Source organism: Pleurodeles waltl, chromosome 4_1 (assembly GCF_031143425.1).
Source record: "Pleurodeles waltl isolate 20211129_DDA chromosome 4_1, aPleWal1.hap1.20221129, whole genome shotgun sequence".
NCBI lineage: Eukaryota > Metazoa > Chordata > Amphibia > Caudata > Salamandridae > Pleurodeles > Pleurodeles waltl.
This window is the reverse complement of record NC_090442.1, coordinates 484,944,671-485,233,028: the sequence shown is the minus strand read 5'-3', so window position 1 is coordinate 485,233,028 and position 288,358 is coordinate 484,944,671. Positions and strand designations below refer to the sequence as shown.

Below are 288,358 nucleotides of genomic sequence, written 5' to 3'. Positions count from 1 at the left end.
GGCTATCCACTCACCATTTACATTTAGGAGGGAACGAAAAATTCCAGCCCAGATATGTAGGACCCTTTTAAATAAAGAAAATTGTAAATCCAGTAACAGTCAAACTCACCTTGCCCCTTAAGGTTAAGGTTCATCTAGTATTCCATGTCTCACCATTTAAAAGAAGCCCTCCTAATCCTAGGACAACCACCCCTCCAGATCCTATCCAAGTAGATTCACAGTTAGAATACGAAGTGAATATAATTTTAGACTCAAAGTTTAAAAAGGAACATTATATTACCTCATTGATTGGAAAGGTTTTGGCCCAGAAGAAAGGTCCTGGGAAGCCTTCCAAAATGTGCATGCTCCAAGGTTGATAAAGCAATTTCATGACACTTCCCCAACGAACCTTCTGAGGAATGTAGTACTTTGAATGGGGGTACTATCAGGAAAACTATTGCCAGCATTGTTAAGTTCTTCCCTCAACAAAAACGATTCCCCTTTTCTTGTACCCACGTTGGTTGCTGCCACGTCCTCACTCCTGGTGGCTCTTGCTGAGGCTGTTCTTAGAACCAGCTTCTTCAGGTTTAACTGCCACTCAAGATGGCAATTCCTTGTGAGGTCAGCGCTCTAGTGTTTCTACCTTAGTCTTGTGCTGAAGCTTCCCTCCAGCTGTTTCTCTCTGGGAGCCCTGCACTTCAACTTTCACCCTGGGGAGAATGAGCAGTGTTCCTGAGGTGCTTCGTTTCATAGAGAATTCTTTGAGTTTTGAGTAATTAATTAATTTTCTTGTTAAAGTGTGCACACCAGCTATGTTTTCCCTTTTGAAGAAGCTGATTTTTTTCCTTCTTCCAACAACTGGCTAAGGCTGAGGAGAATTCGTTTTGGCTTAACACAACTTCAAGCAACTGCAGTAAGGAATCCTTTTGTATGATTTCCAGCCTTGCCATTATATATATGTACATATATATTCAAGAACTCTTTGCTTTGCAGATTTGTCAGTCTTAGAGACAAACCTCAGTGCTCAGGCTAATTCCTAGAGACTGTGATTGAGAAAACTGAACCTTGAGAAGAAGTTTTCGTTTCGGTAAAAGAAATTAGTAGTTTGTATATTTGTGAACTTTTGAACTGTTCTCCAGAGAACCTTGGAAACCTCTGACTCCTGCAGAAAAGAAGATATTAAGTTAACATTGTTCTCTTAGAGAGAGGCTAGTCTCTCAAAAGATCCAGGTTAGGAGAACAATAGAATTGGGTGAACATGAATGTCTGAACAGTTGAATGTGCTGTAGGAATGTACTCATCTATGCCCTTATCACCCGACTGCAGGTCCTTCCTTTAAAGAAATCCCAATAAGAAGAAAGGTGCAACTTTTCAGAGACACACACTGAATATCCTATCTTCAAGTGGGAAACACAGGCTGGAACTGGATCTCGAGGCGGTCTCTCTTTTTCTATTCCCATTCTCCTTTCCCCCTAGCGGATGCAGGGTTCAGATAATCAGTTAAAGTCTGAGCACGCATCTGTTGGAGGGAGTTGGGTAAAAGGCATCTGATCCTGTGGAAGGTTGATTTAATGGGTAATCTTCTGTCAACTGGTTACCTCTTCCCAATTGGAAATAACACTTATCAAATGTAATAAGTTGACACCAACATTATCCTATGGGAGAGATATGCTTTGCAGTACTGAAAAACAAATTGAAGAGTTTTTCACTAGCTGGACATGGAAAACTTAAAAGTACATGTACTACTTTTTAAATATATTGCTCCCTGCATCCTAGGCTATCCAAGGCCTACCCTAGGGGGGACATATATATTAAAAAGGAAGGTTTGGACCTGGCAAAAGGTTTATTTTGCCAGCTCAAAATGGCAGTTTAAAATTGCGCACACTTGCTCTGCAATGGCAGGCCTGAGACATGTTTAAAGGGTTACTTAAGTGGGTGGCACAAACAGTGTTGCAGACCCACTAGTAGCATTTAATTTACAGGCCCTGGGTACATGTAGTACCACTTTACTAGGGATCTACAAATAAATGAAACATCCCAGTTGGGGATAAGCCAATATTACCATGTTTAGAGGAGAGAGCACAAGAATGTTAGCACTGGTTAGCAGTGGCAATGTGCCCAAAGCAGTAAGGACAGCAAAAACAAGATCATCTAAAAAATTAGAGGAGGAAGGCAAAATGCTGGGGGAGGGGGAGACCACCCTAAGGCTCACAGGTCTAACAGTACAGTATATGAAGGATGTTTGCTATGTAGTGCGTGCATGGTGAGTGCATGCCCTGACTGTATGTGTACTTATGTCGTGGACATTACATGAAGGGTGTGGTGTTGCGCATCATGGGTATGGTGAATGTGTGCGCTGGCTACATGTGTGTCTGCAAGTGACAACACATAAAGTCTACAGAACTGAGCGGTGCGTACAGAGTGAATGTGTGGGCTGAGTGTATGTGTGCACGTGGAGGCACAAAAATTGAAGGTAACAGTGCTAGACAGAGTGTATGTCATATACATACACTGACTGCAAGTGTGCCTGTAATGGCACATTGCATAGTGGACCCTGGGTTTCATTTTGGGAGTTCCAGGCCTGCATGGTGAAGACATGAGGAGGTGGGGGAATCCCTCAGACAGATTTGTGTATCCATGTGAGCTGGGTGGGACACACTGGAGATGGAGAGCAAGGCTTCCCATGTAGACTTTAAAGATTGCTCTTTGATTCAGTGAAAGAACACTAAGAAAGGGCCTGGACACATCTCAGGATGGGGCTGATAAGGAAATCATAAACAGTCCCAGGCTGGGACCCTGAGATTAACATTTTGCTGAAAATATCACTATGGCTGGCATCCAGGCATGGACTCTAGTCGCTTTGGACATGGCTTGTACTGTGGGACTATCAGCTTTGGAGTTTCTCCTGCTGTAACAGATGGCTTTTCAAGAGGAAGAGAAATGTGTACTCCAAAAGCAGAACCCAAACATAAACTTCAAAGACCCATGCCTTAAATCAATTTTGGTGTCTGGAAATGGACTATAAGAAAGGGAGGGGAGGTTGATACCCCAAAACCTGTCATCAGACAAGAAGCCAGATGGACTCTGTGAGGAGGGGAAGCTCTGCAAGCCTTCTACCTGTGACCATGACTAGGAGCCAAAGCCTGCTGGTGTCCCTGCTGGGTGAGGGGACATCACCCAAGGAAATCAAGATCACCTGCTTTGGAGCCTGGTCCACCAGCCCCTTTCTGTTTGCCAAGACCAATGTGCCCTGTGAGGAGAGCATTGGAGGGAGCGAGGTCTAGTGGGGAGCCCTGTCAAGTGAATTCCTGTTGTGAGGTGTAGGAGGACGGTTGCTGCACCAATTGGGTTGTTGCCCGTGTGCAGACTTGAGTCAGTGGCCCCATATGCCAGGAGAGGGCTGTTATGAAAATAGCCATGTAAAGATTGCTGTGCAGTAAGGGCAGAAGGCACTGTTGCAGCAACCCACTGTGCCAGGAGGGGCCACTCTGGAAAAGACTGCCTGGTAGAGAAGGGTGGAAACCTGTGTGACACTGTAGCAGTGACGCCATATACCGGGAGGAGCTGCCATGGTAAGGACGGCCTTGCAGTAAATGCTGAACCCTTGTGTGGCATTGGCCTGGCATGGCAACCCAATAGGCCAGGAAGGGTTGTGAGGAATAATTGTGTCATGTGGTTTGGGAAGGAGCCCATGAAGTCTGAGTAGCAGTAACCCATTGGTCACCAGGAGCAAAGAGGACTGCATCTGACCTGACCCCACAGCTCGAGTTAGGACGTCATGGAAGCATCACTGCCTCAATGAGATTGAGATCATGAATATCAGAATCATCCTCTTCCCCCATTTGGGAGCACAAACACTTACTCTGCAGGAAGAGTGTGGAAACACCTCTGATATCTGCTGGAGCATGATCGCATAGGGCTCTGAGAAGAACCTGCCAAGTGCTGCTGTGACAATCATGTGCAGGCGACTCACCTGAGCAAGGCCAGTGCTGTTGAGAGTGCCCACGGAGGAGTCACCCTTTAAGACGCTTCAGGAAATCGGTTAAAACCTGGCTCTTCCCATGCTACTCACTGGCATCTGTTCTTTGTTACTCCTTTCCCTTCCTCAGCTTTGCACCACTCACCTACTGTTAGCGATTCAATGCTCTTTTGAGCCGGAATGCGCTTTATAAATACCACTACATACATAGATACATACACTTCATCTCTGCCTGAGCAGGTAAGATTTGTTGCTGAATCCACATATCAGTGGAGCTGACAGATTGTCCAACAATGCGTCGGTTCTTTCGCTCTCAAGGGCTGGAAGAATTTTCTGGGTAGGAGGGGAGGAATCCCTAACCCCCAGAAGGTGCATAGGGGACACAAACTCCCAAATACCTAAACTATCCCTCCACAAGTATTGCTTCACCTCAGTACTGGTCACAATACTGACCACTTTTCAGGATCAGCCACAGTAATTCCTTTAACACAAGAAAATACTTTTTTCTTGTTTAATGACCCCTAACAACTCTAATAGCAGCATGCTTCATCATCGGGAAAACCTTGATTCTTAAAGGTCAGGGTGGGCCCAACCGACTTGCGGGAGCACTTATGAGGATCCTACTGGGGGTCTAAAGTTAAAAATACCTTACTGTTCACCAAGGTATCCCTTTATTTAGGGTGACAGTGGGTATGGTTAAAAATAGAAACACTAGGGAATATTCTCGGTTTTTATGGTCCTATGAACCTATTTTGTATGTGTCTACATGTTTCAGCCCTTTCAAAGGACTTAAAGGTCCTGGGCTTACATCAGGACATCCAGTATTCTAACAGCCTCGGTTGATAGTCAAAACACTGAAATAGTGACACTAATGTCGGTACATTACATTGAAAGACTGCATGCAAAAACAGTACACCTACATTCACCTCCCAGGGAGAATGAATCGCTCATGTGGTCCTGGAAAGAGAAAGACTTACAGAGAAACCTACAACTGTTCATAAAGATTGTCATAATTTTGGCTAACCATAGTGACTTACACCACCCTCTGTATAGTTAAAAAGATATAAAAATATTTTCATACATAAGACAAAACACAAACAGCAGAGCGACAACAACCCTGCTGCCCAGGGTGGTTTGCATGCTGTACAAATCACACATGTGTATGGAGTGTTATCCCCTTATTTTTGTGTGTCACACGATTGTCTCATGCTCCACATCAATATTCATCTGGACGTTAAATACCCACATGCTTCACCAGAGTGACAAGCCAGCATATCTATGCACCAAGCTCACCCGTTTTAGGTTCTCATCTCACTTCTCTGATGGGTAAAGGAAGCGCCCCTGTAGTCACACACTATGGATCAATGTACATATAAATGCATCATTAGTACAGGACCGCAGCGTTACCTCAAAGTCTAGTAAGGGTAGGAGGGCAACTGCTGCCTCCATTTTCTATACTACAAAGTCAGCATCACTTACTTCTTCAAGGGGACTTCGTAGCGGTTATTACCTATGTCTCCTTATCCCCTCAGGCTCTTGCCGCCATTAGCGGTAATTAACATCAGCCTCAGGTGGGCATTTCTAGTATTCCCCGGGTAGCGTGCGTTGGAGTCACACCACGCTCACTACTCGTGGTCATGTTAGACATTGTTAAAAGGAACCAATAGCATCCTTAGTTTTTGTACTCCCAATATGTCTGCCTCATGGAGGCTAGACTGCAGGCACACTAATTAAGGCTGCGTCAATGGAAAACATTTTTTTACCTGCCCTATGAGCTGCCATCTCACCAGACCCCAAAAGAAAATTATTGGTCTGGTTATGCAGCAGTGCTTGCGTCAATAAATTCAGGCGCATGCCTAGTACCGCCTCTCCCTGGATGTGACAGCATATTATAGTCATGTCACATAGCCAATGAAATGCCTCATTCCTTCACTCCCAACATGGAGATCAGGTTAAAACCTTATTGCATGGGGCTACTATGATTGAATATTTACATGCTAATGTAGCACCACCAGGCCCCTTAGTAAACAATGAACCAAGAATCTCCCTAGAGGAAGGCCAGTTCAAGAAAGAATCGTCTTTGATAGCATCATGCTGTTCCTGTGATTCGCTGATTTTGATCATTAATACGGCCAAGCGTTTACTCGATGCCATGCTAGACCAAATTAAAGCCAGGAAGGACCTCTTAAGTACACAAGTCAAAATTAGGATTTTAAAAAAGAAGCTGGAGGAGGTGAATAAAGAATTTACAGAACATAAGGACTATCTGATGCAGAATAACATCTCCAGGCTTCAGAAAGATATAAAAGAATTCTCACATGAACAAGTCTACCCATATGTTAAAGAGGACTGGAAGAAACAAGAGAACGTGACCACAGAGAGTAGGAGGGGACAGTCCTGGACATCAGGCAATGTGTCAGATAAATAGTCCAGTAGTATTTCTGATTCCAGCTCAAGAGGGAGCTACAGACAAAGAAAAGGGAGAGGCAGACTTGTTCCATTCCCGCAACAGATGCATAGTCATCCTGTGCACTTTTGGCAGAATCCATATTGTCCTCATCCCTTTGGAACTCTAATGACCCCTTATTTTCCAGCCAGGCCCCCATTTTTTAGGTAGAGGATAAGGGAGGGGGAGAAACAGATGAAGTACACAAGGAGAAAAACAGGTCACTGGGATTCCTCAGGGGGAGATGGGATATAGACAAGAAGCAAAACCAAGGACCCTTAACCGGGCCCCAGCAGCCTGTAGATGGTGTGATAAACCTAAGTAATCAGGTACTATCAGTAGACAAATTGACTGTCCTTAATAAGGGACTGGGGACAGGGGTTTGTTCCATCAACTACTCTAGATAAGTATAAACTACAATGTGAACTTGCAGAGTTGTTTCGCAAACTTAGAATGAAGATTTACTTTCAAGACATAGATCAGTTAAGAACAAATGGACATACTGACCTAAATCGAAAATCATCTTTCGGCCCTCCCTCACACCATTCCTCCAGAAGTAGGAGTGTTTGAGGAAGCAGTCATCAAGGAAATTGAACTCCTAGACACCAGGAGAGGCCATCAGAATTTGTCACACAGGGAATGGGACGCCCTTGAAAGCCTCAAAAAGAAGACCCATCTAGTCATTAAACCATCGGATAAAGGAAGGGCCATTGTTATCCAACATCAAGATGATTACAGAGTTGCATGTAAGGCGCTGCTCACAAATGAGAGAAACTACCAGATTATCAAGGAGGACCACACACAGAGACTACAAAGGAAAATTCATCTGTTGGTTGAACAGGCAAAAGAAAATGACAGGATTAATGGGAAGGAGGCAGAATCGTTTATCGTAAGAAGTCCTACAACTCCTTATTTTTATACTCTGCCTAATATGCATAAAGAGAGACATCCACTGCATGGATGACCTATTGTCTGAGGAATTGGCTCAGTATGTGAACCTTTATCCCAGTTCATGGACTGGTTTCTATGACCGTTAGTCGAAAAGGCACGTTCCTATATTAACCCCTCGGGTGCCCAGGATGTAATGGTTACGTCCTCAATTGCACCGCTCGGGTGCCCAGGACGTAACCGTTATGTCCTGCTATGGGCCCTCACGGGGAGGGCCAAGCACCCCCCTCCATTGGGCAGGAAGGGAAGGGGAATCGCTTCCCCTTACACCCCTGCCCCCTCAAACCCCCTATGGCATCAGCGCGCAATTGGGCGACGACCTCATCAGAGGCTTCCCCCTCCGCGCTAAAAGCTGACCGGAGGAGAAATGCAAAAAGCATTTCTCCTCTGATCACGTGGAGGGAATGAGAGAGGCATCAAAGGAAAGGAAAGGCCTTTCCTTTCCTTTGATGTCTCTCTCAGCATTTCTGCTGCCTAGTCACATTGCAATCGGGCAACAAAAATGCCCACTAGACACACAGGATTTTTTATTTTTTTTTGTATTTGTGAATACCGAGAATGGCCCCTTGGGCAAGGGCCGCTCCCCAGGGCGGCAAAGTATTTTGCGGCCAGTTCTGCCCCCCACCCACCCCAGGGGTAGATCGGCCTATTTAAATTAGGTCGATCTGCCTCTGGGGGGCATAAACCTCCAGACACCAAGGATCATTTTTATTTTTTTATTTTATGTTTTACATGTGGTGAGCGGCCCCTTAGACAACGATCGCTCCCCTGAGGGGGGAAATTGTTTTTAGGCCATGTCTGCCCCCCTTGGAGGCAGATCGGCCTATTTTTATTGGGGGGCAAAAACCACTAGACACCAGGGATTTTTTTTATGTCAATTACAAGCAAGGGGAGCGACCCCTTAGGCATGAGTCGCTCCCCTGGGGGGCAAATTTATTTTAGGCCATTTCTCCCTCCCTTGGGGGCAGATCGGCCTATTCTAACTAGGCTGATCTGCCCCCAAGGGGGCAGAAACCACTAAACACCAGGGATATTTTTTATTTTGTATTTTTTAAAGATGGAGCGACCCCTTAGGCAAGGGTCTCTCCCCTGGGGGGCAATTTTATTTTAGGATATTTCTGCCCCTTTTGGGGGCAGATCAGCCTATTTCGATGTGGGCCATCTGCCACCACTTAGGCACCAGGGTTTGGTGTGTGTGGTTTGTTTGGGGGGGCTGCCCCTTGGGCAAGGGTCTCTCCCCATGGGGCCACATTACTGTTGGCCATTTGTGCCCCCCCTTGGGGGAAGATCAGCCTATTCTTCTTAGGCCAATCTGCCCCCAAGGGGGGCAAAAACCACCAAACACGAGGATTTTTTTTTTGCACCAATTTCATGCAAGGGGACGATCCCTAAGGCAAGGGCCGCTCCACTGGGGGGCACATTGATTGGGGGCTGCCCCTTTTGGGGGCAGATCGGCCTATTTTTATTAGGCCAATCTGCCTCTAAGGGGGGGCAGAAACCACTAGGCACCAGGTATTTTTTTTTTTTTATTTTTTTTTAACCTCTTCGTTGCGGGCGTCGGCCACTGGCCGACGCCCACACACCCTCCCTGGTGCGGGTCACGACCAGTGGCCGACACCAGGAAGGGTATCAATAAATCCTCGGGTGCGTCGCACCCGAGGATTTATTATTTTTTTTAAACCCCCCCCGGGAGACACAGAAGCTTCCGTGTCTCCCCCCGCCCCCCCACCCGCCCCTTTGTGACGTCAGCGCGCCTCGCGGCGCGCTGAGGTTGCAAAGGTGTTTTCCCCATCAAAGCAGGAAGCAGCCTTGCGGCCGCTTCCTGCTTTGATGGGGAAAACGGCCTTTCCCACGTTCGGGAAGGCCTCGTAAGAAAGGGGAGTGTCTCCCCTTTCTTACGAGGCCTTCCTGAAAGTGTTTCCTGGCCCCCGATCGCAGCACAGCTGCGATCGGGGGCCAGGAAACACCACTAGACGCCAGGGATTTCACTTTGGGGGGGCGGCCCCCTCGGAAAACGGGCCGCCCCCCCGGGGGCATAATTAATTTTTAAAAAAAAGGTAAGTGCCCCCTGGGGGGGGGGGTGCGATCGCACCCCCCGCCCAGGGGATTGTTTTTTTTTCATAAAAATAAAAAATAAATAAAATGACAGGGGGTCGCCCGTGGGCAGGGTGACCCCCTGTGGGGGCAATTTTTTTTTTAGATGTTGTAGGGTTTCCCTGGGGGCCATTTTGGCCCCCAAGGAAACCATACAACAACTAAAAAAAATAGATCTATATATAGATCTATATTTATATATCTATGTAGATAGATATATCTATGTACATAAATATATCTATAGATATATCTATGTACATAGATATATATATATATAGAGAGGTAGATCTATATATACCAAAGAGATTTATAAAGTGTGCTACTCACCTGTGAGGGTCTCTAGGCGCTTGGGGGGGGGCGGGGGGAGGGAAAGGGGCTGGGAGGTTCACTGTTCGAAAAGCCAGGTTTGGAGGCCCTTCCTGAAAAGAAGTAGGTTTTGGGTCTTGCGAAGGTGGGTTGTGAGGGCGTTCCAGGTTTTGGGTGCAAGGTAGGAGAAGGATCTGCCCCCGGTGGTGGTGTGTTTGATGCGGGGGACAGAGGCGAGAGAGAGGTCAGCTGAGCGGACGTTTCGTGTGGGGGTGTGGAAGGTGACTCTCGTTGAGGTAGGCAGGGCCTGTGTTGTGGAGTGATTTGTGTGCGAGGATGAGGATCTTGAAGGTGATCCTTTTGTCAATGGGGAGCCAGTGGAGGGATTTGAGGTGTGGAGAGATGTGTTCGTGTCGGCGGAGGTCGAGGATGAGTCGTGCTGCTGAGTTCTAGATGCGTGTAGTTTGCGCTTGAGTTTTAGAGTGGTGCCGGCGTAGAGGGCGTTTCCGTAATCAAGCCTGCTGCTGATGTGTGCGTGAGTGACAGTTTTTCTGGTCTCTGTGGGGATCCATTTGAATGTTTTTCAGTTTCTAGTGGCAGTTTTAGTGCCATAAAGAAGCGCAGAAGGTTTATATGCCTACTGCAAAGAGCAAATCTGTATTTTATGTAAATAGCTGAGTACATTAGCAAAGTCTATGGAGAGATGAAGGGCACTTTTGCTGGGTGGTAATGAGGGAATCCGAGGAGGAGGGAGTGGGAGCACCAATAATGATTGTTGGACTGGGCGCAGGAGGTGCTAAAGACTGTGACGAATGGTATGTGGCGAATGGTATGTGACAAGGTGTTTTTTGAGTGTCTTGAAAGTACGTGCTGATTGAGGGAAGAAGCGCAGGTAAGGTGGCCTCTACTGTTGCACGTATCTCACACACCATCGATTTTGTGACTGTCTACGTAGGCTAGTGTTTTAGAGCAACAGTTTAGCCAATAGCAGAGATGGCATCTTGATGGATGACTGCTGCCTGCACTCGGGTTATAGAGGACCGCTCTGACATAGGATCAGAGACTGAGACATCAGATACTGAGACAGCATCTGAGGGATAGGACAATGGCGCAGACTCTGGGAGTGATTTTTCAGTCAGAGGAGTCCCATTCGATAACTCCTCTTCCAGTACATTATGAGGGAGGTGATGAGGACAGTCCTGCTGTCCCTTCGCAAGCTGTTTGTGCAACTGGGTAATAGTGGGTTAGGCCAACCCAGAGAGCAGGTGAATGCGGCGGCAAGCAGAGAGAGAGTGCTCTCTTGGGAGCTCCCCAATTTAGTTCAGCCCCAAATTCCACCACCCAAATCATATTGTGGAGACATCAAAATTATCCATGGCAAAACAAACTGGTTTTGTAAGGCAGGCACCTGTGTTTTTGGTCCTGGATTCGGCGGCCATATAGAGAAACACACTAAACCCAAACATTTCTGGAAACTAGACATTCGGGGGAGTCCACAGAGGTGTGACTTGTGTGGCTTCCCCAAAGTTTTCTTACCCAGAATACCCTGCAAAGCTGAAATGTTGAAAAAAAAACTCAATTTTTCTCGCATTTCTGTCACACAAACTACAGGAATATGCTGGGATCCACAATATTCCTACCACCCAGTGACTCCTCACCTGTCCTGATAAAAACACTACCCCACTTGAGTGCCTACACCTAGTGTCTGTGTCAGGAATGGATCACCCCAGGGTCAACAGCTGCCTCACGTAAGGACCAACATTGACCGTTGTGTGATCTATTCCTGTCGCAGGCACCAGGCCTAACCACACAAGTGAGGTATCATTTTTATCGGGAGGCTTGGGGGAACGCTGGGTGGAAGGAAATTTGTGGCTCCTCTCAGATTCCAGAACTTTCTGTCACCGAAATGTGAGGAAAACTTGTTTTTTTAGCCACTTTTTGAGGTTTGCAAAGGATTCTGGGTAACAGAACCTGGTCCGAGCCCCGCAAGTCACCCCTCCTTGGATTCCCCTAGGTCTCTAGTTTTCAAAAATGTACAGGTTTGGTAGGTTTCCCTAGGTGCCGGCTGAGCTAGAGGCCAAAATCTACAGGTAGGCACTTTGCAAAAAACAGCTCTGTTTTCTGTGATGTGTCCACGTTGTGTTTTGGGGCATTTCCTGTCGCGGGCGCTAGGCCTACCCACACAAGTGAGGTATCATTTTTATCGGGAGACTTGGGGGGACGCTGGGTGAAAGGAAATTTGAGGCTCCTCTCAGATTCCAGAACTTTCTGTCACCGAAATGTGAGGAAAACTTGTTTTTTTAGCCACTTTTTGAGGTTTGCAAAGGATTCTGGGTAACAGAACCTGGTCAGAGCCCCGCGAGTCACCCCATCTTGGATTCCCCTAGGTCTCTAGTTTTCAAAAATGTACAGGTTTGGTAGGTTTCCCTAGGTGCCGGCTGAGCTAGAGGCCAAAATCTACAGGTAGGCACTTTGCAAAAAACAGCTCTGTTTTCTGTGATGTGTCCACGTTGTGTTTTGGGGCATTTCCTGTCGCGGCCGCTAGGCCTACCCACACAAGTGAGGTATCATTTTTATCGGGAGACTTGGGGGGACGCTGGGTGGAAGGAAATTTGAGGCTCCTCTCAGATTCCAGAACTTTCTGTCACCGAAATGTGAGGAAAACTTGTTTTTTTAGCCACTTTTTGAGGTTTGCAAAGGATTCTGGGTAACAGAACCTGGTCAGAGCCCCGCGAGTCACCCCATCTTGGATTCCCCTAGGTCTCTAGTTTTCAAAAATGTACAGGTTTGGTAGGTTTCCCTAGGTGCCGGCTGAGCTAGAGGCCAAAATCTACAGGTAGGCACTTTGCAAAAAACACCTCTGTTTTCTGTGATGTGTCCACGTTGTGTTTTGGGGCATTTCCTGTCGCGGGCGCTAGGCCTACCCACACAAGTGAGGTATCATTTTTATCGGGAGACTTGGGGGGACGCTGGGTGGAAGGAAATTTGAGGCTCCTCTCCGATTCCAGAACTTTCTGTCACCGAAATGTGAGGAAAACTTGTTTTTTTAGCCACTTTTTGAGGTTTGCAAAGGATTCTGGGTAACAGAACCTGGTCAGAGCCCCGCGAGTCACCCCATCTTGGATTCCCCTAGGTCTCTAGTTTTCAAAAATGTACAGGTTTGGTAGGTTTCCCTATGTGCCGGCTGAGCTAGAGGCCATAATCTACAGGTAGGCACTTTGCAAAAAAACAGCTCTGTATTTTGTGAAAAAATGGGATGTGTCCACGTTGTGTTTTGGGGAATTTCCTGTCGCGGGCGCTAGGCCTACCCACACAAGTGAGGTATCATTTTTATCGGGAGACTTGGGGGAACATAGAATAGCAAAACAAGTGTTATTGCCCCTTATCTTTCTCTACATTTTTTCCTTCCAAATATAAGAGAGTGTGTAAAAAAGACGTCTATTTGAGAAATGCCCTGCAATTCACATGCTAGTATGGGCACCTCGGAATTCAAAGATGTGCAAATAACCACTGCTCCTCAAAACCTTATCTTGATCCCATTTTGGAAATGCAAAGGTTTTCTTGATACCTCTTTTTCACTCCTCATATTTCAGCAAATGAATTGCTGTATACCCAGTATAGAATGAAAACCAACTGCAGGGTGCACCTCATTTATTGGCTCTGGGTACCTAGGGTTCTTGATGAACCTATAAGCCCTTTATATCCCCGCAACCAGAAGAGTCCAGCAGACAAAACGGTATATTGCTTTCAGAAATCTGACATCGCAGGAAAAAGTTACAGAGTAAAACATAAAGAAAAATGGCTGTTGTTTTCAGCTCAATTTCAATATTTTTTTATTTCAGCTGTTATTTTCTGTAGGAAAACCTTGTAGGATCTACACAAATGACCCCTTGCTGAATTCAGAATTTTGTCTAGTTTTCAGAAATGTTTAGCTTTCCGGGATCCAGCATTGGTTTCACACCCATTCCTGTCACTAACTGGAAGGAGGTTGAAAGCACCAAAAATAGTAAAAATGGGGTATGTCCCAGTAAAATGCCAAATTTATGTTGGAAAATGTGGTTTTCTGATTCAAGTCTGCCCGTTCCTGAAAGGTGGGAAGATAGTGATTTCAGCACCAGAAACCCTTTGTTGATGGCATTTTCAGGGAAAAAACCACAAGCCTTCTTCGGCGGACCTTTTTTCCCATTTTTTTGGAAAAAACTAAATTTTCACTGTATTTTGGCTATTTTCTTGGTCTCCTCCAGGGTAAACCACAAACTCTGGGTACCATTAGAATCCCTAGGATGTTGGAAAAAAAGGACGCAAATTTGGCGTGGTTAGCTTATGTGGACAAAAAGTTATGAAGCCCTAAGCGCGAACTACCCCAAATAGCCAAAAAAGGGCTCAGCACTGGGGGGGAAAAGGCCCAGCAGCTAAGGGGTTAAAGATGGGGAGCGACCCCTTAGGCAACGGTCGCTCCCAGGGGTGGCAAGTTTAATTTAGCCATTTCTGACCCCCTTGGGAGCAGATCAGCCTATTTCTATTAGGCCCATCTGTCCCCGGGGGGGGCAGAAACCACTTAGGCACCAGGGATTGGTGTGTGTGTGTGTTTTGTTTGGGGGGGGCAGCCCCTTGGGCAAGGGTCGCTCCCCATGGGGGCACATTACTGTTGGCCATTTGTGCCCCCCTTAGGGGCAGATCGGCCTATTTTTGTAAGGCCCAAGGGGGACAGAAAGCCCACCAGAGACCAGGGAAGATTTTTTTTCAACAAAAGAGGTTGATGGTATGGCCCAAATAGATGGGGACAAAGTTGTTCTGCCCACCGGTGGGCAGATGGGACAATTACCCTTGATCCACTCTCGGGGGGGCAGAAAGCCTACTAGATGCCAGGGAATTTTAAAAAAAGAAAGAAATAGTGGGGTGGTGGCTGCCAACCAGTATGGGAATGGTTATACCCCCACCCCAAATGAAGGGGGTACCAGTCTTTCAGCTCTCCCTGCACACTAAATCATCTTATCCCACGGCAAGCAAGAGGATATTTGATTATTTTGGGTTTTGGTTTTACATTTGGGCCATGAGAGTTTGTCTAACTCTCAAAATCATCCCACTTGGAATGATGAGGACTGCACTTTTTGGACTTTGGGACACTGCCATGTAGAAAAATCCACAAGACCTAGACACATCTGAAAACAAAACATCTGGGTGAGTCCAGGGTTGTGTGATTCACATGCACCTGCACCATTTTCTAACCCACAATGCCCTGCAAACCTCCAGCTTTGCTGGAAATCACACATTTTCCCACATTTTTGTGATGGAACCTTCTGGAATCTGTAGGAATCCACAAAATTCCTACCACCCAGCATTGTCACATCTATACCGATAAAAAATGTGCCCCACTTGTCGTTTTTTTTTTCAAACTGTCCTTTTGGACCCGCTATGTTTCCCCTAATTTTTTACATGTTTTTGACTCTTCCCTGTCACAGGCACTTGGCCCACCTACACAAGTGAGGTATAATTTTTACCGGAAGACTGAGGGGAATGTTGGGTGGTGCTGGTGCGGTGAACCCACAGAGAAATGTTGGAAGCCTTTGATTTTTTTGCTAAATTTGAGGTTTGCTGAGGATTCTGTGTAAGAAAACACTGAGGGATCCACGCAAGTCACATCTCCCTGGACTCCCTCTGGTGTCTAGTTTTCAGAAATGTTTGGGTTTGGTAGGTTTCCCTAGATGACTGATGAGCCCAGACCCAAAAACGCTGGTTCCCCCCCCCAAAAAAAGGTAGTTTTGTATTTGATCATTTTGATGTGTCCACATAGTGTTTTGGGTCATTTCCTGTCATGGGCACTAGGCCTACCCACACAAGTAAGGTACCATTTTTATCAGGAGACGTGGGGGAACGCTGGGTAGAAGGAAGTTTGTGGCTCCCCTCAGATTTCAGAACTTTGCAACACCGAAACCCCATTCTGATTTCCCCTAGGTGTCTAGTTTTAAAAAATGTATAGGTTTGCAGGTTTTCCTAGGTGCCGGATCAGCTGTAGGCCAAAATCCACAGCTAGGCACTTTGCAAAAAACAGGTCAGCTTTCTTTAGGAAAACGTGATGTGTCCACGTTGTGTTTTGGGGCACTTCCTGTTGCGGACACTAGGCCTACCCACTCAAGTGAGGTACCATTTTTATCGGGAGACTTGGAGGAATGCTGGGTGGAAGGAAATTTGTGGCTCCTCCTAGATTCCAGAACTTTCTATCACAGTAATGTGAGGAAAAGGTGTTTTTTTGCCAAATTTTGAGGTTGAGGAATCTGGGTAACAGAACCTGGTGAGAGCCCCACAAGTCACCCCATCCTGGATTTTCCTAGGTCTCTAGTTTTTAAAAATGCATGGCTTTGGTAAGTTTCCCTAGGTGAGCTAGAGGCCAAAATCCACAGCTAGGCACTTTCCAAAAAACACATCAGATTTTAATGTAAAAATGTGATGTGTCCATGTTGCGTTTCCTGTTGCGGGCATTAGGCCTACCCACGCAAGTGAGGTACCATTTTTATCGGTAGACTTGGGAGAATACAGAATAGAAGAACAAGTGTTAGTGCTCCTTGTCTTTCTCTACATTTTTTCCTTCCAAATGTAAGACGGTGTAAATAAGAAGTCTATTTGAGAAATGCCCTGTAATTCACATGCTAGTATGGGGACCTCAGAATTCAGAGATGTGCAAATAACCACTGCTTCTCAACACCTTATCTTGTGCTCATTTTGGAAATACAAAGGTTTCCTTGATACCTATTTTTCACTCTTTATATTTCACCAAATGAATTGATGTATACTTGGTATACAATGAAAACCCATTGCAAGGCTCCTTCATTGACTCTGGGTACCAAGGGGTCTTGATGAACCTACAAGCCCTATATATTTCCGCAACCGGAAGAGTCCAGCAGACATAACAGTATATTACTTTTGAAAATCTGACATGGCAGGAAAAAGTTACGTGGAGAGAAATGGCTGTTTGTTTCAGCTCAATTTCAATATTGTTTTATTTTAGCTGTTATTTTCTGTAGGAAAAACTTGTATGATCTACACAAATGACCCCTTACTGAATTCAGATTTTTGTCTACTTCCCAGAAATGTTTAGCTTTCCGGGATCCAGCATTGATTTTGCACCCATTTCTGTCACTAACTGGAAGGATGCGAAAAGCACAAAAAATAGTAAAAAGGGGGAATGTCCCAGTAAAATGCCAAATTTTGCTGCAAAATGTGGTTTTCTGATTCAAGTCTGCCTGTTCCTGAAAGCTGGGAAGATGTTGATTTTAGCACCACGAACCCTTTGTTGATGCCATTTTCAGGGAATAACCCACAAGCCTTCTTCTGCAGCCCTTTTTTCCTATTTAGTCTTTAAAAACTAAATTTTTGCTGTCTTTTGGCTAATTTCTTGGTCTCTTACAGGGGGACCCACAAACTCTGTGTACCTCTAGAATCCCCAGGAGTTTAGAAAAAAAGGACGCATATTTGGTGTGGGTAGCTTATGTGGACAAAACGTTATGAGGGCCTAAGCGCAAACTGCCCCAAATAGCCAAAAAACAGGCCTGGCACCTGAGGGGGAAAAGGCCTGGCAGCGAAGGGGTTAAGGATACCAAGCACTTTTACAACCCTGTGGCAGACATATCATTTGACCCAGAGACAAAGATAATGGCATGCTTTGACGTGAAAGCTCTGTACATGAGCATTCCCCAGGTAATAAATTTGAGGGCTATTGACGCTTTTAAGATCCAGTGAATCGAACTGGAAAGCCCCCATAGTGATGGAGTTAGCACATTTGGCACTTACCAAAACCTTTTTTGCTTTGGGGGATGTTTTGTACCTTCAATGCCGTGGTATTTCCATGGGAAGCACCTCTGCCCCAAGTATAGAATGTTTGTACATGCATGGATTCGAGGAGAATGACATCTGGTCTGGTAATCCATACAAACTCTAATATAGAGGCATGGCATTGTTACATAGATGATGTATTTATGGTGTGGTGTGGAAATTAACATGAAATAAATTTGTTTGGACAATGGTTGAATGGAAGGAACCCATATCTGTCCTTCACGATGACATAAGATCGCAGTGAGGTATCCTTTTTAGATGTCAGAGTTAGAGCACAAGATCGGCGATTGTCCACCATCCTGTATTTGGAAGTGCACTTCCACATGCCCTTAGGGAGAATCTCCCCGTAGGGCAATTTCTACACATCCGATGGAATTGTTCGGCACTGGAAGACCCCCAACAGGAAGCCAAATTCTTGACACAGAGATTACAAGAGTTAGGATATACAAAGTGCATCATTAGGAGAGCAAACAAATGGTCATGTAATACACCAAGAGAGTCTCTGTTAGAGCCAAATATAACTAAGAGTAATGATGCAGTTTTCTGTTTTACCACTTATAATGGCCAGTCCAATATGATAAAGAAAATCATCAATAAGCATTGAGAATATTGAATTCAAACAAATTGGGGCTATTGAACCCTATGTTCTCCTTTAGAAGGAATAAGAATATAAAGGACCGCCCGGTGCACACTAGGCTCATTTCCCAGCAGAATAATCTGTGGGGTCTTCCTCTTGTTCTGAGCACCACCCATGTGGACATTGGATGGTGTGTCCTTTTACAAAACCCTTCACATTCATTGAGTGGGGCTTGGGAACCAATGGGTACAAACTACACACATGAATTGTAATTCAGAGAATGTAGTTAATCTCGTTATAAGACCCTGTGACCTTAAATGTATCAATATGACCTCCAGGAAGATCAAACTGTGGATTGGGGAACATAGAAGCACTATACAATGCTTAAAGGCATCCACAAAGATGACAGCCCACTTTTTAGAGACGGGACACAGTCATCAGGACATAAGGTAGATTATCCTTGAAAAAGTAGCCTACAGTCCTTTATTGTCCAAATTACTATTGAAGAAGGAACAATGAAGGCTTTACAAATTGAAAACATTTACATGTGGTTTGAATGATGATGTGGCTTGGCACAGTCTACATCAACAGTACTGAAGTGCCTTTTTTCAGATATTGGAGAATGTGCCCCATTTCATGCTGAGCACAGTATCTAGTACTGTAGGGAAGAGCCCAAACCTCAAGCAAGGTTGAATAAGCATTTTTTTCAAGGTATGTTATCCTTATGTATGGGTAGAGCAATCAGCATTTTTATTTATGTATCTGATTTCTCGCAAGTAGACAGCTACAAAGTGGGAAGAGTGATACCGTATATTGCCACAGTTTTACTGCAGTCCAGTTTTTGCTGAGCAGACATGTTGGGAGTGAAGGAACAGGGCATTCCATTGGCTATGTGACGTGACTATAATATGTCATCACATCCAGGGGGAGGCGGTACTAGGAGTGCACTTGCCGTCATTGATACAAGCACTGCTGCACAACCAGAGTGGTGGAACTTTGAGGTTGATGGGGAGTAAGCTCTTGCTCCTCCAAACTCTAAATGAGGCTGTTAGTTTCACCTTTGTCTTTGCTCCTAGTGCCCTTAAACTGCAAGTGTATGGTATATAGTGTACCATAAATGATCTGACAAATGGCAAAAGAAGATATTTTAAAGAATAGGACAGGTGGGAGGTAGTTTAGGCATATCCAGGAAGAGAAACAGGGCTACAACCCCTCGACCTTTGAATGTAAAATACAATTTTGCATTAAGCAAACCACAAACTTATATGTACACACACACATACACACACACATCAGACTTTAAAAGTAGCACATCAATGTCAGTAAGTTAGGAATTACGTATTGTCTCTTACTGCTACTAACATTTCTTTTATTTTAAATTGAATTATCAAGGGCTCTATTCCAGGCAGTATTTAATCTCACCATTATACACTATCTCAAAATGATCATTCCCCCTCCCAACCTGTTTGTACCAACTTGCCTCTTTTTTGATGAGATAATCAAGGCCTTTTTATCACTCTCACAGCAGTGACAAAGATTAGTGAAGAGGAGGAGGTTACCTCTTTTCTTACCTCCCTAAGCTGGTCTCCCAAGATGATGTATGTCCACTCTAAAACCTTTATTTACCTTCATTACATGTGTTTACCTTCACCCGTTTTCATCCTTCATTGTTCCTAGTGAATGGAAGAAAAGAGTTGTCAAACCCTTTTTAAAGAAGTCAAACTGGGATCCCAGGGCAGAAGATAATTATAGGCTGAACTTTCTATTAGCAACATTCACTAAAGGTGGTGAGACGTTCTGGTCCATTGGCTTTCTAAACATGATGAAAAACACTAGTTACTAGATGCTAGAGGGATTAGCATAAGGCCTTTTTTAGGCACTGAGGCTGCCACAGTAGCTTAACAGAATGGCACCAGACAAGATTACAATAATAGCATATGGACCTACATTATGCTGCTGTTGTAGTCGAATTGCCCTGTTACCTCCAAATGAGGATCTTGAAGAAATCCCTTCTTTTTATTCTGTGCTGCTTGAAGGCATGTTTTGTTAAAGCTACCATTATTTCTAGATTGGACTATGTAAATGCTTGTTACATAGCCTTACCTGAGTCACTTCTATTTATCAGCTTCAAGGCATTTAAAATATGGCAATGTGACTTGCCAGGAAATTTGATAGGTTCGCTAAGGCTTGCTTTCAGTTGCTCTGGTTCCCAGTTTCTAGAAGGATCCATTATACTGCTGTCGTAGGACTCCCATTATTGGAATGAGACTGCTGGAATTGGGGTGGCAGCATCACTAATTGAGGGGGACTGAGTCAATCCCACACTGTCTTGGCAGCTGTTGGCTCAACCCTTTTGGCTAACTAGCAGCTCCTCACCCAAACCTGAAAGAAAAGGTGATTTGTGGCAGCCTGACACATGACACTCTGTGGCTTCTCTAGGAAAGTCGTAGTCGACAAATCTAACCCCTTTCTCTTGTTAGCAAAAGGTTTCATACACACACACAGGCCAAAGAAAAAGGTGTAGGATGATTTTCACTACATTTCTTGAGAAGACTGCAGTCTACGATTAAATGTATAAGTTGCAAGTATTAGGGCAATGAGACATAACAGGATTAGAATGGTGGTGACCAGCGAGAAGAAAATTACAGTCCCAACATATTGGAATAACATACATGGATGAATTCTACCTAACCCCTAACTCCTAAGCAAGAGCATAGCAGTGAGAGCCAAATCAGTCGATACCTAGTCCATTAGAGGAGCACCCACCCCCATTACCTGGAAGATAGGGGTCTGCCTGCCGTCTCCTGGGCTGGTTATAGAGACAGGGCTGAGGTCAACAATGAAATGGCATGCAGTGTGGCTGGATATCCTGGCCGGAATCACCTCCTTGTTGTCTCTTGGCCTATACAATGTTTTATAAGAAACATATTTCTGTTCCATGAAAAGGCCTGACGTGCGCACGTGCCTAAGTGTCGGACTGTTTACATACTCTTGTGGTGACAACTGCTAGCTGGATTATCAGGTACTGTTCTTATCAGCCTTGGACAGAGGTACATGGTGAAATGTTGTGCACACAATAATAACATCAATGCTTTCTGAGAATCACAGAGTTACAACTGATTAGAAAATAAAAACATCCCACTGCAAAGCAGGCTAACTAAAAATGGATACAAGTGAATAAATGAAATCAGAACGCATATGTAGGTGAAAGGGCACAAGCCACAGGCCTAAGATAAGCTAAAATATGTGTGACCAAGCATAGTGTAAAATTAACCCACAGCACCCTCCCCATTGTCGGGGCAAGAGTGCAATTCTAAACTAAAATTTTCCTAAAACTTAAAACACTAAAACCATGGTAAAATATACATAAAAGAGATAAAATATGTCTAAGATGACAAGCAAGGCAGACCAATTTTTTTAAAGGGCAATTTAGTAATTAGAACGAAAATGCCAATCAACGAATTCAACCATAATTATGGTTCTGCAGGAAATCTCTGATGTCTTCAATGGTGATGGAAGCCAAGAAAGATTCCACCTTGGCAGGTGACTTGTTGACCAACATGTTAACTGAAGGATCCACAGAGTATACGTGTGCAGAAGCCTCAATCATAGGACCGGCTGAGAGGGCCACATTCCTTGCAGTGGCAGATGTAGAAGGAGCCAGGAAATCCACAAGTGGTGGCTCATAGGATGCCTTGTTTATATAATGCAGTCTCAATGTACATGTCTGTGAATGAGCCCTCAATGAGAACATTAACTGCTCCGTGTCCACAGAAGGCACAGGCTGCACAGTAAGACACACCTTTGGCGCACACTCAAAGAAGCACCACAAGCAGTACAATATCGGCTGCACACAGGTCAGTATTGGCCAGAATGTCAATGACCAATTCAGCTCAGGCTCCTTCAACAGTGAAGCTCTGAAGTACTGCATCTTGCAGTCATGACACAGGTGGGCTGGCGGGAGAGCCATTACTTTGCTTTATTGAGATGGGACAGCCATTGCCCCTCAAAAATAGCAACACTGCTGCCAATCAATGCCAAAGTTATTGGGAATCCACCAAAGACCTCGAAAAGAGTGAATGGATGGCTGATGGTATCACTTCAAATGCAGTATGAAAGGTGCTAACAAATCCAGATCCGACAGCCTTAAAAAAGTGCACAGTTCCCACATTATTGGATGCATTGAAAGTTCTGCTCACCAACTCTCCAAAATGACTGGGGAAATTGTTTTTTCAAAAGGTTTGTATCTCTGCTGATGACCTTGCTAGTTTGAGGTCATAGATCTCTCTGACTGATGTCAGAGCCACACGTCTTCGAAACAACAGCGCCTTTAGTATCCTCAGCTTGTCAAAAATTACATTTGAAGTAGCAATATACGGTTTCATTCTGCAACAGCCTTCACTATTCCGCATCACATAACTTACATTTGAAAGCATCTGAAATACTGGGTGAATCAAAAAGATGGGAGCACCCTTCAGATAGTATGCCAAAATTTGCTATGGCTGCATAACAAGTGCAGTGCAAGGACACCTCCTTGCATATCATAGAAGGACTAATGGCAGTCTCACATTCACTTCCGCTAAGAAAGACCTCTGTTTCGCCCTTTAGACATCTGCATGCGAAGGTCAATTCACTCATCTCAAACGTAACTGTCCCCTAATTGCTCAAATCTGTCAACTGCAAAATATTTGAAACACTTGCTAAACTGAAATGTGGAAATGGGCAGATCATTCACCCCGTGTATTAGCAATTCTGTTACCAAAGTTTGGTAACTTTTAAAATCTTTCAGTGTTAAGCATGATGTAACTTGCTTATTTTTTAGCCATTATCTGTTGTTTTCTGGTCAAATTGAAGTCGGCAAATAACTCAGTAGAGTTAACATGCTGCCAGGGCACACAGCTACTTCTAAGAACCTACAGTGTCCAAGCCAGCTGCATTATGGAACTACGTTGACTCTGTCTATGATGTAAAAATGACGTATCATTCTGAATGTCCATAGCAGATGACATGATGTTATTTAGCATGTAAATGCATCTGGACAATGTGTTCATACTATTATCGACAATGACTAAAGTCTTTTCTATGTTTTCTTTATCAATCCGCCTTAAACGTGCAGCAGCTTCTATTTGCGAAAGCTTCCAAATATCATAATATAAGGCATATAAGAAACGTTTTGAGCATGGCTTTCTAGTACCCAACAAGAAATAATAAAAGTCGACGTCTTCTGAAAGGAGACTAAGGTGTTCTTTGACAGATGCCAAAGTGGAAGGATGTACCCACTTTTGGCAAAGTCTACCCAAACTATATATTGTAATGATACCCGAGTGTTGAGCTGTAGCAAGTGTCCAGTCAGCTTGCTCTGAAACCCTGTGAGGAATTTACAAAACATGCCTGACAACCATGTGTGTCCACTGGCCATCATAACCACCCACCAGGATATGAAAGTGAGGGATTAAAAGTAGCATTCTGAATCCAATAAGTGAGCTGTTTTCCCGTGACATTCAAAAGTGTCTGCCAATTGTAACATTTAGCTGCTGTCCGGATACTGGGCGCATGCAGCTCTTTTATTTTTGCTAACCCCAGGCAAGTTGTTTGCTGAATTGTGTCATTCAGAAATATTATTTGTAAAGGAATAATGCATGCTCTAAATAAAGCTTTCCTACTCTGTATTTGCCAATCACTTATTCCCTGTACACTCATCAAATCAACTGAGTTTTTCCAAAATTCATAGCCCTAAATAGCCAGCCAGGAAACAAAGGAATCCAAGTAGATTAATTTTGTGTCAGTTAGCAATATTTTTCTTACTTTAGAAGGAGGTAATTTATAGAAGTACAGCTCTGCATTTTTAGCATCATGCCTGGAAATATATACTAAGTTTTATACATATGTTTTGAAACTCCCCACGAGAGGTGTCAGACAATGCTCCCCTTGTGTGCAATTAAAAACTGATCTTGGGGAACCAGCTTGGTGCAGAAAGTGATGCCCATAATGGTCGTAACAGAAAATGTCCACATAATTCACTGTATTCATGTACATCTCTTCACTTTCAAATACAGTATAATATCCAAGTTCAGGAAGCATGAAATCAACTGTTTTAACATCCAAATCATCAGAAACAACCCCAGATGTAATAATATAATTCATAGAAACTTGGAAAATATATGGAATTTGAATTAACTCGGTAGGACCAAATATATCATATGGTGTTTTATCCCACACAATCCCATCAGGAATTGGAACAGCTGAAATGTTCACAAGGGACAAGTCTCTTTGGGCCTTATGGGAAGAAAGGTAAGGTGTCAAAATCTCATCCACCAGTTCAAGTGCAGAGCGTTCAGGAAGCTAGTGACCATTTATCAATCAAAAGAAAACAATTGCCAACCCAATCCAAAGCAGGAAGGCAAGCACTGTCAGTATTATCCATAGATAGTTCCATGGATGAACCAAATAATTATTTTTAAGCCAGTTACAAAAGCTTATGTGCTGCTGAAAAAGGTGCAGTCACAGATGCAAAGGAATTTAAAGAAAAGTTGTCAATGTTGACAAAATAACCTGAAGCTGTTTGTGCAAAGACAGGAGCCAGGGCAGAACTGGTAGATGGACCCAATGGTGGTAGTTCATGATAAACAATGTAATCCGTCTGTGTTGAATTGGAATTGTAGAGATCCATAGTTTGGATGTTTCTTGTCAGTGAAGTGATGACAGGAAGAAGCAGAAGTTCATTCTCTGCCCTCCCGAAGCTCGGGGAGACGACAGTAGCATTTGTACTTGCAGAAGCATTGTTGAGTGCTTGAAGAGGTATATCCCATTGGGTAGCGCAGGAGGCTATGGAACTACCCAGGAATCCTTGTGGTCTACTGTGCAGGATTGGCCACATGGTGCAATCTGACATTGTCAATTGAAACAAAACAGTTTTCGTTAGAACCAGACAGCGTTGGTTCTAGTACTGTGTATTGCCAGGACTGGAACCAGTGCTCTATAGGATGGGCCAAACTTCTTTATTACAGCAGTCTTTTTTTGTACTAGCTCCCCAACTTTAGGAATCCAGCCAGTAGATGTTATTGGCCAATCCTCCATTTCCAAGATGGCAGCATAGGCACATGAATTTTCATCACAGAATCGTTATGTTTCCTGTAAAAGAGTGACACATTAATTTATGTCAAAAGGTGTTTTGTGTTGCCACCGTGCCAGGGACATCAATATCTGGGACACACATGTGTATCCTAAACAGGACCTGGTAAAGGGTGCATCCTCCCAAGGACCTTCTGGGCTGATAATTTAGTGTTCTCTGGACCCCATATAGGTGATGAAGCCAACTACAAACAGAACCTAATACCCCTAATGTTGAGAAGGATTGATTTAAGTATTGGTTCTTACGTTCCACAACATAATTTCCCTCGGGATGATATGGAGACAAGAAATTGAGTTGATGATCCACCGTTGCCATGGTGTCCCTGAATGCTGCAACCGCATATGTCCTGATGAAGACTTGCAAATTATAATAACAGTTTGGGCGTAAGTCAATCATTGTGGCCATATCCACAGGAATCTAGAGTGATTAAGGGGTATTTTTATGCACCATCAGGTTGTAAGGGACCACAATGGTCCAGGTAAACACATTATAGTGGTTTGTTGGAAACTAGGAGGGGTATATGCAGTTAGCGTTTGATGGTGGACCCTTTAATTTGTTGACAGATGTCACAGCAAAGGGCATAGGCGGTCATGACAACATTGGCGGTATTCCGCCACAGCTATCATGACCCACATCTCGAAATCCGCCAAAATTCAGACACCCACACAAGTCTGCCACACCAAAGGTCAGTGATAAAGTGGCGATAACAAAACCGACACCGTCACGCCAACAGAAATACGCCCACACTATCACGACACACGAATCCACGCAGCGGTCTTTCAACCGTGGTATTCCATTGGCGGTACACACCACCGCGCTCAAAATACACACACTCTTACAAAACACAGCCACATTGGACAATTCGAAATACACACACCTGATACACATACACACACCACTCCCACATACCCATTACAATATAAAACACACACCCACATCACCCACAAACCCCTACGACAAATTTACCGAGAGAAGGCCAGAGAGAAACACCACCAGCAAGAACAACAGCATCCACAGGCACACAACACCATCACCCACACAACTTCCACGCACCTCACACAACACACCACTACATATCACCAAACTTATCACCACACACTCCACCCCACACATCACCCACACTACCCCATGGCATGGCAAAGACACCCCAGGATCTCGGAGAAGGAGCTCAGGGTCATGGTGGAGGAAATCGTACGGGTAGAGCCACAGCTATTCGGATCACAGGTGCAGCACACCTCCATTGCAAGGAAGATGGAGCTATGGCGAACAATAGTGGACAGGGTTAACGCAGTGGGACAGCACCCAAGAAATCGGGAGGACATCAGGAAGAGGTGGAACGACCTACGGGGGAAGGTGCGTTCCGTGGTCTCAAGACACCACCAGGCAGTTAAGCGGACTGGTGGCGGACCCCCAACTCCTCACCCACAACTAACAACATAGGAGGAGCAGGTCTTGGCGATTCTGCATCCTGAGGGCCTCGCAGGAGTAGGTGGAGGAATGGACTCTGGTAAGTCAAAGCTTTACTATTACATCCCCCACCCTACCTGCATGCTATCACATACCCCCACCCTCACCCTCACCCCCATCACCCCTACTCCTCACAAATGTCCCAACATCACAAACCACCCATCCCAACACCAAGCCCTGCATGCAACAACAAAGCATGGACACAGATCAACAAAGCATGCCCACTGCACATACACATACACCCCCCTAAACCATCATCACACAAGCTCCCACACAGGAATGCTAGCACTGGGGTACACGGTCACCCACCCATTGCGCACCATTACACACACAGATTTGATAAACATCCTTTTATACCCCTGCAGGACCCCTACCCAACGTCACCGGACAGGAGGGTCCACACATGTCCACACCACCAACAGAAGAGGCCCACAGTGATGACAGCACCTCTGTCCACCTGGATCTAGATGACCAGCCCGGACCATCGGGGACCTCTGGACAGTCGGTTCCCCGCACACAGGCACAGGCCACCACAGACCTTCCCCCCTCTGGAAACACCAGCACAGCACCCACCCAGCGGGCCCATACCTCCGTCCCCAGGACACGTAAATCAGCTGTGTGTCCACCACTACAGGGAACCCAGGATAACCCACCACCCCAACAACCTGGGGGCAGTGGTAGTTGGCACACGGTCCAGGGGACAGAGGCACTGGAACACAGGGGAACTGGGAGGGCTGCCGTGCGACAGGCCAAGGGAACCCACTCTCCACGAGGCCCTCTCCTCCATCATGGGAGCCTACCACCACTCCCAGGAGACGATGGCAACTGTACTGGCCAAGTTTCAGGAGACCCAGCACATGCAGGAGGAACAGTATATGGGCTTCAGGGAGGACCTCAGAACCATCAGCTCCACCCTGGGCACCATCGTAGGGGTGCTGAAGGAAGTACTCAACACCAGGAGGGACACTGTGGCACTACAAGGGGCCCCTGACACTAGCATGGACGATGAACTGCCACCACCTCCGCCGGCGCTAGTGGACAGGATGCCCCGCCACAGGACCACCACACCAGCACCCCAACCCCTGCAGAGGGAGAACCACCCCGCAAACAGTCCCTGAGATCCAGGAACAAGACAGAGCATGATGTCAAGACCACCGCCAAGAAATGAGACCACCCTGATTGTCATCCTACTGTCCCACTTTGTCACCCTGTCCATAATTAAACTCTCCCAGCTCCACTTCCTATGCCTATAAAGGGCAATGCACCTGTGAGACTAATAGACTGGACTCTGCCATGGACACTCCTCCGCCATTTCACTACCCCCTCCAATTTTGAGCATTTAAATAAACACACCTAAAGCACAAAATGATCTGGAGTCTGTCTGTGATTTCGAAATAGTGTATTAGCAAATACAGTGACAAAATGTTTTTTAAAATAGTAATGTCAACATATTTATGTCACACAGCGCTAGTCCATGAGGAGTCTCAGCAGATGTCACATAGTGGGACCCAAATCTGTGAAACCGTAAGGGAAAGTGACTACTCAGTGACCATACACTGGGTGAAAATGACAGACAGTAGAGAGGTAGTAGTGTCAAAGTACATGTAGTAGGCAGGTTTGTATTCTTACCTGTGTCTCAGTGGAAATATTGCAGGATCACTGAGTCCCTGTTGTGCATGTCTTCTTCCTCTGCTTCCTCCTCATCACTGTCCACAGGCTCCACAGCTGCAATAACACCTCCATCTGGACCATCCTCCTGCAGAAAAGGCACCTGGCGTCGCAAAGCCAAGTTGTGAAGCATACAGCAGGCCACGATGATCTGGCACACCTTCTTTGGTGAGTAGAATAGGGATCCATCTGTCATATGGAGGCACCTGAACCTGGCTTCAGGAGGCTGAAGGTCCGCTCGATCACCCTCCTACTTCGCCCATGGGCTTCATTGTACCGTGCCCTGGTCCTGGGATTCCTCACTGGGGTCAGTAGCCATGACAGGTTGGGATAACCAGAGTCACCTGCAAATGGTGAGGGGCAACTGTTAGACACACACTAACCTGGAGGGATAACCCCAGACCCAGACAACCATTCCCACTGACTTGCTTCCAGGTGCTCACATAATAACCACACACGGTGCCTCTGGAGTTGACCCATCACATAAGGGATGCTGCTATTCCGCAGGATGTAGGCGTCATGCACTGAGCCAGGGAACATGGCATTCACATGGGAGATGTACTTGTCTGCCAAACATACCATCTGTACATTCATAGAATGATAACTCTTCCGGTTTCTGTACACCTGTTCACTCCTGTGGGGGGGGACCAAAGCCACATGTGTCCCATCAATGGCACCTATGATGTTGGGGATATGTCCCTGGGCATAGAAATCACCTTTCACTGTAGGCAAATCCTCCACCTGAGGGAAAACGATGTAGCTCCGCATGTGTTTCAGAAGGGCAGACAACACTCTGGACAATATGTTGGAAAACATAGGCTGGGACATCCTTGATGCCATGGCCACAGTTGTTTGGAAAGAGCCACTTGCAAGGAAATGGAGCACTGACAGCACCTGCACTTGAGGGGGGATTCCTGTGGAATGGCGGATTGCTGACATCAGGTCTGGCTCCAACTGGGTACACAGTTCCTGGATTGTGGCACGGTCAAGCCTGTAGGTGATTATCAAATGTCGCTCCTCCATTGTCGACAGGTCCATCAACGGTCGGTACACCGGAGGATGCCGCCATCTCCTCACATGTCCCAGCGGACGGTGCCTATGAAGGACAACAGCAAGCACAGAGTCAAACAACTCAGAGGGACGTACCCACAGTTTACCCAGAACACCAATCATACACAAAAGGTGGCCTGTATATGTGTTGGGTCTAGGCCTAGGTATGTGTGACGCAGTTGAAAATGAAGCCATGTGAGCCCCTGAATTGGCGGCTGCCTGACCTCTGAAGTGGGACAATGGGATGTGAGGTAACTGCGCTGGCGTTGTATACTGTCGCGGTAGGCGGTCGAAGACCGCAGCGCAATGCTGCATTGGTTAACATTGGAACCTATGGGTCCCAGGAGCCAATGACGATGTACGCCGGCAGTGACGGTATGCACCGCTGCGGACGTGACCGCCATTTTCTATCTGTTCAATCACTCGATACCTGATCTTCGACAGGAGAGGACCTACATTGCAAGTGCTGCTGTGACCTCGGTCTGGAAGAGACAATGGCTCGTGCGTCTGGGGAAAGGGCCCCTGCCTTAACATCGGAGGAGTTGGAGAAGCTCGTTGATGGGGTCCTCCCCCAGTACACGCTACTCTACGGTCCTCCAGACAAACAGGTAAGTACACAGGGAGCATGTTGTATGGGCTATGCCTCTGTGTAGAGGGCTGGATGTAAGAAGGAAGGGGGCAGAGTGCTGAGTGCATGAAAGGCGGTGAATGCATGTGCCACATGGCAAGGGTAGGAATGGGGGCCACTCACTTTGACGGTGCAGTTGGTAATGACTTCTCTTCTTCCCCTGTATATTTCATGTAGGTCAGCGCCCACCAGAATAAAGATATTTGGCGTGCCATAGCCAAGGACGTCCGGACCCTGGGGGTCTACCACAGACGGAGCACCCACTGCTGTAAAAGATGGGAGGATATTCGCCGCTGGAGCAAGAAGACGGCAGAGGCTTAACTGGGGATGGCCTCCCAACGTGGGAGGGGTGCCCGTCGCACCATGACCCCCCTGATGTACAGGATCCTGGCGGTGGCCTACCTGGAGTTGGATGGGCGCTTGAGGGCATCACAGCAGACACAAGGGGGTGAGTACACTCTCATTCTGCTGAGTTTGCACGCAGTGGAGTTGTCTGGGTGGGGGAGGAGGGCTGTGGGTTTCCCTAGGCCAGGGCGAGTTCCGTAGGCTAGGTCCCTCCGTAAGGCAGGCCCTGTGGCACCCCACCCCACCTCTGTAGAGTGCCAAGTGCAGCTATTCATGCCCCTGTGTCATCTATGTGTGCAGATGTCGTCCATAGCCTTGTAGGCCATTTCCCAGGAATTTAACTGTGGAGCCAAGAAGCGCGGCGTAGTGCAGGGGGCTTCTGTGTCTGTCTTGTCCACCAACGGTAGCGGTAATGCATGCACTCAACATGTCTTTCTTCTGTCTCCCCACCCTTTTCGTGGTCTTCGATTCTTGTGTGCATTAGCATCATCAGGCGGAGGAGCAGTGGCACCGGAGCACGAGGGAGCTGCATCCCACATGGCCCCGGAGGGCGAGACTACGGACTCGGAATTCACCAGTGGGACGGAGGGCGAGGGGAGCTCCACAGCAGGGACAGGAGCTGAGACCAGCAACACGGAGCTCCCTTGTGGTGGTGGCAACATCTGTGCCCCCCGCATCTACAGGTACAGCCACCACCCCCCCTACCAGCACTGCCCTCCCAGCAGCCCCTCAGCCTTCGCCCTGTGCCCGCTCACCCAGGAGGGTGGGCATCACCTTCACCCCAGGCACCTCAGGCCCTGCCCCAGTCACCCCTGCTGCCCTCAGTGAGGAGGCCATTGACCTCCTCAGGTCACTCACTGTTGGGCAGTCTACCATTTTGAATGTCATCCAGGGTGTAGAAAGGCAGTTGCAACAAACTAATGCATTCCCCAGGATTGAACAGTGGGCAACCCACCCACTTTAGAGACTTGAGAGACTGTGGCTTTGCACTCCCCAGGATTGAACAGTGGGCAAACCACCCACTGTATAGACTTGAGAGACTGTGGCTTTGCACTCCCCAGGAATGAACAGTGGGCAAACCACCCACTGTAGAGACTTGAGAGACTGTGGCTTTGCACTCCCCAGGATTGAACAGTGGGCAACCCACCCACTGTAGAGACTTGAGAGATTGTGGCTTTGCACTCCCCAGGATTGAACAGTGGGCAAAGCACCCACTGTATAGACTTGAGAGACTGTGGCTTTGCACTCCCCAGGATGGAACAGTGGGCATGTGGCCCTCTCGTGGATTTGTCGTCGTGCACTCAAGCGGCTGAGGTGCCACCCCTTTCCCTCCCCCTGAGGTGCCTGTTTTCATGCTCTCTGATGCCCCTGCAGTGTTCTCTCCGTCATGGTTGGGGATCTTGTGTGGGCCTCGCCCATACCGTGTGGTCTCAGTGTTCCACGGACTTTCTTTGTGCAGTACCTGGACTTCTATGCCTGGTATATATTTCGTACATGGTGTATATATATATATATTCCTGCCTACTTGTTTGTAATATATTCCAATGGTTACACTCATTTTCTTTGGTCTTTGTATTCTTCCGGGAGGGTTTGGGGGGTGTAACTGTGATGTATTGATATGCATTAGCGTGTGTGTTGTAGTGGGTGAGGGTGGGGGTGTTGGATGTGTGTGTCCCTGTTTTTTGCCTCCCCCCTCCTATGTGTCGTAGGTGCAGTACTCACCGTAGTCTTCGCTGCCGGCATTCGTGCTCCTGGTAGAGGAGCAGGAAGACTATCGCAGGTAGGATTTGGAGTTCCGGTTCCATGGTGTCCTTGTTCCTTGTGGAGTGTGTAGAGGTGAGCGTTTTCCCTTCAAAATTCCTGTTTCCGCCGTGTTTTTATCCGCGGTGTATCCGTCCCGGAAAAGGTGGCGGATTGGCCTGTCATAATCGTGTGGGCGGTACATTGTCTCCCGCCTGTCTGTTGGCGGTGACCGCTGCGCTGTTTGTTTGTACCGCCATGGCAGTCGGAGTGTTAAAGTGGCTGTCTTTGTTGGCGGTTTCCGCCACGGTCGTAATTGCAATTTTTTTACCGCCTGCCTGTTGGCGGTCTTACCGCCGCTTTAACACCGTCTGCCAGGGTTGTAATGACCACCATAGTATTTGGTTTGTTTGCATAGGCCTGGCCATCAAATATGTTTTTGTAGCAGGGAAATAGTAGCTGCCACACTAGCATAGGCAGAAGCAAAACCCTCATGCCCTGCTTTAATGAGATCTGATCTTGGTTGGGGATCATACGATCACCCACCCCTAAAATTGTTGCAAGTGCAATATTTTGGGCACTGATGTGCTTGGTATATTTAGCAGGGTATGCTTTTGGTAAAGGCTTACCGTTAGCCACAGCTTTCACAGCAGCCCATGTCTCGCTATCCAGACTTGTTTGAGAAGCTTCATCAGCCAAAGTGTTTCCTACAAGGTGTACTCCTACACATTGGTGGACCAATGTATGAAAAACATGAGCTCTTGTCAATCTGTCTTTTACATCTGCTACCCTCTCCCACAAGTTTTTGTGTCAGATGGTGTTCCCTTTTGATTCTCTAAACCCGTTCAGGGGCCAATGATGTACGTAATCATTGTAGGACTAGACACAGTAGTACAAATCACATACAATCAATGTGGACTGCTCAGGATCTGTATGTTCCAGTGCCAAAATCAGAGCCTTAAGCTATGCAAGTTGTGCAGTGTAATCCCCTAGGTTCTGCATGGAGGTATGTTGAGGGTGGAATGTACCATCCCTCATTACTCCGATAACAGCTGTGCAAGCAGCGGAGTACTGCTGTTCTTTACCTACAGCTGGTTGTGCTGAACCATCAGTGTAAATGATTGCTCTGTATTGATCAAAAGGCACGACGTTAGAGGGCACAGAATATTCAAGTTCATATTGTAGAAATTCTTGGGTCTGTAGTTTGGGATTGAAAACATAATCAACATCAGTGGAGGTCAGGAAGACTGCCCATTGTATCCAACGTGGATGTAAGCTTTCAAGTTTGGGGCGCTAGCTTTGGTTACCGACTCAAGGGCTGGTACCGGGGTAACGATAATAATGCATAATAGTTGTAGTGTAGACATGTAGTCACACCCAACACTGATATTTTTCCCTGAATGTATGATGGAACATTGAATGCTGGATCCACGCATGCCTGAACAACGAGGTCGTAACAATGACCGGGTTGTGACCACAAATGCCTTTACCACACATGCCTTTACAATGATTTTTCATTCTAAAAGCATGCCTAGTAAAAGCATGTGTGGGAACTGCATGCATGGTTCTAGCATGCCACCCCCCACCTGCCCTAAGGCCCAGAAGTACCCCACCCCTAATACTACAACTACCCCAACCTCCTGCTCTCCTGGACATACGTCAACGACGAGGACACCATCAAAATCATGAACACCATCTACTCCGGCTCACCATCCGTCCCATGCCCTCACCACATCTTCAATAAAGCGAGCTCCGTCATTGCACCCCAACTCCGGAAGATTATCAACAGCTCCTTTGAGACCGCCACCTTCCCAGAGAGCTGGAAACACGCTGAGATCAACGCCCTCTTCAAGAAACCCAAGGAGAACCCAAAGGACCTCAAGAACTTCCAGCCCATCTCCCTGCTGCCCTTCCTGGCAAAAGTAATTAAGAAGATTGTCAACAAACAACTGACCCGCTTCCTCGAGGAGAACAACACTCTGGACTCGTCCCATTCCGGATTCTGCAGCAACCACAGCACCGAAACTGCCCTCATCGCTGCCACTGACGACATCTACTTGACAACGGCGAAACCGAGTCCCTCATACTCCTGGACCTCTCTGCCGCCTTCGACACCATCTGCCACCACACCCTACGCACACACCTCAATGACACAGGGATCCACAACAGAGCCCTTGACTGGATCACCTTCTTTCTCACTGGCAGAACCCAGAGAGACCGCCTCCCTCCATTCCGCTCTTAAGCCACAAAGATCATCTGCGGCATACCCCAGGGGTCGTCCCTCAGCCCGACCCTCTTTACCGTTTACATGCCTCTGCTCGCAAACATCATCCGATCACACGACCTCAACATTGTCTCATATGCCGTTGACACTCAGCTGAGCCTCTCTCTCACCAAGGACCCAGCCACCGCCAAAACCAACTTCCACAAAGGAATGAAGGCCATCCCTGAATGGATAAAGAACAGCTCCCTGAAACTGAACTCTGACAAGACTGAGGTCCTCATCCTCGGCTCCACCCTCTCCGCCTGGGACGACTCCTGGTGGCCTGCCACACTGGGAACCGCACCGACACCCACCGACCATGCATGCAACCTGGAGTTCATCCTGGACTCATCACTATCAATGACACAGCAAGTCAACGTTGTCTGTTCCTCCTGCTTAAACACTCTCTGCATGCTTTGGAAGATCTACAAATGGATCCCCACCAGAACCAGAAGGATGGTCACCCAAGCCCTGGTAAGCAGCAGACTGGACTACGGCAACGCCCCCTATGCAGGAACCACGGCCAAGCTCCAGAAAAGACTGCAATGCATACAGAATGGCTCTGCACACCTCATCCTGGACATCTCCTGCCACAGACACATCACAGCCCACGTGAGAGACCTGCAATGGCTCCCCATCAGTAAGAGAATCACGTTCAAGCTCCTCACCCATGCTCACAAAGCTCTGCACAACACCGGACCAGAATACCTCAACAGATGACTCTCCTTCTACACACTGACCCGCCAGCTTCGCTCCGCTGACCTTGCCCTCGCCACCTTTCCACAGAACGACTGCCGGTGGCGAATCGTTCTCCCACCTCGCCGCCAAGACATGGAACACTCTTCCGATCCACCTGCAACAGACACAGGACCTGCTAACCTTCAGGAGACACCTCAAGAACTGGCTATTCGAGCAGTAGCAGCACCACCCCCCTCATTGCCTTGAGAGCCTCACGGGTGAGTTGTGCGCTTTACAAATGCTATTATTGATTGATTGACCCCCCCACCCCTAAAACAAAACTACCCCAGATACCTCCTACCCACCATGAGCCCTAAACCCTTCCCTGACCTCCCCCACCCGCCCATAAAACAACCAACCCCCCACCCCACCCCTAAAAACAAAACTACCCTGATCCCCCATCCCAAAAAACCAAACTACCCCAATCACCCACCCTCAAAAGCCAAACTACCCGGTTCCCCCCACCCCGCCCCTAAAAACAAAACTACCCTGATCCCCCCACCCCTAAAAACCTAACTACCCTGATCACCCCACCCCTAAAAACAAAAGTACCCCGACCCTCCACCCCTGCCCCTAAAAAACAAACTACCCCGATCCCACCACCCCATAAAACAAACTACCCGGACCCCCAGCCCCAAAAACCTAACTACCCCGATCCCCCACCCCCGAAAACAAAACTACCCCAACCCTCACTCCCAAAAACAAAACTAACCCAACCCCTCACCCCCAAAAATAAATGTACCCAGACCCCCACCACCCCACCCCTAAAAACGGAACTACCCCAATGCCCATCACTAAAAACCAGAACCACCCCTAAAAAAAAAAACTACCCGACTCCCCCAAACCCTTAATCCACCTCACCCCTAAAAACTACCCCCCAACCCTGCGCAGTCCCATTTACGTGACTGCATCCTCTCCCGATCCACTCTGCCTTTTCCTCTGCCCTAACCACGCATATGCGTTGTTCAGCACATGCGTGGTTAAGGCAGTCGTTCCGGCAAGCGTGATTATGCTTGCGTTGCTTACGTAATCGTAGTTCGCAAGTCTTTGTTCCAGACGTTTCCCTTTTTCCCTCCATCTTTGTATGGAAAGGAGTTTATACTTTTGTACTGGTGAGGAATTAGGCCATCACACCTGATATGCCCTCTCCCCCCAATTGTTTTCAATCTTGACAAAGGTGCCTACTGACACAACAATTAAAAATTCTCTCTGTAGTCATTTTTTATTTCACACCACCCAGCCTTCTTCTTTCTTACTGGCAATAACAATCAGAAGATCTCTGGCAAACAGCCCCATTCTGAGGCCCGTCAGGCAATGCAGTGCCGGCCTGACGAGGAGCAATGCTCAGTGATGGAACATGTCACCCAAGGGTGATTGAGGGCAGTTGTTCTAAATAAACTGATATGTGTTAACCTGTGTCTCCACACCTATTTGGCTGAGTGGAGTCAATATTATTGGAACAGTGTAACTCATCCACCTCATATAAGAACTACTCAGAGTGGGTGCTAACAGCAACTAATGTATTATTATTTACAAGAGGGAAGATGCCTGGCACAGTGATTAACAGGCAGTATTATTCCCAGCTGATTGGCACTCGTCTGTATAATCTTAGGCATAATGGAAGATACATTAGGAGTAAAATTGAAGACTTGACAGTTACACATCACAAAATTAGGAGTGTTAATCCGATAGGCTCAATATTTTTTAGACCTGTACGAGTGTGGCCTCAAACAAGCATATATTGAAATGCCCCAATAAGCAAACTGAAAATTTACCTTTGGTCAACAGTCAGACAGGGGCATCTTTTTGAAGCTGGAATTAAAAGATTTCAGGAGCTTATTGTGATCCCAGAGAAGGAATGTTCAGAGAATTGACAAAAGGTTCATTGCCTTGAAATAACTTTGCAAAAATTGGTTCTAAAGAGCTGTTGTAGTGGTTACCGCATGATGGATACACTGGAGCCAGAAGTGAGTAAATATCTTCTTTATTGAGAACGGAGTACGGGGAACAGGTCCGTCCAAGAACACACCGAGGCTCAACTGACACAAGTAGATTCCTCACGTCACAGACATAATGGAACCCAGTCATGTCACCAGCCTCCACATTCCACTCAAGCATAAGCACACACAACACATTTTCCCCCTTTATCCGAACTAAAAACAAACACACATAGGGGGTCATTCTAACATTGGCGGGCGGCGGAGGCCGCCCGCCAATGTTCCCCCGTCAAAATACCGCTCCGCGGTCACAAGACCGCTGAGGGTATTTTGAGATTTGCCCTGGGCTGGCGGGCGGCCGCCAAAAGGCCGCCCGCCAGCCCAGGGCAAATCTACCTTCCCACGAGGACGCCGGCTCCGAATGGAGCCGGCGTAGTGGGAAGGTGCGACGGGTGCAGTTGCACCCGTCGCGTATTTCAGTGTCTGCTTTGCAGACACTGAAATACACAGTGGGGCCCTCTTACGGGGGCCCCTGCTGTCGGGAAAAATATATATTCACATGTATGTACCTATAGATATGATACTTTAGTTCCACTTCTCTCCTCCATTATCTGAATCCCAGTAAGACTTCCCTACTGACCTCTCTGACACCTATGCCAGTTGTACAAACAAACCTCTCCAAGCCACGTTGTTAAGTTTAGCTCGGTCTCGCACTTTTAGTTCAGCCAGTCAGCAACCCTGCCCCCTTTTCCTTTAGGGACCACCTGTTGTCTGTTCACGTGTTCATGCTCACACTGCATTATGTATATTTTACACTATGGACCTTAAGTTGTGTGTATGCAGCATTTCTTTTGTGCCCATGTTTGGACTGTGTCCCCTTTTGGGGTTGTGCTGTGACAGCACTTATTAACATATATAAGTGCCTGACTTATATGCTTCAGGGCAGAAGATGCCAGCTTGTAAGATGTAACACTGGGATGTGCATCTGCCTTCTGCCTTGGCATGCCAATAAACCTTGGTACCTCATGAAAGCATTTCATCTGTTCCGGAGCCTTTCCTGGTGTTTGTGTTTTCTTTGCGCCACTCTGGGGAGGGTTGAAAATAGTTTCCTAACAAATGGTGTCAGAAGTGGGATGCATGAAATGCCACCACCGGTAAGTTAATTAAATGCCTGTTGTTGTGGCTTTTCAACGCTTAGCTAAGAGTTAAACTGGGGATTGATGTAAATAAAAATATAGCTGGCTATTTAATAGGTGACTGAGGAGTAACTAAGTTACCCGTATCATTACGTTAAATGATAGTGGCAAATTCGTGCGGCGAATTGTAATTCCACGCAGGAGAACCTGGCCAGACTGAAGATAATTTTTTTCTTAAATAGGTGACTGAGGAGTAACAAAGTTATCCGTATCATTGCGTTAAATGATAGTGGCAAATTCGTACGGCGAATTGTAATTCCACGCAGGAGATCCTGAACAGAAAGAAGAGAATTTTGTTTTTGTTTTACGGGAATCCCAGAGAGAAAATAAATAAATCAATTAATTAATTAAAACCCTCCTGGAGTGTAGCTTGGGAAGCATTTGATCAGTTGGCACCGGAACACAGGAAATGATTTTGAAATGTGCACAAACAAATAGTCTGTCTTTGATCAATGGCTGTATTTGAATTATGTGTTGTTTAAGTGTAAATGTGCCACTATGTTTCATTGCAATGTTTTTGAATTCCATGTAAAGTAGTGCAGCACTGCATTAGACAATAAAAATGTTTTATGTTGTGCCTCTAAATTGTCAACAGCTCCTGTTTTCTCTATCTCTCTGTCTATCCACCACTGCATAACAATTTTTTTCCCTGTTTAACAATTTTTTTGCAGGATACAACCATTGTGTTTATTTTTTCCAGATTGTAAAATTGCGAGGGAAGGGCACAATGGGCAGCGGCAAGTCTAAAGGAAACGTAATGGTGGTAAGCCCTAGAATGCTGAAAAAGACTAAAGCGTTGTTTAAAAAGATAACAGGAGAGAAATGTTTTGACCAGATAGCCCCATAGAGCAAGGTAAGAAGGACACAGACTGTCTAACAAATGTAAAGTAGTTTGCGTGCTAATGTGGACAGAGAGAGGGAAAGCAGAGTGTAGCTGTAACAAAGCCTGGGTATTAAACACAGGCTGCATGCACACAAAACTGTAACAGCAGACAAATATCTACATTTTAGGAGTGACATTTATAACATAGTGATGATAAAAGTAACTTTAATAGTAAAAGAGCACTCAATTTAAGAGGAGTAAACCTCACAGTAGTGAAAGAAAGAAAAAAAAAAAAAAAAAACGAATTTGTGCGTGACACCACCAGGACATATAAACTTAAAAGTACATGCCCCACCAACCTAGCGCCTACCTTAGGGGAGACTTATATGTAGCAAAAAGGGATTTTTACGGATTGGCAAAAAGTTTTAAATGCTAGGCCAAAGTAGCAGTAAACTGCGCCTACAGGCTGCAGTGGCAGGCCTGAGACAGGTTTTGAAAGGCTACATCTGTGGGTGGCACAACCAGTACTACCGCCCACTAGTAGCATTTAATTTACTGGCCTTGGGCACTTGGTAAACTTTAAAAAAAAAAAAAAAAAAAAAAAAAAAGACCTTTCAAATATATTTGTGGTTGGATGGGAAATAATTACTTATTTCTAAAGGATAAAATAAACATTTCTAGGATTCAGTAAGGGATCATGTTCGCAGCAATAAAGAGATCAACCTAAAATGTAAATTCTGAATAAACACTTATTACAGTGTGAAGCTACAGCTTGAAGATCTTAAAACATTATTCAGTAATGACCAAGGCTGAATATGGCCAACTACCACAATGTTTGCTCAACATACACACGTGTAAATTATTCTTAAAATTAATTTTACTAAAATCGTTTTTGCATTTTCAGGATGTTTATTATGTCTAATATCACTACAGTAAATATGAGCTATGTAACTAATTCCCATAAATGTTTGCACCCCTTTCTTCTCATGGTGTACTACAATGTAAGGCAACAGAAAGGCTAAGGCACATCATTAGAATTGCATTATTCTGTCCACATAATGATTTTAAATAGTCTTTTTCATAAGTATTCTATTATACCATCTTATTAAGAAGCAGTTAATGTTTTGCATTTCAAGCACACTTTTAAGGTGCTGCTACTTTTCTGTGTCATTTTTCTCACATTATACACTCATATTTCTGGGTCTAAATAGGTAAATATCTTGAGTACAAAATAGGATAATTGTGAGCTCTAACAATGCCAATATTTCTGTATCTTAGAGACAAAATTAAAATGTGAGCTTTAGTTTCAATGTGGCCTCATGGCTGCACTGTTTTTCAAGTACCCCAGCTCCTGGACTGCTTTTTGCACAGGATTTCTATGTGCATACTGGCATTCTAAATTTTCTTGAGCCATTTATTTGGAAGGTTACCTTTCCCTACTAATGTTAATTGGTGGTAGAGAGTGCATGGCACAGAAATACAAAAACAGCATAGTTTAAATGTTACCTTTCCAAAGACTGAAAATGTAGATGTTAAGCAGTCATGCTTCTGGCCGTGCAGAGCTCTGATGGGACTCTCACATAGGACAAACACTAAAACACTAAACAGCAGTTGTTCACTCTGCTAGCACAGGGGGTGTGAATTTACGACAGCAGGTTTAAGTGTCAGATGCTAAGCTTCTGTAATTAGCCCTGACTTGCACTGCTGTTACCAACAAAACAAAACAAAAAAACTCAAGGGTAGCTTTATTTCCTCAAAGTTATGCAAATAAGTAATGGCAACTGTGGCAGTCCTATTTTACACCAGATTTTTAGCAGTACACTGATTAAACTGGTTTTATCTAAATGATTTAAAAGGGACAAATGCACACATGTAGCTTGGCAAACTGCTGAAGGGTCTACATTAGACTGTGAAAGCATGACTGCATGCCATCACCATATTTTTAAATATGAGATAGATATATATGTATATATACATGTACATTTTTAATTGTACTAATGCAATTTGTACATTTAGTATATACCACTTGTAATAATATTAAAGAAAATGAAACGGGTGAGCTAGTTTGGAGGACTGGCTACTTATTTTCAGCAGTTTTGCTTCTATTTCTTATGGTTTGCAACAGATGCTTTGTGTAGGGAGGCTTGCAGCTTTGTCCTCATTTGAGACAGCTCTCTTCCACACACGTACAAACAGTGCAGTGTCATGTTAGCCCTCAACACACTGAATGAGCACAATTTCCTAAAAGTAAAAAAAAAAAAAAAAAAAAAAGCCACACTGGAGTGCAACTTGTTCTAAATAGGTACTACAGACCAAAGAAAAAGTATATAATGTATGCTTGTAATTTTGAAGAGTAGGTTAAGAATAACTTAATATCCTACATTTTCTAACTATTCCATGGTAGGAGAACCCACTTTGAGTAATATACAAACCAGAACATACTAGGAAAAAAGAGCTAATATATGAAAGAAAGTCCTTCTGCTTAGTAAAAAGAGGGTCAAATTGATGCTGAATACATGTAAACTGTTTTAGAATATCATCATTAGTAATTTAAATACATTTAATAAATGGAAGAATTTGCAGAGTGGTAGCAATAAATTTCTGGCTTTGATTCAGCCCTCTTGAAACTAAATTAAACACCAAAGGTCCATTCTAGGTCCAAGAATGAAACCGATTGACCCCCTTATGATGCATTTTTCAGTGTCAATAAAACATAACTAAAAGAAGGAGCCGGTGTCTCACTGGATTGTAACTTCCTTGAGGGACCATCACTATGCAACTAACAAGACTGGATAAAGGAAGAATTGCAGATTCTATTAAGGACAGGGCAGAGTTGTTGCTGTTTTCTTGAGGAATAGTACCTTTGCAGGAGATATGCAAGGTAGGACTTACATAATTGAATAACATTATCAAGGGACAAAGTATAGATAAGATGGAGGGCAAGGATACCAGCAAGGAGACTAGAGTAGGGATCAGTGTTATTCTTTCCCATGCCAAGAGGCTTACAGAAGAAACAGCACTGCATGAGGAACGCTTTCCAGAGAAAACAAGTAGGAACATAGGATGGCGCAGAGAGAGACATGACCCATTCAGTGGAAAACCGATGAGCCCGGTGCTTTATGATGGAGGTATCTGACACATCTGAAGAGAATACAATGTTTCCAACTAAGGTAGGAGATAAAATGGTTGATTTCTTAATTTCAATATAGATGTGCCCCACCAATTAGCTGGGGGTATAACTCATCTGCCACAATTTCTGCAACACTATATACTTTCAAGAAATGGGATTTACTTACAAGCACCTAGCGCAGGTTAGAATTGATTAACAGAGCGCAAACTGCAGCAGTGAGCATTGACCTAGGGCCACAGGAAGAGAAATTCCTATAGGGCCAGCTTCAGAACAACACGTCTATAGCTGTAGCACCAGGATTCTACCCTACAAATTTGGGCCCCATGGTAACTAAGAATTTTACATTTCCTTTGGGAGTTGTGACTGTGTTGGGAGATGGAGAAGGATGGTGTTGAATGTTACGTAAGCTCAGAAATGACAGGGCTTTAGTTTTTGACAAGCTTGAAAGGATTATGACTTTACAGCTCACAGAAAACAAGGTCCTAGAACAACTGAACTCAGAGGTTTGGGCAAACACCAAAATGAGGCAGGATAATTAAAAACACACCCTCCCCACAAAGTAACGCTTAAGGAAAATGCAGAACTACCTTATGTGCGTAGCCCCTGTAATAGTCCAATAATTCCATTGCCCAAGGGCAACACTGGGCAATATAGATTCATACAAGATTTATGTCAGATAAACTACATCGTGGTTCCCTTAGCACCTGTTGTGCCTGACACCAATACTTTATTATCTTCTATACTTGCAGAAGCAGAGTACGTTTCAGTTAAGTCTTGCAAGTCTGTTTTTCAGTATTACGGTCAATCCAGAGAGTGAGTACCTCTTTGCCTTCACAGTAAACAATACCCAGTGCACTTTCACAAGACTGGCCTAAGGCTTCACAGAGAGTCTATGCACAGGCAGTAAAGAGAGACCTGAACAGCCTACACCCTGAGGGCAGCAGAGTAATCTTGCAGTACCCTGGTGATCTCCTTGTAGCATCTCCATCACTTGAGGCTTGTGAAAGAGACACTAGCTCTGCTGAACCACCTCCAGTAGAGAGGACACAAAGCCTCATTGTCAAAATTTCAGTGCTGCCAAAAAGAAGTGACTTACCTTGGTTATGTGGTATCCAAAGGTACACGCTGCATATCACCTGACAGGATAAAAATGATTCAAAGCATGAATGGCAGAATGATGTCCTTCCTGGGGATGATGAACTACTGCGCCAGCGGATCCCTGAGTACAGATCATATGATGCATTCTTGAGGAAATGCACACTACAGGATACACCCAACAACGTTGTATGGACTAATGAACTTGCAGAATGTTTCAAGAAACTGAAAGGGACATTGTGTACTGCACCAGCATTGGGGCTCCCTGATTACAAACTACCCTTCCATCGCTATGTGTCAGAGCAAAATGGCAGTGCAAATGGTGTACTGACACAGCAGCATGGCTCTGGAAAAAGACGTTTGGTGTATTACTCTGTGACTTTGCCTTCTGCAGTGACTGAGCATCCAGCCTATTTGAGAGAAGTGGTGGCGGCCGCTGTGATGGTAAAGAGGGCGGCTCCCATTGTGATGGACTACCCTTATTTTGTTTATGTGCCACATTTGGTACAGTTGTTGTTGTCATCAGCAGCAACACAGCATTTTTGGGAAGCCAGGCACACAGGTTATGAGGTCACGTTGTTGTCTAACACTAATATTACCATTAAAAAAATGCCCCCTGTTAATTTGGCAACATTATTACCTGCCATAGGTGATTGTGATGAGACCCCTGACCGTGATTGTGTTGAGGTTGTAGGAACATGCACCACACCCAGACCAGATTTACAACAGACACCTTTAGAAAAGGCAGACTATGAGTGGTACACTGATGGTTCCTCCAGTAGACTAACAGACACCGATTACAGAGCAGGGTATGCGATAACAACAGTAGACACCATAATTGAAAGTGCAACTCTGCCCCCTGGCACATCTGCCCAGCAAGCTGAGCTGTATGCTGTAACAAGAGCATGCATCCTAGCCGATGGGAAAAGTGTTAACATTTATACTGACTCACGTTATGCCTTTGGAGTCGTATACGATTTTGGCCAGCTGTGGCAGTATCGTGGTTTCATAACAGCAGCAGGGCGCCCCATCCAAAATGGCCTTTTAGTAAAGAATTTGTTAAAAGCAATACTACTACCCAACAGCATAGCAGTCATAAAATGAGAGGCACATACAGGGGCGAACACCAAGATAGCCAGAGGAAACACCAAGGCTGACACAGCAGCAAGAGAAAGCATGTTACAGCCAATACAAATGGTGCCCCTAATGGCAAAAAGCATTCCTAAAATTCAGCTTATTCAGAGACAGTTGTTACTAGCTGATGTAAATGAAGCACAATTGTCTGCAGCACTAGCTGAGGAAAGAGTGTGGACTGATGCTGGGTGTTTGCAAAATGATGAGGGATTGTGGGTCCACCAGGATGGAAGACCTGTGGCTCCACGTAGTATGTTCCTTCCCCTTGCAAGGCTTGCTCATGGAGCCACTCACATGGCACAAGGGGGGATGAATGAGCTAATTAGACAGGAATGGTTTGCACCAGGGATTACAGCCTTCACTGCACAATTCTGCTCCCAATGTCTTGTCTGTGCCCAGCATACTAAAGGCCTGTCCCCTGCTACACATGATCACTTACCAGTACCACAGGGGCCGTTTACCAATGTCCAAATAGACTTTGCCTATATGCCCCCAGTGAATGGATTCAAATATTTGCTGGTGTGTGTGGATCAATTTTCAAAATGGGTGGAGGCGTTTCCCACAAGGAAGAATGATGCGGCAACTGTGGTGCGATGCTTGATGAAAGATATCATACCCCGATTTGGGGTCCCCCAAGGCATTAATAGCGACAGAGGGGGTGAATTTGTGGCTGCAGTGGTGCAAAAGATGTGTGAATGTTTGGGAATAGAGTGGAAACTGCATGCCCCTTACCACCCCCAAAGTTCAGGACAGGTGGAGAGGATGAACTCCACTATAAAAAATAGATTAGCAAAAACAACTGATGCAACAGGCCTGAAATTGCCTGATGCTCTACCGTTAGTGCTGCATGCCATAAGGGCAACTCCATCTAAGACAACCCTTTTGTACCCCCATGAGGTACTGATGGGGCGGCCTATGTCTGTGGGGTTGAGGTTGCCTCTTCCAGCATCTCAAGCGGCACTGCTGTGGACAGATGAAAACATTTCTGACTATGCTATAAAATTGTCATCAGTATTGAGGCATCACCATCTCCAGGTGAAGGAAGCCTTGCCCCATCCGTCCTCAGAGCCCACACATCCTTTTAAAGCTGGAGACATAGTCATGGTGAGAAAAATAAAAGATGTTTCTCTTAGTTCTAGGTGGACTGGACCACACCTTGTGCTCCCAGTGACGCGGACGGCGGTGAAGGTACAGGGACGTCCTGAGTGGATTCACGGAACGAGGTGCAGATCCGCACCATCAACAACAAAGACTGACGTGCCTGCAACGGATGAGCACATGCAACCCGTGGAGCAGCGCAGCATACCAGAAAAAGGGGAGACAGACCAGACCATTCCTTAGAACCACACTGAGAGCTCCTCATCAAGTGTCAGGTGACACCAACTGATGCAGTTGAATGAAGCACACAACATAATCTCGAAGAAGGGTGATGGTAACACCTGCAGGAAAAAGGACTCAAGAGGACACCGCAGGGCAGGTCCATGAAGCGCCCCTGAACAAAACGACTGCAGAGCAGTAGCAGAAGCAGAGGACAGCACACTGTGTGCCATTGCTTCACTGACAATTAGAGAAAGTAGCTTAGAACTGAGTAACAGAAAGACTTCATATCTATATCTAGAACTTTTGCCATGCTCCAGCAATTCTGTAGTAAAAGCAGCTATTCGATTTCTGCAGTTAAAGTTCTTACTCTTACAGAGCAGGAGCTAGCCCACAGATATCTTAGAATACAACAAGATGTAGAGGAAGAACATAAAGAAATGTTTGATTTAATGGCTATAGACCCATAACACATGAATGCATTGGATACTAGCATATCATTTTGTCTATGTTTAAATAATGAATACCTCATAGGTGTATACCTAAATGACAATATATGTGTTTCATCTAAACAAAATGTGTAATTCCATCCGAAGATATGTATTTTATTGATACGTTATTACTATGCTTCTGCAATGTATATATATATTTTTTCAATCAAGTATGATATTACTATCAAAAAGGAGAGATTGTCGGGAAAAATATATATTCACATGTATGTACCTATAGATATGATACTTTAGTTCCACTTCTCTCCTCCATTATCTGAATCCCAGTAAGACTTCCCTACTGACCTCTCTGACACCTATGCCAGTTGTACAAACAAACCTCTCCAAGCCACGTTGTTAAGTTTAGCTCGGTCTCGCACTTTTAGTTCAGCCAGTCAGCAACCCTGCCCCCTTTTCCTTTAGGGACCACCTGTTGTCCGTTCACGTGTTCATGCTCACACTGCATTATGTATATTTTACACTATGGACCTTAAGTTGTGTGTATGCAGCATTTCTTTTGTGCCCATGTTTGGACTGTGTCCCCTTTTGGGGTTGTGCTGTGACAGCACTTATTAACATATATAAGTGCCTGACTTATATGCTTCAGGGCAGAAGATGCCAGCTTGTAAGATGTAACACTGGGATGTGCATCTGCCTTCTGCCTTGGCATGCCAATAAACCTTGGTACCTCATGAAAGCATTTCATCTGTTCCGGAGCCTTTCCTGGTGTTTGTGTTTTCTTTGCGCCACTCTGGGGAGGGTTGAAAATAGTTTCCTAACACCTGCAGTGCCCAGGGAGACCCGCCAGGAACAGGATGGCAGTAGGGGGTGTCAGAATCCCCATGGCTGCGGAGCACGCTCCGCAGCCATGGAGGATTCACCCGAGCAGGGGAAAGTCGGCGGGAGACCGCCGACTTTCCGTTTCTGACCGCGGCTGAACCGCCGCGGTCAGAATGCTCGAGGGAGCACCGCCAGCCTGTTGGCGGTGCTCCCGTGGTCGGTGACCCTGGCGGTCACCGGCCGCCAGGGTCAGAATGACCCCCAAAGTCCTAATTGTCAGGGAGACCAGATCCTCGGGGTCTGCGCACGTTGTCAACATGTCCACCACTAGACAGCTCCAAGACTCTGATAGATTAATCACTGAGACTGAGAGAGTCCGAACCGGGGAAAAGGGGATTAGGATGTGAACAGCTGAGAAGGAGACACACAATAACAAGATTATATCACATTAATCTTTACTAGACTATGATTCTAAGCATTGTCATACTGTAACCATAGATAACTTAAGCAAGGACTAAAATAACAAGGCCTCAAGATGTCTGGTTTCCTGGGAAGGAATCAAGAATGATTAATACAATCTCTCAATTAACCTATTAATGAAATGTTACACATTGACTAGGAATATAAGAACCCTCTAGAATTATGTTTTCAAAATCAAACATGGCCTATTTGCATGAAGACAATAAAATAATCTTAACGTTTTCTGGAACACAATAGGAGTTGTATTAAAGGGCTTATTATGCACAACATCTAGAATTTTAACACTTAGCCAGCTGCCCGCCACGAAGTGACCGCCGGGCGGCCTCCAATGCAGCCGCACTCCAGCCGCTGTCATCATGAGATCCCCGCTGGGCCGGTGGGCGGAAACCTGGTTTCCCCCCGCCGGCCCAGCGGGGATCTCGGCCGCAACACAGGAGCTGACTCCAAATGGAGCTGGCGGTGTTGCAGCCGTGCGACGGGTGCAGTTGCACCCGTCGCGCTTTTCACTGTCTGCTATGCAGACAGTGAAAAGCTGCGTGGGGCCCTGTCAGGGGGCCCCTGCACTGCCCATGCCAGTGGCATGGGCTGTGCAGCTGCCACCAGGGACCCCGCGACTCCCCGTACCACCAGCGTTTTCCTGGCGGTTCAAACCACCAGGAAAAGGCTGGCGGTCAGGGACTCGTAATCCCCTGGGCTGCGCTGCAGATTATCACCGCCAGGGCAAATGTGGCGGAAAACCGCCAGCCCCTGTGGTGCAAACCGCGGTCAAAATACCCTGGATTGCACCGCCAGCCTGTTGGCGGTGCAATCGCCACAACAGCCCTGGCGGTCTTTGACCGCCAGGGTTGTAATGACCCCCTTAGTTTTTAAATGCAGAAACATGAATCACGCACATTGCTGAATTCAACAAGAATATGCTAATGCCATGAAATGATTGTGCACTCTGCAAGCGATCTGAAGCATCAAGTTTTAATTGCAGGAATGAATTGCGCGTCTTGCCAATTCGAATGCCACCTTGTAAATGCCAAGAAATTGTTGCGCACAATCAGTATCAAGAGTTAAACACAAGGAATGAATCGCACGTCTTGACGATTCAAATGTCACCATGTAAATGCCAAGAAATGCTTGCACACAATGCGTATCAAGAGTTAAATGAAAGGAAATGAATCGCGCGTCTTGCCGATTTGAATGTCACTATGTAAATGCCAAGAAATGGTTGCGCACAATGAGTATCAAGTGTTAAACACAAGGAATGAATCGCGCGTCTCGCCGATTCGAACGCCACCAAGTAACTACCAAGAAATGGTTGCGCACAATGAGTAACAAGGGTTAAACACAAGGAATGAATCGCACGTCATGCGGATTCGAATGCCACCATGTAACTGCCAAGAAATGGTAGCGCACAATGAATATCAAGAGTTAAACATGAGGAATGAATGGCGCGCGTTGCCGATTCAAATGCCACCACGTAACTGCCAAGAAATGGTAGTGCACAATGAATATCAAGAGTTACACATGAGGAATGAATTGTGTGTCTTGCCGATTCGAATGCCACCATGTAACTGCCAAGAAATGGTAGCGCACAATGAATATCAAGAGTTAAACACGAGGAATGAATCACGCGTCTTGCCAATTCGAATGTCACCATGTAAATGCCAGAAAAACCAAGAGCACATTCACACACACAAGATAAAGGGGGTCATTCTTACTTTGGCGGGCGGCGGAGGCCGCCCGCCAAAGTAACCCCGTCAGAACACCGCATCGCGGTCGAAAGACCGCTGCAGTGATTCTGAGATTTGCCCTGGGCTGGCGGGCGGCCGCCAAAAGGCCGCCCGCCAGCCCAGGGCAAATCAACCTTCACACAAGGACGCCGGCTCAGAATTGAGCCGGCGTAGTGGGAAGGTGCGACGGGTGCAGTGGCACCCGTCGCGTATTTCAGTGTCTGCATAGCAGACACTGAAATACTTTGTGGGGCCCTCTTACGGGGGCCCCTGCAGTGCCCATGCCATTGCATGGGCCCCGCGGCACCCCCTACCGCGGGTTTCCCGCCATGAACAGGATGGCGGTAGGGGGTGTCTGAATCCCCATGGCGGCGGAGCGCGCTCCGCCGCCATGGAGGATTCAGAAGGGCAGCGGTAAACCGGCGGGTGCCCTTCGGAGCACCGCCGGTCTGTCGGCGGTGCTCCCGTGGCCGGTGACCCTGGCGGTCACCGGCCGCCAGGGTCAGAATCAGGCCCAAAATCTCTCAACATGAAAATTAGGCCCAAGAACTCGAAAGCCTTCGACAACGGGATTGAGGGCACAGCCTGACCTCCGTCTTACCACCCTGATCAAGGATCACCAATACAAATGAAGGGCAAGGCCTGGAAGATCAAAGTAGGACTCCGGAACAGGAGCTCAGGAAGTTGATGATGCTCTGCACTGGGACCTCTGAATAATGAGCACTCTTATATAGAGTCTGGCCCACGCCACAAACCACACCCAGTCATGCTACAGAGAAATCTTCTAGAAGGCCATGGAAAGGGACCACACCCTGACACACTCTGAAAGCCTGCAGCAATACATTGCAAATGAACAGTATTTATAAGCACCTTGAATATAAGTCTTCAGGATTAAACTCTGCAATGCAAAAGGTTAAACAACGGCATATCGGCATAATGCATGAATTACGTTATCTCATAAGTGCTGGGTTTTTGGATTCCAGTCAGCCGTAGAGTACGCACTGCCCTGATGTTGACAGTACTCCCCTCTCCCAGACGCGCTGTAGGACCTGGCTTGTCGGGATTGAGACGATGAAAACGCCTCACAAGTAGTAGAGCATGAATATCAGATGCGGAAACCCATGAGTTACTTTCAGGGCCATAACCTTTCCACAAGATTAAGTACCATAGGTTACGCCCTCTCAGTTTGGAATCCAACACCTTCTTGACTTCGTATTCCACTTCCCCCTGTACTAGAACTGGAGCTGGATGAGGGCGGACCTTCTGGACTGCCTTTTTCAGGAGGGAAGTGTGGAACACTAGATGGATACGTAATGATCTTGGTAATTGCAGTTTATAGGTCACAGGATTGATTTGCTGAAGGACAGTGTAGGGACCTATGAATGTTGGATTAAACATGTGCTTTTTCTTAAAGTCTTTGGCGGTCATTACAACATTGGTGGTAAAAGCCACTTACCGTCGTGCAGAAGACCACCAACACACCGCTGCGGCCGTGGAATTCCGCCACAGTATTATGACCCACATCTCGGAATCCGACAAAATTCAGACACCCACACAAGTCCGCCACACCAAAGGTCAGCGATAAACTGGCGAAAACAAATCCTCCACCGTCACGCCAACAGAAATACGCCACACTATTACGACACATGAATTCACGCGGCGGTCTTTCAACCGCGGTATTCCATTGGCGGTACACACCGCCGCGCTCAAAATACACACACTTCTACAAAACACGGCCACATTGGACAATTCGAAATACACACACCTGATACACATACACACACCACTCCCACACACCCATTACAATATAAAACACACACCCACATCACCCACAAACCCCTACGACCAGTATTACAGAGAGAAGGCCAGAGAGAGACACCACCATCCACAAACTAGCATCCACAGGCACACAACACCATCACCCACACAACTTCCACGCACAAAACACCACACACCACTACATATCAGCACACTTATCACCCCACACACCACCCCACACATCACCTACACCACTCCATGGCACGGCAAAGACACCCCAGGTTCTCGGAGGAGGAGCTCAGGGTCATGGTGGAGGAAATCGTCCGGGTAGAGCCACAGCTATTTGGAGCACAGGTGCAGCACACGTCAATTGCAAGGAAGATGGAGCTATGGCAAAGAATAGTCGACAGGGTCAACGCAGTGGAACAACACCAAAGAAATCGGGAGGACATCAGGAAGAGGTGGAACGACCTACGGGGGAAGGTGCATTCCGTGGTCTCAAGACACCACCAAGCAGTTCAGCGGACTGGCAGCGGACCCCCACCTCCTCACCCACAACTAACAACATGGGAGGAGCGATTCTGCATCCTGAGGGCCTTGCAGGAGTCAGTGGAGGAATGGACTCCGGTAAGTCAAACCTTTAACTACCATATCCCCCACCCTACCTGCATGATATCACATACCCCCACCCTCGCCCCCACCCCTATCACTCCAACTCCTCACAAATAACTCCTCACAAATTTACCAATATCACAAACCACCCAGCCCAACACCAAGCCCTGCATGCAACACCAACTCATGGACACCCATCACTAAAGCATGCCCACTGCACATACCCATACACCCCCCTAAACCATCATCACACAAGCCCCCACATAGGAATGCCAGCACTGGGGTACACGCTCACCCACCCATTGCACACCATGAGACACACAGATGCAATAATCATGCTTTTCCAACCCTGCAGGACCACTACCCAATGTCACCAGACAGGAGCGTCCAGACATCTCCACTCCACCCACAGAAGAGGCCCACAGTGATGACAGCACCTCTGTCCACCCGGATCTAGATGACCAGCCCGGACCATCATGGGCCTCGGGATAGTCGGTTCCCCTCACACAGGCACAGGCCACCACAGACCTTCCCCCCTCTGGTAACACCAGCACAGCACCCACCCAGCAGGCCCATACCTCTGTCCCCAGGACACGTCAATCAGCTGTGTGTCCACCACTACAGGGAACCCAGGATAACCCACCACCCCAACAACAGGGACCTGGGGGCAGTGGCAGTGGGCACACGGTCCAGGGGACGGAGGCCCAGGAACACAGGGGAACTGGGAGGGCTGCTGTGTGACAGGGGGCGGACAGGCCAAGGGAACCCACTCTCCACGAGGCCCTCTCCTCCATCATGGGAGCATACCACCACTCCCAGGAGACGATGGCAATGGTCCTCGCCAAGTTTCAGGAGACCCAGCGCATGCAGGAGGAACAGTTTTTGGGGTTCAGGGAGGAACTCAGAACCATCAGCTCTGCCCTGGGCACCATCGTAGGGGTGCTGAAGGAAATACTCAACACCAGGAGGGACACTGTGGCACTACAAGGGGCCCCTGACACTAGCATGGACGATAAACTGCCCACCACCTCCGCCGGCGCTAGTGGACAGGAGGCACCGCCACAGGACCACCACACCAGCACCCCACCCCCTGCAGACGGAGAACCACCCCGCAAACGGTCCCTGAGATCCAGGAACAAGACAGAGCATGATGCCAAGACCCCCGCCAAGAAATGAGACCACCCTGATTGTCATCCCACTGTCCCACTTTGTCACCCTGTCCATATTGAAAGTGCCCCAGCTCCACTTCCTATGCCCATATGGGCAATGCACCTGTGAGACTAACAGACTGGACTCTGCCATGGACCCTCCTCCGCCATCACCCCTCACCATTTAACTTCCCCCTCCAATATTTTGTATTTAAATAAACACACGTAAAGCACCAAAAGATCTGGAGTCTTTCTGTGATTTCGAAATAGTGTATTTGCAATTACAGTGACAAAATGTTCTTGAAATAGTAATGTCAACATACCTATGTCACACAGCTCTAGTCCATGAGGAATCTAAGCAGATGACACACAGTGGGACCCACACCTGTGAAACCATAAGGGAAAGTGACAACTCAGTGACCATACACTGGGTGAAGTCGACAGACAGGATAGAGGTAGAAGTGTAAAAGTACATGTAGTAGGCAGGAATGTAATCTCACCTGTGTTTCATTGGAAATATTGCTGGATGACTGAGTCCCTGTTGTCCATGTCTTCTTCCTCTGCTTTCTCCTCATCACTGTCCACAGGCTCCACAGCTGCCACAACACCGCCATCTGGACCATCCTCCTGCAGAAAAGGCACCTGTTGTCGCAAAGCCAAGTTGTGAAGCATACAGCAGGCCACGATGATCTGGAAACCTTCTTTTGTGAGTAGAATAGGGATCCACCTGTCATATGGAGGCACTGGAACCTGGCCTTCAGGAGGCCGAAGGTCCGCTCGATCACCCTCCTAGTTCGCCCATGGGCATCATTGTAGCGTTCCTCTGCCCTTGTCCTGGGATTCCTCACTGGGGTCAGTAGCCATGACAGGTTGGGGTAACCAGAGTCACCTAATAGCCACACACGGTGCCTCTGGAGTTGACCCATCACATAAGGGATGCTGCTATTCCGCATGATGTAAGCGTCATGCACTGAGCCAGGGAACATGACATTCACATGGGAGATGTACTGGTCGGCCAAACATACCATCTGTACATTCATGGAATGATAACTCTTCCGGTTCCTGTACACCTGTTCACTCCTGCGGGGGAGTACCAATGCGACATGTGTCCCATCAATGGCACCTATGATGTTGGGGATATGTCCAAGGGCATAGAAGTCACCTTTCACTGTAGGCAAATCCTGCACCTGAGGGAAAACGATGTAGCTCTGCATGTGTTTCAGAAGGGCAGACAATACGTTGGAAAACATAGGCTGGGACATCCCTGATGCCATGGCCACAGTTGTTTGAAATGACCCACTTGCAAGGAAATGGAGCACTGATAGCACCTGCACTTGAGGGGGGATTCCTGTGGGATGGCGGATTGCTGACATCAGGTCTGGCTCCAACTGGGTACACAGTTTCTGGATTGTGGCACGGTCAAACCTGTAGGTGATTATCAAATTTCTTTCCTCCATTGTCGACAGGTCCACCAGCGGTCGGTACACTGGAGGATTCCGCCATCTCCTCACATGTCCCAGCAGACGGTGCCTATGAAGGAAAACAGCGAGCACAGAGTCAAACAACTCAGAGGTATGTACCCACAGCTTACACAGAACACAAATCCTAATCCGAAACTTGCCTTGTATGAGTGTTGAGGCAAGGCCTAGGTATGTGTGACACAGTTAAAAATAGAGCCATGTGGGCCCCTGAAATGGCGGCTGCCTGACCTGTAAAGTGGGACAAAGGGATGTGAGGTAACTGCGCTGGCGTTTTACACCGTCGCGGTAGGCAGTCGAAGACCGCGGCGCAATGCTGCATTGGTTAACATTGGACCCTATGGGTCCCAGGAGCCAATGACAATGTATGCCGCCGGTGAGGGAACGCACCACTGCGGACGTGACCACTGCGGACGTGACCGCCATTTTCTATCTGTTGAATCACTCTATACCTGATCTTCGACAGGAGAGGACCTACACTGCAAGTGCTGCTGTGACCTCGGTCTCGAAGAGACAATGGCTCGTGCGTCTGGGGAAAGGGCCCCTGCCTTCACATCGGAGGAGTTGGAGAAGCTCGTCGATGGGGTCCTCCCCCAGTATACGCTACTCTACGGCCCTCCAGACCAACAGGTAAGTACACAGGGAGCATGCTGTATGGGCTATGCCTGTGTGGAGAGGGCTGGTTGTAAGAAGGAAAGGGGCAGAGTTCTGAGTGCATGAAAGACGGTGGGTGCATGTGCCACATGGCAAGGGTAGGAATGGGGGCCACTCAGTTTGACGGCGCAGTGGGTAATGACTTATCATCTTCCCCTGTACATTTCATGTAGGTCAGCGCCCACCAGAAGAAGGATATATGGTGTGCCATCGCCAAGGACGTCCAGACCCTGGGGGTCCACCACAGACGGAGCACCCACTGCCGGAAAAGATGGGAGGACATTTGCCGCTGGAGCAAGAAGACGGCGGAGGCTCAGCTGGGGATGGCCTCCCAACGTGGGAGGGGTGCCCGTCGAACCATGACCCCCCTGATGTTCCGGATCCTGCCGGTGGCCTACCCGGAGTTGGATGGGCGCTTGAGGGCATCACAGCAGACACAAGGGGGTGAGTACACTCTCATTCAGCTGACTGGGCGCAGTGGAGGAGTCTGGGTGGGGGAGGAGGGCTGTGGGTTTCCCTAGGCCAGGGCGAGTTCCGTAGGCTAGGCCCCTTGGTAAGGCATGGCCCTGTGGCCCCCCTCCCCACCTCTGTAGAGTGCCAAGTACAGCTATTTATGCACCTGTGTCACCTATGTGTGCAGATGTCGTCCATAGCCTTGTAGGCCATTTCCCAGGAATTGCACTGTAGAGCCCAACAGTGCGACGTAGTGCAGGGGGCTGCTGTGTCTGTCTTGTCCGCCAACGGTAGCGGTAAGCCATGCACTCAACATGTCTTTCTTCTGTTCCCCCCCCTTTTTTTGCAGTCTCCCTGTTCTTGTGTGCATTAGCATCATCAGGCGGAGGAGCAGTGGCACTGGAGCACGAGGGAGCTGCATCCCACATGGCCATGGAGGGCCACACTTCTGACTCTGAATACACCAGTGGGACGGAGGGCGAGGGGAGCACCACGGCGGTGACAGGAACTGAAATCAGCGACACGGACTCGTCCTCTGATGGGAGCTCCCTTGTGGTGGCGGCAACATCTGTGCCCCCCACTACTACAGGTACAGCCGCCACCCCTCAACCAGCACCGCCCTCCCAGCAGCCCCTCAGCGTGTGCCCCGTGCCCGCTCACCCAGGAGGGTGGGCATCACCTTCGCCTCAGGCACCTCAGCCCCTACCCCTGTCACCTCTGCTGCCCTCAGTGAGGAGGCCATTGACCTCCTCAGGTCCCTCACTGTTGGGCAGTCTACCATTTTGAATGCCATCCAGGGTGTAGAAAGGGAGTTGCAACAAACAAATGCATTCCTGGAGGGCATTCATTCTGGTCAGGCTGCCCTTCAGCAAGCTTCTCCAACTTCCTCCACCCAGACCCAATCCCCTGTACCTCTGCCTATCCCAAGCACACCATCAGACCAGCCTGCACACACCTCACCACACAAGGGAAGCTCAGGCAAACATAAGCACCACACATCCCACAGGCACTCACGCAAGCATCATACACATACAGACACACCAACATCTACTGCCTCCACTGTGTCCCCCTCCTCCTCGTCTCCCTCCTCCCTCCCAGTCTCGTCTACACTCACACCTGCATGCACTACCACTACAGCCACTACATCCCGCACCAGCACACCCACCACCACACCCCGCTCACGTGCAGTCACCACCCCCACTACCATTCACACGTCCCCTGTGTCCTCTCCCAGTGTGTCTGTGACGCCCCCTCCCAAGATACACAAACGCAGGCACACACCCACCCAACATACATCCACCTCACAACAGCCTCCAGCGCATGCACCTGCACCCAAAGTCACAAAAGTTACACCTCCTACAACTACCACCTCTTCCTCCACTCCCAAACCCCCTCCAGCTACCCGTCCCAGTATCTCCAAACAACTTTTCCTATTTCCCACCACCCCCCGTCCAACTCATAGGTCCCGATCTAGCACCTCAGCCACAAAATCAACTGGACCAGTGGTACCTGTTGTCACAGGTATGTGGAGTGCACCGGCCACCAGGACAGCCAGTGTGGCACGGAGCCAGAGCACAGCCGGTTCCCCCCCTGTGAAGCACCAGAAGTTGTCCAGTGCCCGGCAGGAGAGGGGGAAGACTCCAGCCTCCCAAGCCGCTCACAGGGGTCCCGGAGGGAGTGTGGACTCAGCTGTGACTCCTCCCAAGGTGGGGAAGGGGCAGAAGAAACCCGTAAAGTCTGTGAGGAGCAGCACAGCGGAGAGGACCACCATCATCCCCGCTGGCCAGGAGGCCACCGCCAGCCCCATCGTCGCTGGCCAGGAGGCCACCGCCAGCCCCATCGTCGCTGCCCAGGAGGGCCCCGCCAGCTTCAGCCCAGCTGCCCAGGAGGGCCCCGCCAGCCACAGCCCAGCTGCCTAGGAGGGCCCCGCCAGCCACAGCCCAGCTGCCCAATGAAGGACCGCCAAGCCCCAGCCCAGCTGCCCAATGAAGGACCGCCAAGTCAAGCACCGCTGAACAGGGCAAGCACCGCTGAACAGGGCAAGGACGGCCAAGTCAGGCACCGCTGAGCAGGGCAAGCACCGCTGAACAGGGCAAGGACCGCCAAGCCAGTAACCGCTGAACAGGGCAAGCACCGCTGAACAGGGCAAGCACCGCCAAGTCAAGCACCGCTGAACAGGGCAAGCACTGCTGAACAGGGCAAGCACCGCCAAGTCAAGCACCGCTAGCCCATGAGCGGCAGGGGCACTGACGCAACAGGGACCGTCACGGGGTGAGTGATGCATTCTGGGCACCAGTCCCCCTCCAGAACCAGTGGAGACATGCATCCACTACCTCTGTCCTGCACAGGATGAAGCACTCTGTGCACCAGTTCCCCTCCAGAACCAGTGGAGACATGCATCCACTACCTCTGTCCTGCACAGGATGAAGCACTCTGGGCACCAGTCCCCCTCCAGAACCAGTGGAGACATGCATCCATACCTCTGTCCTGCACAGGATAAAGCACTCTGGGCACCAGTCCCCCTCCAGAACCAGTGGAGAAAGGCATCCACTTGTGACACTGTGGCTTTCCACTCCCCAGGATGTAACAGTGGGCAACCCACCCACTGTAGAGACTTGAGAGGCTGTGGCCTTGCACTCCCCAGGATGTAACAGTGGGCAAACCACCCACTGTAGAGACTTGAGAGACTGTGGCTTTGCACTCCCTAGGATGTAACAGTGGGCAACCCTCCCACTGTAGAGACTTGAGAGACTGTGGCTTTGCACTCCCCAGGATATAACAGTGGGCAAACCACCCACTGTAGAGACTTGAGAGACTGTGGCATTGCACTCCCCAGGATTGATCAGTGGGCAACCCACCCACTGTAGAGACTTGAGAGACTGTGGCTTTGCACTCCCCAGAATTGAACAGTGGGCAAACCACCCACTGTAGAGACTTGAGAGACCGTGGCTTTGCACTCCCCAGGATGTAACAGTGGGCAAACCACCCACTGGAGAGACTTGAGAGACTGTGGCTTTGCACTCCCCAGGATTGATCATTGGGCAAACCACCCACTGTAGAGACTGAAGAGACTGTGGCTTTGCACTCCCCAGGATACATCAATGGGCATGGAGCCCCCTCATGGATCTGGCGTTGTGCACTCATCCGGCTGAGGTGCCCCCCCTTTCCTTCCCCCTGAGGTACCTGTTGTTTTTCAATCTGATACCCCAGCAGTGTTCTCTCTGTTTTGATCTGGTATTGTGTGTGGGCCTCGTCCATGCATTTTGGGCCCAGTGGTCCATGGACTATGAATGGTGCAATACCTGGACTACTAATCGTGGTGTATATTTTGTTAATAGTGTATATATGTATATTTTTGCATTCTTAATTTTGATATATTACAATGGTTACACTCATTTCCTTTTGTCTTTGCATTCTTCCGGGGGGTTGAGGGGTGTAACTGTGATGTATAGATATGCATTGCTGTGTGTGTTGTAGTGGGTGTGGGTGGGGGTGGGGGTGTTGCGTGTGTGTGTCCCTGTTTTTTGCCTCCCCTTTGTCGTAGGTGCAGTACTCACCGTGGTCTTCGCCGCCGGCGTTGGTGCTCCTGGTATAGGAGCAGGAAGACTATCGCAGGAAATATATGGAGTTCCGGCTCCATGGTGTCCTCCTGCCTCGTGGAGTGGGTAGAGGTGAGCATTTTTCATTTGAAATGCCTGTTTCCGCCGTGTTTTTATCCGCGGTGTATCCGCCCCGAAAAAGGTGGCGGATTGGCCTGTCATAATAATGTGGGCGGTACATTGTCCTCCGCCTGTCTGTTGGCGGTGACCGCCGAGCTGTTTGTTTGTACCGCCGTGGCGGTCTGAGTGTTAAAGTGGCTGTCTTTGTTGGCGGTTTCCGCCAGGGTTGTAATTCCAAAATGTTTACCGCTGGCCTGTTGGCGGTCTTACCGCCGCTTTAACACCGTCCGCCAGGGTTGTAATGACTCCCATTATGTCTTGTAGAAAGCCACACTTTATCGCCTGGTTGATATTGAGGTCCCTCACAATGTTTCTTTTCGCAATGCTTTTTGTATTTTTGTTTGGCCTTTTCTAAATGCTGTTAAATCAATTTCTGGGTTTGGTGAAGGTGTTGAATGGTTTCCGACACAGCTGTTGTAAGAGAACTTTCTTGAGGGATCGTGATGGGCAAGGTGTCAGGATGATAGCCAAACAAGCCAAAAAAAGGGTATAACACCAGTGGAGGTGTGAAATGAGTTATTGTAGGCTAACTCAGCTAACCAGAGCATTGATGTCCAAGAATGAAGTGCTTTCTCAACGTAAGCATGCAGGTATTGCTTCAATGTCTGATTTAGTCTCTCAGTTTGACCATCTGTTTGAGGATGATGGCTAGTAGATAGTGTGGACGTGACTTGAAGTGTTCTGCACCATGTTTTCCAGAAATTGGAGGCAAATTGCGACCCTCGATCAGAGAGAATTATTTTCGGCAGCCCGTGATAACGGACCACTCTATTCAGTAAGATGGTTGCCAGTTTGCTGGAGGTGGCCAAATTCTTACAGGTAATGAAATGTCCATATTTCGTGAGACTATCTACTACCACAAGGATTACTGAATGTTGTTGAACCACTGGTGGTCCTGTAATGAAGTCTAAAGAGATGTGTTCCCAAGGTCGACATGGAATTGGGAGTGGATGCAACAACCCTTTCGTTTTTGAATGACTTGTCTTGATGCGAGCACAGACTTCGCAGTCGTTTACCATTGTTTTGACGTCTTTTGTCAGAGTAGGCCACCAAAAGTAGCGTTGGATTAATTCAAGAGTTTTAGGAGTACCTGGATGACCTGCCATAGGTATAACATGCAACCAATAAAACACTAACTTGTGAAGCTCGGTAGTGGGCAGGAGCAAGCGGGCGTCATGGAAAGGTAGTCCTTGCTTGATTGACCTTTTGGGATCTGCTTGAGCCCATGCCTGCCATTTCTCAATGGTGAAGGAATTATGGATGTCTTCAAAGAAATCTTCAGTTTTTATGATGCATAGGACTTTGTCTGGAGCAATGATAGCTCTGAAGGGTTGGACTGCAGGCAACGTGGTAGAGTCTTGGCGGGACAAGGTGTCAGCTTTGCGAGTGTCTTTACCAGGACGGAAAGTTACCACAAAATCAAATTCGGCAAAAAACAATATCCAGCGTAATTGCCGAGGAGTCAAAAGTCTGGCTGAACTCATGAACTGGAGATTGCGATGATCAGTATATACTGTGACAGTGTACTTGGCACCCAACAAATGATGTCTCCATTCTTTAAAGGCGTCACGAATCGCCAGAAGGTCTTTTTCAGCAATGACATAGTTCTGTTTGGCTTTGTTCAGTTTTCGAGACATGTAAGCTACAGGATGAAGTTGGCCAGTGTCTTTGCTTCGTAGTGACAAGACTGCACCAATTGCCACATCTGAGGCATCGGCTTCCACTATGAATAGACGATCCACATCAGGGTTAGTCAAGACTGGAGCAGTGGAAAAGGCTTCTTTCAAAGTTGAAAAGGCTTGGTCAGCTTCTGGGGACCATACAAATTTTTCTTTCTTTCTCAATAACTTAGTGATTGGGGGCCACTGTTTGAGAGAAATGATTTATAAACCTGCGGTTAAAAGTTTGCAAACCCCAGGAAACATTGTACTTCACAACAGTCTTTGGAGTGGGCCAATCAGATACAGCTTGTTCTTTCTTTTCTGCCATGACCATACCTTGAGGGGTAAGGATAACCCCTAAAAACTCAACTATGGTAACATGAAACTCACACTTGGTTAGTTTGCAATATAAATGGTGTTTTCGAAGGGCTGCGAGAATTTTCTTGACATGTTGCACATGCTCGTTTTCATTGTCAGAGTAGATCAAAATGTCATTGATGTAGACTATTGCAAATATGTCGAGATACTCTCTAAGATCGTCATCCAGGAAAAATTGAAATGCTGCTAGAGCATTACACAGACCAAAAGGCATGACGGTGTATTCAAAGATGCCATATCTTGTCTTGAACGCTCTTTTCCATTCATCGCCCTCTCTCATTCTGACTAAATGATAAGCACCTTGTAGATCGAGCTTAGTGTAGATTTTAGCTTTCTTTACTTGTTCCAGCAAGACCGGAATCAGGGGCAAGGGGTATGTATTCTTGATGGTGACCTTGTTAAAATCCCTGTAGTCAATACAGGTTCAAAGATCTCCATTCACCTTAGGGACAAAAAACAAAGGAGAGGCTGCGGGAGACTTAGAAGGGCAGATGAAATCATTCTCCAAGAATTGATCTAGATACTTTTGTAAATGTTGATTTTCATGTTCTGACAGGGCGTATACACAACAGCTGGGGAGTATCGCACCTGGGATTAGATTAATTAGACAGTCATAAGGTCTACGAGGAGGCAAGTTTTATGCTTCTTTTTCATCTAATACGTCTTCATAGGATGAATACTCTTTGGCCAACTTAACTTCTTTTTCCGCTGCCGTGTCTATGTAAGAGTTGCAAACTTTGGTTACTTGAGACTTTTGGAAGCATTTTTCTTTACAAAGAATTTACCTCAGGATTGTGATGAGTTAACCAGGGTAAGCCAAGGATAATTCCATACTGAGGAGCATGGATCACGTCAAGGATGAGTTTCTCTTTATGTTTGTTTCTTTGGTTCTTCCCCTCACAGATCACCGACAAGGGAGCAGTCTGAAGAGTTACTGGGCCTCCAGTCAAGAGTTTTCTATCTACTGCTTGTATTATTTCTAGAGTCTTCTTCTTGATACATGGGATCCCCCATGCGCAGACCAATTGGCCGTCAACAAAGTTCCCGGTAGCCCCAGAATCTACGAGGGCCTTCTTGAAATAGTTATTTTTCTTTACTTTAACTTTTATGCCCAGCTTGAGATGTCTGGATTATGAAGGGTCCACGGTGACACCCAAAAGCAACCCTTTTTCACATCCTGGGTGATTTAGTTTTCCGGCTCGACTTGTGCATTGGCTGCAATTTTCTGGACAGGACCTCGTTTGCTCTTTGGTTTGACTGGACATTCTTTGGCGAAATGACCCTTGTGCCCGCAAAAAAGACATTGTCCATTCTTTCTACGTAGGTCCTTTTCGTCTTTGGTCAAAGGCCTCCTGATTGTTCCAATTTCCATAGGTTCTGTCGTTCTTTCTTTCTGAGTTCTTGATTCTCTATTATCGTCAACACGACAGGAATATTTCTCAGTCTTTTTGCGTGTTCCCCTTCGTTCTGCTAAACGATGATCCAGTCTCAAAACTAGGTTTATCTGATCTTGACAGTCTATAGGCTGCGGGTCTATCTGAGCTAGAATGTCTTTTAACTCCTCCTTGAGTCCCTTGTAGAACAAGGCTGCTTGTTTTTCTTCAGGCCAGGATGTCTCAGATACCAGCTGATTAAAGTTAGCTAAATATGACAATAGATCCTGGTTACCTTGTCGCAAGTCTAATAATTCACGATCTGCCGACAATGTCACAGTTCTACGATCAAATACTCGTTCAAACTCACATTTCTCCAATTGTAAAGCAGGGGACTGTCTTTATGCACAAGAGGAATTGCCCAGGTAGCTGCGTCCCCGGTCAGGTATGATAACAAAAAAGCCACTCTGCATTAGGCATCAGGGAAAGTGTGTGGTCGGCAGGTAAAATGTAATCCCACTTGAACCAGGAAAGATTGCGCTTTCAAGGGATCACCTGAGAAACGTTCTGGAGGAGCTAGGGGAATGGCCGAAGGAACGTTGAGGGAAATGTTCGTAGGAGGATTACCTCCAGAAGCCTGAGAAGAAGGACCAGGCCAAGACACACCTACAGGAGTTTGTTCCTTCTTCTCTACCTTTTCCTGTAACTGACTCACTCTCTCAGCTAGGCTAGCTGCTATATCTTTTGATGACACCACCTCCGCTTGGAGCTGCGTGATAGCCTTGACTAGCTCGTCCAATGTGGCCATGCTGAGAACACACGCAAACCAGGAGGATAATTAATTCATGGGCTCACTATTCTGTCAGGGAGACCAGATCCTCTGGGTCTGCGCACGTTCCCAACATGTCCACCACTAGACAGCTCCAAGACTGATAGATGAATCACAGAGACTGAGAGAGTCCAAGCGGGGGAAAAGGGGATTAGGATGGGAACAGCTGGGAAAGAGACCTGCAGGAAACAAAAGGGTAAAACACACAATAACAAGATTATATCACATTAATCTTTACTAGACTATGATTCTAAGCATTGTCATACTGCAACCATGGATAACTTAAGCATGGACTAAAAGAACTAGGCCTCAAGATGTCTGGTTTCCTGGGAAGGAATCAAGAATGATTAATACAATCTCTCAATGAACCTATTAATGAAATGTTACACATTGACTAGGAATATAAGAACCCTCTAGAATTATGTTTTCAAAATCAAACATGGCCTATTTGCATGAGGACAATAAAATAATCTTAACGTTTTCTGGAACACAATAGGAATTGTATTAAAGGACTTATTATGCACATATAATGTAACATCTAGAATTTTAACACTTAGGCCCTCATTATGACGTTGGCGAGCGGTCATCATGAGATCCACACTGGGCCGGCGGGCGGAAACCTGGTTTCCGCCCGCCGGCCCAGCAGGGATCTCGGCCGCAACACAGGAGCTGGCTCCAAATGGAGCCGGCGGTGTTGCGGCCGTGCGACGGGTGAAGTTGCACCCGTCGCGCTTTTCATTGTCTGCTATGCAGACAGTGAAAAGCTGCATGGGGCCCCCAGGGGGATTATCACCGCCGGGGCAAATGTGGCGGAAAACCGCCGGCCCTGACGGTGTGACCGCGGCGCTTCCGCCGCAGTTGAAATACCCTGGATTGCACCGCCAGCCTGTTGGCGGTGCAATCGCCACAACAGCCCTGGCGGTCTTTGACCGCCAGGGTTGTAATGACCCCCTTAGTTTTTAAATGCAGAAACATGAATCATGCACATTGCTGAATTCAACAAGAATATGCAAATGCCTTGAAATGATCGCGCACACTGCAAGCGATCTGAAACATCAAGTTTTAATTGCAGGAATGAATTGCGTGTCTTGCCGATTCGAATGCCACCTTGTAAATGCCAAGAAATGGTTGCGCACAATGAGTATCAAGACTTAAACACAAGGAATGAATTGCACGTCTTGCCGATTCAAATGTCACCATGTAAATGCCAAGAAATGCTTGTGCACAATGCGTATCAAGAGTTAAATGCAGGGAAATGAATTGCGCGTCTTGCTGATTCGAATGTCACTATGTAAATGCCAAGAAATGCTTGCGCATAATGTGTATCAAGAGTTAAATAGAAGGAAATGAATTGCGCGTCTTGCCGATTCGAATGCCACCATGTAACTACCAAGAAATGGTTGCGCACAATGAGTAACAAGGGTTGAACACAAGAAATTAATTGCGCGTCTTGACGATTCGAATGCCACCATGTAACTGCCAAGAAATGGTAGCGCACAATGAATATCAAGAGTTAAACATGAGGAATGAATTACGCGTCTTGCCGATTCGAATGTCACCATGTAAATGCCGGAAAAACCAAGAGCACATTCACACGCACAAGATAAAATCTCTCAACATGAAAATTAGGCCCAAGAACTTGAAAGCCTTCGACAACGGGATCGGGGGCCCAGCCCGACCTCCGACTTACCGCCCTTATCAAGGATCACCAATACAAATGAAGGGCAAGGCCTGGAAGATCAAAGTAGACCTCCGGAACAGGAGCTCAGGAAGTTGCTGCTGCTCTGCACCGGGACCTCTGAATAATGAGCACGTGGAGCTGGGCTGGCTTCCTTACATAGAGTCTGGTCCAGCCTACAAACCACACCCAGTCATGCTACAGAGAAAGCTTCTAGAAGGCCATGGAAAGGGACCACGCCCTGACACACTCTGAAAGCCTGCAGCAATACATTGCAAATGAACAGTATTTATAAGCACCTTGAATATAAGTCTTCAGGATTAAACTCTGCAATACAAAAGTTTAAACAACAGCATATCAGCATAATGCATGTATTAAGTTATCTCATAAGTGCTGGGTTTTTGTATTCCAGTCGCCTGTAGAGCGCGCATTGCCCTGATGTTGACATTAATGCAATATAAGTACAAACTAAATAAATACAATCCAACCACCCTCTAGATATCCTGAATATTTGCTATGTATCCCAACACAAAATCTTTCAACCAACATGGTGGTATCATCTTCCTTCTTCCTTCACTCAACACACCACCTGAAAGCTCCATTACAGGATCTGATACTTGCCTCCCATCTCCTGTATGGCCTTCACACTCATTCAGACCAACCTCACGATCACCAACAACATCCATCCGGTCAAGATTATGAGAAACATGAGAACCATCCTCAACAGACACACAATGTCTCACCTCATCCTCTAACCAATCAGAAGCTCCTCTCACATTCACAGTTCCATCCATATCCATGTCACTACCAGTAAGGTTCTGCCCACTGTTAAGTAGAGCAACACGTTTGAGATTCCAAACCCTACCATCACTCAATTTACCAGCATTATGCAGCACTTCGGTCACCTGCTCTGGTTCAAAATACTGACTTTCACCGTTTCTAACCTTATAAGACTTCTTAACACAGACCCAATCGCCCACCTTAACCTTGACAGGCTCCACACTATGAAGCTTATCATAACAGGACTTCATTTTTGCTTGTGATTTGTCCAAACAATCCCTTACCAACTCCGTGGACCATTGTTTAATTCCAGTATTCACCAACCAAGCAGGGTTATGTTTACTCCTAGGACTCCTTCCTCTCATAATAACAAAAGGACTTAATCCCGTTGCACCATTCTCTGTGATTCTATATGCCCACACAGCCTTGAAAACAGCAGTATGCCAGTCCTCACACTTTCCCAAAGCTCCTTGAATAACACCCTTGGTGACTCTATTAAACCTTTCTACTGTGCCATTTCCACTGGGATTATATAGAGATGTAGTTCTATGCTTAATCCCCACTCTCTCAAAATACTTATTTGCAGCACCCGAAACAAATTGCACACCATTGTCACTCAACAAGTTTGCTGGAATGCCTTCAGACAGAAACGATTTGTCCAGGAATTCCAAAACTGTAGTAGTTTCAGCCCTTCCTACTATTCCCACTTCCGGCCATTTGGAATACAAGTCAATTAGTACAATTACATACTCCTGTGCATCTCCTACCAGACCAAACAAATCCACAGCAACACATTCCCATGGTTGCTTGGGTAACAGCATTTGCTCCATAGGTGGACTCAGGGTACACAAGCTCTTATCAGCCGTAGAACACACCCTACAGTATCTAACAAACCTTTCCACAGCTTTGTCCACGTCCGGCCACCAAAATAAGTCCTTAACTACAGACTTGGTCCTGACCATGCCAAAATGGCCTTAGTGACATAGTTCCAAAATCGCCTCCCTCACACCACATGGAGGAACAATTTTATCTCCCCTCAAAATAACATCCTTAACCACTGAAAGTTCAGATCTAACTTCCCAAAAGTACTTACAAGATTCAATCAGCTGGTCTTTCCTAGGCCACCCTTCCAAAACATACTTTAAAACAGATTGTAAAACAACATCATCTTCCATCTCCTTTCCCCAAAAATCTTTATTCAGAGCAGGTTTACCAGAATCATGTACAAGAGCAAAAATGAATTCATTCCACGGATCATCCACGCACTTTTCTAATGGACTTGGCAATATGGACAAGCAATCAGCCATCAAATTGTTCTTGCCAAGTACATACATCATGCGGTATGTAAAATCCTTGATGCACATAGATAACCTCAGCATCCTTGCTGATGCCAATACACTACCTTCGCAGGTTAGTAGCTTGATCAAAGGTTTATGATCACATTGAGTTGTTATGTTTTTAACCCCATACAAATGCACAGAAATACTCCAATGCCCAAGCACAAGCTAAGGCCTCTTTTTCAATCACAGAATACTTTTCCTCAGATGGCGATAAAGATCTAGAAGCAAACAAAATTATCCTGTCCCTTCCACTTTTGTCTCTTTGAGATAAAACTGCACCCAGTCCTTTGTTGCTAGCATTAGTAGTTACAAAGGTGTCTAATTCTGGGTCAAAGCTTCCTAAATTAGGTACTTTCCTTAACTCCTTATACATTTTTACAAACTCTCGTTCACATACATCCTTCTACACAAACCGTGTATTCCTTCTGAGTAAAGTCTCAAGTTATAAAAGTTCTCAGTGAAATTCGAGATAAATTTTGCACAAAATTCCACCATTCCTACGAATGATCTTACATCATCCTTGGTTATAGGAGTAGGTGCATTAACAATAGCATCAACCAACAACGCTTTAGGTTTTACTCCCTCTCCACTGATCTCATGTCCCAAATACTTCACACTTCTCTCAGCAAATCTGCACTTGCTCAATTCCACAGCTAAGCCCTTATCTTCCAACACTTCCAACACATGTCGCAACCTTCCATCATGTACATTCCTATCTTCCCCAAACACTAAAATGTCATCCTGAAAACACATCACCCCCTTGGTTTTCCCAAATAACTTATACATCAAATGTTGAAAAACAGCAGCATCTGACGCTAGTCAAAATGGCATTCTCTTATACTGGAAACAACCAAAAGGTGTCATGAAGGCTGTAAGTTTCTTTGATTCTGCAGACAGTGGAATCTGATGATAAGCTGCAGATAAGTCAATCGTGGAAAACCAACAAGTGCCTTGAAGACTGGAAACCATTTCAGTGATCTTCGGTAATGGGAAACGATTGATAACAATGTTATTGTTCAAATACCGTAGGTCGATGCACAAGCGAATCGTTCCATTGCTGCGCCGTGCTATTACCACAGGTGAAATCCATTCTGAACTTTCTATGGGTTCAATAAACTCCATTAACATAAATTTCTCCAACTCCTTTGATACATCATCTCGTATCATTATTGTCACAGATCTCACCTTGTGGATTTTTGGTACAGCATTTTTTTTTAATACAATCTCATGTTCAAAACCTATTAGTCTTGTTTCCCGAAAACTTTAGGGAAATTCTTTTCCATTTCTGCAGCTAAGGAGTGCCCCTCATCCACCACCAACACTTTCTCCTTGCCGTTCGGGTCCAAAACCATTTGTAATTGTCCTTGATCCTTCCATCCAAGCACAGATGGTCCTCTTTTTGACACATACAGCTTCCCTCTGGCACACCTGTTTTTGAATGAGAATAAAAACGCCATCTGAAGCCCAATAAATCAATGTTTTCCCCTGTATAACTTTCAGGTTGAATATCTGGCTGCAACAAATGTGTGCCAATTTTGTCCACAAAAGTTTTGTTCCACACCTCTTCGTTAATTATGGAGAAGGGTGAGCCAGTGTCTGCGTACATCGTAATAGGAACACCGCCATTTCCATTTCACACATTGGCTTCCCTTTAGCATTCTCCTCAGTAATTTTCAAAACAAAATTCCCCTCATCTACAGCTCCTCTGGACTCAACATTTTTCTCTTCAATATCAACGTCTGTCTGGTCACTGCCTTCATGTATGCATTTGACTATCTTCCTTTTATTTTTTGCACACTCTTGCAAAGTGACCCACAATACCACACTTGCTACACTTGTGTTTTAAGGCTGGGCATGTTTTAGCATATGCCAAATGTTCCTTGCTATCACACCTGTAACACCTTCATTCACCATCTCCACTTTGCAGGGTTTTCTGTTCCTTCACAGGTTTACTATTCATCACTTTATAAACACAATCAGTGCCTTTCTCCGTTGACTTCAACTCCAGGGCACACCTTCCAGAAATGTCTGCCTTCCATACAATAGCCAAGATATACTCAAGTGAAGAATCACCATTTATCCACAATCTTTCTTGAATGGATTGGTTGTTGCAGTGCATGACTAATTGATCCCTTATTAGGTCATCATGGATTGCACCAAATTTGCAATCAAGTGCTAACTTCTTTAAGTCTGCAACATAGTCATCCACAGACTCCCCTTTTTTTTGTTTCCTTCGAAAAAATGTATACCGAACAATTCTGATGCAAACTTTAGGTGTAAAGTATTCATCAAGGTCCTGATTCGCTGCACCAAGAACACATACATCCCCACTCACAGGACATTTTGGCATTTTATTATAAGTATGTAAAGCAATAGATCCCAGTGTATGTAGTAAGATCCTTTTCTTCTGTCTGTTCTGCCGTCATTTTATTCTCTGCATCAATTGCACCAAGGTAATTTAGGAAATAGTCCTTCCATTCCACCCACTTGACAGTTGGCGTACTTCCAGCAGAACAAAATGCTTGTGGAGGAATAATGGTAACATTTGGTTGTGCTATACTGCACTGCCCCAGTGCTTGGTTCCAAAGAAATTGTAAACTTCTGTGTAGTAAGGTAAAGTGATATCCCAGTGATTGCCTAATTTAATTGATGCCGGACCTGTTCCCTGTGTGCTTGATAAAAGTGCAGGTTGAAGAAAAAAAAACTAAAGACAGACGCAACACGTTACCCAGAAGCAAAGTAAATTACATATGAAAGCGCCCCAATTGTCCAGGAAACGCTCAAACTGAGAAAAAAAAACACAGGAGGAAGTGTCTCGGTAACCAGGGTAACACGTGCGCGTCTATAAGTGCAATGCTGCTGTTGCTAAGGTGACGCGTGCACGCTAGCCAGCACAATGGTTTCTGCTCACACGTATCTGTTGGCGTAGCGCATACGCGGATAACCACACGTAATAAAAAAAACTTGTGTCAAACGTCCCGTTGTCAAGGTGACGCGTGCACGCCTGCCAGCACGACGGGTTCCGCTCGTGCGTTTTTGTCTGCGCAGCGCGTACGCGTAAACTACTCCAAATAAAAATTTGTTCAAGATTCATTTTTTTTATTTTTTAAATGGCAATCACCTGGAAGGAAGGGTCCGCTGGTGATAGATGTGTTCCGTACTAGTAATTTTACCTGTATTGGGACGCTCTTTAGGCCGATGAATCTTTTGGCTAAGTGGGACCCTCTCCACCCTTAATCAGTCAATTTCATCAAAATCAATAATCAATAACGAACATAAGCAATACCCTGATCAACATAACACTTAACAATTAATCCAGAATACATTTCGGCGAACCCTGACCTTTCAGTCAGGAATAACCACACCAGTTTATTGCAAAGTTAGTGAATTTATTACCCTATATTAACAAAGCTAGCACAATATAGATGTGTCTCAACACCAAATGATAAACATAAATGAACATTAATAGCTGTCCATAACGGCGAAACAGGTGCAATCTATGCAGCATTTGAATAACAAGGCATTCGATAATAGCAATGCAAATCACTAATACTATAATCTGTAATGAACTAATTGCATACATTTAGTCAGCATAACAAGGTCTCAAATTGCATCGTGCAACAAAAGGAATCCTCATCTAACCTCAAATTAGCATCAGCATGTGGGACTTCATGCAAAAATAATTTAGCAACATTAATTTGGAAAACTCCTAACTAGGGATCTTATCAAAATCAGCAGTTGGTTACCTAAAAGAAACACAATGCAATTTTACAATTTCCTTTCATATTTACCAATTACGATCAGCATTCAAGGAAGTCTTCGTCTCACAGGTACCGTTTCTCGATCAGCATGGGACGGGGCAAAGGGGCAGGGGTGGACGGGGCAGTTGCCTCACGGCGGCAAGATAAACTACTACTTCATGCAAAGGGACAAATCAAAGTTAAAGTCTCTAGGGTAAGAATCATTTAAGTCTCTTTCTCCCGATTAGAGAAAGCATCAAAGTCTCTCAAAATGGCGTCGCAGCAAGATGGGCCATAGTAGCTACAAAATGGCGGGTATCGGGCTGGCAATAGCGGTAATGGCTGGATTCTCCTTGTGCACCTGGTTTAAGTAGACAACAGTTCAAATCCCGTAGGGTCTTCCATTGGAGGGTTCATAGGTTGGCTTCAAATTATCCAATCAAAAACAACAGTTCTCAAGCTTTTACTTAAGCATACATTATCCTTGGAGACGGGTACGCAAGTTGCAACATTTTATACCAATTAACTCACTTTCAGAGCTTCCATTGTCCGCACCTGCAGATTGACCTTGGAGCAAGGAGGAAAAAATGCCAGGCTGGCACGAAACCTTAAGATAAGCATGTGAACGATCTCAGTGGAAAAGTACAGCTTCAAGCAAAAATACACGTTTAATAGCACATTGGAAAAATACGAGCATCTAAACCGTGAGGCCAGGCAACTAGGCCGAAGCCTCCGCTAAAGTAATGCTAAGCTAAAACATTTCAAGCAAGCAAATCGTAGCACACGTTTATGATTATATCGGATTAGTGCAATTCTAATACACCACGTTATATAAAGCACGCTTATAAATGTTGGCAGACTACTCTGAGGGCACATTTTGTCCCCGTACAATCTTTATTAGTTCGGTTAAAGTCACACATGATTATTGCAGCACTACGTTTATGCGTCAAATAAATGTAAAACCTTCATTTCTGCTTCATCACTGGCACCTGGGCCGTCTACATTAATATATGTGACGGCCGTAGACTCCACAACGTTGCCCACACAGCCGGTACACCGCTGAACAGCTCATCACCAAATTATAGTGGTTACCGCAGGATGGATACACTGGAGCCAGACGTGAGTAAATATCTTCTTTATTGAGAACGGAGTACAGGGAACAGGTCCGTCCAAGAACACACAAGGAGGCTGAACTGACAAGTAGAATCCTCACTCACAGACGTAATGGAACCTAGTCATGTCACCGGCCTCCACATTCCACTCAAGCATAAGCACACACAGCAGCTGTATATTGAAATCCGTGGAAGCTGTTTTTGGTTATCAAATAACTCATAGCCCTTTTAAATATCTATGTCAGTAGTTTATCAACACTGTCAAATCTACTAACAAAATGTTTGCTGTAATGATATTGGGTTTGACCAACACGTTTAAAATGTACAATGGAACACTATGTGTAGCGCCGCCTCATTGTGTGAAGAGCCACCCACCGCCTTCCCCACACCGGACTTTCATGTCTACTTCCTCCATCCCGCGCGTTTAATAGTTTTCACATTATCCACGTGAGCTAAACATTTGTGGGACATTTTAATTTACTGGACAAGATGCTGTAAACAGCCCTCTAACCCCCTCCCCGCCAAAGAATACAGTGGTCAGATCCGGGATGTAATGTTAAACTGTATTGTCTAAGGAGCGCCTGGGTCACGTTTAAAGTTTATGCGGTCGTTTCCCTCTCTAAACAGAAATCCTGGGCGCATCACATAATTGCGTGCGGCACTAAATGCCGCCTCTGGCCACCTCTCCACCCCTTCGGGCATTTCCGCTGGGGGCCTTGCCTCCAGCCATCGCTCCTCCCATGGGGATCGGAAAAGTTTCGGAGCCCTGGAAGCTGCTTCTTCCGGGAGGTGGGGAGTTGAAGCGACTGGAGGCGGCTCTGGGAGCAGCAGCACACCTGAAGCGGCAGTTGCGAGGGGGAGGACGCCCTCCTGGATATCGGCAGGAGTCCCCGCTCTGCAGCAGGTAACGCAGCACCCTCTTCCATTTCGTGGGAGTGGGGTGCGTGGTCCTCTCCCCGCCTCTCAGACCGAGAGAAGACAACGGCATGGCAGTGCTGCCTCCCCGTGCATCACTCTCGCTTGTGTGCCACCAATCGTCACGTCTTTCGTCCGCTCCCCCGCACCACCCCTTGACTGCTGTCCCGCGCAACTTCCCGAAATGACTGAACTTTCCGACCCTTTTATAAAGCCCGGGTTGGGCGGCGTTATTGGCTCGTCGGTGCAGTGATCACGATAAGCGTTCTCCCTCCCTTTGAAATTCTCCAGCTTGCAGAGGGCTGGCGGCCGCCTGCCGTGACTGTCAGTGAATTTGTTGTGGTGTTTGTGTTCTAATGTAATGCCCGGTTTCTGCTGGTTTCGATCCTCTGCTGGGGGAGGGAGAGAGGCGATTCTACCCCTCCTGGCACTGCTGCTGTTGACTAATCCTTTTGTTTTCATTCCTTTTCTCTCAGGGTGTTTGCTCTGGAAGGAGCGCTGCCGCTGCTGCAGAGTTGCCTTATCTGTGAAGTGGAGCCGCCGCCTCCCTCTGCCCGCGCCCCGCCAACAGAGGAGCTGGGGAGACGCTGCCTGCTTCGCCCCACCGTCCTTGGCAGCCTGCATCACTGCTCGCCAGACCATAACATTCCCCGAAGAGAAGAGCGCTACACTGCCTCGTCACCATTATCGAATATCCTCGCAGTGTCCACAGAACCCACTTTCTCCCGACCCTTAACCCTTGCTGGATAAATTCTCTCTACTGAGACGCTGAACTCTCAGAACTTGACTGGCCCATAACCCCCACTCATGCTGCGGCACCAGTTCCGTTTCTTTCCCTTTACATTACGCTGGGAAAGTACGTCCGCAACCTAAAGGTCACTGCCCCCTTTACTACTGCTGCCTTCTCTCGTCTCACTCCGTACCACTACATCGCCCGACTTCTGAATAGCCAAAGCCCCCCACTACCCAGGTACTGTTGCTGCACACCTAGCAGAAAGCACCGAGTGAATTATCGCTACCACACTCCAGTACGACTTAAGCACCGCCACACATCTCACTACCTGTGACCAGTGCCAACCCTGAACTTACTCTCAACGTGCTGCACCGCCACCCTCCCTGGGCCATCCCTGCCACTTGGGAGCAACATGGCAACTGGAGGCTACAGGGCCCCTCCAGCCACCTCCACCACTACTGACTTTCTTGAAGAATGGAAGGCCAAAAGGGAGAAGATGCGTGCCCGACTCTACGGAGAGGTGCCAGGCAGTGTGCTCTCTGCCCCCTTAGGAGGGCCCGGAGGCCCGGAGAGTGGCGTTAAGCCCTTAGTGGCAGTCGTCAATAATGAGTTCAATAACAACAACAGCACCGGTAACTTGGTGGCCATGCCAGACCGAACTGGCGGAGCGAATTGCATCTCCGTAAACACCACTTCCTCCTTGGCAAAATCATCTTCAGCTTCCTCCCTGAGGAAACCTGATGAAGATCAGCCTGCACCCCTTGGGGCTCCTTCTACTGCCTTCTCCCACGTCCCTGGAGGACGAGCGGCCCCTGAGCCAGCACTTAAGAAAACATCGGAGAAGGTATTGTCTGCAGCCCAGCAGCCCCTGGATGATGCTTTGGAGGGGATTGATGCTGCAGAGGAGGCCAGCAAGGACCCTCCAGCCAAGGCCAAGGAGAAGGCAAAGAGCTCCGGCCCCAGCGCAAGGAAAGGAAAGGGCCAGATTGAGAAAAGGAAGATGAGGGAGAAAAGGAGGTCCACGGGTGTTGTCAACATTCCTTCTTTGGAGGTAAGGCCTGGGCCTCAGTCTGGGAGAAGGTTGGGCACTCATCACAGTGCTTCAGTATTTGCTGTGACATCTCTATGTGCAAACGTTCAAACCGCATTTCTTGTGAGATATATATGGCTTTGGATGTAAAATGTTCTTTAATGGCTTAAGGTGATTTTATTTGCTTCAGGTCGTACTACAGAGTCAATTACTTGTTATTGGTGTCGTGATAGTATGCTGGAACAATATGATACTTTGCACAATTGAGACTAATTTGATACAATACCCATCAAAAATATGCATCAATTGTGAGGTTGAGACTGAAACGATAGATGGGCCAGGGTACCAGGAGACTACTTATCCTGAAGGTTTTGATGAGCTGCCATTTGAACTACTGACGTGAGACAGCACTTAACATGTCACAAAATATTTTGAATCAATTTGATCATTATGGGCATGTTGTGGTGTGTGGTGTTTTCTTTTTTTTTTTTTAAAGCACTAAGAGCGGTTTTGAGCTAGTTCTGCAAAACCGTAAACCCTCCAGTCCGCTATGCCTTACCGAGGCATCTAAAGTTTACATAGAACTATTTCACGACATAATTGTATAATAGAAATGAAATTTTTACGATTTGGCCTCTAGATACCTTTTCAAGAAGGCACATGGCAGGACTGAAAATAAACATCCTACAATTGATGGGTGATGATTTTGTTTGGTGCAATGGTTTGTTTTAGGAGTAGCAAACAATGACGATTTATCAGTTGGAACAAAACAGTGTGATATTGCTGTAGCTAACATGGGACAGCGACTTTAGCTTTATCAGCTTGTCTATAGCTTTTAGTTCAAGCCTAGTGAATCACTCTAAAGCTGCCCTAACAAGAGGATTCTGGCCGATATTGTAAGGCCACCTTTTCTCTGCACGATTGAACAGGTAAGGCCATATGTCTGGGCCTTATCAGTGAGACCAGTCTCTAAATATAGCAGTAAGGCCACAAATGTGATTTAAAAAATGTAGTCCTTGATGAGTGCCAAGGAAAATATTAGCCTGTACCTGTTTGTCTTGATTGTAGTTACTTTCTTGGTGGGTGTTGAAAGCTTATTGACTTATAAGTCTCTTTAATATCAACAATATTAGACAGAAAACTGTCGGTACTAGAGGGAAGTGCTGGTCACTATGCACAGTGGTACTTAAGCCTTGAAATATACTTGAACATTTGGCTAAGTGCCCCCTCCCCCTTTTTTTTGGTCCATTGAAAACGTGATCCTGATTTCTTGGTAGAACTCTTATCTAGTGGTGGTGGTGGTGTTTTTTGTTGTTGTTTTTTCAACTATTCCAGAGTAGCTGTAAATGGAAAGACTAGGCAATGTGTCTTGAATCAATTGATACAATTTGAAGAAAAAGAATCATTGGAATTAAGATATTAACTTTTGTAGTCCAAAATCAGGGAAATTTCTTGACATCCTGGTAACCACTCTGAAGATTCAGCACCTGTTCAGAATTATGAATTCTCTGATGTGTAATAAGACAAGGGCATTTAGCCTTTGTTAAAAACAGTCCTGTAAAATATTTATAGGAGTAGTTGTTATCTACCAACTTTTTTTTGGGAAAAACGTCTCCTCGTTGGATTGGTGCTACTGCTGAACATCCAGAGGGTAAATGCTTTTAACTTCGCAGGCTTCATGACATTTGAAAAATAAACCACTGGGTAGTGCGTGCTTCCTAAAAGATGCGCACACTAAATTTTCTGAATTAGTGAATTACATTGAAGGCAGGAATCTGAAAAAGAGAATAAAGTGCAATCAGCAGAATGTGGCGAGCTTCATTTATTGATTGTCTGGTAAATCTGCTTAAAATGGCAAGGGCTGGGGTGTCGCTTAAAATGCCTACCAACCTACGAACTCGCTTTGTCACTGTGGTTTACTAACACTCCTCCATCAATTGTTTATATATTTATTCCCCCTTCTGAGTTTTTTTTAAGGTATATCTCAGGCAAAACATTTTTGTTTTGAATAAACAACAAAAAAGTGTATATGGTGCGTGCATACTTACTAGGGATCTCAGCCGGCTCTCTTAACCTGTTGGTATGAGTAATATTGGTTGTTTCCGCCCACCACAGCATACAGTACGGGGCACTGGGTCAGCTCACTTCAGCGATAGGTTTACCTGACTTTGAGGGGCAGCATTTATCTCTTACACAATATGCATATCTGCACCATAAGTAGTCCCCTTGAGTGTCTGGTACTAATGCTGCTGTGAGTGCTTTTACTTTACAAAAAATATCCATTTTGTCTTTTAGACCATACTTGGATTAATTGGATGATGGTTTGGCAGTTTCCCCAACACTGCTTCTTGACTACTTGTGTATATATATATATATATATATATATATATATATATATATATATATATATATATATATATATATATATATATATACAAAAATATAAGCATTCGAGAAGCCAGAAGGTAAGACTCAACATCATACCTGTTGGCGTTGCCAGTGCTTGTTTTGTGTGAATGTAGTAAATGGCGAAAGCAGGTCCACCCATGTAACGTAGTTAGTGTGTGGTCCTGCTCCCGTGTTCGTCGAATGGGTGCCAGCAACACGAACCAGTGCTAAGTGATTATGATTTATAATTTGGGGAACAGGAATAATGCTGCGTCATTGTTTTTTCTAGACTGATCACTATTTTCAGGGTGAATGAATTTTGCAGTGATAAGTGAAATGCGTGTAAAGGATGTCTACATCTGTTGCTTCCATATCTCTGCTGTAACAATTTAGAACATACCTTCCCGTGGGTCTCGTTTAAACATAGGTGTATTCACATGTTAGTCTCTTGCACTCTTACATGTAGGCCTTTAAACCCAACCCAGGCCTCTCGTTTTATCTTTTGCTATTCTCAAGCCTACTCTGTTCTGTCCTTCCCTTAGGTGTATGACCAGAGAAGTAGTCCCAGTATCACGTTACCAAAAGTACATCCGAGTCTTTTCTCTCCAGTTATAATGTCGTCAGATAATTGATATGCAAGTTCTATTATTGCTTCTTTGGACATCTTTCTTGTTATGAAAACAATAAAATGAAATGAAAATCACTGTTGTATTCAATATGCCTGCACCTGTGATCAGCGTACTTTTGTTGTAAACCAAAACAAACAATCCCTTTTCGTATGTGAAAGATCAGGTTCTTATTCACCCATGAGGTTGGTTTTCAAGCTTTACTCAAATGCAATAGACTGTGAACTGTAAAATATGACACGTATGTACATCTCGGGGATGGCTCCCGTTTACACACCGTTCAAAAGTCCAGTCCAAATGATGTTCCTTTTCGTAATAAATTATGTGAAGGACAATAATTATACGAAGGACAGTCCCAGAGTTTGTGTTTCGTTTTAACCCAAAATCTAGTTCAAATGAGTATCCCGGGAAGATGAGCTGTCGGGTCTAACCAGCCCTCCCACCACGTCCACACTGGATACATTTACCAGTCGGGGCTGGAGACGGCGGTGGCTCTCGGGTGAAATGATCCGGTGTCAGTGGCGATCTGTGGGACAGAGAGCTCTGGACACCGCTTTGAGCATTGAGATAGAATTCTTTCACGGGAACCCTTGAAGTGATTTTGGGTTGGTCAATCTCCGCTTGGTTAATTAATTTATTCATTATGCAGCTATTAAAGCAGACGGTGGATCTATCCCGAGGAGGTCCATTTCACTTTTTGGGTAGAAACGTTGACACCAACTATGGATTGACCTTTACATAACAGAACTGTTTAAGCAGGGTGCGTGCCCGAGATGTACCATATGAGAATCATATTTTACTGTACACAATGTATTCACCTATGAGCACTGCGCCGTCTGCACTTTTTTTTGTAAAGCCTGACGACGTTCTGGTTTAATAAGAATATTTTGCATATGAAAAGTCCGTGCTCGTTTTGATGTACCACATTAAATAATGTGCCGGTCATATGTGCAACAAATGGAACACATGAATACATGTATGTGTACAAGACCCACGGAACTTCTAAGTTATGACATACCTTTTTCGATTCGAGCGGAAACGTCTATGTGCTGTACCCTATGCCTGGGCCGTAAGTGGTTCCAGAGGACGGCTGCGGCCTACGCCAGCCCCCAGTTTGAGCTGTTTGGACAGAGGAGCCAGCATCCTGCTAATGGCAGGCTTGGGCATTCTTACTTTTATCGTAACGTGTTTCCTGCAGCAGTTTGGGCATGGTTCGCTGACCAGCAGGCACCTCCTCCCTCCTCTCTTCTACTGACAACAGCAGGGAGTCATTAATGCTTAATTAGCACCTCCAGTGGAATGTATTGACCCCCGCGGCCCAGTGGGTTTGGAGAATGTGAATTTTAACTTCGAGTGGAGGCTGCAAACTCTGTAAGACCGCTGGGATCTCAAGCATCCGTAAGGAGAAAGCCCGCCTCCTCTTCTGGACAGGAAGCACCGCTTTGTGCTGAGTGTGTTACAGGCAGGCCTTTACAGTTGTACTTGCTACAGTTTTTAAACAAATATTTTATTGGCATGTAAAGAACAGCAGCAGCTCAGACAGGAAAACTGGTATCATTTGCATTGTAAGTCAAAGACGACATAAAATTATTATAGTGTATGAACAGGTCGCCAAGATGTATACATTGTTGCTGCCATTTTTTGATATGGTCAAGATACCGCAGTTCATCTCGAGGAAAACAAGCATTTGCAATGCAATGTGTCTCACGTTTGCTTGAGTTAGAGCTATTAGCGTTGTATTCCTAACTGGACTTTTCTTGCCACATAAAATAAGAAATAAAGCAGTGGACGTAAGCAAGCCAATTCAAAGTGCCATGAGAGTGAAGGAGAGACACAAAACAAAAAAGATGCTCGCTTGTAATCACATGTATCAGCAATCGTGCAATTATCCTTGTAACTGGGTCGATGGTCAAGGCGGTAGCAAAACTGCCCCAAGGAGGGACAAAAGTAAAGCATATATCAACGATGATAAAGGATAAAGGATATTTGAAAGGCAACCCATGAACTAGTGCTAATGATGGACCTGCGGTGGGTGTGGTTAAAAGCCCACAGATAAATTATAATACGTTTGAGCGCTTGCGCGCTCAACCTAAATAAGTGGAGGCCTTGACATTGTAATGGTCATTTGTGTAGCTGGCGAATGCCACTTGTGCGTTGCGCCCTTCTAGTAGCAGCCAAGTTTCCCAGGTCCGCACGCAATGTGCTGCTCCAGTCCAGTTTTTTCACTTAGAAATTTACCACTTGAATGTAGTAGCCCACCTGAAGGATTTGCAAGCCAAAGGTCGTGTGGGCTTGGAGGGTACACGTGTCCGATATAGCAAGTGTTTGATTTTGTTCTCGGGGTCTATAGGTGTGCTCTCCTCCAGTCACAACGAACGTGGCACAGTGGCATGAGCGTAGTTGCACAGAAAGGCTTTTTTGTGGAATAGAGTGTTAAGCCACTCCAACTTCTAATTGTCTCAGAATGTAGCTGGGTATTTTCATATGTGAAACCTGTGCTGGAAGCCTGTTGTAATGAAGTATGCATTATTTACAAGTAAAGGGCTGTTTGATACAAGATGCACCCACTCTGTTTTTAAAAACGAAATCATTGAGTTTAGTAAATGGAACTTTATTTTACCAATATCAAGAGGCTGCAGCCGAGATGGATGAGATGGTATCTGAGTTTTATTTTTTTCGGACATTTTTGGTAGCACAGATGCCAGAACAATTGCACGTTGAGCTACACCTTCTTTTGGACCTCCTAAACTTGAGGCACTTTACCTCTGACCTCTGATTTTGTAAGGTGTCATGATGGTAACTTAAATGGCTCCAATCGCCACTCATTCAGCAAGGATCGCTAGAATAATTGCTAGAAGTCAGGAAAAATGCTGCATTTGATAAGCAGACGAGCTTAGTGTTCCCTTAGATAGAGGCCTCTTTTACCCCTTGCTTGTTGCAATGAGCTTAAGATATTAACTAGACACTGTCTGCAGTCTATCCAGGAGGCAGATGGCTTTCTTTAATCTTGAAAATCAAAGTGTACTACCAGAATATTAAGCCTCTCTTAAAACCACGTGCATTTGTTGTATGAGTGGCAGATAGTCTCCAGCACTGTAACTGGAGCCTTAGGGACTCTGCAAATGTAAACTTCTTTCTTTTCTTGACGTGACTTCCATTTACAGATCGTGGACAGCATAGTTGCATGTTAGGTGACATATTGTTAGCTCATGCCTTAGTCATCAGATCTATCCCTCAGTTTACACAGATTTTGCAGATGCTATTCATAAATAGAGATCTCTTAAGGTATGTAGATTTTACAGACTTGGGTGTTCAGATATACCTTAAGCTGTGCATTTATAGGCCTCGAATGACCAGCTTCTAGACCATAAGGTCCATTGGCTCAAGGCAGCATACTACCTCCTTGTACAGCATTATGTCAGTGGATCAGCATGTGTTCTGGTTACGGAGATATTGAAAACCAATGCCTTTTGCTGTAATGCCGTCATTTGGATGTCACTGCACAGTTTAGAACAGTGGTTATTATCCTGTGGTCTTGGGACCCCTGGGGGTCTGGGGCTGTTGTTCAAAATTAAATAATATTACTATTAATTGAAATTAATAAAGTATATCAAAATAAGGAAGTAACATTGAACATTTGACAACTTTTTTATATTTGTGAATTACACAAAATATTTCAGTAATTGAGCATTTGATTGCTCCTACTTGCTTTTGTATATTGTTCTGAGGTTCGAATCATAGAAAGTACTTAAGCTGGGGGTCCTAGGCTTCCAATAATGACTCAGCCCCCGGCTTCCAGTAATGATTCAGCAGGTGCCCCCAGCTGGACTCGAGCTCTTAACTGTGGACATAATCTTGCCTTTAGATGTTCAGTTGCTCCTCCAAAGAGTTTGCATTGTGCACCCCATAAATATCGCAGACACTGAATCCTATTAATTAAATCACACATTTTGTGAAAAGCTGAACAGGCGGAGAGATGTTGGCACAGATCCTTCGAGTGACTTGGGTATACTGCAATATGTTTGGGGTTATTTATCAACAAGATAGGAATTTCTTAATAAGTAGTATTGAGCAAATCTGCTGAACTGTGGAAGGACAAAGGCTAATCAAGCCAATAGGAAGTGGGTAAAAAGCCAACGTGGGGCAGAAAGTAGAACTAATCTGTGTGTAAGCATTAACTTTTGAATGATGCACCTGTCCCTCGCTAGAACAGTTTACTTGATGCAGCACTTTCCAAACTCTTGAAATAATGGGTAAATGGTGGGATTCTCCATAAATGATTTATTTTTGAAGTTACAAGCTTGTTGAAAACACTCCATTGTGTCCATTTATTAGATTCCCTAATCCGTTTACTTTGATATGTAATTTATTTTAGGAATAGTAACTGTATATTGTCCATGTGACTGTTTACGTAAGTTTTGGTGGAATTTGGGACGAGTTGTAATATAGACACGAGGTAAGTATTGGATTTGGAGCAGATTTATTCGCTATCAAAATACTGAAATGTTAATCCCATATTTAGAATGAGCTGAAAATGTTACTAAAGACACTTTGCAGCATGAGCTGCATAGTTCTAATTTTCGTAGCTTTTTGAGGCGAGGGTGTGTGGAAAATGTCCACACCTGTCACGTTCCCAGCTGGTGGGAAATTGTAGAATCTCGGATCGAAACAGGCCTTGGCAGCACCAATAAGTCTCGCCTTAATTTGCTTGTATGTAAATACAGGCATTCACAAATACAATTTACATGTGCTGCATGCACAAATGCAGTTTATCGTATTAAATCCTGTCCTCCTGGCCTTGTCAGTGCTGGGTGGGGGGGAGGATGGAAAAGGATTGTTTTCTGTTTGTAATGCATTTAGGAAATAAATAATTGAATGTGAAAAGTGGTTCATTGATTGAGTGTACAATTCAAATGTCCTAGTCTCTCATGTATTTCAGTGGAAGCATTTCCTAGGAGGCAGAAAGCTAATAGCCACTAGCATGAGATTCAAGAGTATTACTCCACTGGATCAAGCCAAACCCCACTTTTTTTTTTTTTTTAAATCGGTATTACTACATCTTGCTGGCAGCTATCAAGACCAAAAAATGATTGCTAAATAGTACATGTGTGAGCTACAGAGTTTAATGTGTGGTGATTCAGTGTACTTTTGAGATGTAACATAGTTCCTTGAACTCTGCAAGCTCTCAAAAGGAGGTGGATGATGCATTAAACTGTCAATAGCATGAGTTGTGAGAGAATTACTCCTCTTGGTGGAGGCAAACCCCACTCTACTTATATTATAAGCTGTTGGTAACAGTAGGTCTTGGCGACAGCTATTCTGGCAGGCCAGACCGAAAACAAGCATTGGCAAAGCAAATAGATTTCACTCTTAAGACCCTTTGACTTTATCAGTGGTTTTAGCCATTTTGTTCTGGGAGGAGTAACACTGATGGTACTGGTGGTAGTGGGAGAGCAATAAAGGGGGTAGGGAGGAGAAGCAATTGGTGACAGAAGGTGCAGCTGGTGGGAAGGAAGCAACACAGACTGGACATGAGGAGACAAAGCAACGAGTGACGGAGGAGAGAAGAAGTTGGGAATAAGCAACACGCATGGCAGGCGTGGGAAGGAGATGCAACAGGCGAAAGAGTAAGGAAGCATTTGGGGGAGAAACACAAAGGTGCGAAAGCAATGGGAGCAGGGAACGAGTGAATACAAGGGGGCTTGGAGAAGCTCGCAGGCAATAGAGCAAAGTGCAAGAGGTGAGAAGTACATGATGGAGACAACTGAAAAAATCATGCATTCTCATGGAGCGCTTAACCAAAAAGATTGATAAAGTGGTTGAGGAGCAAGTAGTGGCAGCACAAATACCAGGTAGTCGAGAGATGGTGAAGTGGCTTTTGCTCCATGATGTGGATGGACAAAAACAGAATAGACAAACTGGGGTGCGAATAAGAGCTAGGCAAATGAGTGACAGGGAAGTCAACTAACAGTATATAATGGGTGGGCTTCAAGCTCCAGTATGTTCTTGGTATCGGATAATGTGTTTTACAACCAGACAGCTGCGCTGAATTTGGGAAGAGGGAATGAGGTGGTCCTATTATGTGTTCATTGCGAGTGATCAACCTCTTTGGGTGAGGTTGTTGTATGCCATTGCATTTATATATGAGTGCAGCATTTCTGTCAACAGCCCAGTTGTGGAAAATCTGAGAGCTTCGAAAGTGTGTTCCAATCGGAAGTGTTTATTATCTTCTAAATCTGAAATAGTCGTGCTGAGAAAGTCCGAGAGCAGTTTATTTTATGGTACATATGGGAGATGAATTATTTTTAGCATTTTCATTAAGTGAACTGCAAGCTGTGGACTAGGTTCTGTGTTTCCTGTATTTATCTCACTTAATATCCTATATTTAAATCCTCATGTTCCTGAATTGTGTCCACTTTAAGAAATGGGAGCCAGGAGCCACTATCTCTGTTTTTTTTATATCCCACTCATGGCCTGCAATCATTTTGTGTTGTGAATACATTCATAATATTTTGGAGAATTATTATGCTTTGTCTTCCATTGAGTTAATGCTTTTTATTGATACAAAGAACCACACTCTCACCCTGCCTATTACTAATTCACCTGACTCCTAGAGACTGTCAGTCACTTCTGGGTTTGTATAATGGCTTATATTGCACTACGTCTTAGCCAAACAACCTGGTCTATGATGTCTTTCACCATCAAGACCTACACTTTAGTTGCCTTCTTGAATATGTTTGTCTCTTTTCTGGTTCTTTCTAGTTCTCTGGTTTACACCGAACCTTATGTATTTTATTTCCTGCCTTGTGTGTTTTGCATTCCTGTTCACTACTCATTTTTATGATCTGGCTTCACAGCACAGCTTTCAGCAAACAATTATGTGAGCATCACCAGAGAGGGGCTTTGGCTCCACCCACATGATGAGAGCTAGTAGTACATGTTTTGATTGGCAGAATTTGTGTACTACCACAAAACAAGTGCTTTCCTCCACAAAGTTGTAATAATTCTATTTGTCCAGCTGCCTGAGGCTAAACTTTCAGTAACACATACTTGACATAGTAATGCAATAAGTGTCTTAGATAGTTAGATTATTTGGTCAGTCATTAACCTACATTAATTTTTTTTGGCTTGGCCTAAGAATGCGCCTGTCCCTTGACTTTTTAACCTACACTATTATTATACAGTTTTGTGCTTCCACACTAATGCATATCCATTCCCATGCTATCTAATTGTAATGTTTCACATTGCCCTGTGACATTCCTTTAAAGTCAGATCTATTGGCATTGCCAGAGCTTGTCTCTTCAGTTTTCAACACCGCAGGCCCTCGCTCTCTGCCAGTGTTGCAAATGAGTTTTTAGTATTTTTTAGGAATGGGTTGAGTCTTTAAAGCCTCTATTTTTCCAGAAAGACTGTTTACTCCTGATCCACCCCCACCCCCTACAAAACAGTGCTGCAATACCTTTTTGGGTCTGACACAATGTCCCTTTCTCAAAGTAGTGGGTGATGTGAATAGAAAGCTTTGAGAAGTAATTATAGGTTGCATACTTTGTATTCACACCAAAATCTAGAAGAACATTTGAAGACTGTTGTGTGGAATTGCAGGTCAGTACTTTATAGGTATTGTATATTTGCAGCAAAAGTATCCCTTGTCTAAAAGGGGCACTAAACAAGTGTTTGCTTTGGGTATACATTGAACTATTACGGAAATTTTAAATTTGGCGGCTATTGTAAACACTAGACTAGGAAGCTTACTTTGATCCTCCAGTTATGCAGTGGACATTTGCAGTGTTCACTCCTGTGTCACCTCAAATGTTTGTGATGCTTTCATCTTGATGTGCTACAATTTACAGTAGAGTGTGAGACACCAAATTCCTTGGGGTGTATACTTTAAACTGCTTAACAAAGAGGGTACCAAGCTGTCTGACTGCAGTAACTATTTACATGCAGTGGGTATACGCTAGAAAAAAAAAATATGTTTGAAGGCATGTGTGACTGTATGCATACTTCTGCCATCTACTGTTGGGTCCAGAAGTGTGCAAGTTGTTGTTCCTTCAAAAGTCTTTCAAGTCACAAGGTATAGTGACTTCTCTTCTTGCTGGTAATGTGCATGGGCATCAACTTAATTGTTAGTTTGTTTTCTTTCACCGTCTGGTCTGGTCGTGTATCACTGAGCTCTGGGTCGAGACTGATTTTCAGACTTTCTTTCAGGATCCACTCCCACCTTTGTCGGTATTGTTATTGAACACGTTCACCATCTTCTGTGCTTTGAGGTCAAGAAATCATTGCCTGCCGGATCAACATACTCTAACAAAGGCCCTTTGGGCCTTGCCTTTTCAGGCTGATCTTTTCTATGCCTTTCGAAATAATATATAATGCCCTACTGATGGAATGGACTTCTTTCCAATTCTGCCTAAGGTGTCATGCTAAGTACATGCGGACTGACCACTGTCAAGTCAGCAATCTGTTTCTCTCCCAACCACAGAGAAGAGGACTGCAAGGCCTGCCAATTGTTTCGTTCCAAAAAGACCTTATGGGACTGAAGAGCACATTGCAGGGAAATGGAGAGACAAAAGGCCGATGACTCTCCTGATATCTTTGAGCACCTGGATGTCCGACAGGAGGAGGAAGATTTCTATCAAGCCTATGTGGCTGAAGAAGAGGACTTTTCCTTCGAGGGATTCAACTCTGAGATAGACCTCGAAATGCAGGATCTTCCACCGGGTCTGTGTACCGTGAGTACTAATATCCCTGTCCTGCCACTTGAAAAACATTCAACTTCGTTTGAACTTAAGGCTTCCGGCCACCACTGCCAACAGGTGATGGTCGGCACCGAAAATCCGATTCCGATGCCCCGCCCTCGAGCTTGGCACTGAAACAAAAGGGAAGAGGCATAGGTGCTTCCCCAACATGATGCAACACCTGTCATAAAGCAGTGACTCCCTTTACCTTCCCCCTGATTATTACACATGTCAGGGGATGATTGCAACAGTTTCTTATTACTTGGAAATCCATAAAATCGGGCCAGGGGGTGTTGGACATTATCTAACATGGCTACTGTCTGGAGCTCATTTCCAGGTCGTGCTCAGACTTTCGCCGGAACATTGAACGATGCTCAAACAGGTAGTTCAGGCTCTGTTATTCAAAGAAGCTATAGAACCCATCCCTGCACAACATCAAGGGTCAGGCGTATACTCCCTATACTTCCTAATCCTCAAGAAGGACTGGTCCTTATGGCTAATCTTAGATCTACAGCCATTAAATTACTACATCCTTTCAGAGCATTTCCATATAATCACCCTCCATGGCGTGATCCCACTTCTCCAAAAAGACGATATCCTTTCAGTACTAGATTTAAAGAAAGCCTATTTTCACATTCCCATACACCCAGCACATCGCTAACACCTCAGATTTGTGATAGCAGGCAACTATTACCAGTTCAAAATCCTTCCATTCAGGGTCACTATCGCACCTCGCATATTCACAAAGTGTCTAGCAATAGTAGTAGTAGCAGCAGCACATTTGCGCAGACAAACATCCTTGTCTTTCCATATCTAGACGTTTGGCTCATCAAAGCCAACAGTCTCCCATTATGTCTCCATCACACCCAAACTGCCATTGACTTACTATATCAACTAGGCTTCACCAACAATTTCCAAAAATCTCACCTTCAGCCTCTGTGGATTAAACCGTATCTAGGGGCTATTCTATACACACAGCTGAGGTTAGCCTATCCCAATGCAGCAGAAATACAAAATTCAGCCTCTGCGGATTAAACCGTATCTAGGGGCTATTCTATACACACAGCTGAGGTTAGCCTATCCCAATGCAGCAGAAATACAAAATTTTCAAGCACGAAGGTCCTGCTTCCAAGCCAATCAATAAGTCACACAATGGTCATGAGATTTCTGGTATGATGGCTTAATGCATTTCCATAGTGCTGAATGCATGACTACACGTGCATCCACTGTAGGAATGCCTAGCAAAACAGTGTTCTCAGTCACAGGGTCAGTTGGAAGATCTAGTGTTGATAGACAGCCGCACTCATCACTCTCTGCAGTGGTGGAAGAAAAACAACCTGTTAACAGGGCGGCCTTTCCTCGAACCGGTTCCTCAAACCATACTGCCAACGGATGCATCACAGACTGGATGAGGTGCTCACCTTCACGATCTCCCAGCCCAGGGTCTCTGGGGTACCAAACAATAGGGTCTCCACATCAACTACCTTGAGCTAGATATTCACCTAGTGTTGAAAGCATTCAGTCTTTACCTGATCATCAAAGTTTTCTTGATCCGGACGGACAACATGACAACAGTGTACTATTTACAAAAACAGGTAAGAGGACATTCTCTACAGTTGTCCTGCTTATCGCAGATAATCTGGCATTGGGATCTCTGTCACAACATCCATCTGTTTGCAGGACATCTTCCAGGAACACAGAACAATTTTGCTGACCTTACTAGCAGGGTGCAACAACAATCCCACGGGTGGGAACTCCGCCCACAGGTCCTACTCCCCTACTTCCAAAAGTGTGTGTTTCCAGACATAGACCTGTTTGCAACAGTGGACAACGCAAAATGCCCACACTTTGCCTCCACGTTTCCACACTCCAAATCCAAAGGCAATGCTTTATGGATGAACTGGTCAGGGATATTTGCCTACGCTTTTCTCTCTCTTCCTCATCTTCTGTTTCTGGTTCAGAAGCTCAGGTAATCATCCCTCACACTAATACTAGTGGCTCCCACATGGGCCCAACAGCCCTAGTTAACCATCCTTCTCAAACTATCAGTAGTTCCTCATGAGAAGCTTCCCCTCATCCCAGACCTACTCACTCAGAACCATGGAGAAATCGGGCACCCAAATCTCAAGGAACTAAATCTAGCACTTTGGCTTCCAAAGTTATAGAGTTTGGCTATATTAACTTGCCACAAGAATGTATGGGCATTCTTTAGGGAGCATGTAAACCCACCACTAGAGCATGTTATACAGAAAAATTGAAGCATTTTGTTTGCTATTGCCATTCAAAACAAATTTACCCTTTCAAAGCCACAGTGCAAAACATTGTCTCCTACCTACTTCACTTACGGAAAGCAAACTTAGCGTACACTTCTATACACTTCCATTTCACGGCAATAGCTGCTTACCTACAAAATAGGCAGCACCTTTCTCTCTTCAAAAGTCGGTCATCAAAGCCTTCATGGAAGGGGTTAGATGGGTGATTCCACCAAGGACGACTGCTTGGAATCCTAATGGTGTACTTGCAAGACTCATTGGTTACCCATTAAAAGAATAATCTATAACAGCCTTGAAATATGTCTGCCAAAATCGAATCAAGGTTGCGACTGGATGACCTGGGGACAATGTACACTTCAGTAGCTATGATTTACCTAGACTTGGGCAAAGCTTAGTTTCAGGAAGAAGTCTTGTGACCAAGTTGAACTTCCGTTGGAAGCTAGACAGGTTGGTAAGCTAGGATACAAACGTCAGTTGCATTGGAGAACTCTGGTACATAGAGTTGGTATTTAGAAGGTTGAGGTGATCAATTGACCAGTGAGGTACTTCAGAGTGACACATCTGCGCCAGGGAAAAATATGTCGGCTGGTCATCTAGCTTAGTGAAAAAGTTTTTAGAAACTAAGCTGATTCAGACTTACTGTTGTTGATTTTCTTTGGCCACTGCAACATCAAGTTGTTTATTGCAGTACAAGTTCAATGATATATATATATATAGAGAATTGATTCACAGAGTAAGATGATTTAAGCTGAAGGTCATGTAAATTCTCTTTAATTAGCATACATTAGATGTGTATAAGGGATCGACTTAATAACATGATCAAACACGTGTTTTTATTTGTGGTGTGTGTTAAATCTATCTAGTTTTGAAATTTCTAAAAGTACAAATAAAACCAAAGCGTGCATAGCTACCTTCAGCAAGTACATTACCTCCTTGCCCGTCTTCCCTCTGTCATTCGTTATAAAATTAAACTTGCCTTATCTGGCAGACAACTTTTACTTATCCTAATACTAAAAAATACTTTGCTTAAAGAAATAGATCTGGTCTCTAGCACCTGTTCCTGCCATCCATGGGTGTTACAAATATGAATCCCTCCTTCCAGACTCGCTTCTGTCTCACTAGCCTAACTTGGTAAGTTCAAAATATGATCTCTGGGCACCCAGTAGATCAAATGAATACCTTGCCACACTTAGCTTTTTCTCTCTGGTTTTCTGACGAATGTGGTCCTTAGGATTGTTAACGCTGAATTTATTAATGAATATTCATTTATGCTGAGTGTTGGATTTGCATAGAAAATGTTTTAGGGTAGAAAAAAATAATGCACGCTTTTGAAGGTGCGCCCACCAGAGTGGCCGCCAATGTTCACGAAGTGTGCTTATTAATATAAAAGGTTGAGCTTATGTTTGATTTATGTAGTAATATGCCATAATAAGGGATATGCGTTATGTATTCGCTTTAATTAATTGTAGGCCTTAACTTAGCGAGGTCTTGGGCCTAGTTGCACAGCCTCATGTCAAGCTGCATTTTCTGGCGACTTATAAAATGGATGCTTAGAGAATTAAATTGTGATTTTCCTCCGTACTGACGATGTGCTCGTAGCTGAAGTTAGTTCTCATGAGAAACTGCTTGCTAGAAGATGCTGTACTTGCTAATAAAACAATGTTTAATGTAGTATGTGTAAGAGTGACCTTCCCAGGAGAAGACAATGGAGGCACTAACTAGAGTATAAGCTGCAATAATAATGATACCTAACGAGCCGAATGACGACAGCGGGAGAAGAGGAGCCAATCATTGACTTGTGAAACATGTAGTACTAACCCTTTAGATCAGGGGTTTTATTTTCATTGGTCTAAGTGTAAACATACAATTCATTGACCAATGAGGACGTGAGAAGTAGTTTTAGGAAATCTAACTTAGCTGGACTGCACCAAGAGGAGAGAAGCCATTCTCCCCATTCTACTTGAGAGTTTGGAGCATTTTTCCATTCTCCACTAGGCTATTATTTTCTTGACCATCCTGAAAAGAGACATGTTTAACTTTATCGCTTAAAGAGACTTTGCTTTTTCTGACCTTTTGATGCTGAATACTGATGTCTTGCTGACCGAACTGTTGTCCTATTGACAAAGACTGTCACAGCTTGCTGAACCATATTGAAGACAGATATGAACCGACATTAATGATTGTTGTCTATTTGCTTTTGTTTCTAGGTACCAAGCTCTAATTTTGATAGAGCCATAGTTAGATGTTTTTCTAAATTTGTGTGACTAAATTGTTTTGCATGAAGCCCAAACATACTATTCTAATCTGATGTTAGTTCGGGTTCTCACTGATGAAGTTCGCTACACGTTAGAACAGTTGATGTATTTTCCTTGCTGAATCTAAATGTATGTTATATCGTTTGTGCAATTATTCGTATTATTAATTTGTGCTGTAACCTTAGAATGTATAGTAGCTCGAGCTTTGATTAGATTGCGATTCTTTCACTGCTTTGGTCAGCCAGTATTGTTTCTGTATGCTTGTCATTTGATTTTGAGAATAAGTTAGGTGACATTAGCGTTGTTAATATAGGGAAGTAAACATTCTAACTTTTACATGAAAGTGTGGTTATTCATGACTGTAAGGTGATGATGAGTGGAAATCACTGACTCCTATTGATTATTGATGTTAGTGATTATTATTGATTTGTATTGGTACTGCGTTCATAGTGGGAAGAACTTGAAGCACAGTCTAAAGGTCCATTTGCCTATACGCGTTTCCCTTGCAAGTTTACTTAATAAGGTCTGATGCGCTAGCAGGATTGCCCTGGATTCTTGCCTAAGGTGTCTCCGGCTTTTTATTTCTCACCGACTTTGATGCTGACTGATCTTTCCGGCCCTTCCTACAATGAGGAGTTAAGTTGTCGCATTTTGTACAGGGTTCTGTCTTGTTGTTGCAGTCTGGTATGAGGGGATGCTTTTAAAAGGCTATGTCTGCCTCCTTGTTCTACTTTTGAAGCCTACGTGAGGTGAAGTAGGAAAAAAGTTTGTTTAGTTAGTTAAAACCATAACAATATTTGAAAAAAAAAAGAAAAATATTTTACAGTGCATAGGCAGCCTAAAATATCAGCAATAGTAACCTTCATTTACACAAACTCCTGTTGTATTTTTTCTTTGTGCATCCTCATTCTGTCTGGACTGGGGTGACAAAGATGAATGAGGAAATTTTGCCTGATTTTTTTACCAATAATGTTCATTTCATCTACAGAACTCATTGTAATGACACATGCTATGTAGGTAGCCTGACAGATATCAGTTAACACCATGATTTCCCCCTTTGATTAAAATGCCAATGCATCATAAGAAAGCATAGGTGCTTTACATTTTAGATACTGTTGCCAGACGCCAGCGCCTCACCACAAACTTGGTGTTTGTTGGTTGTCAGAAGTTAAATAGTTCCTCTGTGCCATTTTAGAAGACTTTTCTATGTCTCTTTGCCACTAATATTGGAAAGGCACTACTAGATAGAGCAAACTGTTTGCACCCATCAGCAAGACACACTCATCCTTGAGGAAAAACAGGAAGAACAACTTATTATTAAATTCTTATTATTAAAATGTTGTTTAAAAAGATACATTTTTAATTCACCAGTAAGAAAGTACCCGTTTTTTTTTTTTTTTTAAAGATAAAAATTGGTCCTACCATAATAGGAAACCAAGACTTTCAGTCGCTACTTTACCGTGTGCTCTGAATAGTGAAAGGTAGTATTATGTTTGAAAATTGTGAAGCCAAGTGCTCGCCTTTGCTTACACCTAAAAAACTATTTTACCTTGCAGATTGTGTGGTGCTGCGTATGGTAAGTTGTTTGACAAGTGTGCTTAGTGTGCGATCATTTTATTCACCTGGACAAATACATTTAGGGTGTGTGCAGAATACTGAACAATCATGTTATTTTAATTAAAAGCATTCAATTATGTCCGCTGTAAATATTTACAAGGAATTACACATGTATTTAGGTATTTGTTTTATATAGCCTTAGAACCCGCCGTAGCGGGCTCTACCGGCTATTAAAGGCCCGCTCCCGAGTTAAATGCCCGAGCCGAAGGCGAGGGCATTTAACAAGGGAAAGGGCCTTTAATAGCCGGTAGAGCCCGCTATGGCGGGTTCTAAGGCTATTAGAACATTCTGCCACTCAGGGCAGAATGTTCTCTTAAAAAAAAAAAAACAAATTGCTCACGGAGCCCGAGGGGGTAATCCCCTCGGGCTCCATGAGGCTTTGTTCACAGCTGCTGCTGTGAACAAAGCCCATTGGAATGTTGGCGCTGCGGGCTTTTACCGGCCAGTAAAAGCCCGCAGCACTCCATTGTTTTCAATGGAGCTGCCAACTTCCAATGTTCTAAATATATTGAGTTACCTTCTTATTTCTTAATCATTTGTTACTTGCGTTTAGTGTGCTGCTCTGATGCTTCATTGTTTAAAATACCCGAGAGAGGGATATATATATATATATATATATATATATATATACACTTAGTTGTACCTCCTGTCGATGTAGATAAATGGAGGATAAAGTCTTTAGATCTTAATGGAAGATGGAATTTCATGTGTTGCGCTGCGTGCAGATATGCTTAAGCCACACTAGTCAGTGCACAGAACAAAGAAAGGCTAATGAAACACCACACCGGCAACTCAGACTACCATGTGAACAAGAGCTTCACATGCCACTATCACCCACCCATAAAATATAGAGTTGCCTCTGCTGTTTCCTTAGTCATGTGGCTGCATCAACACCGTATTGGTAATATAAACTCAGCTGGACTCCAGATCTGAAGTTCTTTTGCGGAGTCACACCTGTGACCATAAGTGACTGTTTGAGATAACCCTGCTCAACCACCAGCTTCCGCCGCACTCACAAACACACTCTGTTCACTGTGAATAAATGAGCAGTTCATGTGCTTGACATGTTGACATGTCCTGCTCACTGCTGCTGATGGCACGTGTGACCCTTATGCGCCTCCCGACCCCATTTTACCGTCTGCTCCCATTAAGGAGACATGAGGGACTGAAGTACAAGTGGGAAATACTCTAAAAGGAGCATGATACCCGTGAAGAAGTGACATAGCAATGTCCCAGAGGGCCACGACAAGCACTCTGGGAGATGTACCACTAAGTGTTCGATGTAGTGGGGTAGTATGCATTATTAGCCGTGTAGAAGTATGTCATTACTCAGTTATGCTGCTTGTTGGCACTTGTGCATTTTATTTTTTTATAACTTTCAGCTCGTTCCATAAAGAAAAGATATCTGTGACTTTTCACAAGGTATAAATGAAATCATCAAATTAAGGTTAATGTCTTGTGCTTTGTTTTGTCTAAAAAACGTGAAAAAAATATATTACTTTGGTGTAGGTGATCAGTTATACATGGTTCACTTTAAGCGTACAGCATGGAGACCCCACTAGTTGGTAACAGTTTTGTAATAAATAGATGTTCTGCCCCATATTAAATGATTACATTAAGGACACAACTGGAGGCTAGTATGCTCACAGGTAAAGATGTAGCATAGAGAAATGACATTTGAAGGATTTGCGAAGAAAGCAAAGCTAGGTGGTGAAATCACACTTGGCGATTAAACATAAGATCCTAATAGGAGTTGCAAAGTTTTAACGTTAATGCCTATGCCATATAAAAGCACACAGTAGAATGTTCAAATAGGCCATATCAATACAATAGCCTTACTTTTATGGACCGCCTTGAAAGTGAAGTGGTAAGAAATCAACATTGGTAGGGGAGCACACCGATGCCCATTGTAGAAAACCCAAGCCCCGCATTACAAGACTATCCCAAGGGCCATCGCTGTAGTGTACGTCTCTGACACTGCTTTACAGACCATATACTTCTGCCCCAACGTGTTCAAAGATTTAAAGCTGAATGTATACTGAATTTGCCTGCCTTCTTGTTCGAGTTGCCAAGGTGTCTACTCGCTTTGTAGCCAAACCTAGCTCCATCCCTGAAACAAATGACAAATCTTGACTATGTATTTAGAGGAAACAAAAGCCAGAAGAACATTCAACCATGCACAATAAAAACTGCCCACTTGCCTCCCCTCAATCATCAATCCAGGGGCTGGCTGACCGGTTCAAGAAGCTTGTGTCAAGGGTCAGCAGGTTGCGTTGACAGTAGGCAGGGGCACTGCAATTCAGGAAGCTATTCGACAACCCATGGGATTAAAGTTCCCTGCCGGCTGCACTGGCAACCTGCACTGACCCTTGGCAGACCGTGGATGGAGCCCCCAAGAATGCATAAGAAATTCAAAAGTAAACAGAGCGGCAAATGTCGTTGGTGTGCCCCTCCCCTGGGCCAGGTAATGATCCCACCTGTTGGTGGGGCCTGTCATTAAGGCATCACTCCTTTGAGCAGTGGACACATTAACTCCTTCAGTGGCAATGTGGAAACACGGTATAATAAAATAAATGAATTTGTATAGGTTGTTGCTCTTAGAAAATTAATTTCAAGAAGTGTTTGTTAGATAACTGCATCCTCACTTTAAACCATAGATTCTCTGCGTACTTCAGTGTAGATCGTAAAAAAGTGTTTTAGAATATTTATAGGTGACTAGTGCATGCAATTAATTTGGATTTCAAGAACCTCTTTCACTTCCTCGTTTTAGGATTTGAAATTTGTTTAGACCTACGTATCTCAGCAGGGGCATTTCTCCATTGTTGCCCTGAGTAACATTTACATATTCCAGCTAAGTGTCCCGGAAGCTTAGATTGCACTATGTGGTATCTTCATTTTGCAACTTTTGTATTGGATACCAGGCAAAGCCTTATTTTTCACGCCTTTTCCAGATCAACATGTTATTACAGTGGTTCTGGGTCAGACCTCTTTATCCATATGTATCGTCAGCTATTACTCATGCTTCCACCCACTACAGCATGAGGCAGTGATTATGGCATCTGATTAAAATATACATAGAGTAGGCTTTGGCTCGATTCAGGAGTTTTCTTCTACTTTTTGCAATTGGTTCTTTGGTGTATCATTCCATGAGCATATGGAGTGCTTATAATAGAGTGCATGAAGGAGGATTTGATATATCAAAAATACACTTTAATAAGGCACATTATTACACTTTCTATCGCATAGATTCAATCTATAAGGAAAGCCATTTTTTTCTTTTTCACTGCACCAGACTTCTTGCTAATACTTTAGTTGTGACTCAAAATGCAAGCCAGACCTACTGGTTTTTGACAATGCTTGTTTACTTTGTAAGTCTTCGATGTGTGCTTAAATGGTCTTCAGGTTACAATAATATAAAGGCAATTGTACTATTTGCTTGTGTCAATATCTAGCATATTTTCCTGTGATGTGCATAAAAACTGAAAGGGTTTCCATACCTGTTCTAAGTAAGCTTACTTCTAAGTGAACATCTGTACTGATCTATTAAAATTATATTTGATTGTTTTTTAATTTAAAATGCTTATTGTAAGCATATGCTACCATGTTTATGCACATGATTTTTTTTCTTTTTTGTGGCATATGCTTGCATAAGGAATAAAAAATGAAAAAGTGACCTTTTGCACTAACCTGCTAATACAAGGCCTATTGGCTTCGTCAATGCCTCATCTCTTAGCCAAGGATAGGCTTGGAGGTTCTTAGTTTCGAAAGTCGCAGTGCAGCTCCCTATGTAAAGTTTGTTGATTGTTCACTTTTGCCCTTTATGGTACAGTATGTATAGGAACGCCTTCCTGACGCCTGCTGTAGGTGCACAAAATACACCTTAGAAGATCCTGATTCCTTGCCACCCACGTTGACCTCGAACAACTCTTTAACTTCACCATCGTAATTTCAAAATATTAGTTTGTCACCCTTTTCTCAAATCGTGACTTTATAGTGTGCAGAGCAAGAGTGGAAGTGCCTTACCACTGCAGGAACCTTTACTTGAATTTACTCTGTTGTGACTTTGATTTAAAACTGGTGTGTAATACAGTATGAAACCTCTCTGGGTAGGATCTTTTAGTAGGCCAAGTGTTCGAGAAATGACACATGTATCTTACTACACTTCAAAGCAGGCACCACTGGTACAAAAGCATTTAAAACCAGTTACATTTCAGATTTCTTTCTGTTAAATCATGAGATTGCCAAGATAAACAGTCCAAAGTCTCAATAGTTCCTTCTTTGGAGATTGTAAGAATGGTGAATATCTTACACAGGCTTTAGTTTGAAGTGCTACCTTGCTTTTTATTCACAGTTAAGGAAGTTTTCTCCTCCATCCTATTTAGAGAGTATTTTTAATACTAGAGCAATTATTTCCAATTTTCCTCCTGTCTTAACAAGGCAGACTTTTAGTATACGAATGAGTAGACTGGAGATGGTGTTCTCCATGTAACATCGTATATTGGTTTCTGAGAGAGGCATACAGAAAAAAAGTATGGAGATTTTAGGAAAAGGTATGTGGGGCTCTAATTTAGTTGCTCCCTTTCTTTAGGTCATTTTTCCCTCCTTATGGCAGTTTTGTTATCGCCTTGGCCATCGACCCTGTTACATGGATAATTGCATATTTGGCGATACGTTTGACTGGGGGCTAATTTTTTTTTCCTTTTGTGTCTCTCCTTCGTGTCATGCTCATGGCGGCTGTGGCACTTTGAATTGGCTTGTTATGTCAACTGTTTTACTTTTCATTTCCAATTTGTGTGGCAAGAAAAGTAGAGTTAGGAATTTACAACGCTAATAGCTTCAACTCGAGCAAATGCGAGAACCATTGCATTGCAAGTGCTTGTTTATACTGCCTTCCTGTTTTCAGATTCTGAGTGCGTCACATTTGGAGTTACGCTTCACACGTTTGGCTGCTTCAGAGGTTAATGGGTTTCAGAATACGCCTGTGGAGTTGAAATACTAGGTTGCATGTGCACAGCTTACCTTCTGTAGCCTCTTAGCTATTTGCTGTTGTGAATCCTGTCAGGTTGAAGTTCAGTGTAATGCTTTCCATTGTTCATGGAGTTTGTAGTTATCGGTTGACCACTAAACGCTTTAGAGAGCGAAAGGATTTGATTACGCTGACATTGTTTTTTAGATGGAGGATTGACAGATAACTGGTTCTTGGGATAAACAGCATGATGGCCTGTAATGGGCAATCCAAAATGTGATTTCCCACACCCCGCCCCTTCTCCCCCACCTCAAATGGACGGTTCAAGGGTGTTCATTGTTCTGGCTACACAATAGAAAATATTATGTTGGTCTTGCAAATGCGCGTGAGTGGTCTGATTGACAGACATATACACTTTCCTGTTGGAACCAAAAACAGAAGCACGGGTTTCCATGGGAAAATGTTTATTTTACTGGAGGGATTTTGGTCTCACTTTTTAAGTGCCCTGATATGTCTTTTCGCTCTACTAAATTTTAAATTTCTCTTATGAGGTGTTCATAGATTATTATTTTTGACTGAAACTTTAATTTTGGCCTCTAGTGAACATGTAATACTTTTTCTGAAAGGAGGTATGCTTTTAAAAATAAATATGTATAATTTGTCTTTATAATATTTCTCTGTGGAGTTTTTTTTTTTTTTATAATGAAAACAACATATGAATGAATTAGCAGAGACACTTTGGAAATGTATCTAGGAACACCCGTCATTAGGTCGGCTTGCTATGATCTTGATTATGTCACAACCATGCCTTTTGGTTCTAATGCAGGGTCATTTGTATGCTGCTTTCTTTCCCTAATTTAAAGTCTGGACTTTAGAGAGTGAGTGAGAGAAACCACTATTTTGGTTTGGATTAAATTTGTAGTGGGAAGTAAGTCCAGCAAACTCCAAATTGAGCGGTGATTTTTTTTCTCCTGGTATGGGGGTTTTCTACCTAGTCGTGACCCAGCATTGAGATTCCTGACAACTTTAAATTATGCAAAAAATTGATTTAATCCTGCTGCATCTGAATCCATGCTCTGTCAACTCAGTCAAGTGTGGAATAGTGCTTAAGCCAAGAGGAACTTTTCAGACTGTGTTCATCTTTCATTGAGGTGCATTTAAATCATTGATAAGGCAAACCAAAAATCTGTACATAGGTATAATAGTTGAAAACGTCGAGGAACATGTAACACTTGCAGTATTGAGCATTTAGGAACACCTAATTATCTGATTGTAAAGGTACGCCTCTGAAGCCAAGCAGGAACACTGTTTTGGCAACAAATAGTTTAGTAAGTCAAGTACTGTAAAGTGAAGCCGTTTTTGAAGAGTTTCTGGGTTATGGAAGAAGGGGTTTATCTGCGTATCACTTAATTTTTCACTTGAAATTATTAGGACCATGCATTTGACACCTTATATTAAATTTTAAATATTTAGTAGACAACCTTCCTAAAGATACTGGAGGAGATACATTTTTATAGTAAGATTTGAAGAATCTGTGTGTATTCCAATCTAGTGAAGTGGGAGGTCTGGCCTATGAGCTCATGGTGTTTAAAACTTGCCAGGAATTAAGTAGGCACACTCCATAAACGGTGGCTCCCAGTTCTGCTTTCTTGTTGCTTAAGTTATCAAACCACTGCTAATCAAGCAATTTACTTTGGGGGATGGAGAGAGGGGGAAGAAAATTCAAAATGTGTGAAAATTCCAGCCTGCCATTAGTTTTTCCCTTGGATGTCCTCTTCTGCAAAAAACTTAAGGGTGCAAATTCAGGCCTTTTATTCAAGGAATGGTTGGAATTCATGAACTAAGCTAGGATACATGTGGTTGTATCGGAATACAGATATTTTGGGTGTAACCCTGCATCTGTGTCTAGCATTATCCTTGAAGTTGCATTGCACTGCATATCGTTTTTAGTGATCTGTTGATACTTCCTTCTATTTATAGATGTGATGAATGATCAGTGATACCATAGCAGGAACTGAAGCAGGGAGAAAAAGCTATCAAGTGTGCACCACCTAAAATACATAAGAAGACAAGAGTACTGTTACCTTGATCACACCTTGGAAGTGCATCATGTTTGGACCAAATGACCACACTGGAGGCCATAATGATTGACATGTTTACTGATAGACACTGAAAATGGGAGATCTACTTTACTCTTCATCATGTATTCCTCTGGCTGAGAATGCAATATGATTGATTATACTCGAGCGCACGCAGAATCTGAGTTGGCAAGACCGTATCAAGCCTTTCTGCTCTTTGAGTCCAGAGCTGAATATTGATTTCTAGTTGTCTTGTCTTTAAAAAAAAAAAATAACCTGACTTTTAACCTCTTCACTGTATATATTTCAGGAGTGAGGTTGGAGGATCATTTATTGGTTACAAATTGAGGTTAATAAACTGTAACGTAAAGGGGATTTCTATCTATTATGCTTAGAACCTACAGCTTAGTCCTTTGGATGACTACAGCCTTTGACGGTTTATGAATAGCCTTTTCATGTCTTGTACACGGAAGTCTGCTATCCTGCCCCACTTTGTTCCAAGAATTGAGACCAATGACTTACTACTTGTAAAATTTACTTTAATTTTAAAACTCTGAGAGCCTTTTTTCCTAATCTTTTGGAGGGCTCTGAGGTGGTTTGGAGGTCTGGGAGCAGTTTTTGTTCCCTTTACCTTTGCATTGAAATGACTTGGAACTCCCTCTCTGTTTTGGACCATGTTCAGTCCCAGCACCACAACAACATGGTTTGACAGCTCTCTGGCATGGATGGTGGTGATGATGCATGCTGAGAATTTTGGTCACACCTTGTCGATTTCTTTTGGTCCCAGTATGAGACGAGGTATTCTTACAAATTCTGGAAAGTGGTGCAAAAACAAAGTTTCCCATCACCACTGCCATAGGTCATGCTAGAGACAGAGCTCATAATGTAATTGAACGACCAGTCCTGCTAAAAGCTCAGCAGATTTGTTGCTAGCTCTGCTTGGCCTACTTTATTAGCACACACAAAAGACATAGAGATTTCTTTATGATATGCGTTTATTTCATGACAACCTAGTTCTTTCTAGAACATCTGGGACTTTCACGTACCGTGGCGTGACCAGCATACATTTGGAGAAGATTCTAGAAGTCCTTGAAAATGCAGCTACTGGAATAGTTTGACACTGTCTGTGTGTAGACAGAGCATCTTGTAATTTTTATGTTTACACTGAATAAAAAAGTGTGTGTGAAGGTTTTGACGCCCTCATGATGGTTAGAAGAACACTACTGTGACAAGTGTTGGTGGATGTTTACTCATCAGTAGGGCTTTCTGTTCAGTTATGTCTCCTACTCGCTATGACAAAACGAGGCAGTACTATACATATATAGTGTACACATGAACCATAGATACACCATTGCAAAAATATAGGCTAATCATAAACCATAAGTGTAGCATTAGGGCAAGATGTATGGCGTTATGAAAATGACACAGAAGCCTAGGTCACTATAGGTTGAGGTCGTGCAGGCTTCGATCAATAACAAATATTGGTATACATGTGAAAATTACATCCTTTCAATGGCACTTTGTACTAGCTGCATCCAGGATGCCATGCAAAAAGATGAATTTAGCGCATTGTTGGTGCTAGGTGTCAAATAGCTAATCACAATAATTTACCTTTCTACTTTTTAGATGTATTTCATGCAATCCAGTTAACTTGTATCCAATAATGAATGTCAGCCACACAATAATGAACTTCCATAGCTTAATCAGAGACTATTGATTATGGCTTATGTCATTCCTTAACTTGAGCTGGTAGTAGCTGGTAGGGCGGTCACTTAGTGTTCCTCATCAGACTTCAACCCAACATGAGGGAGAAAAAGATAAAAGAAGAGAGACTGAAAAAAGTGACAAAGGGAAAAGCGGGGATGAAAAAAATCTTTTAGTGAAATGAAGGTGCTCGTGGTATATGTGGTTGAAAGAAAGAGACACATGGTAAAATTAAGGCCAAGCAGCCGTGGTATTTGGTAGTCCTGACCTTCACCAGCAACCAGCTGAGAGCTTCTAAGAAAAATGTTTTGGCACAGGGCCTACTATTTTACAAACTAAGCACTGCCAATCACCCCATTCAGCTCTACCACCAGTTAACTGTTGATTACTGGCTGGAATCTTGTCCTGCACTTTCGTCTTTTTGGCATATTTCTCTGCGAGTAGGGTTCAATATGTGAACATGCCAAAAGTATAACTTAATTATTCGAATAAGAAGAAGGCTGGGGGAAGTGGCAGAGGTAATGCTGTGATTGCTTTAATTCACTTTATTTTTATTATTTTTATTCTTTCTTCTTATGAGTCCAGTTAGTCCTTTTCACCTGAACTGATGGCTTGCTTTAGTAGATTTTCAGGGGTTAGATTAATTGACTCCAACCTTTCGTGGCTCATTATTCTTCCTATGAGGCAAGTTTGACGTTTGTTTTGGATATGTGGTACCTCTCCAGAGGAACAGATGCATGAGGTAGTCAGCACAATGTAGTCAGGGTCATGACTACTTGAAAGTAAGCATAGCCTTCAGTGTGGAAACCGAGAAGCCTAAGTCTTATATCATGAAACCACAGTAACATTTTGCTCTTTATAAAGTTCTTCCCATATCAGTTTTGCCTATATGCAACAGAGAATTGTACCCGCTTCTTTAGAAGAATGGAAGTATATCTTTGGTGGTTTGCTTTTTTGGCTAACTCTTTCATGAGGACAGTCGAAACACTTGCCATGATAGCAAATCAATAGCAGAGTTAGTGAAATGGCTCAAGCTGTCTAATTTCTTACTGCAAATAGATATTGCAGGCAGTTATGAGATGTTCAATTATTTCCCACTCCCACACATTCTCTTTCAGCAACTGATCAAACCTGGCTGGTAGTGTGAAAACAAATACAGAACATGTTAATCTTTAGTGGTCTTTCCCTTGCAGTAACTGTATGAAGCACTAATCTAAATATGAACAAGACTGGAGTTGCGAGAACCTGAGGCACTTAGACCTCCAGTGCTGTGCCCATCATTGTAACTAGCATAGGCCAGCATCCAGGCCATGTGACAGCAAGGGCATAGGTACTGAAATCTGTGTTGCGATGGAAGGTGGCTTCTGTACATTCATTGTAGCACAAATGATAGGATTTAAGAGTGGGAAAGAAGGTTCTGCTTCATGGACAAGCTCCATGTTTATAGACTGGAATTGGGCTCCTGTAATTTACTGGTCAGTGTTTCATGGCACAGAGTTGCCAATGCTAGAGGGAAATGTAATGCTGAGACAAGGTATTAGAAGACAAGGTATTGTAGTCTGCATCCTTAAGGAGAGCACTTGCTGAGTAGGTGACAAAAGTGGTGACTATGAGAATTTGATAGTGTAACAGCTATCTTTAGTTGAGTGTCCTGGCGCTGGATAGAATGCCTAGTCAAGTAGTCTGAAAGCTACTCCAGTATTGACAAGCCATGTTTTTAATTTCTTTCAGAAAACAGACATTGACAGTGCTTGACGGGAAGCAAGTTTCAGTAGTTAGCAGCCTGGCAGGTGAAGGAGTGCTCACAAATTATGACCCAATGAATGGTGGGAATAATTAGCAGCCTAACTTCAGAAGATCTTAAAGGTCTTACCAGGGACTACTATTGTATTAGACTATTGCCTTGAACAGCACCCTATTATGTGTGGGGAGCCAATGTAAGTCTCTTAAATGGAAGGAGATAGGTTATCACCTGGGTACCTTTAGTATTAGCTGAATTCCTGGGTTCTGGACAGCTGTAAGCTGCTAGATGGAATATTTGTGCAGGCCCAGGTACAATTAATTGCCATAGTCAAGTCTGGACATAATCTTGCCATAATTGACATGTTTCCAACTTGAAGAGGGTAAGATGTCCAGGATCTTTATAAAAGACTTCAGCAATGAAAAACAAGAGGCAAAAACTGTAGAGATATGTGATCTGAAAGATCGTGATCAAATTGGAAATTTCTGGCTTTCGTGAAGGGGGTAGAACGCTGACCCAGTTTTGTTGCCCACTAAGCATGAGACTGGATGGGATTAGAGAAGCAAAAGATCCAAGTCTGCTTTTTCTCAGAGTTGAGCTGAAGTCATCTTTTTATGCATCCGTTTTGCCACTCCTGAGACACAGTTTTTAAATAACTCTTGGGTGTAGCTGTGAATTGTCTTAGTGAGATACTAAAGAGAATCCGGAAGACTGGACTATTTGGGCCACAAGAACTAAATACACATTAAAAACATAGGGGTTAAAGACAATCACTCAGGCACTTCTGATAGCAAATTTAAACTAGCCTAGCAGAACAGTCTGAGTTACGTGAAGAAAAGAAGTGATGCCATTTTAGTGCAGATCTGCAGATTCACACAAAAGAGGCATTCTAGCAGGATGAAATGAGAAACTGTGTTGAACGTTGCAGAGAAAGCCAATAGGTCCAATATGCCTTGGCAACCCCTATTCAATCAAGAATGAACATGCTTAGAAACTGCTAACAATGCCATGCCTGTACTGTGCTACCCAAAAGTAAGTGAGAATCATTCAATAAGCGGTGCTCTTCATGAAAGCTAGAAAAGTGGCTGTTGATTGCTTTCGGCCGGAATATTAGTTTGACGCGGAAGGACTGATATAGGCTAGTAAATAGCCAGCACAGTAGTCTGCCAATGTTTGTTTTCAATAAAGGCACTATATGAGTCAGTTTCCAAGATGAATTAGACATAGCCAGTTGAAAAGTATTTTTCAAAAGCCCACACAGCTGAGGTCCAGTTTAGTCAAGGCCCAATTTTAAAGTCTTAGGAGGGAAAGGATCAGCAGGTGAATCAGAAGAACAGGCTATGAAAAGCAGGATGTAATTTCTTAAGGAAATAGGCCAGAAGGTACCCAAAATTAGGATAGACAAATTATGGCTAAATTCAAGAGTATCAGCTGACTCAGCCATGTCAGGTTGAAGGTCATAATGTTTGCATTTCAAACATTGGCTAACTTCACTGTGAATGACTGCATTCTGGTCTTCGCAAGAAGCACATCTGCAACCAAATAAGTTCTGTTCAGGGCCATAGGCTACTATGGCAATGTGTGTTTTTATGACCTATTTTTTTTTTTTATTTCAGTCAGTGTTCATTTCTTTATTGGTGGCCCAGCAGCTCTCTAAAAAAATACATTTGTAAAAAACTGTGATGAAAAAAATCAAACATTGACAAATCAAAATGCTGACAGCCAATGATAGACCTTTGGGTTTGCCAGTGGTTGTATAGAAAAGGATTTGATTTGGTCATTGGAATGCAGTACACACTGAGTTGGGGACCTGAGAAGATAGCCTATACATTGTAAAATCATGACTGGTGCTTTGTGTACACAGTGGAGTATGAGAAAGAATGCGGTAGAGAAGTCTCTTGAATGCGGTTCTTGAAAGCTCCAATAGATATCTCCCAAATATGCCAAACAAAACTTTTCTAAGAGGTTTTGGAAGAATATGAGATCAGGATACTGGAAAGCATTTTGGTTAATGGCACAAAACTACTAAAGACTATGCCTGAGATTTCAGACAAGTCCCATTTTATGTTCATGCCCAGAAATTAATTGCAAGTATTTGCTCTAGCCCACCCACTGTCATAACAGGCCTCTGAATTGAGGCAGGCAGACCATTTCAGTGAATTGTGAACTGGGAAAATGAGTCCTTCGTCATTCTTTTTGCCCCAGTCTGCAAAGCAAAAACACAATACATGGCAAAGAAAATTTGCAGCAAACCAATTAGCTGCTCTGGATTGCTTCCACAATGCCCATCCAAAGTTTTCAAGCACATGGGATCAAATTATCATGATGAGCAAACCTTTTTCTATCAGCTAAAAGCATTTGTGTATGATAGCACACCTTTTATTGTGATTGTTGCACCTTTTCAGATGTAGGCAGAAGAAGGAATTGGATAACAAGCCTTTTAAAAGTGATAAATAAGGGCTAATTACATTACTAGTAAAACGTTCATAGTGTGTTGATTTACTTGAAGGACTTTGCTCAGTTTGTTTGTTAGCATAATGATTGGAGTTTCGGGAAACTACCCTGTCTTTCACCCATTGTACTAATACAAATTGTGCCTCCATAGCCTGAGACTACAGTGATTATGTCACTGTTCTCTCACCCTAGTTTCTGCATCATGTAGCTACCAGTATGGGCTTCAAGAATACAGTGGTGTGGAATTTAATACAATATCTACTTGTCCATGGGACAGCTTGCTTCATAAATCTACTTGTCCTGTAAAAAAAAATCTACTTGTCCCTTTGGTGCAACATAGTGCAGTGGCAAACTATGGAAGCAATCTCATTATGTAAGAGCTCTGATAATAGCTTGTCAGATTATGCCAGGGCAAATGCTATAGTAGGGCTTGAATACTAGCAATTTCAGGCCCTACTAATGCGATTTCCTTATTTTGCCACCTTTCCACAGATCTTCACACTGGGAATGGAGGAAGCAGTAAGCAATAGTTCCAGGGCTGAAATGCCTTTGAGTCTGTGCAAACCTACTCAAATGTATGCCTTAAGGATTTTCACCAGCTCTCCTCTAATATGTTTCCATACCAAGAAAGGGGTTGCAATTTTACTTCTGACAAGGGCAGAAGTAGAAGTTCTTCCAGGGTTGGGGAGAAAGTGGAGGGAAAGTGCACTTGTAAATGTTCAATAGATTTTTGCATGAACACATCTACATATCATTTTCTCATGCTATAATACAGTTGACAAATATGCTGTAGAAGTACGCTTCATGGCCTACTTATGTAAATTTGAGTGAATTCATGGAAGCCACTAATGCATGGGTGCACATATGCGACTTTCTTTAAGAATTGGGCCCCCAGTTAGATCTGACATTAAGAAAGACATTTTGTTTTTATTAAAATTCTAATTCTCTCACGATCAATGTATGGGCTGGCTTTACTGTGAGTGATTGCATTCTGCTCTTCCCCCAAGGTGCATATTGGCACACAGAGAAGTTTTGTTCAATGCTAGAAACTACTGTGGCAATGTGTGCTTTTTGAGACCACTTTTTTTTTTCTTTCTTTCGTTTTTTTGCTTTTTGCTAATGTTTATTATAATGGTGAACACCTTACAGCTCCAACAACAATAAAGTATTACAAAAGCCATGTAAAAATAAAACACGCATTGACCAAACCAAAAGACTGACCACCAATGTCAATCAATTGGCTTTGCCAGTATGTGTGTTATTTTCATGTTTCCCATAATCTTTCTGAAAATCATTAGACTGATTTTCCATTGTGGATATTTTTTTAAATACTAGGATGCATCAGCACAGTTTATTAAATCATGCTAGTACATAAAACTTCACAATAATTTAGCAAAACTTTTTTTTTCCTACTTGCATTTTTTTTCGGAACATTTTATTTTGAACGCAAAGAATAATCAGCCTTGCTTACAAGCTTCTGCAAATATTTGCATCTAATCAGAGAGCATTCTGGCATTATTATATGTAGCTTCATGTTAAGCTTTTCAAACGTTTATACACTTTTTTTTTGTTGTTGCTGGTACTACGGTCAGTAGTGCAGTGTGACCTTACAACGTTTAATCAGATTGCTCACTCTAATAATAAAGGCTTTGCATTAATAAACCCTAAATACACGTTTGAACAGCATTAACATTTGACACAAATATTACCTCAACTGCAGACAATTCCCTTCCCTGCTCCCTATTGTGGTACTGTAAACTGGCAGCCAAAGGGTTTGTGCTGCAGGGGGTCGGTGTACTTGTCCCAGGGAAAAATAAATATGAAAACTTTTTGTCCTTGACCTCAAACAATATGTCAAAAGCCAAATTTTCTCCTTTAAAAAAATAATAATAATAAAATTGACAAGCGAGAGATGCCTCCTCTTCTCCCCAAACCCTCCTTGCTTTGTTTATGCTCACTCGCTCCAGAAAGTATGGGTCTCATCTGACGACTTGCCAATACTGCTTTTAGTGCTCTGTTCAGTCTTGATTGTCATGGCAGAAAACCGGCCTGCACGTAGTGCATTGTTGTCTCTTCACTTATTTTATAAAAACACGTTTTTGAAACATGGCCCTTTGACATTGCAGCCCTGTTTACTGGCAGCGTTACAGCCCCTCCCAGTAGCCCGTGTTTATCGTGCCAGGATGATAAGCTACGAGGTGTGCTTGACAGATGGCCAACACCCTCCTCTTTACTTTTCCTTAGGCAGTCTTGTGCTTTTAGATTACCGTGCCATCAAGAAATACAGGTTTATGTTAATAACAGTGGGTTCTTGTTAAATGATGTTGAGGTTCTGGTTAAAACCTTTGACATTTTCTAAGCTACGCCATTTTCAAAATGTTGACTAAAAATATTATTTTTGAATAACTAAAGTGTTAAATTTCAACCCACGTTATAAACTATTGTGCCTTGAAGTATGCATGATTTCGACATTTTTCGTCTTGCTCTCTAAGTGCCAGATGTATCAAAGAATTTTACCCATTCTGTGTCTATGGGAAAAGGTGTTCGTACATGTGGCCCTAAGTGAGGTGTTTTTATCCACCACATTCATACTTTGTTTTCAACTAGCATGTTAGCGATGTTTTGTGTGTATGGGAGGTGCTTATCTTTGTTGGTTGGAGTGCTCTTTGACCTTATCGGTACATTAACCTTATTCCAAACTTCTGCTTGGGTGCTAAGAAGCTATCCTTGTTTTGCAGTCTTAATTTGCACATACATAGCTTCTTCCTAACTCTTGATTCTGGGACAAAGACACCTGTGAAAGGTTGTACGTGATGTTGGCCAAAAAGGTGTAGTTAGATACTCATTCACCATGCCCCTTTTTCAGCCTAATTAATATATTTTTTTTAATGTATGAAATTACGTTAAACCTGAACTATCGCATACCTAGTGTCAGAAAGAAGTGACCCTTACAAAAGGATAGTGATGGCATATTAGTACCCGTCACAATCAAGGATGAATGAATAAGTGATGTGATATTTATTTTTGTGAGCATGAATTAAACTTTTTCATTCCCATGGTTGTATCACCTTAGATGTCTTATCTCATAGTACAGCTCGATTCCTGCTTTTGTGACTTTTTTTGTGGTTTCATCAGAACACTGTGAATATTTGCTGTTTGGATTTGAGTTGTCACTGGATGTGTTGTTGACCTTTGAAGCTAGGTGTGGCTGTGCAGCCCAGGTTTTTTTTAACCTTTCTAAACCTATTGTTATCATTAACTCCGTGAGTTCCATTGGCCAGTTAATCGTGTAAACACATACAATTTGGAGTATTGTCAATGCAACTTTGTGGCTCAAATTGAATGTTTTTTCAACATGACGTAAGGGATTGAACACAATAAGGTGTGTGCTGAGGAAATTAGTGTTCATTATGAAAACGCAGCAACCGTTGATTTTTGTTTTGCTAAAAGGTAACAGGCTTACTTACTGCATCATGAGACACTTTACTATTACAGAATATCAAACTGAATATAGACCTTAAAGGTGCATTTCATAGGGCTTATATTTTTTAATCTGCGCACACACTAAAATGAATATATTTAACTTTTCTCTCTTTTAGTTAATATATGTTTGTTTTTGTGCTATTTATAAGTCAGAACATATTGATAATCTGAGTTCTGTTCAAGGCGATTGAAGTATGTACAAGAGTTGGGTGTTCAGGAGTGAGCTTTTATATATTTATACTCCATTTTGCATTAATAAGTTTATTCCACTGTCCCAAGACTTGTGTGGCATAGTATACAAAATGATAATACCAAATAATAAGCCTCATGGCACTCACTGGGGTATGGCACACAGTTTTTAATTTGTAAAACTCGTCAGTGGGTGGCATTTTTGATGGGGCCATGTTGGACTTCTGACGCAGCCCCTCACTGACACACCACTATAACTCATTATGCTTAAATATTACGTGTACAGGGTATACAAGGCTAATGCAGTGTTAATTGTATGGGCGCTCTCCATGAGCCCGGTGCTGCTGGGAAACTTAAGAAAGAGGTGAACACGCAACTTTTGAAAGACACTACTTCACAATACATTAATTGTACACAAACCAGCTACCTTTCCTATCTCCTGTAGGCGGGATATTTAAGTTGGAGTCTAAGGGATTCCAAAGAGTGCCTTGTACTTATTATAGCTTTGTTTCCTTATTTAATGATCTTGTAAATGATTTATATGGCGAGCCTTGCCTTTACTGTTTTAGGTTTAGAGGTCAGTATGCAGATAGGCTCTCCCTACAGCAGCTCAAAAAGGACTGCGCCACTGTCTTATTAAAAGTAAACAAGGCTTGGCGTTTTGTTGAACAGCATAGCAGACAAGGTATTCCAAGACAGGGGGGGTACTATTGTATTCATATTTAGGCACAATCTGACTGGGTTTTGCATTCTTCTGAGGTTTGTATTTTTCAAGATTCTGGTGTTGACGGTTTTGCAGTAGTATAATTGCAATGCTATGAGTGCTGCAATAATTTACTAATCATGAGGTGGTGAGTATTCAGTATTCTGGTGGATTACTAGGGCATTGCGTACCTTTTGCCGTGGAGAAGACTTGTGATTGCGTGTGTCCCCTGTAAAAGGAATGCAGCTAAGTTGTAGAAATTTACATAACTGGAAAGTGCACCTACTTTTTCACTTATGCTGAGGGAAGGTTGTAGCTGTAACTTAAGAACAAGGCAGTGATCAATCTATATTTTGAGCCTCTTGTAGATGTGTGATCTAGACCTTGCATGTTGCTCCCAGGGGAAGTTGATTTGGGAGCGAAGGAGCATTCATATTGTCTACTCATCACTGTTTTGTCTGTGTCGAACTTTACAGATAAATAAAGAATATTTTGAATAAGGTTTTGCCTGCACTTTACCCAAATAGCTGAAGCATTGAACCTGATGTTTTGACAAGATAGTACATACTGTACTTTGGAAGCTGTTACCCAGGCCCTCATCTCCAGTAAACTGGATTATTGCAACAGCCTCTGTCAGCATCACCACCAACTGATCAAAAGACTTTAGACTATCAGAACACAATGATAAGACTCTGGTGCTGCACACACATCACCCCGCACCTCTGAAACCTCCACTGGCTCACCATCCACAAATATGCATTCTTCAGGTTTTTCACACACATATACAAAGTCTAGCACAATCTGGGGCCACCCTACCTGAAAAGCTGCATAATCTTCCACGTGCCAACCAGGAACCTCTGAATGTCCCGTATGCTGCTTGTACACATCCCCTGCATATGCAGAGCAGAGTTGGCGGTTGAGCCTTCTCCTACTTTGTCCCCTACCCTCCCCCCCTGCACACCTGAGCCGCTTCTCAGTCCTAGAGTTCCCCAAGAAACTGCTGATGTGGCTCCTTATCTATATCTCATGCTTCCTTTGTCCTTTGCGCTGCTCCAGTACCGGGATACCTTCTTGGGTGAGATGCACTTTTACAAATTCACATAAAATCGTGAGATTAATTCTTGAAACGTAATGTTTTTAAGCAAAGCTCCTCCTTGCTGTGTAGCGTCTACCTCTGTAGATCTCTTACTTAGGAGCTGAGATGAACAGATTTGTTAATCAGGCATACCCGCTCGAATATGCAGTGATCTGTTAGTAGACTCGAATGCACAGAAACTTGGTTGATGTGGTCATATTTGTCAGCCCTTATCCGTGTTGTACAGCTTTTATTGAGTTGAGCTAGTGTTATGAGAAGCATACCAAGAGGTCATTCTGGTATCTCGTCTGGACACAACATATACCAGTACTATGTATTGTTTACGCTTTGGTTGCACATTGCTTTCATATTTCTCAGAAGACATTCTCATAAGACAGTCGTTTTTGTTTACCCTTTTCCAGGTTTTTCGTCACTTTGCTCTAGTGTAGTTTGTTTTTTAGTATGGAACCTGGGTATGGTGCCCTAAATATCAGTTTTAGAGAGGTCGTTTCTGTCAAGATGGCAGACTGGCACTTCTACTCACTTTTGAACGACGTGAGGTTATCTTTTCCAACTCAGTGACTTGTGGAAGTGTTGAAACATTTACTCAACAAAATGTTGGAAAAAAGTTTTATGTCTGGCAGTGCTATTATTTTGAAGTATTATTCTGTATGAAATATATTATTCAAACGTTAAAACTTGTAAAGAATGTTCTATTAATACTACCCCACAAATGTTTCTTTGCAGGTCAGGTTGTGCATTTTTGCAGAGTTGTTTCATTGACTCTGGCTCTCCTTGTTTCAAGAAAGGGCTCTTGCTATGTTTCGGGCATGAGGGATGGAACATGCATCCTTTTTATCAAGGCAATGATCCAGATGAGCAATATTCGTTTTAATCTACTAAAGACTACAACTATATTGTTTAGAAAAGATGAAATTCCTAGCGTTGTAGGAGTTTTTTTCTCTTGTCTTGAAGGTTCACTTCCTCTAGTAAGCTAATTTTCCATAGACCTATTTTTGTAGTATGTTTTTCAGTGTATACAAACTGTACCTGTGATCTTAAACATAAAATACGCCAAGCAAAACAGGCAATAATATAGTATTTTGTGTGTGCACACAACAAGAAAATACCACCTACGTTGCTTTTGTCCTTAGAGTTCCATATTTCTCCTACAAGTCTCGTCACTCTGCATTTTGCGAACTTTGCCACCAAGAACAAGTGACTGGCTTTATCAGACTTCGGAACCGCCCAGCACAAGTGTCCTTGTGCACCTTATCTTGGTGGGGCACCTTGAAGTCGCTGATGTGCTGGGACAGTGTATTATAGACATGCTCTCAGGGATTTCTTTGGTTTGTTTGCTGAGAATTTTTATTTTATTTAAACAGAAGCGCTTCTGAAAAGTCATTTTTGTTGCTGCTCTTTTTCCCATTATAAAATATTAAAATTGACGTCCTTGTCCAGTAGAGTTGAGTGAAGTGAAACACATTTTGGCAAATTAGATGAGACTTTTCTGAAGAAATTGGTTTAGCTTTCCTCATGTCTCCTGGAATCGACACATCGATAAATCTGTAATGACCAGCACCCTCTTGTTATCTTGCAGACAAACTCACCATCTCTGGTTGTTCCTGCCGCAGCCAGGATACCACTAGACTGCAGACTAAGAAGTATAAAACAGAAAAAACTAGGCTGTATGTCTTTTCCATCTGTAACACTGTCCCCGTGTCCATCAGGATTACCCCAACACTGCTCCAATTTAACAAAGAGGTGAAGACCTCTCTTCAAAGAACACTACACAGATTGCATTGATCGCCCAGAAACCAACTGCCTTTCCTACTTCATGTAGACTTCTTGCTGCCTTTGACTCTGTACCGTGCTCTGCTGCCTTTTGGCTAGAGCTTTCCAATAGAAATACCACATACATACATAAACTTAAGTTCTTGAAGAATTCCTTAAAATTGCACATGTGGAATCAATAAAATAGTATCCGCCTCAGTTAAAATATCACAAAACGGTGGAGCGTAAAATGAGCATTAAAGGAGTAACTTTCTGCACCAGAGATTAACTGTTGAAACCTTTGTCATGTTTCATGGAAATCTAATTAAAACAAAGATCATCTCATATAAAATAGGCAGCTTCATCACATTCTGTCTTTCATTTCAGGTCAGCCATAAAGCAAATGATTGCTGACTAGCTTAGTTGAAGTGTCATTTGCCATCTGTTGAGCATGGTTGTAACAAACCACATAACCGAGTCGAGGCATAGGCCGTGGTGGGTGGAGTTTATTGTTTTTATTTGAATAGGTTACTTCACTGAGAAATGTGTGCCAGCGTCATTTTTGTGAATTTACGACTAGGTGCGTTTAAGATGCTACGTTCTTTATCTTGCAAAGACAGCGCATAAATGCTTACTGCGCACTTTAGAACATTTATTTTTAGTAATAAGGTTGTGTGCTTTGCTAAAATACATTTTTGACAAAAAATGTGCCTGTTGCCCTGTAGTTGGGCAGAATTATATCAAATGTTCCTGGATTCTGCATCTGTGGAAGGGCTTACCCTTCACCATTAAGTATAGCTGTAAAACATGACTGGATATGGAGACCCAGTGCTTGCAAATTTCACAAAGCTTAAACATTCCATTTGTACATACATTTCAGATTAATGCATGTATGGAACGCAAATCTCCCCAAAAGGGAGCAGAGCACTCTACAGGGTCGAAGGAAATATGCCGCCAACTAGTGACTGGAAGGGTAGCGAGATCTAGGGAGTGGAAGTGGACTGCAACTGTCATGATGTCCTGCTCTTTAAAGGGGTCTCTCTAGCTCTTCCCTGAATTAAGCAGGTTTGCAGTGGTTCTAATAAATACAGCTAAGCCCTTCAAGATCATGAGAGCTTAAATAATGAAGGCAGAGTGCCTTGTTTATTTGTATTTTGTCGTCTCCAATATGACGGTGTCCTGATCATGAGTGTACCAAGAGCTATTGGAGATCTTGAACTTTTTTTGGCCAGATAGATCGAATGCCTAGTGATTGACTTTGAAGATGATGCAGCTCTACTGTCTGTGTAATAGCTATATTTTGTAAGCGGAAATGTACCATTTGGGCCTGGCACTAGACATTTTTACAATTTTCAGTTTGACTTAACCGAGCCTCATGTGAAAGAAATAAATGGGCCTAATTCTGTTTTGTATGCATCAAAACGTTTTAAAACAAAGCAGTTTTTAATGTAAGATGAGGCATTTAGCTCACTGCAAATGTATCTTTATATATCATATTACTATAACTTGATTGTAAATTTCTGATCTGTTATTTCATTTAGAAATAAACGGGTCGCAGCAGAAATTTGCTTTTTTTTAAAATAACTTGTTTCATGTTTTGGTCAGTACCAAAGTTCTGGACTTTTCAATGCGCTGTTTTAAAAAAAAAAAAAAAAAAAAAAAAAAAAAAAACTTGAAAGCTGTTAGTAGAATTTTTTTTTTTTTGTTCTCAATGTATTGATCTCTGAAAGATGGAAGTCTCGGTTGCCCTATTCGTGATCCAAACTTGGGTTATGTCTCTGCAAAGAATGAGCCTCCATGCATTAAATGTATGTAGTCATCCCTCTTGTTCATGCTTCTAGTATTTGGGAGTGGAAGCTAGATACTAGGAGAGATGGATATTGTGAAAACTGTTTTGGCTCAGGACTCGGCATATTGGTGCCCCTCTTGCAAATCTGACTCACTCCTTGTTACACTCTGCCCCTTTGTTTTCCATCCGCTAGCTGAAGGTTGGCTCTTAAGCAGGTAAGTGCTTGTATTCTTGACAATAATTGTGAGTCTTCTGCTCAGTTTTTGAGAGGCTGTTTCCTCCTGCTTCTGATCCCAAGGCCTCCCTCTGAATTTCAAATTCTACTGTTTCCATTTGTCCTCTTGTACGCCTTTTGGCTTTGAGCTGCATGGATAGTCTGGCCTACTGTTAACGCGTACAGAGGTAAATGAAGGACCACGGTAGAGTAGCAGTAAACCAGATAATCCAAATACTACATACTAGATGTGACATCAACATTGACAGTTTAGTGTTACCCTGGGCAAGTGTACCATGCCCTCTGTGTGCCCTTCTCTTCAAGATGATGTAGTCTTCTCCTTCTTTGATAATAGCATTTATAGATTAAGACTTTGCAACTCATTTTGGTTTTTATTTTTGTAAAGATGGTTTCACTGAATAAAGTAAGAGCAAATGCAACTGGGGAGCAATGGGGTCAGGGTGTGGAAATTTAGGATGCAAGGCTCGGGAATGCCATGTAATGGAACATAATTGTACTTGGGTGCCTTTTGCAGAAGCTTTGTGAGCCTTAGCAGATTAGAACACACCCAATGTATGCTGGGAGAGTACTGTATGGTCGGCAAGTGCAAAGCCTCCAGATTACTTGTAAGAAAGATGAAATGGCAGAAAACATACTAATTATTCAAGGCTCAAAGAACTTTTGGAATGTGTTTATAGGCAAGGTGAGCTTGCTGCTTGAAATTTGAGAACTTTTGAAGTGATGAAGGCCAGTTTGAGTAAAATTAAAGGTAGGGTTAATAAAACAGGTCTCAAAAAATCTACTTGCCCCACTCCTTATGGTATGTCATATTTTATCAGGTCGAGCTATTTTTAGGACCTACAGAGTTGACAAAGAACAGATGTTCAGAAAGTGGAGGAGCAATAAAGATGCCTTTAAATCTTGTTCTTGTCACATTTGCTTTGTGTTCAGAGACAGAGGTCAAAAGTTAGTTTCTTACAATTAATTTTCATTTGCACTTCAGAGTTCCAGGATTTTGTCAAGTTTTTCTTAAGGGACAACATTTAAATAGCTAAGTCAACTGTACAAGTATTTCCAAAATATGTTTCAGTAGTTGTGGAAGCCCATTGTTTGTACTTTTGTGGGATGGAAAAAAAATGTTTTAATAGAATGAAAGCAAATCGGAGCACTTTACTTGGTTATTTGCAAAGAATAAATGTTTTCTGAAACCCCATTTTCACAGATTGTTAATGCATTATATAGTTTTATAAGTAAAGCTGCAAGTTAGTGGGAAGGTTTTTGGACATTTCTTAGATATGTACTGTCTGTAAATTACAGTGTGCAACCACATCATGTGTTAGTAATATATTGATTTAAAAGTGAGTGTTTAAACAAACTGTGACTGCCGTGATAGTAATGGTATTGGTAAACTAAGAGGCACGTAATGGATCATATGTTCCTATATGTGGGCAAGATTCTGTTTATGCACGGAGCAAACGTTTATTCTATTTAATCAGACTTTTTTTTGTACAGCAAAAATGCTGAGCTCACATATTTTAAGGTACGCTCGTATGAGACAATGAAGAAAAAGGAGTCTCTGTAAAGTAAAATATTTGACTAGGATCACACAATTTGAGACCCGTTTACGGGTCAAGTACATTACAGTTATAGAAGAGTAGATTATTCAAGTTACTCGACCTGCAGGTCTAGTAACGTGATTTATCAAGGCCTGTAATGGAGGACAAAGGTCTCAACCTGGTCTTTAAAACGTATTGCTGCATTGTGTACGGTAATGCACATGAGGGCATACCTTCTGGAGACCAGGCTCCTCTGGCTGGTTCCTGTCTTGAGGTTAACAGTTCATGGCACCATAGAGGATGGAAACACTTGTGCGTAGTCATCTGAATTAATTAATAGACACACACTTACTTGAAAAATGAGCACTCTCAAGATCATTGTAAGTGCAGTCCCACTGAAGGCACTGTAATAATTGTAAGGGCAGGTAATATCCTGGCACGAAAATCTTTCATTGCTGTTTATGAAGTATGTAGATTGGCCCGCTTCTGCATTTTTAGGTCTGGTGTTAGGCAAGACCTAATTTTATTAAAGTAACCTATATAATATACCTCCTAGTAGGCTCTTTCCGTCAGCTGTATTCATCCATTGGTGTTTGTCATCCACATTTTAGTTCCACTCATTACAGCATACAACACATGAGGCATTGGTTCCCCCCTTACTAACTTCGCTGTGACGGCATTGTGCCATTTTACAAGGCGTACATCTGCATACGCAATAGTTCTCTTCAGTGCTAGGGAATACTATGCCAATTAGTGCTTTTTGAGTCCCAACTTTTTTATTTTTATATATATTTTTTTATATTGGCAATGGCCAGCCATCTCCTGCAACATGCTAGCTTTTATTGAGTCCTCGATCGTCTATTTTCCCTTTTATTTGTGTTTTAGTTAATTAGCCCTTTCAGCCCTCGTAAAAAAACAGCCAGAACATTGATCGATATATATATCAAACCCATAGGCAAAATAACAAGCATGTAAATTAATTCAGTGAAACGTAATGTGCAGTTCTAGTAGATTAACTGTTTTTTAACCAGTACCTTTCAAGGTTCATATCTTTCAACTTTGAAAATGTACCAGATGATGGTTGGTATACGACCGCCTTCTCCTTCCTTTCTGCTATTTAGCTATTTTGATCACGCTTCTCCTTATTGTAAGGACATATAAGCAACAGAGAAGTAGTTAAATTCAGAATTGTTTCTTGTAGCATTGCCTGGTGATTTCTGGATGTGGAGTTTAGCATTTTTGCCCGAGTGTCACCCTCTCCTCCCTCATTAATTAAAGGTGGCTCAATCCACTTCTGACGTCTCCCTTTCTCACCTGGGGGCTTGGTAATGTATTTTTTTTGGGGGGGGGGAGGGGGGTTATATATTATTACTATTATTACTGTTATTATATAACAGTAACATGATCAGAATGGAAATTCGTGGGGTTAAGTGAAAGTGCCATACGACCTTGAAAGGCAATAAAGGATTCCCAGTGCGCTTGTCTTCTTTACTCAAAATTTTGTGGGATGTGGTTTTAGAATTGTGAGGGCTTCCTTCATGTTCATCTTATGGATGTTGTAGGTTTTGCACATGATGCCTTTTCAAGCTCTTTTGTATTTTTCGGTTCAAGAATCTCCACACGACTGTCAATGGGTTTGAGATTTTTAAATGATATGGGACCATAGCCTGGGCTTATCTCTGTACTCTGCCTTTACCAATGTTTAGCCCTGTGCTGATTTCTGCATAGGTAATTTTACCACTGCTCCATTTTCGTTGCTTAGTTTGTTTATGGCAGTGGTATGATTGTGGCGATTTTCTAGTCTGTGCCTCTACCTATAGATATCTGACCTGGTCTTCTCTCTTGTGATTGCCGTCTTTATGTCCTTTAGAAGGCTGTGGACTATGTGCCACGCAGTTGGACCGAAAATCTCGTGGATCAGCTTGCTCAGGCTCCACTTTCTAAGGGTGGATACAGCTTCGTGCTCTATTTAAGAGTGTCCACAACTGCAAAACACTCTGTAGAGCTGACTGCATAGGTAGTAATTATTTACTTCTAAGACTTGTTAGGCCTTCAATTCATATGATCAACAGCAACGCCCACCAAACCACCACTGTTCTGTTTTTGTATCTTTCAGACTACTGCAACTTCTGGGTGAAAAAGTCTGAAGTGATGAGTCATAGTCTACTCTAGGGCAGAAGAAGTCACTGCCATAGATACACTCGGTAGTTAGTTACCATAGATGCCGGTGGAAAATAATGCAGTGATGATTTAAGGAGAGCTCTCAGTATGAGGAGATACAATAGTACTTCGACATGTTGTGTTTTTCCTTTAACTGTACCTTGAAGACATTTGATCTTTTAGCCATTTACGCATATTTTATAGCAGGCTGTGATACAGAAAGAAGTGCATTAACTGAGGGCAGTATTTTTTCCTGTCATTTATAGCTTCCATGTTCAGGCATTGGCTGTGGGCTTTCACTTCCCCACCCATCATTGGAACAATAATACATATTGTTAGGAAATTCTATCTTCTATGCTTACTCATGTCTAGATGGCATGCCATAGAGAAAACAAGAGAGTGATGGATGGCATGCTTAAATTAATCTTAGCCACTGGTAATTATTGTGGGCTGCATGCCAATCAATCCCTTTACTGCCCACCATGCCATTCTATACTTAAACCACCCATACTCAAGTCTTTCTGGTCCCGCTCCAACAGGAGCAATCCAGTCTAAACTGCCAGCTCAGGCCCCTCCTTACTAGAACGCAAGCAACCCCGGACTGAACTCAGCCTTGTCTTTTCAAGAGCATGACCTGAAGCAAGTCTTCATCTCAGTCAAATAAATAAGTCCTGGTGGTGATTATCTAAATATTTTTCCAAGGCTGGCAGTGGTCTCTGGTTTATGTACAAACCATATAGTGTGATATGTTCATTTGCCTTCACAACTATTCCCTCTTATTCCCCCCCCACTCCTCTCCCAAGGTGACCTAAAACAGGAATGAAGATTGTACTTCTGAATCTTTCTTTGTATTTATGATGATCCCTACCGTATGATTTGAACTCCTCCTTTGGGTGACGGCCTCGGAGACTGTCCCTTAATTCCATTATGTGGAGAGCTTAAAAGTATCCACAGCAAAGAACAGACTGGGAGTGGGCAGTCAAATTTTGCTTTGACGAACGGCCTGAAAAAGGCAATGTCTCCCCCTCAAAAGCATTTGCATTCAGGTTTTTCTTCTCTAGTGATCAATACTCATTCATTTAGAATCCGTAGCAGCTTTAGCTTGCAGGCTCATGCAGATACACTGGTTTTTAAAGTTCTTACTTAGGCCACCCACATCCACTTACTATACTTGAGCCCTAGATAGTAAATATTCTAGTTTTCTTGACTACACTCTTTTGCACACTCTAAGATTAGTCTTCACTGGTCTCATTATCTTTGTGCCCTTCTTTATATACATATTAACTCTAGTTGTCCTTACACTTATGCATTGAGAGAGAGAGTCTCCCTGCTGCACCATACCAGCACATTGAGTGAAGTTTTACTGGGTTTCAGCGTGCAGAGATTGTGGACCCAAACCCTCTTCATTCTTATGCGTCTGATATGTGGACTTAAGCGAGCCCTGAGTCAAGGTGTCCAGTTGTCGTGGCATGCTGAAAGTACTAGAGCAAGGTTAGAGAACACAGTTTGACTGTCAGAACCATGGGTGTTAAAGAGGCAGCAGGGGTGGCACTCTACAGGTTGAGGTGGTAGGACATAGAGTTACATTTGGGAGAGTGTTTGGGGCATCATTCAGGTAATAGTTGGAAAGGCATGGAAATGGGTTCAAGAGTCAATGCACTTCCTGGTTTAAGGGTTTTGGTTAATGGCGGTGTTGTCTTGTCAAGACTGGAGTGACATGTAGGGGTATATTCATTGACAAATGAACTAGTTGGGGGTACAGACTGCTTATGTCAAATGTTTTGCCATTAATGTAGGTCAATGTATAGAGTTATGAAGTAATCAAGATGAACATTGTGTTTGAGTTGACTTGTAAAGACGTGGATGTGTCTGTGCAAGACGATACGGCCAAGAGGTTGTGGCCAGGCATGGGTGACACACTAGATGTATACTGACGGAAATAGGCACATATTGGTAGATCCTAATGTGTGTGCCCCATTGAACTTGTAGACATGACCTACCAATGCTGATTATGTAAAGTGGCACACGGAAGAGCCTTTGAATAAAGTGATGCACCTGGAAGAGGATGTGGACAGTTGCTACATCAGATAAAAGCACATGGATAGGTGTTGACTGAAACGTGTGGAATGGGGTGGCAAAACAGAGAACGATATTCAAATTGTTGCAGGAATGCACAATTGCACTGTAAAAAGGGATAGGGTTACAATGATGGGTCTTGATAAAAACAAGGCATATGGATGCCTCATGGTAGTAATCCCAAGTGCACATAGATGGTTTTTAGCAGAAACTTGTGCACAGGGATGGATTTTGCTAGGAACAGCTGGAATACCTTGAAGTAATCCAGAAATGAACAGCGGTGCTGTAATTGATCCTGTCAGTAACAGGTACCCTATAAGAAGGACTAGCTAGTAATTAGGGTATTTAGCAGGCTTTTGACATGAACACTGGCATATGAACGAATCCTCTCAGGAACAAGGGCATTTAGATGGTGTTAAGAATTGGAATCAGTGGAGGCATATAAGAAAGTACAAGTGCACATGCATGCTGCTTGTTGGGAATAGTGAGAGATGATTACCTTAGCATGATCAGGGACTTGCATGACACCTGGCAGAAGCAGGGGCACATGAACTGTATTTTCAAGTGTCAAGAAACTTGGAGGTCATTTCAGAAAATTAGACACTTGGCTAGGTAAAAGCAGAAACAAAGGGACGTGCTTTGAATCTGGCACTAATAGGCACGACATATAAGTAGGGTTAGGGCCACTGTCGCTTGAGTAATATTTTTACTGCCTCTAATGAACAGGAGAGCAGTACAGTGCCATCTTTCTGTGTTTTAATTGGAGGGTGTGACACCCAAAACACCAAATTGAATGCCTTTTTTTCACTCTGTACTCTGTCATAACAGTAACACCTAGTCTACTCTGCCTCTCCCGATTCTCAACATCTGCCCAGTGGTGTACCCTTACCACCTGTGCTTTCCTGCCAGCATTTCAACTCCCATAAGACAACCTGGCCATCTTCCCAGACCATCTATATTTCTAAAACCTTTTAAAATTTGACGATGAGTGACACTTTATACATTCATTTTGTTTTTACTGTTGTCCGTTACAAAATAATGCCATGTAAAGTAAAGGATTAATTTACTGACTTGTTTCTTAAATAATATTTTATATTACATGTGCAATTTTAGTTATTTTTAACATCTGTGTTCGCAGTTTTAAGTGGTAGTTTTTGAATCTGAGGACATGTTGCTTACAATAAACAGATTAGACTTTGGTCTGCCCCTTTTAACCATTTCCTCTTTCAGCCATTGACTTGAGACTTGGTCAGTCGCGTCTTGGCTCAGCCCAATGAAATATTAAGCTTGGAAATATTGCTATTTACTCTTTGGGTGTATCCCAGACAATGATGGTGATAGTTATCGAAACATTAGTAATGCTGTTCGCCATTCAGTGGTTAAAAAAAAGCATGCCTTCTGATCGTAATAGTGCACTCTGCAAAATGTTGTATCTACGGACATCCACTACACATGCCAGGGTCTGAGGAGCCTGTTAGGGGTCGTTTTAATGAGTATTGTGTTAAGTGCCATTTGAGCGCGATAACAGGCGAAAATTCAGGGCAAAGCGTCTGCGTTGTTTATGTAGCAAACATTACTCTCACAGATAGTTCATGATGTCTTTTCATTTAAATATACTTACTTAAATCTTTTTGCTTTTCTAATGTTTCCTTTTATAGGAAATTATAAAGGTTCTGTTTTTAATTATGGGAAGTACGTTTCTTGACTATTTTTAAAATCCTTGAAATAACCTTTGACCTTGAAGCAGACTGCTAAAAGAAAACGCGTCGCGAGCTGCTTGGAGGATGCGATGAGTCCGGCCTCTGGAATGTCGGCTCCGCGGTGCTCGGTACCTCGCATTCCTGCATCGCTGATCCTCTCAGCCCAGGGGGCAGGTTGCTCGGCAGCTGAGCACCTAATGCGGCATAGGTATCGTAACATCTGGAACGCTTCTGCATGACCTGACTGAACTACCCATTGTGCAGACGTCACGGTCTGTGAACAACTACCTTCCCTGGAACGTAAATAAATTCAACTCCTTTAGCAACCACCTTTTAGTGTCTCTTTTCTTAGCCTTACGCCGACTTTGTGATTTCAGTGCTTGTTTCAGCCATCCTGCGACTTGGTGGCTTGCATTTGTTTCATGACCTGGGGCTGGATGGCTTCAAATAGTTTCAAAGCCCAAAGCGAAGCCTGGAATGAAACCCTTCCTCCCAGACACAGGGCGGCTATGGCGTCCTCGGCCCTCCATGGGTTTGCTCTGTAATCGGTCCCATGGTCCTCGTGGATTTCTCGAATGCTGCTCGGAATCGTCCATTAGAAGCAAATTGGATGAGCCTGCCAGTATCGTGTTTTGTCAAGTTGTGTTCCCGTACAAGAAAGAGAATGTTTGCTAATAAATTGATGCCTTTCTCGAAGTCTGTTTTCGTATTCAGGGTTCTTCCTCGCGAGAGGCATCTTTTGGCAATCTAGTGTAGTCTCAAAACAGCAAGGATTAAACAGCTATTTCACCGAAATGCTCACCTCAAAGCATGTTTGGATTTTTTAAAAATGGTTCCTATCTGCCAGACTAGTGCACGGACTGCGGAAGAACGGAAGCTCACAAGCTCGATGCAGTAGACCTTTGAGGCACTAGTATTACACATTGTGTCCGTAACGTAAACATTATTTTTATGGCTTTCTTTCATCACAAGAGCACTTACTGTAATAGCAGTCCATGTGATGCATGGCATAAAACTTGCTAGTGCACTTAATTTCAACATGGGAGGCGTGTGATGACAGGGATTTGCTAGAAAATGCACTTTGTAACATGCTTAATATGGGAATTAACTGCACATAACAACATAGCCTTATTTATATGGATATTGAAGTGTACACATCATAAACATTTCCAATTCTGTAGCAAGCAGTACACCTTGGGCCGGTGAGGATGGCTGATCTTTAAGATGGCACAAAATTAGGTATTCTGCTCCTCATTCATGTAAAAAGTAAGTCTAGCAACTCTGTGCCTAATGCAGCCAGGCTTCTTTTACCAAGGCCGGAGCTTTCAGATGATAAGGTGAGATGTAGTGTAAATATATATATTTTTTTTTTTGGTGAGGCGTATATGCATGCTGCTCGAGATAATTGGAGGAAATTCCTTTGGATGAGATGGCACACACAGCTTTATAACCCTTATCATAGACCAGTGAAATTCATAACTTTGGCTCAAGGATAGGAAGCCACTGGACATCCCTTGCACAGCACACAGCAAAATATTTCTATGTTGATGAATCAGTGTGATCTATACTTCAGACTGACTCTGTGATGTTAATGCCTGACGTCGCAAGGAGCATTACTAGTTCCCTTTCTGAGCAACCTTCACAATCATTACCGGTGAGTGCACCAGTGGTTAGGTCAACCTCTTGCTGCAGATAGAGGCGAAGGAGGGAGGTTGGCTGTAGCAGGATGTGGCCCCTACCCTGAGCAGTGATAATGAGTGTGACATTGCGGTTGCCACTGATGCATTTGAAAGGTCATCCTGATTCTGAATGAAAAAGGTGCACTTTACTCCTGTATGCTAAGTAAGAGCAGAAGTGCGTGTATGTTGTTGTTGTGGGTCTATGTTCGCCAGCCATACTCTTATTTCCTATTGGTTTTCATGTATATGGTCCCATTTCTCGCTTACCCACTACTCTTCTTTTTACCTTTCTTCACGCTCTATTTTTCCTCTTTCCAGTTTTCTTACGTTGACCTCTAACATTATCCCCGCATTCCTCTTTCACTTTCACCACTTCACATCTGCTCTTTTCAAACCTTATTCGTCCTTTCTTTCCCTCTTTTGTCATAGCTTACTCATGATTTTATTTCCTTGCTCTCGCTGTCCTTTAATATTATTTAGCATTATTCCCATATTGATCATCACTTCTGCTCTGCACTTCTTTGTGAAGTAGCCAATTTTTTCCCATCTGCACTCTTTTAGTGTATAGATCTATTGCACGAATTTCCTGTATTTTCAAATTTTCTTCTGCATCTCTTTCTTGTTTGTTCTCTTATCCTCCCTTCCGTTTTCCTGCCCTATCCCTCCCTCTGTCTCTACAACTCTTGCTGCTAAGTCCCCCCCTTCCCGTCTTCTGCTTTCCACCACTTGGAGGACTTTCAAGCCACTGTTTACTCCGAGTATTGAGCACTGTGATGGCTAAAGAGAGGGCACAAACACCTGACCGCTAGACCTCCTGACTGAAAGTAAAATGCTCTTGATACAGGCGCACTCTCCACCAGTAAAAACAACAAGGTGATGGATGCAATGCTCTAATTAATCTCAGTCACTGGGAATTGCGCGGACCGCATCCCGGTCCGTCGGTTTTTGCCCACTATGCCACCTCAGTTTGGACCCAGCCATATGCTACTCAGTCTTGGGAGCCTTGGATTGGGATGCAGCCTGAGCGATGTAAGGGATTTGGGGAAGGGTATTGGAGGATCGCCTGCCAGTCTTTTTCATTAAATACCATGTACAGTTTCTCTTTCCAATTGTGATGCAGAGACTGTAGGTACACCCCAGTGCGAGTTCTAATGCTTTTGTACAGTCTTGTCACCAGCTGCCTCCCATGGCTCATAGTGTGGAGTGTTTGTACTACAGTATGTATAGGGGGTTCTTGGTGGGGGCGATCCCATGCCTGAATAAATGCTATGGGTATCCTGCCATAGGTAAGAAATATTCCCGGTGGAGCTCACTTCTAGCACTCAGGAAAGGAAAGTCAACCAAGAGCTTGTCCTTATATATGTTTAATCTGGTCCATTGTGAGACCTGTTTTGGTCAAGTGGTGCCCTGTCAGCCAATAGGTGGGCCATTGCAGTTATGCTGCTTAGTAATAGACTCTGAAGTCTGGTTCTCCAAAGCCACCAGGGTCGGGGTGGTGGGGGCGGGCAAAAGAAGCTTGACAGTGCTATACATCGATGACCTGTGTTCCAAATTAGCTTGAGCAGCAATGTGTTGAGGCTGCAAAAAGATTTTTTGCAGGTATCACGACCAGTAAAGGAGTGAAGTGGTACAATCAGTGGAACAATATGCCCCATTATCGTAAGAGGTAGTGTGCTCAGAAGGCTACTAAGGATCTAATAGAGCATAAAATGGCACTGAGGTTGCCCCTAAGGAGGTTTTAAGGGACATTATATATTTTGCTGTCAAGGTATTTGAAAGACTGCAGGCCCATTGTAATCTGTATGCACCAAACACAAGGTTGAGTGAGGGAGAGGACGGTCACATAGAAGAGGAAATGTATATATCTTTTGGTGGCATTGACCTGGAGGCCCAAAAGGGCATGAAATGAGTGTAGTATTGTTACTAAAGGGGCGAAATCCATACTGGATGAGCTTAAGAATAGTAGCATCAGCCACATAAAGCAAAAAGACGTGTAAGGCTTGCCTCAGTGGTATTCCCCATTCTCCGCCAGATACTAGGAATTTAATTGGTAAGGGTTCAATCGCTAGTACAAGCAACAGAGGAGAGATCTGGCATCCCTGTTTAGTGCCTCGGGCAATATTGTATGCCTCAGAGATGAGGCGGTCAGTTTTGGCCCTGAACACAGGAGAGGAGTGTGCCAAACTTATCCAGTGAATTATTTTCGACCCAAGGCCATATTGCTGCAGCACTGTCAGCATGTAGGCCCAGCTGAGTATTTTGAATGCTTGTTTGATGGCGATAGGCATTCAAGTTGACTCTGGCCACATATGTGCTGTCAATCCATCACATGATAGAGATGTTGAAATTTAAGCAAAGTATTGTGGCACGGAACGGTACAAAACCATTTTGGTCAGAGTGGATTAGAGTTGGTATGTATGGTAGTAGGGGATCTTCAAGTATTTTACTAAGGATTTTATAACCCATGTTAAGGATCAAAAACGGGCATTTGGAGCAGTTATCGGCGGGATCCCGGTTAGGATATGGTATAGAAGTGACTAGTGCTTCCCATGCAATAGGAGGAATGGTACTTCATTGTGTAGCCTCCACAGATTTTAGTCATGGCGCTACTAGCGTTTCATATGTTGCATAGAGCTCGAATGGGAGTCCATCGGAGCCAGGGAAGTTACCAGGGGATTGTGCCATGGATCACCTGCTGTTTCTCTTGGACCAGGATTGGGGAGTCAAGTGATAGTGTCTCCCCTGAGGCTATTCAGGGTATGTTTGAGAAAATGGTAAAACATGGGTACGTCCAGTGCAGGGCCTACCTTTCATAAATCCCTGTATTGTTGGACAAATGTTTTGTTAATGGTGTATTGCATGAATAATTGCATGCTGCTGTTTTCCCTAATGGTGACATATTATGGGGACAGATAAGTTGAGCCAACAGTCTGCTCGGCCTGTCAGCCTGAGCATATGTGTGGGCTGCATAGAAGTTTGCATTGAGGCACTGCAGGTTTCTATGAATGTGGCATGTTCGCCTCTCAAGGTGTTTAGGCGCCCATGGATGCCAGGGTCTGTCAGATTCTGGTTCTCGAGGTCTTGCAGCTTAGTTTCAGTTCGTTGGACATCCACTTCCAACAATGCATGTGTGCCAATGGTGATGCACACTGAGGGGCCTCTTATCACTGTCTTATAGGCCTCCCACTTGTGAGTCCTACTAGAGGTCGTTTCTGCATTTTTGATAAAGTACATACCATAGCATTGAGTAACATTTCATGAAATATGTGGCCCTCCAGCAATAATGGTTGCATCCTCCAGGTGGGGACCAGGGTAGGGACCCTACTCTTCTGCCCCCTCAACCCCCTAAGAGGAATGGGACTCTTGTATGGCTCCAAATTGTAGTTACTCGGGCGTACAGGGAGTAATATGTGTTAATGGTACTGCCTTTCCATATACAGTGTAGTGCCGCATCCTCTGTGTCAATAAGGTGAGTTTCCTGGAGGAAAGTTGTGTGAGCATGCTGTTGTCCCAAGTGTGCATGCATTTAATTGTGCTTTCTAGCCTCCCCCCATCCCATGGACATTCCAAGTAAGGAGTGTGTGTTCACCGCCTGGGTCTGTGGTACTCATGGATCATATAGTATATGGGTAGAGCAACAACCTCTAAAGGGAGGGGTCCCTATCTGGGGATGTAGGAGGAAATACTGGGGACATTGAGTGCATGAGTGTGACTCACATGTGAGGACTACCCCCTCAAGGAGCATAAGCAAAATGGCCTGCAGCAAAACATGCGTCTGGCCAAAAACAGACTACTTCCAACAGGACAGGAGTTTCACAATTGAACATCATAAACCATGATAAGGGGAAATAAAAGAAAAAGGAGGGGGCACTTTGGATTCCGATCGCTTAGGTGTTTGGAGTGGGAAAGGTATGATTTGTGGGGGAGGGTGGGACAGCAGTAAGGAGTCAGCTTTATCTCTCTGTGACATGGAATGGATATTATAGCCCAGCCACAAGCAGGTGAACCACAGAGAAATGTGCTGGGCTAGGGAGATGGTGCCAGGCAGCGAGGGCGAGTGGCAGCCTCATGAGGCTGCAACACCAATCCAATCAAACAAAAGTGGCTGTGCGTCAGCAAGGAGAATAGGGGGAGGTTGAAAGAATAGGAGGGTGACCATTATTGAAGAGCAGGAGGTTAGTACATGTAGTGAAACCAAGTTGTCTACTGACAGAGACGTGAACTTAGGGGCAGTATTTGAATAAGGTGTGGACAATGAGTCTCTTGAGTCCTGTTCAGAAGTGACATCTGAGAATTGTGTCTGGGAGGCCCAGAGTGCTGCGCAGTCTTAGTGGCTGACCCAGGACCTGCCTGCGTCGGAGTCTGGGAAGGCAAGGTATCTACATGTGATAGGGACCATGGTCGCGGTCTGTGGTCCCATTTCAGTGGTCGAGTTTCTTGGCTTTATGTGGGGTCAGCTGTCCAAATTGCTTGTTGAACGAGGATTAAGTTTCAGCGGGGTCCGAAAACAAGCGCGTTTTGCCCTTGTGGATCTCCTTAGGCACAAAGAGAATAAGAGGGCATATGTCAGCAACAAGCCCTGGACTCTTATCTTGACTGCCATAAAGTAGGCACAGCACTGGTGTACAGCCAGGATGAAAGCAAGGATAATTGAGACACTTGGGGCTCCCTATGGGATGGGAATGCACTTCCATGACTGCTGCACTATATGGTCATGATCATTTAAGATTGAGGCCATGATTGGGTGGGGTCGAGCCCCATGGGCTGGCACTGAGCCTAGACTTGGTGAGCCCACTCCACAACATAAGGGGGTGATGGACCTTCAGGAGCAATCAGGGTCTACAGCCATTGTTTTATATAGAGTGTGGAATTGAAGCTCTCTATCCCCTCTATTAAGCCAATGATCCAGAGGTTATTTATGTGCAATCTGCCCTCTGCGTCGTCAGCATGGTCCTCTAAGACCTAGATTCACTTGGTAGGCTTGAGTTGGCGGATCACGATGTCTGCATGCTGTGAGCAAATGTCTTGCAGCACATTTTCAGTGACTGCGACTCTTTCCTTCGTTCTTCTGTGATGCTTTCAAAGCAAGTTCATATCAACGATTAGCGCATCAGTTTTTGCCTCCATGGCCATACAGGTTCTTGGATGGTGGAAATGATGCTCTCAACTTATCAGGGGTGGGGGAGGTCGAGGACACTTGGCATTCCTCCTGATGGGCTGTAAGATGTAATGCACTACTTGTGTGTGCATTGTCCTGGATGGTACTGGTGGTTGTTGCCATGGTCCTGGTGGAGCAGAGGCACCCCAACAGTATTGTTCAGGAGTGGAGAAATTAGCCCCCCCTGCCCCTGAGGTTGCAAGATGGGTCCAACAATGAAGGGGACAGGTATAGCGTCGCAAACGATGTGGCAGACCTTGCACTCCTGTGTTCACAGCCCACAAAGCTCTCCACGTTGAGGCAGGGGCGTCGGCACAAAAGGCTGTAGGCTCTATTAAGCAGAAGGGTAGCCAAGAGGGTGGTGCATCAAGTTAAACAAGGGCCACTAGTTGTCAGGAGGGGCATCTCCAGGGAAAGACCATGCACAAAATTGCATGCACAAGATGGCGGAGTTGTTGCCTGCTCTCTGCGGGGGCGCAAGGCATGTTGCTCTACCAAATGTAAATGTGGGGGCAGAGTCTCAGCTGTCAATGGCCCGCTCTGACACACTGCTTGGAGATAGTGAAAGGGTGCACAGAAGCAGGCTGCAAGCCACACCAGTACCTGGACTGACTGCTTCCACTACATGCCATCCCTCGCTAACACTATCTGAGCCTAACGCTCCAGCCATTGCAGCTGCATGACTATTGCCTGGTTGGGCATTTCCCAGTAGACCCTATGGTGTTACAGGTAGTCTTGTTGGATGGTATTAGAATGGTGGATGAGTCTCTACTCACAGCCAAGGCCCCGGTGGCCAATGAACCAACAAGGGGAGAGAGTGGGTTCCCCCTCCATTGCAATGTTTTTTACAGTTCCTGCCGCAATAGAAAGGGTGAGCAACAGGCCTCCTGTTAAGGATTTCCCAGGCAAGGCTGGTAGTATGTGTGCAGGCAGGCCAATTAGCCCTACCCTGTCTGTGGAATGTCCATTGATCCACCTGTCCAGGGTCTTTCCACTGCGCTATTGGGCCCCCGTCCCAACTGTCTGAGGGATAGCGTGCACTTCCTTCACACCTTCCCGGGGATGTTTAACGTCAGGGTGCTGCTTGACACAGTCGGGCTGCTGTGTCCATGCCCTGCAAGGTCTTGGGAGTCCACAGCTCTAGCAGGGTAAGAGGCATCCTCCACATAAGTCCTGCTTCCCCTCCTCGCTGGGGCAGTCAGCCGATACCTCGCCTGGCCACAGGCACAGGGGTACAAAGAGTCTGTTACAAGGCTACCTTGGTGAAACAGAACAGCTCCCTCTAAGCCCACATGGACCGCTGTTCCAGGTCGGGGTTCTGTGGGAATTTCCACTGCCACTAATCAGTCCTGCCCTGGGGGGGTGAGGTTTAGGTTCTAGTGGCTGTCCAGGAATGCGCTGGTATGTGCAAAGGAAATACCCTTGCTGCTTGCTGTGCTGGTCTATCAGGCTGGATGAGTTGGCTATACGAAGAGCACCTCTAACTCTCACCCACCATGTTCACCGGCTGGCAACGCTCCTCAGTTATTTGTCCACTCTATAATTTATTTTGTGTTCTGGTTCAGTGGAAGATCATCAGCCTTAATTTAGAAGCTAAATATTCTTGCTTCTTGACCAAACATACATGAGGGATCCATGTGTCTAAATCTATTGAAAGTGATCCTCTGGGGAATGTTTTATATGATTCTTTGGAGTGATATTTCATAATCCAAAGAGAGGGTCTTGCTTTACTCTGGCTTTATTAGCCTTACAAGGTGAGCATCTTACAACAAGAGGTGGATGTAAGCCAACATTTGCCTTTTGAAAAATGAAGACCTTACTTTTGTTCCATGATTTGGTACTTTCTCATGTTTACAGGTTTGAAGGCCATGGCAAAGACTATCCTCACTAGTGGCATTTTTCAAGTGGTAGACTTCAGTTCTGTTGTAGCGTTTGGGAGCCTCCTTTATAATGTGTGTTTTCAGCCACACGTTATTTCATCGATATGTTGTTCTTGTTGGTGAATTATGAGAAGTTAGTGGTGAAACTAAGCTTAACTGTACCCCAGACTCAAGCATTCCTCTTCATTTGAGGTCTACTGCAGACAGAGACAGAGAAAAAACATTAGTATAACATCCCATCATCTTCCCTTCCCTCAACTTCAAAGGGGATTGCGCCCTCTTTCCTGCCTCCCAGGACAGTTCCCACATAAAACCAAATGTCTGAAGTCTGCCTTTTAATCGGGACTCTGCTCTCATGGAGAAAGCTGAAAAGGCAACTGCTTGTGTAAGTTGTGTACAGAATCTGGAGAGTAGGAGCAGCCACAGCGGGTCTAATGCAACAATATATTTTGTGGCGACAGAATGTTCATCTCACTCTTTGAGCTGATCACTCGCAGTAATTGCTGAGGTAGCAGCACGGACCTTTTTCTTTTTTTTTTTTTCTTTTTTTTTGGTATGGCGTTTGTCATGACCTTTAATTATATAAATTACATTTTTACTCCCATCATTTCCCACCCCTATTTTGTCCTCCTTACTCAGCTGGAAATCTGGTCATGCATAATTACTTCCCTTGGTGTTCAGAAAGTAATAATCTCTCACTTCCATTTATTGGACATTATTTCCTTTGTGCACAATTCAAATTTTAGGTCGAGTGCGCAAGTGCTTTGACTTGTTGTAAGTATTGTGGGCTTTTAACCACGCCCACCGCACACCCATAACTTTCACTCTTTTGTGGGTTTGCCTTTCAAAAATCCTTTCATTGGTAAATGCTTTACGTTTGACCCTCCTTGGGGCAGTTTTGTTACTGCCTTGCAGGCTGCCTCTGTTACGTGGATTATTGCAAGATTGCTGATATGTTTGACTGTGAGCGAACATCTTTCCTTTTGACTCTCACCTTTGCGTTCATGGCTACCATGGTGCTTTGGATAGACTCGCTTATGTCAAATAATGTTTTATACTACATTTTCAATTTATGTGGCAAGAACAGTCCAGTTAGGAATTAACAATGCAATAGCTCTGACTCAAGCAAACGCGAGACCAACTGCATTGCTAATTCTTGTTTTTTAAAGTCTCTAACCACATTTCCATGGTAATCTGTTACTGCACCTCACTTTTATGTGGCCCTTCCATCCCATAAGATGGGACAATTGCTTCAACTTGTTTTTTGCTAAGTTACATTTTCATATTCCATTTTCTCTCATTATGTATTGGTTACTTAACTTTGTATATTTTAATCTCCCTGTTTTAGTAATGTTCCCATTCCATAGATTTTCTTCTGGTGATGTCATGTCCTTTACTCTCATCACCCTTTTCTGCTTCACCAATAGCGATTCTAAAGCTTAAAGTTAGCTCCTTGAACGTTTAACATTCTCTTCATCTCTGTCGGTGTTGCTCTTTCTGGTAAATTGTATCTCTTTATCCCCATAGGCTAACATACACTGGGACAAGTTTAAACTTCGGTCCTTTTGCTTACTAGGCTTCTTTGACTGTTTCAGAGTGTCAGCATATGAAAATGTGTTGTGCTGCCTTGCATATTACTAAAAGTAGAAAATATAAACTCCTGTTGTTAACTTAATAAGATTATGTTGTACACTTTTGGGTGCTGGGCTTGCCTAAGCCCCACAAGCATGTAGATAAACAGAAAACAATCTGTATGCACTGTTTATGCTCTATTTTGTATCCGGGTTATTCTTTGAAAGTGAACAATAGCCCAGTATATTGAAAAGTAGCTAGTGCCCACTTTACTTTTAAAAGCCTGGAATGTATGCTTCTCTTCTCCCGATCAGCCATATAACTAGCTCTCTGGACTTCTCAGGTCTTGTATTGGCCAAGACCTTTTAATTTTACTAAAATTATAGGCCATTGATTCCCAAACTTAAAGAACCACAACCATGTTTTTGGAATCGCAACCGTTAGCCCACCTCATGGCCATTAAAACTAGGTGGGTTGCTATCATTTTTTTAATGTCACTAAAGCAATGTGTGGTAGCACACTGTGATTCACAGACCGCATTTTCCATCGAAATTGCCATTAAATTTGCACAGACATACAGTTTTACTGGTAAAACTATATTGCATACTAATGCATGGAAATCAGATTTCAGTAAAAAAAATACACACACACACACACACACACACACACACACACACACACACACACACACACACACACACACACACACACACACACACACACACACACACACACACACACACACACACACACACACATCATTTGTCGATCGCCAAGTAGAGTGTCTCGATTTGTTTCATCTTATTAGAATCTTTGTTTCAAACACACTTGAATTACCAAAAAAAAGCTTCTTTTTTGCTTTCCTAACTACTGAATGTGCAGCGTTCATTTACAGGTATTACATTTTGTTGTGTTCAAAAAATGTCACCCTACAACGTTTTCTTTCTCTCACTGTACCCCAGCAAGATTGTCACAATTCCCTTTACGTTTTTTTCTGACTGTAAATAGTAAGGAGTTTGTAAACACCAATCTCCTGGTTATTAAAAAAATATAAGCTACAATTTGTCAGTAGACATAGCCTAACATTTGACCTCTCTTTGAAAATGCAGCAATTGTGACAAGATAAATACCGAATTTAAAGGTATTTTTATTCCTTGGACTTCTGCAACCCACCAAAAATCGTCTCGGCACCCACTTCGGAACACTGTTATAGGTATAATATAGGGTCTTTCTTCCTTTCCTCTTCATCTGTTGGTCTGTAATTGTCATTCCCGTTTTTTACACCCACTACAGCATACAGCAGAGGTCTTCAAACTGGGGGGTGGGCCCCCCTAGAGGGCCCCAAGTGATCCTAGGGGAGGGGACACCAGACTCTGGCCAAAAGAAGCATTATACAGCTAACAGGCCTTTGTTTTAAGAAGAAGCATGTTATTTCATTTAAAAAAGGTAATAGTACTTAACTGCAATGTTTAAATAGGCCTAGACATATTTAAACATTGCCATCCTTATAAAATAATTGTGAAAAAATCTGAGAGGTGGGGCCCCAAGGATTTTTATTTTCCGACTGGGGGGGGGGGGGGGGGGGGGGTGCGGCATTAAAAAGATTGGAGACCACTGGCATACAGCATGGGCCAGCGTCAGCCCACTTCAGTCACTGGCCAACGCGCCACTGAGAGTGACAGCATTGTGCCCTATCACAAGGAGCAAATCCGCAAACAAAATAATTTCTTCAGTGCCATTGGCTGCTATGACAGTGTGAGGTTCCTTTTTTTTTTTTTTTTTTTTTTTAAAGACCAAAAAGATATTTTTGCTTCCAGCCTATCTTAAGTTTTAAGGGCCCAGCAGTTTGCCCATCAACGGTTTGGTTAAAAACAAAAAAAAAGGAAAACGTGACAAAACAAGCCTTGAACAAAGCTTGTCGCCAACCCAGGCTAATTTATGATGCTGCGTTCTACCGCTTTCTCTTGTGCGACTGATGGACAGGAAGCGGTGTTAATGCCTTTTTGGTACTCCTTACTGGACTTTTGTCTATACAAGGTTCTAATCGAAAATTTCAGTTTGGACCCGTAGAACCTATTTGGTCCTACAGAACGACAAACGGGAAAGATGTAAACCTCAATAGTTTATTTTCAAATTATAAGTTATATTAAAATAAGTTATCAAATCAAACCCAATTGATCCGTCAAAGTGAATAGCTTCATTAAAACACAGAATCAATGAAAGAACTCAGTGAAGTTCAGGTCAGCAAACTCGTAAGTTCAGTAGGAAATGGGTCTCTCTACACATACAAAAATAGCACACTTTTGGAGGGTTGTGAACAATGGACTTCATGAGTTCAATATATTTGTACATAGTTCCCACAAAATAATCCAATCAGTTCTAAGCAGAGCGAAGCAGTTGCAAGTGAATACATTTAGAAAGTCTTATAATTCTGCAAGATGAAGGTTCTCATGGACGCCACCTGTACTAGAACAAATATTGCTACAATTTGTGTGATTCCACAAAACCAGCTAAGTATAACCCTGGGCATGTACAATTCTACTGAAACATCATCTTTATATTGCTGGGAGGTGATTTTCTTTCCTGTGAAAACACATTCAAACAATATTCTACATAGATATGAAAATACAAGCTTGTCTATGTGATCTAGAATGTTGGCAGTGAATGGCACACACAAAATGGAGTATATGCTTACAATTGCTAAGTTAGCTAGAATTCAGGTTTTATTAGTGCAGTGCATTTATTAAAAAACTAACATTGGCTTTGTCAATGCTTGTTCCTTCTTGCGTTGATTACGTGCGTGCTTTACTCTTTAAGGACTCCGCAGCAAAGTACTTGTGCCTTTCATGGCTACTAACATATATATGCAATGAATATTGCCAGATGTGATTACGGTGGTAGAAGCCTTTTCTCCAAGGAAACATGTCCAGGCAGGCAAATGTTTTCCAAAGTATTAAATCCACAACTTTTATCTGTCTGAAAACTTGTGGTTATTTGATGACAGTGTTCTTAGTGCACTTGTATGCTGTGAAATCTAGAATAACTGGCGTTGTTGCCAGATTGGCACCGCCTGTTCACATTCTTTGTCTCTGTAGTCATCGGCCAATTGTTTAAATATAATTATTTTTCACGCTTTTTACAGCGTACCCTTTAGATACCAACATGACAGGGCTTTGTTTACTTTGAGACTTAATGAAGGAAAATGTTCAGTTTGCATGGTTTATAGGCAGGGGAATTTAATGAAAAACGGGAAGGAAACAGCCCAGAAGAAAATATATACTTCAGATGCACTATTTAGGAAATTACTTTATCAATTTGGAACTAAACACTTAGGGTAATCTCTAAACACAACAGGAACATATACATTTGCTTTGAGGGGGAGGGGAGTGTTACTTCACATTTTCCGAGACTGTTTATGGCTGCCTGTTTAAAGTTTTGAATTATTTCCCTGTATGGTCTTCATCATTACTCTGAAAGGTTATTTTAATTTAAATAGACAGTTGGGGACAGTTAACAAGTTTTGAGCCTAGTTTTGCTCATCCTGCATGGTGCTTGAAAGGATGGAGGACGTTCCAATTAAGTCTAGACAGGGAGTGGTTATGTCAGGCTCCACATCTTGGGGCTTGGCACTGTTTGGTTCTCTCTCTGCCTCGCGCAAATTATCCGTCTCATGCTCCCCACGCACACCAAGGTCCCCAATCGTTTGCACGCACACAAACCTCCTCCAGCCAAACCCCACACGCAGTGACTAGCCTTTTTACAGTGACTTCACATCAGAATAGTCCTTATCCATCAACTAACTTCATTACAGTGCAACACCACTAGGTCAATAAAAGACGCCAACAATGTCTCTTTTAGTCTTTTGCCTGTAAAACGTGTTTAAATGCCAATAATAAAGGAAATGGGTCTCTCTACACATACAAAAATAGCACACTTTTGGAGGGTTGTGAACAATGGACTTCATGAGTTCAATATATTTGTACATAGTTCCCACAAAATAATCCAATCAGTTCTAAGCAGAGCGAAGCAGTTGCAAGTGAATACATTTAGAAAGTCTTATAATTCTGCAAGATGAAGGTTCTCATGGACGCCACCTGTACTAGAACAAATATTGCTACAATTTGTGTGATTCCACAAAACCAGCTAAGTATAACCCTGGGCATGTACAATTCTACTGAAACATCATCTTTATATTGCTGGGAGGTGATTTTCTTTCCTGTGAAAACACATTCAAACAATATTCTACATAGATATGAAAATACAAGCTTGTCTATGTGATCTAGAATGTTGGCAGTGAATGGCACACACAAAATGGAGTATATGCTTACAATTGCTAAGTTAGCTAGAATTCAGGTTTTATTAGTGCAGTGCATTTATTAAAAAACTAACATTGGCTTTGTCAATGCTTGTTCCTTCTTGCGTTGATTACGTGCGTGCTTTACTCTTTAAGGACTCCGCAGCAAAGTACTTGTGCCTTTCATGGCTACTAACATATATATGCAATGAATATTGCCAGATGTGATTACGGTGGTAGAAGCCTTTTCTCCAAGGAAACATGTCCAGGCAGGCAAATGTTTTCCAAAGTATTAAATCCACAACTTTTATCTGTCTGAAAACTTGTGGTTATTTGATGGCAGTGTTCTTAGTGCACTTGTATGCTGTGAAATCTAGAATAACTGGCGTTGTTGCCAGATTGGCACCGCCTGTTCACATTCTTTGTCTCTGTAGTCATCGGCCAATTGTTTAAATATAATTATTTTTCACGCTTTTTACAGCGTACCCTTTAGATACCAACATGACAGGGCTTTGTTTACTTTGAGACTTAATGAAGGAAAATGTTCAGTTTGCATGGTTTATAGGCAGGGGAATTTAATGAAAAACGGGAAGGAAACAGCCCAGAAGAAAATATATACTTCAGATGCACTATTTAGGAAATTACTTTATCAATTTGGAACTAAACACTTAGGGTAATCTCTAAACACAACAGGAACATATACATTTGCTTTGAGGGGGAGGGGAGTGTTACTTCACATTTTCCGAGACTGTTTATGGCTGCCTGTTTAAAGTTTTGAATTATTTCCCTGTATGGTCTTCATCATTACTCTGAAAGGTTATTTTAATTTAAATAGACAGTTGGGGACAGTTAACAAGTTTTGAGCCTAGTTTTGCTCATCCTGCATGGTGCTTGAAAGGATGGAGGACGTTCCAATTAAGTCTAGACAGGGAGTGGTTATGTCAGGCTCCACATCTTGGGGCTTGGCACTGTTTGGTTCTCTCTCTGCCTCGCGCAAATTATCCGTCTCATGCTCCCCACGCACACCAAGGTCCCCAATCGTTTGCACGCACACAAACCTCCTCCAGCCAAACCCCACACGCAGTGACTAGCCTTTTTACAGTGACTTCACATCAGAATAGTCCTTATCCATCAACTAACTTCATTACAGTGCAACACCACTAAGTCAATAAAAGACGCCAACAATGTCTCTTTTTGTCTTTTGCCTGTAAAACGTGTTTAAATGCCAATAAGAAACTGAATGTAGTGGTGCTGTCAAGGTGTCTTCCACACCTCATTCATGTGCAACGAATTCATGATGCCAGCGTTGCGAAGCGTGTTTCTTAGTGAATGTATGCCACTCGCTATTGCTTCCATTTTACGTATCAGATGTCTTTCAAACGTAGTTTTAAAGAGCAGCGGAGCACTTGTTGAACTCCCCCTCCCCACACCCCAATAAAGCCTCAAAGTTTCTGTACGTAATGTTTGTGCGTAACGGCGACCACCTTTGAACAGGATTGGATACCAGAACGTGATTGATTGGGAGGAAGGTAGGGCGGGGCATGTCATTGGGGCAGTGCTGAATACCATAATAATTTTTCAGTCACACATCTTGCACAGCTGCACATGTTTATAGTATATTAGGAGAGCCACGGAGATAAAATGGTTTGCCCTAAATCGCACGTTTTTTGTGGCCAGGACAAAAGATGAGCAACTATGAGGCACAGGGTTGAGCTAGTCGTTCGAACCATTAAAATGTAAATGGAACTGCTAATAATTTGGTTTTTGAAGGACACGCAGCGAGGAGCTCTAGAGATGTATATATCCTTGTGCATGTACCCCTATATAAATATTTAGGCTCAAGGAGAGAGAGTTACAAAACAAACATGAGTGTCTCAGTAAATGCATAATTTGCGTACGGGGTTTTACCAGAGCTTTTAGCTATCATTATTTATCAAAACCGTTATAGTCGTGTTGAATAAATGTGAGAAAATATTTTCATTTTTGGACCACTGCAGGAAGAACAAGCACTGTCAAAGCCATTAAGTTCCGCCTTTGGGTCTGTTGGCTTAGCAAATGACATTTTGTGATGCCATGCAGCACTGGCCAGACGATGCAGGATGGCCAAAGTGGGAGAAAAAACACTGAAGTAACCACAGCAGCTGCATATTTTTTTTTTAGATGCGCAGATGCATGACTTTGCACGTTCATCGTTGCGGAGGCCCACCTACAAAATTACACAATCAATTTTTTTTTTATTTACCGGTCCAAGATAAATCGGCAAGTTTAAAAATAATAATAAATACTTTTTTTTTTTTTTAAAGTGATTCAAAGGTATATATTTTTTTAAGGTGGTGGGCCAGAAGCAAATTGTTGCATGGTCCTTCCCAGTCCCCCTCTCCTCCTCCATACCTTCCCATCCCTCCTAATGTCAATGGAGAAGCCCATAATAGATCGTTTGCAACTTGGCTGCTTGTGCTTTCGGATCAGTTCGGCCTAAAGATGTCCTTCATTCTGTAAAAGAAGAGTATTCAAAATGAGGTTTTTTTTCTACGTGCATAAATCAATGCACATTAGGCAATAGTGTTTTAAAACAAACCAACTAATTTTTTCGGACTCGTGTAAATGTCTTTATAAAACCCAATAAACCGAAGGAAAGCACATTAAACCATCCATATAATTCAAGGCCATATAAACATAGCATATACCGTTGAAACCAGGAGTAAAAGTAACACTATAGATGAGTAACAGCCTAACTAGGGAAATCATTCATAAAATATCGTTCTTAGATTGCACATCGTTGGGGAGGGTAGCAGTAACGGACATTTGTCAGGATGACAAAGAAACAGGTCATCCTTCAAAAATATTTTAGAATTCCATGTGAAGAACCTCTGTGAAACGGAAAATACCTATAGTATGTTCTTTCTATTGAGTATGTGAAGCACAGTTCCGTCACCAGTATTCATACTGCCCATTGTATACAAGCACTAACACCATGCAAGCATCCAGTTTGACCAAAGGATGGAAAGCATTATCAACGTGCTAGTATCCACATTGCAAAGCAGTCCTCAGTGCAGCAGCTCACAATTTCAGGTGCCACAAAATCAGAGCATATTATTCCACTGTTACATTGTCTCAGTTGAGAAGCCTATTCAAACTATCTTGTGTCGTCCTCACGGTTATCCATGAAAGTTCTCCCAACTATGTTACCAAGAAAGTGGTTATTCTGGGTGCTTTATATATACTCCAGAGCGCAGACTCTCTCCTCCTGCAAACTTTTACATTTAAGAAAGCATGATCGCTTCACCAAACATTCCCAGGTAGTAGACCAAGCGTTTCGAAATGTGGTTATCTATCTGTAGGCTTTTAACAATGCCAACCTCACGCCCATCACTTTCACTCGCTCGTTGCCTTTCAAAAATCCCTTGATGTCATTGTTAAATGATTTACATTTGTCCCTTCTTGGGGCGGCTTTGTTACTGCCTTGCAGACTGACCCTGTTACATGGATAATATTGCATGATTGCTGCTATACTTCAGTGTAGGCAAACTATTTTTTTCTTTTGTGTCTCCCCTTCCTGCTCCATGGCGACCATGGAGCTCACAGCACGAATAGCAGAGCAGTGCTAACTCCATCCGTGGTATTGAAGCGCTGATCACATTGTTCACACTGTTACCTAATCAGAGTAATTTTTTTTTGTCTCTCCCCTTTGCGGTTCGTAGCTTTCACAAAAACACTTGTAAATGATAAATGCTTTACATAAAAAAAAAACACAGAAATCCTCAAAGTGGCTCTCACAACAGGGCAGGAGAGCCAATAGTACAATATTCACTGCACTCGGGAAACTCACCCTATCATGCTTTGCAAGCATTCTTTTTCAAAACATTTTTGCCCATAACTCAGCCTGTGGTGGTCCTAGGACAACGGGAGCACCATCAAAATGTTCAGCTTGACACCCTTTTCCTATTTAGGTCATCTCTGCATACCCCACAGTAAGTTTGTGGGGACTCCAAAATAATCTCTCCTACCAATTTGTTCCTTTTTAAGTGCTATCATGGCTGGAACCTTTTGACTTACAGCTGAGAGTAGTTTGTGTTTTAGGGCCTTATTTATAATCGTATTGGAGTAGGCCTGAAAATGTGTAAGGCACTATGCCCTCTAGGGCCTAAATCTAGGGATACACTGCATTACTTTCTTCCATTCTGTTTTCATGAGATTATGCCTTCTAGAGGTTGACTATATGGTTACATGACCATGTTTCATACAAATGCTATTTTTATTGTGGTGTTGCTACAATATTCGCTGCACTCGGAAACTCGTCCCATAACGCTTTACAGGGCATTCCTTTTTCAAAACATTTTTGCCCATAATTCAGCCTGTGGTGGTCCTATTGCAATGGGACCACCACCAAAACATTCAGTGCGACACACTCCTCCTATTTGAGTATTCTCTGGCTCCCCACACTAGGTTAATGAGGACCCCAAAATAATGACCTCTCCCACCACTTGGGGCCTTTGTAAGTGCTGTCATGGCAGGAACCTTTTTGTTTTACAGGTGAGAGTAGTTTGTATTTTAAGGGCCTAGTTTGTTATAATTATCTAGTAGACCTGCTAGCTCTGAAAATGTGCAATGCACTATGGTCTCTAGGGGCTAAATCTATGGTTGCATTGCATTACATTTATTTATTCTGTTTTCATATGGTTATGCCCTCTAGGGGCTAACTATATGGTTACATGACCATGTTTCTTACAAATGCTATTTTTATTGTGGTGGGTGTCCTCTAGGGGCTGTTCTGAGCATTACAGTCTAATGCCAAAAGTTTATTTCTGATAAAGGTTCTTATTGGGTTTATATGATAATTGTATATGTGATATTAATCTCACCTTATTGCAGTTATAATCATGATTCAGGCCAATTTAACATCCTTATTACACTACGACAGTTTGAACACTCTTGATATGTTTGAGTGACCCTTCTAGTTTATTTCTCTCGTTACTCGTCCGTGGCTGTCTTGCGTCGTGTTGTTGGGAATTGTATTAGCCAGCCAGCAACTCTGATGGTGGGGTGGTGAAAGTGGTATTCTACTGGAATTAGCATGCCAGATTTGAATCAGGATGCTAAATGGCAACATTTCAATTTTTGGCTGCAGATGGAGGAAGAAGGTGAATGGAAGTGCTTCTGTTATATGCAGGGCCACTGGAATTATGTGGCAGGAAAAGACCAAATTATCAGGCAGGGTTGACCAATTTATGTGGCAAGAAAAGTCCAGTTATGAATTTACAGCGCCAATAACTAACTCTAGTAAATGCGAGACCCTTTACATTGCAAATGCTTGTTTCAAGTGTCATAATGTGCCCTTGGTAACTTCAGACGTGTACACCCACTGATGTACTGGCCTGTGTTGTGGCAACCTAGGCTTTGCAGAAAAGATAGTTATTGCTGTCTCCGTGGCACTTGCTGGAGTCCTGCACTCAGTGCCTGTACTTTCCAGCCTCCTGATATCACTCCAATGTGCAGCTTCGTATTCGGGCTCTGTAATCTTTCTGGAAACATGGCGACCAAAACTCCTTAAGGTCTCGAGGAGTTACAATCTGGGAATGTTTTGAAAATGTAAAGGGATTTCGCTAGTTATGTAGTCTTCTTCAGGTTACACTGCTGGTTCATTTCCAACCTCCCACCTGTTCAGTCACTGGACCCCTGTTTGATGCAGCTTTCTCTGCAGTTGCTGGACTGAGCTAGCCTCTGCACAGCATTGGTGACTGGGTGGTTATCACACACATAACCATTGGAACTCTGAACACGCCAAGACTTAATTGTAACGCGATTGTTTTGTATCCACACATTCCGGTGCAATTTCAAAAGCAAGCTTGTTTCCAAGCTTATCAGTAGTTTGACAACCTATGCATTTAAGCTAGATATGGATTCATTTTTCATTGGCTGTACCTGTGTGTCATCATTTTGGCGAATTGTCACTACAACGATGGAAGGATATATTCCTGGATGTATAGCTCCCATACGTTCTACTTGGTTTCTTGAGTACTTGTGAAGTTTTGGTTGATTCATATTCTTTCTATTACAGCACGCAACAGGCAACTGAACTGGCCAGGCCCGAGCTCCACATATATTCAGACTTAAAAATATAAGCAAATATATACATAACAAAATCCCCAATAGTACAGATGTTCAAATAACAAAATGTATAGATGCTGCTCATACACTTGTATTTCCAATGCAGACATTCTACGGTCTACTCGGGTATTTTAGTGAGTCTCCGGTATTGCACATCATTTGTGCGCATGCAAGTACTGAGACCAGCGTTAAAAGGAGCATTCTTAGGCTAATGACGTGAGAGACCAAGGGTAGAAGCAGTAGGTCAGTGGGGGTGTGAGGCAGCGTTAGGTAGGATCATCTATTGCTTAGTGATTTCATCAGGTAAGTAAGAGCGCCCATTCTCATGTGCATCTGCTCATAACCGCCTGATAATGCGCGATCCTGATGTGGTATTATTGACATGCAACCAGCCAGCTATTGACTAGACATCACAAGCAGGCTCGAACGACAGGCGAGGGCCCTTAAGGAAGGTAAAGGGGAAAACAGTCCTTAACATTCTTCACGGTCTTTCCTTGGCTTCTAGAGCACCCAGGGTAAGCTAGCACTTCCCATTAATTGGTTACTGAATTCCACGTTGAAGCCTTGAGTAAAGTGCCTTCGACTGTGCCATTAAGCCATTTTCAGCAGGTCGTAAGCTAATGCTAAGACATCCATGTTTGAAGTAACTACATTTCAGGCTCACGTTGTAATTGTTGTTGGGCCTATCGTCACATATGGGCAACTTTTTAATACCGTAAGTTCCAGCCACGTCTCTTTGAAATGGAATGAGGGGCTGCACAGCTATTTGCTATTATTTATTGTTGCCATAGTAACTCCCGAACAAAGAGGCCATAGTCTGTGTTGCAGCATCCCACGGGTGTAGGAGTCAAGGTGTTTCTGCGTTCCAACCTACTGGGCGTGTTGAAACGGTATACCTGCATGGAATCTGTGGCAGGAGCTGAGCAGCACAGAAAGAAAGGTCAAAACAAGAGGGAAGGACAACCTTGACATGACTCCAGGTGCCCTGGGTCTGGAGTAATAGGTGCTCAATGCCTTTATTTAAGGGCTATTGCAAAACTGGAAGACGATTTACAATATTGTAATCGTCGACCGAATGTTTTGACTATTGAGGTTGCTTAGTTTAATGTGGGCAGTTTAACTTGCGGGCAAAGTAGATGTTCGTACTTGCAGCCGAACATCTGAAGCAAAATAGGATTGGAATAGCAGGAAGCAACACCTTTTTTGATTTGTCATTTGGGTGTGTCTGTTTTTTTTTTTTTTTGTTTGTTGTTGTTGCAAGGACTGAGTCCCAGTTGTTTGACAAGAAGATGAGCGTGCACTGTTTGTGCTCGGTAGACGGCATTGTGCCCTGATAAGTTAAACTATAATTAATTAAAATGCCATTAATTTGAATCTTCAAAATATTTTTGCAGAGATGCTGTGCAGCAGGGGCCTTGGCAACCTCATTCCAAGACTAGGGCTGTGCAGCGTTTGCAATCCAGCACTAATAGGGAAGAGTCACTTTTTTTCAACACCAGTCCTATGTTTCAGCCTATTAACTCAAATTCTAACACATAATGAGTTTGTTGTGTAATACATGGATTTACCCATAGTTCAAGACCAGTTGAACCGTGAATGAACTGTTGTGCCTGAATAGCAGCAAAGAGAAGTGGACACAGTGCTTTGGTACAAGTAAAATTAACAGAAAATACAGAAACGTGCATTCCATCAACCACATACACAAATGATACCACATTTAATTTAATTTGCAAACAATAACAACAAACATTTTTTAATAGGAAGGTTGGAGCTTTTCCAAATTAAATTGCAGCCACACATCGTCCATACTATATTCTGTTTGATGCACCTTCACTGCTCCCACAAATCAATCTCAGGATTCTAATAGAATTTTTAGCCTCTAGTTTCAAATTCCTGGACATTTACAGTAGGTTTTAAAATGTTCAATTGTACATTTAGCCACTTTATTCATATACACTTTAAAAATCTGTTAATATTATTTAACTTTTAGACAGACAGACTCCCTGAGGAGGTTTCTCAGACCAGAGGTTAGGGCACATTTTGGGATCTTGTAAATGTAACTGAGATGCCAGTGATTAATCTTTTTAAGAAGATCCAGAGAAAGCACACGAGAAATGTAGGAAACTAAAAGCTTGGAAACTAAAAGCTACATTTAATAAATTGTAGCTAGAAGTGTAGTCATCCTAAATGTTGTCATTCTTGCAACCCTTTCACTGTTTCATATTTACGAGAGCTTCTCCGTTCAAGCTTACTGCAGCCATCACATGCAGTAATTTTTAGTAACTAGAATTACATTTCTAATATGTTTTTGTATAGCCTCCAGGTCTCCATTAGAGAGCATGAGAGCTTACCCGACAAGCTACACTGGAGCCTTGACCGTATTTCATTTTGTTAATTCTAATGAATAGTAAAATCCTAACTACTCATTAATTTGATGAAATCTCAATTTTGGTGCTTTATATATAGTTCTAAAATATTCTATTTTTCCTACTTATAGTTGGTACAACAAAGTAAAACATTTTCGGATTACATAAACAGTTTGTGTAATCTTAGACTGGTTAAATGCTATTGTGAGAAATTAATAATAACTTCTACGTACCTTGCAGGGGGGCAAGACCATCTCAAGTTGTTTTGACTTGAAAGGCGATGTACATTTTTGCTCGCATCTCTGATTTTGTTACACTCTGTGTAGAGCTGGCTCCATGCAGGGTATTGTCCTTAATATTCATTCCTTCAGATCATGTCGCAATCCGTCAAAAGAGAAGTGCTCATCACGCAAACAAGGTATGACAATCTGTCTCCTCTCCAGCAGCATTGGCAGTGCTACAATTTTATATCCCATTTTACCTTTCTTAATATTCGATGTAGTCCAAACACACAATGCTTGAGCAATACGTCAACCATTTCCCCAACTAAATCTTGAAATTGTCACAGCCTTGTTCCACATTGCTCGAGTACAGGATTTAGCAAAATCATATGAAACAAATCATTGTTCCCACCCAGACACCTATGTGATTGGTCCAACACATTGTACAGTGAAATATGAAGGCAGAGGGAGCATCACCATCAGGTGAAATGCCCCATTAAGATAATGGACTGAAGCTCAGTGGTTCTACGTGCACTTTATTTTACCTCACCAGTCATGACAGATTGATTGGTGTGCATGCCATGGATTGCTAGTTGCGTCACTAGGGTATAACATGCCCTTGTTCGGTAGGTTGTATAATAGAGGGAGCAGGCGAGACTTAAACTGTTGGTTTTGAAGCATAACTCTGCAAAAAAAAATAATTCCAAAAACGAAGGAGCACTTGGGCTAAAAGCTTAGGTTGAGTCAGGTACACCCATGAGTCATTTCTATAGAGCAAGCCATTGCTTACATCCATGGTCCATATGCTCCAGAGATAAATTTCCCATCAAAGCACTCCAACCCAGTGCTCCTCAGCTATCAAAAACAGAAGTAGCCAGCTGGCGCCCCTGCCTGATAACCCATCCCAAAAAATCCCAATCAATATTCAGGGCCACTGGAATTATGAGGTGCTGTTTTTTTCACATAATCAAGGTTTTACCTCACTTGCCATGTATTCCATCATCTGCTGCATAATCTGTCGATTTAAAAAAATATATATATTGTTTTTAGCTCAAAGGGATCAAAGGTTACTAAACAGATGGTGGCATGTGTTCGCACCGTGGGAGGTCCTTTGCGAAGGTTAACAGGGCATTTTTCAGTGGCTTGGTTCTTTTTTTTGGCTGTTGGACTGGTACTGTTAAGGTGAAATCCCTGCCATGACAATATTATCATGTGTAAGATAATCAAGTAATAGTATAAATGTGCTGCATAGTTTGCCTTTTTGCCACATAATTTAGTTAATCCTGCCACATTATTCCAGTGGGCCTGCAGATATTTTAACACGGTCTCCTATTAATGGATGAAACTACATAATCATGTGTAAATTCAAGCACTAGCAACATGAGCCAGTGCGGGCGCTATCTCTTAGATCAGGGTTCTGCAAAATCGGTCCTGGAGCGCCGGGCCCCTGCTAGATTTTTAGCATATCCACATTTAGAAAAATGTAGATTTCTGAAAAATCTTTTTTCTAAATGTGGATATGCTAAAAAAAAATCTGGCATGGACCCGGCTCTCCAGGACCGACTTTGCAGTATCCTGTCTTAGATAATCTGCACGATAGTCACAGAACTCATTGCAGGGGCGGGATGGTGTTATCTTCAAGAATGGATGAGGCAATGTTTCACTAATGATCAGATTCAAACAGCAATTCAAAATACAATCAATAATATAGACTAACTCCAAAAGGGGAGTCTGAGATCAGTACATTTTGGAAACCATAAATGTTTATTAAAATATTAAAGTGCTATATAGAAATAAATATATAGCTCCCAATACGTCAACAGACACAGAAATCAATTGCCATGAAGGTTCCCTGTGTTTACATAGTTGCAGCATTAAGCAAAATCAAAATGTGCAGTAGATTGATAGAGAAACAGGCAGCATCCCTAGCAGAGACCCAAAAAGATCTGTTTCATCACATATTCAGTTTTTTTTTTATAACAATTTCACCATGAAGCAATAGCAATCACAGTCCGCATTAGGTGAGCCAATGTATCAAAACTGCAAATTGCAGTTCAACATTATTAAACCTCATATATTCCCACCATCCTAGCACAATATCCTTATTGATTAATAACTACGACCCTCATGACCTAATGCCATTGGAGGCGTCAAACCAAATATTGTTCCTTATTGTCGTGCATGGACCTCCCTGGCCCCAACTTCCCTGTGCCAGGTGGGTGAGACCACCGTCTTGAGGCTCCCACCAGCTCATCTGCGTCTCTGCGTCTGTGCTTTCTGTTTTCTAGTTATTGCGGAAGTGACCATGTTTGAAAGTCGTGGTGCTTCCATTGACAAAGTAGTGACCTTTAAGGGGAATACATTTCAAACAGTATAAGTTTGCGTGTCAGTCCCCTGAGCAACACAACAATAAATCAGGTGGTCTAGCAAGTTATGTTCACGATTATGTTATGTTATGTTCACGATTCCCTGTTGACTGCGGGTGCCGCATTAAAAAGCGCATGCTGCAGTCCTCAAAATGCAGTTAATGAGTGTATCAATTCTACAGGCATTTTGGGTACAGTTGGATTGATTTCTGCTGGGTGTTTAGCATCTAGCTGCAGTTGTCATGCTCCAGCCACCAGGGACAGTCTCTTACCAGCCTCCAGACTGCAAGAAGTAAAGAATTAACTAGGGTTTTTCCACAGCCCCTCCAAATGTCACTATTGCTTTCTCTTTCTTAGAAGTAACTCAGTTGTATTGACCTGGACCTGCCTCTGTCAGACCTGGTGATGGTCTAACCTGGCATTGTCTTCCCAACAGCCCAAAGTCTAACACAGCAGAAAGCTTGTCTTGCCTGCATTTCCTAGCCACCCATGTCATCCACCACTTGCAGGATATCTGCAACACCTACTCCTATTTGGCTGCCCTCTTTTAGTGTCTCTATTGGGTCTAGCCTCTACTGGTCCTGAGTATGAGTCATGGAGCTCTAGAGAGTCCAGAGTACAACCAATAGTCTCTAGGCTCCCGATGGGCACATCAGCCATTCTTGTCTTTCTTTTGTTCTTTTGAGGCTCCTTTTCATTTTTCTTAGCCTCTACAGGGTCCTGAAAAAGGTGGTGGCTGTTCCTGTAATTTTCAGGTTACCTGACTAATCTAATAGTGCCACATCAATCTTCCACTCGTTAGTGTCACTAGCAGGAAGCAGCCCCACTGCCTGACACCTAAACTATATTGCAATATGGTTAAAATATAGCAGTCTCTCTAAAATTGAGACACATCTCTTTCTGATCCAGTCTTTGGCAATGTTGACCTGCTCCGTCCTGTGCAATACAAAGGGACTCCCTACAGAGAAACAGAAGCAAAGCTGACGCCATTGAATAAGAAGCAAGCAAATGAGTACGACAACACCAACCAACAATAAGCAATGGTGGGCTCTACGCCCACTGTGAGCATTCACTTGATGTTTTGCAACCAGACAGCTTGTGCTGTCTGGTGAGCTCAACCTAAAAAGGGAACTTTGGATAAGAAACGGATTAACTGTGCACAGCTGAACTTAGTGCAATTAAACCGATCTCTAGTGAATATGTTGTGCAAAACAATGCACAGGATTAGTTATATTTTAACATGTCAGACTTTTGAGCTGCATTGTTTTGCCAAAGTTTCAGCCTGTGTTGCTCTCTCAGAAACAGCATAAATCTGATCCCTTGGTCTGGATAATAAATATCACCTAAATAGTGGCAGCTGGTGAGTTCTGAAAGTGCTGGGGCGTAATACTTGCCATAGGTTCATCCCCATTGCTTTTTAAATTGTATTGGGTGCCCTGATATTTTAAGAATTACTCCCAATGTGCCAATGCCAGCGTCTCGTCATAGATAACCCTCTTATTCCAAGAAGTATGTTCAATATGCCTACACCATAATTTTACCTTTGATTCTGCCTCAATACTATGTGTGGTCCATATTTCAAAAACTACCTCCAGAATGCCAGAGACAACATTTCTACATGGTTGGACTCCATTCCGAAAATGCCATTGTTGCCAAGCATTACTTCCAGTATTGCAGAACCAGCATTTTGCTTTAGGTGTCCCCATATGCATAGAATTCCTTCTAGTATGTCAGGCCTTGCTATTTACCATTGATGCTCTCCTGTGTGTCACCTATTACCTCCATCATGCCAGTTACAGCATACTCCCTTGAGTGCCCCCATAAGCCAAGCATTATTTTGAATATGCCATGGTCAGCAACAGACCTGTAAGCATAAAACATGCTAATACACAAATGTTTACACTCTCAAGCACACTCACTCATTCCAACTCATACTCACACCCCATCTTGTTGGCATTCTCTCCTTCACTGTAACTCACTCACACTCGCTCACTTATTCTAATTTATATTCCCTCCCACTCACTGTCGCTCACAAATGTGCCGTCATATTCACTGACTCACTCAGAAAAGCAATTACACACATTCACTCTTTCAGAGTCACTGACCCTAACTCAGAGCTCCTGCTGTATAGGCGTTCTGCTTTAATAAAGATGACTCCGTAGGCTGCTCAGGCCTCTGGGCCCTAGTGCAGTGGCACCTGCTGCACTACCAATAGTTTTGACCCTGAGTCAGTTCATCTATTCCTCCTTCCCCACGCAGTCACTCTTTCGAACTCCCTCACACTCCTTCACTGACACTCACTTTCACTTATTCAGACTTACACTCGCACATTTATTCTCATGTACTTTCACTCTTTTTGACACACTCAAACTCCGTACACACTCACTCAATCTCATTCCCTCCCAGTAACTCACAAACCACTTACTCATACCAGCAAAGTGTATCAGCACTAGATATTTTCACTTAACCTTGTTTCTTTGCTGACAGCTCAGACAACATGGCAGCAGCAGGGCAGGAATGTGGCACTGGACATTGGAACAAGCAAGGAATGTTTCCCAATGAGATGTCAGACAGAGCAGCAGGGCCAGGATAACAAAGGGGAAAGCCCACCTCAATCCCTTTCTGAGACGTTTGATATAAATAGGACCACAGGTCTATCAGAAGATGACATTGCGCTTGGGCTCCTGCCCCTGCTACTTCCTCTTGGTAATCATTGGCCTCAGGGATGCACTGATGTTTGCCATGACAGCCACATTCTAGCAGATATACTGTGCTGCCTGAGGCATGCCCCCCTAATCTGTTCCATAAGTGGACTGCAGATGTGTGGGGGGATTGTTGCTTAGTTAAACCCCTCACTAGCGCAATCCGAACATCCACCTTCAGAGTGCCATTTGTTTGAACAGCACTCAGTAGATGAATCATCGCTCAGCCACTCCTCTCTCTGCCTGTCAGTCGGGAACCTTGTGAAGAGGCCGAGAGTGCTGACCAGCACCTGGCAGTGTATATTAAAATAGGAATGTTGTTATCATTAACACTGATAGTTGAATAACTAGCAGTGTGGGCAGGCTCCGGGCATTAGGTACGGCTCACTGGTGGCAGGGCTGAGCAAGGCCCTAAAGCCCTTTCTGAGGAGCTTCCACTATGTCTAAATAATCTTAGTTTTGGCTCCCAATAAGCAGACGCTGGGTTTGTAATTACTAGGGGGTCATGAGGTAAAAACAGACGTCGATTTTTTATTCTTATGAAGTAAACTAAGGGCATAATATAGTTTAAAGAATTTTATTATAATGCAACCCATAATCTTCATACTTTTGTTGCAATTTAGTATTATCTGCATACATCTTTCTTAGCGCTCACTTCTTTCTGTGGAATAAAGCTGTCTTTTGCAACCAGTGTCTAAAAACAAATAGTAAAGTTTAAAGAGGTATAGTAGATACAGAGCTACTACTTGTTGCTTCCAAATTGACAGAACTGCATTTGAATAAATGCCTGTAGAAGTGCTGTGAGAAACAGGCCACTCACAAGGTTAGCGCATCACAAAAGAAAATGGAGTTTTATATTGAGCCACAGTTACTTGGACAGAAAAATGTTTTTCCTCCTAATACTGATTAGAAGGATTACTATCCTGATATACCCATCATCTAAATCATGTACCACCCAATCAAATCTTGCTGTAAATTTCAGGTAGGACAGGGGAGGAAGCGGATCTGTCACATAAATTAGTAAGGCTGAGAGCAGTGATTGGGGCACTACCAGTCTATCCCACTTTCTCGTCACAGCCCGTTTTAGATGAGAACAAAGACTGTAGTGCTAACATGCATTGAAAAAGGACCACACTGAATGGTACATGACTCGATGGTACATGTGAATTTAGTGAGCAACATAGAAAGATAGCAAATGTAATACTGTTTGCTCTGGAACAACCACCTTACTAAAGGAGCCCACATCCAGCATGTTGGAGATCTGTGTGCATAGAGCTGCCAGAGGTACTGCAATACTCTTCCAGTTTCTCTATAGGAAAGTGCTACTCTTCCTGTAGGAAAGCCTTTTCTGACGGTACAAGGACTGGAAGCCCCAACCTTATGCAGAGACTACAGTGCTGGATGATTAGGCTGATCTGCTTGAAGTGGCACATTTTGGCTACTCATCATTACCTATGGACCAAAAGATTGCAAAGAGAATTGCAGGTGTGGAAAGGGGCCGTGTGAGACAGCAACTCATAGCTGCTCTGCCTACTTTTGGAGAATAGTGGGATATTGATAATCAGAATAGTAAGGAACTTAAAACTACATTGTGATTCAGATGAAAGACTGATAGGACCTTGAAATCAAAGAGATTGGCAAGAACCCCACACCAAACCCTTGGACAGAATGAGGAAACTAAGTCCCAAAACAGAATGTCGATGTGATGGCCACAAGGACTCTCACATTGGACAACATGTCACTAGAGGAGCAGCCCATAGTCTCTGATAAGTAATGAGTTAGACAAATCTGAGCACTTGGTTTAGTAACGGGCATGATGAAAGTAACGCACTTGAGACTACCCAGAATAGATAAAGAAATCTACTGCATAGACCTTTAACCATGCAATGCAGCCTGAAATCTTAGAAGAAGAGGCACAGACTGAAGTGCCCTGCTAGGAAATCTAGGGCAATAAGATGATTGCTGGAAAGGAAGAGGAGTGCCAAACTCCTGAGCCTACCAGTTGCAAAACGATCCTGAGTGTGTATGTATGGACTGTAAAATGTCACCTAGATGTCTAAAGAGACAATGCTATGTCACTAAATAGACTCTTAGCTGCATCCCAGGTTTTCCCAGACACCAGAATGTCAGTCTTATCCAGAATAATGGAGAAGTTCGTAACAGACCACCACAGGGCACAGGCTGAGAAAGATTCCTCTCTGGGAAGATCGTCCACTTCTGAAGAAGGGGGAACCTGGACATTTATAGTCACACAATAACAGCCCAGCTCATCTTGAGTTCTCGCTTATTCTGTTGAGTATGATTGTAACCATAGAGGACTGGGACGGAAGGTTTCAGGAAAGAAGGGGGGCAAAAAATGGACAGAGAGAGAGAGAATATGTGTTTCTTGAGCAATAGGTAAATATACTTTATTGGCTCTAGGTGCAGTTGGTCTATTGGCCCTCTGTGCAGTTGGTTTAACAACAAGGGTCCCAAACCTTTGGTCTGTTAGATGAGCAACGAGAGACAAACAATACTTTGGTATCTGCCTGAGAGTTTGATACTCCTGGGATGTTTGAGATGATCAAAGAGTGTACATTGGATTCTTCCTAAAGGTTCAGATTGTGAGCAGTGTAGTATAGGGGTTTTGCATTTTGGATTTCCAATTGTTTCATCCAGCAAAATCCATTCAACACGGACCACAGTTGGTAAATCACGTTTTCCCACTGTCTTGCCCCAGCCGTTCAGACTGACAGTGTGTAGAGGGCAGTGTTGAGAGGCTATAGGGTGGAGTTTTCAAGTCTGCTTCAGAGGCAAGATAACAAGGGGTCAGACACTACTGAAGTTTTGTGGAGTTTGGAGCATGACCCAGGAATCGTCTGTCAAAGGTCAGGTACCAGTGACCCAGAAAGTGTCTAGCTAGAGGCTTTTGATGCACTCAGGTCAATGGAATTACAGTTGTGAGGTATTCTCGCTTTGAACCAGGTGCCACTGATGTACCAGCGCTCAAGGGCTACTGAGAAGTTACTGGAGATGCAAACTCGGTGCTCAGTTCAGGGAAGGAAGATTTGTACTCTCAATGTGCCAAAAAGGGTTTGGATAGTAAGCACAATTTTTCTTAAATTTCATTACCCAGCTATACATAATGTACTTTTGAGGGGGCACCGTCATCATGCTGTGGCTGAGAACACCTGCACATGCATTGTATCTCTTCTTACAGTCTCTAATTTGCATTCACCTGATTCACTATTTGATAAAATGTGTTGAGCAGATGCATTTATATCCTGCTCCTAGCAGATTTCTGTTTATGCAGTCAGATGGAATTATGGACAAAGCTTTATTTTCAGGGACTTCCAAGTTTATAGCTGTCCATCCTGTATCCACACCGGGGCAGTGAAACTGTTCCTTCACTGAGCAGACTGTGACCGAAGGTGTTGGTAGCCTACTTTCTGTAACTGGTTACTTGGTGAGCGTAGCACTCGGTTTGGTGCATGTTTCCGGATCATACTAGTGTAAGGAAGCATGCTCTCTCCTAATTGTAAGGATTGTGTGTAGCAGTAGGAGCTTTGAACTTGATGAAGCAGTGGCAAGGAATCTTGTTTTTCAACCAGTGCATTGATGGTTTTTCTGTGACGGTATCATCACCCCTGACAAATGTTTGTGGTTGGTCTCTGAGATAAATGGGAATTTTTGGAATACTCTGATTTTAAATGAGCAACTTAGTGTAATTGCTTTGATTTGTGAACCGAATCTTGATCAATGAAGATAATCGGGTCCTGAGTGACTATCTCAGGTTGGGAAAGGAAACACATTGTTCCAGCCAAAATTTGATAGGCTGCTACGTTCAGTCATCTCATACAAATATCACTAGTTTTAAAACGTTTTGTCGGCAGCTTATGCACCCACATCTCAAACAACATGGATTTGTTCGTATCTTGGGTATTATTGATCCTCTTAATGAGAGATGTTTTTATCCAGCAGTTCTGGTTCTATTCGAGGTGTAGTTTGTGAGTGAGCCGTCTAGATCATCACATAGATTATATGTAATTAGTTTGTTCCATGCTCTGTAGGTTGCCTCTTATTTTAGGATTTTATTTTTATTTTTGAGGTCTCACTCTGATGGTATACAAAACACAGTCATCCCTTGCTCATGGTTAGATTACGTAATTATCTATCTCAAATCCCTGCTCCTTATTCATGGCGTTCTTCTGTGTTCGGTTTGTTTGCACCTCCACTGGACAGAACTTGCTTACCTTTGCTATTCATTGGTTGGGATGCAGTATTTCACTGCTGACATCATGCAGCTCTTTTCTTTACGTGTTTATTTAATTACTCGTTTAGCACTCTAAGCCAGTGCATTTTTTTGGTTTCAAGTTCATGCTTACTCTCTTTACTTTTACTTTGGTCCCCCGCCTCACCCTATCTCTCCAGACCCACTTTAACCTCCTCATGCTCCTCTGTGGTGTGCTAAGCCGGACTGCTGCCACTGTGTTGACCATCTCCTCCTTAACTTTCTCTCCATACCCACCATCCCCTGATGCTCCTTGCAGCATGCCAGATGATGTGGTGATGCCCGTCATTTTGTCCTGCTGCACTATCCAGTGTTGCCCCCTCTCCATGGTGGTGGACGCTGTTGGCTTTGCTAGTGCCAGATGGTTTTAACTTCCGCTGGCATGGGCAAAGTTAATTGCAGGGAACTTTCTGATTTCTTGTATAGAAAACATTGTTTTCTATATTTAAGGTGACTGCTGTGCACGTTGTATTTGAACCATGTTTCAGATTGCTAACGTTTCTGGCTTCTGATGTTCACAATACAGTAAATAAGCAATACACTTACTAACATCCTATATATTATTTTCATGTTGTGTTTAAGTGTAATCAAGGGCTGAGTCTAACATCAAATGTTTATAAAGTTAGTGCTTCAAGGAGCTTCCAGTATTCTTCCTGAGATGCTGTAATTGTTCTGTGGTAAAAATCTAAATGTTTTCTGTTAGTTGATGTGTCTTTGACAGGGGCTTTAGAGGTCCTGATATTAAGAAGGTAAGGTTATCACAGCTCCCTCACTTGGGTGATAGAAGACCACCATACATATGGTGTAATGGACCCCTTTTCCTATGCCCCTTGACTACAGTTCCTTTGAACCTGCTGCACTAGTGTTAGTGTCATCTCTTGAGCCGATGTGCTTATTTACCAAAGTGTACCAAGATGTACCAGATTTTTGCATTTAGGGCAGTGACTCCAATAGTGTTTGTTTTTCTGTGTTGCTTTGCATATTCTGTGTCTAAACAGACTTTACATCAAATCAGGAACAAATGTTTAAAAAAAAAAAAAAAAAAAACCTCCAGAAATGTTTTGTGTTTGCTTCAATATTTCTTTGGCGTACTTAGGGGCAAACACTTACATCAACATGAAGTGTCCTTGTGACCACTGCGTATATATATCCTATTTTATGCAGATTGATTATGGCTCACTGTGAGTGGTTGAATTTAGTTGAACTGCTTAACTGTATAAAGTTGCCTGTCTGACTATGCCAAAGTCTGGAAAGCTGAACAGGAGATCCGAGGAACTTGCATACAGAACCAATAAGCAGCTGCGGTGCTACTGGCAGTTGAGGCGGATAAGAGTACAGAGTCTGGTGGGGCTAGCAAGGGGGAAGACCGGGGGTGTGTGATGTTAAATTGGATACAGTATGGTGGGCGTGACATAATGTTGGTGAGGCTATTAGAGTGTGGACTAGATCATGTGTCATTAGTGGTTGGGATGATGATGGTTAGTACTGGTCAGCAGCAGGGAACTAGTGAACTGTGAGGTGAAATTGAGTTGGAAGGTTAACTGGACCGTCATAGTGGGTGTTACAAACCAGTAGGAGGCAGGTATCCAGGGGTGGCTCCTCTGCTAGGGCGGAGGAGCGTCGACCCCAACCCCCCCCCACCCAGCAGCATCAAATCCTTTCATACAAAACAATAATAAACTGTTTATTATTTTGTATTAAAAGGGGCAGGCCACAGACTGTGATAAGCACTGAGGGGAGTGCACTGTACACTCCCCTCAGAGCGCATGTGTGTTTGGCCTCTGGTCTGCCAAACACACATGCGCAGTCTGCTCTCTCCGGCCCGGCACTGTGATGCTGGGCTGGAGAGAGCATGCACAGACTCCAAGTCTGCCTGGGAGTGCCCTGGCTGGGCACTCCCAGTCAATCCTAATGCTGCTCTAAGCAGCGTCCGGATTGGCCACAGGGCAGGCTTGGGAGTCTGTGCCTGCAGTCGACTCAAGGACGGAGGTGCATAATGAAGTTAAGGTTTTTCTTTTCTTTTTGTTTGTTTCTTTTTTTTTTAAATTGTTTGATTTTATTTCTCCCCCCTGCCCCTGCCATGTGCTGTTTTACCTCTTTTCCCTCCCACAAGCCACCACTGCAGGTATCTGCAGCTGATGTGGAAGTTGAATCAAAGAATCATGGTAGAGCAACTGGATTCCTGTGAGCTAAAAAATAAGTCAGCATAGGAGTATTTCGTGTGAGGTTTCCCAGCCTCCTTTTGATCTGCTCTACAGGACAGATGGTGTTGAAAAATGTTGATGCAAAATGCTTTTGAACTTGGCTACCCTCATCTGGCTTTTTCCATAATGTTGTGTCTCATTATAACACTGCCTCATCCATGGACTGCTCCAGGACGTGCAAAGCTGCCTCATCTGTAAGTAATTGGATTAGGGTGCTGTAGCATTTGTCATTAAACTGAACAGGAAGAGTAGTTAATGTCCATTCCAATCACTGCCCTCATTCTGCAGACCATGTGAGTCAGAGGGGCAGTACAGAGCATTGTTCTGCACACTCAAGTTCATGTCGACCCGGAAGAGACCGTGAACGCTGAACAGTATGCTTTACCTTTTTGCATGGGCTCATTTGGGTAGTCATAGAGGCAAGAATTTGGGCCTTTTTTAAAAAATTTGTTTTAATTTTTTTAATGAGTGTTTACTGAATCTGAGTAAACTTAGTTTCTTGATTATCTGAGAAGGTGCGTTGCTTTTCTCAGTTTTTGGTGTTTAGGGTTTTTTTGTTGCTTTTTTTTTCGTAACAATTACCACTCAAGTCATTAAAGTGCAACTACTTTGTCAGGAATCGCTGCAACTGAACTAACTTTACAACGTATGTACACATTTCTTTTGTATTGAGGGAACTCACTCCCTTTTTTCTAAGTAATGCAGTAATTACACTCTTAGTTTATATGAGCATATATATGTATGCATGTAAACGTGCATGTTATTTACCTATAGATATATTCATTTATATAGATGTATTTATATATTCTTTCCGCCTAGATAGATTTACTTCCACGTCTTTCCCTTTTTAATTTATTTTGTTTTTTACTTACTTCAGTAATTTTAATACTTTCACCAATCTAAATAAGTTTAATTCTATTTTTAAGTGTAATAAAGAGTGCCTAATTTACTTTTATTTACTATAGTATGTATTTTTCTTTTTTTAACCAACATTCTTTGTTCTGACATATGTATTTATAAATACATGTGTATCTTTCTGTCCATCCATTCACCCATCTAATACTTAACTGTATAGTAACGTATCCTGCAGTGTATAGACTCCCATTATTACTATTTGAATGTTTTGGTTGGTCTGTTAACCTCTGGCATGCACAGAAGGAAGTGTGCTGCTGTTGTCCATGTTGTGCATTTATTGTATTTATCAAATGTGGTTCACGTCTGACACTTTTGTCACAGTCTCCATAGATATGAGTTCGGTAAGGGTAAGCCTCTTCTCATGTCTGTGCTGTGTCAGTTACCGGGTGACCAAATTCCACTCTGCTGCTGCAACTGCTGTGTACGTGACCAACGCCTGGAGTGCTACTGCTTGTGCTATGTATGTTGAGTGCAAGTGAAATGTGCACTGTTACCGTCTGTTTCATCACTACTGGCATTTATCTTCCTTTTTGGAAGGAGCTGTCATCTAAAATAAATATTGCATGTCTCGAACTGCGAACCATTTCCCTTAAAGAGATTTTAAATGCAAATCGCATCGGTCAGTTTCCTTTGCCTACACTACTTGTTTTCGCTTCCCATTGTAGGAAACACATTAGCATAGCAGCAGCACCAGTGAACTCTTAACTGAAGAGTGTCTAATATCCCTGGTGGTAGAAATGGAGAGCTTCGCCTGTGTTTGTTCAGTCTTGGTGTATCATGTTCTTAAGCCATAGCATCACCAGTAAAAATAAACATTGGCAAATTTAGTAGAGCTGGTTTTGGCAATCTGCTGGAATTTTTTTTTTTTTTTTTAATGTTATTACAAACTATGTCACAAAAATAAGAAAAAGAGCTGCCCCTACGAAACGTAGACAGTATGCTTACAATACTAAATATATATATATATATATATATATATATATATATATATATATATATTTTTTTTTTACATTGTAATAGTCACGTATTTTAATACCTCAGTATGGGTGCTTTCCAGCAGGCATGTATCCTTAGCACAGGCATATAAAGAATCCCTTTTTAGGTGTGTGGTTAGACAAGAGCTTTGTTTTTCCAAACAAATCCTTAAAAACATATATATTTAGTGAGACTTTCAGTCAGCCCTCTTCATCCATTGGTCTGCTATAGTGTTAACTTCTGCCCATCTCATGAGGTAGTGGGTCAGCTTACTTCAGATAAATTGGTTCCTTTTAATGTGAGTGATAGCATTCTTCTCAGGTACAATGGCAGCCACACAGAAACCGAATATTGACCACTTCAGCCCCTTCAGTGCCATGGACTGGTAGGCATACCTAGTTTCCATAGAAAGAATGTTGCCAATAACTTTAGCACGCCTTGGCAAATCTTCACAAAATTTTCAAAATGTATAATTTAGCCGGTTCAGCTGCCGTTTTGAAAGTTTCGGGGTGATCCGGTTCCACAGATTATGCTTTTTTGGTGTAAATCCGTTCAGTAGCTTTGGAAATATTGAAGGTTAAAAAATATAGATATCTAGGGATGCAGATCCAACTGTCCCCATGCTCATATCTGATTGGCTGCCAACACTTCAACAAGGAAGTGTCGGCAGCCGTTTTGGGATGTGAGTCATTTTTGGGCACGAGTTTTAGATAGCTTAGAGCTTGAGCTATAGTTACTTGAAATAACTCATTATCTGCTGAATTTCTATGGTTTTGTGCGAGTAAATTCAGAACCTAACAATAACATCTTCATAACTTTTGTTTTTTGTAAGTGAATTTCTGTTTTTTAATTCTATTTCCGAACTATGTCCCTGTAACCTTTGGTTTCACCAGTGAATTTTAGTTTTTTTAAAATGTAAAATAATTTTTAAAAAAATTAAGTGGGGGAAAAAAGTGTATATTTACACTACTGTGTGTGTGTGTATGTATGTATGTGTATATGTATATGTGTATATATATATATATATATATATATATATATATATAATATACACACACACACACCATCTCCATGGTGCCCATCTTTAGATGAGCTATAGAACCATTTAAATATGGCCATACATGTGTGTGTGACATTTACTTTAACATTATTGACAGCATAGAACCAAAACCTTTACTAGAGGATAGCCTTTCAATTCTCAGGCACTGCAGTGATCTTTGAATGCTTTCTGTTTTAACTGAATAAAAGCTATTCGGATGAACAGACTTTGGGAAAGCCAGTAGATTGGCAGGCAGTTCTAGACCTATTAACTTTGCTTGTGCTTTTTCATTTTAATGCACACAACAGGAAAATATACATATTGGCAAAAAGAAAATGTATTGTTGTCTTTTAAAAACTGTAACCGGAACATATGGTTTAAATATAGGACAGCTACAAAAAATAGATTAAACGGAAATAAATGGAATTGGCGCACCGGCCAAGGCTTATGACACACCTGTTTTTAGCACTGGCATGTGTAGAGGGTGTGGGGGGCAGATGGGATGCATGCCCTTGCATTTTTTATTATGGCCTCCACAGTTGCTGAAAATATCGGGAGGCAACACAAAAACTTGACACTGCATTTTGCCAGTCACATGAATTGCCCAATTACCTTTCATTGCAAAGCAGTGTTGTTTGCTTAAATCGGACTCTGTGTGTGTGTTTAGTGTAAGTGTCTATACCTAGATCTAAATTAACTGAAAAACCAAGGTTAAAGGAAACTTATAGTTGGATGAAAATGTCAGTTAAAACATACTAACGAACCCACTGAAATTCAGCAGTTATGATTATCTCAAATAACTATAACTTGTGCCCGATCTATAATTCGCACCTTTGCCATGCACAGTGTTATTGATGATGGCATTTCCGATGTTGCAGTGATGTTATCAATAATGTCATAGAACATGTCATGAGTGATATAATATGGGAGGTAATTGTCAGTGCATGTTAAGGTCATGAGTTAAAGTTACCTTAGGGCACAATGATCCAAATGTATAACTAAAAAGCTGTTGCAGGGAATTAAGAGGCACTCCTCTTTGCTTGGATCTGTAAATATTAATATTTTTTTTTTATAACTATCCTTTTTTTTATTTTTATGGGTTTATCTGTCCCATCCAGTACACCTTCACTTTACACTAACTTTGGATACCCAAGTATCTCATGGCCTCTGGAAGTTTCCTCTCTACTTAGCAGTTTGCTCCACATTTGGGCAGTGTCGAGACTCCTCTGCATCACCAGATAGACCGCTAAGATCCAAATGGCCCCTCACCTCTAGTATTTTAAAGTAGCTCATGATCAATCCCATAAGTTAATGTTTTGTTATGTATCACACTCACTGCGAGCCAGTAGCCTAAATGAAAGTCTAACTCTGGTTATTCACCAGTATGACTTGGCAACAGGGGTAGTTGTTTACCACAGTTGCCAAGTCATTAAGGAATGATGGGCCACTCTGACAGGGCTCTCTGAGAACCTATCAGTGCAGTGCAGGCTCTCTGCTCCGATAGGAAGCAGAAATCACAATTTTAGTAGCAGAAGGGAACACACACAGGGTGGTGGGGATGGTTGGCAGAAGGAAAGGTATGTGTTTTTTTTTATTTAAGATGGGGTAAGGAGGACCAGCACTTTGTGGTTCTGAGTCACATCCTAAACAACTGGTGCATCTCTTCTTGTGTATTTAATGTCACTTAAACCTCTCTGTGAACATATCACTGTTGTTCACTGTTACCCATCTATAGTTCTATGTTAAGACTTGAGGGGGTCAGAAATTCACCCTTTTGCAGTTCTCCTTTGTCTACCAACACACTGTATTTCAAATAATGCTATATTTCAGAGCAGTATCTGGAAATCACCAGTCAGATTACCATTTTGTGTGCCTCGCTGCACATTCTGCTGATTAAATTAGCTCTTGAAAAAGTGGTCTGTGCTGTAACATGTATGTGGCCTACTTAACTATGTTGTCAGCTCTGGCTGCGGAAGACCAGAGTTGGGATCAGGGCTTTCCTATATCAACAAATAGCGTGGTTCCGGGTATTGGAAAATAATTGTTTAGGCTCTCTGTGCCAAATGTGTGACTGTCGAGAAATAAGGTGACACTGTGTTAAAAAGATGTATAAAACTAAACTTTAACTTCAATTTCCTGGGAAAAACGTCCCCTGACTCAAGTGTTACATAGGAGATATATATTTGTTTACACCACCTTATGGTCGCATGAAGGTCCTGGAGGGCTCAGGCACAAGGCATCCAGAGCCTCTTCAGAAACATTTTTTACTTGGAGTTGTTGCTCATTGTTACTATATACAAATAGTCTCTAAGTGACCTAACCTTTCGGGATTTACAAAAAACGAGGTGGGATTTAGCAGGGGCTTGTGATAGAAGTTTGTTTTCAGTATTTGAGTGCCAACGAACCTTTGTCACATGAGGTAGTTGCTTAACTGATTCATCCCTGTTTTTTCGTTTTTTTGTACCTTGCGGTTTTGTTTAGTCACTAGTTTGTTACAATACAGCGCTTGAAAGTTAATTCAGTTAGGGGAGACAGATTGCTTCAGTTGAGTATAAATGTGTTATTAGTAACTTCAAATTATTATTTCGTTTTTGAGGTTCCCCATCCGCTGGCAAACTTGTTTACACCAAGGAACTATTTACCCAAAAATCTTTCTCAAGGCCACCAAATTAACCGTTAGAGTTTGGTAAATGGAACATATCTGTTGATCGTTGTATTGATTTTATTTCTTGCTCATATTTGAGGGGACTCCTTGGTAGCATCCACGGTGTTTGTTGGTAGATGGAATGAGCCAGGTGGCAGTGGTAGAGGCCGACGAACAGTGCAGCTCATTCTGCATTTACAGAAAGAAGGGAAGAGTGAAAAATAGCTTAACCTATGGTGCCAAAATACCCTGAAAGGGAATTGATCAAAACATTGGGAGGCGACAGTCGGATTAGAATAACAAAAATATATAAGAATTTTGTGTTTATTTTAGGCTAGCATCCGATACCGAGGACTAATTATGCATGGCCTGGTGGAGGGTTTGGGATTTATTGCACCTGATACATATTTTTTCTTTATAGTAATCTGAATTTACTGGGTGCGTAAATAATAAAACCAATTTATGGTCATAAAGTGTATTTTGGTGCTTTCCACAATAAAATTTACATGTCCGAATATTTACTGGACAATTTTCCCGTGGTCAGTTGTGGCGCGATTAACCTGCTGAAATGTACCTGGGTAAATTGCAGATGGGGTGGTACTTACCGCACAATTTATCATTCGAATATGTGCCAGAATAGGAGTCTTCACAAATATCGGAAGTAACTGGCCAACAGTCGCATTTCATCATACATCTGCTTTTACTTGCTTGTCTGCTGTCCCTGCAGTACATAGGTTCTCGGTTAAGCAGTTTGAGCTGCAAAAGTAGAAATATATGCAGGAATTTGACCTTTCTTATCGCTTCACTGTTTATCTATATGAGGCTTTAGGGACTGGAGGAAATTGTTCCTTCAAAACATACATCACATGGACATTCCTCCTGGCCAAAAGGCTGATCTGACATTCAGCATAACTGCACTGGCCTTTTAAAGTAATTTTTACTGTAAAGCCACAGCAATAAAAATGTATTATTGCAGTCTAATGGCTATCACACAAAAACACCACGTTTTTATGTTTCTTGGTTAAGTCTTTCACTGGTGTTAAATGTCATAGGAGAAGACATTTATTTTATTGTAATATTTATTGCAAAAATGATACCTTTTTGCCACTTTCAAGGACTCCGCATTTAAGAATACGAGAGAAATGGTGATGTATACATTTGTTTTCTTATGTTGTAGGGTTAGATTCACCAATTACCTTACATCTTAGCATTTATCTGCTTTAGAGGGTCAGTCTGCCGCCGCATGTTTGTCTGTAAAAGGGCTTTCCAAATGGGTGAACATGTCTGACTCCCCTGTAGTAGTGTGGTTTATTTAGAGGTGAGATTTTTCTATCTAGGAGTGCTCCTTTGGGGTCTTACAGTGTGCCAGCCAAACGTGTGAGAATGATGGTAGTTAATGGATTGTCTGCTGGTGGGTCGCGGCGGGGGGTTTGTCTGTTAACCCCCTCATGCGGCCCATCCACACTTAAAGCTGTGTTGCATTAAACAATAAGGCTCACCTGGAAAGGGAAAGTTGTATCACTTTCCCAATTAATTTCCCAGTAGGCTGCATCACAAGTAGTTTCGGGGACAGCTCAGAAGGTAGGACTCTCCAAGCACCATAAGCATCTAGCTGATCTTATTTAATTCAGTAAAAAAACTAAAAACGTTCTTCTCAAGTGGCTTTTATGTAATAATCATGCCTTGCACTCCCCCGGGCTTCTTTTCTTGAAACAGTAACACTGCCTCAAATAAATTACAGTAATGGGCTAATTCACCATTACACTTTAATTGTATCAAACTTTCTTCCGTGGACCTTCACCTAACAAACTTTATTTTTTTGTTTAACCGGTTTTTATTGTTTTTTTTTCTGTTTTTACAACAACACTAACAAGTAATTAAGCAATGTGTCGTGCAATTTACATACAGTTCACACAATTACAGAGTTCTGTTCTTGTGAGGTATTGCATAGTTCCAGGTGACAATGTTGGCAAGAAGGAACCGGATCACTGACGTCCCCCCCCCCTTCCTCTTCATAAACCTTCACTCATCAGTCTTAGTTCTGGTGGGACATTGGGGTCCTCTGTCTACTGGGTGTCCCCTCCTCTTGTTGGGGAATTCACATGACTGTCAGAGTCGTTGTCCAGACTATAGTAGATCGACCAGGGCCCACAATTTTTGTGGAATTTGTTTGGGTAACACCATGCAGTGTATGCCACCCTCTCCTCCTCCATACATTGCCTCATACCAGCTGCCCATGAACTCAGTGCAGAGGGTGTTGGATTTCCCTAGTTTTTTTGCAAGGTCTCGTTTTGCAGGACAAAACCCAACGCACAGAAAAGAAGCAGTTTCCTAGGCAGATCTGTGCCGCCTGGGATGCCAAATAGGAGGGGGTGGGGGGGATGTAGGGAACCTGCGCTCCCAGTATGAAAGACAAATTAGAGGTCAGGGGCTGCCAGCACGGTAGTATGAGTGGGCATTCCCAAATCATGTGGAAAAAAGAACCAACCCTCTCTCCACAACTCACAGTGGGTGATTGTGCCCTGACTATTTTAAATAGCTTGTGTCATTGATAATAAACCCTTTGCAGGACTTTGTTGTAAAAGTCTCAAGCTTCCAGGGGTGCATCAGGACTGTTTCCCAGTCCACATCTGCCTCCCTCTTGATTCCAAGGGGATGCAGATGACCAGGTCTGAGTGTGCAGCAGGTGTATGATATGACTTTAGAGGCCCTTCCCATCCTATTTTCTATGGGGCTGCAGTCCTCCAGTTCCCTCCATCAGACACACTCTATACTTGCGGCATGTTGGATCTGTAGTTATCTAAAACCCTGAGAACATTGCTGTACTGCACAGATGGGGCCATGAAATACACTGCCATGGTGTAGCCTTGTCCGGTAGCAGGCGGAGACCCCATATGCCAGGAGGTGCCACAGTGCAGGATTTCACCTTGCCGATCGGGCTGTGCACCAGTGACCCCGTATGCTAAAGGGGGCACAGGCAGCATAAAGAACTCAAGCCTTATCTGGCACCTCGCAAAAGAGTAGTGAGGATGCCGTGAGAGCACCTGAGCGATTGCCAGTAGTTAGACAAATTGCAAGCATTCCTCCTATCTTCTTTTATGTTTTTGATGTACTGCCCTACGTGACAAGGGTATGATCTGCCCAGACGTGGTTCCCGTGCTCACTGTGCCCCTTCAGCCAAGCTACACCCGGCCAATGATACCCAATCAAACCGGCCTTTAGGTGCTTGTATTTCAGTTCAGGAATCACCTAGCATGGCAGTTCAGGCTGATCTGAGCAAAGTCTGGGAGTGGGTCCAAACTCAGGTAGCATGGTGGGCTAAAGAACAATGGGTTTAAAAGCTACCCGGACGATTGCCGGTATTTACAGAAATAGCAAGCATTCCTCCCATGGCCTTTTGAGTTGTTTGATGTCTTCCAACACATGTTAGCCGTCTCAAATTGTGGAGTATGTGAATATAACTGAAAACCCACAGTGCTTATTCTTCTTTATAAAACCACCTAGCCTCACAGACACCAAAGGCACATCAATCTGGATTAGCTATGGCTCCAGGGTGACTGTCTCTTCGCTAGATGAGAACAGCCAGACTGTCTCTGGACACATGCATCATTGTTTTGGCTTTTATTTGGATGAAGAATCTCTAGGAACAAACAGCCATTCTTGCTTGGTTGTTAACGTGACCCCCGTAAATTGTAATGGAACAAACTAAGTGCTTAGTGTTCCTGTATAAATCACCTGGACACCCATTCGGTGTAGTTCTTGCTATAAGAAACTTCAAAATGAATATTAGCATTGTCTTTTTTCAAGGTCAGGTGCCTGTAGGAAAGTGTCCTGCACCTTACTGTTCCACAGCATAATACGTGGTCATATGCAGCTGTTTGGTTTAGGATTTCACGTTGCCAGTAGTGACCCTACCTTGGAAAATTAATCAAACGTCTATCGAAGTGCACAAATGTGGCTGTCTGTTGAGACTTACAGATTCTATATATGCAGATGTGTAGTAGGTGTGAATTATGCTTTTTATTTCTATCATATAATCCACAGTTAGAGCCTCAGTGGGATCAAATAATTGTGAAAAGCTATTTAAAGTTCCTATCTTTTTAAGAAGTGGGTGTGGTGTTCTGTATGCCAAGACCACGCCTGTGGAACTGTATTTACATTCCCGTTTACTTGCGTTGGGGACACACCTAAAGAACACAACATTGAGTGAGACGTTAGCCATATCAGTCCGTTAGCGATGTTTCACTCTGCATACATTGATAATTCCGAACATTTGATATGCGTTGCTATGTTGTTCTGCAATTTAACAATTACACTAGTCCTTTTATGACGACCTTGTTGAAAATATGGACTAGACTAACAAAGTACATCCTGTAATAATTTAAATTATGGTAGTATATGAACATTCTTTTGAGCAAGCAAGATAAACTTTCACTGTGCGCTGCAAGTTACTGCAAGCTGGATGTCCACAACTGAGTTGCACAGCGGGAAGGAAAACACTGTTAATATTCTAACATCTTATGTGTTAGTACTGTATGTGTCTGCCTCTTATAACTGTGTTGTAGCACATTGGTGTGCGGTGTGTTCTATGTATGTTCCTTGAAGCTGTCTTGTTCGAAATACATTTTGTATTGGTGTAGTTCGATTTTCGTTATATCTAGTATTTTTTTTTTTTTTTTTTTTTTAACTATTCGTAATATTTTAGCAGGGATTATCCAGTGGTGGAATGGGAAAATCGAGGCCGATTTAATCTCAAAATGTTTCAGAGGCAATAATTTGTATATACACTATTTAGAAATTTGGTATGGATCATTAATAACATTGGCTTCTGCAGCATTTTAAAATTCAAAGGACTCTACAGTGCATGAAAACATTCTTCACTTCACAACGTGCTTCTTTTTTTTTTTTTAACATTTCTTTATTTGAATTTCAGTTTACAAGCAGCACCTGCCAGTGTCCCACAATCGGATCACACAGTGACGAAAACAGTGTTGCATAAAACCGGGGAGTGCAAATAGAGTCAAAGAAAAGGACATAAGAGCATACACATCGGCAACAACAGATAAATACATTGGGTGTTTAGCTGTGTGCCCATCCCTGCCAGGTGGCTGATGATCACCAGTCAAATTGTGCCGCCTCGCCCGCTCATTGCCACAGTGCCATCGAGTCAGGCAACAATCATGTCCTCCATAGATCCTTGTCCAAATATCCATCCCTCCTGCCATTCATCCATCACACTAACTCAGCAGGCGCCACCAGTGTCTCGAGTGTGTGCACCATTCCTGTGATGAGGGTACCAGGGGACGTAGGATACATATCTTGGCCAAAATGAGGGTTGTTGCCAGCCACCCTCGCCGGTGGGAGGAGTTTTTCTCCACATCTGTACAATCATGTAACAGAGCCATCTTGGCAGAGTCCAGGAAGGGGATGTAGCTAGTGGAGTGGAGGATTTGCCACACAGAACGCAAGTAGGGGGCCAGAGCAGGGCAGGACCATAAAACATAGAACAGTTCACACTCAGCAGAAGGGCATTGCCAGCAGACAGCCACCAGCAGTATCTGGGCTCTGCACAGTTTGGTGTCTAGTACCAGTAATGGAGAAACTTGAAGTAGGAACATTTCAGGCATTGCTCCATAAGAGAAGAATCATGGTATTCTGAGACCTTCTTCCAGGGCTCATCTGTATATTCCATACCCACTCGTTCTGCCAGTAGACCCGAGAGTAGGTGCATAAACATTAGGAAATAAACATTGTCAATACAGATTTGGTATAGATTAGAGACGAACCCCCTTGATAGTTTCCACAGCCTGAGGTAGTCCAAGATTGGGGAGCTGGTGAGATGAATAGGGTAATGCCCAGAAGACCCCTAAGACAGTGTCTTAATCGCCAGTAATGCAAGAGCAGCGGTTGTGGGGGTAGCTGGAATGACAATTTGAGCATCTCAAACAGACAAAAGGAGTCGCCCTCTAAAAGGTCTCCAACCGTTTTAACTCCTCATGTTCCCAGAGTGCACAGATAAATAGGCATTGGGCAATAGTCACACTCTCATTGTACCAGAACAGTGTCACCATATAGTCCGCTGTATGAACGGCCAGTAGTCGTTGCGCCTCCTTCCACGTCGCCCTCTGGGTCGGGGGGCATTGAGGAGACCGCGAAGCCTGGGTATTGTACAGCATTCCCAAACATGTGGGTCTTGGGCCACTGTTCATTATCATGAGGTTCAGGGTGGCAGACTTTCCACAGAAGCAAGGAAGTAAACCATATTGGAAAGATGGTGCCCAAGATAATATATGTGCATGTCCAGTAGACCGAATCCTCTACCCCCGCACTCCTCCACGTCCTGGTGTGTGCATGCAGTCTTTCAGGCTTGAGGCAAGGTTTCCTGCCCACCCAGACAAATAATTTGATGCTCTTATTGATAGTGTGGAGTCAGTGTACCAAAAACCTAGTTGAACCAGGGGGGCGTTGATCTTCTGAACTCTCCCCCACAGGGATAGCTGCCGGGTGGACAACCGCGCAAAGTCATGTTCCATATTACCAGGAAGAACTGAATGTTGTCCTGCCCTATATCGTGCAGAACCCTGATTGATCAATATGCCCAGGTGCTTCAAGCCCTTCACCTTTCACCTAAACCCATACTTTATCAGGGAGGGGCGGAGGTCACCCTGCGACAATAGGAGCACCTCACACTTGGTCCAGTTAATCCTGTACCCCAAGAAAACTGAGAAGGTTTCAGCCAAGGATATAAGATGTGGAACAGTAGCCTCCGGATTACCCAAGGTCAGCTATATGCTGTCAGCATAAAGTAGGATCTTGCATTTGCCCATCAGGATAGCAATACTGTGGATAAGGGCTGTCTGATGGCAACCGCCAAGGGCCTCAATGCCAATGAAAGCAGGAAGGGGGAGAGCGGGCAGCCCTGCCTCATTCTATGCAAGATGAGAAAAGTTGAAGACAAGTGGTCTCTGCAGTCAGTCTGCACCATGAGGGATGTGTAAAGCCATTTGACCTTGGCCTAGAAGTTGGGGGCCAGTCCCGCTCTGCCCACTGTACAAATTAGTTACCCCCAGTCCACCCTCTTGATCGCTTTGTCGCCTCCAAAGACAGAAGGATCTTACCATCCCCATCATTTAAGGACATGCCAAAGATGTTGGCCAGGAGACGCATGTGATTGCTGGAGGAACGGCCTGGCATAAAGCCCACCTGGGTTTTGTGAATAAGGTTTGGGATAACCCACTTACGTCGGTTACTGGGACCTTCGCAAGCACATTCATATCTGCATTAAGAAGCAAGATAGGACGGTAACTCATGCAACAAGTAAGGTTTTAAAATTCGGTTTTAGCAGGTGACTATTCAGCACCTTGTTGTACTCCAGGTGCTGTGCCACAGGGCGCTCCAGCTCCTTGAAGAGTGTATTGACCCAGTGGTGCCACAGCTTTATAGTGAGGTTACAAATTTCTATTGGGGCATTGTTTTCCCCAGGAGTCATTTTATTGGTCATGGAGTCAACGGCCTCTGTAATCTCTGCCTCCATTATCTTGCCCTCAAGGAGCTGGCGTGCGGCCTCTGGCAGTGGGCCAAAGAAGTGTTCTAAAAAAGTCCTGCTCCCCTTTGCAACTATCTGAAGCCTCCAGCCTCCAAGCTGTAAGCCGAAGCAAGGAAGACAGCAACTGCCTCTGCGATCTCCACCAGATGCACTATTAGGTTTCCTGTCTCTCCACGGATAACCAGAATGGCGCTGCAAGCCTCTTGTTGATGCAGCTGTGCAGCTAGAAGCCTATCTGCCTTTTCATAATGCTCATAGTGCCTCCACTTCAGACAAAGTAGGGCATATTTCACCTGCGACGTGAAGTGTGCATTCAAATGATACTTGGCATGTTCCAAGTGACCCAGGAGTGTGGGTCCTTCTGCGTTGGTCTTCGAAAGAGTCTGAACTTTGCTCTCCTGTGTGCTCTGGGCATCCTGGGTCATTCGCTTGTGAAGTGCTCAGTGTTGCATTAGGGCTCCCTCCAGAGTAGTGTTTCCCGCTGCCCAGAGAACCTGCAAAAGGGCAGAGAGGATTCATTGTCACTCAGGTAGCTGTGGAAATGCTCCCTCAGCTGAGTATTGGCCTCCAGCACACAATAGTGAGCTAGGTCCAGCCTCCAATGCTTGGAGTTAGGGGAGGTGCAGGGGTGGCAGCTGACCAAGGTTGAGCTCCAGCAGGACCGGAGTATGGTCCGAGATCCCCCACCGCCATTGTGCATGCACTCCGGAATGGCAGGAAACAGTACAATATGAGGAATTAGGCAATCTGGGAACAAATCCTATGGATACAGAACATACATAAATCTGTAGCCCCTGTCCTGAGGATATTTCTAATGCCAAGGATCCTGTAAACCATGATTACCCAGCACGTCATGCAGGACCGGTCTGTCCTTAGCATTTGCCTTATCCAATGAGCCAGAGCAGTGTAGGTGGGGGTCCAGTGCCGCATTCCAGTCCACTCCAGTGAATACCTTTGTGATGACAAACTCTGTGAGGGGTCTTGAGATAGAGAAGAGAGGCTACCAACCATGTTTGGGAGCACACACTGATCTTATGATCAGGGACTGGCTTACGGTCACTTCACAAAAACATATCGTCCCAGGAGGTCCTTCCAGGTTTTCAGAATGATAAAGGATTTGTGGAAATGGACGGCGAGTGCATTTGCATTTGTTCAGGCAGGAAGCAAAACGGGGCAGTAGGCTACAATCCTCCACCCACCCAGTCTCTCCTCAGTTTATCTGACTACAGGGATAATGAGTGTGACATTGTCGGGGGACTGCAACACAATATGTGTGTGTGTGTGTGTCTTCTTTCTCTTGATGTAGTGAGTAAGGCCATTCACATTAGGGGAGACAACACCAAGACACTTGGACCTCAGCAGTGGGACCATAGGGAGTAGGTGCAGTGGGGCAGACGTGCGTCAGTGGACTGGGGCTACTAGCACTCACAAAGAGAAACAAGAATGGAGGTGCATTTAATCCAGGAAGCGACCAAAGAGAGCTGCTCACAGCAAATAATCCTTACGTGGGAAGAAGGGGCAAAACTGGCAATGTAAGATCACCTAGAATGCAACAACCCAGAGAGTCTTAGGCTGTTATAACCTCTGGGCCTCTTTTGAGGAACTATTCACCACTGTCCTATCAAAACTTTAAACAGGCAAGCTTACCTCCCAGTCCTGCATCCATCAGGCACTCCTGGACAATCAGAACAACGAACTGTAAGTGGCCCATATGTCCCAGAAAGGGGCAACAGGGAGAAATGCTGTAGTTTCTAGGGTATCAGGTGGATCATGCCAAGAGCCCTGACAGGAAACTCTCCACAGCCCCCTCGGTATCTGGAAGTTCACAGCATTATAGGGAAGCTCAATTTATCACACCCCGGTCAGACGCTTCTACACCAGCCCTGGGCAGCCTGCCCACCCCTGTTTAAATATGAAGTCCAGTCTCAGGCTTTAAGGGGAGTCAGCGGCTGAATCCTGTCGTTGACAAGCAGGCACAGGCGGGCCTCCCCCAGGAGCAGAAGTCAACCTTGATGTCATTGAATGCATGCTTGTATCCGAGATGGCAGCAGATTGTTCAAGTTTGTCGCGTCATCAAACTCGTTTTTTCCCACTGATGGTGAGAAGCATGGTTGCAGTCTCCAACACACCGTAGTGTATGTTCAGTTTACGTAATAGAGTGGAGTGCCAGGAGTTTCTTTAGAGAAATAATCTGCCATATAGATCTTAGCATCTTTATGGATAAAGGGACCATTCTGCTGCTTAGCTGCTTCGAAGATCTGCTTGTGGTGTAGAAAACAGGCTATGGTAGGTCTGGGAATGTTGTGGCATGTGTTACCCCTTAGGTGGATCCAATGACCCCTCTGGAATTCCAGTGGTGGTGAAGGTGAACCCAGTAAGCTCCAGAAGGAGCGTGGATATGAATCCCAGCATGTCTGTCGTCTCCAGTACCTTCAGGACACTGTGGAAATGTACATTGTTGGGTGTCTGAGGTCCTCTGTGTCTGTCAACTTCCTATGCAGATGCTACACTTCGCTACTGACGTCCGGATTGGTGTCCAATTCTGTGACATGGTCATCCAAGGCCTCTATCTTGCATTTTGCGGTGTCAAGCTGCAAGTTAAAGGAACATTGTTTTATACAGAGGGATCTGAGATCAGCAGCTGTCAAGGTTGGATCTGTCCATGGTAGCCTTAATGCTGGCAAGCTCCTTCATGATGGTGTCCATGGTGATATCTGCCATGGCTGCCAAAGGGTGGCTCAACCTGCCTGCCACCACGTCCGTGAACAAAAGCTGGCAAGTGGCGTTCCCCCTGGGCATCAGGATGTGCCAGTCCAAAGAGTGCATATATAGCAGGGGCCCAGCAGGCACAATGCAGTCAGATGTGCCCGCAGCACAGATATCAGTGGCCCTTTCGGAGCCCCATTGTTTCTAGTCCCACAGAAGGCTCCCTCCAGAGTGCACCAGCTCCTCAGTATCCCCAGAGCACAATAACGCAGGTTCCTGGGCCCCGGTGATGGTCAGAGAGTCTCCAGTCCCTGAACTGCCCTTTCATTCATGGGCCTTAGCTGATAGGCCCCCTCTGCAGGCTTGGGTGAGCCACATGCCGCAGCACTCGGGTGAGCGCAACTGGCCATCTATCTAAAAAAAGAGGACTCCGGGGGCTACCAGTCTGCCATTTCTAGCCCAGCAATACTTCCTTGTTGGACATGGCACTTTTTGCTGGGTTATCCCCAAACATTTTGCCGCCTTCCTCCTATTTTTTTTACTTGTTTTGGTTGGCTGTAGGGTTCTGGGCACTTTACCACATCTAACCAGTTCTAACATGCAAATGCTCTGTCGAAATGTTATTGATGATTGGTTTCTCCATGATTGGCATATTTTATTTACTAGTAAGTCCTTACTATAGTGCACCAGGTGTGCTGAGGGCCTGTAAATCACATGCTACTAGTGGGCTTGCAGCACTGATTGTGCCACCAACATGAGTAACCGTATAAACATGTCTCAGACCTGCCACTGCAGTGTCTGCGTGTGCAGTTTAAACTACCAAGTCGAACCGTCAAGTGTACCCACTTGCCAGGCCAAAGCCTTCCCTTTTACTACATGTAAGGCACCCCTAAGGTAGGCCTTAGGTAGCCTCATGGGAAGGGTGCAGTGTATTTAAAAGGTCGGGCATGTACTGGTGTGTTTTACATGTCCTGATAGTGAAAAACTAATTTAGCAGTATTTCACTATTACAAGGCCTATCTATCTCTCTCATAGGTTAACATTGGGACTGCCTTTAAATATATTTTAAGTGCAGTTTCCCATTGGGAGCTGATAGAGATTTGGAGCTTGGGGTCTTTGAACTCCCAGTTTAAAAATACACCCTTATGTAAAGTTGTTTTTTAGGTTGTTAGTTTGAAAATGCCACTTTTAGAAAGTGGGCATTTTCTTGCTTAAACCATTCTGTGCCTCTGCTTGCTGTGTATTCCACATCTGGGTCAGACTGGCAGTTGGACTGTGAATTCCCTCTAGACAGTGACACAAAGGGAGCTGGGGTGTAGCCTGCATATCCTGATGAGTCTCTGGGGCTAGAGTTGAGAGAGAGGAGCCAACACTTACATCTAAAAGGGCTGTGCCTATCCTCACTCAGAGCAGTCACCGACCCCCCCAGAGTGTGTCTGGGGCCAGACCTGGGCAAGGCAGTATTTTGTGAACAAGACAGACTTTCCTTTAACGTTTGCCTACTTCAAAGGCAAAAAGCAGTATAGGTAGTGGACCCAAAACCCAGACTTTTGGAACACTTCTGGATCAAGAGGACCTTTGCAAAGGAGAAGAACTGAAGGAGTAGTACTTCCCCTTTGCTGTATGTGCTTTGCTGGGATGAGCTGCAGTTGCTGCTTCTGCAACGTGTGTGACTTCAAGGACCTGACAAAATCCCACACCGATCACTGGACCCAATGCCAGCGCTGCCGCACTCCAGGTCTCATTGCAAGGATCACGACGCACTACATTTCCAAGGTACTGTTTGCAGGTCTTCCCGACAAGCGTAGCTGGCCCGCGATGCCATGGCTGGCCTGAACTGTTGGGTTTGTTGTTCACGACGCCGTGATAGCCCCAGATGGAGCTATCGACTTCAAGGAACTGTATTTTTAAGTCATTCTTGCAAAGTTCATATCTTTAGTATATTGAATTTTTCTTATTTTGGTCTTTTTATGCAGATAAATATTGGCTATTTTTCTTAAACTGGTATGGTGTCCTTTTGTAGTGTTTTCACTGTATTACTGTGTGTTATGTGCAAATGTTTTATACACTGCTTCTGAGATAAGCCTGTCTGCTTGTGCCAAGCTACCAAGGGGGCGAACTAGGGTTATCTGAGCTGGGTATCTTCCTTTTCCTGACTAGAGTGAGGGTCCCCACTTAGTCAGGCTGGAAACCAACTGCCAACTAGAGACTCCATTTCTAACACCTATCGGGGGTATGGGTCTCACTGGGAGGTATTGGTGTGGAGGTCCAGAGGTGAAAGAGGGTCCTACTTCACCCCTAGATAATAACCAAAGAATGTGCTTCTCATTGCATAATTATGCTAGAGAAAATCACACTCCAAATTACTGTTGGTATCATCTTTGATCTCTGTGAGAATCATTGGTGCCTTCAAATTGCCATATTCTCTATTGGGTGCTTTAAAACTACCTATAGAAACAAAATAACTAGAAAACACTCCAAGAGATTTGTATACATAGAACGAACCTGTTCAGGGCTAGTTAAAACATAATTACACAGTAAATGGTTTCGATATTAAGATGCCAATAGTATAAAAATCAAAGATTGTTAAAGCATGCAATACCTAATAAATATCATTAGAGAAGATACCTGACGCTGCTTGTCAAGTATTTTTCCTGAGAACACCGTTCTGTAATAACTTGGCATGAATTTGCGCATTAGTTAGCGCACTCGTATTCATTCTTGTATCATATTTGTTCACATCGTAATAGAATACAATCACCACAAACATGAAAATGTGTTCATGCCGTCCCATGTTCACGAGAAAAATGTTGTTTTTCTTTATTTTTTTTTTATTTTTTTTTAGCTGCTGTCAATGAGTCTTCTACAATAGAAGCCAAAGGAAGTTTCGAGCATTAGGGTTTAATGAAAGAAGTGACCAAAAGAGCTCAGAGTTTGTCAGTCTCACAACAGAAGGCTTATGTAATGAGCATCGAGATTTCGGCAAGCAAATGTGTGATCTCTGAAATGTTCTTTTAAATAAGCCTAGGTAAATACATCTTTTTCCCACTGCAGTAAGAGTCTAATGACTGTTAGATTAAGATATCTCCTATGATTCTTTTAACCAAACGGGTACTATAGTATCCTAACATTCTGTTCCTCATATTTGAAAGGACAATTTAAACATCTAAGGTGAACTAGAAAAGGACCCTATTAGGTCAGTGCGCGCACTAGTGGTCACTTTGGCCTCATGTATAAAATGCGCCCCACTGTCCCAGAAGCAGCCGGCCATGCTGCCCGAGGTCCCCCAGAAAGTACCTTTCTAAACATTATGGTTGTGCTTTTCTATAGAGTCTCGACCCTAAAAAGAAATGCGATGTTGTACTTACTCTTGACTTACTGATTAGCAATTGTCAGTGCCGCTAATGCATTTTTCAATTCATTATCATTTCCCTGTGTAAGCCCCGTCCCCTATTCTACAAAGACACAAAGGCAAGGCTCAGTTTTCAGTAGCCTTGATAAATGTCTGCTGTTTGTAAAAACACGCAGATAAAATCTACGACTTCTTGAGTGAGGACAGGATCAATAAACCATATTTATTATTTTTGACCACGACCTGGCTGTCTGAGTCCTCCAACCCTGCCATTGCGATGGCCTTTACAGCTGGTTATGAAATGCATAAGAAGAATTGGCAATCCGGCAAAGGAGGCGGAATAGCCCTAATTCTCAGGGATAATTTAAACTGCCTGATGTTAGAGATTGCGAGCCTGGTTGCAGAGCAATGGGCTTCTGTGTCTCCTTGTCCCATCCGCATTCTGTGGCAGGAGTGTTGATCTATAAACCTCTAGGGCCAGCTGGTCCGTTTTTTAAATCCCCAGGGAATACAATAGCACACTTGGCACCGAGATATTCACAGTTTATACTCCTAGGGGATTTCTGTCTCCATGTGGATAAGGTGTACAAAAATGGGGTAGCAGAATTAAAAGAACTGATTATGTCCTTAGACCTTGCTCAACACATATTTAGTCCTACTCACCATGAGAGACTTGTGATTGACCAGTTTTTTCCAAATATGCCTCTGCATGAGGAAGGCCCTTTACCTCTGGTCTGGTCAGAATATTTCCTGATTAAATGCTCCTGGTTAGCCCCTGTTAAAACACAGCAGGCCCTCCGTCTGCTAGGAGAGCTTTTCATAAACTTCAGCCGGTGGAATTCATCAGCGCTCTACAGGGTAGCTCCCCATCTCTGGAGGGTTAGTTGGAGGCGGATGTTCTGTTGTTAGACTAATGGATCAGGAACAACGGAGAAGCAAGCCTCGCCTCCTACTGGAGAGCACTATGCTGTCTAATCCCTAGTTCTCTGATGCTCTTATGATGGAGAAGAACAAATTTAAAGTTTTAGAGAGACAGTGGAGTGAAGATTATAATCTGATAAAAATACATACTGGCACTCAAAAATACCATGCCGAAATCAAAAATGCTAAACTAGAGGGTTTTTTTTAAAGCCAAAATTGCTGGTGCAGTTGGTAAAACCAGGGAAATGTTCTCCATAATTACATTTTTTACGGGCGAGCTCTTACTGTGTTATCTCTTTGGGCTTCAAACCACATCCATGTCACGTCCGTGTCTTTCATTGGTTCGTGGGCTTGCCTTTTAAAATCTGCTTGCTTTCATTAGTGGAAGGCATGCATACGTCATGTCTTTTCCAGTGGTTAGCCCTCCTCCAGCGCAGCGACCAAGTACTGGAAACCTACGAGGCTTGCTGTTTTTCCGCTGGGCTTCTGTGCTACTTTTTCTCTCTTTTCGCAGTGCAATCTTGCTGGGCAGAAGTCAAGCACTTTGCATGACATCGACCCTGTTACATAGTTAATTGCACTTTTGGCGGTTATGTAGATAATTGAACTTTCGCCGGTTACATGGATAATTGCACTTTTGCCGATAAGTTTCACTACGAATGAAGATTTATTTCTGTTTGTGTGTCTGCTTTGCACTGATGGTGGCCATCAGCTCGCTTATGTGAAACTTTTACTTTTCAGTTTATATGGCAAGAAAAGTCCAGTTAGTTATGTGAAACTGTTTTATTTTCATTTTTAATTTATGTGGCAAGAAAAGTCCGGTTAGGAGTTTACAATGCTAATTACTTGAGCTCAAGCAAACCCGAGACCGGTTGTATTGCAAATGCTTGGTTTGTCTGTCTCCAGGAGCCTGCACTACAGCCCACCAACCCTCAACTGAATGGTGTGAATAGCTTGCATCCTACCTTAAGTGTAATCCAGGCCAATTTGGTTTCCGAGCACTGAGGTACTGGACATTTTACAGTTAAACAGGATCTCGATAACCAATGGGTCACTTTCTTATTTTGAGCTTATTTCATTAGAGGGTTCGTTGATAGCCTTAAGGAATTTGAAATCAGGCTCTCCATTTTACCTTTGCCCGCCTAACTTGTTCGGATTAGGGGCTCACGTAATTAATCCTCTAGTAAATAAAGTGCTTAATACATCCCTTGTGACAGCCAAGGTACCAAGCTCTTGGAAGCAGGCCAAAATTCTGCCCTTGCTGAAGAAGTCATCAGCGAATCCAGGGACACAGTTTAATTACAGACACCATATCTCTGCTCCCAGCATTAGCCAAGATATTGGAGAAGCATGTGAATCACCTGCCTTCCACTTATCTGGAGAACAATAACCGGCTCCATCCAAGCCAGTCAGGTTTCATACCCCACTTTAGCACAGAGACAGCACTTTTGGAGTTTAGTTAATATATTAAAGGCAATTTAAATGCTGGTAGAAAGGTTGTGCTGATTGTGCTACATCTATCAGCAGCCTTTGACACTGTCCCCCAGGCTAGTCTCTTGGGGCGACTACAGTCAAATGGAGTAGTGGGTCAAGCCATGAACTGGCTCTCCTCTTGTTTTGGAAGGAAGAAGGCAACAGGTAGGGATTTCTCCCTTTTCCTTCAGGCCTCGAGAGCTGACAGTGGGAGTACCCCAGGAATTTGCTTTGAGCCCTACATTATTTAATATATGTCTCACTCCTCTTGCACATCTACCAGAGACCCTGGGTGCCAAAGTCATATCTTACGCTGATGATACTCAGCTGTTGATCTCATGTGGTAAGGGACAAGAGCTTCGAGGGAGTCTGATTAGAACCTGCCTGGCGGGCTGTTTTTCACTGGATGGCTATTCACAAGCTTAAGTGTAATGCAGAAAAGTCTGAGATCCTCTTTTTGGCAATACCTCTTAAGATACTTGGCCGACTTTCTGGCCTGAAAGTGCCCTGCCTCCAGGTCCTCAAGAGGGAACAGCTAAGGATTTAAAGGTTATATTCTATGATTGCCTGTCATTCAAGCCACAAATCTAGTCTGTGGTGGGCACCTGCTTTGGGGTACTGTGCTCTTTGAAACGTTTCTCCACTTTTTCTGCAAAGAAACAGTCATCCAGGCCCTGAATTATGGTAAGGCTCTTTATCTTGGCCTACCGGAGAACCTGCTGGAGAAGCTTCAGGTGGTTCAGAATGGAACAGCGCATCTCTTTTTGAATCTGCCTGTAAGGATGCATATATCTCCTCACCTGTGCGCTCTGCACTGGCTTCTGATCAGGAAGATAATCTGGTTTATGGCATTAGTGCTAGTGCATGGAGCATTATATTTTTCTGGTATGGAGATTCTTAAAGCAAGATTTGGCTTTTCAAGCTCCAGTAAGAAACTTGAGATCTGTCAATAAATTATAGGCAGTGACACCCAGAATCTGGAAGGCCAGATCGGGAGGCAGATCTCTGGCTTATCGGGCGCCTCTGTATGCAACAAGCTCCCTTCCATGCTGTTAGTTATCCAACTGTTTAAAAAAAAGTTGAAAACCTGGCTTCTCAAACAGGACTAAATGACGGAACTTACCCTTTCTTCTGAACTATGCAATGTGCCAGAAATCTCTGCGGAGTAACTGTGCTTAATATAAGTCGCTTTCATTGTCCTCATCAATAACCTTTTGACTCTTTGACGTAGATGCCCAAAACTATATAAAAAATCTAAAGTAAATATTCTGTACAGGCTTTTCAAGTGTTATTAGCAATCAAAACTGTTTTCTCTCATATAAATAATATGTATAACATACATGGTAGCATGGTATCCCTCTATTAAAGCTGTCTCTAATTTTCTTATTGCGAGCAACTTGGTGATGTTGCTAACCATCTGTAATAACGAAATGGCTTAGCTGCTCAACTGTAAAAAGTTATTACTGCCAGTTTTTGTGTCATCATTCCTGCTATCTGAGCCAGCATTAAACCTGGAAAGTGGGTCATGAGCATCATTAGAGCTGCGGATTAAACAAAGCAGTGACACGGAAAGCTAACTTTTCAATCTTTTTTTATTTTCTTTATTTTTTATTTTTCAAGGGAACAGTGATGAGCCGAAAGGAGAAATTCATGAGGACATGTTTATTTTCTGCACACTAAGGGGGTTATTCTAACTTTGGAGGAGTGTTAATCCGTCCCAAAAGTGACAGTAAAGTGACGGATATACCACCAGCCGTATTACGAGTTCCATAGGATATAATGGACTCGTAATACGGCTGGTGGTAAATCCGTCACTTTTCCATCACTTTTGGGACGGATTAACACCTCCTCCAAAGTTAGAATAACCCCCTAAGTCATTACAGGAAAAGGAGTATCTGTAACTGTGATCTAGGTTTTGTGAGTTCCATCGTTTTTTTGATCTGCTTTACAATAAACTGATTCTAAAATCGTTTTTTATAACAAATTACTGATTTTTTTATGTTTTTTAATTTCACACTATATTCTACTATTATTCATGACTGCCGTTTTCTCTCTTTCTTATGTCGGGGCTAGTCACCAAGGATTTAAACTGTTTGATAAAAGGGTGATGTTACTGTATGCTTACAAGGAAGTTCCATGACCTTTCAGCCTTGTTCCTCTATGTCATGGAACACCTCTGTGACTTGCAGCATCCTTATAATGTACAGTAGATTGTAATTTATCCCACATATCTATGTATTCGTGTGTACTGTTAATCAAAATATAAATTCCATTCTTCCCTGGCAAGCAACAAATGAGGAGAAATCATTCATTTGCAAGCTTCACAAAGGTTGTAACCTCTTGGCCATGCTCCAAATTAAATATTTCTGAACTCTCAGCACAAATTAAAAGGGAGATTCTCTTATCTGCTCACACTTTGTTTGTTCTGTGGGCGCTCACATTCATCGCAGTGAGGTATATTTTGATTTTAACCCCGACAGTCATGTAACTCAACTTTTTTAGTTGGATGCTTAGATGCCCTTCTCTTACTATCACATATGTTCGCCTAGCACAGTTGAGCTATAGAGAATGTGTCTCAGCATCAGTATATTTTTATCAGCATAACTCTGATCCCATGCACAATCCTTTTGAATAATGAAACCATGCCATGGATTCAGTTTCAAGGTATAAGTGGTCACTGATGGAATGGTAGAATAAGGAACATTTATGAGCGCTAAGTATTAGATAATCTGCATGATAGCCATAGCACCTGTGGCAGGGTCGGGACAGTGTGACGCCGCGAAAGGCAGGCGGCGTCTCACTTGTGGACCGCAGTCGTATCGGAGGTCTGCGTTTCGGGCAGCCGTTCTTGCCGCTGGCCGCTTTTCGGTAAACAACCTGTTTTTTGGGCCACAGCGCGACCTGAAACTGTCCCATTTGGGCTCTGTTTCACGCTCCGCCCACCTTTTATCCCCTCCGCCCCCTAGTTTTACTTACCTGTTTTTTTACTGTTTTTCTTCTTTTCTTCTTTTTTTCTCTTTTTCTTTTTTTGTTCCTTCTTGGCCATATTTTCTCTTTCCCAGGAGTCTGTTTCCTTCCCTGCATGCCTTGCTCCCTACCTTTTATACTACGGCTATTTTTCCATTTACTTTAATGTGGCTTTTCCCAATCCAAGATGGTGTCTTCATTACTTCCTGCATGTGACTTCCTCTTTGTCCGTATATAAGCACAGTTGGTCTTCTTTTCCTTGCATTGCAAACACTTACGTTCCGGTTGTGCTCCTCGCTCCTGTATCCTGTGCTTTTCGACTTCACCAGCTTTTCCCTGTCTGCAGTGTTTGTTCCAGACTTTTTGCCTCACTTTTTTCTTTTCTTTATATCTTTTTCTGGAGTTCCTTGATCCGAGGTTTTCCCAAGTTGGGTTTTTTCCTCTGGGACTCCTGGAGGTTACAGCCTGCTTGGTGTTATATTATCAGCAGCACCGTGGCTACCGGAAAAGGTCACCCCTACCTTGGTCAATCCAGAACAAGCAAGAAACCTAGTGGTGCCCAGAGACTGGCAGATTACAGTGGTAGGAAGCGTTCAGGTCGTGACACAGTGCTGTCCTTAAGAACAGATGAAGAAATAAGACCTTAGTGATAAAACTCAAAGCAGCATTTCAAAATACAGTTAATCATAAATACGAACTTAAAAAGAGTTTAAGATCAGTAAATCTAGTAACCATGAATGTTTATTACATTATCAAAGTACAATTTAGAAGACTTAAAATATAGCAGTCTCAATTAGTCACAGGACATAGGTATTAGTTCTGATTAAGGCTTTCAGAGTTTAAATCAATTCAGTGTTGAGCAAAATCTGAAAAAAAATAGTCAGTCCAAAATGTGCAACAAATTGATAGAGAAATGGGCAGCATCACTAGTAGAGACTCAAAAAGATCACCCCCAAATTCAGAGGGTTTTTTATAGCAAATTCCACCATAGAAGGCAATAAAAATTGCACTGTCAGCATGGGTAGAGCAAGTGTATTCCCACTACAGCAAATCACAGTTCAACATTATAAACTCACACAATATCGCCATCCTAGCACTAACCCCCTAAATGAATAATTATTGTGCCCCTTCTGGTCTAATGTCATTGGAAGGGTTGGGACAAATATGATTACATAGACGATGAAAAGACTTGTTTCAGTGCAATACAGTGTGCAAGCAGGAAGACCCTTGAAAAGTATCTTAAGGCTTCCTCTGAAGTTCTTAAAGAACAGCATGTCATTTCAAAACAAACAATGAACAGTTTGATGTGTGCAGTGTCAATGAGACATGTAAACACACAATAATATGAAACCGCAGCCATGCTAATACAAGATGAAGGTCAAGGCCTAGTTTAGCATAGGTCAGTAAAACCTCGTTTTGTACATCCCAGCATTTTAGTTTCAATAGCAAATGACTACTGTTAATAAGCACATATGACTCTAATCCGGAAATTACTCCCATAGGTAACCAGGCTGATGCCCTTTTGTCTTCAGTCACATACTACTGAGTATCTTCACAAATCTGGAAGCTATAGTTAATCATTTACCTTTTAAGATAATGCCTGTTGATGACTGGTAAATACACGGTTTAGTAAGAGTTGCATGCAATCTGTCACTTGTATGTCAAGAGGCCTGGATTACAGTTAATACTATATCAAGTTAGTTTTTTGAGGGGTGCACCAGTGGGGCTTGGATGAGTCTGTCACATGTTAGACACATACTTCTGGGGTGCAACATGGTGTTGTGGCCAAGTTATTTAAATAAACAAAGCACACTCAAAGCAGAACATATAGTCCCAAAATTAGTAAATGACCATACAGTAAGTCCAGTTCATACTCCTACTTAGTAGTGTTTATTCCATAAGGAACAGGCAGCCGACATGCGTTTCTTCTTTGACTTTTTCAAGGCTGCAAAAATACAACATAGTACAACATATATGAACAAAATAAGTATTCAAAAAACCTTACCTAGGTTTATGCATAGCCCACACCAAAACCGTGTAATTGGTGTGCAAAGACCAACAAGCGCCAAAAATGAAAAAGATGCCTCAGGGTATGAGTGGCTAATAGGAATGAGAGATCCAAGAGACCCAAAACGATATCAGCATACAGAGTATGGTTCAGAAAGATGTATAGAAGTCAAAAAGCGGTCACCCGTCGTGATCAAGACAGAATATGTAGATAAAGAGGTCAAAAAGGTGCGGTATGACTAATTTACGTTGCCTGCCAGGTACTCTGTTTGAACCTTTCTTGTTGTGGTGGTCCCGCTGGCAGCCATAGTTGGAGACCACGAAATGAACATCGTGTCATACGCCAATGACACACAATTCATATCTCTCACTGAAGACCCGGACAAAGCTGAGAGGAACTTTCACACCTGGATGAAAGCCGTCACCACCTGGATGAGGGAGAGCTGCCTCAAGCTCAACTCTGATAAGAGCGAGCTCATCATCTTCGGAAACTCCACCTCAGCCTGAGACGACTCCTGGTGGCCCACATCGCTCAGCACACCACCTACTCCAACTGACCACACCCGCAACCTAGGAATCATCCTCGACTCCTCCCTGTTAATGACCCGATGGGTAAATGCAGTCACACCTTCCCCCAACTCCGTAAAATCTTCAAATGGATCCCAGTTGACTGCCTCAAAACAATCACCCATGCCCTAGTCACTAGCAAGCTTGACTACGGCAACACACTCTACGCCGGCACCACAACAAAGAACATCAGGAAACTACAACTCATCCAAAACGCCACTGCAAGCCTTGTCCTGAACCTCCCCCACAGAGGAACACATCTCCCAAGACCAGTAGAGAAGCGAATCAATGTCAAACTACTCACCCACACCTACAAGGCCCTGAACAACATCGGATAGGCCTACCTGAACCATCACATCTCCTTCCAGAACCCCGCCAGACCCCTCTGCTCCGCCCAGAAGGTGCTAGCTACCATTTCACGCATCCGTAAAAACCACCATCGGAGGAAGATACCTTGCAGCCAAGAGCTGGAACAACCTGCCCACGAACTTCAGACAAAGCCCATTTCTCACCATCTTCAGAAAGAACCTCAAAACATGGCTCTGCGAATGAGGCCCAGACTCACCACCATCACCTTGAGACCCTCATGGGTGAGTAGGTGCGCTTTACAAAAATTGATTGATTGATTGGTGTAGTTCAGATTGGACACAGCAGTTCACATATTATGTGTGTGGTTCACACTGTTACTATTATTTTCTCCCTGTCCCCGGCTGTTCCCCCCCCTAGATTTGATACATAGGTAGGAGCCTGCACCTGAGCCCTGTTTTTGCTGTGGACTGTCTCTTCTGATACTGTCTAGTCGACTTCACGTTATACCCTTGTTACGCCTGGTGCCTTAGGTGATTACTCAGATGGCACCTTTTTGACTTCTGGTCTACTCATTCTATCTTGATCACGACGGGTGACTGATTTTTGACTTCTGTATATTTTTCTGCACCACACTGATTTATGTTGATATATTTTTGGGCCTCTTAGATCTCCCATTTTTATTAGCCACTCATACTCTGGGGCACCTTTTTCATTTTTGGTGCTTGCTGCTCTTTGCACACCAATTACACAGTTTTGGTGTGGTATATGGATATACCTAGTAAGGTTTTTTTATTTTATTTTTTTATTTAAATTAATACTTTTTTGTTCATATATTTTGTACTATGGTGTATTTTTGCAGCTCTTGAAAAAGTCATCAAGGACCAAACGTGTCGGCTGCCTGTTCTTCTGGAATACACACTACTGAACAGGAGTATGAACTAGACTTACTGGATGGTCCTTTACTAATTTTGTGACTATTGGCTCTGCTATGGGTGTGCTTTGTTTATGCTGATGTGGGATTTCCTCACACTATCTATGGCACTAGTTTTGTAGCATAGTGCTTTGACCTGTTGAGCAGTCTGTTATCAACCGAGAGACCACTTTGTTTACCTACGGGAAGTGTGACATAGGATTTACCACTGCTACCATCTTTCTGTTGCAACAGTTAAATTAAACATTGTAGGTCAGAGTGTCTAGAAGAGGATTTGGGTTGGATTGTGGTACAGATCCCAGTGATGACACTGCAAGATTTTTCAGGGTGATTTATAGCTAACGGGTTAGACTGAATTTTCAAAGAGGCTGGCAGAATTGGGCACAGCGAGTCACCTGCCACATCTTATTGTGGTATTTCATGAAGCTTAGGCGGAGCCAGTTCCATATGAGGCCAATCATTGTGAAGTTACAGTTAAATCAGTGCCTCTGGATTGCTGAGCAGGCAGGGGTACAGTCAGCAGCACTTTAAATTACGATGCTTTGAGGGCTTGGGTGGAATCTGTTGCATGTCAGATTACTCCCTATGAAGACAAATCTTTGTGGAGAAGTCTGTGAGGAGAGTGGGAGCTGACAGGACAGAATGTTACACCCTGTTCAGCTCTGTGGAAGGAGGAGACTGGATGAAAGTTTCAATAGGGACAGTGACTGATGATCCTGTGGAAACCACCCAACCTTGCATAGCCTTGTATCGTATCCATAGGTATTCGCTTTACTTCCTACCTGTAAGTTACATTGGAGTGCTGGTTCCTTTAGATCTTGAATGCTTTGGTTGGGTTATGAAAAATCACAAACACTGGGTGACAGAGTTCCTGCAAGCAAACTCAAGATCCAGTTGCTAAATCATAATTTAGTTGAAAGAGTTAGCAGGTTACAATTGTCAGCAACACGGAGGGAAGAGCTACTCACACATCCCCCAATTTCCCTTGATCCATTTACACAGGTGTGAGGAATTGTTACATACGTTATATCCTTTCCACATTGTTGTGTGTGTGTGTAAGTATTCTTTACTGGCACACTTTATCCAATTCTTCTCATTTCATAGAAGACTTACCCAGAGCTAGTCTGTAGTTGCATGTTTTATGCAATTATCACGAGCTAATTTTGTCCAAAAAAACTTCTTGGCTTGTGCTTAATCACTCATTTATTTTTAAACAAGATGAGTATCTATGGGATATCAGTTCTCATAAGTCACTAAATGATGAGGTACTTTTATTGCAGGCCCAAGTCTGAATACATACCAATTTGAGTATGCATTTGTAAGGATCCAGTGTGTGGCCCCAATGAGCCACGAATATCGGAGGAGACTCGGCGTTCACAGCCTGACTACTTGAAACACGTGATGGCTAGAATCTAGACTAGTTTCCTGAGGCTGTGCCAGTACAGTTTAATATATTAATGTTTTTTTCTAATTTAGTTGCCCCTTTCTCAGTGTTTTTATACACATAAATTAAGTACACCATATTGTTAGAGGCACAGGTGAATCTCCTATTTGTTGTAGTTCTTCCTTGAATCAGAAGTGTGGATGCTCTGAGGGGATAGACAATTTGTTTCTACAGGTGTGATTGCATTTTCCATGGTACTGACATTTAATTTGTATCTTCAAGTAATCCTTTTTGCGATTGAGTGGTTGTTGGAATGCAAAGAAAGGCATTCCTTGGATAACGTCTTGCGGTTGTTCAGCTTTTAACAAAAACATCTAGCAGTCTTGTATGAAGTTTGAAGTTGTGGGTTATACTTGATTGGAAGTGGGACCCTACTTTAGTCCTCTTTTGCTTTGTAGTTCAGAAATGTGCTCTAGTTGATCATGGTTGCTCTGTGAATTTGGTAGTCAGCAATGTTTTGGTTACACGATCGCAAAGCCTTCACTTTCACCCCTCTCAGGATCTGGAAAATATCTGGTGGTATCATGTACCCCTGCCGAATATTATAGCATTCTTTCTTTGTTTTCCTATTAAATTGGATTAAATTAGTTGAATGACACTAGCACGTAGGCCCAAACACTGCCAATCTAAACATTAGGGAAACCCAAGGCACTGAGATCGAATTGAACATTTCTCTTCAGGCCTGCATTGCAGTACATTGCATGGGCTTTGGCCCAAAAGCACATAGAACCCTTTATTTTTCATTTACTTAAGGTTAAAAAAAAAATCATACTGGATATAGATTGCACATGCGATCATGCCATGCATGGGAATGTACTGGGCTGAAACATTTTTTCATGTTCTACAAATTGCATTAAAGACCTATAAAGCTATGCACCTTAGTCTTTAATGTAGGTTAAACAAGCATTGTCCAAAGCCAATACATTTGGCGTTTGTTGCCAGCTTTTTTTACTTTGTCAGTGCATATTTTGTCTTGTCATGTTTTTTGCAAAGATTTATCTTTGGGAAAGATGGTTGGCACATGTCAGTCTTTAAAATAAAAACACGAATGTCTAAAACACACATTGCCAAACAAGTACCCAGCACTAAAGGCTACTATTGTGTATGGATGTGCTCCTTGCGAAAGGGCAGAATGACCCCACTCGGAGCTCAGTTGGCCGGTGGCTAAAGTGCGCTCACTCTTCACCCCAAACTACATACTATAGTGGGTGGAAGAAAAATGTGAACACAAACAGATTAGTGAATAAAGGTGACTGGTTAAAAGTTTGTGTCTATATATTAGACATTATATTTGTTTGAGAAATGTTACACACTTAATAAACCAGCTGTACTTGCCCCCAGTCCTCGTTATCATGGAATAAGCCTAGTTATAATGGTTTAGGGAGTATCCTCTCTTCAGTGTTCTAGTGCTCGAAGCGAACCTGCATCCTGAGAGTGGCACTATGCTGCGCTTGCAAAGATATTTTATTTAGGAAGGACTATTCCTGTCTCCCTCGCTTTAAAGGCCCCATACTTGCTTCCCTACTCTCCAGTAACCATTGCTTCCAGGTTTCCAACAATATGTTCTAGTGATAGAGCTCTCTTGCTGGGATCCTTTTGGGAGTCTTGGAATGGACTTAATTCTGGAACAATTGAAACATCTTACCATACTGTGCTAAATGTAGACTATCCAGGAGAGTATCTACAGCTGCACTCATAACCTATGAAATGCGATCCAACCACAACTCACTCGTTTGAACTGGTGAATGCTTGATGTCCGGAGACCTCGGCCTGAATGGGTCTCGCAGGAACACAGTAGTCAAGTGGTGTGAAACAATGAATGCTGTTTAACCTTCCCTAGATTTACCATATTATTCGCATGGTCTTTGGGTGCAATTTTGAATTCTCTAGACTTACTAAAATGGAGGAGAGACCTAGAGAAAATACAGCATGCCATGTTTGTAGAAGTTTAGAATTTGGCATATTTCTAAACCTCTCCTCTCAAGGGGAGACATACTTTTGTATTTGAAGAAACCAGTTGTATTTGTAGGCCTCCTGTCGAAATCAAGGGAAAGGTTTCTGGAACAGCCCAACACCAAATGTAGTGTGATATTGTATTCATGCTTTCTGTCTGCTAATGCCCCACTGCCTCGGATTCTCGTGGGAGCGCTTCACATACTTGTGTATTGACATTCTCATATTTTTGCTCTCCTGCCTGTCGAATGTGAGCAAAGGTGGCAGAAAAAAAACACTTCCCCCAAAATAGAGGACTGAAGTCAGAGTACTCATCTAGGCCACGATTTTCATGGAAATCCCAGAAATACAGCTGTTTCCCGGAGGCATGGACCGAGTGGCGAGCTTCAGCAGAATAATGGAGATAGGCATTAAGCTGCATTAGACGCACTGGCCTCAACCGGTGTGGGAGTGAGCATGCGCGTGGCCTATTTCACCATCTCACCTGAATAATGCAGACTAAATGCTTTTTACTTCCACCCATGATTTTCTTAAGTTCCATTAGCTGTCGGTCTTGTTGCTGCTCTGAATATGACAAATAGCCACAACGAATCCCCGATTCATTTTTTTCTTCAAGTATGCTGTAGATTGGGCTTGTGACTAGAGAATGTTTTTTAAATAATTGACCCATTTAGTTCGTTGCCATTATAAGCTGCTGCACCTTTAATAGTAATATATAAAATGTGAGGTACGGATTTGGAATTTTAAATGGAAGTGATGTAACTGCAATTTCCTGAACTCCTGCATGAATTTGAAAACTGGCCTTGAGTCACATACTAATTATTCTGTAGTGATGCTAATTATTCTGAAATGATGATGTTATTGTAAAAATACTGTTATTTTCTCTTTCTTGTCGTAATGTATGTCTTCTTGCGCTATTGCAACCCTTGCAAAGAATGCATTTTCTATGGCAAATCTTTTTATCAGTCATCAAGTGAAAACAATTTGGCAGGGACACTGTACATTCCTGGGAGGATTTAAATTAGTCTGCTGCGAAATGAAACCCGTGTTTTAGGCAGAGGCTTGGATTTTAATGTAATAATGGTTACAGTTTAACTTCCCCTATAATTAGTATTCACATTGCATGCATTTTTTGTGTCTTTCTATCAATGCAGTTCTGAGTTCTTCAGAGTTTCTCTTGTGGCTTAAAACATTTGGGCAAATGGATTCGTTGGGGCGGGGGATGTAGAGACTTGTTCACATGTGAATAGCGTGGAATGAATGCATTAGCACGCATGATATTGTCGAGATGGAGCGTTAATCTCTACATATTAGGACTTCCCTAATATGTTTGGGTCACTCTACATACACACTCTATATAGTCTGCTGGTGAAAGCATTTGTGTTAGTTAGAAACAACAGCTGTTTCATTGTCAGACGAATGGTGTGGTCGTCTATAAAAAAAAAAAATATAAATAAAAAAAGCAAATGACTGTTTCAAGGGTTCAAGTGTGGGCAAGCAGTTTGGCGTACTGTCTGCATCAAGTAATCTGTGGTTACGATACAGTGTTCAGTAGTTACAGTGGTTTCATGTCCATACGAATCTCCTAACTTGTAACCATAAAAGGATCCATGGCTCCCTTAGGGAATGTAGGAGCCACTAATTACAAACAGTTTTGCTATAATATTACATCTCATTCCAATTCCTAGGGATTATCTAGTTTTGCTTCAAATAATTAAATACAAATATTGATGGTGCCTCAGAAATGAATGACTGCCCAGGGCAGTCTTTATGTACGATGTAGTGCTTGGGGCTATAGTACTTCAACCATTATTTACCCATTGTATTGACTTAAGGCACATGTGTCGATCCTGGGAAAGATTAGTACTATATCCATTACATATAAAGAGATCCTTTTCAGCCCCCACAAACACTAAAACTTCTGTCATTTTAGACACAAATGGTAAATTCTTTGCGAGAGCTCTGTTAGAGGAACAAGAGTATTTGGCATTCAGCAAAAAATGAATCCACTTCAATCTAACCTAATCCCAAAGTACTACTGGGACCCTTCATCATAATCTGCTCCCTCTCATTTAGTAGATGAAATATTACACCCAAAAACTTAATCTGCCCTTTTGTGGATATCAACTTGGCCTTTGGTAAGGTAGATAGAAGATTACTATGGTCCAAGTTACATGCTTACATACTTGGGGAATTCATATTAATGTAAGAGGTACGCCTTATTTACACACTAGCTCCTGGTTATGATAAAATTAGGAACATGCTCTTTTCTTTTGCTGAAGAGTCCAGCCAACAACAGCCTTACACGATGGGTCCTCACCCCCATACAATTGCATTTATTTGTAGCAGATTTGGAGTTCTCAGTAAAAGAAAAAAAAACATTAACTCAAGCTAGCTTGCGATCACATAACATTGTTGCAATATGGATATTACCTTTTACGTTTGGGTAGATTGTGAAAGAAAAGCAGACAATACTTACTACCCTGGCTTCATCTGTGATAGCAGCAGCTATTATGCACTTCCTACTTTAATAATACTGTGTGTTTGGGATGCAAAGTGTGGGAGACTGAGGCTATCCACACAGTAACTGCCAGCCTAACTCCAGGCTAGCTCACAGTGCCTCACCCAAACCTCCAAACCCACCGGGGTAAAAGGTGATTATGGCAACCTGAACATGACACTCCTGACTCCTCTGAAAAGCGGTGGAAACTGATGTTACCTCTTTTGTACTGTTACTCATGTATGCCAAGGCGAGACAATAAAATGAGAGATACATTTTCATTGCGATTATTGAAACAATCGCAATCTGGTATATAAAGAATGAGCTGCGATAGTTATGCATATGAAACAAAATGATCAGCATTATGAACATGGTAAAGCAGATGAACAATCCAACCATGATGAATATGGTTCTAGATGGGCTAAATAGAGGTTCCTGCCTAACCCAGTGTCTATGCTGAGAGCAAATCGAGTGTACCTTTCTGCCCGACCCGATCTAAGGGATTAGCCCCAGCCTCATACCTGGAAATTGTGTCAGGAGTCAGCCTGTGGCGTAGATGGCAATCATCTCAGGAAGCTGGTAGATCAACGTCAGCTGAGCTGTATGTCACACAGCATGCGTCCCAGGACACTCATCACAGGAATGCCCTTTGCAAACACCCAATCCTCTGCCCCCCAATCAGTGCACTGTTTATACAATAAACCATACTGTATTGGAAGTACAGTTCTAATGCAGTGCTTTGTCTAGATCTTAGAAGCGATCTCCTGAATGGGCAAGACTACAAGCATATTGTGTACCGTGTTCTTTTGCCGTGGACAGAAAGTACTGATTACATGTTGTGCAAAAGTACTCAAAAGGCGTGTTCCTCATATTTCTAGGATAAAAAGCAAGCTGATAAAAATATGTATAAATCATCGCTAAAAAGCAGACTTACTCAAAGGAATAAACATGAACAGTAAAAGCAATGCTAAAACAGGGGTGACCAGTACAGGTTCACGAGGTCCTCACAAGACAGCATGCTAGTCAATCTTGAACACTAAGTTGGCAATACTTGGGAGAGAAATAATTAGGACTGGTAATTGGTACTTAGCCAGCAAAAGGTTAGAGCTCCTTGTAACAAATACCTCAGGGGTTACTTTGAAGAAAGAGGTGGAATTGGCACCTTCTGGCCACCTTAGGACCAAAATACCACTCCCTTAGTTCACCTTAAGTATATTTAGTGAACAAAATGACAAATCCCTTTTTAGAAACGTTCTTCTATAAAAGTAAAATTGATTCTTTTACTGGCATATGGAGCGGTTTCTTTAGACGGAATTTAAGTATGTTTTTGCTTTGGCTTAGCATAGCCTTTATTGTTGGTGCCCTGTTTTATTTATCAAGCATCAACTCACAAACACTATTTATACTTTAATTTAAATTGCCCAACAATACCTGGATGTCCTCCCAGTTGATAGTGCACTCTGCAAATCTGCATAACATGACAAACTAGACCATTGGATGCTGCTTACATTATATATCTTAATTCCTTTAGACCCAGTGCTCCAAAGAGACTGATTTGGAGGTCTAGGAGACCTCTTCAAATCAATCATAAACCAACAATTTAAGGTGGCCTTTAAATTCTGCAGATGATCCTTAATGAGGGATAGAGAATGCTTGGTCGTTAATTGACACGCACAAACTAAATGCACAATTGCTCTCCCTATCTTCCTATATGCACCTTCCCCTGTATTTTTGCAAGTAAGTTCCTTTGCCGTAGCTGGGGTCTCTTTCCAACCTTGGACCTTATTGCCTAAATGGAAGGCTACTGTTCTCTGAAAGAATGTAGCCGGTGTAACTATGACCATGGATGTCTCAAACATGTTTTGTGCACTTGCCCAGCGCTAAAGAAGGAGCAGACACAGAGGAAGTGAAAAGCATCTTCTGTGAAGGGAGCCCTGTGATTAAGCCGTTTTAGTTTCTGTAATTGTAGGACAGGGACAGAGATCCTCATTTATTTGAAATCATTATGTATTAGAACCATTGCAAATTTGAACTGGATGTATGAGATACATTATCCCCTTCCGTTAATTATAAGAATTTTGTGACCACCCACTTAAACAAAGTGCACTACAGTGCCAGGACACTTTGGCAGTGCGTTTTTCCTTTTTTATTCCCTAATAAGTTTAGGTTTGACATGTATGGTGCATGCACCATTTATTGCAAACATATTGTATTATATATAAATATATATCATGTAAGGAGCTTTAGGTTAGCCTATTTCAGCATTTGAATATTTTGTTTGATACTGACCCTTCAACCATTAACATGAGACTTTGCGATAACACATCATGGCTCAGTATACTGACGTATTTCAGTCTCTCAGTTTTTCTGTTGACTGTTTTTGTCCTTCTGTCTCCACTCAAGCATACAAAAGGTAATGTGAGGAGGCATGTTTGCAAATAGCATAACCACCGGCGATCTCTTGGACAGCATTCCAACTTATTATTTTTCACCCACTGTGTCTCTCTAGACAAAGGTCCATCCTAAGCAAATAAATACTGACCCTGCTCCTCATAAGAAGAGTACCTCCCAAACTGCCAGACGATGCTCTCTCCAGAAGAGAGCACAGGAAATCGGAGATGGTTTTAGCCTATTTTGGCCTCTTCAACGAGGTTTTGTTTGGATTCTCTGGGACACTGAGCAAGGGACCCACATCTGTGCATATCTTTGGTCAGTTAGGGCATTACATCAAGCACACAAAATGGGAGGGGTGGAACGCTTGACCACTGTGTAACTACTGCATGTTACTCAGGGAAGCATTTCAGCTCAACATCACTAGATAGAGGCCTGCCTTAAGCAACTCAGTATCGACCTTGCTCCTCACAGGCACAGTCAATTGTGATGAATGGAATGCAAATCGATTGCCAGTGCCTTAGACTGTTTGCATTCATTCCTCTGTAATACATGAGGGAGTCCTCCATCGTAATAAGTGAGGGACAATTTGTAGTTGGCAAGTGGTTCAACTGCACTTTGAGCAAGCACTGACGAAAGCATCTGAACAGTGCATGCTACAGAAGGAGTTGCTTTGTTTTATTATGCCGTAGCATGCTAGTTTTGCCAATACTTCACATTTTCAGTCACCTTTGTGTAATTTATCTCTTGCAGTTACAGTAATTTAAAACCAAGTTACCTTTTAATTTCTCTAATAATAATTTACTGGTAATATGCATCAAAAATAGTGTTACCTGCTCTAAGTACACCTGCTTGTTGGGTTATATGCATATCGTTCTATTAATATCATATCCAATGCACACGGAAATAGAGATGCCATTGTGCTCAAATTAAGAGTTATCAAGTAGTGACCGCCCTCTCGTGGCTCATCAAGGAGCAGCGTTCTGTATCCACCGTTGGGTCAATAACTCCTATAGACCGCTAAAATATGTAACCACGCAAGTGAACACTCATGGATGGTATCCCGGCATAACTGTACAAGCAATACTCAGGTATACTAACAGAGACATTACTGTAAGTGTGCAATAAGGCCCTGGGTAATGGTCTCTTACAAGGGTCTATGAGAGACACTTTAATAGTGGTTGTTCCTAAACCTGATAAAAACACATGGAGTGCTCAGCATATTGACCTCGGTCAATGCTAAAAGTCTACATGAAAATACTAAGCAGAGTGGTAGCCTCACGCATGTACTTACTGGTGCACACTGACCCGTGTGGGTTTATTCTCCAAAAGGGGGGCAATGCTCAACTTCACACGTTTTCATCATAAATACGTTTTCAGATCTGGGGGTTAAAACTATGTTGTGGCTGCTCTAAAGCTAGAGAACATATACATTTGTAGACTGGCTGGCAGGCAGTTTATGCCACAATCAATACAACCTTGACCAAACGCTGTGACCATTGACTAGGCCTCTTTATCTGGCGCCACTGCAGGAGTCGGGACTGGTGGGGTGGAATCTGAAAAAATTGACCCTTTGTAGGCAGACATGACCAGGTTACCCACTCTCCCCATTACTATTTGCAGTGGCAGATGTCACATGAAGCCTGGAGGGTGGCATTATTCATAAGACGTTTTATTACTACTGCATTTAGTTCTCCAAAGGAAACATATTGCCGGATTAACAATTATAGACTCAGAACACCATAGTCTTTATAATCTCAGACACAGTAGCCATCTTCTCTTAATGTCTACTCTGTGTCAGTTAAGTATCCCTTTTTCGTAGATGTCTGAGCTTGCAAAACTCTGTATTCACAACTGTCTGGCTTAATTCACCATTGTTCCCACTCAGGATATGGTGGGCTCTGCCCCAGACTCTTTCCTGCATGTGGCCTTACATCAGCAATTTACTTCGTTTTAGGCTGCTTTCTCTTTCTTAAAAGAAAAAAACATTCTGACCCAACCCTGCTTTGATAATGTGCAGTGAATTCTTAACTTTCTTTTCTGTCGAGAGCTCCAAAATTAGAAGTTTTGCCTCCGCCCTTAAATCAAGTCAAGTTAACACCCAGACATCCTATGGTGTTCCACAAGGCTCCATCTTGCTTCCAGTTGTTTTCAGTTTGTATGTTCAGCCCATGGCCTCCTATTTGAAGACTTTAGCCATTGATTGAATATTTGCCTGGGTGACTGAAAATTGCATGAACTTAAATAGTCAAAAGACTGGATTTATACTTGTATCTCACAGATCCAATGAAAGGATCAATCTTGACCTCCACCACAAGCTCCAAATCTGCTAATCCCAGTCTCCTTCTGTTACTGTTAAATCTCTAGACTTCTTTTTGACAGCTCTGTCTCTCTGTAGTTCCTATCGTGAACAAAGTTCTCCGCACTGCAAATATCCTGCTTCACCAACTTAAAAGAATCAAATATCTTGTTTCTGCAGACAAAATTGGCTGCACATGGAATTATCTCCAGGATGAACACTGAAAGCAATAGTTGGCCTTCTGGCCTATGCCTTCCTGTCCCTGGCGCTTCTATTCTCTGCACCGCTCAGTTAGTCAGAACAAAGAACGGTTGACCACATCACACCAGTTTTAATAGGCCTCCACTGGCTCCCATTAAAACCTTGGGTACAGCTAAGACTTTGGTGTTTCACATTCGTTTAGGTGTACCGAGCTATTCAGCTGTGCTGACAATTTCATGGGACTCCATAATTTTCCTGCAGCAAGAAGGTTCATATTCTCGAATCCCATAAATTCACACCTATGCTAGCTCAACGAAACACCTTTTCTGGTTTACATGTCACTCACGGAACTTTACAGACCAAGCTATGAAAAGTTCCTGGCATCCTGTGGTCTGGAAAGGACCGGAGACTTTCCTACTCAGAAGATTTGTGTCCAGGGCCTGTTCGGAAGACATTTAAGCTGTGATTTTACAGACTGTGAAACTTATCATCTCGGGAATGCCTGACTTTAACCTTTTGGCTCTTTATTGATTAGCCAATCTTTTGCCCCAGCCTGACATGTCCCTTCCCTTGTGGATCTCATGTTCTTTTTACTCTCTACTTGCCTCTCTGCTATCCTTATCTCATTCACTTAATGATTCATTTACATTTCTTTATGCCATCATCCTTCTCACTTCCACTCCTTTTTTCCTCTGTCACTTCTTTGTTAATGCTGAAATTGGTTTTGTAAACGTATCTTGTACATGTAATGCCTGTTGAATGTAAAGCTCTAAAATATCTTTCGGTGCTGGGGCGCTAGAGGAAACTATGCATATAACTCTGAGCATTGGTTCAAATGTAATTGCACCATGTACCTGGGCTAAAATAGTCTCCACTGATCCCGTCCCCGCATCCTGAAAAGGTGCTTACCCACCCCATCTTGTCCCCCTTGCTTGTGCTGTTTAGCCGCCCTGGCTTGCTATCACCAACCAAAACTAAACCCTCTATTGCTTCCATGTCTCCTCCCCATCAAGTTTTTTTTTTTTTTTTTTTTTTTCTCAAATGCATTTTCCTTTTTCCTTTTCACTATTTTGGAATGGTGCTTTAAAGAAATAGAAAGGCTGCTGCAGCATCATAAAGCTTACATGTGCTTGTGTGGTGATGATGCCTGCATGTGCATACTTCATCATGCTTGGGACACCTTTTGGATTTTTTGTGATGCTGTTCAGCATTGGCAACAAGCTTTGACAAAGCCAAAAGGTCACATTCCACCTTTCAAAGGTGAAAGCTCTTGCCTTTGCCAGTGCTTGTTCATATTTTTATACTAGCATCAAGCGGATTGGATTAGACTGCAAGCTGTAGTGGCAGATAACTGGTCCATCTTTATTAAAGTATTATCCCATTGTATGTTTACAGACCAGGTGTTTTCTATAGTCTGTTCATTAGGTCAAAGCCTATAAGACAGAGCAGCTGTCTGGTATGCTAAATACATCTAGGAGGCATTATGAAAGCTTCCCTGGGAATGCATCCAACCTGTTGCTTGCTATTGGCTTTGTGGTTGTCACTTACATTTGCTTTCTTTTTATTTGCTAGCTTTATGTTTTTTTTTAGGCTGTCTAGTATTTCTTTGTTCATTCTGTGGAGTATAGCCTGTATGCCATTGCTTCTTGTATTCGTTCCAATCTTGTTAAATTTGCACTGCACTCAGAGGCCAAATATCAGGCTCTGTATTCGAAGGGAGCTCGGTGTTTACTTTTCTTTTGCTGACTTCAAGCTGAGTGGGAAATTTTATTTTTATTTTATGTAGCACACAACGAAATTTAAATGTCTATAAATGAACTGCGCAAATATTTCAGAATATGTCAGAATTAGGGAAGCACAAGTGAAGCACATTTTTGTAGCTCTGAAGTGTGGTGGAAGCGAAACATTTAGTAGAATTAAAACAAATCAATACAATGGGTGATGCCATTTTCACATATTATCATTGTGTGCTGTATAGTTTTATAAGAAACTGTGCAAATGTAATGGACATTTCAGTTGGAAATGTGTTGTGTGTAATGTTAGTGCACTACCACACCATGCATATTCAACTGTATTCCACTCCATTCTATGCCATCCCACCCTATGCTGCTCTACAACACTCCACACCACTCTTCTCTACGACACTCTCCACACTCAGCTCTAGGCCACTGTACTCCACTCTACTCTACAACACTCCATTGTACGACAGTCTGTGCCACTGTACGCCATCCACTCTGGCACTCCCCTCCACTATATTCCACTCTACAACATTCCATCCTAAGACACTCTGACACTTTACTCCACTTTATGCTATGCCACTCCACTTAACAGCCCTCCACTCTACCCCTCTTTACTTCACTCTATGTCCCTTTACTTCATTCTCTGCCCTACCCCCTCTCTGCCCCTCTCCACCCTTCCCTCCTCTACGACACTGTGCTCTGACACTCTAGGCCCCTCCACAACACTTTATGCCACTCTGCGCCCTGCACTCTACACTTCACCATTTTACTTAACATCATTTGCATTTAGCCAGTCTGAACAGCAGCCACACTGGTGTACATCATGGCTTAAACATACTGACAAAGCCAATAGCCCTTGCAAAGGCAAGACCTATTGGATTTCCAGTGCTTGTTTTAGTATCTGCAGGCCTTACTGACTGCTAAGGGACTCTACTTAGCATGAGCACACCTTACTATTGGCCCCGAATAGTGAATACATTGATAAATCCTTAACTATGAGCAATGTGTATATCCCTTTTAACCACCATCAGGTGTTGTATGCCACATTATTTGGACTGCTATACCCTTTGCCTACAGCACAACATTTTAGCCTGCGTAAACCTTTGCACTTTCTGTATCCCCCTTACGTTTGCTGTCCTCTGTGGCCAGGTTCTTATTTCCCAAATAAATTAAATAGACTCAATGAAAGTTGGTGTAGGTGTCAGCTTCAAAATCTTCTTGGCCATTGCTACTATGCAGTTTTATCTCGAAGGTGAGCTGTAGGAGGTAGTTCTTATGAAGAAATCGATGTTTTTTAAACAGTCCATATTTTTGTAACACCAGGCATCAATTAATAAATAGCATTCAAGTTTTCCTTTCTTGTAGTCGTTTATTGACTTGTAAAATTTGTCAGCGACGAAATCCCCTTGAAATTGATCCATGATCTGTTTGGATTGACAGGAGAGGTCTACGAGGCACTCATTTTTGTACTTCAGGTATTTTAAGTGGTTTTGTTTCCCTTCATTCTTTCTCCTTACTGTCATCCTGCAGATCACCTGCTTCCGCAGGACAATGCACACCGTCATGTTTTGCTTTTATTATGACACTTGCCTTAAGCTGTTCGCCTTTTTGTTTGCTTTGAGTTTCACAGATGGGAAGCTTCTGTGTATCATTTGTACAAATCAATCGCTGTATCATAAATCACTTTGTGCTTTTATCTATTTGACTACCGGATTTAGGGACTACGCAAACTATGTTTTAAAAATTACCATTGATCAACTTTGCTAAGTAACAAATATTATTATATGAGGCACGTTGAAAGAAAAAGCAAGTTAACACAACTTTATCCTCCTTTGTCAGGCTTGAGAACTCCTGAAAGTTTTCTGGAATCTCGTGATTAGGTAGAACCCGCTAGACAACGCGTGCACTGTATGTTGCGAAACGTTGTGGGCTTTCCAAGAGCATACAAGGGCTTGGAGCCCGCTCATTGCCTACCCTTGCTTTGCCTAGGGCTGGCTTTAGTGCTGGTGGCGCCTAGTGTGACTGTCTTTGTTACCCCAACCCCCCCTTTAGCCCCAGTGGCAGCCTCCTCAGCATATATCCTCACTACCACCCTCCAGCGGTGCTCCTCATCTTTCCAAAGTCCCTCTATTGCATGCATTTTTTTTTTTTTTACAGCATTACTTATCCCAATGTAAGGTGTTAGAGCACTTTGCCTCCGCATAATTTGCACATATTTATGCGATGAAATGGCTCATATGTGTGTAAATCAAAGGAAATATTTCATAAGACCACAGGGGATAGGAGGTGTCAGAGGTGCATGTCCTCTATACTGGTAGAAATTATATATTAAAAGTGCTTGGGGTGGGGAAACACAAACTTTCTATTTAAAACATAACACAGTGGTTGAGGTTGTCTTTACTTAGAACAATTTATTACTGCGCCAAAGAATTCTTTTTGGCAACCTTAGATAACATGGAGATTGGGGTGGTGGGGGGAGCAAAGTTCAAAATGCATGCCTTACAGTTTACTTAGTTTTCATGCTGCTTTTTGATTTTGGTTCATAGCTCACTGCGCCAGATTAGAATTATTGCTTATGAACTGCAAGTAAAAAAAATGATATCTGAGACAAAAGTAATAACCCACTGAGCTCAAATACAAATCTGAGCTGCATGTGACACGTTTTGGCTTTGCAGGAGGTACATTATTCCACTGCAAAACTTCACGAAAAGTGAGATCTTGCCAGAAGTACATTAATCACCAGATTTATCTTGACATTTTTATTATCCCATGAACTACTGGGCAACCAATTCTGCAGCAGGTGCCTTTAACCCCATAAAAAGTTTCAAAATTCAGCGTACTCCAAGCTTGGCGTGTTGTGTAATATCACCGGTCGCACTACCCAAAAAGCTGGTACTGAGTTGGCTTTCTGTCACTCATTTACCTGCTTCTTACTCATTGCCCCAGCTTGTCTATCTTGAGGTTGTCCTTCCCAAGGAGCATAGCTTATTTCCCATCTTTTGTGACTGGTTTGCTGGCTTCTTTGTTTTCACTGCTTAGTTTTCAAGCACTACTTTTTAGGTCAGCAACTACCAGACTTCACAGCTGTCTGGTTTGCTTACAACTTCTTGTGGGCATTTTAAAAGCTTCCCTGTGACTTCATTTCACCCATTGATGACCGTTGGCTTTGTGGTGTGTAACTTAGTCTGTCTTCCGAGGGAGCTTGGTGTTTACTTTTCTTTCCCTGACTTCAAAGTCTTCAAAGTGAGAGAATTTATGTAACAGTCCTGCTGAGTACCCATGTTAGAGTAGAGGGTGTACATTATTTTTCCTAGCACCCTCTATGCCATGCCACTGATTCTACAACAGTAAGCTCCAATCTATGCCCTGTCACTCCACTCTGTGCCCTGCCACTCTACTCTACACCACTCCTCTCTAAAACACTCTACACCACTCATCTCTAAAATACTCTTTACCACTCAACTCTGCCACTCCACCCTACGCCACTCACTCCACGACCCATCACACCAATCTGCACCCCTTCACTCATCACCACTTACCTCACTTCCCTCCAGTTTATCCCACTCCACTCTAACCCATTCCAATCCACTCCAGTCTGCCCCACTCCAGTCCAAACTAACCCAATTCACCCCTCACCAATCTACCCCACCCCTGTCTACCCCACTTCACCTACCTCAGCAGACCCCAATCCATCCAACTTCCACCACAATGTACCCCATCCCAATCTACTCTACTCAGATCAACCCCAATTTATTTCACTCTGTCCTGCCCCAATCTACCCTATCCCGCTCCACTCCATTCTACGCCACCTCACTCCACTCCATTCTACCCCACTTCGCTGCACTCCATTCTACCCCACTCTAATCTGCCCCAATCTAGTCTACCCCACACCACTTCAATCTACCACACTTCATTCCAGTCCATCCTACTCTAATCCACCCAATCTACCCCTCTCCACTCTACCCAACTCCACCCCAGTCAGCCCCACTCCACCCCAATCAACCACTCCAATCTAATTCTCGCAACTCCACACCACCCCTCTTCACTCCCTCCACCCCTCTTCACTGTACTCCAGTCTACCTCACTCCGCTCAGACCACCATACGCTAGTCTTCCCACCTCCACCCCTCTCCAGTCTGTTATTCCATTCCAGTCTACTTCAATTTAACCTACCCCATTCCAATCTATCTACTCCAGTCTAGTCTACCCCATACCACTTCGATTTACCCCACTCCTGTTAGTCAATCTACCCTGCTCCAGTCTATTTGACTCTACACCTCTCCAACAAGCTACCTCGCTCAGTCTACCATAGCAATCTACCCCACCTCCACTCCAAAGTACCCCACTCTGTTCTGCTGCACTCCAGTCTATTCCACTCTACTCCAATCTACACCACTACAATCTACCCCACTCGACTCCACTAGTGTCTAGTCCACTCCTTTCTACCCCACTGAAGTCTACTTCACTCTACCCCAAATTTCCACACTACATTCTGACCCATTTTACCCCACTTTAATCTTCCCCCAAACTAGCCCACTTTTTTCTACCCCCACTCTACTCCAGTATACCCCATTCCACTCTACCCCAATCTACCCCATTCCTCCCCACTCAGATCTTCTCCAATGTATCCCACTCCAGTCTACTCCACCCCACTTGAACAGCAGCCCAACTGGTGTACAACATGGTTGAAACACATTGCTAAAGCTAATAACTCTTGTATAGGCGACACCTATTGGCCTTGCCAGTGCTTGTTTTCTTTTGGATTAACAACTTCATGGGAGTGCATGTGTTCTACAGCTGTCTCCCTCGTGTACTTCTCCCCCTGCAGTATGTTACTCTGTTGTGCTTCTCCTCCCCATCTGCTCCTTGTTGCTATCTCACCCGTTACTTCTCCCTACACCCGTCCAATATGTTTCTGCCCACTCAAACCCTTCTCGCTCTCATTGGTTCTCTGCCATACCCTCACCCTCTGTGTTGCTTCCTCCCACCTGTGCCTTCTTACTTTCTGACCCATTGCTTCTCCTCCACACACCCCCACCCTCTTTGTTTCTTTCCCTCATTAGTTCCCTCCTTCCATCCCTGTTGCTCACCCTCATGCTATAAAAACATTGTTGCTGAACGTATTTTTTGATTTACTATCCAGCTCAACCACCACTTGTTAGTACCTATATATATATATATATATATATATATATATATATATATATATATATATATATATATATATATATATATATATATATATTATTATTATTATTTTTTTTTTTTCACTTTAAACCTTTTCTTTAGCCATGCCCAGCATGGCTCAAAACCATTGGCAATAGGTCTCAAAGGTGAGACACATTGGCTTTGCAAATGCGTGTTTCTTCCATTTTGGTCTCCATGTTGCCTTTCAAAATCTATTGGTTAGGACATCTAACGTGAAGGATATAATTAAATTGCTGTAAATAATTGCATTTCCAGATTATTCATACTGAAACACCACTGTTTGCCTCAGTCATAACTCCATACTGAATTATAAAACTGCAATACCAATAAGTGTGTCCTAGCCATGCTGCCATGACTTTTGCCTCTGCCTGCCTGCATCCAACTATAGCATTATCTATGGAGTGAAAGCAGAGTCAGGTGTAGGACACTCAGGCAAGATGGGACACAAGATTTACCCAGCAAAGGAGACCATACTTCAGGAAATCTTTCCTTTCCAGTAGACTATGCTAGTTATGTGCATAGCTCCCCAGTTTGCCAGCAGTCTCCCTTTGGCACCTAGTAGTATGTAACAACAGTATGCCATGGGTAGAACCTTGGTTGTATGTCTCCGTAGGAGGGGTGCAGAGCTAATTTCTTCACTAGAAAGCTTCAAATCGCCAATAATTTTACTGGCTCAACTATCATTCTCTCATTTTGTACCTTGAGAAAATTTAGTAAAATATGCCTAAGCGATTGTCAGTGGTGAAACTATTTGCGAGCATTTCTCCATTTTTGTGTGTTTTAATGTATGAAAAATATGCTATTTAGGGTTTGTGTTTTAGTGAAAAGTATGCAATTAATATAAATCTAATACCCTTGGGTAACCTTACCAGGTCTGGCTCCAGCATTAAGTCAAAACAGCACCACTGAACCACATCGCTGGCCCTCAAGCATCACACTCCACGCTCCCGCCACACGTTCACCCCTCCAGACTCTCATACAAGTTTAGGCCACACTCATTGCTGTTGCACTCTACACAAGTATGTGAGGGTGTAACATTCGAACGACTAAATAAAACCTGCTATTACAATGTAAGCTCTACATATGAGGCAAACGTGAGTAAGGAGGACATGTCTTCTAATTCTCTGCTTGTCCTGAGCATTGACAATGCTTTAAAACATAGCAGGGGACATGGTGTTTGTTTTTGTATTAAACCTTGGTAAAATGCTATAAAACCGAAGGAATTTGTGCGAATCTCTTTAAATCCGCATCAGATGTGAGAATGTCATATTAAATATCTTCAGTCCGCGCGAGTGGTTTTAATAGAAAACGCATGTACAGTGGTACAAAGCTACATTTTTGGAATTAAAACAAGGCAGAAAAATGTAACGAAAGTTACTGTTTTGTTCTATCACATAAAATGATGCCCTTGGCGGATCATTTACTGCAATTTATGTAGTAAATTCACCCAAAGTATTAGACATTGAAGGAATGCAAATGAAAACAGCGCGAGCTCACTGAATTGTGCAAGATTCTTGGGATTAGATCAAAACAATTTGGACTTCGCTTTTGAAATGCTTAATCTGCTGTCCTTATAAGGCCCGTGCTTCAGCTACAGCCACACTGATGTGCGTCGGCGCCGCTTTTTTGATAGTTCTGACTCATCGTTCAGAGTTTTTTTTCCTCGTTTGACGTTTCGTTTCTAGGGTTTTGCGCAAGTTTCTTAGTCATTGTACTGATGTATGACTGCAAAGTGTTGATTTTCGCTAATCGTAATTTACAGACTTGAAGTATAACATATAGGAACATATTTTGGCGGGATTTTTGAGAGCCGAGGCTTTCTTCTGTTCCCGTAGGGCTGAGGAAATGCGAAGGCTCGTTGTTTGGGTGATTATCCGCGAGTGCTTTTGTTACTGGGAGTGGTAAAATGCTATCTTGACCACCAGGGACCTGTGAAATGGAGATCGGGGCGTGGCGTATATCCCAGAATTAGGCATTCATTTTACATGGCCTCTTCATATAATTATCTGCCACTGCTCCAGTGTGGACATGGGATCCTGGAAGCCTGTGCCATGTAAGGACTCAGTCAGTCAGCGTCACAAAAGAGACCTCTTAAAGCGACGAACGAAAAGTACAGAACCATTTTTATTTCTAATGATTTGAATAACCAAGATATTCTTGTTCTGGAGTAAAGGGAGGCCCAATATAGCTGTCAGAAAAAATGTTGGTTCAAAGGGGTGAGCCCCCCAACCCATATCATTTAAGGGTCTCTTCCTATTCTGTGGACAAGGGAAATCTTAAATTACATTTCCCCGGGAGGAGTTAACAATCACATGGTTCATAAATTGAAATATGGTGGAGGGCCTTCGAATCTCTACCAAATCAATATACATGTTGTGCCCTAAAACAAGAGAGGTGATCTGCTTTCATTCGTGACTTTGTAACTGCATAGAGATCATTTGCAAAGAGATCATTTAAAGGACCTCAGTTCTCAGACAAAAATACCCCATCGACCTTAAAGAATGTCTGTTCCCAGAACAATGTCACACTGCCCGTATGCAGTCCTTTTGGAGCTTCTCTACTCTTAAGTGTATGAGGAAATCAGAGAATTGTTACATATATGGTGGGGACCCATATAACTAAACGCGGTGATATGCACATATTTAGGTTATCACCAAAATATAATTTTATACATCTGTAGAAAGAAATGTTTCTTTCTCTCCTTTGAATAACTATTAACTATACATTGATTCCTTCATTGAGCCTGCCAGCCTGTGCGAAGAATTCATGTCTAGAGCCTACTACTGTGGAGTTTGGCACTATAGTAATCCTTCCTTGGGTAGTGGGGAGTTAGTGAGAACCTTGAATTTCTCTCAGATCAGGGAATATCACTGATCAATGATTTTAGGAGTGATTGCCCTAGCTAAAAGGCAGGAATTAAAATATTTTTCAAAATACATTTAAAATAAATAAATTTATAAGGACATGTATTTGCATTTTTAAAGCACTTTCTCCCACCCAAGAAACAGAGTTAACATTGTACACAGGGCCTGAAAGAAACATGGGAGAAGGGGAGAGAGGATAGGGATAGTTCTGAATAACACATGAAAGTCACTGAAGAGCCATCATTTTTCCGTTTCTGTCCACTATGGCAGGCAGAAAAATTCCCAGCATAGATTGACGTCCCTTGTGACCATTAGGCCTAAATATTTTAAATGCGCTGTGGTACCCTCAAGTGTGGAATCTGTACCAAAATATACATTCTTAATGTAAACTGCTTGTCCTTTTCATATCTTGGATCCATGCATCCACTGAACGCTGGCACCACCATACGAATTATTTAAATCAAAGGTCCCTTTGTCATTAACACAATTGAAAAAACACCAACGGTGACAATATTCTTCTTTACCAATAACGTCGCCCTGCAGTCTTCTCAACTGTATAGCCAACAAACATTTTAATGACTGCCAGTGTTTCCCTGAGTCTACCAATAAAACCAAGAGCTGGCACTTGCAGGTTTCTCTAGACTTGAGTTTTTTTAACCCCTTCGCTGCCTGGCCTTTTCCCCCTCCTGTGCCGAGCCTTTTATTGGCTATTTGGGGCAGTTCGTGCTTAGGCCCTCATAACTTTTTGTTCACATAAGCTACCCACGCCAAACTTGCATCCTTTTTTTCCAACATCCTAGGGATTCTAGAGGTACCCAGACTTTGTGGGTTCCCCTGAAGGAGACCAAGAAATTAGCCAAAATACAGTGAAAATTTCATTTTTTTTTGAAAAAATGGGAAAAAAGGGTTGCAGAAGGCAGCTCGTGGTTTTTTCCCTGAAAATGGCATCAACAAAGGGTTTGCAGTGGCAAGATCACCATCTTCCCAGCTTTCAAGAACAGGCAGACTTGAATTGGAAAACCCAATTTTTCAATACAATTTTGACATTTTACTGGGACATACCCCATTTTTACTATTGTTTGTGCTTTCAGCCTCCTTCCAGTTAGTGACCGAAATGGGTGAGAAACCAATGCTGGATCCCAGAAAGTTAAACATTTCTGAAAAGTAGAAAAAATTCTGAATTCAGCAAGGGGTCATTTGTGTACATCCTACAAGTGTTTCCTACAGAAAATAACGGCTGAAATAAGGTAATATTGAAATTGAGGTGAAAAAAACAGCGATTTTTCTCCACGTTTTACTCTGTAACTTTTTCCTGCGATGTCAGATTTTTTAAAGCAATATACCGTTAAGTCAGCTGGACTCTTCTGGTTGCGGGGATATATAGGGCTTGTAGGTTCATCAAGAACTCTAGTTATCCAGAGCCAATAAATGAGCTGCACCTTGCAATGGGTTTTTATTCTACACCGGGTATACAGCAATTCATTTGCTGAAATATAAAAAGTGAAAAATAGGTATCAAGAAAACCTTTGTATTTCCAAAATGGCCACAAGATAAGGTGTTGAGAAGCAGTGGTTATTTGCACATCTCTGAATTCCGGGGTGCCCATACTAGCATGTGAATTACAGGGCATTTCTCAAATAGATGTCTTTTTTACACACTGCCTTACATTTGGAAGGAAAAAATGTACATAAAGACAAGGGGCAATAACACTTGTTTTGCTATTCTGTGTTTCCCCCAAGTCTCCCGATAAAAATGGTACCTCACTTGTGTGGGTAGGCCTAGCGCCCCCGAAAGGAAATGGCTCAAAACACAACGTGGACACATCACATTTTTTCACAGAAAACAGGTGTTTTTTGCAAAGTGCCTACCTGTGGATTTTGGCCTCTAGCTCAGCCAGCCCCAGGGGGGGCAGAAATGGCCTAAAATCAATTTACCCCCTGGGGAGCGACCCTTGCCTACGGGGTCGCTCCCCCTGCGTGAAATTCACCACAAAAACTCTCTGGTGTCTAGTGGTTTCTGTCCCCCTTGGGGGCAGTATGGCCTCATAAAAATAGGCCAATCTGCCCGCTAGGGGGGCAGAAATGGCCTAAATACAATTTGCCCCCTAGGGGAGCGACCCTTGCCTGATGGGTCGCTCCCCATCTCTAAAAAAAAAAAAAAAAATGTTTTTGCCCTGGTGCCTAGCTGTTTCTGCCCCCCCTAATTATAGGCCGATAAAAGGCTTTTAAAAAAAATGCCCCCAACCCCCCAGGAGCGACCCTTGCCCAAGGGGTCGCTCACTCATGGCAATTTCATTAAAAAAACAAAATCCCTGGTGTCTAGTGGGCGTTTTAGCAGCCGGATTGCAAGTGCTAAAACGCTCAGAGACTTCAAAGGGAAGGAAATTCCTTTCCTTCCCTTTGAAGCCTCTCCGGCCTCCTCCACGTGATTGGAAGAGAAATGCTTTTGCATTTCTCTTCCGATCGCATGGGAGGAGGCCTTGTGACAGTCAGCGCGCGATCGCGTGCTGACGTCACGGGGGGTGGGCAGGGGTCGGGGGTGGAAGGGGAAGGGCTTCCCCTTCCATCCCTGCCTTGGGGGATTGGGAGGGAACCCCTCCCTCTGGGCTCTGTGCCCAGGACGTAATGGTTACGTCCTGGGCACACGAGCACTGTGCCTCAGGATGTAAACCATTACGTCCTGGGCACAGAAGGGGCCAAGGTCGTTACCTGGCACTGTTGCAAGATCATTGTCTTTCTTTCATGACCTTGTGGTAAGATGGATTGCTGTATATGTCTTGACAGTTGACATTCTGACTAAATTTCAAAAGGTCATGTTTTTATCAGGATTTTTTTTTTGGTCTTTTTTCTGTAGGTGCTTTCAAAGGCATTGTTCTAAATGCGGGGAAAAGCTCTAAATGTAGGTCTTGTTGGAAGTGGTGCAGGATCATTGCTAAAGAAAGGTGTTTTTGGTGTGTTTACTTTTCTGATATGTTGTAGCTCATACGAATTTGGTTTTGCTGGTACCTTTAGTAGCCTTTTTGAAGCCGTATAGCTTATTGGAAAGTGCACTGCTGAGGCCCTTATTTCTGTGCCATTCTCTAGTGGCCATGGTCAAATTATATTGAGTTTGTTTGTACTCTGTGACTTTCTCCAAGGATTGTTTCTATTACTGTTTCAGCTCAGAAAAGGGTTACACAATTGTTTTGGTGCTTTTCGTGTGTTTTAAGGGCACTTAATTGTATGATAAGATATCAAGTTTTTCCATGTTGATTATTTTCTTGATTTGTTACAGATACCTTTGAGAGTTAGATATTTTATCTTCGTGTTATCATATTGTAGGCTTAAACTATTTGGCATTGTATACATTTGTAAAATATTAGAATTGTGCTCTAATCGGACCCATTCAGATTACTGAGGAACCTTGGATTTCTAGTCGTTTTTGAGGACATGCTAAATAATCCTGGGATACCATGAGTCCTTTAATAAGATTTCACCTTGTACACACTCATATAAGAAGTTGATTTTTAGAGATGAATAACGTGGCATAAGTTAAAGGCGCTGTTGAGTTTGAATACTCCTCTCTGCCTAGTCCTGCATCCTAAGAATCACAAATAGACATTCCAGAACGTATGTATGCTTGATGCCAGGTGATATTTTGAGACCTACTGTGAATCAGCCACAGAATGGTCTCTCTTAATGTCCTTGAATGTTAATGTTGCTAAAAGCTACCACATGTCTGATATAATATTCCCATGAGATGTCCACGTCGGTTTCATTCTCATTTTTCACTCCCTTACTCCACCAACCTTCAAATAAACATCCTGTACATTTTAATGTTTTGTCCCAACTGCCTTCCTCACCAACACACACATAACCCTTGTCTGCTTTCTACCCAGATCAGTAGAACCCTATGAGAGTTTCCGACCAGTTCTGGATGCAATGGGTGTGACCGTCTCTAATCATGCATGTAAAAGGAGTGAGCAATAGGTTATTTTAAGGACCTCCGGTGCCTTCCTTCATAGGATCTGAATGCTATGGATCTCATTTACCTCAAACTATGGAATAATGTTCCTATGCATTTTCTATTGCCACATCCCTATCCATTTAAAAAATATCAGAATAGGGTTTTAAATAAAACCTATAGTGAGACAGTTTAAGGTGACCTTCATTTTTTTTTTTTGGGACTGATTTGCACATGGTTTGTCTGTAAAGGTCTGAAGTATTCACTATTGGCTGAGGTGGCTGAGATTAGGTTAACCCTTATAAAAATCACATTTTGTTTTTCTCTGTATGAAAGGTGTGCTCAGACATGGGTGTCATGAGTGAGGTGCAATGGAACAAATTTGCACCTCACTCATGACACCCGAAAGGCTAAATCATATCTAGGGTCGCTTGTGTTCTTGTGCAGAGGAGACATAGCTTAGCGGTCCAGCTACTATGCCCCACTGATGGAGAGGCCAAGACTGATTTGCATGTGGCTGTTCCCTATCTGTAGTGGCACTGTAAGCAAAATAGCAATGGAGTAGAATGCAGTCAAGTGTAATTATCAGTGGCTGAGATTAATGCATGCATTTAATTCATTACTTTTTCCATGAGGAGACATCGGTAACCAAGACATATTAATGCATTGTCACACTGTATGCAAGTATACGTATAATTCATTGGATTTTCAATTAAAATAATAAAACGTGTCGTACAATGAATCTTAACACCAAGGTTAAGCTGTTTAGTTTAAAATTCGTTAAAATGTACTGCACCATAATTGATTAGTTCAGATAAACACACACCAAAACTGCCCTCTGATTCATCAGATGAAAGACGCCTATTAGTGAATTAGGCAATGCTCTGAGGCTGAATCTGGAACCAGTCACCTGACCCGGAAGCACTCAGGAGGAGACCCGGAAGCGCTAGCTGCCGGCTGTTTGTGAGAACGAGATCCTCATAGCTTCCCGCTTGCTGCAGTCCCATCGCCTCAGCTGCTCCCCAACCTCCGTTTCTCGCAGGGCAGCGTGGCCGCGAGGAGGCTGGTGGAGGAGGCTGGTGAAGGAGGAGTAGTGGAAAGCAGGAGATAGGACCAAAGGGCCCAGTGACTTACAGGCATACCAGCAGCAGCCTAGACAGCGCGAGCGCAGCAGCCATAGGCAGCTGCCGCTAAATGGGTGCCCCGGTCCTCCACAGAAGCTGCCCAGCTAGGTCTGGGAGCAGCTTGTGGGGGGCACCGCTGAGACCCGCTCGTCACCGGCCCCAACAACGAGCAGCAACACTCATAGAGGTTCCCACAAAAGGGAGCCAAGTGTCCGCTTATCTCTTGGGTGTCCCAGCTCCGGACAGAGCATGTGAACGCAGTCTTGCAGCAAAAACACACCGGTCGATGCAACTTGACCTCAACGGCCAGCGCAACATTCAGCCGACTTCAGAACCGCTCTGAAGCTTTGCTGCTTCCTTTTGATTTGGCCCTCGAGGTGTTTACCGGAGACCACGACCAGCGGCACAAGCTGTCCAGCTAACCTCCCAAACATCCAGCCTGATTCCAGCGGTACACCACGGGCTTCCTTGGGGAGGGTTTCGGACTGACCTCCCAATCTCTATTAGAAGCAGCAGCAACTCGTGGACCGGGAGTTGGCCCTCAGACATAATGCCGGTACAAGCCCAGTGGAAGACCAGCAGAAGGCCAGTGCAAGGCCCCTGCGCAGGGTGCTGACTTAAGCTCAAGCAGGCCCCACCTGACTGGCGCTGGTAGTCTGGCAGCCTCCAGGATGGCGAGAACACAGTGCTGAGCTCAGGTTGTTCCAGGAGGTCCCTGGCCTCCCGGGGGGGGGGGGGGGTCAACAACCATAGACACACCCACAGCCATACGGATCAGGCTCCTTGCCACAGCTACAGCAGGTACCAGCAGCAGCGGCAATAGCAGCAGCAGATAGCAAGCACATGCGTGGGTCCCTGACCAAGCTTAGCAAGTGCTTAGCATAGTGCAAACACGGCAGTCGTAGGCGGCTGTCGCTGAGTGCGCACCCCAGTTCCCTGCAGAAGCGGCCCAGCCAGGCCTGGGTATGGCTTGCAGGCACCGGTGAGACCCGCTCGCTTGACCCTAGCTTCCCTCACTGCTGGGGACCACCAGTCAGGGGAACTCCAGCCTCCCATCTCCTTTCACACTCACCCCACAATTACAAGAGAAGAAGGAGGAGCGCCTGCAGACTTCGAAAACCTCAAGGGAGACCAAAAGAAAGTGTAGTGAAAGCACGAGGACCCGCAGCTTCCTCCTCTTAGTGGCGCATGACAGAGTACAAAATTTAATGAGGAGAGAAAAGGCCGCCCCAGCAAACAGGGGAGGTGGGCCAAAGCAGGGAAAACAAAGCATGCCATAAAGCCCCAACCCACGCCACAGGCCACTAAAGGGGGCAATGGCCTCAACAGCTCTAAAGGAAGGTTCCTCAGGGGAAGACACAAAGGGGAACCCAGAGGGGGAAGGGTACACCCAAAGGGATCCCTGAGTACTTTATATCACTGGAGAAAAACACTTGCCACAAAACATCCTCGGAGATTCAACCCAGAGATCCCACCCTGGATGGAGATCTTTTAGTGACAGTGCAATCACCCTAGGCAGCTCCTGAACGGACTACCCTCCAAGCAATACAGCTCAGGAATCAATGCCTGAACATTCACAACCAAGATTCCTGCTCCGCTTGGATCCCACAACAAAACTGGGCATACTTTCCAGCTACTAAAGCAGCCAATCGCTCTATCACCCACCATAGTGGTAACAAACAGAACCATAGTTACTGACGACCCTCCTATCAAAGGGCATTTCATTGAGTAAATTCAAAAAGGCATCTGGAAAATCTTGCCTCAGAATTATCAACCCCAGGGTCAAATTTGCCATTCCACCCCGGTGAGGCCTCTCTAACACAGGAGGAGGTCTTCAACATGGACGTAGACGAAGGGGATGACCAACTCACACCCACAGACAGGACCAGCAACCAAACCCTCACAGACTCTGCACTTACATCAGAAACTACACAAAATCAGAGACACGTCGACTCTGACCCTCTTCTCCTGTCAGGATGGGCCGCTTTAAACAAAGCCCTCACAGCCACAACAAATGCTAAAGAAATCAGTTGGCACCCTGGATTACACATTTACATCCGTAACATTCTTTAAATACATTCAAGTTTTTTAGCATAGAAGTAAGATGCAAAAGTGATCATCACCCACAAGTCATGGAACTCACGAACAACAACCATTACATGGCACAAAGGCACAACATAGGGGCATAGGATCCAGGTAGCCATCTCCATCGAATAAGATGTTCAGACCTGTGCATGGGGAGATATGAGGCTTGGAAATCAAGCTTATTAGCTGGACATAATCATCAGATAGGAAGCAATGCCAACCTCACTAAGGAACCAGCTAGCTCCCTTACAATTGCACAGGTTTTGACCCCCACAGAACAAAAACCAATGGTTCACCCAATATCTAAAGCAACAAAGGCAACAGCTCAACAAAGCGGCAAGAGATATAAAAAACACATTGACACCAGACACCGTGGTTGCTTCCAAGTTTTAGGAAAGAAATGCAAGAAGGCAGTCTGGGAAGCAAAGCAGGCACACCGAGACCAGGAATGGATCAAAGTCGTGGAGGCATGCAAACAAAATAATAGCCACCCCCTTTGGTCCATCGTCAACCAACTGTAACATAGGGTGGTAAGGACCTTAAGCAACACAGTGCCTGAAGCAAAGTGGACAGAGTACATCTCCGAACTATATGATTGTCAGGAAGAGGTGGAACGCAACACATGCTTAAACTATGGGCCAAATCACTTAACCTTCGAAGTTCAACAGATCGAAGGACACCTTAGACACTGCAGAAACAATGGGGCCCCCGGCCCAAATGGCCTCCCGACTAGGGTTTTAAAACACGAACTAGAATTTTGGTCCAACCAGTTTAGTAATCTGTTCACCTCTTGCATCACAGAAAATAAAATCCCTGATTTCTGGAGAGGGGCAATTCTCCATCCAATTTACAAGAAAGACCAACAGCTATCACTTTGATTTTGATCGCCTTCCTTGACACTAATGCAAAAATATTTGCATAGTGCCCACTAGTGCCAAACAGAATCTAATCCCACTGATCAAACGGGTTTCCATCCTTCATCAAGCACCACTAATAACTTGGTAGCACTAGCATTGCTGGCAGAAAAGTATGAAAAAAAAGGAAATGTCCTTGTACACCTGCTTTGTGGACTTTTCTGAAGCCTTCTACTTTGTGGAACGGTACAGATTCGTGACAAATTAGTGGATCTCAATATTCCACCAAACTTGCTTAAAGGAATTCAGCTCTTATATTCTGACAACTGGGCTAGGGTAAAAGTTGGCTGCCATGGAAGAGTCTCGGCTAAAATTCCGATAGGAAGAGGAGTAAAGTAAGGCTGCGTCCTAGCCCGTTGTTCAATCTATATCTTACAGACTTGTGCGCACAGCTGAAATCTGCCAGTTCCCATTCCCCCAAATTAGGGTACCAACATCTAACCGCACTTTGTTATGCAGATGACCTCGTCCTCTTGAACCTATCAGGCACAGGGCTGCAAAAACTGTAAAAATCCTGGATCAGTATTGCAAATCCAACAAGTTTCTGTTAAACTTGGTGAAAACCAAGGTAGTTATCTTCAGAAAGCGCATAATAAAGAAAAAGCAGCAGCTCTGTGGAAACCAGCTTGTGGGCAGAAGCAATAGCTACAAATATTTGGGACTCTGGTTGCAGGAAAGGTGGTCCCACCACCTGCATTTAAACACCCTGAAAGCCAGAGTGGCATCACAACTTGCAGCCCTTCAAAAACTATTGACGAATCTGCAAAGTCCAACCTGGAGGCCGCTCCTCACGGTGATCAGAGCACAGTTCCCGCCCTCCCTGACATAGGCTTAGAAAGTTATCCCTGCAAGTTTAATGATTTCTTGAACATCGCTCAGAGTAAAGTTTTCTGATTTCCCTTCAGCCTACAACACAGCAGCTCACCCACACAAATGAGACTGGAATTCTGGCTGCAAGACCAAGCCCTGGTACAGAACGGAGCTATCCTCAAATATGCCTCTCTATTAAGACAAGCACCCCCAAACACACTAAAAGCACTAATCAGGGAGGAATTAGGCCTGAACTCGCCAGAGGACTCACATTCTTGGTCTGATAAAATTGCCTTAGCAATCAAGCAACTTCAGGCAGAAGAGCTGTAGCAAAAGTCCTTACCACATAAAACATTTAAGAAGCTAATAAATAAGCAAATTAAACAGCTATCGTGGAGCAAGGACAAAGGCAAGTTCAGGTCACGGTCCCACTCATGAATGACTTTAAACACGTACACCGACGGCACAGGCACACCTGGGAGAAACTCTAAATAAATTCCTAAAAATATAGGTGCTGCATTCCTGTTTGGGTCTTCTCCCCTCACTTGACATGGTCCTAAAATTGCATAATCCCTCACAAAACGGGAAATGCAGGCTATGTGCATATCATCAGGAAGACTTTCTACACCTTCTATGCATATGCCCTGCACTGTCACCCTGGCGCAAACTGTTCCTCAAAAACAAGTTGAACACAAACAACATTCGATCATGCAGACAAGCTATCCTATTTTTCTCAAAGGACTGACATCTCAGCACATGGCATGTGTAGCAAAATTCATATTAAAAGCAGAACTCTTGTTAAAGCATGTGTTAACAAACTCTGGAAACTGAGGGAGATATTCAGATCAAGATTAACAACCTCCTTTGTAGTACTCTCTCGCTCAGCATAGATACAGAGCATTACGGACCGTACGAAATGCGAGAGACAGTCTTTCAGTAATCATCACCCCTGATGAAACAGCCATCCTTTTAAGAGGACTTCCTACACCTTGGCTAGGGTACATTGTTCTTATTTGGTGTGAGCTAGAAGCACCGTTGGTTGTTTCCGGCCTACCAATTTTAACCTTTATGTAAATTGCTGACTGCAGCGATGTGTTTTTTTTTTTTTTTTTTTTTTTTTTTAATTTTCCTATAAAGGTTTATTGTTATCACACACCAAAACCAAATTGCGCACATGAAACCATTGTCCTCACTTTACCTACGTGGCACTAATTTATATTGAGGTGGGAACCTGTTATCCTAAATCTTTTATCTATGAATGTGTGAGTTTCTAGAGCCAGTTTAGCAACGCCAGTCATGGCATGCAAGATGTCCTGATGTTTGGCTGTATTTGTGTAGAATGAGCATTTTCTCTCAGGTTAATTCTTCAAACACGGGGAAACAAACTAGTGTATGTGCGCTCCTGTATTGTCTTTGTGCTTACCTCAACAACTCCACATTCCTCTCTGTAGCCCATGTTGCTTTCTCCACCTTCTTTCCCTCCCCTTGCGCTAAACATTCCTCTGTCTTGCAATTGTTGCTTCCCCCACCTTCCATGTTGCTTCTGCCCCTCATGTTGCTTCATCCACCTATATGGCTTCCTTTCCCTCTCGTGCCTTTCTTATTGGTCCCACTCATCCATGCCTCAAAAAGAAAACAACATTTCTATGCTACATTTTTATTTTTTATTTACCAATCCAACTCCAAATGGTACATAAAAAGAAGTGCTGTCTTTTTATAGGTGCTTGCATGCGTGTTGAGTGTTTAAAAAAAATGAGGCAGGTAGATGTGTAATTGCGCCTTTTGTGTTTTGTTTATGCTTTACCTGTGCTGCACAGCACTGGGGATGTTGCACAGCATCACTAAAAACCAATGGCAAAACCCGTAGGGTTCAAAGGTGAAATCCCTTGGCTTTGCCGGTGCTTGTTACTGCTGACACTAACCCTACATATCTGTGTTATCTGCCCGTGACCTGATGTGGTTTAGAGGTGTAACACCTTTACATGTCTGGAGGAGAGGTCAATTAGTTTTGTGCGTTCAATTAGGCTTTCTAGTAGCCATTGAATTCCTTGAGCCTCTTGCCAAAGTTGGCTAGAGAAGGGTCTCAGCATGGCGTGGCTTTGATGGCTCATACAAAATCTACACACATGTCGAGACGTTACCGACTGTACTCCTATCAGACAATCCATCTTCCATAGACATGTGTGTTGTTGCGAATGGAGTTCAGGGGGAGGCGGTGGCAGCAAGAGCTGTTAAAGTTTGTGAGGGTCCTACAATCAGGCAGCACTTAAAAGGAAGATATGTTTCATCTCTTGGGAGGAGGGAGACATTATTGCGCATCACTGTAAGGCGAGGTGCCACATACTAGTGGCAGTAGAGAAGTATTTGCAAGCTATGAGTCAATCACAGTGAGTGTGAAGTGATGCTGATAAGGGGAGGATTGATCAGGCACAGGTGTGACAACAATCATTTTGTGGTAGCAAAGAGCTGACTGTCATGGAGTATAAAAGTGTGCACTGTGGCATGGTCACAGTTAATCATGAGGTTGAGGCTTGGGCAAGGCCAGTTGTGGCAAATCCTAAGGCCAGTCGGTTTTATGAGGTCCCCTTGCCAATTTAATGTTGAAATGGAGGGCAGGATAATGCATCCAAATGATTCATTATTCTCTTAGCACATACAAGGTTCGTATACCCATATGCTGTGGTAGTAAATGTGTAAATCTTCAACAGACCCCTACCTGTAAAGATCTGGTGATCACCTCCTCAACCAATAGCCTGTGCAGAGAGCAGGAGATAGGTATTTCGAATTTGCACAATTTTTTTCCTCAGTTTTCACGTCAGTGCTGAACACCAAAATGCTACTTAAGTAACCATTCAGCATATTTAGCAGACAGCATGGGACCGATCCCATCAAAGGCCCATTTCTAGGAAAGCAGAAGATTGTGAAGCGTCAGTGTGCTGGTTGACCCTGCTTTTTACATCCCCCATGTGCCAAATCCAGCCCAGTCTCTCGCGTACGTCTCTGCCAATAGTGCAAAGCCCAGAAACTCATCGCCGTACTGGGAGAGAGAGGACACATCCCGTGTGCTAGAGTACTAACAACACAGTACTTCCTAGGTCAAACCAGTGTACTGAAGCTAACATGTATCAGTACTTTGTGCTGCTATAACAGAGGTTGAGTGCCTTGTTTCTGAGTTGGTAAAGCAATGCCAGGTGAATATCAGACGATTGGTTGTTTTGCACTTACTGAGGTGTACCTTGGGCCAGTTTGTACTGAATGCTTGTCTTGAATGGTTATGGCTAGAAGCCTCATAGTTGCAATCTTGTTTTTGTGACTAATGAATTCATTAAATCTCATAGCACATTTTTATCTAATCCTCAAAATATTTTTCTGTTGCCAGCAGTGATTTATGAGAGCTATATGCTCGTTTCATTCTCATTATTTTTGGGGAAGCCCCACTCCTTGTTTGCATTCCTTTTCGAAGCATTTGAAGAATGTTTTCTCAAAAATTGACTGCTGAACGTTTTCCCCAATGTATTAAAGCCTGGCACTATCTAAATAAGAACCTACTTCTTTTGAGGGCAGCAGAGGTTTCTAGGCGAGTGATCAAACACCACTGCACACCCATCGCTTTCTTGTTTAGTTCCACCGTTCTAAGTATTCTGTTTAAAAATGGAAACTTGGGGCCTGATTTAGATCTTGGCAGATGGAATACTCTGTTGCAAACTTGATGGATATCCAGTCCCCTTTATTACGATCTCTGTAGGATATAATGAGATCGTACTAAGGCGGACAGGATATCCAGCATGTTTGTGATGGAGTATTCCCCTCTGCCTAAATTAGTGCCTTAGTTGTTAAACAATTAAGAAAACTGCCTAGTTTAATGTCAGTGCAGTTTCAGTATCTGTTCCTTTGCATATGCAATACGTTTGGACCTGCACTGCATAATCTTTAGTTCCCAGGCTTTTGTCTCAGCGAAGGATCTTCGGACATGGAGACCCTTGGTCGGTGTGAGTGTCTTGGAGGGGGCTACTTGGGCTAAAAAAAAAAAAAAAAGAGGTTTCGACCCTGCAATTGAAGGTCACAGTAGAGCTATGATACCCCCGTGAGTCACCCGTCGTGCCTGCCTGTCCTGAAATGATGCTCAGCCTGTCCTTGATGTAGAATACAGAGATTTCATGCGAAAGCGTGTCTTCATGTAGTACTTAAAGTCAAATACGAACTTTATCTATCCTGTTGTAATATCTGCCTCTTCCGCTTACCAGGAACATCAATAGTGAGTTAACATGACTGTACATTTTTTTGATATTTGCTCAATAATCTACTTCTCTCAGTGCAAATTTTCTGCAAGTAGCTGAAAGTGGTGGGCACTGGTATTCACTTTTTCATCATCAGATTGACACAGAGAAAGGCAAGAAAGGGTGCAAAAAGAGAAAGTTAAGAAAACGGTGGCAAAGGGAGAAACCAGAACATGCCAGAGTGAGGTAAAGAGACGAGAAGGGGAGGGTCATGGAAATGTCATAAGGTTGAATCAAAACTAGATACCATTCTCCTGGTCTGTGCTCGAAAGTGGGTGTTCCTGATAAATAATTTGTGCCCCTGCAATAACCTTTCAACTAATCTGATTTATATGCAGCAAGACCAAACCAGATTTAAACAGCAAATGTTCACTGTGAGCAAAAGGATGTGTTGGGTTAAGGGGAGGGAAGGCATGTATAAGAAGGCGAGAACAATGAAACAGTCAGCTGACATTTGGAAACCAGCAAGCTGCAGCTTCAGTGAATGAACTGACATTTGTAGTGACAAGTACGAGGCGTCAAGATGCTCTGCGATGATTATATTCCTGTATCAGGATTCACTTTGCCTGTTCTGTTTTCTTAAAAAATAAAATATGATTATCTATGTGGAATAATGAGAACTATAGTATAATCACTCTGAAGAGAACTTGAATTCTCATGAGTGTAAGAGTAGCTCAGCACTCTAGTTTTGGCACTATGAATAGTCGGGCGAACTATCAAAGTCGAACAAAAACAGTAGTAAAAGGCAGGACTGTTGATGGTGTTTTATAACATGTTTCTACCATGTTTCTACCACATGTACATGTTAATGATCCTAAAGTAAAGTTCTCCTGCCGTCGAACTGTTTTTATCGTATGTACTCTACAAGATCGCAGATTGGCATAGAACTGTCTAACACTGTGTGTATGAACTTGCTGAAACACAAATCCAGAAGCTGCAGAGGTTGTAGAGCAAATATTTTGAGGGCGTGCCTCAACCTCCTAAAACATAAGCGAGAAACCAAAATTATGCAAGAGCTTTGCTGGCATCTATGTGAGCAGAGACTGAAATTCAATGTTGTTTATACTTTACATAAAGCTTTGCGTGACAAGGTCACAAAATACCCGCAATCACATTGTGCCTCAAAATACCTGTGCCCCACATACCTTTCTGGGGCCGTGTTATACATAGTGCCTTGGGAGCGCAGTGAGCATGCGTGCCTGATTTTTGCGCTGTGTGTACTATAGTATTACTGAATAAGCTGTAATACTGGTCGTCCTGGTGCACACGTAGCACCTGCACTTTCTTGAAAGGGAAGTCTCTGCATGAGGGTGTGGCTCCATGGAAATGAGGGAATCACTTTGCCTCTGTGCCTGCTCCGTATTATGGAGGTGAGCACAGAGGGAAACATATCCTTAGGAGGTGCACTGAAAGCGTGCCACAAAAACGTGGTGCACTATCAGTGTGCCTCCTGAGTGAAGCCGTCAGGAGGGAGGGAGGGAAGAGTGTCCCATGGATCCCCAACAGACATAGCCTGAATGGTGGGCACATCCACTCACTGCAGCTGTCTGTAGGGGGAGCTGTAGCACCTTTTCAAAGTGCCTGCATCCCGCTGCCTGCACAGAGAAACACCAAGCAGCTTTGATGCGGCTGCTTCGTTTTTCACTGAATGAGCTACTCCTCAGGGCAGTGCATTCAGTGTAATAGGATACACTGTCCCTGCTTGAGCCTGACGAACCTCCTTAAAGGTGCGCACCATGACATAAACGAAGACCGTATACCATACATATAATACGGGCCCTGGTTTGCCCAGAGAGGGTCAAAAGCAAGAAACAGAGGGAGGACCCCGAGCAATATAGTGTCCATGCTCTGCAACGATTAGGGCCCACCCCTGAGGTTCCAACTGAAAAATCTGTTTCAAGTAGGAATTGCAACCTTTCTCTTTAAACAATCCTTTGCCTGCTAAACAATTTGTGACTGGACTACATTCACCTACATTTTTTACATAACAACCAGGCCCTGTCTCCAACACTGAGCTCACATCGTCAAACAGCAGCCATCCAGGCCCTTCGCTTGTGCCTCTCATAATGGTCATTGGGGCATGACCACACAAATGGCTTCTCTTTATGTCCTTGAAATTACACTTAAGGTCCCTGGATGTCAGGTGGGCAGCTACTACTGTCAATATGCGCCACCTCAGATGGATTCACCGAGTGTACCGTAGAAGCCATAAAGCTGTCTGCAACATTTTACAAAATGCCTTCAAAAAACATTAACTTATGTTAACCCTTTGTGGATGGCAATCGGAAGAAAGCTTTGAGGGCGAGATGTGTTGGGGTTCCAAATCAATCGGCTTTAGCAAGAGTAGCCAGAATATTGAAATACCACCCCCACCCCCCACTTGGAAGCAAAGCTTTGAGAACAAACGCAAGAGAAGCAAATGAGCCTCAACCACCCTAGAAGAGTTCCTTTTCTCTTATGTCCAAGCATCCACCCATTTATCCTTTCACCCTTCCACCTACCCTTTGATAGCCACCATTACACTTTACGTTCTGTCATCCATTCATTCTTACGTCCATCATTCAGTCTTTCACTATTCCACCAACCGTCCATTTCACTCATCCTCATATTCACACATTCATCATGTATGCATGCATTCACTCATACGTCTATTCACCCATCAAGCCATCATTTGACTTACCCTTCCATCAATAAAGCCTTTCATCCAACAATTGATCCTTTGTCCGTCCATTCATCCATCTTCTCATATTTCATTTTACTTTGCCATCTTTCCATACTCTCATATTTCCATTTAATATTCCATCCATCCTTTAAGATTTTCATTTACTCTGCCATTCTCTCACCCACCCATCGCCTCATATTTGTATTTACTCTGCCATACTTTCATTCATCCTCACATTTTCATTTACCCATTCATTCATCCTCTGATTTCCATTTACTTTGCCATCCATTCTGAGTTTTCCATTCACTCTACCATCCTTCAACCCGCCCTTCCATCCATCCTTGTACATTTCAGTTTACTCTTCCATCTTTACACTCAACCACCCATCCTCTCAGATTTCCATTTACTCTGCCATCCTTTCACCCATACCCATCCATCCTCTCAGATTTCTATTCACTTTGCCGTCCTTCCACCCACCCATCCTTCCTTGCTTTTACCCACCCATCCTTTTACCCACTCATCCTTTCACCCACCCAGCCTTCATTTCGCCCACTCATCTTTTAATTCACTCACCCATCCCTTCACACCCATCCTTTCCAGACTCATCCATCCTTTCACCCACACTTTCACTCTCATATCCATCCTTTCATCCCATCCTCTCACCCGTTCATCCATCCTTTCACACTCTCAAGCATCCACTCGCACAATTTTTTTTCCCTTGTCAATAAGCCCATCCTTCTTTTCTTCCCCTTTTAGTGTTAATTTTGAGCTTTTATCTGCCAAGTTGCAGATTACAGGCCCACAAAACCCCAGCTGTAGCTGCTAAAGTAGGGGGTTCACAACGCCCCTGTGATTTAGTTTTAATATCTATAAAGACTATCCGCTTTTTCTGGTAAATAGACTGTAAATGTAATAATCTATGTAAAGGTTGCATCTTCACATATTACATGAGCCATTGTATTGTAATTGTATTTAAATAGCGCTTCCACCACATTGTGGAGTGCCATAGTGCTTGGTTGGAACATTGATATAAATTGCACTTACAAATGTAGTGTGAGTAATAAGCAGTAACACTCTTTTTTAAGTTGTCTTAAAAGATTCTAGTCAATAGTTCTTACAGTTTCAAGTCGTAAACTTAGATTTGTCTGCCGACTACAGTTTTCCCATCCTTCCTTAGCCATTGGAAAGAGTCTGGTTTTTTTTTTTTTTTTTTTTTTTTAAACAAGCTTTAAAGAACTTACAATAGATCTACTTGATCAAATTATTTTTGTATTTTCTTCCTGCGAGATTACTCTTCCTCATTTATTTACGGGCGATTGTTTGATCTCATTGATCCACTGTTTCTATTTGAAGTTAGATAATTTCACATAGCTTCTAAGTGTTAAAGATGTCATGTGAAATTTGTCATTCTTGACTCTGTCTAAATATAAGACTCCGCATGAGTAAACTCTGTTGCTAGGTATAGTTGTGAAACCAGTACAACTGCGCATGAAAATAAGCATAACTACATTAATGGTTGGGTTGATATCAAACGTGATGGTTTACAGGGGACAAATGCATTACGCGCAGAATAAATAACCAAGATGGCTCTTTACTCTATGTACATTCGATTTTTTTTTATTTTTTATTTTTTTTTGTGTTCTGTTGCAAGGAATTGCATTAAACGAAAAGGTTTATAGGGGACATATGAATTAAATGCATAATAAACGACCATTGGCAAAAACAATGTCTTCCTTTCATAACTATTGGCTGTGACAATGCCTTTGTTAATGCTGTACAGCCTGAACAAAAAAAGGTGTGATGGCTCATTTTGTGGCTTCTGTGTCTTTTAGTAGTAGTAGATGTGCGCATGCATCTTGTCACATGCGTGTGATATGAGAGCTTTTTTTTTAATTTACCAATCCAAGATGGATTGATAAATAATAACTAAAAAAGTTAAAATGAAGTACGCAAAAGTGTTTTAATTTAGAACGAGAAAGGTCATCTGAATTTACTGCATCGTCCTCCAGAAAAAAAGATAAAATTGTAAAAAACATAAACAGACTGCACGAGAGGAGATATGGAGGCCAATGGAGGAGCGAGTTGGTGTAGAGGAGAGGGGAAAGAAATGGATAAGAAGTAAGGCAGCAGCAAGGAGGGTGGACAGAAATGCACATGAGTGCAAGAACCACACGGGGACAAAAGGAAAAGCACACATGCAAGAACAACCAAGCTCAGGGGACGAGTAGCACATGGATGAGAGAGCATCACAAAGCGCAAGTGGAAAGAAGGACTTGAAGGAGGCAGCTGGAAAACACAAGCATTCCCAATGAGTGCTTAAGCAAAAAGGAAAATTTGTTTTTGGACCCAAGTAGAGGCTATTTTCCATTGGAAAGACAAACGCAAGGTGGGCAAGGGCAAGCCATTGAATTAGAAACAAGCAAATGAGTGACAAAGTCAACCAATGATAAACAATAGGCTGGCTTTAAGTCCACTCTAAATTCTTGGTAAGCTAACCTGACCAGTGTATTTTTGCAACCGAAAAGAATTTGCTGTCTGGTAGGCTCAACCTAATAAGCAGTATAGCTGTCCTATGTTACATTTGAGTGCTTGTGTTAAAACCTGTGGGAATGATATTGTCCAAGTCACACAAGTGTCACTGGTACATACAAGCGACCAACACTCTAATCATAGTGGTCCCTTGCTTTCCCACATTATGTGATCCTCTGCAAATCCGTTTTTTCTCTATGACTTGATTCCCTTTCCCAACAAGATTTGGACCACTCGCTCATAGCTGGCTTTTTCTATAAAAATAGAACACTGTTCCTAAGGTTGACGTTCACGGTTTTCTCTCAGGCTTATTCGGGAAATTCCAGTATTGCTCTTTATGTAGTTCCTTTTACAATGCCTGGGTCCTTCTCTCCTGCAACAGTGTTTTTTTTAGAGCTCATAAACTCGGTGTCTGTGTTAAGAGGTTGTTCATGCAACTGTGTGGTTGTGTGCAATCGCCTGTGCATACAGAAATGACAGCTCTTATTTTCGTGGTCAACTGAAAATGTAAATATCTGATGTAAATTTACAATATCTTTAGTTGTTACTATTTCATGGACAATGAACACCTTGGGTCAATGTTTGCGACGTTGTAAACATGTGTATTTCCTAATGGAGAGACAAGTGAGAGCACACAACAAAATGTAGGGATGGGAGGGTGCAAGCAGCAACATGGAAGGACAGAGTGTGAGGGTACAAGCTACAACAAGATTTGAGCAGCAACGCGGAGTTGGTGGGATGGGTGTGAAGTTGGCCTGCAAACGTGCACTCTTAAGGAGTGCTACAAGTAAGAAAAAGAAGTACCTCTGAAAGTGTGTGACCAGTGGAAGGACACTGGTAGCTGACAGGCAGCAGAACTTGGTTCATGCTCCGGAGAAAGGGCAAAGGAATGAACAGAAGGTGAAACTGGCCCATACTGAGCAATAACAATCAAGGACATAAAATGGATTTTTAAACCAAACAGTGCTAAGCAATGGATGGGCTCTAAACCTCCCTTAATCTAAAGCAAAATGTCTCCCACTCCATGGTGAGCCTTCCCACTTCACCCCACTACAATCTACTCCACCCCACACCAATCCAGTCCACCCCACACCAATCCAATCCACCCCAGTCCAGTCTTCCCCACTTCAATCCAAGACACCTCACCCCAATCCACTCCGGTCCGTCCTACCCCACTCCAATCCAACCCACCGTACTTCCGTCAACTCCACAGCCTCCCAAACCACCTCACTCAATCCTCCCACACCACCCCAGACCATCTCACTCCAATACCATCCACTTTAATCCGCCCCATTTCAATCCAGTCCCCATTAATCCACACTACTCCAGTCCAATTCACCCCACTCCAGATCATCTTAATCTACCCCACTTCAGTCAGGTTCACCCCTCTTCAGTCCACCCATTCCCAATCCAATCCACCCTACACCAGAACAATCCACCGCACTCCAATCAAATCCACCACATTCCACTCCACCCCACCCCACCCAAATTCAATGCACCCCACTCCACCCCACCGCACTCCAATACAATATATTCAGCCTACCCCAGCCCAATCCACCCCACTCCAATTCCCCACGCCCTATCCCAGTTCAGTCCACCGCACCCCATCCCATTTAAGTCCAGCACACTCCAATCCAATCCATCCACAGCACCTCAGTGGAATCCACCACACTCCAGCCCACCACACTCCAATCCAATACACCCCTCTCCAATTCACCCCACTACAATCTATCTCCCTGCCTCCCACCCCACTCTAATCCACCCCACGCCAATCCAGTCCACCTCACCTCACCCCACCCCACCCCACTCCATTTGACCACACTCTACTCCAGTCCACCTTGTCTATCCCAGTCCCCGTACCCCATCCTAGTTCAGTCTATTCCACTCCAATCCATCCCATCCCACTCCAATCCATCCCATCCCACTCAAATCCAGTCCATCCCACTTCTGTCCAATCCACCTCACTTCAGTCCTATCAAATCCACTGTAATCCACAATATTGGAATTCAGCCCAGACCCAACCATCTCACCCCACCCCATTCCAATCCACCACACTCCAATCCACCCCATTCCACTCAATCTGCCCCACTCTACCCCAGTCCAATCCACTGCACTCTACTTCAATCCACCCCACTACCTCAGTCCTCTCCACCCTATTCCACCCCACTCAATTACATTTTTTGCCACTCAACTCTACTCCTCCCACTCAGCTCTCACACTCTGCTCCTTCTACTTCACTCTGCGACATTCCAACAAATTCACTCTACAACACTCAACTCCCCCACTCCACTCTGACACTCCATGCCACTGTTCGCCATGCTGCACAGCAGCCACACTGGTGTACAACATGGCAAAACACATCGACAGAAGCAACAGCTCTTTTATAGGCGAGACGTATTGGCTTTGCCAATGCTTGTTACTTCTTGCTCTCAGTCACTGACACCACCTGCTCACTGCAGTGTTAGTAAGAGCGCTCATAGGGATCAGCAGCGAAAAGACTGCCAGTGCATATGAGGATTTAATCTGGTGGAGTAGCATACATTGTAGATGGCTGTAATTAAGTTACAGAACATGGTACATAAATTACTTGCGTTAAATGTATTGCTTTACACGGACGGTATGGGGTACTAACGAGGGAGAAAGCATTAACGTTCACAGGCAAGCGGCTTTTAGGGGTCGTACGGCACAGAAGAGGCCTGAAGATTCCATGTACAGACTAGAACGTGGCACAAAGTGGAACTTGCTATGCAGGCCGCCGATCCTCCGTGAACAAATGGAGGGAATTTCTCAAAATTAGAGTCATTCGACAAACCAAGTAACTTGGGCAGTGTCAGTGTTACAGGACAGTGATCTGCAGGAGATGTAAATAGAAGAATAGTGGCAAAGGTAAAGTGAACTGACAAATTGCATCAGAAAGTGACCTCAAGATTATATCGACTGTCCGGGTCGAAACAAACGCTCGCGCCATCACCACACATTTATAAAGTGTGTGAGGCTTGAATTTATTACTTTGAAACCCTTGTTTGTGCGATTGTACAAAATAAGTTGAAATGTTATCACTTATATATTTGATCACAGGTGACAAACTATAAACCTACCAGCCTCTTGTATAGATTCCCTTAGCATAAATCATAGTGGGGAAGTGATATCCCATGCTTTTCTGGAAGATATCCGATTTGGAAAGCAAAAGGGCACCTTTTCCGTTAGAAATAATTTATGATGTGGCTGTGATGCCAATTCAGTCATTTGTTCGAATCACAGAACACATTTGTTGGATGCTGGATCCACGTAGGCCTGAAGACGATAGTGCTAGGGTGGCTTAAGTCGTCTTGGCCTGACTATAGCCATGTGCAGATCTCTGGCACCTTCTGTGGTGAGTTCTTTAGGGCTCATCACTGGCGTCCATCACAATTGACCTCTGACAAGTGGCCTTTGAGTTACAGTACAGCAGAATCTATATAGCGCAGGTGATGTGTGTGTGTGGGAGGGAGAGGGATCAATACATTTTTGTAGCCTTGTGTAAATAAAAGTTAGTATAGATCATAGAAACCACCATTTAATAACACTTCTTATCCAGCTAGATCAGTGCTGTCTGACCAGCCTTGTCGGCTGATGGGAGATATTTTGTTGGGATAGGTGTGCTACTTCCATTACAATTGATTTGATACATTCATGAGTTCACTGCAGTGCTTAATTTGTAAATAAAAACTTGCTGGTGCCCAAAGCTCTCCTTTTAAACACTCGGCTGCTGCAATTAAATGTGCGAACACGGAATGCTGAGGCAGCATAATGCTAAAGCCACCTCGGGCCTCTTGATTTACAGACACTCTCTCTCCCTTCAGCTCACTTTTGCAGCTTTCTCCCTTTGTGACACTTTTTCGTTTTTGCTCTTCCTCCGTCTTTCCTAATGTGTCTCTTGCTCGCAGTAAATGCTTGAGGCAGAAAAAATAAGTGCCGGCCTCCGCACCTGAAACAACAAGCACAAATTAAGCACGGGTTCACTGCTGTTTAGGGTTGTTGACCGAGGCGTCAGTACAACAGATGGAGACCTGCTGAATCCTCCAAACCTGTGCTGCTGGTCAGTAGCCTGCAGTCACCAGAGTTTCACCCCATGCTCTGTGCCCTGCACCCCGTCACTTACCCAGACTCCGGAACAGCCTTCCAGCAGCTGATCTGAAAACCGATGGCAATTCAGGGGGCAAGACGAGAGTCTACGCCCTCCCAAACTCAGGCAGTGGAATCTGCACTGGTGGAGGCTCAGGTCTACCCCCGAATCCGCTTTCCAGGTGAGCCAGGTCTAGGGGAAGGGTAGCACAAGTGCTCTCTCCCCCTGCCCGTGCCACTCCTCCACCATCACACCACACAACTGGTTTGTGTAGATCTCCAACCAATTGGAGAAAAAGCTGAACTGGAGAGTTGTTGAGGCGTAGTTGGCAGGCGACAGCACTATCGGCACCTGGGTGGCTCTGAACAGTTATCAGTCCCTGGCATGTATGTTCAGTGCTTTGGGATATGTGTATGGGGCTTTGGTAGGTCTGTGGAGATTCGGCTTATCTGAGCTCATGCCTGGCCGGCTGTTTATCTTATTGGAAACACGAGATGTTGCATATATTGATATATATTTATTTCCATCATATGTTTAGAGTCCAGATGACGATGATGAAGACGAAGCCGGGCAGAAGGAACGGAAGAAGGCTAATGAAGTCACACAACTGAACACAACACAAAATGAATCTTTTTATACAGACCCCAGTGAATCCTATCTACAGCAGGTAAAGGTGCAGAATCGTGGTATAAATTAGGTATGCTCAAAGCGTTCTTTTTCTGAGGGTTTTAAATTACACAAATTGTGTACTGGAATATGATTATCCGACAGCCCCTCTATGTAAGAGTTGCCATGTCTACCTTGTGCGCCTATTTCACTGCCAGCCGAGACTGCGTACCCTTGGGATCCGTCGGTCTATACTTTCATTTGTACACTGATTTCCTGCACCCTAAGTAGCTAGCCAGTGTCTGTCGCAGGTCTTCTTGCATTTTACTGTTTCTAGTCTACCTCACCGAGCCTCCTGTTAAGATTTTTACATATAAACCCGTGCCTTTGTCTTGATGGGATTTATGATGTAGATGCCTGCCATCTGGCAATGCTTATTTCTTCACATTGTTGCAAAAATAAAATTGTCTGTTTTTATTTAGCGAATTTTGTGGGATATGTGCACGGAAGATACTGAAAACCCGAAACAAATAGATGTACTGAGAAAACAATTTGCAGCCTTCAAAACTGAAACAGTTGCATGCTGTCTAGACTAGTTCTGTACGCGGTTTGCTCTTGTGCTTTACAGAGAATCCTGTTGGAGGAGCAGTCTAAAACAGCAACATATACGGCATAAATGTTAGTTTCATATAAATATCACATACATGTTGGCTACTGGAGTTAACTTTGGTGATTTGAGCATTTGCATTTACGAGGTAGATAGTTAAGAAGTTAGGACCAAGCTTCTATAGAAAGAGCGTTTTTTTTTGTGCTGATAACTTTTGGTGCCAGTTAACGAATCTTGACAAACCTTTCCAAGAAAATATAACGCTCACTTGAGCTGCTGTCTGGAAAGGTTCGGGGTGATCCATCCAAGGGGCACTGAGAAAAAAAGGGGGTCCCAAATTCATTTTTCCATAGGGATTTTGAACAGAGATAGCGCCAAAACTACTGGACGGAATTACGCCAAATTTGTCAGAAAGGTATGTCCTGGTCCAGAAAGCAACCTTTTTTGTTTTGATGTAAATCCGTTCTGTAGTTTTAGAGAAATTAAAGAAAATCCAGATTTGTATATATATATAGGGGCATGAAGGATTCGCTGAGATCTGATTGGCTGACAACACCACCCCATGCCCCCTCCACTGGGGCATTTTCTTTATTGCGAATTTGAATGGGTCACCCTAGTCATGCACTGCTAATGACCCCACAAATTAAGGCACTTATGACAGCTTTGATAACATTATTGGAAATATCAATGTAATATTTGCAGTAACATTTTTGACAAAAAACTGCATAGCGAGGGCACAAGTTATAGTTAACTTACAGCACAAGTAATAGTTACTTGAGGTAACTCTAACTATAGTTGGTGAATTTCTATGGTTTTGTACGTTTAAAATGTAAGCCTAACTATAACGACCCTGTACCCTTTGGTTTTTTTCAAGTGAATTTCTATGTTTTTTAAAATTCTATTTCCTAACTATAACATCCCTGGAACCTTTGGGTTTTTTTAGTGAAAAAATAAAGAAATATGTAATATATATCTTGCACACTTTTGTTAATTTTGTTTGCTTCTCCATATAGCCTCTTAAACCTCTGTGGCATTGAAGTGTTCATCTGGACCACTTGTATTTGGTGTAGCAAAATATAGTCTTCTCCGATTCTGACCGTTTTTTGTCAATCCAAGCTGTTCATTACTGGTGCCCTGGGTTTTAAAACTGAGCACCAAGTACAACCCCTTAGCACTTGACACTCAGGGTAACAATTTTGTGCAGTTCAGGACTTACTCAGGGAGGTGATGTTGGATTAGAGAGTCAAAACTCAAGAAGCCAAATTAACTGGTATTGCTAATTGAATGAACAGCCAGTGATTAGACTTGTAAAAAGAAGTACTTAATACACACACACACACACACACACACACACACACAATGTGATACTATACTTAAATGTTTCAGAGAATAAAATATGAAAAGGGCAGTATATTTAATTTTTAGCTATTACTGCCTGGAATTCGTTTAATCTATCCTGTTTCACAATCTTGTATGATAATTTGTGCCACTCCCTCCTCTTAACTACAGAATCCTTGTGGTAGTTCGGATAGAGGTTGGTGTGTCCTAGAAGTGATCATTTGCCTCAAGGGCCTATTTTAATTATTGCACTTGCCCTGAAAGAGACAGTTCTGCCCCCTGCTCTTGTTTGGGTTTTCCTGAAGTGCACAGTACCTTTATCATGGTCAGGTCCATGCTGTGACCACGTAGGTCAGGTGTCCTAGTCACACTGCTCAGTGTGTATGTGGCACATTGCCCCAGCATCTACTGAGCAGGGTTTTCCCCCCGGCCCAAAAGGCTGCTGGACAGGTAACATTAATGGCACTCGCATGGCAAGTGAGCAGATGCAGTGTCATCATTAGTCACCGACGCTGTTAACAGGCCTTTAGGGGTTCATGCATTGGTAAACCTTGTGTTTTAAAGTTCTTCCTCAGGCCCAGACAGAACCCCACTCCAGAACAGCTAGGAGCCCAGTCATGGTGAGTACTGAGTCTCTGGTGTTGGCTTTCCTGATTCTGTGGCATTCCTCTGGCACTTCAGCTTGCTTCAGATATGGATCATGGATGCAGTGTGACTTCTTTCAGAGCCTCACATCTTTGCATTGATTGTTGGTTGCAGGAGCTCTTGGGCAGAATAGAGCCGTCAGTCATGGATCGAAGATGGTGATCTGTGTTCTTCCCATGCTTTGTAACTTTGCGACATTTGTTAGGTCAAGCATACAAGTGCTTTGACGTGTTGTAAGTATTGTGGGCTTTTAACCATGCCCACCTCACGGCCATCACTTTCAATCATTCGTGGGCTTGCCTTTCAAAAATCCTGTAATGTTGTTATTAAATGCTTTGTTTGTCCTGCCTTGGGCCAATTTTGTTACTGCCTGCAGACTGACCCTGTTACATGGATAATTGCACGATTGCCGATATACTTCAGCATGGGTGAACTATTTTTCTTTTGTCGCTCTCTTTCGTGCTCCATGGAAGTCGTGGCCCTCACAGCACAAACTCCATTGGCAGTATTGGAGTGCTGGTCACATTGTTCACACTTACCTAATCAGAGCAATTTCTTGTGGCTTTCCCCTTCAAGCTCCATAGCTTTACAAAAAACACTTCTAATTCATAAATGCTTTACTTAAAAACACAGCAGTCAGCAGCACCGCTCTCACAGCACAGTGGGAGAGCCGATACTACAATATTCACTGCAGTCGCCCCATAATGCTTTGCAAGCATTTTTGTTTTCAAAACACGTTTGCCCATAACTCAGCTTGTGGTGGTCCTAGGACAATGTGACCACCACCAAAACGTTCAGCAGGTCACACACTTTCTGTTTAGGCCATCTCTGGGTCCCCACACTAGATTAGTGAGGGCCCTAAAATATTAACCCCTCCCTCCATTCAGTATCTTTTTAATCTCTCTCATGGTTGGAACCTTTGTTTTAATAGCTTAGTGTAGTTTGTGTTTAAGGGTCTTGTTTGTAGTTGCAGTAGGCCTTTTAGCCCTGAAAATGTGTAATGCACTACATCCTTTAGGTGATAAATATATGGTTACACTGTAATACTTTAAGTTACTTTCTTTTCATGTGGTTATGCCCACTAGGGACTAACAATGTGACAGCATGACCATGTTTCTTACAAATGCTGTTTTCATTGTGGTGTTATCTAGGGTCTATTCTGAGCATTACAGCCCAATGCCAAACATTTATTTCTGATAAAGATCTTTATTGGGTTTATATGATAATTATATAAGTTTTATTAATCTCTCCTTATTGCAATTATGACCATGATGCAGGCCAACTTAACGTCCTTATTACACTATGACTGAACATTCTTGATATGTTTGGCTGACCCTTCTAGTTTATTTCTCTTGTTACTCCTCCGTGGCTATCCTGTTTTGGGACTTTTTAGCCAGCCAGCAACTCTGATGGTGGGGTGGTGAAAGTGGTACTCCATTGGCATTAGCACAGCATATTTAAATTAGGATGGTAAATGGCAACATTTTCATTTTTGGCTGCAGATGAAGGACGAAGGTCAATGTGAGTGCTTTAGTTATATGCAGGGCCACTGGAATTATGTGGCAGGAAAGACCAGTTATAAATTTACAACGCCAGTAGCTCGAACTCCAGCAAATGCGAGAACCATTGCATTGCAAATGCTTGTTTTTTGCTGTAGCTTTCAGGCAAGCTCAGGTTCACAGAAAACCTCCCTCAATACGGTACACAGTGTGGTCAAACGGAGGAGGTCCTCACCCACTCAGAGCTGTGCAGGTTCTTCCCAGTGCCCAGCAGATACCTCCTACAATAGCTCTTTTTTCCGAACATCACCTTCCTCATCAAGGACATTTCCACTGTCATTCCCAAGCATTTGGTCAACTTTATCTCTTGATGCCAAATCAGGTAGTACCTCCTGGTGGGTCAATGCAAATTCAACAGGTTTCAGATACCAAACCTGGCAAGGAGGGTTGGTGGAATATTCCTTAATCCTAGAACACATAGTGGAGACCCTTGACTCCAGTAGAGAAATTTTGGTTGACTGGATTGACCTTTCTGTCCCATTCCTACACCAAAGTTGCTAACAGCAGTTGTCTATTCTTGTACTGCAGTTCAGCAACTGGTCTTGAACAGTTCTGCTCTCTTGCTTATTCCATTGCAGAACAAATAAAGGGTAGAGCCTGTATCACCCCCTAGAGCCCAAGCTACACTAAATAGTATGAAAAGAAGAAAGAGCTCCAGCAGAATAAAACAATTTATACCAAAAAAGCATATTAGTTATCGGAAAAGGACATATCTGTTACTTAATTCTTTTTTGCATACAACAATAGATGTATATAATAAACAGGGCATCATTGTTATGTAGAAAGGGGCAACTGCCATATGCATAGCCAAAGAATTTTTTTTTTTTTTTTTTTTTTTTTTTTTTTTACTTTTGTCTTGGATTTAGGCAAATAAATACTAAATCAAATACATAAAAATTTGAGTGCAATCAAAAGCGATTTCAAATTAGCATGTCATACAAACATGTGCAATGAGTGTCCAGCTCAATCCTTGCTAGATATAGAGTATACAACAAAAGACGGTTGAGTCTTTTATTTGGTATTCGGTACCATCATCAGGTAAGACTCCTAAAATGAGGAATTGCAAGGCCAGAACACATAAACCATCTACTCCAGGAGTTTGCCCCACTAGAACGACAAAACAAATTTACAACTCTACAGTAGACCATTGCTCCAACTTTTCAGAGAGAGTTGACAAATTACTCTAAGAGCTGGTCCTACTTTTAGGTGTCTTACCTTTAAATTTCTAAAGCAGTAGTATTACACTCCAGTGTTTCTCAAGGTTCTTGTCTTGGTCACTGACTCTGGTTGTTCAGGTCTTGCACGAGGGCAGGTTTACATACCTTGCCTCGTCCTGCCTCGAAAGGAGTCCTACTGGGAAGAGATTTACACAACACAAATTAAAGGCCTCTCCCTTGGTGGTGTTACTGGGATAATTAGAGGAGATCTCATCATCAGTGAGATGCATCAAGAGACAAGTGGCAATATGTTGCGAAAAGGACTTTAATCCCAGGAAAGCAGGCTGAGTCGAAAACCTTATGTTTTTTGCAGCGCTATTTCCTATCCACATGCATCACAGGTTCTGGCAATATTTAGACCCAAATATGTGTGCTCCCCTGAGATGGTAGTTCCAGAACAACACTCCCTGGACAACACTCCCTGACCATTTGATTCTTGCTCTCTAGTGAAAGCAACACAGTTCGTTGTCTAGATAGAGATTGTGCCTCATACTACTAGAAGTGTAATATCTGATTGAATGTTGTATTGTATTCAAACACAGTTTGAACTGTTCACTACAGAATTTATACTTCACAAACACGTGTTTATACCTCAATGAATGTCCCTGATGAAAAGGCTTAAAGTTAAAAAAAAAAAAAAAAAAAAAAAAAGGGCTGGGGTATTCCTCATTGGCATCACCATATTTTGTTGTCTAGCTTCATATTACTACTGTTAGAAAAGATTGTTTAGTTTTGTATTGCAGCCTCCCACTAAAACTCTTCTAAATTAACTCACACCATCTTCCTAGCCTTGAGTGATCCTCGGAAATGGTAACAAAGGAGCTTGTGACTAATCAGTGTATTATTTGCTCAAATGGTAATTTTTAATACACCTTATTTTAGTCCAAGCAATGTCATACACTAAATGCTAGTAGTATATACAAGGACTTTCACTTTATTTCTCTTAAGAGTATGATTAACCCAGAGATAAAAACTCCTGGTGGTGGTTTCCAGTTAGGGCTCTTTGCTTCTGGCAATTAAGAAGTAATTCATTCCACCTTAAAAAGCAGGGCATGTTTCTGGGTTTCATGGACAACATAAGTCTTGTGTTTTTTGATAAAGCAATATCAATTCTCATCCTTAGATTAACTATTGAATTCAGATGTCTAAAAAAGGGCAGCTTGTGGGGTGTTTGCAATTCTTATCTTTTCATTCATTCATTAATTATATTAAATGGTAAGCACACATCCCATATCAATGTACTGGGAGAGGAGGTGCCAGCATATCTGTCAACTTCCCTCTGATTTGCGGGGTTAAGTAACTCCTTCTTTGTTCTGTTGAATGTGTTTCCTTCTGAAGCAGTTTACTTCCTTCTAGTACATTCCGAAAGGGTGTGCAAGAAGTTTCCCACCATCCCACCTCGGACACAAAGAACATTGACAGCAGTTTTAATCTTAGCTAATCATGTTCCTATATAACATACCCTTCAGAAGATCCACAACTGTATTTGTCTGAACCTCATACAGATAGCCACTACATTTTGGCCTCATTCCTAGCTTCAGGGAACATACACTGGGCATTATTGAGCAATGTTGTATAAAGGTCTGAAGCAGCTTTCTTCAAAAGTAGCTCCTCTAATACTTTGCATTCTAGTAGGGTAGCATCTGGCATGTAGTTCAGTATGCCAGGGTGTTTGCATGTTTCATGGATTCATTAAAAATGTAAAGATTGTTAGGAATTTTCTAAGAATATCTCTTCTCTGAAGTATTCAAAGGACTTCAGACCACCTTCTCACAACACATGACCAGTTTCAGAAATTTCAATTAGATTCGAGCTACAAAATACCTTGAGCTCACTCAGCAAAGCCACATCTCAGATTGGAGTTTCTTTAGTCAATTTCCACTACCCTCCAGTAACAGCTGTAGCGGTTTCCAGGTTAGTATCACCATTCTGATTGGCGCCAGGCTTCTCCCACCATCAATTGTTTGAAGTAGAATTCCTTAAAGAAAAAATCATGCAGATGCGAGACAGAGTAAATGCCCACAGTCTAAGTTTTCTGCTCCAAGGAACAGGGTTCCAAGGTTTTCCAACTCCAGTAGACTTGGTATTGATTAAATATTTGGTGAACACCTTTCATTGAAGCACAAATCTCTGCACTTGAATGTGCCTTATTCCTTAGTTCTGGAGTGCTGAGGAAAACCTTCTTAAGTCTGATCCATCATGACTGTCAACTGAGCTCATTCTTAGAATGTAGGTGTCCCCGCATTTATAAGGAGGCATCAGCAAATGTAACCCTTGACCATCATTTCATCCAGTGTAAAAAAACATTTTCAACCGACCTTCAAAGACCAACTCTGGAATGCAGAGGCCAGGGAGTTGGGAAGGGATGGGAAGCTGGGCTGTGAAGGAGGGCGAGATTAGTGGTGCTCTAGTAAGAAAAGAAAGGTGAGTTGGGGCTGACGAGGAAAAGAGTGAGGTAAAGCAGGGAGTGTTCATCAAAAGCTGCAGGAATTAAAAAGCTGGCATGAAGGAGCATGACGAGTAGGCTGGAAGGAAAGGATGAACTGGATGAGGGAAAGGGATGCAGAAAGGCAAAAGGCAGATTTGCAGCTACACTGCTGGGTGCGAAGGAGGTAACGAAGATGCAGGGGTGAAGGAGAGAGCAGAGCAGTGGTTACACCACTGGATAACACACAGGTGTGTTTGTAATGCTCGCATTCAACAGCATCAGATTTCTTGACACTGCCGGGCAATCTTCAAACATATGTATATCAAGTGGGAACTCGCACTTGACTCACAGGATGCAAACTTGGCCAACTTACGGGGGAGGCCATTAAACCCTGTGGAGAGTGAAAAATTGAAAATTCTTTATGCAACTACAAAATTTGCTACATTAAAGAAAAATAAAGATACTTGCCATAGGTCTTCCGTCTCCATCTTTGGCAAGTCCTCTCCCCATATTTGATCTGGTTTTAGGTGACAGGTATCCTTAGCCTCCAATACCACCTAATACCATAATGCCACCTCTTTCGTTACTTCCTCTAGGCCTCTTATCCAATCCTCATATTTTTCACTCCCTTCCTAGGCTATATTTGTGAGGCCCACTAAGACCAAATCTGGAGATATTTAAACCTCAAGAGTTTTCCATTCGTTCTTGATGGCATTGTCGCCCAGACCATTAGGTCCGAATCCTCTTTAAAGCCCCCCAGTAGTTGAATCCTACCTGTCTCAAAGTCCAATCAAGTGAAAGTTTCAAACAGTCCGTTATGCTGAGCGAATCCCAAATTGGTGCAAGAACTGAGTAATAGGGGATTTTGAAAACCTTTCTTAAATTAATCCACACTTTTTACGCTGCCACAAGGATCTTCATCTCACTTTTTAAAAGTAGTTTGGGTTCCCAAACGTATATAAAAAATGCTTTTGACTTAAATTGCTCTACATTTCTGCACGTAGTCTACCTGTTGGTGGGTCATCCTCTTCCATTACTAACGTTAAACAGTTTTTTAACTGGAATGCATAGAAATATGTCTGAAAGTCAGGGAAGGCCCTCCCTCTGTTAATTTCCTTCTCAGTTTTTTCCATGTCAACCTTGTATGTGCAGATGAAACTATTCACTTTATCTTGTATTCTGTCTGTCAGTGCTGGGAAACATTAGGCGAACAGTATTAAACAGGAAATTCTGTTTCCGGAGGACCATCATTTTGACTAAATTGACACTTCCGTAAATCGTTAACTGTAGGTTATCCCATTTCTTTAATAATTTTTCCACCTCAACACTGATTTTCTAGAAGTTCTTCCTGGGAAGATCTCCTGAGTCATGTGTTATACAAATACTCAAGTATCTCATTTGATCTTTCCTCACTTTTCCAAGACATTACCTCTGTCTTATCTTTATTGATCACATACTCTGAGAATTTCCCAAAGCTTTGGGCATGCTCTTCCAGCTTAGGAATTAAGTAGCTCAGATTGCTTATGTGTAACAAAAGATCATTGGCATATAAAACCAATCTTACTACCAACCCAAAAGCCTCAAAGGGAGCAATAGTATTATCTGCTCTGATCTACTGAGCAGACTGCTCTATATAAAGGTCAGATAATACCAAGAAGAAGGGGGCAACCCTGCGTAGTCCCACTAGTGATAGAGATAGGCACTGATAATGTTCCTTTAAGTAAAACCCTTGCCAAAAATGCCTTATATAGGACTTTTAGAGTAGTGATAAAGTTCCCATTAAATCCGAACTTCCCACAGGTATGCCCAATTAACCCAGTCAAAAGCTTTGGCAGAATCGAGGGCTACTATTCTCAAAGGGCAATCAAATGCCTCTGCTATGTATATTACCCCAATTAGCAGATATGTTAACTCATTCAATTGTCATCCTTGGGTGAAGCCTCTTTGATTAGGATGAATAATGGTGGGCACAATGTCTGCCACTCTCCTTGCTATTATACCAGTGAAGATTTTGTAGTTGCAGTTTAAGCGCAAGATTGGTCTGTAGGACTCTGGCCTTTTTGGATCTTTACTTAGTTTCAAGATTATCACAATAGTGGCTTATTCCATAAAGGTTGTATCACCATACCACCATTGGCTACTGCATACCACTGATATATATTTAGTTGAACTAGGCTTTTAATTGAGAAATCAGAGGTCCCAATGCCTTTTTATAAGGTTCTCCCCGCAGGTGATCAGGCCCTGCCACTTTGCCATTTTTTTAAAGCTGCTATTTGCCTGCTGATTTCCTCCTCTAAAATTTCAGAACCCAGAGCCTTAGCCTGTTCCCTGCTTAGCATGGTTAGTTGCCTTTCTTGCAGCCAGTTTTCAATCACACCTATTTCTGGATTGATATATTCCAAATACAGCGCTCTAAAATACTTCACCATCTCATGCTCGATTGCCTGGGTAGATGTTAAAACGTGCCCTGTTTCTGCTTCTATTAAAGTATCTATAAAGTTCCTCGACATACCTCTTGGTCTTCCAGGCTAGCAGATGCCTGTTATTTCCCCATATTCAAAATATTGCACGTTGCTCACTCTTCATCTATCTCGCTCCCTCTTTACCAGCCTTGCTTGGTACTTAGCTTGCATACCCTCTACTGTGCTCGTAGAGTAGCCAGATTAACAGGGTCTATTACTGAACCAGCCTGGATTTCCCTTTTCTTTAGTTTTTTGCTTAATATATTTTCCACTTGTTGCTCCTCTTGCCTGCAAGACTCTGCCCTCATACAACATTTTACTTATAATACCTCTGATATAGGCCTTATATGCATCCCCGACGATGGAACATCTGGCTGACTCCTGTTGAAGTTAAAAAAAAAGAATAAAAAAAACTGTTTTTCTCAGTCAGTTCTTGACAGATCTCATCCTCAAGCAGTAGAGTCCTACTTAAATTCATTGTCTCCTAAGGATATAGGACGTAACAGAGAACCAGAGATGAATGATCCGAGATTAAGGATGGGAGATGGGTAGCTAACTACATCAAATCTTTGATTTTCCCATCTATAAGAAATAATCAGTTCGGGAGTGATACCCATAGTTTTTACTGTAGAAGGTATAACCTTCCTGCACTCCAACTGTTTTCTGCAAGATAGTCACTAAGTTTAAATCCTTCATCATATCCTTCAACTTCCAGATCATGTTAGGAGATTTAAAATATTTTGATTTCGAGGTCCTGACTTTATCCATTGCCACCATAAGGACCCCCCAACTAATATAGGGGCCTCTAGCTCCTATAGGCTGCTTTCACATAGGTTTGTTTTTCCTTGACTCCCTCCTCTTTTGGTTGGATGAATATTTTTTAAGCTGGCCCTTCATTTGTTCTGATGAATTATATGATTTGATGATGTGAACCCCAAACTTAAGAGGACCCGATCGCTAGATTGGACCAGTAGCCCTCAAGGAAAATTGTGACTTCTGACCAGTTATTGGTGCAGTCTGCTTTAGAATGAACAATTTCCCACAACTTCTACAAAGCTTTCTTTGGAGGAGATAGCCCAAAGCAGCTGCTGCAAAGTGGTCTTTAAGCCATACTAGTTATGATCAGTGCTTCTGGTCAAATATGCGTTTAAGTGCACCATTTCTCACAATGTTTGCCACAAATTACTCTGTACAGTGCGCTTCAAACTAAGATCTGACCTATGTTAATGCCAAGTGTGCTTTAGAATGCCAAATTGTCCGGGATTTCAAAATAAAATACTGGGTAAACCTCCCTTTTTTGTTCCCACTAAAATGTAAATGTGTGAAGGCAAATAGATCACCCTCTTTTTGGTCTTGTAAAATTGACCGGGATGTGTCTGGCTGCCATTGCAGACTGGTTGGATCGGAACAAGACTTTGAGAACATACTCTGGCTAAGCACTAGGGTTTTCGCTCTCTTATACTCGCTCACATCCCCCTACCTCTAAAAAAAAAAAAAATACGAGTTATTCAGAATGCTGCTGCTGGGTTGGTATCTCTTAATTCAAAATTCATCTGTACCACCATTCTTTTGAGGAAACCTAATTGGCTGCCATCAGAATCCAGAATTATGATGGAGACCATGTATCATACATCCTGCACGCTTCATGGCTCCGCCTGTTTCTGGCGGGAAATCATTCCTTGCCATCCACCAATGACACCACGTGGAACAAACTCCATTTTATTCTGTTCTGGCTCCAAAGCAGTGGAATTCTCGGCCATGTCATTTGAGAGATTTTACTGATTTGTTGCTGTTGAAGAAAAAGCTCAGCTCTGGGGCAGTTGGAGAGAGTGTTTTCCACGAATAAGAGCAAATACTTGTAATCTTCTGCAGTTAATGTGGTGGGCTAGATATGCTTTCTGTACAAGGTTCACAACGTCGTCTGAGGTGTAGTTAAATGCTTTGTTTATAGTGGCACAAAAGCACTAAGCCAAGTTGAGGTTTTAAATTAGCTGATGAAGACAAAATGATAACAAAAAAAGGCGAGTGTACAGCAGAAATTAATTGGATTACATTAAAATATCAGATTTACGAGTCCCGTGTTTTCAGCAGTTCATTGACATGTTTGTAGACTTATTAGCTCTAAATTTAGTAAGTCTCACAATGATTCCTTATCAAATTATTATAATTGTATGCCTTCTTTTCTAAGAAACCTGCTGTTGGGTCAGTCATTTCATTAGCTGCTGTGATACAAACAGATTTTCTTCCTACAGCACTGGATACTCCTATTTTTTTAACGCCTCGTTAAGACCCATATTCACATGTCTATGAAGGTACCCATGTCCTTGCACCAACATTTATTTTTCCACTACTGTAAAAGCTACGCTTTGTACAACAACTTCATAATCGAATTTGCCTGGGCCCATTGTAGCCTTTGAAAAACGGGGCCTGTGTGCACCTGGTTGCATGCCAGAAATGTTCCGCATATCTTAGGTGACCGCAGTTACACGGGCTTCCCACCAGTGTACAATCGAAATCCAAAAGCAAATTCCAAGCCTTTTCTTGTCCTTGGAACGTGCATTCCTCTTTTTGTTTCTTTTTTTCATGAATAAAAAGAGATCGCTCGATAGGTCTGTAAAGAGATCCGTTGGATTCTGTTACTAAGATATTGTTGAGCATTTAATTGATTTTCCGGTAAACTCAAACACACTAGTTCCACTTGAGCGAAGCATATTGGGGGTACTGTACAACAGCTTCGCGTAGAAAGCCAATGAACATTTGTGATTTGCAAATGCAGTGATTGTTGTTAACAAAATCATGTGTAAATGGGTCTCTTAAATCCCTAATTGACATGCTGTCGCTGAGAGTTGCACAGTATACAGGAAGTAATAAAAGGCACCTTGGCACCAACTTTTAGCTTTATTAAACCCATCTGATAGCGATGTTTGAAAGAATGAACAATAATCAACATTAAAGTCGTATACATTTCTGCATGTCCACTAGCATGGACGCCAATTCACCAAAATGCCAGGGAAAGTGACATCACACGCAGTTTCATCTTTACTTTCACTCACACACACATATGCACATACACACACACACACATTCACTCATAGACACACTTTAACATAAGCTCACTCTCACCCGCAAGCATACATACAACATACACTTAAATGTGTTTTTTACTCACCTCATCTACCAATGAGGGTCACATTCCAGCTAACTGTACTTCATTTTTTTAATTACACTAATAGTAAATAACATTGTTATTCACTAATGTAATAAAAAACGGATTGAAAACATGTAAGTGGAGCCCCAAGCAACGTCCGTTAGGACGAGCTGCCCCTGTGTTCTTGGCACTCATTTTTCCACCTCTGAGGCCGGGGGTCGCAAAGGGCAAGTTGGGGGTCCCCTAAATGACGTCCATGAGCACTAGATGTAATTTCCAGAAGAACACAACTTGCGCATCTGGTTATTGTTGATGTGGCTGTGTCAGATTCTTTACCATGCCGTTTCCAAGCAGTTTTGTGATTTTTATGGGCTCACCACATCCCCGCACAAATTCCTTCAACTGTAACTTACATATATCATCTGAACAGTTTAATGTTATTGCTGTAATTCTTGAAAAATGTTTTTGCCCCATTCCCCTCGCCCCCCCCCAGCTCTCCACTCCCCTAAATATGTAGCCCGTTAGGCTACACAGCATACTTGCAGACGCAAGGCAGTGGTGGTGGGGACTCTTGATAGGGTTGGATGGTCGATCTAGGGCAGTAACATGCTTTAAGAACCAGGGGTTGAGCATAGCATCAGAATTAGACTAGCCTCAACTGGATTAAAAGAATGTCTTGAGTAACTCAATCTACATGCTTTTTCTTATCGCCTATTGTGATGTAAGGCTTTTTTCTCTTCAGAAAAGTTGTGGCGCACATCATAAGACTTTAATAAATCAATCATTGAATATATAATGATGAAACACTACACCTTAGCATTAGAGTCTGAGGGTGCCTGCCTTCCTTTCACTTGCACAGTACTCCTTGCGCCTCAGTGGGAGGATCAAGAGAGACTGTGAATTGGTTCTCCTTCTCTACTTAATTGATCCTGGCTCTGATCTGTGACCTTGATGGCCTTGAGTAGATTGCAGGTTCTTCCTGGCCTTTTCTCTTGCTTTTGCTTCTCTTGTCCGCACGATTTTCTGGGTAAAATTAGTTTCCCTTCATGCTGGAGATTACTGCTTGTGTCTCTCAGGTTCTTTGTAGCCTTGTTCAAGACAGGCTTAAGAAATCTTGATTTATGCGAGATGGTCACACAGTCTTACTTTCATTTACCTAACTAAATAGTGGATAAACAAAGAGATGCTACTGGATTGGTGTGTGTAAATGCTACATGCAGATGCCTTGAAGACCGTGGCATGCAATTTGGTATGAAAAACCTGTACTTGATACTAACCAGCTGGCTAGGTATTTTTGATATAGAAGCTCCACTTACCATGCTGGAGGTGTTGCATAATAACGGGCTTTTGCCTTATTTGTGTCTTATCTCCGATTTTATGATCATTGTATTTACAGTCTTTTACATGTATTTCGATATTAAATGATATTTTATTTTGCCACCAGGTAATGAAGTATGTTGTTAGTCTTGTAACCGCAGGAGGAGACTATGAAAATACTGTAGGCTTAGCCAGCCTTCACAGTATGAGTGATACTGAATGATTCTTATTAGGAAACTAATTGCAGCATGCAGAATGGCCTTCAGAAAATCAACATTAGGTTTTTACATGGCTACGTAGGAGAGAACACGGATTCTAGGGGTCTCATCCGTTGAGGTAGGGCTTTATTTGTTCAAAGAAGTTAAGAAGATACCTGGATGGTGAGGGATATGAATTTTGAAGGAGAGGTCAATTTGTAGCCAAATGGTGTAGCATTTTCCAAGTGCAAGGTTCCAAATACATCCAGAATAATATTGGTGTGCCAACATTGAATTTGGGTGTGTCTTGAGTTGTATAGGAGGATAGTAACTATTTTTGTCGAATTAAGCTTGAGGCAGACACTGGGCATGTTATGTAGAGTAGACAAATACATTGTTTTAGACAGGGGATATCTGTGGCAAAGGAAGCTGAGCTATAGTTGGATGCCATGAGCGTGTGAGAGGGTACTTCTACTCCATCATTGGTGAAAAGATTAAACTTTGGGTACTCCAGATTTCATTTTAAGGTTCACAAATCTGGAAGTGCCCACCTGGATACATTGATGATCCGAAGTAAGCAAACCATTAAATCCCAATAGTACTGTATTTCATGGCTGTTTAGAAGATGTTTGTCAAGTATGTCTAAGGCAGATGAGAAATCTTTAAAATCACCAGGAGACCTCTACAATTTTGTCTGCTGTTTCTCTGCTGCATGGAGGGTTAAATGATACCAAGTTATAATGTCATTCATTTGTCTTGCTGTTGCGAGCCACAACATCATCTGTAGTTTGTGACTTTGCCAGGGTTCAGGTTATCCTTCTATGGGAGAACTGCTTCCTCTTTTGACAAAGAGAAACTTGATTGCAAAAAATCATGAGATCACATTAATCTGCTGTAACCACAATCACCTTAGTGCAGCCAATTTCGACAGACTCTCTTTAGCCTGAATTAAGACTCCCTTACTAACACTAAGGCCCCCAGTCTGAATTTATTGGGTAGTGGAGGCCGCCTGCCAAACTCATGCCACCGGTAGACCGCCATTGCAGTCAGAACACCTCTGACCCTATTAGGAGTTCACCACAGGGCCAGCAGGCAGAAACAGAGTTTTCGTCGGCCGGCCCTGCAGTGAACAGGTCCTTAACATTGATACTGGCTCATAATCGAGCCGACGCCAATGTGGCGGTGCGGTGGGTGCAGCAGCACCTGTCTCGCTTTCCGGGGAGTGGACAGCTCGACGGGGCTGTCCATGGGGGCCCCTGCCAAGTGCAGGGGCCCCCGGCACTCCCTTTCCTCCAGCCTTTGCATGGCGGGGCTACCGCCGTGCAAAGACTGGCGGAAAGGGGACTCGTAATCCCCAGGGCAGCGCTGCCCTGGTGGATTGAGACCGCCAAGACTGCCAGGCTGGCGGCAACCTGGTGGTGTCTGTGGTCCGACCATGGTGGCTCTGCCACTGTCGTAATGTGGCGGTTGAACTGCCACTATGGCGTCGGCCCGACTGCCACTGCAGCCCCGGAATGAGGCCCTAAATGTCTAACTTTAAATTACTCACACATTCTAATGTGCTGCTTCTGGTTAAAACTGCACTGTTAGAACATGTTAATGCCATGGGATTATTTTGAATTAAGATATGACCAGTTCATAGTGTGATAATTACTTACACCTGTGCATACATTTATGAGGGGGTCATACCTACAAAGAAATTGGAGAAAATAACTTTGCGTGCAATTGAGAACCATCCCTCCCTGACAGTTGATGTCCATTTTTGGCCACCCTCACCAAATGATGTATTCTGTGTTATGAAAAAAGCAACAGTAGAAGATTCAAGGCTTGCTCTTCAAATACTACTTCTCCATGTGGAGGAAGGCAACCTGAGCTGTTTTGTTTTTTCAGTGCTACTCTTAAAAAAAATTATATGTCCAAGAGGATTGTCCATTTCTGTCTGCTAGGGGACGTCTGTCCTTTACCAAAGAATGCATGCCGTGATTTGCCAGCCCTGATGTTTTTGCTTATCTGAATCTGAAATTTGGCATCGTATAGGATTAGTCTGTGAACTTAGCCATTTTTAGGGTTGAGCCTGCGTTGCATGCACTCGCACATACGTATCGCAGCGAGACGCTTTAGTTATTAGAAAAGGGCTTGGAGCCCTGTCGACGTCACGTCAGTGTGTTTGATTGGTTCGTGGGCTTGCCTAGTAAAATCTGCTTGCTTTCATTAGTGGAAGGCATGCACACGTCATGCCTTTTCCGGTGGTTAGCCCTCCTCCAGCGCAGCGACCAAGTACAGAAAACATGCGAGGCTCGCTGTTTTCTGTCGGATCGTGGACTACTTTTTCTCTATTTTCCTAGCGCGATTTCGCTTGGCAGAAGTCGAGCGCTTACACAGTTAATTTCACTTGTTTACGTACATAAAAGCACTTTTGGCGATAGATGAAAAGTCGGGTTAGGAGTTTACAACGCGATCAGCTCTAACATGAGCAAACGCGAGACCCGTTGCATTGCAAATGCTTGTTTTAATTTTCATCTGGGAAGAGGATACGGTTAGTGCTGGGAGAGCATTTAAGAAAAAAAAAAGTATTTAAAAAAAAGTTTCTTCAAAAGCAAATTCATATGGGTGGGCTATCAACTTTAGGTATCTGTGCCTGCTACAACTTTCATACCAAGAACAGATGTATTGCCAGTGCTTCAGATGAAAATGTGGGGTTTGTTCTGGAGGGACAGCCACATCTCACCCTTACCTTGGCCAAGTGGTAGGCTAAAAATAGTTCGGAATCTAGATAGTCACAATATAAACACAATAGTGTAGCTTTCACATTAGACTTAAGCATTTAAGAAAACATACCGCTAACAATATTTGTTCTCTCATTTCTAATCTGTTTTTTTTAAATATTTGTATGGCCTTTCTTGCAAGTTCAAGAGAAGAGCTAGATTTCGAAGGCTGGTATCCACTCCATCTTTCTCAGTAGCCTAGCCGTTTTTTTCGTTTTTTTTTTTGCCAATGGTAATCAAATGTCTTCTCTTTATTTCCTGCCCTCCCTCCGCCTTTTTTAAAATTGAGTGAAAATTGAGCTTTCGTTGAAACTTTTAAGGATGTTGCTGATTAGTTTACAAACATTTCTCTCCTTTATAAGTTTGGAGTGATCATGTTTAGAGAAGTTGACCTTTTGCCTCCCGTTTTGCATTTAATGCAGTCCTTAATTATGGGTTGACATATAGAAGTGGTTTGTTCCGGAGTCTGCCACATCAAGAGTTAGAGACTTTCCATATTCAGAATGTAGTTATCTGCCTACTTGCCTACACTAACGAGTATTAGGCCATGGCTCCTCCGTAATATCCATTAGATAGAGGAATAGCTTTGTTCTTGTACATAGGCAGTGGATCAGTGACTGCTCTTACTGCGGTATCCTAGATGGGGGATTCTCTTCTATACATCTCATGTGAGATTGATGCTCACGTTCCGTTCGACTGAAAGTCTAAAATGTGGCTGAACCCAGGTACTCTGAGAATCCATATTGCTTATTCTTTCACACCAAGAAGCCACCTCAATGTCCCTATTTGTGCTTCAAAAACTTAAGGACTCAATATAAATTTATTTTTTAGCCTCAACAGCTCAAAATGAGCTAGCTTAAACAGTTGAGTGTTTGTGTTAGTTTAGCGAGGGTCAAATAGACATAGCAGACACATTGCCTGGCACCTTTAAACCCATATGTTATTTCTCAAATTACCGTTCAGGATTGAAACCTTTACAGCATGGGTACCTTTTGATAAATCACAGAGAATCACTAGGTCCTGATATATCGTCTGGTAATGTTGTCAAATGTATGTAGGCTTCACTAATCCTGGGTTGTTGGTAGGCAAATGATTGAGTATGTCATTCAAATGTGAACCAAGACTAAACATGTAATTTGTGGCTACCGATAAGCCAAGTGACATGCAAATATCATTGTTTAAAAATGGACATGAGATTTTGTTTTGAAACCCAAATAATGTATGCAATTTTTGTTTGTTTATGTAGGAAACATCAAAGACCATATCAAGCCGCTATAAAAGGTAAGAAGGCCCTATTCTTTCCAGATTTTGACATGTACTCATGCGCCTAATCTACGTTGACTTTATTGTCTCTATCTAATTGATTACATTTATAGGTAAACTATTTTTCCATTCAGGACTCCTAAATACATCATCTGACAGTGACATCTAGTTGCAGATTCCTTACCTTAGAATTTCCCCCAGGCGTCAGTCTGGATCCAGAGATTTTTCTTGAGCAGTACCCCTGTGTGCCATAAGGTGGCGTTGATCGTCTCCGCGTCCCTTGTCCGCATCGTATAAGACACTGCGAGCCCTATATAGTTACCACCCTGGGGCGCTGATGTTCTTTTCTTTCCACGCCAGCCAGCGCTGGTCCCAAGAGAAAGAGCTAGTCCTCAGTTATTTTTAGACTGGTCTTTTTGTCTCAGTTTTTTGAGTTGTTCAACTCCTCGTGCATCAAAGGATATCTTTGAGGAAAACTGATTTCAAGCCCTGATGGTCCTATCAGCGGGCTATGTCCGTGACAGATCTGCACCTTGTGTGCCTTTGGTGCATGGAGCCGACCACAACCCGAAGTCTGCTCCGGGTGTGGAGCCATGCATCTGAAGGCTTTGAGGGTATGGTCCCTGAAAGTGATGTGTTCCCGATGCGCAACTCCGCATAAGTCTCGGTCAAGAGAAAGGTCTTAGTATACATATTAGAGTCCCCCCTCGTCATCGTCCCATCCCAAATCCTTGGGGCAATCAGGTAAGCCGAGGCATAAGAAGATTTCAAAGAAGGCTAAATATTCAATTTCACATCAGCCAATGAGACAAGGGAGCGTCATCGATCTAGGTCTCTGACAACTCCCGCCTTCCCAAGTTTCCGGGAACCCGAGCAACCCTACCCAACTTAAAGTTCTGTGAGGCCATGTGCCTCATTTTTGGGCAGTCTGACACCGCAGGCACATCTTCTAGCCCCACGGAGTTGGAAGCCTGCGGCTCCTGCCTTGCCTCTGAGGGGTACCCAGGGATCCCTGCTTAGATCCAGAATGGCATTGGTCGTACCACCTCAACCTTCCCTGATGTCGATCCCAACGTCAACACTCCCGGCGCTGTCCGTACCCCAGGTGGTGCTGTCCCCATCCTCATCAACACGGAGCCAAGTGGACGTGGGCTCTGATGTCGAGATGGGCCTTGCTCCCATGTCTGATCCTGAGCCTTATTCTTGTGGACTAGGTTATGGTGAGGAATGGGAAGGGTTGCTGAACCCTTTGGAATACCAGCTCCAAGAATCTGTGTACTGCCGTACGGACTTGGGTGAAGCCAGTGGTCTGGCTACCTCTCCATATATTGGCATGCTTTCTTCCCCTACCGTGGCTACGGAGGAGGGAGCATCATACTCTTTGGTGATCAGAAGAGTGGCCGAGGTCCTGGACGTTGTTACCTTCAGTGGCAGTCAGGACTAATCTGCAGGCAGAGATGCTTCAACCTGGAGCTTCTTCCTCCGGACCCCTGATCCCCTCCAATGAAGCCCCTACAAATGTCCTACTGGGTACCTGGTCCAAACGTAGCACATGGGCTTCTGTGAATAGGACAATTGCCCGCCGCCATTGGCCTGCTTTGGGCAACCCAGGTTTCCTTATGCAACACCTCACCCCTGAGAGCTTGGTCATCCAGGCCTCTGCATCCCATGGTGCTTTCCCCTCTACACCCCCGGATAGGGACTCCAAGAGGCTGGCCACACTTGGGATGAAGATGTGTGGCATTACGGGCCATAAAAACCGTATACCTTTTGAGACATTATTCCCATTTGCTCTGGGATATGGTTGCGAAAGTGCTGCCACAGGTCCCGGAGGATGTCTGGGCTGTACTTGCCCAAGCAGTTGCTGATGGGAGAGACGCAGCAAAGTTCACAATCGGAAATGGAGTGGACACGACTAACTCACTGAGCAGAGCGGTTGAATCAACAGTGGTCCTACGATGCCACACCTTGTTAAGAACGGCTGGCTTTTCATGGGATGTCCAAGCCAACATTATGGGCATACCGTTTGATGACAACTGTCTCTTCAGAGAAAAAGCACACTCAGTGCTTAAGCGCTTCAAGGATTCATGTGCTATGAACAGATCCTTGGGCCTCGCGGAGGCCCGTTGTCTCCCTTGGTCTGCCTTTTGCCCCTTTCGTGGCTGTGGAAGGGACACCCAGCCACGTCTGTTCCCGTCTAGCCACCATGCCGCAAGTACTGCCCAGCCTCTGCATGGTCAGGGACCCCCCACCCTTGTGGATCAGGGAGCTAGCAGTCCGGCCAGTCCATCCCCTTTGCCCCACTCTCTCCCCCTCTCACCACCTCTGCACTCCCCCCCCCCCCCCCCCACAGAAGCCTCCAAACGTTCCTAGTCTGACTCTTCCCAACAGGGACCAGTTGGAGGCAGGATCCACCATCATCAGCTTCGTTGGCAATCCATCACATCAGAAAGGTGGGTTATGCAGATAGTCCGAAGGGGCTACTCCCTCCTCTTCGAGACTACCCCGCCATCCATGCCACCATCCTACGAACGGATAATGGAGGATCACTTGGTACTTCTCAGAGAGGAAGTTACAGCTCTCTTGGCCAAAGGAGGCAATTGCTAGAGGGTTCCTGTGCCAGAAGTAGGTGGTGGTTGCTATTAATGCTACTTTGTGTTAAAGAGAAAGGACAAGGGCCTCCCCTATCCTAGATCTTCGGTCCCTCAATCTATTCCTCAAGAAGAAGTTCGAAATGCTCACTCTGGCTCAGGTTCTTTCTACCCTGGACTCAGGAGACTAGATGGTAGCCACCAGCACTTTCAGTTCACAGTGTTCCTCTTTGACCTTACCAGCACCCCTCGAGTGGTAATAAAGGTGATGGCGGTGGTCGCAGCTCATCTGCTTAGATCAGGTATTTCCATCTTCCCGACCCGCCCCCCCCTTTATTTCCTTATCCATCGTTCTCCCAGGACAGCGAGTAACTATACTGCCCATGCTGTCCTCCCGTTACTGGGGAGACTCTTGAGCTACAAATTCACCCCCCTTTTATCATACTTAGATTTGCCTTAAGGTCTGTTATCACTAAATTTAAAGCCTATGGGTTTGTGGCCAGCTTCTTGATTATGGGCTCACAGGTACAGTCTATTTTTGTCATATCTGTAAAATTCTGAGCTCGCTTAATCAAGATGTTTAGGTTAGCCAGCTTCTGAGCTATCCCTGATACTGATTTTGCCCTGACATTCAATAGATCCACCTGGATGCCCATTTTTGAGGACTGATAAGATAGGGCACCAAGAGTTAGTTGCGAGGTCTTGAAGATATCCCAAACAGCATTTTGATCCAGTTTATTTGGAGTATTTCGTGAAGGCAATAACTTCTTATTGATAGCCTCCTTAGCTTCAAATTCATTTGTGTTTTTGATATGACAGAGACATTTGAGGATCTATAATCAAAAGCAGAGGTGTCTAGTTGAATATCTGAGGCAGAAGCCTAGACTTCTTGTGGACTGCCCCCATATATTTTGGTAAGAGGACATTTAAAGACGTGTACAGTGGAGCTCAAATCTAATTGTGTACAAGAAGTGAGCTAGGATTAAGTTTTAATGGGCCTAATTTATTAATATTGTCCAAAGTGTGAATAATTTCTAAAGTGCGATTCTCCTTCCGCTTTTGGTCAGCCTTCTGTGGCCCCAAAGTGGCATGGAATCTATACCGCTTTTAATAATTACATTTACGTCAAGAGGAGGTTGGATATCTAATTGTGGATGGTCAGTCAGGATTTTCGGGGGTGGACAAGTGTAGGCCACTGGGGACGGCGATGATGACCCCAGAGTCAATAGTTCTAAGTCACTGATCGAACCCTAGGCGTTTTCTTTAAATTTATCGTCCGTTAGTTTTGTAATATTGCCAGAAGCAGATTTTTCAGTCACCTCCTCCTCCTTGAGCCCGCTTATATCACCTTGCTCATATAGCAAACTGCTTTCACTTTTTATGGGGAGATAGGATGGGGTAGAACCACCACAGAGCCATTAGGAATAGAAAGAAATCACATCCACAGGGTCCTTCAAGAAGTCATATGTATGGGGGATATTCACTGATTTCTCAAACCTTTGATAAATGGGAGATATTGGAGGGATTAAAGACTGATGCTTTGACTTCATTTTTGCTTTCCATCCTAGTATTGAAGGCAGAGAAGAGGGTATATTATTATTATTATTATTATTATTATTACTATTATTATTATTCCTCTTAGTTTGCCGTTGAAACACCCTTTCTTTCCCAGATAGCATCTTCACCGGCCTTAAGGTTCTTTCTTTTCACTTGTTTTTTAAATGCACCGCAACGTTCGAGGAGCACGAGCATGTGCAGTCCTCCTCAAATCTGCTACTGGATCCTGCTGAGACCGCTAGAGGGCTTAATCGTCCCTGAGGGGTCCCACTGAGGTCGGCTAGGGCTTTCACCGGCCTCAAGATATCCCTTGAGCACCGGTTTTATTGATGCGCTGCAACACCTCGACAGTTGAGGTGCACGAGCATGCGCAATCCTCCTCAGTCTCCTCCTGAATCCTGCAGGGCCCGCTGGAGGGCCTGCCATAGGTCTGATTGGCCATGGGGGTGGGTCCAACTGGGCCGTGCTGATCCTGTTGGGCCTGTTAAACCTACTGGGGCCTCGTCATTGCTCCTTATAAGTAAGTCCGGGGGGCCCAGCACCCGACTTGGATTTGGACTCTGACTCCCTTTATAAAGTACCCCCAAGAGTATTTCTGCTTGGGTACTTGGCAGTTTATGAATTTGCCATTTTGTCGGTTTGGTACACAGTATGGCGAGCGAGTCACATTGGCTCCCCCACAAGCCTCACCCAGACCTAGCCGGGCCGCTTCAGTGGCGGCCTGTACTCTCCCTTGGCAGCAGTCACCTACGACTGCCACACTTGCCAACACTGCCCTGTGCTGACCCTTGGGCCTGCCTCCAGTTTCCTGCCTCCTGCGTACCCCCATTAGCCCCCACTGGCCACCTCCTATGTTCTTTCACGTTCCAAGGGGGAGGGGAGGGGGGGGGGGGGGGGAGGTTGAGGCACCGCAGGAGGACTTGAGCTGTAAAGTTCCTCTTTCGTCCCGCATGGGTGATGGGCGGCACTACAGGGAGCAGACGGCAGCACAGCAGAAACGGCTGCGATCGTCTTCTCGTAGCAGATTAGCCGCACAGGGGCAGTATGGCGGCGCTTGTCCGCTCACACTGGTCCGCTTCTCTGGCTTCCGTTCATGCAATGCACAAAGCACGAGTGAAATAAGTTTAGCAATGCATGGAAGCCCAGAGCTAGAGAGTGGAAGCAGAATTAATGCGTGAAGAGTCATGTTTTCAAGACTTTACAGATTGAGAGCAATTGATCAATATAGTGCAGTTACAAAGGAAGAGCGTTCAAGGTTTTTACTGCTTGGGCAGAAAGAGAATAGCCTTTTGCCTGTGTACTCCTGATTATGGAGATAGCTACCAGCTGAAACTTGATACAGATAGTTTTAAAAGAAATCCTTTTGGTCACAGGATACCAGTATAAATTGTTGAGGGCAGCTGAAGTGTAAGCCTGACGTGGCAGGTGCAGCACAAGCTTAGCAGCTACATTTTCAGGCATTTGCAACTGATGAAAAAAATAGTCTTCGGCAACCAAGAAACATAGAATTCGAGTAGTCCAAACTACTTAGAACCATAACCTGGGTGACTGTCTAGCACAAAGGTAGAAAAAAAGATGGAATCCTGCTGGAGGTTTTGCTCAATAAGAAAAAGGTGGGGAAAAAAGTGGGGGTTTGGCTTGCAAGAGTAAGCTTTGACATTTTCAGCATCCTGATTTTCTAGAGACGAGTCCACTCTGCCTCCATTATGCTGAGGTCGGGAACATGGCACAATATTAAAATGGGGTGTGGAGGGGGGAGCACACTGCAGCAAAGTAAGAAGCTGAAGTAGGATCCTTCCAGGTTTCCATAATAACCAAAAGATCGAGGCTGGAATCAACTAAAAGATCCTGAATCTCAATATTGGCTTGCCAAGGGATCCAGTATTGGCGAAGCCAGACTTAATGGAGGAGATGCCAAGTGTGTGCCTACAGGAGAGCTTGCCTATCTATTTTAACACATTTTGTTTGTCAAACTATGGCTCTAGACTGCAAAAGCAGGTGGGTGCCATTATAGTCTTAGTGATATCCAGGGCAGCGAAGGCACTACCAACAAATATAAGGTTCAAAGCCAGAACAGTTTCTCATGAATATTGTAGATGATTGCAGTTTACCTAGATCTTCTTTTTATAATGCGTAGGAAAACCGGCAGCATGGCAGGTGCGGTGTGTAGGCGGGCTTGCCTTAGTGCATATGTGGCACACCCTGCAGCATGAAATGGCCACATGCTCTCAAAAGAATGGGCAGGTCCTTGGAGGGTTGCCTAGAAATACAGAACATGTGGTACAGGGCAGTGAAAGCAGGAGGGAAGAAACTTAAAGCAAATGGAGCCCAGCAACTCCTGGTGTCAACATCCAGCTCTCTAGGCGCTGCACCTGCTAGTTGACAAAATTAAGAAAACCAATAAAAATAAACTTGAGAAAAGCAATTTAGATAAAATATTAATTAAATAAAACACGCCGGAGGTAATAGTTGGCTTGCTAATAGGGTGCTTACTACCAATTGGGGGGTGAGGGTTATGTAAAGAGCCTGCACATTTTACATTTAAACAGATGTTATTCTATACTCGCTGGTGATAGAGGAAGAATTGAGACTGTACTAAGATTTTGGATAAGAAGCTTACAGAGAAACTGTGTTGCAGGCAAGTAATGTAGTAGTCTTAATAAATGTTATCCTACACAAAAATTCCAACACTTGATGCACTATAAGCATTGAAAGTACCAGTCATATTGTGCTGTTTTCCCTACATTTGAATATGTTATGGCTTCCACAGCACAAGCAATGCTCCTGATGAGGATGCCACAAGTCGATTTTCCAGAGGAGAGAGGACCGGTTATAGTCGCCTTAATAGGGATACCACTTCTTCTGGGAACTCAACACAAAATAGTATTATGGAGAAGAAAATTGAGGATCTTGAAAGGGTATGTACACCATATTATATTGTATTTTGCTTTAATTTTTCAGTTGTGGGACCGTGTATGTATGTATGATTTGAAAATCTAGTTTTACACAAATATGGTGTCAAAATCAAGCTATGCTAAAGTTTCAAAAACAAAGCCTATAGCGCTTCTGAAAAAATTCAAGAATTAACAATATTGACATGTAACACTACACAGAATGGCCATTCGTCCTTGAATATACTTCCTTCTTTTCATAGACTTCCACCTTTTTCCTCTGAAAAACAGAAAGCAGGCTTGATGGGTGGCAGATACTCAAATGTGCTCCTCTGAAGAAGCTGGCGGACTAAGGAAACGGGCAGCGCATATCATAATCTAGACTGAGTGGTCAGCCAGGAGCTGGGTAGTCTGTTGAAGTAGAGAGAATTCTTAAGAAGCCTATTGGCGAAGCCAGTAGGCTTTGCCTATGAGAGGTATTAGCTTTGTCAGTGTTTTTAGCCATGTTGTACAACATCGTGGCTGAAAGTAAAATAAATATATATAAAATGCTATGATGCAGCCAGCACCACTAGAGAAAATGGAAACGTGTACACATCCACTTTGAGTTGTTCTTAAGTAATAATACATGGAAATCTCTTTGCATAAATGAAAGACTTGTATAACACTTTAGAATGTTGGTCTAGAAACATATGCAGGGCTGATTGAGAAAGTGCAGAGTACACTCGGCTCAACTGCATTAAATACAGCCTTCAACAATGATAATCATAGATTGTAGTAAATCCACCAGAAACAAAATGAATGCACTCTTTCAGCACTTAAGTATGTAAAATAAAATGTTGGGTGAACCGTGGAGCAGATCATCAGGTTAGTTTAAGTGAACATGTGCTCTTAAAAAATACTCAGGAATGCCATTTTAAAACTAAAGTATCAAAAATGGCTCCCATAGTATCTCATATTGAATAGTGATCTAGACCGCGTGGGCATTCTTGTGTTAATGAAAGATGCAGAAAATAACCGGATGAAGCATTAAAAACATGTATCTCTTCATTGCTCATGGACCAAGATAAATTAGTAGGAATGTACTGTAGGAAACTGGCCCCTTGGTTGCACTATCCCCCACTTTTTGCCTGATATATGATGCTAACTTGGCTGAGCGTGTGCTGGGATCCTGCTAACCAGGCCCCAGCGCCCGTCTTATTTCCCTTAAACTGTATCATTGTTCCACAAGTGGCACACAGCTAAGTCCCTTGTAAAGTGGTACCAAGGACCCTGTGACCAGGGAAGGTCCCTAAGGGCTGCAGCATCTATTGTGCCACCCTAAGGGACCCCTCAACAAACCCAACCACACTGCCCAGGGCCCTGTGACCAGGGAAGGTCCCTAAGGGCTGCAGGATCTATTGTGCCACCCTAAGGGACCCCTCACCAAGCACATCCACACTACCAAGGCAGCTTGTGTGTGTTGATGGAGAGAAAGAGATAATGTCGATATGGCATCCCTTTCAGGGTGCCATGCCCACTAGCCACTGCCTGTGGCATAGGTAAGTCACCCCTCTAGCAGGCCTTACAACCCTAAGGCAGGATGCACTATACCACATGTGAGGGCATAGCTACATGAGCAATATGGCTCTACAGTGTCTAAGTTCAGTCTTGGACGTTGTAAGTGCAGTGTGGCCCTATTAATTACATGGGCTGGGGGTTTGTCATCATGAACTCCACAGGTCCATGATGGCTACACAGGAGTCTGGGAAGTTTGGTATCAAACTTCTCAGCACAATAAACCCACACTGATGCCAGTGTTGGATTATTGCAAAATGCACACAGAGGGTATCTTAGAGATGCCCCTATATTTTACCCAACCCTCTAGTGTAGGGCATACAGGTCTGTGCCAGCCTGCCACTAGTAGACAAGTTTCTGACCCCATGAGGAGAGAGCCTTTGTGCTCTCTGAGGACAGGAACAAAGCCTGCTCTAGGTGGAGGTGATTCACACCTCTCCCCTGCAGGAACTGTAACACTTGGCAGTGAGCCTCAAAGGCTCAGGCCTCCTGTAACGATGCCCCAGGGCACTCCAGCTAGTGGAGATGCCCGCCCCCTGGACAACCCCTACTTTTGGCGTCATGTTCGGCGGGAAACTTAGGAAAAAGAAAGAGGAGTGACCACTTCAGCTGAGACCACCCCTAAGGTGTCCAGAGCTGAAGTGACACCCCCTCCCTGCAGAATCCTTCATCTTGGTTCGGAGGCCAGGAACCAATAGGGTTAGGCCTATGTCCCCCTCCACAATGGGAGTGGACACCCGAAGGGTGTAGTCACACTCCGGGATAGTAGCCATTGGGTACTGACCTCTGACCCCCTGCAACACCTCTAAATCAAAGTTTTAAGGTCCTTCCTGAACCCAGCTCACCACATTATTGGCAACCTCACAAGAAGAAAGGACTGCTAAGCTGAAACCCCAGCACAGAAGACTGAAGACGAAAACCGACTTGGCCCCAGCTCCACTAGCCTGTCTCCAGCTTCAAAAGCCCTGCAAACGAAAGCAACTTATCCTGCGGGTCCAGCGAACTCTCCAAAGTGTCTAGAGGACTACCTACATCACAAAGGACCAAGAACTTCCGTGGACAGCTGCATTGTCCAAGAAGAAACTCCATCTCAGGACTCCAGAACCGCCCCATATTTGCAAATCCTGCTCACTCTGCACCGGACGCCCACGGCCCGTATCCAGGTGGCCCAACCGACTAGAGCTCGTCCCCAGGAGATTCTGAGCAAGTGCCCACCCTCGGTTGACCCTTCCAGTCCACCAACACAAAGCCTGCAGCCTGAATCTGGAGGACCTCCCTGACCACGACAGAACAGGACAAAGATTCCTGATGCCAAAAGGTACCCCTGCACCCTCAGCCCCCTGGCCTTGGGGAATCTGACTTTGGGTGCAGCAACGTCCAGCAGACGCCCCCTCCTTGTCCAGCCCTTGGTTTCCTGGAACTGACCCTTGGACTCATCTGCAGCATCATTGTAGCCCCAGGTTGACCCTATAGGAAAGCATTGGGAGCCTGTTGCTGCGTTTGCACCCTGCACCACTGAGGGTGTAAGTTTGGTGCTGACCAGTGCCCCCCCTCCCCTGGTGGTCCTCTAAACCCTCCAGGTCTGCCCTCCGAAGACACGAGAACTTACCTGCAAGCAGCCCTGATTCAGATTGCCCCAGTCTCCGTAGGAGCCCATGTTAATTTTTGCCTCATCTTTGATCTCTGCACCCAGCCAGCACCTTACTGCTTGGGGTGGTTGTTCAGGGTTAATGTGAACCCCAATCTGTGGACATCCTAACCCTTGGAGACTGGAACTGTAAGTCCTGTACTAACCTACAAATTGTACTAACTTTTCTGTCTCGCCTCCCCCCCCCCCCCCCCTTTCGAGGAACTGTTTCTGAAAATTTGCACTGTCAACTTTTAAAACAGATTATTGCCGTTTATTCAAAAACTGTATAATTTACCAACTCTAACCAAAGTGGTATTGATACATATGTCGAATACTTATTTATTCATGTACTTAACTGCAACTTTAATCTTGTGTTTCTAGAACTAAATTAACAAAAGTTATATTTTTGCTATATAAAAACCATTGGTCTGGAGTTAGTCATTGAGTGTGTGCTTCCCTTATTGTCTGTGTGTGTACAACAAATGCTTTGCACTACCCTCTGATAAGCCTAACTGCTCCCCACACTACCACAAAAGGAGCATTCAAATTAACTACTTTAGCCTCTGTCAAGCCTCTGGGGAACCCCTGGACTCTGCTCACTATCCCATTTTGATAAAGTATTTAAAGAGCCAGCTTCCTACATTTACCGTAGAGGCATTCTCTGTTTAGAGGCAATAGGTGGGACACTACACTTGAGATTTTGAAGGAGTAGACACATGTTATGTATAGTGATTGCGGCAAAAGCAGAGAAATCATAGTGCATAAAGAGGAACCAGATTCCCTTTCTCAAGACTTAGATCAGTAAATGCAGAAATCCACAGAAGCTTTGCTTTGTAGAAGAGTATTTATAGTAAGAGAAAAAAATTAAAAGTACCCTAGCTGAAAGAGTAAAATTGCTACCGAAAATTGAGATCTGTGTAAGTGTGATGAAGTATGTGTAGATTTCCCCAATAAGCCAAGCTGCTAGAAGGCATGAATAGCACTGGGGGATGTTGGCTGAAATGCTAAATATGTAAATTCTCATGTTTGCTGCTGCATCCTGTTGGTTTCATCATAGATTGACAGCGTGTCTAACTTCCCTTGTACAATTTCTGTGGCTGTCCGTGGTTGATTTTTCTTCTTGCTAAAGTAGGATGTGAAGGGAAGGTAGATTACCTGAAAGCAAATGAAACCTGTGGTGCACACTTAAAAGTACTGATGCAAAGTCTGTGTTGACAAAACCAGTGCTTAATTTGTTAAAACATTTTTTTTTAAAGTGCCAGGGCCCTCGTCATGAGGCCACTGCAGCTTGCAGCACCTATTGCCCATGCCAGTGGTATAAATGACAGTACTAGTACAGCTACTAACCATGCTACAGGTGTGGAAGTTCAGACTATTCCAGGTTACCAAAGCTATAAGAATGGCTTGGACGGCAGGTATTAGTCATTGGTATATGGAGTTAATAAACAACTGTTGTTGTGCTCATCTCTAAATTAGATAAACCATCCACCTCCATGTGGCAGACTGTCATAAGTGCTGGTGTTGACAATTAAGTGCTGGTGCTGAACACCCGAAACAACTGGCTCAAATTACGCACTGCTGAAAACTAGTCAGTGTCCCTACATCGAATGTATCCCATGCCAGCCCACTAGCATAAGTTATGTCGGTCAAAGTCTGAAGAGAACTTGTCACGAAGGAGGGATGTACACACACTTGGTATGGGAATGTTCTTGTATACAGGCAACATGATCTAATATTTTTAAATATGTATATAATATTAGAGCATGCTGAAGTAAACTGATTAAAGTATGACTCTTTGACTCTAATAATTGAGTGTATTTTGAGAGAAGTACACCTGGTGTTACTCTTTGCCAAGAGAATTGCACCCTTATTACTGCAAAATTAAAATGAATTGGTAAAATGCAATAAAGATGGAGGATAATTTGAAATGGTGAAAAATTCGAATGTAGACTAGGTACCTTGAAGTCTGCAATCCCTGAATAAAACAATAATGAATCATTTGGTAAGCCATGTGTTGAGAGAATGAAAGGTATTGTATTCATTTAGACTCGAGAACACTAAAGAGACTGAGTTATGCTAGAAAAAGATACACACCCATCGCTTATGGACAACTGTATGAAGAAGTGCAAGATTACTGAAAGTAAAGAACATATTACCACTTGCAGGGACTTAAGAGTCTGTTGGAACTGGATGCTCAAGACCAAGAGGACATAGATCTTAAACAACGCTGAATGTTAATGTAGCATATTTTTGATATATGAAGATGGAGATTTATTTCTGATTGTAGTGGTGGATAGTGATCTGGTATCCTTCTGTAAATAATTACACCTCTGCAACTACTTCAACAATGAACTAGTAGCTGTGCTTCATTGTATTCTTTCTTGGTGTGCTCGCTTTATATAAACGTGCCAGACCGAATGATGCACTCGATTGAGACAAAGCACCCCTTACTTGAGCAGATTAGTAGAAGGGCTGATAATTACTCTCTGACACTGATTAAGGGTATATACCTGGCTCAAGAGCACAACGGGGACCTAATGTTTTGCTAGAGAACACCAACTCATCTAAGATCTCTGATGAAACTGGTACAAAGAATCAAACTGGTAAAAAAAATACAAAACAATATAAAATAAGGCTGTGCTGCAATCTCTCTGTAGGTTGGTCATTACTTTACACTCAGTGTCAGGCAACTAAAAGGGAATCCCAGAACAAGCTACCTGGATGTAGCGGTGGTTCCACTGGGGTTTCTTGGAAAAGTCTCCTTGCCTCCTTGTCCTTTTCTCTTTGAATTGCATTGTCATACCTTTTTTTATTATTAATTAGAGAAATCGAAGAGTGTTGAAATTAAGGATGGTGTTTTTTTTTCCACAGACATCATTACATCAGTCAAATTGAGGTCAAACAATGTCAGAACAGTTTTATTTATAAAAAAAAAAGTAGCACGTGGTGGTTCATGGCAGTAGAAGAAGCAGCCAATCAAGATTAATTTGCAAGCTTCCTGTATATGCTTGTTGTTATGGCATAAAGGTGGTCTTTTAGACATTGGCAGTAAAAGCCGCCTACTGCCATGGTGACGGCCGCCAAAAGACCGCCACCGTGGCTGCCATCCGTCTGCCAGACTATGAGCACTGCCGGACTTCCGCCACAAGAAGGGCGGAAATCCAGCAGTGATCAGACTGGCGGACGGTGATAAGCTGGCGCTGCTACCACCACGCCAGTTGAATGCCGCCAGCCGTATCATGACTTGTGATACGGCCTGGCGGTGTTCAGCTGGTGGGGCAGTGCTGGTGGTAGCAGCGCTCCTTCCCATTCCCTGCCAGGTGACCTCCCCAGAGCAGGTAAGGTGATCGTCCGATAGGGAAGGGGGGGCGTGTTGTGCGTGTGTGTGTTTATGTCTGTAAGAATGCGTGTATGCCAGTGTGTGTATGAATGCATGTATGAATGCGTTTATACCAGTGTGTATATGAATGCGTTTATGGATGTGTAAGTTAATGGGTGTATGCGTGGTGCGTGTCTGTGTGCGTGTATGGGGTGTGGGGGCTGTGTGGATGAATCGGAGGGGGTGGGAGGTCTTAGTGTCCGTATGGGGGAGGGGGTGGGGTGGCTGAGTTTGGATGGAGGGGATGTGGGGTGTCAGATGAGTGTTGGTGGGGGGGGGGGGAGCCGCCTACTGGTGATAGGGAAGGAATTCCTGTCACTGGTAGGGCCTATCGCCATGATTTTCGTGGTGTTGCTAATTCCACAGAAGACATGGCGGTAGGCTGGCTTAGAATGCCAGGGGTGGTACCCTGTCGGCCGCCGGGCTGGGGATTCACTTCCCCGGCCCGGCGGCTCATACCGCTATGGCGGTATGAATGCTAAAGTGGCGGGTTAGCTTCAGCCAACCCGCCAATCTCATGATGTGGCAGTATGTACCGCTAGCCTATTGGCAGTACCACCGCCACTTTAACCCTGGTGGTCGGAGACCGCCACGGACATAACAAGGACCATAGTTTTTCAGATTCTCTACTGGGAGAAGTTGAAGGATGCAACAATTGGAAAGGGCTCTTGTCTCCTTGAACTGAAGCTTACACGAGTGGCAAACGCTGCCTTCAGAGCAGCACACTCGGGCAGAATGTCCACACTGTGACACCTGTGTTGGAGAGGAATAAAAGTCTGGCTCTGTGCCTGCCTCTTGTCCCTCCTCTTCAGTCCAGTGCAGAGCCAGACTAGAATATATGCCCTTCACAGGCACATGTTTCTGTAAATCCGGTGGCATTGACATAATCTCATGAATTTTATGTCAAGCTCGGTCTGATTGGTGACACTATTGCCAATCGCTAGTGGCCATTTACAGAAACTAGCTTGACGGGACTGACGTTTACCAAGGGCGGAGCATTTGGGCCAGCCTATGTTTGTGAAAGGAGAGCGAGTAGATAGGACTCAAAAAGAGGCGGCAAGGGGGATTGCGAGGAAATTAGGGGAGCAGATGGGGATCTACATGAAGAAACTATGACAACTCCAGGTGGAAAGTAGAGAGGGAAAAATAGGAAAATTAATAAAGGGAAGTGTATGTGTTGGATGCCAAGCATTTAGGATGTTGCACGGATATAAACAGCTTTTTTTTTCCAGGCCCTGCATCCTGAACCATATTACCTCAGGACTGTAACATTAAATCTTAGTCTCCCAGTTAAAGGAAACGAATAGAGGATTGGACACAAGGTGGAAAAATAAATATTTTGTCTTGCGATTTAATTATTGTCGAGTATATTATATTCAGGTTTTCATGTTCTGTTTTCAATGAATTCCGGTGTGCTTATAGGTTTAAAAAATTGTAAAAATCGTGGTTATCTGTGTTTGCTCTTTTTTAACTCTGTTTCCCTTGTTCATTCCTGTTATCAACCCTTCTTTACTGCTCCTCACTCTCTTCCTTGTACCTTTTCCTTGAATTTGCTCATTCACATAATTTTTCGTCATTTCTCGGACCTCCATGTCTATCACTTACCAGGACTCGGGCTATTTCCTGCAGTCCAGCCCTACTCCATGTCAAGGATATGCTTGGACATTGATATAGTTGCATCTCATTAAGATTGTATTGCAGCAGATGAAAAGTTAATGATTGACATTTAACATACCTTCCCGCTGCTCTATTCTTCATACAAATGTCACTGCCGAATGACGATTTTCTGCTTAACAAATAAAATATATTTTGGGTCGCTAAGTGTTAGGCTATTGCAAACCAGTTCACATTGCCCTATTCATAGTCTTGAGATATCAAGAAAGGACTGGGGCGATAAAAGCATTAATACTGTCTGATCTGAGCATATTCTTTCTTTACCTCATCACTGGTGAGAAGCCTGCTAAGGAATTTATAAGCACACTGTTAGGGATAGGGACTATATTGACAGCAAACCGTGCTGCTATACGGAGAAGCAACTGACCTAGTTAAGAAACTTCATGACATGCAGGACGCCCTGGGTCATTTGCTTATGCAGTTCACTTCATGAACAGGGTTTATTTTACACTTTTGAGTCATACCATTGGGATTTTGTTTTTACGGGAAGCGAGCACAGGGGCGGTATTAATCTTTACCAAGCATGTGAGCCTTTTATTCAGCTGAACGCATTGTGGGGACTTATCTGCTGAGCATCTATGAAAAATGCACAGGGCACTTTTCATTTGTATTCTGTGCAGCATGTACTACTCTAGGGGGAAGGAACACTCGCATCTCAATATTTTTCCATTAAACATGGTCCCATGGATTGTACGAGTGATGTTGCCAAATGAGAAGACTTGTTTCGGCATAATACGTTTCTCGCTTTATTCGTATGTGGATGCAATAGGAATGAAAGATGAAACTGATGACCCTGGAGTGTAGCATGTCTATATTCTGCATTGGTACTCAAGCTCGGAATATACCAGCGCACCTCTTTTTGCTCAGTTGTACTGTCTGCAGCATATACTATGATACACAGAGCAGTGGCTGCCCCTTCGTTTTTGAAGTATAACGTCAGCAACTTTTAAACTCTATTGTAGATTTTCTGACTTAATAATTGTAGTACAAGCAAAGCAGTTTCAGTAAAACCAGCCACGGGCCCCTTCTGTGTCGGTGCACAACTGCTGAAGATATTCGTGATCAGGTTTATGATCCTTCTGTTTGAAAAGGTGTCACTCCTATGGGTATGCTTCTCAGAACACCATAATGTAAAACAAGTGAAAGGAGTTTAAGGTGCAACAAACACTTTAAGGGGGTGCATTGATTTTGCATACGTGATCTTCCTTGCCACAGCTGTGATAACCTTTCACCTGTAAATCCTCTAGCAACTACACAGCAACAGGCTGTGTACAGTAATCTGAAGCCACATAAAATGAGCCACTTTCCAAAAATTGCATTGGGAATGGGTCCTGGGGGGACATGGGACCTTGTCGGTGTTCTTTAGGCCATGTTAATTGGCTTACACTGGCCCGAGTGGGTCATAGTGGTAGCATCCATCACAGAAAAGTGCTTCAGGGCGCCAAAGCAGTGAATGTACCGCAAAATCTGAAATATAAATATTCCTTTTGGTGACGTTTTGTTGGTTAAATCTGTTTTGAATTAATTCCATAATCCAAATTAGATTTACCAAACAAACGCACAAGGCTGGAGAGTATTTATTCTCACTTCCTGTCAATTTACATTGCATTTTGTAATTGCAAATTTAAGACTTAATAATTTCAGACAAGACTCCACCAGTTTAGAAGGACAGATCTGAGATTTCTAGTTGTTGAAGTGATCCAACCTGTGCCTAATTGCTTTTCTGTCCTTGTTTGTACCTTTTGAGATCCTTTGCTCCTTCATAACATCCTTGCCCCCTAGAACATGTGAAACTGATAATCAGTGCAAGACGCTTGACTACGGGGACCTGCTGCCGAAGGTGAATGCTCTTCACAGTTCACATTCACAGTTTGAAACGCTCATTAATGGTCTCCTGTTGCATGGTACAGAAATGGTCATGTCTTTATTTTAGTGAAAGAAAAGTGAGGGCATTCTGGAAAGGACGTCTGCACTCCTTCAAAGGTGTGCATACTCCAGTGTAATTGTGTGCTTATTTGCATAAGCTTCTCTACCACGAAGCACTTGAACTCCTTAGTTCAAATTGGTTATTGGTGAGTCTTGGGGTCCCTGACTAATGAGGTAATGCAGCACTGTACCCAGATAATTCACAAATGCCCACAGAAGATAAGTTGGAAGCCAGACACCGCTCTTGAAGGACTTGGTGGAGCTGGCTAGTGCTCCCTATAAGAATAAGAGGTACTTACAGGAATTGTAGGAGAGATGATTGCAGGGAGTGCCTCCTAGGCACTCATGGGAAGTGCAATTCAGCCAAGTGATAAACCCAAGGAAAACTCCTGCTTAAGCATTCCAAAGAGATGAGAATCCCAATGAGAGTAGCATCCCCCTTGGGGCATCATAGAGCAATGTGAATTTCCCCACAGGTACGCTACCCTGGAGCAAGATGGAGTGATAAGGATTTGACTTTAAGAGCACATTGATTGAGTGGTATGGCATCCCTGCTCTCCTTAAAATCTGTTCAACACTTGGTGTTGGCAGGAAGTTGGGAGCATGTATGAAGAAAGCACATTCCAAGGAATCACCTTCAGTTTCAAAGCCTTTACAGTCAAACAAGTTTACAGAGGTAACCCTTGTGAAACTCAGAATCCAGGATTTTCTATCTCTTACAGTTTAACTAACTATGTACACTTGCTAAGTGGAGAACACCTAAACACCTAAACATGAGTAAGGAAGCACTGAAACCCATATGCTGCATAGCAAGTTGTAGGCAAGTGGATTGAATTTAGCCACCATACAAAAAAGGCCCGGGACCCTGGGTCCTCTAGTACATTGTATGGCATGTTTTCATTGGGATAAACACACATTATATTCCACTCTAAAAGTAGGATACACCGCCTAATGTTTTTTGTCTGCTGTGCATATGCTACTTTGGCTATGTGCAAGTTAAAGTTGCCTGACCGTAGGAGAGAAGTGGAAAAGCGGTATGAGAAGGAGTGGAATTTAATGAATGGCGAAAAGGGCAGAGGAGAGAGTGAAAGAAGGAAGACTTGAAGTGGGGGTAAATGAGAGGTGAAAAGGGTCAGAAGACTTGAAGTGGGGGAATTCGAAGAAAACAAGGAATTCAACCTGCTATCGGCTCCATGATTCATATTTTCATTTTCCTCACAGTTTCTACATTTAGCAGGACCTACACTACTACCAGTGCCGTGCAGAGCTTGTTTGGAACACTGGTGATCACTGTGTGAGTGACAGAAAGAGAGCAAAATGGAGGATGTGCCAGAGCTAGACTACCCTATTGGTAAATCATGACAATTCCAAAAATCCTGGTTCTTCAGAAAGGCTAGTGCAAAATGCAGCATGCATCAGCTTTTTCCTTTAAAAAAAAAAAAAAAAAAAAAGTCTGTCTAAGCTGGATAATGTAAATTGTGTTAAGTAGAGTGAAGTGTTGAATCAAGGCTGACTATATCAAACACACAAAAAGTAAAAACAATGCTTGCCATTTGGTTCTAGTGGCGTAGTGAGCATGGTACCCACGTATGGGCTTACCTGTACCACCTAAAGTAGAGCAATTTGTCTAACCACTGGAAATCGCTTGTCGTAGTATCCCAACCCATCGTTCTTTTGCTCACCATGCCACCTCAGTTTGGACCCCGCTATATGCAAATCGTTCTCAACCCTGCTCCTTACGGGAACAGTTCAGCATGAACTGCCAGACCTGGTACTCCCTGAACCGGTACACAAGCAACCCAGGACTGATTTTGCCCTAGTTATGAGCTCCCCAGCCAGGCACAGCTGGCTAAAGTACAAAGTGCCCAATGTCCCAACATATTTCTGTCTGACTATTCCCTGCTGCTTGTGACCTACGATGACATTTGTTGCGAGAGCCTCTGTTCTCTTGGATGTTCAATGCGGAGCCTCTGACTGATATGACGTTCCACTCAGAAGTTAGAGGCCCTAGACGTACCTTTCAGGAAAACTGGGTCCACAAATATGAGAGCGACAGAGTCAGATGAACTGAAAGAGTTGATGAAAGGGGAGTGCCTCTCCAAGATGGTATCAAATGTTACCTGAGCCGAGAACTCACAAACACAGACCATAGAGACTCTGTTACAAGCATGAGAGTGCGATGAACCTTCACTGATGGGGCGCTTGCTAGACTAGACTTGGACTACAAAATAGCTATTCTGTGGGGCACACTACATAAGCAAACACTCCAAAGCAGTTGTCAAAGGCTCCACACTGAGGTGGATAAATCAGGGTGTCTGCTAGCAAAGGCTCCCCACTGAGGGGATAAATCAGGGCATCTGCTAGCAGGGCTACTGAAGAGGGAGGCTCTGTCTCCCCTAATACTCTTCCTGACTGGGACTGATGGGACGAGGGCATGAAACAAGCCTGTACACATACGCTTCTGGCTAATTACTTGCCTCTTGCCTATATGAAGCCACAGTAGGAGGGTGGAAGTCACATAGGGACCTTTCTGGAACAGCTTGGTGTTCTGGTGATATCACAAGAGCATAGATTGGAACTAGAGACAGAGATTACACAGTAGGAAGTACTTTCAGGCATAAGCGGACTGACGAAGAAGAAAGCACCCAGGGGAGATGTGTTTCCATTGAAATTTTATCAAACTTATCCTGACCCCCAGGCGGATAGACTGTTGGAGGTGTATCTGGAGGCTTACCAAGTGGGAGCTCTTCCATTGACCATGAAGGAAGCCATAATATACACCCAAAGCAGATAAGGAGCCTAAGGAACTGGTCTCATACAGGCTCGTCAATGCTGAATGTAGATACAAAGCTGCTCTCCCGGTTGTTGGCTTCCAGACTTTTGCCTTGTGTGGGGGCATTGGTACATTGGGACCAAAATGGCTTCAGCCCTTGTCATAATACCCATGATGAGCACTGCTTCCTCTACTGCTGCTAACTGCCTGAGTTTCTCTGCATTTGGTTGCTTAGATCCATCCTTGTTCTCTGGTGCTAGAAATCCCTCTCTCCAAGTTCTAGCTAGTCAGTTTGCTTCTTTTTGCCTCCTGGCTGTCTTGTCCCCTCACAAACTTTGAGGCTGTTGCTCACCTCACAAACTTTGAGGCTGGTGTTGATGCCCTCCCTATTCTTTGGTGATGAGCATTTTGCCCACCTCATTGTCAACACCACAACCCGTTCCCATTCTTTGGAGTTTATTCACTTCTGTCTCCCTCTGTGCTCCTCGTTGCCCCTTGTCCTTCTGGCCACTTGGGCACCCAATCTTGCTGCCAGGCACTCTGCACCCCTTCAGTTGTTTTGGGTGATTTTCGGCAGCCCACCCTGGTTCCATGCATCTGAGTGCTTTCTGCAGTCCCTGTCTGACACTTGGGTGAGAGTTGCTGGCTCCTAGGAGGATCCCCTTGCTTAGGGTTACTCATCCCTCATTTGCATTTTCCCTCCGCTCACAGGTGATTGTATGCACATCACAGGGAGCCTGCAAAACATTCACTGAAAGCACACCCTAACCACCATACATCCTGCCCCTCCCACATTGTGCATTGAATGCAACCCTCCTGCAACTTTGATATGAGAATGTTCTGTAGTTAGTTGCAGCCTTTCAACAGACAAAAGATTCCCTTAGTTTTCGTTAGCAACCATTGAGTCTACAGAAGAGCTTACCATCAATACGGTCAAAAGTTTACCCAGTGTCATCTGGTGGAATCTGCAAAGCAGCCTAAATGTAGCTAAACGGAAAGATGTGATTCTCTATTTTTTTAATACGTTTTGCTGATTTTATTTTTTCTATTCAAAATCTACCCCAATTGTTGTTGGAATAGCTGCATGTGTAGCTTGAAATAAGTAGGTTTTTGTGGCTATACCTTGTAACACTTGCAATCTTTCTCAAGGCAGTGAGGCTGGCCCTCAAGCATGTGTGGGTGACGTGGCAGCACGCCCTGAAAGGTCAGCCAAATCCTCCACCCAGTACACAGTATACACACGATGGTGAAAAAGTCTGGGTGGATTATACACAATCAGGAGTTGGGGGAATGGGAATGAAACACATTTTTTTGTTGTTCTTAGGTGTGATGGAAACAGGGATTTTAAAAGGATCAAGACAAGAGGATCTGGCAAGAGAATTAGTTTGGGGTGGCTTTCTTTTCAAGAACCTCTCTATGCAATTCTGCAGACATAGCCTTTGTTTGGGATGACTCCCCTCACAGCAGGGAGTTCTCCAGCCTGGAGCAGCAACAGCCGAGGCACAAACAGGTGTGAACTATCTTCACCTGGCTATTACAGCCACAAGACTGTGATCGGGAAAGAGAGAAAAGGCTGGTCTCCCCTAAAGGCCCCTTTTAAGTCTGAAAAACATACTGCAGCCCTATTCACCTGCACCATCTATCAGATGGCAGTGCTAAAGGAAGGACCTAATCACATTTCTATAGGAGCCTTTTCTCCTTTGTCCTCGTTTTACAGTCTAAGCCTTCTCCCTCTTGCAACCTGATAAAGTTCCAACCTTCTGGGGAAACCACTTTCCCCCCAACCTGTGGACAGAAACAGGCCCAGGACATCCAGACTAGAACCCACAGGTCCTAATCACTCTCCTTTGATTATACATATAATAATGCATACACTACAGTCGTCACATACACAAACACACACACAACATACTCTTGAAACGGATTAAATGACAATACAGGGGATACATTTGATTACGTATTGGCAAGACACTGTCAGCCAGTGCCAAGTAACTCACTTTTAATGACTGAAGAAACCTTCTATTTACAGAATAGTGAGGGGAGATCTTTAAATGAGATTTTCTTTTTATGTGCCAACTCCCTTTGTGCAGTCCTTTACCAAGGTTGGGATACTTCACAATGTATCTAAAAGGGCTGTCCTAGGCTTGGGACACAACAGGCTTGGGCTGTTAGTGTTTAAATGATGTGTTCTGTCAGAACCACATATTTAAGATGTCTGCCCTGGATATGGAGCACAATGTATAACGTTGTTTCTTTTTACAGCTTGCCTTCTATTGCTTGCTAACTCAGAAAGCCTTCTCCCACTATACTCCTAAACCCTGCATGGAAAATTGACCTTGATTTACTCCCACCTGATTCCTCTCCTTTCTTTAAGGAGTCCCTTTTCTTATCTTCCATTCTCTGTATACATTTTATTTCTGAGATTAGCTTCCACTCAGTCTCATGCCTGACTGTCTCAATCCTTCTTATTAAAGGTTTTGCAATTCGATGATACCTCATTTAATAAATCACCATGTAGGAAGCTGGCTTTGTATATACGACACCAAAGTAAAGTATAGTGTTGACAGAGTCCAGTGGTTTCCCAGAGGCTTTATAGAGGTCAAAGTAGATAATACTAATGCTCTGTTTTGTGGTATTGTGGGCTAGCAGTTAGGCTTATCAGAGGGTAGGGCTAAGTATTTGTTGTGCACACAGTGTCAAAAAATGAGGCACACACACTCAATGACTAACTCCAGTGTGCGGCTTCCACAGCAACCGCAACACGAAGAGAGCTCTTGCAGCCACAGATGATATCCACAGACTCCTCGACTGAGGCTACACTGCAGCACTCATACTCCTAGACCTCTCAGCAGCCTTCAACACGGTTTCCCACAGCACCTTATGCACCAGACTCCACGACGTAGAAATGTGCCGAAAAGCCTGGCAATGGTTTCACTCCTTCTTCACGGGAAGAACACAGAGTCAGGCTCCCTCCCTTCATATCCAAACCACAGAAGTCAGCTGCAGAGTCCCTCAGGGATCCTCCCTGAGCTCTTCAACATCTATATGGCCCCGCTTGCAGTCATCATCAGAGGCCACGGAATGAACATCGTGTCATACGCCGATGACACACAACTCATCATATCCATCACTGAAGACCCGGACAAAGCCAAGAGCAACTTTCACACTGGAATGAAAGCCGTCACTGCCTGGATGGGGGAGAGCTGCCCCAAGCTCAACTCAGACAAGACCGAGCTCATCAACTTCAGAAACTCAACTTCAGCCTGATATGACTCCTGGTGACTCACATCACTCAACGTCCCACCTACTCCGACTGACCACGCCCGCAACCTGGGAATCATCCTCGACTACTCCCTAACAATGACCTGACAGGTAAATGCCGTCACTTCTTCCTGCTGGCACACCCTCTGCCAAATCTGCCAAATATTCAAATGGATCCCGGACGACTGCCGCAAGATAGTCACCTATGCCCTAGTCACAAGCAAGCTCGACCACTGCAACGCACTCTACACTGGCACTACGACAGAGAACCTCAGGAAACTACAACTCATCCAAAACACCAATGCCAGACTCGTCCTGCACCTCCCCCGCCAGGAACACATCAACACATGAGACTCCTCCATTGGCTCCCGATGGTCGAATCAACTTCAAACTATTAACCCGCACCTATAAGGCCCTTCGTAACATCGGACCGGCCTACCTTAATCATCGCATCTCTTTTAATAACCCCGCCAGACCCCTCCGATTTCCTCCCCCCCCCCCCCAGCAAGCACTAGCCATCATTCCACGCATCCGAAAAACCACAGCAAGAAGAACTTTCACCTACCTTGCAGCCAAGAGCTAGAATAACCTATCCACGCACCTCAGACAAAGCCCATCACTCGCCATCTTCAGGAAGACCCACAAGACATGGCTCTTTGAATTAGGCCCAGACCCACCACCAGCGCCTTAAGACCCTCACAGGTGAGTAGCTGTGCTTCATAAAAACTGATTGAGTCCAATTGTTTGTGTCAAAAAATATACTTTGTTACTTTATTTCTAGAACCAAAAGGATATTTGTTGCAGGTAAGTACAGTTTCAAGAATGTATCTTTTTTAAGTATCATATGCACTTTGTAAATCACAGTTAATATAGGTTTCAGGTAAGCAATACTTTTCTGTAGTAAAAGAAGGTATGTAGTGTAAAAATCATTGAAGGCAATGCAGCCCTAGGGGATGAAAGGTACAAGCACAGTTTACAGGTAAGCACTCAACGTACTGTCCCAGTCTTCAGGGATTAAGGTGTCCACAGGGAAAAATTTAAGAAGACACCAAGGGTGCAATACCAGCAACACAGAACCGGCTGGGTGCAGAGATCAAAGTTGGTGTCGGTGCCTAATGAAACCAATGTAGAGGTGGCCAGTCCTGCGGAATGAGTTTTGTATTTGTAGCAGGAGGCTTGAAGCTGCAGACAGGCCGGTAGGGCTGGGACCAAGTGAGTTGTCGTCTGGAGTCTTCACTGCTGGTGCGGCTCTTCAGTCCTTCTTATTTAGGTCTTCATGAATCTAAAGAGCAAGGTTCAGGGTTGCCACTAAATATTACTTATAGGGGCGTTACAGGGGTCAGAGGGCAGTAGCCAGTGGCTACTGACTCTGAGGGTGGCTACAAGCTTCCTGTGCCTACTCCCTTTGGGGAGGGGTGGGACACATTCCTAACCTTATTGGCTAACATCCTCCAAAACAAGACGGAGGATTCTAAAGAGAGGGGTGCAACTCAGCTCTGGGCACCCCAGGGGTGGTCCCAGCTGGGGTGAACATCCCTTTTCTTGCTTACTAATTTTCCCGCCAGACCAGGCACCTAAAAAAGTAGGCCTTGGTTCGGGGGATTTCTCCATTGATTTGAGTGCCCTGGGACAGCCTAACAAAAGGCAGGAGGCTTTGAGGCTCACCGCCAAGTGTTACTGTTCCCGTTTTGGGGGGGAGAGGTGTGAAGCACCTCCACTCAGAGCGGGCTTTGTCCCTGACTCCCGGGAGCACAAAGGCTCTCACCCGATGAGGTCAGAAGCTTGTCTGTTGGTGGCAGGCTGGCATAAACCGGTCAGCCACACACTAGCTAGTTGGGGGAGTTTCAGGGGACATCTCTAAGATGCCCTCTGTATGCATTTCTCAATAAATCTAACACTGGCATCAGTGTGGGTTAACTGAGCTGAGACGTTTGATACCAAACCTCCCAGCATTCTGTGAAGCCATCGTGGACCTGTGGAGTTTGTAGTGGCAACTCCCAGCCCATGTACAAAATATGGCTTCACTGCACTTACAATGTCTAAGAATGCACTTATACATTGTATGGGCACATTGCTCATGCAGCTGTGCCCTCACCTGGGGTGTGGTGCGCCCTTCCTTAGGGCTGTAAGGCCTGCTAGAGGGGTGAATCATCCATGACACAGGCAGTGTTTTGCAGTCATGGCACCCAGGGAGGGGTGCCATCTCGACATTTTAAAAATTTCTGTACACCAACACACAATCTGCAGTGTGCATGCATATTGTGAGGGGGTTCCTTAGGGTGGCATAATATCTGCTTCAGCCCTTACAGACCCTCTCTGACCACAGGGCCCTTGGTACCACTGGTACCTTTTACAAGGGACTTATCTATGTGCCATAGGTGTGCCAATTGTGGAAACAGTGGTACAGTTTTAGGGAAAGAACACAGGTGCTGGGGCCTGGTTAGCAGGATCCCAGCATACACAGTCAAGTTAGCATCAAATATCAGGTAAAAAGTGTGTGGGGAGTACTGCAACAAGGGGCACGTTTCCTACACAAGCCCTCCCCTCCCCCACCCACAGGCCAGGAGACTCATCCAAACCTGGGAGAGTCTTCCTAGTCTGTCAGGTGAGGAAGAGTAAGGAAACAGGCTGGTTTGTTCCAGGGTTTACTTTGCCCTACATATTCCTGTTCAGGTAATTTTCTCTGGGAAACTGACCTACATCAACAGTGATATGACCCAATCTGAAATGCCTCTTATGTGTGTTTTCAATGTCTTCACCCATTGTTTTTATCTTGGTGCCAAAAGCATCCACCTCTGCTAATTCTATCCTAGCCAGGGCTATCCCTAGTTTACCCAAAGAGGTTAGACACAGCTTGAGTAACCCCACTGTAAGAAAGTGCCATCTTTCTGGCATAGTTACCCCCACTTTTTGCCTGATGTCAGTGTGTTTGGACTGTGGCTCACTGGGATCCCTCTAACCAGGAACCCAGTGACCGTTCTCTCTCCCTTAAATGTAGTTGCTGGTAACCTTTTATATCCACAATTGGCTTACTGGTGCATCCATGTAAGTCACTAGTATATGGTACCTAGGTGCCCAGGGCATTGGTACACCAGGTGTCCCCCATGGGCTGCAGCATGTATTGTGCCACCCATGGGATCCCATGCAAACTGTGTCTGCAGGCCTGCCATTGTAGCCTGTGTGAAATGGTGCATGCATCTTTTCACCACCAAACCTGACCACTGCACTTAGACATTGTAAGTCACCAATCAGGTAGATCCTTCAGCCCAAGGGCAGGGTTCATGTCTCTAGGTGCGAGGGTACCTCTGCATGAGCAGGGTGCCCCTACAGGCCCCAAGCTAATTCCTGGACTCTGTAAGTGTGAGGAAGCTATCTTAAGGTATGTAGTGAACAATGGTCAACACGAGTGGCCACGGAGCCCTTTGTACCACTGTGCACTGGTACCTTTTACAAGGGCCTTAGCTGGGTGCCAGAGGTGCGCCAATTGTGGAAGCAATGGAACAGTTTAGGTAAAGAACACAGATGCTGATTTGCATATGGCTGGATCCAAACTGGGGTGGTGTGCAAAAAACAAAAAGATGGATTGAACCCAGATCTCTGTGACTGACAGTGAATGTTTGCATTGTCCAGCATTCTGCCCATCCTCTGTTCTTTTTGCTTTTGTCACCCTAAGTGGGAAGAGTATGCCCAGACGTGTGTCCCATGCTCACTGCACCACTGGATTCAAGCTAAAGTGGCTGATGAGGGGTGATACCCTGAAACCGGTCCCAGGTTGCTTGTTTTCATTCCAGGGAGGACTTGGCTTGGCAGTTCAGGCTGGACTGTTCCCTTGGGGAGTAGGGTCAAGACTGATTTGCGTATGGCTGGATCCAAACTGGGGTGGCGTGGTGGACAGAAAAAGATGGATTAAACCCAGATCTGTGACTGTGTGCATTGTTCGGCATTCTGTCCATTATCTTTTCTTTAGCCTGTGAATTAGGCATAACCAATATTGATTTGGCTATTCTCAGCATTTCTTTACTAGATAATTAGGTCTTGTGACATTCTCCTTTGTCTTTTAGCTGTCATTTATTTCACTCTCAGCTTTCTGGTTATTTTTCTGTCCTTAAAGTTATTTTTCAATTGAAATTGCAGCCCTCCCTCTTCTGTTTTATTTTTGGTTTTTTTTCCTTCCAATTTTCCTTTATTTTTTTGTAGCAGCAAGATGATGCAGAGTGCCACAGAGTGAATTGCTTCTGTTTTTGTGGTCCTGCATGTGGTATATTTTTTATCTTTCATAAAAAGGCCACTGACCATGTTGGGTGTGTGTGGGGGGGAGGGGGGGAGATTAAACTGCCAAAATAGCCACTGGTGCATCCCCACTCGTATTCATGGGTGTCCCTGTTTTGCAGCCATCTTGTAATGGCTTTTCTGTACTTGAAAAACCATTCCAAGATGGCTATCCATTCATCACACAGCTATTTTGGAATTATTGTTTTTCTGCTGCTGCTAAAGCTACAAATCATTGGCAAAGACAAGAGCCTGGTCTTTTAAAGACAAAACTCATTGGTGTTGCCAAAACCTGTTTAATTTCACAATGTTCACCAGGAACAACCTAGCTAAAGTGTTTTGAAGTGCAACTTAAAAGCTGACTGTCCATTAATTTCTTTAAAGGTATTGCAAGCGTTAACCTTCCTACTGTTCTTCTCCTTTTCCTGCATATAACTTCAACTGATGTTGTGTGGTTGCCTGTAATCCGCATCTCCTATTTTTGACGCCATTGAAAGATCGCCAGATAATAGGTTACACCTGCCAGGGGGATTTTATGAATAGAATTATAATTTTGGTTAATATTCAGGCCTGTTTTTGAGTATTCAGTTTTAATAATGCCTTCCTATCAAACACCACGAACATTGTCTTACTTAGGCATTACACTGTAAAACTCTTATCAGACAATAATACACTTGCTCTGACATCACATACTTGTGGCTATATTTCAATATAGCCTCATGGGGTCATTACCAGCAGCAGTGGTTGTCACATTGAACCCCACAGAAAAAAAATAGAAAATGATGGGTGGAATGCTTAAATTCATTCCAACCTTTGGCACTTCGAGCCATATCCCAGGCATTCACTTTTTTCTGCCAGAATACCAGTGCAGGCAGGTTACACAGCAGCTATGCGGCTTTTCTGCTTATTTCGTAACAAATTACAGTTTTATGTACAGCACATCTGTGATTTTTAATTTGTTCCAGTGTTGATCCTGATCACTTGGGTATATGTTAGCAATGTCTTGCAGTGATGAGTTTCTGATTCTTCTTCATTACTGCACTCTTCCCCTTTACTAGTCAAACTCCAATTTACCTTTATCTCACTCGCTTGAAGTCTACCAAAATCTCATCCAGATTCACTGTTTGGAGTCCAAAGGGATACCCTGAGGCTGCACCTACCTTTCTTTTTAAACTGATGCAGACGACGAATGTTTGAGTAGAATACAACCTGCACAATCCTACCGATTGCTTTGTGTAACTCAATTTAAATGTCTTTTGAAAGGTTGTATGCAGACATGATTTTGGAACTTTAGCATGTCTGCACATAGTTTTGGTCATGATGCCAGATGACTTTCAGGAAAGATTCATAAGGTGCTACTTTATAAAAACAAAATCCAGATATCAGTTATTACAAGGTAAGTGGTTTCGTTGTGAACACGTTTTGCACTTATTATTTCCTTAACTGTGGGAAAATAACCAGTGGGGTTCAGATTTCCTATATAGACTTCCACAAAAAAAATCTGAAAATTCTTATTACTTGGAGTAAAGAGGCAACTGTTTTATTTAATCCGTCCAGCACCTAGAGCGGATCGGTTGGTTTGAGATGTACTAAAACTATAAATGTATTTAGTCCTCCTCGCGCCAATATTGACAATGTCACTGTTGTAAATGTCAATTAAGCACTTATTTAAAAAATTGTAAGACCAAAGCAGCAAGTAGATTTTTCAGAACAGCCCATGCAATTTAATCCATGCAGTTCAGATTGTAAAGATGTAGAGAACATTGCAGTTTTTGAGGAATGTTTCATAAGTGTTAAGTCAAGTTCTATTTCCATTGCGATGAGAGGTTGTGTACAGTTTTCAGTACCATTAAACAATAATTTTACACATTTTTTCTGCATTCCGTTTCACTGTCATTTAGCCAGTAAACGTCCCCATGTGTTTAGCCAGATGTGTACCTGGTCCCATTGTAGAGTATGAATACGAATATCTAATTGTTTTAACTATTATTGTGTTTTGTCAAATGGCGCTTGAATATCACTCAGTATATTTAATATTTTTCTTGAAGGAACTGGCACAGGAGAGACAAGAAAATATGAAATTAGTGAAGATCTTGCAAGACAAAGAAGAAATAATAGAGAAAATGAAGGAAGAAATTGACCTGTTGAACAGAGTGAGTAATTTGTTAGCATTTCGAAGTGTTTCATTTCTTCATATAAAGCCTGGAAAATGGCACTTTTTGCATTTCTTTTAAAGACATAGACGTGCTGACACTGGGAATAATGTCCATTTTCCCATAGCCCATGTAATCAACATTTCTGTTGCAGACAGCACAAAGCCTTTTGAACTCTCTTCGCCCAAAGCAGAGTTCTGTCACCTAACACTGCTGTTGGTGATTACTTTAAAAGAAATACAAATTAACTCTGTACATTTGCCTTTGTTAACAGAAAATAGTCCACGTTATAGGCTTTTCCGTTCCACATTAAACAGCTGATCAGACGGAAGTCTTTAATCATGTTTTTACCTATCTATTGTCTTATCAACAAAAAAAGATGCAATAGCAACTTCTTTTTAACCATTTACCTTTGTGTAGGATTACTAGCAACATGTAAACTACTATTAAGGTTGTTTACTCTGGTCCTTTGTTTGTGAGAACGGTGATTCTGTGCCCTACTGTTTCCCAGTATGATTGTAATGCTGGACACTGTCTGGAAATGTCAATGTCATTTTCCCTGTCTGCTTACAAGTAGAACCTACCGCAACTGTTAGTTCTTATTTTTGCCACCCTCTTTAGTGTCCAATATAGCTATTGGATGGTACAAAAAAAAAAAAATGAATCCATTTGAATGGTTCAGCTTTCACAGTACTATAAAAAAGGTCTGTAGATATTTGCCAGTTTTTTTTTTTTTTTTTAAAAACTCCTGTGTCTTGAAGCATTAGACCCAAACCTTCTCTGGCTTTTGCATATCAAATATGCCCCAGAGCAAATTAAGTCACTTAGTTCTCTCTTCGCTTTTATGACTTTGAAGACTGATTGCGGTCTTCAGTCTGATGAAAATTTCTACTGTCAGATACTTTGACTTTTGGATATCTCCACGTACCATAGTGGATCCAGGACTATGCATAGCAAATGCTCCTGTGCGCCAGCATGTGGTGTCACTGGATGGAACCTTGCTCTGTTACTGTGAAGTGACCGTGCCGAGCTGCCCAATGGTGCCACTCCAATATACACAAACATCAGTTGAATTCTTTCCATAGACTTTCACGCAGATTTAGCACTTCACTCCAACTTTTTACATTTTTCACTGATATCAAAATAGCATTTTCAGCAAAAAAAATAAAGGTCTTAAATGGACCTGCCACTGCAGGAATCAGTTGTCAGTCACAGATGCTCACAATTCCTGCGTGTGGTGTCTGGGGACTCTGCTCAACTTGCACTCGTGTAACAGATGAGTCCAAGCTATTTGTTGCTGAACACAAGAAGTGAATAAAGTCGTACTCCAAACAGATGTGCTCCTGCTCTTGCTTGAGCTCCCTTTCTCCCTCCTGGTACTTCATAGACAAAGTTGAAGGACAAATTTCACCACAAACAAAAAGTCCAAAAGAAGTTCAAATGGGACTCGTCTCCATCACACAACTTCTGCTCTAGGAAGAAGTGACACACTGGGCACTCTCCGAACCCAATTTTACTGTCATGGTCTGAGTTGGAGCTTATTCTGAGACTTGTCCCAGTGTGCCTGACTTCGTAGGCTGTCATAGACTCCACAGCAGATATAGGCCTTTAGAGGGACCATGCTGTGACTTTTCAAGGCAATGCCAGATTCCTCTGGAGAACCTTCTGGGCCCAGAAAGCTCTAAGTCAAACTTCGTCCAGCTGTTCAAATCTCGGTTCAAACTGTCCGTCATTGGGCCTCTGCCTTGACTCCCTGTTGGCACCATCCCAAACCTCCACTCCTAAGCTGGATGCCTCATCAGCTCTGATCACTCCTACATCCAGCAGTGCCCACACCAGATTTGACTCTTGCATGTTTTCCATCCAGAGCTGATATCAGCTCGCTCCAAGCATACGTCTCGCTAAGACACTACTGAGGTGCATTCCCCAACTTTGAATGAACCACAGCCTCTCCCTCAATACCAGTATTTTCGTGGGCTGGAAGCCTTGTTAGGTCAGATATGGAAGCTATTCAAGGGCTCCTAAATGTACTACCTATCGAGGAGCACTCTGAGAGGTGAACAGTTTTCTCCCCCTGTATTAAACTGAACCTGGACTATATTTAGATATGCAGACTGCTGGTGCCTAGGTGCTTCCCCAGAGACAGAGTTGTACCCTCACAGGGTCCCCCACAGACAAGAGTGTCTCCTTCACTGTATTAGTCTGTAGAGAAGCAGAAGTGTTGGACATGTAGCTACCTATTGTGAGACGCAAGGCAAACCTGCTGACAAATCTTGCAACCTAGCCCTTCTATGTCCGAGCCCTTGCTCCCTTTTAGCAAGATCCTGGTGGTAACTTTAATGGTGACATGCAAATGTTGCCTATTCAAACCTTTATAGTAGGGCCTCCAAATATCCTTTCTGATACCATGGGGCCTTGGTTGGATTCATTCTTGATCTGTCCTTCCACCGAAAACAGTCCAATAAGATGTTAGTCTGCAGGCAGCTTTCCAATGAGCAAAACCACAATCTGGTGGCCATCTGTCTGTGTTGCAAGCAATTCTACTTTTTTGCACCAGTCCTGAAAGAAAGACACGTAAATGTGTTTGACTTTTCTTCTGTCTACGTTGTAGGCTTGACATGGGTGTTTACGACAATGGTGACTACATTAACATGATGAAAATGGTTACTTCTGCCTTTTTTGTTATGTTGTACATGTTTTTGTGGCATTCTGCTAATAATTATGTACTTTTTTTATGATTATGGTTTATGACCTTAAATTCTTTATTCATTTAAGTTTTAATCTGTTTTAATAGTTGATCCTTGCACTCTGTACCATTTCTATAATTGCAAGCTTGGAGCTTAACCTAGTGTTTTGCCAGGACGCATAAGCCACTGATGCTTGGTTGGCTGGGTGTAAAGCATTCCTGTACACCTTTCAAAACCTTACACAAAAAGGAGCATTTCATACTCTTTTTGAGTGCTGAAATGCCTAAAATATCCTGGTCATTTTTTACTTTAGGGTGGTGCCATAATGGCTAACATTGTTTTCATCTTCAAGCACGTCTTTTCCTTAAAATAGTTCTAAATTACTTAAATGCTAATCTTTTTTTCCAAAGTATCTGTGCGTTTACATTTTTTTTTTTTTTTTTTTTTTTAAGGACTTGGATGACATAGAAGATGAAAACGAACAACTTAAACAGGAAAATAAAACCCTTTTGAAAGTTGTTGGGCAGCTGACAAGATAGAAGATTGAAAGCCCCTGTGGGGAAACTTACAGCTGAAACACTACTGATTGATCTTGGGTTGAGGCAAAAAAATAATACTTCAGAGTCGTCAGAAGGCTGTGTAGCAATAATTTCCTTTGTATATTTATTACCAAGCACCAGAGTGGACATTGACTTTCGGAGTGCTTCATTTTGACTATAAACGAAATAGCGTCAACCACTACGGATTTGTTTCCTCTCATTTACTTTATATTTGCCTTATTCAAAAATCGATTCTCTGGTTTTGGATCTCATTAAACCTAAACATCCACATGATCAGCTTGAAACAGCATTTCCACAGACTGGAATGGAAAGATTTCCCCCAAAATGTGCTGATCACACTTTTTGATCTCTTTTGTAAATTTCATTTTAGGTCTGTTTACCTAAGAAAAGGCTGACTCCCTTTGTTGTGTTGAATGTTCTCTGTTAGGCACTTACCTGCCTTCTCCTAGGAAGACAGTGACCCTGTGGCACACATACATGCTCCTACATGAGTAAACTTTGGATGTAACTTGGCATCCTAAGGTATAATAAGAGGTTTTGAAGTACCATTTGCATCTGAAAACCTAATTTGCAGAATAAATGGACCCAATGCAACCAGCACACAGAAAAACTTGTGGTTAAGAATGGAGACCAAAAATAGAATGCAGACTACTAAGTGTATAGTCCTTGTAGTGCACTGTGTAATGGTTTCATGAACTTATATATATATATATATATATATATATATATATATATATATATATATATATATATATATATTAAGATTTTCGGACCTTTTTATTGGTTTAAATATTATACCTTTATCCCATTGGCAAATATGTAATTTCTTCCTACTTGAGTCAATGTTGCTGGTTTAAGAGTTACACCGGAGTTTTCTTCCACATGTGAGTGTGTATATTACGTAAACAAGAATGTTTATTGCTTATACATTACAGAAATTTAAGCAATAGGATTAAGCTTTGTTTACATGAATTCGCTCTTTGTTCTTTTGGGGCTATAAAATGTTCAAATGCCTGTTGAAGCACATTTCTTCCAGTAGAAAATTGCAAGTTTTTGAAGCTAAACCAATTACAATGATAGCACAACAAATACTTTTATGGTGTTTTAAATTGACATTATTTCAGATACATTTTCTACAACTTAGAATAGTCTTTTTTCTGTGCAGTTTTGGTCCAGAGAAAACTATAAACAGTGTACATATTCTGACGTTTACGAACATTTACTATGCTTTAGATAAGATGCACAATTTGTACAAGAAAACAAAGCCTTTGATTTGCTAATCGTGAAAATGCAAATAGACTTTCCTAAAGTTGATTTTCTGTATTGAGAAATTAATAAAGCCTGGTGCTTTAATATTTTGCAGAAACTAAACATGTGTTGGTATCTAAATTATTTGTGAGTAAACCAATTGAGACCTACATTTACTAAGGGTACAATCAGCTAGGTGTGTATATTCTTTAATATTGTGATTTATGTTCTGATAACTAGGATTGCACTATGGATAAATTGGCTGCACTTTTCTGCCTCTCCTACTTTTTCCATTTTTGGTTTGCAAGTTTCAGTAGACGTCCCTCACTCTTATCTTAGTGTCCCAGCCAGGGCCAGGCACCCCTGGTTCGCCAGTCTCCAAGAACTGTCCCTGGTACCTCAAAAGAAGCTGCCCAATCAGCTGGATCTTCTCTCACAGACTCAAGGCACTCTGTCGTCCCAACCCCAAACAATTCAATCTTGCGATTTGGCTCCTAAAGTCCTACAGTTTGGTTATCTCATTCTACCTTCAGAATGTATGGCTGTCCTTAAGGAGTCCCACAGGGCCACAACCAGAGTCAGCAACACCGCTAAATGGAAAAGGTTCACACACTACTGTCTTCTTAGAAATATTGCCCCTCTTCACGTAGCGGTCCAGGATATCGTCTGTTATCTGCTTCACTTGCAGAAGTCATGCATTGCGTACACTTCAATTAGGCTTCATTTGGCAGCTGTCGCCACTTACCTTCAAAATAGAGAACACTTCCCTTTTCAGGGTTCCTGCTATTAAGGCATTTATGGAGGGACTCAAATGAAATGGGTTATCCCACCCAGGGTGTCACTGCTCCCGTTGTGGAGCCTCAATATTGTTCTAACAAGGTTTATTGGCTCTCCTTTTGACCTACACCACTCATGCACCCTGCAGTTCCTTTCCTGGAAGGTAGCATTCCTAGTAACTATCATTTCCCTAAGACCTGTCAGTGAGCTTCAAGCCCTTACCCTGTAAGAAACCTTTTTAGGTTCTCCACAATAAGGGAGCCTCTAGTTTCCACATTAATCAAACTACAGAACTCCCAGTGTTCTTCCAGAATCAGTAGCAGAACAAGCTTTTCATACATTAGATGTCAGAAGAGCACTAAGGTATTACATTTATAGGAATAAGCCATTCTAAAAGATTCAACAGCTTTATTTCTTTCTCCAAACCACACAAAGGCAGTGCGCTGTCCAAGGCAAGTATGGCATACGGGCTAGTCCAATGTATTCAGACCGGTTTGCCAGAGCCAAAATACCTTGCCTGTACCTCCCAGACCACTCTGAACCCATGGAAAAGGAACTCCTTCGTTTTCCTGGGTAATATTCCTATAGTTGACACCTTTAAAGCAGCAACTTGGTCTGCCCGCCAGGCTGTGTTAGATACACTTTTTAGTCTTCTTCAACATCCTGAGGTTAGCCACAGCTTAAAGGAAGGTTACTTTACAGTCAATGTATTGCATATGTATGTAGAGCTACACATGCAACAAAACGGAAAATGTTACTTGCCCCGTAAGAGTCTGTTCGTGACAAGTAGTACTGTAGATTCACCCTTCTCACCGGAAGCTCTGGGTTGCTGTAGACATATTTTCGGTCTTTACTTTCACGATTCCTTTGCATGGCCTTCTTTCTTGAATCTCTATGCTCCAATCATATCCTCTTCCTTTGGGCGGAAAAAACAATCTGACAATAGAGCCATGCGCATTACAAGTAATGGGTGGGGTCGCTATACTTCGTGGCTAGAAGGACTTCTTGAATGAAAAGCAACTGCCACACGTCTGAGCCCAACATTAGATGACAAGAATATACACAATGTGTACCTACAGCACTACACTCCATGGACCGATGCCTTTTACACAGCCTGGTGAGAAGAAAAGCTGGGCTTTATTAAAGATAGGAGGATACAGTTATGTATTTCCTCTTCTGTTGGTTCTCACAGCAGCATCAAAGAGGATGGAGTGTGGACCTCAATAGTATTCCGATTATAAAACTACAGAATACCTTTTGTTGCTCGTTCTCACAAACCAATAATGGAATCTGCATTAAAATTACATGGTTCATAAGGAGCTTTGATTGATCGATTTAGAGACTTTACAGGAGTTTGTACTTAGGGTATTTTATGGTGATTAATTTAATTGTGCTGGTATAGATTTGAGTTTGATCAGGGTTTAACATGATTTTTGCCTATACTGTTTAGGGGCTTTTTTATAGCAAGTTTGTGAAATATTTATTTAATTCTATCTTGGTAGATAAGGCTTTGTGCTTTGCTTTTCACTTCGAGAAACGTGGATCAGCAATTGTAAATATATCTGAAGACTATTTGTTACAGGTGCAGTTTATCAGTTCATGTTTCTTCCTCCAAGTACTGTCCAGCGATAAAGCAACAATATAGGAATTGTGGTAAAATGGGACATTTTTCGAGAGTTTGTAGAAGTATAAAAAAAAGTAATGTTAGTTGTGTGCTAAATGATGATGCTGAGAACATTTCTGTAGAGCAAACGGATAACAATGAATATGTGTTAGTGGTTAAAGATAAAACAACATTGATCAACAAAGTAGTTGTTGATCCAGACATTGATGTATCAATTGAAGGGGTAATAGCAAAACATTTAGTGGAAACAGGAGCTCGCATCACCATAGTGTCACAAGACAAATTTAGGGAATTTTGGGCTTCCAAAACTCTTCTTCCTCCTGATGTTTCTACTGTTGCTTTTGAGGGGAGCAAGATCGATTTGATTGGCTATTTTTGGGCTTCAGTTACTATTTTAGATGAGACTATTTGTGGATAAGTTTATTTTGCTAAAAGAGCAATCAATGTTTTTGGGTTGGTTCAACAGGCAGAATTTAACTTGACCATTAAGCCTGGACGATATAAACCTGTTTTTATGGAAAAAGGTAGTTTGAGTTCCGTTAAAGCTGTTTCAAGTCATATATGTGATTGGCAGCAAAAATTCAGGAAATCATTCCAAGAACAATTAGGAAAGATTACTGATTTTACACACACTATAAAACTTAAACAGGGTGCGGTTCCTGTAAAGTATAAATTAAGGAATGTACCTTTGAGTATAACAACAGATTTATCTAAGCGCTTGAAGGATATTTGTGAGCAAGGCATAATTGAGAAAGTAGAAGTGACCTTATGGTTGTCCCCCATCGTTCTAGCAAAAAAGAGGACAGGAGATCTAAGGATGTGTGTGGATTTAAGAAGCTTAAATGAAGCAATTTGGGTAGACAGTTTTCCTCTACCGAGAATTGATGACTTGATCATGAAGGTTGGTTCGTCCAAGTGGTTTACAAAACTAGATTTAAAGTCCGCATACCATCCGATGGAATTGGATGCTGATTCTATACATTTAACTGCTTTTGTCACTCCTGATGGAACTTTTCAGTTCTGCAGGTTACCTTTTGGTTTAGCCTTCAGCAGCTGCGGTTTTCCAAAGGTTGATGTCAGACATGTTTCTTGATGATCCTAATGTGGTGGTTTTCCAGGATGACATTTTGGTCTTTTCAGACGATGAAGTGGCGCATGATAATATTTTGGAAGATGTATTAGGCACATTGGAAAATAGAGGTGTGACTTTAAGGAAAGATAAATGTATTTTCGAGACCAGAGAGATTGAGTATCTAGGACCTGTTTTGGTAAAAAGTATTTTAGAAGCTCCTGCACCCAAAACTAGAGATTAGTTATTGTCTTTTCTTGGTTTATATGAGTTCTGTGCCAAATTTGTAATTTTTTTTGCAAAGAACACTGGATGTTTCAGAGCAGTATTAAAAAAAACATTATTATTCCTATGGTCAGATGAGTGTAACAGGATGTTTGAAGAAATCAAACAAGAAATTGTCTAAGCGCCAGCTTTGCAGCCTTTTTCAGAGGAAAAGAGCACTATGGTGACAGTGAATGCGTGTGAGTATGGTTTAGGGGCTGTGTTATCACAATTGTCGGACGAAGGAAGTGAGAGCACTGTATGGTTTGCCTCAAGGACTTTAAGGCAGGTTGAACGTAAATGTTCTGTAATTAAAAAGGAACTCTTAGCTTGTGTGTGGAGTGTAGAGAAGTTTAAACAATATCTGTGGGCTAGACCTTTTGTTTTGAAGACTGATCATCGACCTCTTGTAGAGATTTTGTCTGGCAAGAAAATAAAACATTTAACAGCTCGAATTGCAAGATTGTCAACTACCAGCTCTTCCCAAGCCAGATCACCACAGACCCCGATGCAGTCTGCTGTACGACTCAACTGAAAATGTCAGAGGCTCTCTGTTCCTACTGCACAGAGCTGTATTCAGCTCAACTCTCTTCCACCCCTGGAAGCACAGCAACATTTCTACACGACCTATAGCACACAGATTTTGCTGCTGTCATGCGGAGCACTGGGGGCCCCTCTGTCACCGGAAGAACTAACAGTCTATTGGAGATATGTCCCACAATAAAAGCCTGGGGATAGACAGGCCACCCATCAAGTTCTACTCTACTTTTCCCTCCCGTTTAGCACCCCAGCTTGAGAAGCTGTACAAAGCTTTGTTGGCCATGAGATAGTTACCGCCAACTTCTAGCCAGGCACTGGTCATTTCTTTAGCTAAGCTGGTCGACCCCCGGACGACCTTTCTTCATATAGGTCACTTTCTCTTTTGACCTCGGAGTATAAGATTCTGAACAAAGTGCTAGCCCGTCGCTTGCTACCCCTACTTCCTGAATTGATACATTATGACCGATGCGGCTTCATCCCACACAGAAGTACCGCCCTCAATATACGACGATTCTATCAGGTCATGGAGCTAACCCGCAACTCCTATCCTAACGCTGGCGGTCTGTCCTTAGACCTCCAACGTGCCTTTGATTCCCTGGGTTGGGATTACATGTTTCAGGTGGTACGCCAATTCCACATTCCTCCTCCTTACATTAATTGGGTCTAAACCTAAAGTGAGAGCCAAGACTAGGGCCACATCTGCACCATATCCGTTTTCCCGTGGCTCTCATCAGGGTTTTCCATTATCTCCCCTTTTGTTTTTCTCGCTATGGAGCCCCTAGTCTAGAAACTCTGATGTGAATTGACGCCTGGAATATCCTGAGGTGCCTCAGTCCCATGCAGTTTCCCTGTATGCTGGCAACATGCTAGTATACATTCCAGATATGGGTGCGGATCTAATGCCTCTTACAACTACACAGCGAGTTTGGGAATATCTCTGGTTTACAGGTCAATTATGGTAAGTCACATGCATTTTCATTCCATGACACTATCCCACACAACACAATTGATAAGGTTATGCAACACATACCTGTGGCTCATCGCACCTTCCATTACCGGGGCATTCAGATCTATAGAACACATACGGATCTCTTAGATGAAAACATATGTAAATCCATCACATCTTTAAGTGCCCAGGTGCAGTTTTTGGTAACGTTACCTTTATCCGTGGCAGACAGTTTGGCACTTTCCAAACTGGTGATGCTGCCCAAACTATTGAATTACTTTGTGAATTTACCATTTGTGGTCCCTGGCTCAATTTTCAAGTTATTGGACTGCTTAATACTTGACCTCATTTGAGGCTCTGTGAGATGTTATGTTGGTCCATCCAAATTACAACTATGATGGAGGAGGGTGGGTTGGGTGCACCAAACTTTCAGTCCTTCTTTTGCACTGCCAAGCTTCAATGGATGCCTTAATGGTTGGCTAGGATACATTTACAGGAGATCGGCTACCCACAGCGCATTCTGCGCTCAGGCATACTGCACCCATTGCTGCTGCTAGGAGTGACACGTCCTCCGAAGCTCCCACTGCTCCTGAACAACGCCATCATATATTGGAAACATGCCATCTGTTATAAATGCTCCCACAAGTGTAATGCGCCAAACATTCCACTATGTGGCCTGCCTGCCTCAGTGGGCCCCTTCAAACATGCTAGCCTTTTACAGTGGGAAAGATTAGGACTCACTACAGTGGGTGACCTTTTTAGTTAAGGTGCGTTATTGACATATTCGGATTTGACGCAGCAATATTAAATCCCGGGGGCCCATTTTCTCACATGCCAGTATTCATTATTATATGTGGACACATAGATCGCCAGCAGGACTGAAACCAGACATGCATACATTGTCTAAGGCAGTGCGTGAAATAGGTACTGGCAGGTATCTGGTCAAGTGAATATACAAGGGGCTTCAAGCAC

At 43.5% G+C, this 288,358-nt stretch overlaps 1 protein-coding gene across 2 annotated transcripts; it reads left to right on the top strand.

Moving 5' to 3' along the window:
* Positions 1-72,730: 72,730 nt before the first annotated feature.
* Positions 72,731-282,289, top strand: PAWR (pro-apoptotic WT1 regulator). 2 transcript variants are annotated; one of them, XM_069228776.1, is made up of 7 exons: positions 72,731-72,908; positions 73,396-74,703; positions 228,997-229,125; positions 247,994-248,028; positions 254,929-255,076; positions 277,567-277,671; positions 280,811-282,289. In XM_069228776.1, the coding sequence occupies exons 2-7, from the start codon at positions 74,065-74,067 to the stop codon at positions 280,895-280,897; spliced, it is 1,143 nt and encodes a 380-aa protein (XP_069084877.1). In that variant the 5' UTR covers positions 72,731-72,908; positions 73,396-74,064; the 3' UTR covers positions 280,898-282,289. The 2 variants fall into 2 exon arrangements, with proteins under 2 accessions (XP_069084877.1, XP_069084878.1); XM_069228777.1 differs by lacking the exon at positions 72,731-72,908 and adding an exon at positions 72,972-73,243.
* The last annotated feature ends 6,069 nt before the right edge of the window (positions 282,290-288,358 follow it).

What these genes read in the sequence shown, in the direction of transcription:
- PAWR (XM_069228776.1), top strand. Translation starts at nt 74,065, where the DNA reads ATGGCAACTGGAGGCTACAGGGCCCCTCCAGCCACCTCCACCACTACT. An exon ending in TCAACATTCCTTCTTTGGAG is followed by an intron (nt 74,704 to 228,996) that starts GTAAGGCCTGGG and finishes TCATATGTTTAG; the next exon opens with AGTCCAGATGACGATGATGA. An exon ending in ATATCAAGCCGCTATAAAAG is followed by an intron (nt 248,029 to 254,928) that starts GTAAGAAGGCCC and finishes TGGCTTCCACAG; the next exon opens with CACAAGCAATGCTCCTGATG.